The sequence below is a fragment of the Dermochelys coriacea genome, chromosome 11 (assembly GCF_009764565.3).
Source record: "Dermochelys coriacea isolate rDerCor1 chromosome 11, rDerCor1.pri.v4, whole genome shotgun sequence".
Lineage (NCBI taxonomy): Eukaryota > Metazoa > Chordata > Testudines > Dermochelyidae > Dermochelys > Dermochelys coriacea.
This window is the reverse complement of record NC_050078.2, coordinates 2,051,532-2,254,608: the sequence shown is the minus strand read 5'-3', so window position 1 is coordinate 2,254,608 and position 203,077 is coordinate 2,051,532. Positions and strand designations below refer to the sequence as shown.

General features: G+C 57.9%; 7 protein-coding genes across 31 annotated transcripts; 4 read left to right on the top strand and 3 right to left on the bottom strand.

Moving 5' to 3' along the window:
- Nucleotides 1-743: 743 nt before the first annotated feature.
- ZNF142 (zinc finger protein 142) lies at nt 744-23,427 on the bottom strand. 3 transcript variants are annotated; one of them, XM_038421346.2, is made up of 9 exons: nt 23,275-23,427; nt 19,209-19,541; nt 17,678-18,391; nt 16,108-16,380; nt 13,337-14,149; nt 12,462-12,639; nt 3,567-6,804; nt 2,266-2,371; nt 744-1,400 (listed from the first exon to the last, which is right to left on the bottom strand). In XM_038421346.2, the coding sequence occupies exons 2-9, from the start codon at nt 19,489-19,491 to the stop codon at nt 925-927; spliced, it is 6,081 nt and encodes a 2,026-aa protein (XP_038277274.1). In that variant the 5' UTR covers nt 19,492-19,541; nt 23,275-23,427; the 3' UTR covers nt 744-924. The 3 variants fall into 3 exon arrangements, with proteins under 3 accessions (XP_038277274.1, XP_043360728.1, XP_043360727.1); XM_043504793.1 differs by lacking the exons at nt 17,678-18,391; nt 19,209-19,541; nt 23,275-23,427 and adding an exon at nt 17,480-17,661; XM_043504792.1 differs by lacking the exons at nt 17,678-18,391; nt 19,209-19,541; nt 23,275-23,427 and adding an exon at nt 16,744-17,381.
- On the top strand, nt 23,400-32,076 carry LOC119863265 (mitochondrial chaperone BCS1). Of its 5 annotated transcripts, none has more exons than XM_038421351.2 (8): nt 23,400-23,530; nt 26,866-27,249; nt 27,821-27,960; nt 28,089-28,283; nt 29,152-29,215; nt 30,103-30,272; nt 30,708-30,825; nt 31,646-32,076. In XM_038421351.2, the coding sequence occupies exons 2-8, from the start codon at nt 26,930-26,932 to the stop codon at nt 31,896-31,898; spliced, it is 1,260 nt and encodes a 419-aa protein (XP_038277279.1). In that variant the 5' UTR covers nt 23,400-23,530; nt 26,866-26,929; the 3' UTR covers nt 31,899-32,076. The 5 variants fall into 5 exon arrangements, with proteins under 5 accessions (XP_038277279.1, XP_038277280.1, XP_038277281.1 ...); XM_038421352.2 differs by having other exon boundaries at nt 23,412-23,530; nt 26,863-27,249; XM_038421353.2 differs by lacking the exon at nt 23,400-23,530 and adding an exon at nt 25,148-25,316.
- Nucleotides 32,077-32,216: 140 nt separating this feature from the next.
- STK36 (serine/threonine kinase 36) lies at nt 32,217-70,624 on the top strand. 10 transcript variants are annotated; one of them, XM_043504801.1, is made up of 27 exons: nt 32,217-35,448; nt 36,584-36,700; nt 49,795-49,935; nt 50,519-50,596; nt 51,363-51,493; nt 51,604-51,853; nt 52,631-52,724; nt 52,997-53,166; nt 53,633-53,847; nt 53,978-54,110; nt 54,205-54,348; nt 54,867-55,046; nt 55,399-55,496; nt 56,040-56,145; nt 56,528-56,669; nt 58,216-58,343; nt 58,980-59,084; nt 59,498-59,596; nt 60,040-60,134; nt 60,981-61,044; nt 61,619-61,729; nt 61,958-62,032; nt 64,781-64,952; nt 66,287-66,434; nt 67,134-67,293; nt 67,560-68,306; nt 68,958-70,624. In XM_043504801.1, the coding sequence occupies exons 3-27, from the start codon at nt 49,873-49,875 to the stop codon at nt 69,102-69,104; spliced, it is 3,855 nt and encodes a 1,284-aa protein (XP_043360736.1). In that variant the 5' UTR covers nt 32,217-35,448; nt 36,584-36,700; nt 49,795-49,872; the 3' UTR covers nt 69,105-70,624. The 10 variants fall into 10 exon arrangements, with proteins under 10 accessions (XP_043360736.1, XP_043360735.1, XP_043360734.1 ...); XM_043504800.1 differs by having other exon boundaries at nt 36,537-36,700; XM_043504794.1 differs by lacking the exons at nt 32,217-35,448; nt 36,584-36,700 and adding exons at nt 46,486-46,594; nt 48,509-48,670.
- RNF25 (ring finger protein 25) lies at nt 37,571-46,431 on the bottom strand. 2 transcript variants are annotated; one of them, XM_038421675.2, is made up of 10 exons: nt 46,204-46,356; nt 44,276-44,350; nt 43,574-43,676; nt 43,398-43,465; nt 42,401-42,470; nt 42,166-42,237; nt 41,785-41,925; nt 41,069-41,158; nt 39,843-39,977; nt 37,571-39,394 (listed from the first exon to the last, which is right to left on the bottom strand). In XM_038421675.2, exons 1-10 carry the CDS (start codon nt 46,245-46,247, stop codon nt 38,633-38,635), a joined length of 1,560 nt encoding a protein of 519 aa, XP_038277603.1. In that variant the 5' UTR covers nt 46,248-46,356; the 3' UTR covers nt 37,571-38,632. The 2 variants fall into 2 exon arrangements, with proteins under 2 accessions (XP_038277603.1, XP_038277605.1); XM_038421677.2 differs by lacking the exon at nt 41,069-41,158 and having other exon boundaries at nt 46,204-46,431.
- Nucleotides 70,625-72,864: 2,240 nt separating the features above from the next.
- On the top strand, nt 72,865-131,344 carry TTLL4 (tubulin tyrosine ligase like 4). 8 transcript variants are annotated; one of them, XM_038422347.2, is made up of 19 exons: nt 72,865-72,997; nt 100,137-101,583; nt 105,887-105,999; nt 107,535-107,598; nt 108,711-108,835; nt 109,988-110,098; nt 111,175-111,251; nt 112,197-112,391; nt 112,473-112,555; nt 115,832-115,960; nt 116,372-116,494; nt 118,381-118,479; nt 119,265-119,399; nt 120,483-120,620; nt 124,132-124,234; nt 125,431-125,641; nt 128,450-128,520; nt 129,474-129,556; nt 130,102-131,344. In XM_038422347.2, the coding sequence occupies exons 2-19, from the start codon at nt 100,223-100,225 to the stop codon at nt 130,259-130,261; spliced, it is 3,381 nt and encodes a 1,126-aa protein (XP_038278275.1). In that variant the 5' UTR covers nt 72,865-72,997; nt 100,137-100,222; the 3' UTR covers nt 130,262-131,344. The 8 variants fall into 8 exon arrangements, with proteins under 8 accessions (XP_038278275.1, XP_043360719.1, XP_043360722.1 ...); XM_043504784.1 differs by having other exon boundaries at nt 129,438-129,556; XM_043504785.1 differs by lacking the exon at nt 72,865-72,997 and adding an exon at nt 98,795-98,905.
- Nucleotides 131,345-137,844: 6,500 nt separating this feature from the next.
- Nucleotides 137,845-149,394, top strand: PRKAG3 (protein kinase AMP-activated non-catalytic subunit gamma 3). Its single transcript, XM_038421891.2, has 12 exons — nt 137,845-137,917; nt 140,824-140,863; nt 141,563-141,906; nt 142,101-142,182; nt 142,804-142,862; nt 143,478-143,523; nt 145,988-146,042; nt 146,651-146,777; nt 147,410-147,575; nt 147,973-148,010; nt 148,356-148,502; nt 149,278-149,394. Exons 1-12 carry the CDS (start codon nt 137,885-137,887, stop codon nt 149,392-149,394), a joined length of 1,254 nt encoding a protein of 417 aa, XP_038277819.2. The 5' UTR covers nt 137,845-137,884.
- Nucleotides 149,395-155,167: 5,773 nt separating this feature from the next.
- On the bottom strand, nt 155,168-173,185 carry LOC119863469 (sterol 26-hydroxylase, mitochondrial). 2 transcript variants are annotated; one of them, XM_038421990.2, is made up of 9 exons: nt 172,911-173,185; nt 163,287-163,477; nt 161,864-162,063; nt 161,463-161,660; nt 159,139-159,299; nt 158,195-158,361; nt 157,620-157,701; nt 156,825-157,025; nt 155,168-156,426 (listed from the first exon to the last, which is right to left on the bottom strand). In XM_038421990.2, exons 1-9 carry the CDS (start codon nt 173,154-173,156, stop codon nt 156,301-156,303), a joined length of 1,572 nt encoding a protein of 523 aa, XP_038277918.1. In that variant the 5' UTR covers nt 173,157-173,185; the 3' UTR covers nt 155,168-156,300. The 2 variants fall into 2 exon arrangements, with proteins under 2 accessions (XP_038277918.1, XP_043360718.1); XM_043504783.1 differs by lacking the exon at nt 156,825-157,025.
- Nucleotides 173,186-203,077: the final 29,892 nt, after the last annotated feature.

The window sequence follows — 203,077 nt, the reverse complement described above, 5'->3', positions numbered from 1 at the left end:
GCCCTCAGTTTCCCCACTTAGCTGCCTCATGGGTGTGCTGTGAAGATCCATGTCTGAAATGTGATGTGCGGCAGAGTGTGAGGTGTGGTTAGGAGACCTCTCCAGGGATGGGGTTTGATTTGGGCCAGAAAGGGAAGTCGGGCTCTGCAGAGCAGAAAGATACCACGAAGCACAAAATGCAGCTGCTAAACATACACAAGTGATCAGCAGCAAATGGTGCTTCTCAAGCCTGTAGTTGGATAAAAGCCCCTTCACATTTCAGCCTCTCAAATGACAGGAACTTTAATCAAACACTCCCAGTTAATGCTGGGACAAATCAGTAACTTCAGAGCCTGCCTGGCTCTCTGCTGGGTGCGGGATCTCCCACGGGGAGAGCCACCCCACCCCTCTGAACAGCTTAGGAACTCGGCTGACCATCTTTCCTGCCGCCCTTGGCTTTGAAATTCTCCTTAGTGGGAAACGGCTCTTCTGACTCGCCAGCGTGGCACGTTCAGATCAGAGGTTCAGATCAGAGGAGCAAGATCTGCAGCACGCGGGGTCAGGAGAGGTCGCTCATGCGGCGGGTGGACACCGAGTGCTGTGGGGACACCGAGGCATCCACAACTAAGGGGTGGTGCATGCAGTAGCTGCAGAGGCTACTGTAGCTCCCATTGGATGTAGCTCAGGCCCAGCGTCCAGGGCAGCAGCTGCCTGAGCCTTCGTGACAGAAGCCGAAGGTGCAAAGAAACTGAGGCCCACCAGAATTAGAAACGAGATCAGAGAGTCCTTTTATACAACCGCATATGTTACACCCCATATACACATTTGCCTTTACACACACGTACACTTTAAATAGGGCCTGCGCTTGCAGCGAGCCAACGGGGACTTGCAGTAGCCCCGAGTGAGGCCCATGAGGATCTGGCCCTGGGCTCTCTCCAGCCCAGCCTAGCCCTGCCCCGATGGCTGGACCCCGCCCTCGGCCTCCGGCTTGGGGGACTCCAGCTGGACATCGTGGAGGTGCAGCGTGGGGGTGCTGGCGTCCTTGCCGACCCCCTGGCTGAGGTCGCCCGGGCCGCAGTCAGGGTGGTGCCGCTGGATGTGTTTGATGACCTGGAACTTCTGCTTGGCCTTGTAGCTGCAGTAGCGGCAGAAGAAGGGGTGCTCGTTGGTGTGGGTGAGGTAGTGGTGGCGCAGGCCGGCCGCCCAGCGGAAGCCGCGGTAGCAGACATTGCAGACATAAGGCTTCTCCTCACTGTGCTTCTTCAGGTGGGTCTTGAGGAGGAAGCGGGTCTTGAAGGCCTTGCCACACTGCTCGCAGATGAAGGAGCGGGCGTCCCGGTGCCGCGTCTCCTTGTGGATGCGCAGTGCATCGGCCCGGTTGGTACAGTACTCGCACTCGTCACACTGGTAGGGCTTGAGGCCTGGAAGCGGGCGGGGAGACAGAGCCGCTCAGCCTGGGGCGGCAGCTTCCCCTGACCCGGGAGGGGGCCGGAGACAGGCTGGCTCCATGCCTAAGAAAGGAGCTCGGTCTCCAAGGCTCTTTCAACCCACGCCTGTGCTGGGGGACTGCGGGGGGCCCAGCCACTAGGGACTCTGCACGTAGGCCACTCTCTCCCCATCACCAGCCTGCCCCGGGGGAGCGAGGGCGCTGGGCCCTTCTGTGCCGATGGCAGCAACAAGCCCCACACGCCTGTCCCCCCACAACCCCGGGCCTCCTGCCGACCAGGAAGTTAGGAGTCTGATGCCCCTTGCTGCCAATTGCCTGTCACTGCACGTAGTATTTAGAAAACTTTCAAGCTGCTCCTGGCTAAGTCTCCTGCTCCCACTGACCCAGCTGCCTCCTCCAGGGAACTGGCTGCACTGGGCCTGCCCACAAGCACCCCTCAGGCAGCAGGGGAAGCCAGCATGCACCCCCCGCGTGGAGACGTGCAGCCTGCCACTTTAGACAAGCTAAACCCATTGCTGAGCCCGCAGGTACCGTGCCAGGAAGGACAACAGGGCCCTGGTCAGAGCAGGCGCTTGGGCCCGCTGGGGAAGCGGCGGGAGCAGCCGCAGGGGGCCCTCCCCAAGGAGGAGCCAGCGCCTGACGGGCTGCTCACTGGTTTCACGGAGGCGCCGTGTGCTGTTCAGAGGCACTGCTGGTGCCAAGTGGGAGAAGAGCCCCACTCAGTAACAGCCCGACCTGGACCTGACCCAGGCCCCTCAGGGCTCAGCGCCTGGCGCCGGCCCGGCTGTGGGGGCTGCTGACCCACAGCGACCTCCCTTCCCCACCCTCCCAGCACTTGCCTGTGTGTTTGGTCATGTGATACTTCAGCTGATTCACCCATTTGCACTTGTAGCCACAGTCTGGACAAAGGTATTTCCGTTCTTCCTTATGGATTCGCATGTGGTACTGGAGAGAGAGAGAGAGAGTGTGGAGGTCACCAGACTCAGATGCAACTCCATTGGCCAGCCCACCCTGGCTCAGCCCTGCCTTGTGTAGGGAGGTCAAGGCAGCATGGCCTAGTGGCTAGAGCACTGGACTGGGAGGCAGGAGACTTGGGTTCTATTCCCATTTCTGCCACTGGGAAGTCATGGCTCCGTGCCTCAGTTTCCCCAGCTGTACCAAGGGGGTCATGTTCTTGACCTCTTTGCTGAGGCGCTGTTAGATCTCCAGCCGACAGGCCTGAGGTCAGAGCTAGGAATTATTAGCATTTGTGGTGTTCGATGCCCAGGGGGCTGGTTGTTTTCAGCGCCAGGCTCTCAGCTCGGAGGTCCTCTCCCCCACAGCCCGGTCTGGGCACACTGCCCAGCCTAGCTCCTACTCGTACTTTTCCCAGTGACGGCACCTGTTTGTTAGAGTAACGCTGAGCGCCTGCACACCGTCCAAACACCGGGCGCCCACTAATGCTGACCAGGCCTTCCTGTACCATGGGGATAGAGGGGGAAGGGGATTCAGGATATCCACCCCCCATTGCACAGATGGGGAGACTGAGGCCTGGAGGCAAAGCAACGTGACCGAGGCCATGGGGGAATCCATGGCTGAGCCAGAATTAGAACTCGGGACTTCCCGACTCCCAGCACTCAGCTCAGTCCTCTAGGCCATGCGGAATATCATCTCCTCCCCCTCCCCAGCCTGACCTGGGGAACTACCCGTCTCGCACAGGGCCATCCCCACTCAGTATGCTGTTACTGGCTGGCCATGGGCTGGTCCTTGCGTGGGGACACGATATTTCCTGCACTCCAGACACACTAGCCCCTGCTCGGATCTCACTGCCTGCCTGAGCACCGGGAAGCGTGTGTGTCTCGTGAGCAGCTCATGTCTGGGCCGTCTAATTCCTCCCACTGATGGGGCAAGAAAGGGCCTGACGCTGCCCCAAGGGACTGTCCCAACTAGGAGCTGGGCAGCCGCAGGCTGGGTGTTTCCCTAGGGGACACTCCCCACTACCCTGTCCTCAGGAATGGGCGGCATCAGACAAAGCGTTGCCCCAGGGGAAGGTCCCCCCACCCGGCACCTGCAGGAGCCAGGCAGCAGTGGGCTGGGCGCTGCCCCAGGGGAAGGTCCCCCACACCTGCGGGAGCTAGGCAGCAGCAGGCTGGGCTCTCACCTTTAGGCGCGATGGGTCAGCACAGGCGTACTTGCACAGGTGACACTTGTATGGCTTCTCTCCGGTGTGGATCCTGATGTGCCACGTGATCTTCTGCTTGTTCTTGGTGGTATAGTCGCAGTCGGAGCACTTGTAGACACGGGTGCCCCCGTGGCCCTTCACATGGTGATCGAAGACCAGCTGGTGGTGGCAGGCGAAGTCGCAGAAGGGGCACTTGAGCGGCTTGTCCTGCACCGTGGTGGGCTCGTGGCTCTCCACGTAGTGGCGCACCAGTTGCTGCCGCTCCTTGGCGGCGAAGCTGCAGTGGTCGCAGCGGTGGCTGAAGTGCACCGTCTTGTGCTCCTCCAGCGCCTCCCGGCTGGTGAAGGTCTCCTTGCAGGTGCCGCACTCCAGGTGCGGGTGCTGCTTCTGGGCGTGGCACTTGAGCGTGGCCTCGCTGTGGCACACAAAGCTGCAGAGCGGGCAGCAGTGGGAGACCTTCTCCTCGTGCCGGCGCAGCACGTGCTGCTTGAGGGCCGTCTCGGAGCTGAAGCGGGCCTCGCAGCGCGTGCACGAGAACTTCAGCTCCCCGCGGTGGCAGCTGTTCACGTGGCGGGTGATGTCGTTCTGCAGGTAGCCGCTGTAGTCGCATAGGAGGCAGAAGTGCGTGGGTTTCTTCTCATGGACCCGCAGCTTGTGGATGCGCAGCTTGGAGTTGGTGCCGAAGGTCTGGCTGCAGACGCTGCAGGTGATTCGGCCCACCCCGGTGTGCAGCGACTTGTGGGCCTCCAGCCGGTAGCGCCGCGTGGTGCTGAAGTCGCAGTAGAGGCACTTGTGGGGCTTCACCCCCTCGTGCTTGATGCGGACGTGCTGGCGGAGGCAGCGGGCCTGCTTGCAGGTGAACTCGCACTGCCGGCACTGCAGCTGCGGCCGCTTGCTGTAGTACTTGCGGTGCAGCGTGCGGTGCAGCCGCAGGGCACTGGCCCCCTTGGAGGTGAAGGGGCAGGTGGGGCAGCGGAACTCATCCAGCTTGACACAGCCTCGCTTCTTGTGCGTCTTCATGGCCCGCTCCTGGTGGCAGGTGAAGGGGCAGGTGGGACAGGAGAAGCGCCGCCTCTTGCTCCGGGCAGCTTTCCTGGCAGCCGTCACGCCCACGGCCTTGCTGGGCTGGCCCTTCCCTTTGCCAGCTGGGCTGGTCTCTCGGTGCCCATCCTGAGCTGCTCCTTCCTCCAGGGGCCTGGCGTGTGCACTGCCTTCCTCTCCCGGAGGCCGGGAGGACTCCAGCTTGACATGCTTTTCCAAGTGGTGGCTTTTCAGGGCCCGCCTGGACCGGAAGGCGTCTGAGCACAGGGAGCACCGGAACTGCTCCAGGCTCCGGCACCCATCCTCCACGTGGGAGTTGATGGTGGAGACCCTGGAGCAGACGAAAGAGCAGGAGTTGCAGTGGAGCTTTCCCTGCTCCTGCCGGTATTTCTCAGGCAGGGACGGACACTTGGCTTCCTCCATTTGGCCATGATCTTCTGGCACAGGTGGTTCTGCCACTGTGGTCTCACCTGCATCCTCAAGTGCCTTGCTGGGCGCTGGGCTGCCCGCCGACGGCACCTCGGGGATGGGCCTGCTCGAGGAAGATGCTTTCACGGGTACCCGATCCAGCTCCCAGGGGGGCTCAGGAAAGCTGCTCGCTTCCCCTTCCTCCAGGCCTCCCCTGCCATTCTCCATGCCTGTGCTGCCAGGCTGCTCCTGAATGGCTGGCTTTAGAGGCTTGTTCTTTCTCAGGATCACGGGGCACTTTTTGAGGAGGTGGGTGTTGAGCCCCCGCTGCTGCTTAAAGCTGGCGCCGCAATCCTGGCACACCAGTGGGGTTTTCCGGCTCTGGCAGCCGGCTTTGACATGCAGGGCCATGGACTTCTCCTTCCGCGTGATGTATGAGCACTTCTCGCACTTGAAGATCTGGCTCTCCGACTGAACCACCAGCATCTGCACCCTCCCTTCTAAGACCAGCGTTTCCGCTTGCTCCTTGTCCTGCTTCCGGAGAGCTTTCAGCACCGACTCCGACTGTGGCCCCCCCTTGGCCTCGGTGCACGAGGAGGCTGGGTCTTTGGGGGCAGAAAAACAGCTCTGCTCAGCTGGCTTTATGATGCTAAACCAGGCCTCTTGCATACTGGCCTCTCTAGTCTCCGGCACTGCGTCAGGGTCGGAGCACTGCCCATCACAGCGATCCTCGGGCCCCTGCTGAGGGTCCTTTTCATGGCTCTCTTCTGCACTCGCGGTACAGGCCATGCCACCAGCGCTGCCCTCCAGCCTCTCCTGCCCTTGGACCTCCGGCTCTTCCTCAAAGTCAGGGACGTCTTCAAGCCCGTTGTCATTCTCCTCCAGGACCAGTGCGTCCCGTGAGCTCAGAACGTCATAGGCCGGGTCCTTGCAGCTCAGGGTGTCTGCATTCTCTGGCTGGCCTGCTGGAGGCTCGCTGGCCCCAAGCCCCAGCACAGGGTCTGCTGAGACGTCCAGCGTCTCCAAGTGCAACGTGCAGCTTTCAACAGCGTCGCCGGCATCATTCAGCATCCCCGAGTCCTCTGCCATTGCAGAAGAGGCCTGCACATGGGAATCTTCCAGGGGACCCATCTCGGTGGAAGCACCCCTCTCTTCCTCTGCCAGTCCTCGTGCCATCTCAGCGTTGCCTCCCAGCTGCCCAGTGGCATGGCCAAAGAGGGGCACAACGAAAGCCTGCTGAGAAGCCTCTTGCTGGGGTTCCAAGGCAGAGGGTTTGCTTTTCTGCCAGAGCTCCTTCCCAGATAGGGAGGAGTTGGAGTCGGACCTCAGAGCCATGCTGATGTCATAGTTCAGCAGCACGTCCGCCGAGCTGATCTCCAGCTCCTTGCTGGCATAGTTCTCCAGCCAGTCCTTGTCTCCAGGCACGTAGCCATGGGCCTTGCGCTTGTGGAAGAAGAGGCTGGTGTTGCTGAAGGTGCAGTAGGAACAGAGGGCGCAGCGGAACTCCTTCTGCTTGGTGTGCTTGCAGTTCTCGTGGTTGAGGAGGGCCTGCTTGTACTTGGTCTGGTAGCTGCAATACTGGCACTGGAAGACGGGCATCTGGTAGTTCTGCGAGTGCTTCACCTGCATGTGCTTCTGCAGCTCGTATTTGCGCTTGCAGGCAAAGCCGCACACCTCGCAGATCAGGCTCTTGCCCTGGTGGCGCAGTTTGTGGCTGCTCAGCTGGTCTGCCCGGTGGCAGCGGTACGAACACTGGTTGCACTGATACCTGCCGGAGACATCAGACACCGTCAGACGGCCTGAACAGTGGGCCGCAACTGCCAGAGTGAGGCTGGGGAGGGCACCTGCTCCAGCGCACCTGGGTTTACTTCAGGGTCAACCCTCCTCCCCAGAAGGTGACAACAAGCGAAGGGGAATTTATTACACTCTGGAGCCATCTCCTTGGGAGCGTGGGCCCTTGGCACCTCTCAGGATCAGGCCCTTTGTGCTGCCCTTCACGTCAATCCAGCCTGGGGATTCCCAGTTCCTTGGCACAGCCTCGGGGATTCCCCCCACTCCTGGTGATCTCTGCTTCACCCTCACCAATCTGGAGGCTTTGTAGTGGGATCACCAAACCATCTGGGCAAGGACTGTACTCTCTGCAGGGCCTATTACCATTGTCCTTCAGCTGGCCACAGGAACAGCTGCTACGCCATGTGATGCATGCAGCCAGTGGCTGAGCCCTCTGTGACGCTGGCTCCTACCAAGGTCCCCGTGTCTCAAATGAACACTGATAAATCCAGGGCTGGGACCAGTCTGGCTCCCCTGTGCAATAGTGCTGGTAAGAGAGGCACTAGGGTTATAAGAACGGGTAGTGTTTAGACGTTATTGAATTCTTGTGGGTGGCTGCTAGCGTTAATCTCAGTTATAATAGCTGTATGCCGTGTTGCAAGGTAATATCGGAGCGGTTATATTGTGAGCCTCTGTGACTGTATATCACCAGCCAGGAGAGAGACATTAACTAGCGTGAACTGCTGGTCTCCAACAGAAGGTGTTCGTCCTTCCTAGCAGGAGAGGCCCTTCGACACCTGATGGACTATTGTGGGAAATTAAAGAGGACAAAAGACGTTTGTTGTTCCGCTCTCCTGTGTGTGAAGATGAATCATGCAAGTGGATTCCTCTCATCAGCTGAGTTTGCAGCTCAGATCACATGACAGGAGGGGGATAAAAACCCCAAACAAAAGGAACTAGGGATCTCTATGCTGCTTGGATTCAGGGGTGCAAGGTTTCTAGTTATAAGCAAGAGATTTCCAGCTGCTTAGCCTGGGTTAGTCCTAAAGGACATATAGAGCTTGCTTATTATAAAAACTTCTATTACTTTTTGAAACTTAAGATTGTTCTTCATTTATGCATGTATGTTCACCTGCTTTAACTTTGTAAACAACTCTAATCTCCTTATCCTATATAATAAATCTGTGCATAGTTTGTTACAGGATTGGCTACAAGCATTATCTTTGGTGTGAGATCTAAGATGCAATTGACCTGGGAACATCATGGAGTCCCCGGGCAATGCTCTGGAACTGCTCCCTACGAAGCCAGTCAGGACTCTGGGGAAGTCTCCTCTCTGGGATCAGACTGTCTGCAGGATACACAACTCACAGGGCTTCCACCTTCCTGGGTCTGATCTCAGAGCATTCGGCATCCTCTGCCCCTCCGTGCGCTTCCCACAGCGAGTCTGCCCAGGTGGGCTCCTGGGGAAGCCAGAGGGTCCTGTCCCCCAACTCCACAGTCAGACATGACTCTCAGCCAGCCAGTAAAACAGAAGGTTTATTAGCTGACAGGAACATGGTCTAACACAGAGCTTGTAGGTGCAGAGAACAGGACCCCTCATCTGGGTCCATTTTGGGGGGCAGGGAGCCAGACAACCCCGTCTGCACTTCACTCCATGTCCCCAGCCAGCCCCAACCTGAAACTCTCCCCAGCCCCCCTCCTCTGGGCTTTGTCCCTTTCCCGGGCCAGGAGGGCACTGGATTCCTTTGTTCTCCAACCCTTTAGCTCTCACCGTGCAGGGGGGAAGGGCCAGGTGATCAGTTGCCAGGAAACAGGGTGTTGGCCATTCTCTGTGTCCAGACCCCTGCACATACCTGCCCTCTAGGGCTCTGCAACAATCATGCAAGAACTGCGTAGGGGAAACTGAGGCACCCCTACAATAGTCAGAGGAAACATTAAGAACAGTCCCACTTCGTCACATCTCTCCCCCCTTCGAGACCGACTGAGTGGGGTCACTTTAGACGGTGACCTGGAGAAGTTCGAACCCACCAACAGGAAAGTCAGTGGCTTCATTCACAACAGAAAATTTCTGGCTGTTAGGAACTGAAACTTTCTTGATTAAATCACTTTCACGCCTTTCAGTTGCAGTAAACTGCTTGCAAAGACTCCATGAGGATTCCTTTCCCTAGGGGCTTTTCTATGCAACAATTCACCCTTCACAGAAATTCTGCCTTTACCCTCTTCACGTGGGGCTTGCTCTAGAGGAACACTTTCCTGAGCAACAACAGACTCTTTCTGGGTCTCACTTACATCCAGAATCACCTCTGGCCCATCAGGTGGATTCCTACACAATCCCCTTTCAGGCAAACTCACAGACTTCCTAGATAAAAGGTTAGAAGCCTTCTCCTTCCCTTTGCCACACACAAGTTCAGGAATCTTTTCCTTCTTGCTACAGGTTTCCACACCCTCAGTAGGTAACACAATCAAATCACCTTTCTGCTCTCCTTGTGCCCTGGCTAGGATCTCACCCTGATTAGACAGAGTTGCTACACCCTTTCCCAACAACACACTACCAACAGGCAAAATACAAGCACCAGAATTGTCTGGGCTCTGGGATTTTACATAGACACTAACTGGATGCGAGCTAGTTACAGGGCCAGTCTCCCGAGCAGACGCAAACTTAGGGCCATTCCCTTCCTGGGCTTTAGCTGAATCCAGAACCAACTCTGAGACAACTGCACTATTCTCACCATCCCAGGCTGAAAGGCCCCTTCTGTCTGCTCCACAGACAAAGAAGAGCCGGACACACTTTCTCCTTTCCCAGACACCCAGCTTGGGATCATTCCCCTGGTCCCAGCACACAGGGCTGTTCACAGACAACAGCTTGGAGATCAGGGTAGCTCCCTCCATAGGCAAGTCAATACCCCTGACAGACACAGGCACGTTCCTTCACTGTCCCAATTCTCCACCCAGGTAACAGGTAAGGTGCAGGGACACTCATCTGCCGCTCTCCTCGCCTTCCCACCCTGCTGACTAGACAAAGCCATCAGCTCACAAGGCTGCCTAGGCTCCTCCAGACTTTCCTTACCAAGCACCTTGCCACTCCCAACAGATCCCCTGCCCTGCCTGTGTCTCCCCACACTCAGCTGGGATCTCAGCTCTCACTGGGAGTCCGAGGGGCCTGAACCCAAGAGACTCCAAACAGACATGTAGGTTGGGGTCAGGAGTGGGAGCCTGTCCACCTCTCCAGCCATCTGGTTGACGGAGTCTATGGCCTTGGGACCCAGCAAGGGAGCTAGACGCCGGGGCTGTTCCGCAGGGTCCCCCTGGTTCAAATCGCCAGCCTGCTCAAAAGCAGAGAGGTGGCATCCACATGCCCCCCCCTTAACCGGGGTAGCAATTTAGTCTCGAAGTTCCCTGCGGAACTGGCACCCCGGGATCTATCCCCGCTCACCCCTGGGAGGTCCCCTCTGCCTCTCCGCTCCACCATCGCCAGTTCATGCTGCTGCTGCTTCTGCAGCTCTTTCTTGGACTCTCGCTGTCTCTCACAGTCCTCTTGCTCTCTCGGACTCAGCTCCAATCCCGTCCGTCTCCGATCCCCCGATGGGGAACCCGATCGTGAAGACCCTCGTCTGGTCGGGGACAGGAGTCTTGGGGATGCCTGGCTACCACTCCAGCTGCTCCCAGATCCTGCTATAGCCCCATTTGGGTCAGGAATCTGTTCCTTAGAGTGATCATCCTCCTCCAGCTGCACGATGAACTGTGCCTTGGTGAACTTTCCAATGCGCAACCCCCTCTTTTTGCACAGGGTTACAATGTCCTTCTTAAGGAGACGGTGACAGGCCCTCACTCCGCTGTCCCCAAGTTGTTGTGGACTCACAGGCCTGTGTGCTCTCAGCTCCCCACGGTCTCCAGGGAGAACCCCTAATGTGCCAGCCCTTCTCGAAGTCACCACCTCTTTGCTAGGGTCGAGCTGCAGACTCCACCACCCCTGGGACCACTCGCTGCAATCCGCAGGGGAACCCTGTTACTGCAAAAGTCCTTCTCTCTCCCAGGCCAAGCTGCAGGCTCCTCTGCCCCCGAGACTGCTCACCGCAGTCCCCAGAGGGACCCCATTACTGCCCAGTCCTTCTCACTGGTCACACACTCCCAGGGTTTAACCGACCCCCAAAACCGCTCCGCTCTGAGCCTTCAGCACGCCTGGACCTCGTCAATCCCCCTTCATTTTACTGCTCCCCAGTCGCTTACTGCGGGAAGCACCATCCACGGGGTGCAGTACATCCCACCGCTGCCACCAGTTGTCACGGAGTCCCCGGGTGATGCTGTGGAACTACTCCCTATGAAGCCAGTCAGGACTCTTGGGAAGTCTCCTTTCTGTGTGCAAACTTCAGGACACACAGCTCACCCGGCTTCCACCTTCCTGGGTCTGACCTCGGAGCATTCAGCATCCTCTGCCCCTCCGCGCGCTTCCCACAGCGAGTCCGCCCAGGCGGGGTCCTGGGGAAATCAGAGGGTCCTGCCCCCCAACTTCGCAGTCAGTCGTGACTCTCAGCCAGCCAGTAAAACAGAAGGTTTATTGGACGACAGCAACATGGTCTAACACAGAGCTTGTAGGTACAGAGAACAGGACCCCTCAGCTGGGTCCATTTTGGGGGGCAGTGAGCAAGACAACCATGTCTGCACTTCACTCCATGTCCCCAGCCAGCCCCAAACTGACTCCCCCTCCAGCCCCTCCTCCTCTGGGCTTTGTCCCTTTCCCGGGCCAGGAGGGCACCGGATTCCTTTGTTCTCCAACCCTTTAGCTCTCACCTTGCAGGGGGGAAGGGCCCAGGCCATTAGTTGCCAGGAAAGAAGGAAAGATTCTCTGTGTCCAGACCCCTGCACACACCTGTCCTCTAGGGCTCTGCAAGGATCATACACCCTTATCCCACCCCCTAGATACTTAAGAACTGCATAGGAGAAACTGAGGCATCCCCACAATATTCAGAGGAAACATTAAGAACAGCCCCGCTTCGTCACAGGGAGTAACCTGAATATTGCTGTGATTCGTGCTGTGAGAGACCAGCTATCACAAAGGGAGGCTGACCTGGGTGGCGAGGGACTGTCTGTGACTCCATGGTTGGGCTATTACAGCCCCTGAGGAGTTCAGACTTGATAATCGGTTGGTGAAAGCTAAGCACAGAACTCTCAGCCAATTTGCGGTGTGTGCCCTGCTTCCTACCAGTGCCCTGAGGTGGCTCCCCACGCGCTGAGTTACTGCAGATAGCGGTACGCACGATGCTGGCAGCACTTCCAGCCCTCCGCAGGCCAGGAGGAGTACTCGGGATCAGTGGGTGAGGGTGCAGAACACTGGCCACTAAGCCAACGGTAGCCAGGCAGGCTCTGCCCATCCCAGAGCTGCAGTGGCCCAACAGACATCCCTAATTTGCAAGAAATGGAACAGGCTGCAGCCACCCTGGACCTGCCACTCACAGCGCCTACAGATCTCAGCATGGGAAACAGCCAGGCCTTGTGATCAAGAGGGAGCATCAGATGCAGGGGCCTGCCGTCTCCACAGGCTGTCTTTGGGACGCCCTGAGATAGGCAACCAGCCCTGCCCTCTTTATGGGGACTTGGCTTTGACAGGAGAGAGGACAGATTGGCTGTCGCCGGACTGGGTGACCCGGAGGCACGTACCTGAGGTCTCCGGTGTGCTTTCTCATGTGCACATTCAAGTAGTGCTTCCACTTGGTGACGTACCCGCACTCGGTGCACATGTAGTTCTTGTCGTTGGAGTGGGTGAGCATGTGCTTGGACAGGTAGCTCACGTCCCGGCAGGTAAAGTCACATAACTCACACTTGTGAGGCTTTTCCCCTAGTGACAGGAGAGAGAGAGAGAGAGAGAGAGAGAATCTATTCACATGGGGTAGAAAGAGCCCATAACTTCACACGCCCCCTCCCACCCCACATCTCAGCACCGGCTGCTCTCACTGGCCAGCGACCTGCCCACCAGCCCCTCCCACAGGCCTCCTCTGAGGAAACGTGCAAGGCACCAGCTCCTCTCTGACCTGCCATCACCTTGGCTCCTGCGAGAACCCTCCCAAATCCCTTCACCTCTCCTCAAGCTCAGATCTGGCACTGTCCTCTGCTGCAGAGCTGCCAGGGCAATTACCCACCTGCCCACCACGGGACGGGGCCTGCCCTGCCATGCTGCATTGAGGACAGGTCTGACGACAGCCATAACCAGGAATAGCATGGTGGTCTTGCCTTGGTATTCTGTCCCTCTGGCAGTGCAATCTGCCAGCTTAAGGGTCTTATTCAGGGATATAGAGCTGGGAATGGAACCAGGGAGTCCTGACTCCCAGCACCCCCTGCTCTAACCACTGGATCCCATTCCCCTCCCAGAGCTGGGGATAGATCCCAGGAGTCCTGACTCTGTCCCATGCTCTAACCACTAGTTCACATTCCCACCCGGTGGAGCGGCACACCACAGCTGATCGACTCCCCAGGAAAGCAGCGCGATGGGGAAGCCAAGAGGCTGCTGGTCCCTGCCGGCTGGCGAGGTGACTCACCTGTATGCAGCAGCATGTGGCGGATGAGCACTCTCTTGTGCGCCGTGGCAAAGCTGCACTCGGCGCACTTGTGGATCTTCTCGTTGGCGTGCATCTTCCCCACGTGGTCGTGGAACTCCACGGGGTTGAAGGTGGCATAGGGGCAGAAGTCGCACTGCAACTGCTCACTGCCAGGGTGCCCTTGCTTCTTGTGCTTGCGGAAGACGTGCTTGTTAGAGCAGACGAAGTCGCACTGCTGACAGTGGAAAGCATAGTGGGTTTTGCGGTGGGCTTCCATGGCCTCGGCCGTGCCGAAGAGCAGGGAGCAGGCGTGGTACTTGCACTCCACTGCCTTGATGCCGTGGGCCTCCTTGAGGTGGCGGATGAACTCCTTGCGGTCTTCACTGTAGTAGCCGCAGTCGCCCTGAAAGCAGCTCAGCCTCTTGGGCTCGGCCTTGTGGGTCTTCAGGTGCTCCTTGAGGGCCTGGCTGAGCCGGAACGTCTCCTGGCAGACAGGGCAGGCGTAGACGTCGGAGTAGAAGTTGGAGATGTTCTCGTGCATGCTGGCCATGTGGCGGTTGAGGGCGTTCTTCTCCACCGAGCTGTAGTGGCAGAGCGGGCAGCGGTGAGCTTTCTCCCCCGTCTCTCGCATCATGTGGATTTTCAGCTTGCTCTTGCTGGTGAAGTACTTCTGGCAGTTGGGGCACTGTAGGCTGGGGTCTGGGAAGTGCAGGTGCAGGTGCTCCACCAGGTGCGTCCGCTTCTTGAAGCACCGTTTGCACTCTGGGCACATGTGGGTTTTGAAGAGGTATTCGGAGCCCTCCGCTACATCCCCTGCAAAGGAAACCATCCCCGCTCAGCCCGGGGCCAACACACAACAGGGCACGGAGAGCTGACGGGTCAGACCCAGCAGGGATGGGAGTAAGTGGGGCTAGTGAGGGGCAACTGCAGAGTGAAGGTGCAGGAAGAGACTCTCTCCCTGAGGATGGGAGACTCCAGGTAGGAAGCCCAGGAGTCATGGTTGGGTAGAAAGCCCTGGCTGGAAGTGTTGCCTCCCTTCCCTGAGCCTGTGGTCATCTGGACAATAAATGGAGCCCAGAACCAAAGGCTCATTAGGTGTGGCTGATCATTCCTGGTGAGGAAGCCAGCCTCACTCACGCACGTCAACAGCAAACCCTGCGCTTGGAGCCAGCCGCTGCCTGCAGACACCTGCATTACTGACTGCATGGATGCCAGCCCCCAAGCGATTTCCACTCCCCGCCACACACAAGCTCACTAACTCCGCCTATGCTGACCTGCGGCCCAAAGCCATGTCTGGAGCAAGAGAGGACCAGCCTACTTTCTTCAGCCAACCCGCTGCCCCTGCCACACCTGAATCGAGAAGCAGCAGCCCAGCATTAAAGCGTTTGGATGTTGGACCTTTGTTAACATCTGCCTCCAGTGTGCTGGGGCCCTGCTGAGCTGGCTCGGGCTGCATCAGGCAGCCACCTGTTATACAGCCAGGAGGAGGAGCTAGGACCAGGCTTCACTCACTCTACGCTTCTTTTCACTAGGTACGGATCAAATGAAGGTTGGTGTGAAAACCAGCACTATGAATTTCTAGGTGTGCTTAGATTCACAGAGTTAAGGACAGAAGGGGCCATTAGATCATCGAATCTGAGTCCTGTTTACCACAGGCCGTTACATTCACCCCGTTATCCCTCTGCAGAGCCCAGTAACATGTTTGGCTAAAGCATCTTCCAGAAGGGCAGCCAGGCTGCTCTAAAACTGGTGAATCCCCCACTCCCCAGGGGAGTTTGTTCTTGAGGTTAATTGCCCTCGCTGCTAACAATTTGTGCCTAATTTCTCATTGGAATTTGTCTGGCTGTCACTTGAACAGAGCTGTGGCTTCACAGACACGCCACTCACAGGCACCATCCCAGACTGGCTTTGATCTCACTTTCAGAACTGTAACAGCTCCTGGGGCTGGATTCACTGGGGAGTCAACATGCTCTGCCCCCGTGGCCCGCAAGGCTCGCTTCTCTGTGGAGAGAATCCAGGACAGCTGCTGGGATTGTAATGGTCCTGCTTGCGGAATCATCACACCTTCCAGCGGATGGGAGAGCAGGAATCCGTGGCTCCTCTGGGATTTCTGCGTTGGCCTGGCCCAGCTCACCCTCTGCATCTGGCAGCGCAACGGTACCGTCCCTTTTCTTGGGGCACAGGGCTGGTCAGCCTAGAGCAGACCACTTGGCCCATCAAACCCAGGAACTTGCCTACCGCAGAAGCTAGTGGTCAATACTTCATAGCAAAGTGAAGCCCAGCATAATGCTCTTGGGAAGGACTCCGGTGGGGAAACCCTTCCTGACCATATACATTTGGATCGATTGTCCCTATTTTAGGAAATGTAACCAAGTATTATTGCTAACTAAATTATCCAGCTCCTTTTCAAAAAGCAGGCACTCTGGCGTATCCTCTTAGGCACGCTGACTGGGTATGGCGTAAAGCGACGGTTCACTGTACACTCTGTTACCAGTGCCATTGTGACCTTTGTTCCCAATGGGGGCAGCATAAGAGGACGGACCAATCAGTTCCCATCATGCCCTTGGAAATCCCCCAAACACCAGCCAAGTCTCCTTCAGCTCTTCTGCTTTCCTAGATAAACAACCCACAATCTTACGTCCTCTGCCCAACGTGCCCACACTGCCCACTGGGACTTCGTCACCCAGCTCTGGTGTGTGCCGGCTAGTGGAAGTTCTGCCCGCCAGCTCCCGGACCAGTCGCGTTGCTCACGTGTCAATGGGATGCCCTACCTTTGACCTGCTGGGCCCGAGGTGCCTTGGCTTTCTTAGAAGCCACCTTCTCATTTCCTTTGGCTTCTGCCTCACAGGCGCTCTCCTCCTCTTCCTCCTCCAGCGATTCATCACTGGTGCTCTCAGAGTCTTCTTCCTCTGCTGGCAGTCTCTGACCCTCGTCAGATGCTTCCCTGGTGCCACCAGACAAGCCGTGGCCAGCCACCTGCTCCGCTGCTTCCCAGCTGGTCTGATCGAGGGAATTCTCTGCCTCCTCCACCGTCTCCCCGGCAGCTTCAAAAGCGAAAGGAAAGGGTTAATCTTCTTTGGAGCCAGACAAATCCATGACCCAACCCCCCCATGTGGAGATGCCCATGACCCAAACCAAGGATCTCAGCAGGAGCTAGCATGGAACAGAGCTGAGTGCAGCCGTCCACTTCTTTAATATGGGCCTACGGCTCAAACCACAGGCCCCAGCATGCAGTACAGCCTGGCTGCGCAGATCAGATGGAGCACTGCATGCTGGGACTTGTAGTCTCCAAGCACTGCTCACTTGGCTGAGAGCAACTATCCTTTCTATCCCAGTACAGAGCAGCTGGGAATTTTGGTTCTTTAGGAGTTTATTCTCCTGGACGAAGCTCAGCCCAGCAGCAGCACCTGCTTTTCAGGGATGATCCGGATTTCTTTTCTCCCAGCCTGCAGTTCCAGTCGCAGCACTTTAGCCATAAAGCTTCCCTTCAGGTCGGCTGCATGAACTCTGCAACCCCCCAGGCCAGCTGCACCCAGGAGAAAGCACCAGAGCTCAGGCGGGACCTGCTCTTTGAAAGCTCAGCGATCAAGGATCAAGCAGCCCCTGCTGAAACTTGACCCTGGCGTCTTCCCCTGCCCTATCAGCACCTTCTGGGCTGCCGGGCTTCTCTTGCGTTAATGGGGATGTGCACACGCAGCTGGTCACTGGACCAACCCAAACAGGCCAGGGAAGGACCACACAACACTCAGCCCTGCTGCCGCACCTCCCATAGAAGGGACCCCACCTGCTTTGCGGACACCGAGTCCCCGCTCAGGAGCGTGACCCCCATTTTACAGCTGAGGACACTGAAGCACAAAGGGGAAGCGACTCGTTCAGTCACAGTGAGTCAGTCTCAGAGCTGGGGGAAGAACACAGGAGTTCTCCCTCTCTCCTACCCTAGCCACTGAGCAACACTGCTGTCCTACCCATCTGCATCTGGGGAGAGGAGCTGCTTTTGAGTGACTAACAGCACAGGAGGGGCGTCAGTCACCTACCCCCGGATCACTGGGAAGTCATTATACACACCCCACGCCCTGCGTCCAGACAACTCCACCCAGCAGGCCAGTTTAGCTCAGCAGTGACCGCATGCCACTGCAATTTCACCCCTGTAGGAAGTACCCAGTGGCAGTGAGGGGTCCCCCTTGTTGGTAAGCTGAGCTCCCCTGGCAGCCCTCGGGCTGAGGCACCTGGGTAGGGGCAAGGTGGAGAGCTTGCCCTTTTGCCAGCCACTGTGTCTGTCCTGTAGCCAGAGGGCTCTCAGTCCACCCCATTCCCCCCTATTCCCCTGGGCTCAGCAGGTACCGCAGCGCAGACGCAGGTGTTTGCTGGGGACCTGCCCAGCCAGGGCAGCGAAGTCGCACTTGCAGGTCGCCTCCATCCGTCCTGGCTCTGCAGGGAGCTCCCCTGCCGCCCTGTTCTCCAGCGAATGGCTCTGTGTATGCTGTCTGAAGAGCTTGGCGTTGGAGCAGACGAAGTCACAGCCGCCACAGTGGAAGGGAAAGTGACTCCTGTGATGTAGCTTCATGTCCTGGCAGCTCCGGAACAAAAGCGGGCAGGTGCGGTAAGCGCAGGAAACTGGGGTCACCTTGTGGGCGCGCCGCAGGTGCCCACGCAGCTGCTTGCGGTCCTCCGGGGTGAAGGGGCAGCCCTTTTCAGGGCACGCCAAGGCCCCCTGGGTGCTGCGATGGGTCTTAAAATGCTCCTTGAGCTCACTGGGCAGCACAAACTCCCCTCTGCAAACGGGGCACAGCAGTCGCTCAGCAGCGGAGCCAAGGTTCCCGCTCTGCCCGCTCGCTCCTGGCGAGCTCTGTGCCGGCTCCTGGCAGACAGCTGCTTCTCCTCTGCATTCGCTGGGCAGGGCCGGCAGCTCCCCCGGAAGTTGGGGGAGACCAGGAAGCTCCAGGTGCTCGGGGGCTGCTAATGTGATGCACTGGTGCTGGGTCAGCAGGCTGGGGTCAGAGAAGCTCTGGCCACACCTCTGGCAGAAATACAGCTCAACCACTTTGACCAAGACCTCTGTGGGAGGAGAGAGAGAGCGAGAGCGTGTCAAACAGCTGCAATCGAGATCTGGAGCCTTTTGCCTGGAGGTCACCAGTTCAAATGCAGCTCAGGTCTAGGGCAGTGAGTTTTGTCCCTATCTTCTAGGTATGCTATGGGAGACATGAAGTGTGTGTGTGTGTGTGGTGGGGGGGCCACTAGTTCCTGGTGAAATGGCATGTACATCACAAAGGCCACCACTACAGTGAGGGGTGCTAGAGAGAAGAGAGGGGAGAAAGGACAGAGATCAGTACCAAGCGGACAGTTGTTGGAAGTTCAGCAGACAAGCCAAGGGTTCGATGGGCTCCAGAGACTGAACTCCCCCTTCACTCCTAGAGGGCAAGGGTGGGGCGGCAGGGCAGGAAGCTCATATTTCTTGTGCCCCAAGCTGCACCTGTTAGGGTCCAGCCTGCTGAACAGATTCACAATGAATATTAGGAGAGAAAACACCACTGACTAAGCTCCCAATGTGCCAGGGCCTCTAACAGGCGGCGCTTAGAGGACAGGCCACCCAAGGTGCTCAGCAGGGCTGGAGAGGGCCTGTCTGGTCACTGCACATTGCTCGACCTGGATGGCACTCACAGCGAGTGGTGGTGGGGGTGGTCACGGGGAGACACATCCACACAACCTGCCCCACAAGACTGACTTGAGTATCCTGTCTGCTCTTCCAGAGAGAAGGGACTAAAGGACTAGCCTTGGCCTCCTTGATACATGAGCGGGTGGCATGGCAGGGGGACACCCCCTTGGGAGGATCTTTGATCCTCGTATAGTGCTGCCCCCTCAATGTGTGCCATACCTGTGGTGTTGCCTGGACTGCTCAGAGACACATTGCCTGCCACAGCCTCTACAAATATTTCCACCTCAGCTGCTTCAGCATGAGCTCCATCCCCAGCCATGGACGCATCCGTCAGCAACAAGCTCTGTCCCACAGTCAGCGGGGACGTCCCTGCCACGCAGTCATTGGAGGTCCCCTGGCTTCCTCCGGTTCCTGCCTCTCCTGAGGTGGGCAACAGCAGCCCTGGGCACAGGGCATCCATCTCTCCTCTGGCGGGCTCTGCAGCTACCACTTCTGCGCTCATTTCCTTTCACTCACCAACCTGCACCGGGCTGCGGAGGAGTAAATCTCTTTCTGAAAAGATACAGACAAGGTGACACAGCCGGACTGCCAGCACTGAAAGGGCTCGAGGGCACAAGACTCCAGAGATGCCTCCTTTTAAGGTCTGAGCTTTTCAGGAGACACTAAGTAACGGTATGCAAAAGAGACATGATTTTGGGGACTCACCCTGAGATGCTGTAAATGGGCTTGATTTTTAGAAGCGTTCTCAGGGATGAAAACCAGGCTTCTCCTTTTAAGATGACTCAGGTTGGATACCCAATATTGAGGTGCTCGAAATACCAATCTCTTTTTAAAAGCTTGGCTAAAGTTCTTACCCATCATTAATAATGTATATTTTTTAATTGGAACAATAACCACCACTAGCCCAAAGGACTTCAAAGCATTTGCAGACCTACAGGCTGATGCCCAAGGCAAACACTCAGATCACTTCACCTAACAGAGATGTGCAGCTACCTCTGCAGTGGCACGATACAGCTATTTAACAGCTCGCAGCAACAGAATGCAGTGCTGTAAGCCAGGATGTGAGGAATTCTGGGTGCAGCTGAAATGCCGCGGGAATTGTAGAGATACACGAGCGAAACTAGACAACTCAGTCGCCTACTTGTCTGTTTCCCTTCTGCATCATGAGTGAGATGCTCTCTGATGAGAAAGGATGGGATGAACGCAAGGAAGGAGGAGTCGTAAGAACACTAGAATGACCAGACCAGGACATGGAAGAGGCAAGATGTTCGTCCTAAGAAGTGCCAAGGTGCCTTTTAATGATTGCTGGAACTCAGTTTTACATCTCAGCCCAAAAGTGGCCCCAGCCCCTTTTAGGGGGACTGGAGTTGGACAAGAGACAAGAGCCCCCCCTGCTGAATCACAACCAGCTCCCACAGCTCCTAGGCCTCCTCCACCACCCTCTGCCTCAAGCTGGCTTTGTTTGGGGGGATCAGATGGGTTCACTGCAAGACTTAAAACATCCAACTCAATTTTGAACGAGTCAATATGCTGGTGACTCATTTATACCACTCACTCACTCACTCAGGGACAAGACAGGTCAATTTCACCTGACAATTTTGTGCTCCCCCATCATTGTCTGTCTGTCTCCACCTGTTGCCTCTTGTCTTACGCTTGGATGGTCACCTCTTTGGGACAGGGATACTGTACACATTGTTCTGTGTACATACAATGCCTCACGTCATGGGGGGGCCACGTCTGGAGCTCCTAGCTCCTATCACAATAAAAACAGCCAGAGGATGAGGTATGAGCACAGAATTGTAGCAGGATTAGAGATGGAAAAGGCTTCCTCAGCTCCACTCCCCCTTGGCCAAGCTCGTCTATTCTTCAGCGGTTTGGCCAGTCCAGCTGTAATGCCCCAGGCAATGGGGAAAAGCACTGATCTGTGCTATCGAAAGCTACACCTGACCGGAGGTCTTCTCTTATCCCCGCCCTCGGTCCCTCCTACTCTCTGCCTGTGGCACATAACAGCATAGTCCTCTGTGGGCTGGAATACTTTGGTCTCATTTCAGTTGTAGGGTTTGCGTGCGGGTGCTGTTGGCCATGTGTCATATACCGGAGGTCAGGCTATAAGATCCCTTCTGGCCTTAATCTCTCCAACCTCCATCAGGTTCTCTCTCATACACAGATCTTATTACACAGAATCCAGATCCGTGACACTGTATGTGTTTTATCCTGCCACTCAGCACAGTAGTTTCTGAGCAGCTTCCACGTAAAATCAGGAGCAATAGAGAAGTCCCAAGTGACTTTCATGGGGTCTCTGGTGCATCTCCCTCTGCTTGGTGTAGATTTGGAGGTTTTAAGATTTTATTCATTTCCTCTTTTATTACTGTTGTTGGCAGGGGCATATGGGATAGAAGGGGGTGTCAGGGTTGGGGACGTCAGTCCCATGATGGGAAGGCTTTTTGGTAGCAATGCTCAGCCTTCTATCCCCCCCTTTCCAATCCCCTGCCAAACAACCTTGCTGGGAGCCAGGCAAGTCTAGACCAGTCCTCAGTACTGCCTCTTCTGCTAGTCCAAAGGATTAGCCTGACCCTGGTGCCTGCATTGCCCAGGTGGGCTTAGCAATGGCCTGACGCTCACCAAGTCACTCTCCTCAGTAACCTCGCCAGTGGCACCGGATGTGCCAAGCAGCAGGGCCTGCTGCTCCCAGTGGCATGGCTCAAGAGCTGTCTGCTGGCTGCGTTACCAGTCCCATGAATAATGAGGCTGTTTCCAGCGTATGGGTGGCATCTGAACATACAACTCTCTCTCACACCCACACCTAAGTTCAGTGGCAATAAATGTCCCGATCGTATCCCAAGGCACATCGACATGGATGGTAAAAGTCACACAATGAATGCTTATGCAATGGACAAATTTCCATTTGGCCAATTCCATTTCACCTCCTTCAGTTCCCTCCTGGATACAGGATTCTTCTTCAGTCCCTGTTCTAAACTGTTCCATGATGTTGCTGTGTGCTATTAAACCGTCATTGCATCCCATGCCAGAGGTGGCTGCATTTCCATGGTGGATGGCCAGATAGACATCAGCCTTACAAAATTCTAATCACCTGTATAAGTTCAGATATATTTTTAGTAGGTGCGTAAAATATTATTCGATTTTCCACGATCATCTTCATGGCAAAGGGCATGTGGGGGATTTTGCAAGGCTGATTATACACCGGCATGTACGTATATGGAAAGCACCTTGAGAACCCATAAGATGCCAGATACCAGTGAAAGGCAAGTATTAGTAGCAGTTTCCAGGGTGCTCTGGGAGACAGAAGTTCCCTGGTTTAAAGCACTTCATGGGTTTGAATTTCACACCAACTGCGCTCTTGCCACAGACATTTGAGGGAATTGGCCCCACAGCACCACGCACCTGGGTCTTGGGCCCCATTCCTACGCTTGGCCCTCCCCTGGCAGAGCTCCATCCCCCAGCCCATCTTGGAGCCCCATAAACCCACCTGCCTCTGCCCCTGGTTTGGGGGGGAAGGTGCTTAAACTCCTCCTGACCCTCCCTCTTGGGATCCCTCCCACTTACCTGCCACACAGTGAACATCCCCTTCCCCTTGCGACTGTGAGTGTGCAACTCCCTCTGGGATGATCCTGGAACCCTCCCATCCCCCGCCCAGAGAACCCTCCCTCCCCCCTTCCCTCACTCTGGGGAACCCCTCCCCTGGGGCCCTCCTCCCCCCAGGAACCCTCCCATCGCCCCTCCTCCCCTGGGAACCCCCATCCCCTGATCCCCTCCTCACTGGGGACCCCCCCACTCTGGGGAACCCTCCCCCTGCCCCCAGGAACCCTCCCATCCCCCCTCCTCCCCTGGGAAACCCCTCTTCCCCCTCTCCCCAGGAACCCTCCCATCCCCGGTCCCCTCCCCACTGGGGGAGCCCCTCCCCCAAAGAACCTCCCTCCTCCTCCCCCAGTCTGGGGAACCCCTCCCCTGGGACCCTCCTCCTCCCCCCCAGGAACCCCTCAATCCCCCCTCCCGTGGGATCCCCCTTCTGTGGGGAACGCCTCCTCCCCCTCCCCGTCTGTGGGGGAACCCCCCCGGGGACCTGCCATCCCCTGGTCCCCTCCTCACTGGAGAACCCCCCAGAGAACCCCCCCACTCTGGGGAACCCCTCCTCCCTGGGGGTCCCCTCCCCCCAGGAACCCCTTAATCCCCCCTCCCCTGGGATCCCTCTTCTGTGGGCCCCCCCGAGGACCTCCCATCCCTGGTCCCGGGCCCCCCCCGCTCGCGGGGCCCCTCCCCCCCTCACCTGAGGGGCTCGGCTCGCGCTGCCCCCGGAGCGGCCCATCTCTATGGTGCCTGCGGCCGGGAGCGGCCCCCTTTGTGCTGCGGCCCCATCCGGCCGTTCTCTCCCGCGGCCCCGCACTCTATGGTGCCTGCGGCCGGGGAGGGGGAGCCGGGCCGGAGCAGGAACCATAGAGAGGAGGGATAGAGAGCCGGGTCCCGCGGCGGACCGGAACCGTAGAGTGAGGGAGGCTGGAGGGACAGAGCGGCGCTGCGTGGCGGTAAGGGCGGGGGAGAGGGGACGGGAGACGGTCACGGCCCCGCCCGGGGCAGAGGGAGCTGCTGGGGGTGGGGAAGGGAAAGGAAAGGAAAGGAAAGGAAGGGGGGCCGCTAGCGGGGCTGGCCCCAGGGAAGAGGAGGGGGGCTGCTGGGGGCCGGCCCCACGGGAGGGGAGGGGGGGGCTGCTGGGGGCCGGCCCCACGGGAGGGGAGGGGGGGCTGCGGGGGGCCGGCCCCACGGGAGGGGAGGGGAGGGGGGGGCTGCTGGGGGCCGGCCCCCACGGGAGGGGAGGGGAGGGGGGGCTGCTGGGGGCCGGCCCCACGGGAGGGGAGGGGAGGGGGGGGCTGCTGGGGGCCGGCCCCACGGGAGGGGAGGGGAGGGGGGGGCTGCTGGGGGCCGGCCCCACGGGAGGGGAGGGGAGGGGGGGCTGCTGGGGGCCGGCCCCACGGGAGGGGAGGGGAGGGGGGGCTGCTGGGGGCCGGCCCCACGGGAGGGGAGGGGAGGGGGGGGCTGCTGGGGGCCGGCCCCACGGGAGGGGAGGGGGAGGGGGGGGCTGCTGGGGGCCGGCCCCCACGGGAGGGGAGGGGAGGGGGGGGCTGCTGGGGGCCGGCCCAGGGGAGGGGAGGGGAGGGGGGGCTGCTGGGGGCCGGCCCCAGGGGAGGGGAGGGGAGGGGAGGGGGGCCGGCCCCACGGGAGGGGAGGGGAGGGGAGGGGGGCCGGCCCCACGGGAGGGGAGGGGAGGGGGGGCTGCTGGGGGCCGGCCCCAGGGGAGGGGAGGGGAGGGGAGGGGGGGCTGCTGGGGGCCGGCCCCAGGGGAGGGGAGGGGAGGGGAGGGGGGGCTGCTGGGGGCCGGCCCCAGGGGAGGGGAGGGGGCTGCTGGGGGCCGGCCCCATGAGGTCACACCCATTATGGGGTGAGTGGGGGTCAGACCCTATGGGCTGGGAGAACCGGTCTGGGGGATTCAGGCTGCCTTACAGTGGGGGGGGAGGTCAGACCCCATTATAGTGGAGTCAGGGGAATTAGATCCTATTACAGTGGGGAGGGGGCAAAAGGGGGGCAGACCCCATGAAAGGGGACCTCAGATGGGGGGTTTCAGGCTCCTTTACGGGGGACCCTGTGAACGGGGGAGGTGTGGAGGAATCAGGGCCCCTCTCCAGCTGGGTCAGGCTGCCTCAGCGTAACGCAGCTGGTGCACCAAGCCAACCATCTCCCGACCAGCTGAGAGCTGCGGCAATGTGTTCGCTGGTTACAGGCTGGAGTCAGGACTCCTGGGTTCTCTCCCCAGCTGTGTAGGGAGTCAGCCTGTTGAACAGGGGGTGGGGGGTGGAGACCCACAACTCCTGGATTCTGTTCCTGACTCTGCCACAGCCTCCCGCTCCCCTCTGAGCCGCAGCTTTCCCAGCTCTGCAGAAGGGGCGATCATGCTGCCTCCCCTCACGGGGCCGCGTGAGGCTTAAGTCACTGATGCATGTAAAGAGCATCAATATGAAAAGTGCTGGATATCGTCATTGGTGGGAAGGTGCAGCCCAAGGAGAGAGCAGGTCCCCGTGATACAATCAGCTTGTTTATACAGCACCTTTTATACAACGTGTAAGGCAAACTACTCAACAGGCTCCATCAGTAACAGAGCAAGAGAACATCAAGGAGGTAGAGGTTGGGACAGGACGTTGGGGTTAAACCCAACTGCCACCCAAATTCTGCATCCTCGTCGATGCCCCTGGTAATAACGATCCCTAGCTTTTATCGAGCAGTTGCATCGGTGGATCTCACAGCGCCTTTGCAGACAAGGCCAGTATCATTACCCGTGTTTTACAGATGGGGAGATGGAAGGGAAGGGACTGGCCCAAAATCAAGCCAAGAATAGAACCCCCTCCAGTCCTCTGTCCACTAGCCCACGCTGCCTTACCAGGGAGCCATTTCCACAGCTTGAAACAGGACGGCTCTGTGGCTTTGGACCTTCCACTGCCATCACAGATGCAGGAGGCTGCTTCTGTCTCTGTCGCCTCCAGGCCCCCAGCTGCATGGAACATGCCTTCAGGATGCAACTGGAGATGCATGACTAGCTGCAGTAATAAATCCTCAGTAATTGCAACAGGCTTTTCCAACAGCTTACGGCCCGGTGGCTTATAATAATAATAAAGCCCCAGGTTTGACTTTTCACCCGAGACAGCCGAGATTGGTTTTACACTCTTGTACCCCCAGACTCCTCCTGTTGGCCTATTGTGGTGTTCCACCACTCTCCACCCTTCCCGAAGAACTCCTCGCTCCCAAGAGCCTTGTCCTGCCTGCATCCTCCCAGATGGTTGTAACACTCTAGGGGCTGCTTCTCTTTCTGCAGCACAAAGTGTGATGGGTCCCCGTTGAGGACAATGGCCAGAAGTCAAGATGCTGCATTCCCTGCTGGCCGCTGCTCCATGTTAAAGGCTGCAATCTGCCCTGGGTCTGCATATCAAGGGTGGTGGTCTTTTTTAAGGGCCCAGCAATTGTTACTAAACAGGCGTACCTGAGCAGGGAGCAGCTGATTCCCCTGTAAAGGGCAGTGGGAAGCTGGGGAGGGGAATTCTCCAGGAAAGAGGGACTGGAGAGTGCTGAGGGTGAGTAGGATCCAGCAGGAAACCCCAAGTTTTCAGAGAAAAGGCTCCGAGTGGGGAGGCCCCCACCAGGACTAGGAACGTGGACTTGAGTGGGGGTTGAGAACTCATTTTAACTCTTTTGTTACATTAAGAAATCCAGCCCTGGGAGGGGTGTTGCTGAACTTGCAGAAAGTTTGCTTTGGTAATGTAATGGAGAAAGCCCTCACAGGTGGGGAAACTGAGGCGGGGCTGCTGCAGTGTCACCTCGGGCCCGGGGGGGCACTCAAGAGGCAGCCGGTCTGATGACAGTGGTCCTTGGGTTCCCATATGGTCATCAGTGCTGCTTCAGTTTGAGAGTTATGTCCAAAGCAAGCCAGGATCCCCTCTGTCAGGGTGTGAGTCACTAGGGGAAGAGGGATGAATTCTGGGTCTGATTGTGCTTGATGGGCTGAGGTGTACATTCAGGACTGTAACATCTCCCTGATGTCGAGGATCTGTTGCTGTACCTGTGGTTCAGGTTTTGAAGGGTTTTCTCTGAATCCATAAAGGCTAGAAACTAGCTTTGCATTTTAAGGAAAGCTCAGATTGTGATGAATCTAAATGTGCCGTGTGGACGGGGCCCCGTAAAGACGTAATCTGCGCCAGATCCTGCCTGTGGGTCGTATGATTGACACCTCAGCCCTACATCTGCGTCGCCGCCTTGTGCTGAGCTCTTGCATCGGCACTCCATGGCTCAGCCTTGTCTCTTTTTGTTTTATCAGCAGGTTTGTTTCTGGCTGGCAGAGATGATGCCATTGAAAGCAGCCGCCTGACTCCCCCGGCCCCACCATGCCCTTTTCTGACTTTGTCTTAGCGCTGAAGGACAATCCCTACTTCGGGGCTGGCTTTGGCCTGGTAGGGGTGGGCACAGCTCTGGCTTTGGCCCGGAAGGGGGCCCAGTTTGGGGCGGTTGCTTTTCGCCGACACTACATGATCACCTTGGAGGTGCCCAGCAAGGACAAGAGCTACCAGTGGCTGCTGAGTTGGATCTCGCACTACGCCAAGCACACTCAGCACCTGAGCGTGGAGACCTCGTACCTGCAACACGAGAGCGGGCGCATCAGCACCAAGTTCGACTTTATCCCCAGCCCAGGGAACCATTTCATCTGGTAAGGGGGGCAAAGCGGGGGAGGAATGGGCCGGGAACTGATCAGCTGCCTCCCGGAACTGAGGGCTCCATGTGAAGAGAAATTCTTGAAGAGCCTAGGGGTTGAAAGCCTGTTGAAGTCAGTGAAAGGGTCCCGTTGATTTCAGTGGACTTTGGATCAGCGCACAGGACTGCTTAGCCTGGAAAGGAGACAAGTACGAGGAGATGTGGCTGCCGTAAAATAGTATGCTGAGCTTGTCTCTGGTACCTCTATCAGTGGCTTCAGAGACTGGTGTCGAGAATGCCCCTCAAATGCTCTTGCTCACCCGTGCGAAATAGAAAGGCTACTCGGTGAAGTTCAAACGCCGCACATCCGAAACGGAAATGGATCTGTTTCTGTACGGGGTGTAGAACCGAACTGTGGAACTCACGCTGCAGGGTGGCATTGTAAAAGTGCAAAAGAGTTAGCGCGGGGGATGCTTAAAACGCTGTGTTGGCGCAGCTGTGCCGCTGTAGTGCTTAAGCAAAGATGCTCCTAAGCTGCATCTCGCATCATCTCCTGGCTCAGCTTCTCTCTCTCCTCCTGCTCCCAGGTATCGGAGGAAGTGGATCCGCATCGAGCGGAACCGAGAGAAGCAAATGATCGACCTGCACACAGGGACCCCCTGGGAGTCAGTGACGTTCACAGCCCTGGGCACCAACCGGGAGATCTTCTTCAACATCCTCCAGGAAGGTATGGCTGTTTGGCAGGGCCCTGCCGCAACAGATTTGAAACCTGGCAGCTATAAAAGCCAGGCCATTGCCTGGTGCCTTCTGGGAGATTCCGTTTCACTTGCAGCCCCTCTCTCTGTCTCTCTCTAGCCAGGGAATTGGCTCTGAGGCAGCAGGAAGGGAAGACAGTCATGTATACGGCCATGGGTGCCGAATGGCGGCCGTTTGGGTTCCCGCGCCGCCGTCGGCCACTTGCCTCTGTGGTGTTGGAGAAGGGGATCTCAGAGAAGATTGTGCAGGACGTAAAGGAGTTCATCGATAACCCCAAGTGGTACACTGAGAGAGGCAAGGCTCCCTCCCAGGCTGATGGCTCTGCCCTTCCTCTGGGGTCAGAGGGAGGGGCAAATAATGTAACCTAGAGCCAGGATGATGCGGGCAGGTGCTGTGCAGCTACCCCTGCCTCCCCACATACCTCACCAGCCTGCCACACCTCTCCCAGTGCACCTGGATCCAAACCTGCAGCCCCTTAGCTAGTCCAGGCCAGCCTAGCCCCACAGATACGCCTTAGTCCTGACTCATCGCCCATTATTCCACCCCTAAACCTTGGGTTTCTGTGTACGAAAAAGGTGTCCTGTACAATCCTTGCAGCTGCCTGTGGGGCACCAGTGTCCTGCTGCAGCGTCCACAACCTGAAAGGGGAGAGTTTCTGCACCGGATCGGCAGCACCTCTTTCCTGCGCTCAGCGGTCCTGATTCACCATCGTGGGTGGAAACTGGAGCGTTGCCTTGGTGATACAGGCCCAGTGCGTTTGGCAGCCCTGCTGTGGGACTTCAGAGCCCTAGAGGCATCTTGCTGCATGGAAGGCTGTGTTCTGGGCCTGGTGTCTGCCTCTTCTCTCTCTCTCCCTGGCACTGTAGGAAGCAAGCAGGTTACCCCTCCGCCCTTTAGCTTCCCCACTGCCGGTCCAGCTTGATTCAGCTCCAGTGCCCGGCGGAACCAGAGCCAAGCAGCGCTGCAGTAGGAAGGCAGGCTGGCCACGAACGACATGTTAGAGTGACGCCAGCAAGAGTCCAGCTCAGGGGGCCCGGTGACACTGGGACTCGGGGGCGTGGGCTGCAGGTGTGATCGTTAGTTAGGCTTTGTCCTTTAGGGCGCTGTGGCAGGCTGGGCGTGGGGCATGCTGCCGGCTTCTGATGGGTCCCTCTCTTCCTAGGAATCCCGTACAGGAGGGGATATTTGCTTTACGGGCCCCCGGGCTGTGGGAAAAGCAGCTTCATGTGAGTATTGTGTACTGGGTAGTGCCAGCTTTCCCCATCTCCTGGAGGTCCAGGTCCCCTTCGGCCAGAGGGAGGGAGGACCGGCGTGTGCTTCTGTAGGATGAAGGAGACTGGCTCTTTGTGGAGGAGGAGGGAAGGGTTAGCAAGGCAGAAGTGTGCTGCGAGAAGAAAGCCAAAGAACCGTGTCCAAGGTGCTGCTGAGCTTGCTGGAAGCCCGAAGCAGGACTATTGTTGGGGCTCACCCGCCCCTGAAATACTAATTGCGTTATTTCCACACGCCAAAACCCTCCTGGCCCCCCACGTGCTAATACACTCCCATAAGATGAGCGGTGCTTTGGGGGTAACACTAAATTGGGCCCCCTTGACCAGCTCGTCATTCAGGATCCCCCATCGGCCTGGCACCTTGTGTCATCCCGTCCACCTGTGCAGAGCGGGCAACCCACTCCCAGAGCCGAGCGCCAGCACTTGCCCCCCACTCGTGCTTGCTGTACCTGCGGATGAGCGGCGGCATGAGGGGCCAGGCGGGGGAGAGTCAGGCTCCAGATGTTTCTGCTGGAGGTACTTAGGGGCCCCCCTCACTGAGTACCTCGCAGTCCTTACTGCATTTATCCTCCCAGCCCCCGGGAGGCAGGGCAGGGCTTGAATGCGGGAGGCAGGGGTGTAGAGAGACGGTGACTTGCCGGAGGTCACAAGGGAGAACCGTGTCCCAGCTGGGAATGGAACCTGGTCTCGAATCCCAGGCCAGCACCCAACCCTTGGCCCATTCTTGCCCTCTGGTGGGGTCTAATATAGGTGCCCTCTGCCCTACGGGACTGGGGAGGGAGCGGTTTCCCTTGGGGGTTCCCTCGCAGCTTGGTGCTTTACTTCTGCAATGTGTCCCCCCGCAGCATGGCCCTGGCCGGCGAGCTGGAGTATGGGATCTGCTTGCTGAGCCTGAGCGACCACAGCCTCTCGGACGACCGTCTCAACCACCTCCTCAGTGTGGCACCGCAACAGAGCATCATCCTCCTGGAGGACGTGGATGCGGCCTTCCTCAGCCGGGACCTCGCTGCGGAGAGTTAGTGCTGGCCCTGCCCTTGTCTTCAGCACTTGGGCGCCCTGCGGAGACGCCTCTCCTCTCCCCTCCGCTCGGCACGAATGTTCTGCTGGGCCGGGGGCGTCCCTGATCCCTAGGGAGGAGGCAGCACACCCGGCCTGGCTGCATATTCCCCTTTGCTCTTCAGCCCCCTGGGGTCGCTGGCTGCGCTGCGGGCGGGGGGGTGTCCCTGGAAACGTGCCCGTAGCGGGCTCGTGTGGGTTTAGAGTGCGGCGGTGCAGAGCGGCCAGGTTACGTGGCCCGGGACCAGCCGTCTTGGCCTGCTGTGTTGGTTGATGGCAGATGGGGCGGCTCGCTGGCGGCTGGTAAGCTGCCAATGCTGCTGTCTGTTGGGCAGAGTTTGGGTGCCCCAGACCTACCCTGGGTCTGAGACATCTGTGCTGCCTTTCCCTCCAGACCCAACTGCCTACCAGGGCATGGGACGGCTGACCTTCAGCGGCCTCCTTAACGCGCTGGACGGCGTCGCCTCCACGGAGGCCCGGATCGTCTTCATGACCACCAACCACGCTGACAGGTCAGAGCCCCCTTCTGTGGGGGAGGGGCCCCCCTTGCTTGGGTGCTGGGGATGAAATTGGACCAACCGGCTCCCACCTCAGTTCCTCACTGCTCAGGGCAGGACCATTCCCTGAAGTGTGCGTTTCAGGGGTTGGTCTTGTCTAGTTTGATCAGCCAAACAACTGGGCTCCCCTCCCCACCTACCCCTTTTCCTAACGCTGCCGTTCTACAGTCTCAGTGATCTTCCTCTTGCGTCTCTCCTCGCCCCCCGGAGACCCTTCCTTCTCCTCCTCGGTGTTTCCACTGCAGAGCTACGACAGCTGCGCTCCTCGCTGCAGCTCCTTTCACAGCAGAACGCCTGTCACAGGTGTGTGGGTGGGCGTGTCTGCGTGGACTACCTGCCCAGGAGAAGCCTGATCTTTTCAGGACGCTGAGGGTTTGCAGGTCTCTTTTGTCTGGTTCTTCCCCAGGTTTCTCTCAGTTGCTTTACAGAGACCTCACCAAGCTAGAAGCCCCCAGCAGGATCTCGCCCGTACCTTCTATGTCACAACAGTGCATGGGGCATGAGGTCTCTCTCCCAGCTTGTGGTATTTAAATGGGGTGTTCCCATTAGAGGAAACACAAAGATGTGTCCGTGGTTCACGGCACATCCCTGTTGCTCTTGTGGAAGGTATTGAGGATAAGGGGGCCCACCTGTCTCCCCCTGCCCCTCCCTCGGGATACCATCGAAGGGAAGGTGAGAGAGCAGTGATTGGTCCCTCGCATCCAGGAGAGCTGACTCCTCTGACTGCACAGGCCCTGGGAGCTGAGCACCTCTACGTGTCCCTCTGCCTTCGCAGGTTGGACCCAGCCCTGGTTCGCCCTGGCCGGGTGGATCTGAAGCAGTACGTGGGACCCTGCTCCCATTGGCAGATTTCCCACATGTTCCAGCGCTTCTACCCAGACCAGCCCGTGGCTGCCGGCGAAAAGTTTGCAGAGCAGGCCCTGCGTGTCTCCGAGCAGATCAGCGCCGCCCAGGTGCAGGGCCACTTCATGCTGTATAAAGCAGACCCAGCCGGGGCCATTGAAAACGTGCAGTCGATTTCACTGTGACCGAGGGCGGGCGCCCTCAAAGGGGAGGGGCTTGCAGCTCCATCACTGGGAGTGACTCATGGAGGACGTGATAACCGTGAGGATGCTGCTTTGTGACAGTCCCATGGAGCCGATCGCTCTTCGTTTTGCTACCTCAACAAGGCCTCGAGTTTCTATTAAAATATAAAAAGAACTAGGACACCCTGATTCCCACGGTAGCAATGCACTGTCCAGCGTGATCGCTCCTCCCCAGACGCAGCTGCTAGTGTGCAGGACCCAGCTATGCCTGAAATGCCAGGGCATTCTGACCCTGCTAATCACCTGGCCATATCCCATCTCCACACACTGCTCTCACCCCCAGGGAGGTGGCCCAGTGAGCTAAGTGAAAGACAGAGTGAGGAGATAATAGAGAGGAAGCTCAAAATGATGCCTGGCTCCGCTCTGGAGCGTATTTGCCAGCTGCTTTTGAACGTTCTCTGTAAATACAGCACAGCGTGAAGTAGGGGGACGGGGCCTTTTACAATCCTACCAAGCACTGTATGGGGCCTTCTGTCGTCCAGGTGCTTTGCAAACTTTCATTAACCTGCTCTGTATCTGCGGGTATTGTTACTGAGTGATCTGTACTGGGGGAGTTTCCAAGGGCCCACAGGCAAGGCCCAGGAGCCTGTCATGCTACAATCCCAGAACAAGAAGACAGTTCCTGTCCCAGAGCGCTCACAGGCTAGTAGTCTCTGCCCCGAGGAGCTCGCAGGCTAATCATGTCTGCTGTGCCTAGGAAATGAGTGCCCTTTGATCTTCACTGGCACAGACTTGGTCACTGCATGCGCTCACAAGAAGGGCACGGTCCAGCACCCTTTAAGTTCATGGGAATCTTTCCATCCCCATCAGCAGATCAAGCTCCAAGACAGGCTCTTTCTGACTCACTTGAGCTGTCCCTGCTGTAGTATTATCTCCATTTTATTGGGGGGGGGGGGAAACTGAGGCACAGGGAACCAAAGTAGAGGGCTGCTCTAGCCTCATTTTTAAGCCTAGCCCGAGCCCACCTGACCCTGAGTGGGTTGAGTCATTTTCAGACCCAGCCAGAACCTGAGTCTGCACCACCTTTGCTGGGGACTTCCCGCTCCCCATACTCGGGATCCGACTCTGGTGCACCCCCTGCCCATTCCTGCAGCCGCCACCTCACTGCACTGAGCGTGTGGCAAAGCGAGAGACGCTGCAACTCCTCAGCATGCAGCAAAGGGAGGTGGCAGCGGCCAGCAGGAGTGGGGCAAGCTGCAGCCGTGCCAGGCAGGAGGTGGTGATGAGAGGCGCGGGTTTTCTGACCCAGCCTATACCCAGCACCTGTAGTCGGCTCCCGTCTGGGTCGAGTTGGCTTGCGAGGGTATAAGGGGAAGTAACTTGCCCAAGGCCACGTGGTCGGTTAGCATCCGAGCTGGGATTAGAACTATGGTCTTCCTGGCTCCAGGGACCCCGGCGTTGCCCTCTCCAGAGGAGGCCTGCTGCCAGCTGGCGAGAGCCTGATGGGCAGAACATTTAGGGTCACATAAGGTCTGAGCAGAAGCCCACTGAAATGCACCTATGATCTTCAGTGGGTGGGTGCTCCTTGTACCCTCTGGGTTTGGTCTCTGTCTCCCTGTGTAGCTGAGTTGCGTGCATGGCGGGGGGGGATGTGCTGTGTGGGTCTGGCACACGCCATGGGAATGCTTCCCAATAACATACCTGCTGGACCCCTTGTCCGGTGCCCCCTCTCCGCTCGGAGTGTCAACTCCTGCTGGAAATACCAAGGTTACTTCAGTCTTCACGGGCGCGAAGCTTGTTGGGTGCCTGGAGCAGGAGCTCCCTGTGGAGACGCAGCTCTTCAGTGACACCATCTGGGCAGCTGGGACACCATCTTCAGGTGCGGTGAGGGGCAGACCAGGCCTGGGTGGGAGCCAGGAAGACCCAGGATAACATTGCTAGTGTCCTCCCCACTTCCTGGGCCCTTCCGTTGACCCTGCCCGCAGGAACCCTCACCTGGGGGTCTCAGCTAAGCCCTGCTCAGAGGGGGTTGGGTGTCTCAGCTGCGACTGGTTCAGTGCCCGGACCTCCAGTCTGAGTGCTCTGCTTTGGTGTAGCCGTTCCTCTTGGACTGCGACACTCCTCTGAGCACAGTGCACAGGGAAGATGAGGTGTGTGAGAGAGGCAGACATTTTGGGGTTCAACCCAGACCAGTGAAGAGCTATGTCACCGCCTGCCCTGCCACTCTGGTACCTTCACTGCAGAGCTGCTGTGTCTCAGCCCTGCCGCCAAGCATGCAGCTCACACCCTGGCTTCCACCGCTTGTTACTTTTTCCAGAATGACCCCGACGCCCTCCCGGTCCCGAATTTCCCCAGCCCATCTGCCTGCAGCGTCCAGCCCTCTCCCTGAACACACACAAGTTAAGTTAATTGCTCCTTTAAAGGGTCAGCTCATTGCAGTTCATTAGTTTAACTGGGGTTTAACCCACATGCTTATTTCAATCACAGCATTGACTTGATTTACAGTGTATTAAACAAAGAGACCTAGAGTTGCATGATGCCCATGAAGACAAGAGGGAGACAAGCAAAGCAAAGAAAATTCCCTTCTACGACTAAAACTTCAGCAAGTCTCAATCTTTACCCGAGCAGGTTTCTCAGTCCCCAGGGACCTCAACCCCCTTGGCCGAAGGGCCAAACGTTGTGTGATTTCAAGAGCTCTGGGCCCTGGAATCCCGCAAGCAATGGCCAACTACAAGGGTGTCTCTCCTTTTTTATAGCCCAGTAAATGTTTGAGGTGTATTCTTTGACCCCTAAGCCCAGCCCACACGTGTATCTTCTTTGGGGGTGGAGACACTACAGTGTCTTCCCAAAGTCCACTGACCCTGCTTCCATGGAGGCCCCCAAAGGGCTGTGCTGACTCACCCCACTCAACATCAGGGGGTGTCTGATGGAAACCTGCCATGTACCCTGTGCTCCCTCCTCCTCCACACGAACCCAGCAGAGAAGCAGCCATCCAGGGCTATTTGCAGCCGCTGGGTCTGTGGGCAGCGGTGCAGCCAGGTTGTGCCCAACAGCGGGGTCCTGCGTGGCTGGACCTGGATACCAGCACCCGCCCAGGGGCCTGGCTGTCTGCACGAGGGATTCTCCTACACCACCCCAGCCGGCAGGACGCAGACTTTGCTCTGGGCCCGGGAAGAGAGCGCCGGGGACGTTGTCGGGGGAAGCTGACCAGCTCCCTGCAATGGAGAGGTGCCCGACTGGCACTCGTTACCAGTCCGGCCCGCCCGACGCCCTTGTAATCTACAGGGTGCTGCACGCCCAGGCCTGTGAGCACGTGCACTGAGATCTCTCTACAATCGGCATCGTCCTGGCTAATGTGGTGGAGTCAGGCTCTGCCTGGAGCTCTCCCCCCTGCGATCCCAAGATGTAGCCACATCCCGATGGCTGCCCAGTGCCCGACCTCGTCACGTTCAGCCGCTCAGAGCCCGGCTGTCACTGTGTTAACAACAGGCCAAGCCTTGCCTTTTCGACCTGCCCTCTGCCCAGTTGTGCAGGGTCGATGGGCCAAATGCAGGTAACTGTTTACATCAACGTAGCGACCGCCGGGGGAAGCGGCCCTGTGTCTTTGGAGTCGGTCTCAGGATTTCCTTACGAACGGTGGATGGGTCAGGAGCGGCACGCTCAGAGCGCCTGTAAAGAGCGAGCCCTGGGGTGAGGAAAGCTTGGTTGCCTCCTGGCTCGGGGGGTGACAGCTCCGGGTGCAAGTGCTGCGGGGCAGGGACCCAGCTGGGGCGTCTGTGCAGTGCCCGCTCCCACGGGCAGGCTGGCTGAGCCCGTGGGGACGCTACTGCCCAGCTGTCTCCACACAGAGCCGAGTCCCTGCAGGGGCAGCTTTCCTCTCAATCTCCCCCCTCCCAGTTGAGCCCCTCCCATGCTGGAGCCCCCAGGTGTGTCTGCACAACACAAGAGCAGCTCTGACGTTCACGCCACAGGCTTTAAACGTGGCTACTCGTTTGCACGTTGGCGGCGCCTTTCAGCTGAGGGCTGGACACACGATAAGCCTCACCCAGCCCTAGGAGGCAGGTCGCTATGATTACACCCATTTCGCAGCTGGGGAAACTGAGGCACAGAGTGGCACCGTGACTTGCCCAAGATCACCACACACGCCTGGGGCAGAGTTAAGGACAGAACCGCCGCATCCCAATGCCCCGCGCCCTGCTCTTGTCACCAGACAACTCTGGGTAACATGCGTCCGCCTGTTGTGTGCAGATATCTCCGCTCCTCTGTATTCGGGGTCAGCGCAAGAGCTGCCTGGCTCCTGGGAGGGCAAGGCAGCTCGCTGTGGAGGGAGAGCTGAGCTGTCCCTCCTGACAGCACGGGAATCATGGGGGGCAACCCTCCTGCTGCAATCTGAGAATTTAGCACATACCCTGCCACACAGTTCAGCTACAGGCAGCAGCTCCAGCTGCCCCGGCTCCTGCTAAATTCACATCCGACATTTAAACGTAGATTTTTTTAAATCTAAAAGCCCCCCGCACACAATGGGGAATGTCTCTCACCCTCCCTTTGTTCCGCCCCTCCTCCCCCCGCCGCACTCCCCCAGAGGATGGCTCGTAGTTCTGGGATTCTGATCAGCACGTTAAGAAGAGTCACCTTTCCTAGGACCATTTTTGGTGTGAATGAGACGGACCAATTCCCTGCCATCCTAGATCATGGGATTCCCAGGATGGCCATAAAGAATATTCCCAAGGGGGCTGTGGAGGTTTGAACAGCAAAACTTAAAGCACCTGGTTTCCGAGAGAGAGAGAACCAGCTTCAAGCTACAGGTACTTTGGCGGGGGGAACCAAGCGGAGTAGCAGGGGGTTACATTCTGCTCTCCGCTCTGCAGCAGGAGACAAGAGGATGGCAGAGCAGGATTTGGTTTGTTTGTATTGTGGTGGAAATTCTCTTCTCTGGTGGCTCACACACCATCCAGCTTCTGGTGCTGAACGTCTGAGCTAAAACCAGGTCCGTGGTCTGTGCAAACCCAGGTGCGGGGTCTTTTAATCGCATCAAGGGCATTGAACGTCAGTGCCGAATGGGAAATAGGTCAGCGCTGCACCAGAGAATCTCTCCGTTCAAACAGGCTTTGGGACACTGTCACGTGCTATGCTCAGAGGAGTGAGGAAGAGGAAGGTTCACTGGGACAAGAATCAGAGGACAAAAAATGGGATCAAGGGTCTTAACACCTGCCCCCTCCCCATGGACTTCACTGGCAGCCCCACTGTTCCGTCAAAGGGGAGACGTCAGTTCTCTTTAACGACAGGCAGAACCAGGAGAGGGATGAGAACATGGCGCTCGGATTTGCTGACAGGGCTGGAGAGATGAGCAAATGGTTGCAAATAGACTGAAATAATCCAATTTGATCACAAACTAGAGTCCCTCAAAACACGTCCCATGCGACCTGGCTAGGGCCTAATCCCAGGGACCAGGAAGCCCAGGCTGGAGTAGTATCAACCATCAGGGGCGAGCGTGGATTAATGTTTACAGAGGGGTTGTTCATTGGGATACCATGGGGAGCTGGTCTTGGGCTGTACGGAGAGCAGGGGAGTAACACCCTCTTGGGGATGGCTCAGCTCTAGGGAGATAGGGACTGGAGCGTGCTGAGAAAAGCCGGGGGGGGGGGCAGTCCTCAGGGGGAAGACAATAGCCATTCACCACATGGAGCCTGGAGCCCCAGCTGCTCCAGGGGGCGTTCACTGTGGTCTATACAGGGATGTTTACAAGGAGGGGAGGAGAACTGGTTCTGATCAGTGAGTGAGCAGAAAAGGGGGTGATGCTGGAAAAGGGACAGGCCAAGCCCCTTTTGAATATGATCAACAGGGCCATGGAACCAATGGCAGGGCCTGGAAGAACTCAAAGCACTAGAACCCCCATGGCCTAGGCAGCTCGCTGCTACTGGAGCTGGCCCAAGTTGAGCTCTGAGTGGTCGGGGGTGGGGGCTGTCAGTAAAGCGACACTCCCAGCTCAAGAGGAACGGTAGCGCTACCCTGGGGGAGCTGACCCCAAAGCAAGCAGCTGGAGTTCACCCTCAGGAGAGCCCGGGACATGAGTGCTGGGATTCTCCCCGCGCCCTGGCTTTGCTCGCTGGCACTGAGCGGGGCCTGGCTTCCTGAGGATGTTCTGCTCCATGGGACAGCCCCACCCTCACTTCAGCTCTAGCATTGCTGCTGACAATGGCATCGTAGACCGAGGCAGGGCTAGCGGCAGGGCTGCTGTCCCTGCTCAGAGGAGCCAGTCTAGGCTGGCCTCGGGGCAGAGCCTGAAGCACGGGGAAGACCCTGCGTAGCCCTTATCTAGATAGCTGCAGTCAAGCGGCATCTGGCTACTCCTGGGTCCCCCCTTCAATGCCAAGAGACAGATTTTGCCTGCCCAGGACTAACCAGGCAATAGATTGACAATCTGCCACAAGACCCTGCAACGCAGCCCTTAGTAACTGCACCTGCCAATGGTTTACTAAGACGTGAGTCCAGCCTGGATTTCTGCTTCCCCCACCACCACCACGTGCCCAGCTCATCACACCCTCACTGTGTTCCTCTCCAGAAAGCGTTTTACCCACGAAGATGTGTCCTGTGCCAGCCACCCACACCCATGGAGAGATCTGGGCTGGCCCCTCTCCTCCTGGGATACGGAGGCAGATAGCTGATATTCCAATAGACTCTTTATTGTTCTCCCCAGGAAAGGCCCCCCCTGCACCAGTCCCTGCCCCCCCACCCCGCTAGGAGCCATCCTCCTTCACTTGGCCATGGGGGTCTCTCCTTGCACTGGGCCTGAATGCCCCTTGCCCCTCTGGCACCCTGGGATAGGAACCACACTCCCTGCCCTGGGATTTCTCCCATCTCCCATAGTCCCAGGTCCTGTGATGGCCCTGCCAGCTGGTAGGGCCCCTCGGGTCACGCTGGTTTAGTGCCCGGTTTTCCTTCTCCCTGCTCTGGGTCTCAGCTCTCTGCTCCGGCGTCCAACACCCCACAGCGGGATGCTCCTCTTTCAAGTCCAATGCCCCTTTCCTGGGCAAGATGCCGTCAGGGCCCGACTCTTTCCTACCAGCAAAGGCAGCCACTCTGCCTCTGCCATGCGGCTTAGGGAACTCCTGGCTGTATCCCACACTGGGTCTCTGGCTCCTGTCCTCCCTCCATTCGGGTCTCCAGTCGAAACCGCCAGGTGCCCCAGAGCCACGGAGAAGGCGGTAAGTTTCCGTAGCTGCTGCTTGTGGGTCGCTGTACAGCTGTCTGCCCTGGCCTCGGAATCCTGGCCTCTCCCCTCGGTGCCTCTCTCTCTTGCTCTGGTGCTCCAGGGGGACAGACACTTTTGCCAGCTGCCCAGGTTCTCTCCCCAGACCTAGAGCTTGGGGAGGGCTGGCAGGCTCCGCAGTGCGTTCTGGGGTTGGTGGTTGGCAGAGCTGCCCAGTGGCAGCCACGGCATTTTCAGGAGTCAGCAGCTCAGCGGCGGCTCCATGGCCGGGATCAGCAGCCGCTGGAGGCTGAGAGAGAAAGGAGCCAATGGTGAGGAAAGGGCCTGGCCTGCCATACCACCTGACTTCTGCTTTTCTTTAAGGAGAGGCCCCACAGCTGCTGCCCCAGGCCCACCTGCCACAAGCACACCCCACACCACTTATTGTATGGCGCTACGTTGCCAGCACCAGGCAGCCCTTGGTCGCTCCTCTGCGCTAGGACACCCGCCCCCCCAATCACAGTCTGGGACCTGAAACCCAACCGCTCTCTGGCATGTTGAACATCACACGGCAGCAGGCAAAGGATCCTGCAGTGCCGCCATAGCGAGCAGGAGCTCCAGAAGGCAGGAATGGCAGAGCCCTGCGCCCCATTCCCAACACACACGGCCAGAGCCTGCAGCCCAGAGCCACTCCTGCACCACATCAGGGCAGCACTAGAGAGCTCCCGACAATGCCCGGCCCCCGAGGAGCCACGTACCGCCTGGAGGCTGATGAAGTAGCGGTTTCTCTCTGCCTCGGGGTCAATGATCCCGCCCTTCTTTTGCTGCCTTTGATAGATTATCTGCAGTTCCTCTTGGGTCTGTAGCGCCTTTGCATCAGGCCTGTACGGCTCCTGGGGGAGAGAGAGGTCGGGTGCGTTAGTGCTGCGCTCTGTCAATATCCAGCCTGGCAGAGCGGCTGCTCCCAGACGGGTAAATCACCCAACCCACACGCCTGCAGCCTGCTAGGCTACTGACCGGGGCATTCAGCTAGACCTGGGAGCCCAGGTCTCCCTCTGTCCCGAGCCAACAGCCTAGTGACCCACGCGTGCTCCCCTGCGGCAACTAGCATTGGGCTCCTCTGTGTTAATCAGACACAGGGTAGCCACAGGCAGACAGCGACAGCAGACTGGACCAGCTGAACCACAGTCCGGTCATGCGTGTCCCTGCGAGGGGCCTGGAGAGCCAGCAGAGTCTACATGAGCCAACAAGAATTACAGACTTATTGAAGGGAAGCTGCAATTCTTTCTAAGTGCAACCTAGAAACCAGAGCAGCGAAAGCCCGAGCGGCCCATCTGTCCCATCCCCCAGAGCCAGGGCAGGATCACTTCCTCCAGTTTGTGCCCTAGGGCTTTGGCCTGTTGGATCTTAACTTATTGAAGCGACAGGACCTCTGCCCCGTCCCTTGGGAGAAGGCTCTAGTGAGTGCAGGAAGATTCCCGAGATTGAGCCATGTTTCCTTGGCTTAATCCCATCCCATTAACTCTGCAGCTTGGATGGGCCGGAGGCTCTTTGGGGCAGGGCCCCAGCCTTGTCCTCTCCCCAGGGACAGCAGCACCCTTCCCTCTCCGGGGTGTTTATACCGCTCAGACACAAGCGGACTTCTTCCCCTCCCACAGGCAAGTCATGTGGCTATATCAGAAAAGCGAACAGTAACCATGGGATATGTCCTTGAGCGCGGCTGGGCACGCCTCTCTGTCCATTCCCAGCGCAAGGAAGAGGGGGACTGCACTCGGCAAGGACTGTCCAGTTGCTATGAGGCGGATGCATTTAAGGCCAAATGTGAACAGTGAGTATCTGCCAAGTTCTAGCAAATACCCAGCAGAAGCAGCCAGAAACCCTGGGGCGTGCGAGTGCCTGGGTAGGCCCTTGAAGTGAGCCTCAGGGATGCCCCAAACACTCCCTCCCAGATCTGTGGGTGGGGTTCTAGCTAGGAACTTCTTACCATCGGGTGCTGAGGGGGGGGCGCTGCCTGCAGAGCGGAGAGGTCATAGATTAGTGTTTCCCGGCAGACGGGGCACTGCACTCCGACTCCCTGCAGGGAGAAGAGAGAGCTGGCACACAGCCCCATCGCACTAACTCCCCCCCGTCCCCTCCCATCCTGCTCCACCCCTGCTCCCTGCCCCTCCAGGAAAGGAGCCCCCAGGTTCTTTGAGTCCCAGGCTTCCCCAGGCGCTGCTCTAGCAGGGCAGAGGATGTCTGGCTGCCCAGCTGTCTATCCTTAGCTTTAGTGCTCATATGGTTTTTAGCAGCACTGCAATAGCCTTGCTGAGTGTTGTAACTCCCACGCCAGATGCACTGGGGGATTCCTGGTTTGGCTGGCTGGTAGTTTGTTCAATTTATGCCACCAGGGCATGCTGAGAGTTGTAGTCTAACAGCTGATTAATAACTTTAAAGGCACTGGTTATAACCAATAAAGCCTTAAATGGCTCAGGTTGCCCTTACCCGAGGGACTATCTCTCCTTGCAGACACTACGGGGCAATGTGTGTTGGCTGAGATGCCCCTAGCTTGACAGCGGGGGCTGTTCTCAGAACACTGGCTGTGAGGGGTCTTGGACCCGTTTTCTGGGTACTGGTGCTATTTAGTCCACACTGTGTGACTGGCCTGGGAGAGCAAGGCCTCCTCTATGTGACATGGGGGAGGGGCCCAGGCCCTCTTACCTGCTTGGAAGGAGGCGCCAGGTGCTGTTCTCTCTCTTCCTGCTGCACGTGAATTTCCTCTTCCATGTGCTGGGCATAGCGAGCCAGGCAGTGAGAGTGGAAGTAGTGGTAGCACTGAGTCTTTGTGAACGCTTCTCTCTCCTGTAGAACGAGATGAGGCTGTTTGGAAGGAGCCCTGTGTGTGACCCGCGGCGCCCTCCCCTGGTGAGGGGGCCTTCCACTAGTGCTCCACCCTCAGCTGGGTCTGATTCAGATACATCTGCTCCCAGGGCCCTCCCCTCCATCAGCCCTGGGCTACAGGCTGTGAGTCCCTCCCGCAATGCACCTCATTTCTCTCCCTAGCAGACCACAGGGCCACACACCAATTGCAGGGGTTCCTACCTGGAAGCCATAGAGACAGATCACGCACTGGCCATGAGGAATGTTGTTGTCGGTGAGAATTTCCTTCCCTTTCTATAGAAAGAGGGAGAACGAACACTTTACCCACCCAAAGCATCAGGTGGGCGTAGGCTCTGACCCAGCCAACCCACACGCAGAGACCAGGCGAGCGTGTGTCAATAGCGGCCTGTATCTAGCTCCACGCCCAATCCACCCCAGGCCTCCCCATCTCTCTCACCTCAATCAGTTCATACAGCACCGCTGTCCCGAGCCCAGCCTCCGCAACTTGTCCCAAGGTCTGGGAAATCCTGGAACGAAGAGGCAGAAACCCGTGACTAAGGAGGGGACGTGCTAACTCCTCGTGAACTGCAGTATTAAGACGGGAACAGCAGCTACTATACGGGGGGGGGAAGACGGCGGAGACAGCCACTGGACTGGTCAATAGCGGTGCCAAGCTGGGTATAGAAATCATGTGCTCCAATGTGGTTAATGTATTCAGACCCTTCCCCCCTCCCACCTACCCATCCCCCCTGGGGGAGTGGGGGGGAGCAGGCGAAGAGGAGTCCCATTAGAACAGGTCTGAGGCACCAGACTTTTGGCTCCTACCTACTGCCCTGGATTCTTTGGTGCACACACGCCCTTCGCCAAGGCTGACATCCAGGAAGATTCTCTACTCAGCACAGCCTGCCTGTGACGAGCTAACCCGGTCAGCACTTTACACCCAGCAGTCTGCTGCTGACCCAACTTCCGCTGCCGTCACTGGTGACAAGGCAGAGAGACTACAACCAGGCCAAACGCCCAGGGTTAGATTCAGTGGGATCCAAGCCTTGTTCTGGCAGCAAAAGACTATTCAGATCTCACCACACCCATGCACAACCCTCTGGGACCGGGGAGGGAAGAACACAGGAGCTGCCCGACTGGACGAGGACGGGGCCAGTTGCTTCAGAAGGTGCAAGAGATTCCCCGAGGGGACAAAGATGGAATAACCTTGTCCAGGTGGAATTTTCTTCCTGGCCCCAGGCAGCTGGCAGCTGGTTGTGCACAGAAGCACGACAGTTCAGTGGCCTTTGTTTATTTTCTAGCCAGGCCGATACAGCTCTGGATGACAGACAGAGCAATTCCATGTATCTGAGGGAAAAGGTGGTATTTGTGTTTCCCACCCCCAGCTGGAATGCGGGAAGTTTCTTTCCTCCTGTGTCTCGAGGGCAGGTGGAAACCCCTTCCCTAGCACTCACTTCTGGATCTGCTCATCCGACAGCCCCCGCGGATTCCGGATCGAGATTTTCGGCACTTCATTGGGATACTAGAAAGAAACAAATCCAGGGATGAATGGGGCCCAAAGTCCTGTCCTGCCCTGCCCCTCCCTGTGAAGCGTGGCTGCGCTCCTGGGGGTCAGGCACTGTGACCTTACCTGTGGGGGCACAGAGAGCACGAGTGTGAAGCAGACGTACTGAGAGTCCTGATCCTCTGCAGTCGCAGGGTGCAGGGTAATGCAGATTTCCCAGGGCGCTGACCTGTGGGGGCAGGGAGGCTGAGGGGAAGCGTCCAGCTGGCACGTGAGTATAATGAGGCACAGACGGTGCAGCGAGGGGGACGTGGGCTGCGTATTGCCACAGCAGCACAAACCTTCCAGGCAAGCCCCATGGGGCTGAAAAGTGGCTACAACGCATGGAGTGCGGCAGAGAGGAGACCCTCAGGCTGAGTGTGCCTGCCCTGCCCTGCCCCAGCAGGGGAACTGCTCATTGGGATGGGGCCAAAGTGCACTAACAGCTCAGGAAAAGGAGCTGCTTGGAACGAGGGCAGAGATTGGCAGTAGCTCAGGTACGAGCCAGGGAGCTCAGTGCACTAGCATAGGACTAAAGGCAGCAGAACCCCCTCTCCGTGAACATTCAATCTGGACACGACCATTGGAACCTTATTCTCAGCTCACCAGGGCTTCGAATCCCAAGTGCAGAATCCACAGTTGGACACCCGTAACATCTGTGTACACAAGCCAGTCCAAGGATTGCTCCTAGCACCACTGCTCTGAGATCAGACTTCTGAGATAAACATGCACCAAAATAGTAAAATCTCACCCCTCAGAATTAGTGATACGTGGTAATAGCACAAATACCTGCCCTTTCCTCGAGACACCTGCAGCTCATCCAGGTATATGGACTCCAAGACCTCCACTTCTGATAGCAAAGCCCTGAGAATAAAGACGGGACATCACACAGAGCCGCTCTCCCTCATTCATTCATGACTCCCTCCTCCTCTTCCTCCCTGAGCAATGCACAGATCTGCTTAGGACCTTATACAGCAGAAGCATCTCAGAAACTCCCAATCATTTACAAATAGAAATAATACTGTGGAAATTTGTTTTAAAGAGACACTGTCCAGGTAAATGTGATGTGGAAGGCAGCAGAGTCTAGTGGAAAGAACAACGGGCTAGGACTTGGAAAACCTGCGTTCTATTTCTTGTTCTGCCACTGACCAGTTGTGTGACCTTTGGCAAGTTATTTTCCTTGTCTGGGCCGGTCTTCCCTCCTTCCTTTGTCAGTGTTCCCCATTTAGTTAGTAAACTCTTCAGGGGTTGAGGTCTCTTGTTATGGAACTACAGTAATGCACATGATAGATAAATTACAAACATTTATTTATCAGATTATTAAAAGTGAAAGAATTTTGAAAACTTTTTTTATTGAATTTTCTTAACAGGACTCTCAAATTTAACATTTGTTTCAGCTATGTTTCCATGTCAGACTCTAAACTGTAACATCAGAGTTGCAAACAAAGCACAAGCATGTTTATTTGTTTAAAAATAACAGATGTATTTGAAATTTTTAAGAACTATAGAAATATCTTATTGCTTTACGTTTAAAGTTTGGGGCAAATTTCAGTTGACAGGATCTCTTTAGACATAGCTATTTCGTTCTTCTCCTGTGGCTGCATCATCTCCAGCTATGACCACCTCACATCTGGAATTAAGGAGGCGGGGGCCAGCTCAGTATTCAGATGGGAGGCCGCCAAGAAAACTCCGGTGATCCAATACCCAAGAAGAGGTCTCGGAGGGGTGCCGCTCAAGTTGCTGCATACAGGGCACTGTGCTGCCAGCACCCCCCATCTTTCAGATAAAAGAAGTCCCAGATCATTCAGAGATTATACCCCCGCCACACATCTCACAAGAGCAGGCAAATTAGGAGATCACATTTCTAACGTGCCTTTCATCTCTGGAAGCCAGAATGTGTAATCACATCCCAACAAACCGCACCCTGACCGCAAATGAGGGCAGGGATCCAGGGAAGCAACAACCCAACCAAAGTCCCAGTCTGCAAAGCTGGGAAGTGACACGGCCGGGGCAGCGGGGGGTGGGGGTGGGGGCGGGGGTTGGAAGCGGCGCGGCCCGGGCGGTGGGAATGGGGGTGGGGGCGGGGGGAAGCGGCGGGGCGGGGGGGTTGGAAGCGACGCGGCCGGGGCGGCGGGGGGCGGGGGCTGGAAGCGGCGCGGGGGGGCGTTGGAAGCGACGCGGCCGGGGCGGCGGGGGGCGGGGGCTGGAAGCGGCGCGGGGGGGGGGGGTTGGAAGCGGCATGGCCAGGGCAGTGGGGGCGGGGGCTGGAAGCGGCGCGGGGGGGGGGGTTGGAAGCGGCATGGCCAGGGCAGTGGGGGCGGGGGCTGGAAGCGGCGCGGGGGAGGCGGTGGGGGTGGGGGGAAGCGGCGCGGGGGGGGTTGGAAGCGGCGGGGCGGGGGGGGGGTTGGAAGCGGCGCGGCCAGGGCAGCGGGGGGTGGGGACTGGAAGCGGCGCGGGGGAGCAGTGGGGGTGGGGGGGAAGCGGCGCGGGGGGGGGGTTGGAAGCGGCGCGGCGGGGGCCGGCGGCCGGGAAGGGGCTGCAGGAGGAAATGGGGGGGCAGGGGATCGGGCTGGCTGGCTGCGGGCTCAGGCCCGGGGCCCGTTCGGGGAGGGACCAGGCCGGCGCGGGGGGGCTATGGGGGAGCGACCCAGTGGCGGGAGGAGGCCGGATTCCGGCCGGCTGCCCCCGTCTCGGCCCGCGCCCATCGCCATGGTTACCAGTCGGCCACCGCCTCCTCCTCTCTTTCGCGGGCCGCCGCCATCTGCCCCGCCTGCCCCGGAAGCGGAAGTGCGCGGAGACCCCGGCGATAGGGCAGCCCCGGCGGGCCGTTGCTAAGCGACGCGGCCGCGGCGGGTCCTCGGGGTCCTGGCGCGGCGCGGTGTCCTTCGGCGGCGCCTGTGTAAAGAAGCAGCCTGGAGCCCCTCCGCCGGCTCAGCCCCGGGACAGGCCGGGCGGCGGGGTTCGTGCGGCGGGGTGTCGGAGCCGGGGCCGGGCCTGGCCGCCTTTCCGCCCGCGTGCGAGGCCGGGATCCAGTCAGGCACCTGTGCGGGCACCCGGGGGCGGGGCGGATCCCAACCAACGGCCCGCGAGGCGGGTGGGCAGATCCCGGTGAGCGGCCGGGTCCCGGGTCCCGTTGATGGGGGTGGGTCCTGCTGGCGGAGCCGGGTCTTGTTACCGGGGAACGGGCTGGATCCCTGCGCCTGGCGGGGGGGCTGGATCCCTGCGCCCGGTAAGGGGGGGCTGGATCCCTGCGTCTGGTGGGGGGGGCTGGATCCCTGCGCCCGGTAAGGGGGGGCTGGATCCCTGCGTCTGGTGGGGGGGCTGGATCCCTGCGCCCGGTAAGGGGGGGCTGGATCCCTGCGCCCGGTAAGGGGGGCTGGATCCCTGCGTCTGGTGGGGGGGGCTGGATCCCTGCGCCCAGTAAGGGGGGGCTGGATCCCTGCGCCCGGTAAGGGGGGGCTGGATCCCTGCGTCTGGTGGGGGGGCTGGATCCCTGCGCCCGGTAAGGGGGGCTGGATCCCTGCGTCTGGTGGGGGGGCTGGATCCCTGCGCCCAGTAAGGGGGGGCTGGATCCCTGCGTCTGGTGGGGGGGCTGGATCCCTGCGCCCGGTAAGGGGGGGCTGGATCCCTGCGTCTGGTGGGGGGGGCTGGATCCCTGCGCCCGGTAAGGGGGGCTGGATCCCTGCGTCTGGTGGGGGGGCTGGATCCCTGCGCCCGGTAAGGGGGGGCTGGATCCCTGCGTCTGGTGGGGGGGGCTGGATCCCTGCGCCCGGGGAGGGGACTAACCAGCCTCCAGAGGTGAATACGCAGATCGCAGTGATCTGGGCAGGGCAGGGGTGATCCTGGCCATAGGATCTGGTCTGATCTACCAGATCCTGCCCCTGGACAGCCAAGCTCTGGGCAGCAGAACCGGGCACGTCCCCATGAGGAGTCAGGGCTCCGGGTCAGCTGGGGGAGACTCGGGGTATTGAGCACATACTGGGGGGCTCAACCCTGACGAGAGTCATTTAAGTTCCTGGATGCGCAGCTCTGAGCGTGGGGAGGCTCGGATGATCATGGGGGTTCCGGTAACCAGGCTTGCGTTCAGGGCATGGACCCTGACCTCATCCCCATCTGCAAAGTACTGAGTTCACCCGGGGTGCTGTACAAATAAGTAATAATAAAATAAAGAACCAGCCCAAATGTACCGGCCACCAGGAGCCGAGAAGCTGGGACAAGAGCGACTATGCAGACCTTGGCCCGGGGGAACGAGCAGAAGGCTAAGGGTGTGGGAGGGGAGGGAATAACGGGAGGTGAAATTCCGAGAGAGAAGAGGGAACCGGGAGCTGGGAGAAGGACCTGATCAGGCTGGAGGACAAAGAGGAGGCGTGTGGCTGTGGGATGCCAAATAAGATGAGGGAGGCTGGAGGCCATGGGAAGAGGGAATGGTGACCCGGATGAGTTTGGGCAGCAGGGCCGGAGAGGAAGGGGTGTAATCTGGAGCTGGCGCAGAAGGAGAACCAGGAGGCTGGATGAGAGGAGCTGGAGACGTCTCAGGAGGATGGGAGCTTGAGGAACAGGGGGAGGAAAGACTGGGAACTGGGCAGCCGGAGATGGGATGTTGGAGGTCTCCCAAGAGAAGACCAATGGGAAGCATCTAGGTAGCACCGTAGCATTTGAGCACCTCAGTCTCTAATGGGTTTATCATTCCCCCCCACCCGAGATAAGAAGGTACTTTCATCTCCATTTTCTACATGGCGGGACTGAAGCCCGAGAGGCAACAGCCCGGATGTTCCAATGTATTTAGGCACCTGACTCCCATTGAAACAACACCTTTGAGGATCTGGGCCTCAGTGACTTGTCGCGGTCACACAGGAGGTCTGGCAGAACAGGGACTTGAACCCAGGTCCCCCAACTCCACGCTAGAGCTCTAACCATTGCACCGTCCGTCTTCTCAGCTGGCATAGGCCTGAGGGGGAAGAGGAAGCCCAGGAGGTGGGAGATGAATTGAACAACCTCTAATGTGCCACTTTGCACTGTCAGGCTGGCGTGCCCACCATGGAGAAATACCACGTGCTGGAGATGATTGGAGAAGGCTCCTTCGGGAGGGTGTACAAGGGGCGCCGGAAGTATAGCGCCCAGGTGAGGAGAGATCCAGGGAGGGGCTCTCTCAGGAGCAGGGTGGTACGGGAATACAGCACCCAGGTGAGATTTGGGGAAAAGGACATATGGGGGAAACACAACACAGGGCTGAAGAGTTCTTGGTATGCAGCTCAGGGTTCTGTGATTGGGCCTCCAGGTCCAGGGTCCCTGACAATCATATGTGTGATCCTCATCAGATAGTTTTTCTGGTAGTTTCCACTGTACTTAAGGTTGCACAACAGTTTCCATTCTAATCCCCTGCTTTCACATGCTCAGCACTTTCTGGAACATTCCTCTTTGGGGCTGATACATTCCAGGCTTTGTTTGCACTTTAACTTTATTTGTTTTAAATTTCTCTGATTATTTCTGAATTTGGCAGCTTGATTCTCCCTGTACCTTTTAGACAGGGCTGCAGCAAAAGCAACCAACATCTGAAACTTGTTCTGGACAGAATCTCACTGAGGTCTGATACCTTGGCTTGGTCTAGGTTTTGATTAACTCCTGACAATTTGCAGCTTGGTTACTGAGCCCATGCAGCTGCAATTTTCATGAATTCTACAGGTTCACACACTGATTTTGGAAAGGCCTTTCACCCTGCATCCATTTCTACTGGCACAATTGTTCACCCATCATTTTGCCTTTGCAAATTTGCATTTGCAATTCATTGCGGATGCGGTTAGTGACACTTAGATGTCGGGTACCTGATTGGCAGCAGAATACTGCAGTTATACGACAAACTGCTACAATTTGCACAGTTCAGGGTGTGCAAGATTCTGCCCAGGAAACCCGAGGCTACTTTTACAAATCAGAACCCCAGAGAAAGATGCATCCTGCACGTGGGCAGACCTAGCTACGCTCACATACTCACTTTACAAAATTTCCTAGCATTGAATCGTCATACCTTTAAAATGACTAAAGTTTTTCAACTCTAGCTTGTTTTCTAGATCTCGCTGAGATCTAGCATGTTGGAAGAAGATCAATTCAAGATTTTAAAAGTTATGAACACTGAAACTCAGCAAACTCTGGGATCCCCTTAATCCATGCCCGGTGCTAAGGTTACGTGCAGTGGTAGGGGAGTGTAGACCTGGCCTTAGCCTTCCACCCTAGCAGTCACTTGTTGATCCTTGCCTGGGTGGGAGCAGTGGTGGGTGTGGGCTTGCAGCTCCCAGCTTTGTCTGCTTTGGCAGGTGGTGGCGCTGAAGTTCATCCCCAAGGTCGGGCGATCGGAGAAGGAGCTGAAGAACCTGCAGCGGGAAATTGAGATCATGAGGGGGCTGCACCATCCCAACATCGTCCAGATGCTTGACAGCTTCGAAACTGACAAGGAGGTAAGAGGGCGTGTGTGGGGCCTAGGTGTGAGGGCATTGTCAGCTGCACAGCTTCTCCTGAATAGCCGTAGCTGGTCGCAGCTGGGCCCTTCCTGCAAGTGTTAGAGGTGTCCTGTCGCTTCCAGCGACGCCATCAGAGCCGGCGTCCCTGGCTGGAAGGAGCAAGCGTTGGCCTTTCCAGTGATTCTGCTGCATGTTTCTCGCCCCACCTGCCGGCGGCTGGGTTTGTGCCTCACTGTACGGGTGAGTCCCGCGGTCAGACTGCACAGCTCTCGTTGTCTCCCACTGCTGGTTTCCCCAGTGATTCCCCTTCCCCAGGGCCCAGCGGGGTGATTCCTCCACCCCTTGGGCTAAATCCCTAGGCCTCACTCCAGAGGGCCAGTCAGAGGTTGCCTGAGGAAGGGCTAAGTCCGGGTCTCTGGATCTGGCCAGACGTGCTGGAGTCAGTGTCCTTGCCCGGTGGATTTCCCAGCATCAATGCTCCAGACATGCTCCACCCGTCCCCAGTGGCCCCCCAGGACACAGCTGGGGTTCGCACCTACTCTCTGAGGTCCCATGATCCCTTCCTGCCTCCCCACTACAGGTAGTGGTGGTGACGGACTACGCGGAGGGGGAGCTTTTCCAGATCCTGGAGGATGATGGGAATCTGCCAGAGGATCAGGTAGCTCTCTGACGCTGACTCGTCTGGGCCAGTCAGAGTCATGTCAGGCCTGGGGCAAGGCAGCGGAGAGGGGCTTATTGTCCTGCAGGAAGTGGCAATGTTGCTCCTTCAGACAAGCGGATGTCAGAGCTGGCTGGACACTGCCGAGTCTTTAGTCTGGGACTGACCCTCCAGAGGAGAAGGAATCGGAGCCCAGATGCAGGGGCAGGAAGGCTCTGATTGGCCAAGCAGGAGAGAGAACTCACCTTTCACCTCTATGCGAGCTGGGTTCAAATCTAGCTACAAGTGACATGAATTTGCTGGGTCTCAGCCTACTTCTCCCCTGTGTCCAGGACTGGAATAGGGATGGGGGTGGGTCGGGATCAAAGAGCTATGGCAGAGCTCTGTGCGTAAGCAGGAAGCCCAAGACTGGGATAACCAGGGGCTGTTGGTCAGGATTGAGGGGCCCTGGCAGAATTGGGTGTGTGGAAAGCCTTGGGTTGTGGGTTGAGACATAGGGGCATCAGCAGAGATCACTGTGTGCGCATAGCCAGAGCTGGGCTAGCGGGGGCTGCGGGTCGGGAGTGAGGGGTGCTGGCCGAGCTGTGGGGGACCCAGGGCTGGGCTAGCAGGGGCTGTGGGTTGGGAGTGAGGGGCGCTGGCAGAGCTGTGGGGGGCCCAGGGCTGGGCTAGCAGGGGCTGCGGGTCGGAAGTGAGGGGCGCCGGCAGAGTTGTAGTCAGGATGCAGGCTCGGCCGTTGAGCCCTCAGGGTTGCCGTGTCTCTCAGGTTCAAGGCATCGCCGCCCAGCTGGTCTCTGCCCTCTATTACCTCCACTCCCACCGGATTCTGCACCGTGACATGAAGCCCCAGAACATTCTGCTGAGCAAAGGGGGTGTCATCAAGCTCTGCGACTTCGGGTAGGGGCCCCAGGGACTTGCCTGCCCTTGGCAGCTGGGGCAGTGGAAGGGCTGGGCTGTGGGGTGGGGCTCTCAGAGGCAGAATTAAGGGGCTCCCTCTCGCCCGGCAGGTTCGCTCGCGCCATGAGCATCAACACCATGGTGCTGACGTCCATCAAGGGCACGCCGCTGTACATGTCCCCCGAGCTGGTTCAGGAGAAGCCCTACGACCACACGGCCGACCTGTGGTCTGTGGGCTGCATTCTGTATGAGCTGTTCGTGGGGACGCCGCCTTTCTACACCAACAGCATCTTCCAGCTGGTCAGCCTCATCATCAAGGATCCCATCAAGTGGCCCAAAACCATGAGCCCTTCGTTCAAGGTAAAGGGGATGAGGGGTGGGCAGTCCCACTGCACCCCACAGAGCCACAGCTGCCTGGTTCCAGACAGCCCCCCCCGCATGGCTCCAACAGCCCCTCCTCAGGCGAGATCACTGAACCCCCCTTTCCCAGGGGATGCACTGTCCAGGCCAAATTCCTGCTTGGGAATCATGAGCGGTTCCACTGACTCCCCTTGCAAACTGGATTCTTCACTTCCTTCCCTGGTGAGCGGTGTTGCTGTGTGCTGTTTGATGGCTGTGGGGACTCTCCCCAGAGCTGGCTGCAAGGGTAGTCAGGGGCCTGCATGTTCTGTGTGTCGATCAGTGCAGGATCTGCTTCTGAATCGTCCTGAATCGTCCCCTGGAATCTCAGCTTCCGTTTGCACAAATTGCTTCCAGCCCTTATGGTTGTGAAGAAACCCTTCCAGGGTGACAGAAGTGAATCTGATGCAACAACACCTGCCTGAGTTTGTAGACAGCCTGAAACAGCATCTCTGAGGGACACAGACTGGCCCATTAATCTCAAGGGACGTTAACTCTGAAGCATAACAATGAGACGCTGTATGCCAGCGTTTAACTATTTCAGTCATTTCAGCAGAAACATCTATTTCTACCCACTACCCCCGCTCCCTTCCCAAAGCCAGGGGTAGAACCCAGGAGTCCTGACTGCTCATTAGGCTAGTGCACATGCCCAGTTCATTGTGTCCCAGCAAGAGCCAGCAACTGTGGGGGCACAGAGATGCAGTGCGTGTGACAATGGGTCTCTGTGCCCCTGGGCAGAACTTCCTGCAAGGCCTGTTGATGAAGGACCCTCACCAGCGCCTGTCGTGGCCGGAGCTACTGCACCATCCCTTCATCGCTGGACGGGTCACCAGTGAGTACCAGCTGTCGCTGCTCCCGGGTGCAATGCCACCATCACCGCCCGCTGCCAGACCACCCCCTCTGCCCCATTTCCCCCGAATGCAATAGGAAACTGCCTCGCCTGGCCCTCTCTCCAAATGCCCCTTGAGACCTCAACCCCCCAGCCCAGGCCAGTCTCCAGAGTGCCCATGGGGTGGTTGGTCCCTCCAGTCCTTGGAGCTCCCTCCACCCCCTGTTATGGTTGCTGTGGTCCCTGACTGGGCTCACCCCCCCTGCTCCCGGCAGTGATCGATGACACAGAGCAACATGGAATCGCGAACCCCTTCACCAGCAAGCTGCCCCCGGAGCTGCAGGTGCTGAAGGAGAAGCAGGCTCACTCGCTGGCCCCCAGGAGCGGCCAGTCTAAGATCCTGAGGAAGGCGCGGCAGAAGATGGCTGAGGAGGCCCGGAAGAAGGTGTGTGTCTGGTGTCACTGCAACGGCGCTGGAAGCTCACTGGGACACACAGAGCCTAGGAGGGAACTTGACAAGGGGCTGGGCGAGAGACCGAGCAGGGCCCCTCGAGCTGGAGGTCCCAGAAGAAAGTGGGAGGGATAGTGAAGCTGGGAGGTGGTTGGGCCAGTTACAGGGGGGGCCCACAGGGGATCAGGAGTAAGATGGGAGTCTGGGGGGGTTGATCAGTTACATGGAGAGAGATCCCCTGATGACTGGGGGCACTGAGTGGGGACAGGAGCCTGAGGGATTGGTCAGTTACACAGATAGAGCCCTGCAGGTTGGGTGAGAGTCGGGGAGTTTGTTCAGTTACAGGGAGAGGGGGAGATGGGTCTGGGGCTTGTCAGTTACAGGGAGAGAGGCAGGAGTCTGGGGTCTTGGTCAGTTACACAGAGATATAACCTGGCTGAAGCTCTTCAGTCTTTTCCAGGAGCAGCTGAGGGCAGACACTCTGTCTAAAAAGGAGGCAGCCAGAAGAGGTCTGGGGCACAAACCCGAAGCAGCCCCTGGGAAGGCAGCCCTCAGGGAGGGGGAGCAGACAGCCCGCACTCCGGGCTCCCCTCCTGGAGACAAGAACCAAGCCGTCCTGGGAGAAGAGCCCAACGAGGCAGAGTGGGAGACAACCGAGCCTCCCCCTACGCCACGGTGAGGGGCAGGGATGCCTGCTCTGGCTTAGCTGGGTCTGTGGGTTTCCGGGTTCTGACTGGGCTGGGGGGCACCCGTGAGCAAGGAGATGGCACGGGGCAGGTCTCTAGCTGCTCTGCATCTTGGGCAGGGAGCACCGGATCACACAGGATTACGAGCGGGAGTTCCCGGAGGTGGAGGTGGGGGCTCCCACACCAGCTGGGTGCAGCAAGGCGGGGCCACGCGGCAGGCGCAGCATCGAGACCGTGGACCTGGAGAGCGAGGTGAGGCGTGACTGGGTGCGGGCTGGGGAGGTCTGGGGCAGGCGTGGCCCCACTCCCCCATGCGGCCATCTCCCCCTTGTGACCTTTGACCTAGGAACTGGATAGTGACGACGAATGGCAGCATCTGATCGAGGCCACTGAAGCCTCCGCCATGCAGCTGAGCACACCCCTGAGCCTTCTGGGGGACCCGGCCTCCCAGCAGCGCATCCGGGCCCGGCTCCAGCACTCCAGCCAGCAGGCGAGTGGGGACAGCCAGGGGAGCGGCCTGGGGGCAGCAAGCGGCTGCTGTGGTTCCTTATTCCCAGCTCGCTATTCAAGGAAGGGCTTGGGATTGGGTGGCAGGAGATCTGAACTCGGTTGTCGGTCGTGTTGCCTTGTGGGGCCCAGGGAGAGAGAGAGTGAGTGTGTCTCTGGGTCCCGTGCCTCAGTTTCCCCATCTGCACCTAGGACACAGAGCTCAGAGCAAGGCAGGGAAGCCTTCCCCTCCCCCTGCATTGGTGACCCTGGGGGAAACGCCTGGATCCCTCCATCCCCCCTCCCACACCGGGAAGGAAATGCCTCCTCTGTCCCCAGAAATCTGAGCTCTCCTGTTTGGTGGATCCCTGCTCTGCCCCCCCCGCCCATGGGTCAGAGCCTGTGACGAGGGGAGCCCAGAGGCTGGCAGACATGCTGCCCATGCCAGTGCCGGGGTGCCACATCCAGGCCTGCTGCTGATCTCAACATCACAGGCCCTTTCTCTGGCCTCTCCGTGCCCAGGTGCTGGAGGGGATGTTGGAGGGAGCGTCTCATCTCCGCCCAGCCCTCCGTGTCCTGGGCAACCTGCTCGCCACCAGGTGTGACTCAGAGCTTCTGGACAGCTTCTGCCAGGCCACGGATTTACCTCGCTTCCTGCTGCACCTGCTCGGGCAAATCCTGCAGAGCGCCAGCAGCAAGCAGGTGGGTGCGGGGGAGTCCTGGGTATGCATGTGGCCTCCGCCCCAGAGGCTAGTTTTGCACATGCTGTTGGGGGCCAGGCCGCTGGGGCAGGCCAGGCCTGTGGGGGAGAGGGGGTGTCGCCCCCTAGAGGCCATTGTATCATCACCGCTGCACGAGCTCTCTGGAGGCAAGTTGTGGCCCCCCTCCAGCTCTGGGTGTGCGACCTCCCAGAGCTAACCCTGAGCGACTAGCTTCCCCTTGCAAGCCCCTGTCAGAGGGGGAAGGGCCCTGATGTGCCATGGGGAAGGGCAGTTTGGCTGCCCACCAGTAGAGTGGTGCTGCCTGGCACATGGTTTCTTTCCTGCTCCCGCAGCAGCCCTGGTGCATCACGCTGCTGGCGGACCTTGTTGGCGTGACAACGGCCTATTTCACCAGTGCCTTCCACCTGGGGTGGAGCCGGAGGAAGAGAAGGTAGAGTGGCTGCCGACTGGGTCGGGGGAGTCGCTGAGAGGCATTGCATTGAGATCCCCTCCCACCCTTCTCCCCATCAGCCCTGGGGCCCTGAGGATTGGAGGCCACGCTGTGGGATTAGAGTCGTGGCATGGGGGAGAGACCTGAATGTGGCCCCCCCATAGCACGTTGTCTTCCAGAGCTCTCTGAGCACTTGTGGAGGACACTCAGGATCACATCCCCCATTGTAGAGGTGGGGAAACTGAGGCACAGAGGGGGGAAGGGATGCTCCGGGATCCCACAGGATAACAGAGCTGATGAGTTCAGACCTCCTGTCTCCCATCCTGAGGCCTCCCCACAGGCCATGCCACCTCCGTTGGGGCTGAGCTGCCTGTTAGCCAGACACCTGCCTCCCTGGGCTGCCCTCCCTTGGGGGCTCTGCAGTAAGGGCACAGCTGGCAGATCCCATGGGGAGAGCTGTTCCTGTTGCCCGGTTGAGTGTGCAGTTCATCGGGCGACCCCTGGCCCCCCGTGCCTCGCCTCACCGACACCTGCCTCTCCCAGCCTGCAGGTTTTCCACGAGGCGGCTGCCGACTTCCTCTCCCTGCTGCCCAAGCTGCTGGCCCAGCCAACGGATGTCGAGAGGAGGCTCCGCCAGCAGAGCAGCATGGTAAAGATGCCCCTCCCTCGTGCTCGGCTCCCTCTCGCTGCCCTGAGCTTGCTCGCTGGGCGTCTCCTGTGGGCTCCTGCTGTCCAGCGCGGGGCCTGCTTCCTATCCCCTCGCTCCTTCCTTGTGTCTCTCCCGTCGCCTCTGGGCTTGCTCCCTCCCCTCTGCGGCGTGGCCCCCTCTGCCAGCCCTGGCCCTGCAGGGTCAATCCTGCGGGCCCGGAGCCCCTCGCTGTCATAGCAGCCTCCATGGCTCAGGATCATCCGGGGCACCCTCCCCTCTCAGGCGTGGAGCCTCTGCCCACGGCCTCCCCTTTCCTGCTCTTCCCTGCCCCATCCCTCTCCCCAGCCATGCGGTGACTGCAGACCTCTGTGTCCCTCTGCAGAGCTTCGCCCTGCTCTGTGAGAACATGGACAGCAGCAGCCCCAGGGTGTCGGGCCCCTTCTATGCCAACCTGCTCGCCAAGCAGCGCCCCCTGCTGGACGCACTCCTCCAGGGGGCCACCCTGGAGCAGCCCACTCGGGAAGGTAATGCTCTCCCCGCACCTGGGATGAATGCGGGGATATCCCCCATGATGGGGGCAGCTCCACATCTGCCTGGTGGCTGGGCTCCCTCTGGCCCCTTGGGCTGGCAGGGTCCCCAGGGAGCTGCAGTCACTGCCCACGGTTCTCTGTCCCTCATTTTAGTGCTGGGGAAAGTACATGACCGATGGCCCTGATCAGAGCCAAGGGTAGAACAGACAGTTCCCGCGCCCAGCTCTGCTGGTGCCCCTCACTCCTGACCTGCAGCCCTCAGCTAGCCCAGCCGTGTGTTCCTCCCCCACAGCTCTACTGGTGCCCCTCACTCCTGACCTGCAGCCCCCTGCTAGCCCAGCCCTGGGCTCCTCCCCACAGCCCTGTTGGTGCCCCTCACTCCTGACCTGCAGCCCCCCGCTAGCCCAGCCCTGGGCTCCTCCCCACAGCCACTGCAGCCCCCTGCTAGCCCAGCTCTGGGCTCCTCCCCACAGCCCTGTTGGTGCCCCTCAATCCTGACCTGCAGCCTCCTGTTAGCCCAGCCCTGGGCTCCTCCCCACAGCCCTGTTGGTGCCCCTCACTCCTGACCTGCAGCCCCCCGCTAGCCCAGCCCTGGGCTCCTCCCCACACAGCTCTGCTGGTGCCCCTCACTCCTGACTTGCAGCCCCTGTGCACTAATTGTCCATCTGCCTCTCTCTCTCTCAGCACCCCGATCTTTGTTCATAATTACGTGTTGTCAAGGTTCCTTCCCCACTCTGAACTCTGGGGTACAGATGTGGGGACCCGCATGAGAGACCCCCTAAGCTTATTTTTACCAGCTTAAGTTAAAACTTCCCCAGGGCACAAAGTCTTTGCCCTTGGATTAGGTAAAATGCTGCCACCACCAAGTGTTTTAGAGAAAGAACAAGGAAAGGACCACTTGGAGTCCTATTCCCCCAAAATATTCCCCCTAGCCTTACACCCCCTTTTTGGGGAATGCTTGATAATAATATCCTCACCAATTGGTACAGGTCAACACGGACCCAATCCCTTGGGTCTTAAGAACAATGAAAAATCAATCAGGTTCTTAAAAGAAGAATTTTATTTAAAGAAAAGGTAAAAGAATCATCTCTGTAAAATCAGGATGGTTAATACCTTACAGGGTAATCAGATTCAAAACATAGAAAATCCCTCTAGGCAAAACCTTAAATTACAAAAAGACACAAAAACAGGAATATACATTCCATCCAGCACAGCAAATCTACAAGCCATTAAACAAACGCATTTTCTAACTAAATTACTTACTAACTTTACAGGGGTTGGAGAACTTGCATCCTTGATCTGTTTCTGGCAAAGGTATCCCACAGACAGACAAAAGCCCTTTGTCCCCCGCACTCCAGATTTGAAAGTATCTTGTCCCCTCATTAGTCATTTTGCGTCAGGTGCCAGCCAGGTTAACCCTTTACAGGGGAAAGGGTTTTGCCTCTGGCCAGGAGGGATTTTATAGCACTCTATACAGAAAGGTGGTTACCCTTCCCTTTATATTTATGACACGAGTCTTCGATCTTTTGTCCCTGCCCAGAGCCAGCGAGGGAGGCGAAAGCAGTGCAAGAGCAGCGTGAGCGTGGGGCAGATGTCTTCACAGCAGCACTGGCCGCAATCTGCAGCCTCCCCGTGGGGCGGAACGGGTGCCAGGATGCCAAAAAGCAGGTCAGGAGCTCGGACGGTTCCTTCCTGGCCGCGAGGCAAAAAATGTCCTGCAAGCATCCTGCGTGGCTGGAGGTGATGGGGTCGCTGCAAGCTGCAACCACCCTGGCCTGATCTAGAGCATGGGATCCCGAGCACTTTACACACGCTGCCCAGGGGACACTCGCATGCAGCCACCTCTGGGGTGGAAAGTGGCAGGTGCCACGCAGTGGCTCGGGTCAGGGAGTAAATGAGGCTCCAGTAGCCAGTGGAGCACACGGCGGAATTCGGGGCAGGGGAATGCGCTTATCCCCGCTGCGGTCTGAGCAGGATGCTGGGTTAACGCCCCAGCTTGGGCGCAGAGGCAGCGTGAGAGGGTCTTTACCAGTCCTAGGTGGTCTGGGATGCAGCGTTCCCCAGGGCCATGCTGGAGCATGGGGCCAGCATTGACTGCCAGGGGAGAGCGCCCCCTGCTGAGCTCCCACCCTGCTCCCTGCAGCACAGCGCCCCCTAGTGCCACGCTGCGGCCAGCAGTGGCTCAGAGGCGAGAGCACCCCCTGCTGAGGCAGCCCCCCATCTCCCCTGCAGCAGAGCGCCCCCTACCACTTAGGTGGCGAGCAGGTCTCTGGGATTGTGATCCTCTTGGCTGATTTCCCACAGGTCGCCCAGCTGGTGGCTGAGAAACTGATGGAGGAAAACAGCCAGCTGTTAGTGAGGCTTCTGGCGGGACTCGAGCGCCCGGCCTGCTCCCTGAACGTGCTGAAGGTAACGGGCTCCGCCGTGCCTCCATTGCTCCTTGGTGGGCTTCCGTGGGGCCGATGGGATGGGGCCTCCAGCTGTGCTCTCCCCTGCAGATCGAATCCAGCCCTGGCCCCGCTGCGGGTTAGCTAGGGCTGACTGTCGCTTTCACAGCGCAGCACCCACATGGCACCAGTTTTGCCAGATAGTAACAGGTCCGCTGCTGTCATGGTGGCAGATCTTGGCCATCCTGCCTCCTCCCCGCTGTGTCCCTTGGGGCCCACCTGCGAAGTGGGGTCACCATGAAACCGAGCCCATGACGGCCTGCAGGCTGCTCATGGGTCTCCACAGGGCACTTCCTCCCCCCTTCTCCTTTCCTAGCTGGGCCCCCGGCTCTGTGTGCCCCCCGCGCTGACCTCTGCTCTCCCTCTGTCCCCCAGGTCTTGTACTCCTGTGGCCACGCCAGTAAAAGCCTCTGCCAGCTCCTGGCCAAGGGGCAGCAAGTGCCGAGCTCCCTGGCCCAGCTGGTGAAGGGCAAGGTACATCCCTTCCGCCACACGGAGACCCCCAGGGGGCCCCCTCGTGCCCTTGGCCACCGGCTGTTGGGGGGAGGGGCAGAGGGCTCTGGGGCAACGTGAGGTCCAAGGGGTGCAGAATGAGCAGAGAGGACTCTGCCAAGAATTGTGGGGAGGGGGTGGGGGAAGGCGTAAGGTGGGGGGGTATAGGAAAGGGACCTGGGGGAGGGGAGAGGGAGGTTAGCCAGGGCCTGGCAGGGGAGGAGTTGGGACCGGTTTGGTGAGAGGTGGGGGGCAGGGCAGGGTGGGGTGGAGGTAACCGGGGAAGGAGCCATTGTCCAGATCTGCATCTCGGCCTCTGGTGTGGGCAGCCCAGTGATTCCCTGGTGCCCACCCCGGCAGCCTTTGGCCTCCTGCCCAGTGCCCAGGTCTTGCTGCTCCCAGCCCTGAGCTCTCTCCCTTTGTAGGTCCCGATGGGGGAGCGGCTGCGGGTGCAAACCTGCGAGGCGTCGCTGCACCTGCTGTCTCTTATCGCCCTCCAGCTGCAGGCTCTCCCTCCCCGGTAAGTGTGCCTGCCCCCCACCCTGCGCCCAGCCTCGGCAGGAACACTGGCCATTCAGCGCCTACAGGGAGTGAGCTGGGGGAGCTTCGGCGTAGTCTACTCCACACGCCTCCTCGCCAGTGGCCCCGACTGGCCCCTGGCTGGTGGCCGCTGCAGAGATCTGCTCCTAGGTGGGATTCCCGCCAAGGCAGGGCTGCAGTTAGTGCTGGATCTCCCCATGGGTGGAGCATTTCAGGCTCTGGCTCTGCCCCAGGGGAAGCTGCGTTGACCCTTCTCTGGCAAAGTAGCCCATCAGCATTGTGGCTGCAGGCCATGGGATATGGGACTCAGCAGGGGCACTTTCCCCTCGGAGACGGCGCTGATCCCAGTGGGGCGATAGGGGGCGCTGGGCTGCGGGGAAGAGGATGCGGGGCTCAGTAGGGGGTTCAGTGCAGTCCCTAGTGGGGGACGCTGGGCTGCTACAGTACCACTTTTCTCAGAAGACAAGAAATGAAGCCCTTAATCTCGGGGGGGCGGTTCTGTAGAGCCAGGCTCTGGACCCTCCTGCCTTGGCCAAATGCCAGCTGGGCAGCTTCATTCTGCCTCCCCAAAAGTCCCCAGCAGTTTGTTGAATTATGGGATCTTGCTTCACCTCCTGGCCTAAGCCGCGCGGCAGCATTGCTATATACTGTGACCCAGCTGCTGCATTGCTTCTCAGAGGTGGCTGCCTTTCAGTGCTGTGGGAAGTGGTTGCTGTCCGTGATCAGTTTGCCCAGCTCTGTAGGGCCTGCTGGGGTGAGTCAATGCCTGGCGGGGGCCGATTTCCCAGCTTCTCCTGATGCCTGGCTCTGGGTCGCTGTGTTTCAGGGTGGACCTGGTGGTGAGTGACGCCACTGAGCTCTTCACCCAATCGGCTGTCGTCTCCCTCGTGGTGAGTCCGTCCACCTGGCACAGCCCCACCCAACCGGCTCCCGTCCTGGGAGGGCCACACCTGTCTTGAAACAGCCAAATCCCCATCTGTGTGTGGGCAGAGCCCTGCATCTCTGCCTAACCCTTCCCATTCAGGGAGCTAGCTGCAGTCAGAATTGTTCCTACACTTGGGAGGAGGGGGTCACAGCCAAATCCCCATAGTTCCCGTAGTCTGAGGGGTGTGGGGGCAATCTGGCTGATCCTACACCCGGGGGGAGATGATCACAGTCAGACCTCCATGGGCAGGGGGTGGAGGAGCAGTCTGACTGTTCCTACACTTGGGGGAGGGGGTAAAAGTCAGATCCCCATGGACGGGGGTAGGAGGTCAGTCTGACGGTTCCTACACCTGGGGGGAGATGCTCACACTCAGATCTCCCTGGGCGGGGGGTAGGGGGTCAGGCTGACTGTTCCTACACCCGGGGGGAGATGCTCGTCGTCAGCTCCCCGTGGGTGGGGGAAGGCGTGCCAGAGGAAGGGTGTAGCCAGCTGTGCGTACCCTTGGATTGTACTGTGCTGAGCTCTCCCCTCCTCTGCAGAGCGCCGCAGGATTCCTGCTGGCTCAGCTCGGGCAGCATGGGGCGGCCATCGAGGTGGGGTGTGAGGACGCCATGTCGGCCATGACCAATGCACTCACCGCGCCTGCCGAGGTAAGGGGCGAGCAGCCGGGGGGCTGCCCCGTGGGAGGGCAGGGCCAGGAACCCCCAGTGCACCCCAGCAAGGGGATGGACAGGCTGGGATGCCCTGACGGGCCACCCACAGCTCAGCACTAATCCAGTCTGGCCCGTCTGATGCCGTGGGAGCATTTGGAACCACCCAGTTCTAGAGCCCAGTGCCTAGTGCTAACCTGGGCCCCTCCTGCCCCACTTCTCTTCCAGCTGCACCTGCCCCCACCCATGGGCGCTGGCCTCTACGATGGATTCCTGCTTCTCCTGCTGCAGCTCCTCGCCCAGGTACCTCGCTGCCCACTTGGATCCGGCACCGGGACTGCCTTGGTGGGAGGCTGCCAGGGGCTAAAGGGGGTGGTCAAGGATAAAACCAGATGTCCTGGATCCACAGGATCGGGGCTACGCCCCCAGCTGTGGAATAGTCTCTTGGAGCAGCCCCTTCCATGTGTCAGACCCCTATGGGGTCTCACTCCTCCTTCTGGGTCAGCCCCGCGGCCTCCCCAGACCGGACCCCTCGGCTCCAGCCCTCCTGCTTCACCTCGTGAGCTCTGCTCAGTGGAGACAGAGCCCCGCCCGCTCCTCAGGGATCAATGCACCTCGCTGAGCGTTTGCAGTGACTTGCCCAATGCTGTCTCGACAGGCGGGTGTGTTAGTCGCCTGGACGCAGAGAGAGGTAAAGGATAACACTTAGACCTTTCTGAGTAGCAGCCGTGTTAGTCTGTATTCGCAAAAAGAAAAGGAGTACTTGTGGCACCTTAGAGACTAACAAATTTATTAGAGCATAAGCTTTCGTGAGCTACAGCTCACTTCATCGGATGTGAAGTGAGCTGTAGCTCAGGAAAGCTTATGCTCTAATAAATTTGTTAGTCTCTAAGGTGCCACAAGTACTCCTTTTCTTTAGACCTCTCTGGTCAGCCCAGAGCCCAGCCAAGCTGCAGCGAACCTCACGGGGTCCCAGGCGAGAGCCCTGACTCCTTCCAACCACCAGCTCTGATCCCCCTTTTGCCTCATCCCTTCCAGGTCCTTTGTTCTCCAGCTAGGGTGTGGCTCCGCTTCCCTGCCAAGAGGTGGGGAAATCCGTCTCCCTCTGGGGCGTTGGTTGCTGGCTGTCAGTGGCCTGGGGATGGCTTCATGGATTTTGCATTGATGCGGGGTCGGCCAGTCCTTTGTAATGACCCGTCCCGGCTCAGCCATCTACGTATCATTCATACCTGTCTCTTAGCCTGCCCTGCCACCAAACAGTCCCCCACAGGGTAACAATGCAAATATGGGGGAAACTGAGGCACACACAGGCTTCTGGAAAATGGTACAGGAAAGTCCAGATGCCCCTGACTGAGCAAGAAGTTGAATGGCTGTGCTGGGGAGAAGTGTGGGGAGAACACGTGGGAGTGGCCAGCTGACATGAGGTTTCTCACCCTCCCGTCACAGAGTCCCCGGGCAATGCTCGGGAACTGCTCCCTACAAAGCCAGGCAGGCCTCTGGGGAAGTCTCTTCTCTGGGAGCAGCCTGTCTGCAGGGCAAGAAGCTCACACGGCTTCCAACTTCCTGGGTCTGACCTTGGAGCATCCAGCATCCTCTGCCCCTCCGTGCGCTTCCCACAGCGAGTCTGCCCAGGCGGGGTCCTGGGGAAGCCAGAGGGTCCTGCCCCCCAACTCCACAGTCAGACATGACTCTCAGCCAGCCAGTAAAACAGAAGGTTTATTAGATGACAGGAACACGGTCTAAACCAGAGATTGTAGGTACAGACAACAGGACCCCTCAGCCGTGTCCATTTTGGGGGGCAGTGAGCCAGACAACCTCGTCCCAAGCCATCCCCAATTGACTCCCTCTCCACCCCCACCTCCTCTGGGCTTTGTCCCTTTCCGGGGCCAGGAGGTCACCTGATCTCTTTGTCTTCCACCCTTTAGTTCTCACCTTGCAGGGGGGAAGGGCCCAGGCCATCAGTCGCCAGGAAACAGGGTGTCGGCCATTCTCTGTGTCCAGACTCCTGCACACACCTGCGCTCTAGGACTCTGCAACGATCATACACCCTTATCCCAACCCCTAGATACTTAAGACCTGCCTAGGGGAAACTGAAGCACCCCCACAATATTCAGAGAAAACATTAAGAACAGTCCCACTTCGTCACACCCCCAGTTGACATGACCCCAGTAGCTGGGATGGAGTGGGGGGAGCACAGAGCATTGGGGAATGGGTTCCTGAGTATCAGCTCTGTCACCAATTCAAATCCAGCCTGCTGCTGGGGGCCCCAGAGAGCTGCCTGCTCACATGGGGTGGGCTGCGGCTGCCAGGAGCAACGCTCTTGCTTGCAAAGGGGGCTGTGAAAGTGGCTGGGAATGAGAGGCCAGCCCCACTGCCTCCTCCACAGAGCTGCCTGCCGCAGAGGAGCTGGAGAGGGACCAGGCCCTGCCTGCAGCGACTGGAGTCACCCTGGGTGTGGAGCTGCTAGCCCTCAGCGGGAGAGGAACGGCCCCGGGAGTGGTGCAGTGGGGGAGGAGGAACATGGGAGAGGAGTGAAGTGAGACCAGGAGACAAAACGCCCAGCGCATTGACAGCTCCATTCCCAAAGCGAGCCGTGATCTGGGGGCGTCTCCCTGAGGGGGCCTGGGTTTCAAAGCGGGGTGCTTGGCACTTCTGACCCTCCAGCCCCTTTAAGGTGGCCCAGGCAGGACCCCCAACTCCCTAGTCGCAGGACTCGCCTGGGGAGCAACTGCTGGAGATGCCAGTGGGAGGGGAGACAGAGGCTGGCGGCTGGCACATCATAGTGGGGTGGAGGCAAGTGAATGGGATGGGGGGGCCCATGAGACCATCTCTCTATTGTGATGTGGCCTTGAAAGAGTTTGAGCCCCTGGCTGTGGTCCAGTCTGGTGAGGTTCTGACACCCTACCCTGGCTCCCACTGGGCCAGGCCCTTACTTTGTGGGAGTACCAGCTGCCTACAGGACGCTGGGTTTGGCCCCTTGGTGGTGGCGAGGGTCGAGGGCGCTCCGCCCCACGCAGCATGGTGCACTGACCGGCGTTCTCCCTCTGCCAGGGCGACGCGGTGACGGTGGGGGGGTTTGCCGGCTCAGAGCTGTGGAACGTCTCCTGGCACCGTTTCGCGATGGTGCTCCACCGGGCCACTGATGAGCCGGTGATGGAGGGCGAGAGGCCGCTGCCAGGCCAGCCCACTCTGGAGCCAGACTGGACCCTCGTCTCTCCTCAAGGTAGGGAGGGAGGAATGTCACTTTCACCGGTGGCCTAAGACTACACATCCCAGAATGCCCTCTGGCTGGTAAATATCCCCCACATCTGGGAGTTGCTATGGGGGTACTTTGTGCAGGTTCCCGTGAGAGGTGGAAGCTGCTTCTTTCACTCAGGGCAGCTCTTCACCTCGAGATGTTGGAAGCAAAGATTCCTCACCTGCTAATCCCCATGGAGACAACTGGGATGAATGGATTCCCTCAGCCTGGAGCTCTGGCCCGCCCGACCCCATTAGCATCTCCTGCAGCAGGTTCCTTTGGACACTCATACGTGCGCCCAGATGCAGCCCGGCTGGTGAATTTTTGAAGGGTGAAGAACATGAGGAAGGAGGACACAGTGGTTAGCCTGGCACTCAGGAGACCTGGGTTCCATTCCTGGCTCCACCACAGATTGAGATTGTTACTTAGTCTCTCTGGGCCTCAGTTTCCCAGCTGCCCAATGGGGATGATGGCCTTGCCTCCCAGGGGGCTGTGAGGTGCTCAAATACCCCCTGATGGGGGACCAATAGGTGCCTTAGCTAGAACTTCAGTTGACGGTTTGTGTCTCGTTGTGGAGCCTTTCACATGTCTAACACGATCTGCCCAAGCATCTTCTGCCTCTCTCCTGAGTTCAGCCCTTCCCTCGGGGGCAGCAGAAGTCTGGTTTCTTGGTTTATTAGTAGCTAGATTATACCCAGCGCCCCCTCACCTGGTCTCTAAAGCCCCCTTGGTGTCCTGGGACATTAACATGGGCCTTATGAGGCCCAGGCTGATGCTTGGTGACTACAGTGATGAGTGTCTTAGACATCCAGTTTGAGTCGAACGTGGCAGCCCGTCTTCCTGGGGGCAGTGACCTCAGCCACAGAGCCAGGGAGCTGCAGGGGCCAGTGACTGCGCCGGCCTGCGCCGCATCCTCGATTCCTGCCAAGGTGGGGCTGGCGTCCCTGCCCGTGCTGGGAGGGGCAGGAGAGGAACAGAGAAGCTGCTCTGGAGCTTCTGGAGAGGAGGGGACAGCTGAGCCCTGGTGGGTTGCTTGCTGTTCCAGGAGATAACAGTCAGGGTCACTAGCCTGCCTCAGACCCTTTCCCAGGCAGCTCTTCTGGAGTCTCCCGGCTCGACGGACGCTTCCCTGGCTCTGCCTGATCTCGGGCAGGAGTGGAGACCTGATCGCAGGAGCGCTCCCCACTCTGCCTCATGCCTGCGAGGCAAGATGGAGCAGCCTGGCTGCCCCAGAATCTGCCCAGCACTGGGACGGGGGGGGCAAGACTCATTGCTCACCCCTCATTTCACCTGTCTGCCAATTTCCCCATCCCCTGCAGGCACCGCACTCTTCCTCAGCCTGGCCCTCTTCGTCTTCACCCGAGAGCCTCACCAGTGCCTTCTTCAGCTGGCCCACCCCAACAGCGTCATCATGGCAACCTTCCCCAAGCTGCTCTCCCTCGACTTCCTGGGTCACCTGGCGCAGACGTGAGTTCCAGCCAGTCAGGAGCTTGGCTGGGAGGGATGTGGGGGTTTGGTGACTGGCGGTGCCAAGGGGAACGGGGATCTAGAGAACACGCTAACTGGGAGAGGTGCAGAGAAGAGGCTTCAAAAACCTGCCTCAAAGAGCCCAGTCTATGGAGCTTATCAAAGAGACGGTTACAGGGCGACTTGATCAGTCTCTAAGTATCTACATGGGGAACAAATATGTGAGAACAGGCTCGTCGGTCTAGCAGAGAAAGGGTTAACACAGTCCAATGAAGCTAGACTGGAAATCGGGTGTATGTTTTTAACAAGGAAGGTAATGAACTACTGGAACAATTTCCCAGGGGTTGTGGTGGATTTGCCATCAGCTGGCGGTTTTTCCCCCAAGCCTGGGTGTTTCTCTAAAAGCTCTGCTCTGGGAGTGATTGGGGGGCAGGTCTCTGGCCTGGGTTCTACGGGGGGTTAGACCAGATGATCACAGTGGTCCCTGCTGGCCTTGGAATCTAGGAATCTAAGGGCAGCCGAGACACAACTTGCCCTGTTGGCGTGTGTGTGCCTGCTGCAGATGGCCGCACTCAGGCACAGTGTGGACCGATGGCCATTGGTCCCTGAAGAACAGTACAACCACTCAGACCTCCCCGCTGGGCCTAGCATTGTGGGGCTCATCTATCTGATCCTCTATGACCCCTCAAATGACCACAGGCAGGTGGGGGAGGACGGTGACCCCGAGCTGGTCCCAGCTGTGGTGCTCCAGACCTGCCAGCTGCTCTGCTTCCCCTTCTCCTTGGACGTGGACACTGAGACCTTCAGGTGGGTCATGAAGGCCCTGAGAGACGCCGAGATCCCTGCCCATCTCCTCCAGGTACCCAGGAATGCTCCCTCCCTCCCTCCCATGGCTTGGGCTCTGGAGCCGTGATGAACAGGCCCCAGGCTCTCTGTCTGGACTCCATGCGCCCTTTCTTTCTCTCCGCGATTCCCCATTCCCCCCTGCATGCCAAGCAGAACCCTGGGGACCTCTCCTCCCATTTCTGCCTCTTGGCTGTGGTCCCTGTCTCCATTAGACCCTCCATTCACACCGCCCTGGCCCGTCCGAGTCCTCTCAGCAGCTGCCATCTCTCCAACTTCTAGGTCTGCTGCCACCATCTGCCCTTCTCGGAGACCGCGCTTCCCATGAGCCTCCTGTGCCACCTCGTCCTGTCCGACGAGCGGGTCATCGACCAGTTGGTGGGGGTGGCTGCTGCTTCAGACCCCACCACTGCCTTCCTGTCGGCCATCTTGCTTTCGGACAGCCCTCTGCTCACGATGGACCTCCTGTCTCTCCTGACCCACGTGGCCCGGGCCTGTCCCGCTCACCTGCCTTTCCTCCAGAAGATCCTGGGCGGCTCGGACTCGGCCTACCAGCTGCTGAGCCAGCTGCTATGCCACCCGGAGCACCCGATACGCGCCAAGGCCTGCAGCCTGGTGGGCAACCTGCTGCGTCACAGCCAGGACTTCCCCCGGGCGCTGCGGAGCCAGGCGGGCCTGCTGGAGCGCCTGCTGGAGTGCCTATCGGACCAGGACGAGAGTGTGCGCAGGTCGGCCAGCTTCGCGGTGGGCAACGCTGCCTACCAGGACGGCTCCCTCCCGCACGCCCTAGGGAAAGCCGTGCCCGGCGTGGTGAGGCTTTTGAGCGACCCCCAGTCCAAAACCCGGTGTAATGCCGCCTCCGCTCTGGGGAACTTGGGCAGGCAGACAGCGGAACTGGGGGACGTGCTGATCCAGAGCAGAGCCCCCCATCTCCTGCTGGACGTGGCCTGCCATGACTCCCAGCCAGCTGTGCAGGAGGCAGCACTGATCGCACTGCGGTCCATCAGCCAGCAGCCAAAGATACACCAGGTCAGGAGCGCCTTGCAGATTTCAGTGCAGGGGAGGGGCGCATTTCAGCAGGGTCCATCCCCCTCCCCGCCTGGGGAAGCTCCCCGACCAGGCCTGTCCCCTGCGGTTCCCTCCCCACCTCTGCCTCCCTCTGGGCCCGGCCACTCGCACCAGCCTGTTGTTAAGGGGTGGCAGTGGGGGGCTTCCACACCGTGCCCATGCCCCACATGCTGGTCTCTCACCAGAGTCCTGTAGCTCCAGGAGACTGCGGTGATGTGCCCCAGGCCCAGTGCCCCTCACCGCCACCATGTGGGAATTCCCGGCTCTCCCCCCATGGGGAGTCCAATCTCGTGCCCCTGGGGCAGGAAAGGTGGGTGGCAGTCTCATGCCCCGGGGCAACCTAAATGATGCTCCTGCACCAGGTGCCATCCAGCCTCCCTCTGCATCCAGAACCCTCAAGCCCATCCCTCCATCTTCTCATCCTGATTCTGTGAAGTGCTCTGAACGCCACATGTCGCCTAGAAAGCTGGACTTTAGGCTTTGAGATGTGTGCATGTCAACGGGCAAAGAGGGTAGATGGGGCAGGGCCCCCTGGCAGGGAACGTGGCTAAGGCAACACAAAGCACACCCCAGGCTAGCTGTGTGGTGAGTGTTGTCTCCTTTGGGTTCCAGGTGCTCGTGTCTCTCAAGGCCAGCGAGAAGCTGCTGGCACTTTCCATCAGCGAAGCTCAGACCAGTTCCTATGGGAGGCCCCGACCGTCTTCAGCTCATCACTGCAAGAAGCTCATCCACCTTCTGCGCCCAACACACAGTGCCTGAGAACTGCAGGTCTCTGCTCTGGGAGAGACCGTTCTACCCGCCTCTTGAGGACGACACTTAGTGCCGGAATACAGGGGACACTCCCATACTCTGTCCAGAAACAGGGGCCACCACGCACATCTCCTGAGACCAACGCAGTGCCTGAGCATGGCAGGTCCCTGTGGAGTCAGGGGAGACCACCCTGACAACAGTTGGTCAAGAAACGTATCTGATAAAGACAGAGATGGGTGCAATATGGTGTGTGAGAAAAAGAAACCGGAACTCCTCCTCCTCTTGATCCGGACCCCCGCTCTCCGATGAGACTCCTCTTTGCCAGTCCTGAGAAAGATCATGCCAGAAACTCCCTTTCCTGTCCTTTCATAGAGATCTCTCCAACCCAAATTTGGTGCCCCCCAAACTTCCCCAGGGACAGACGTTGGTTAATGCTCCATCTTGTACTATCTCCACCCCACCACACTTCATTCCAAGAGAACCTTGGAATGAATGAACCCAACCCCGTTTCCAGGCTGAATCCTATCCAACCAGGTCTAGCTTCTACTTAGACGTTCTTCTGACTCCAAGCACCTTCCGGGGAAGAAGCCTCCAAACCTAAAGAACCCAGCTTTCAAAAAGGGGTCTCATGCTTACTGAGATGTACCTTATGGTCACCTAGGTTGAGCCATGCAGGGGATCCAGCCCCAAGATCCAGTGTGCCTTTGGCCTCTCACCATGTCAGTCTCTCTCCCACCAGAGAAGTGCCCCATCTCTCCCCATCCTCCTTGAATGAGCTCCAGCAAGATCAGATTTAATTGAACCAGATCCTGGATGGACTAAACCCAACACCAAGCCTTGATGGTTCAGGGATTCTCTCCAGGACACATTCCACATACTTACCTTCACCCTACACTTCCAGAGTTTAACTGCAGGGTCCAGGTGATACAAGCCAGACTTGGCATCAGATTCCCAGGAGAGTTGGAGCTCATGGTGTGTCCAGGAGTCTATTCACAGCTGCTGAGGGCTTCTCTTCTGCGGTGAAGTTGGGGATTGTCTCCCTGGCTCAGCTTCATGAAGACGGGTTCGGTTCTCCTGTTATCCTTGGAATGTGTGGTGGGGATTCTACTCTATGGCTCTGACTGAAGTCTGAAGGTTTCTCCTAATCTACATGCTCCATCATGCTGGGACCCACCGCCTTTGTGGATGAGAACTGGACAGTCAAGTGCCATCAGCGGAACCTGCTAGCGTTCCTTAATCAGCCAGAGGAGTCGCATTTGGGCAATGCCAGGTACTTCCTCCCTGAAGTTCCATGTACCACCTCAATGTTGTGGGTCTGAACATACTCGATCCGATGCGTTCATAGTGGTATTTGGGTGTCCATAGAAGCCTTGGCTGGACTTATCCCACCTGCATTTTCTAGCCATTTGTAGTGATTCTTTTATAACAGAGACTTTGTGTGACGTTGGTTTGGAGTCACTTTTCTAGATTTATTTTTTGTACTATTGCATTTACTTTTGTAATTTATTATAATAAACAGCTCTTCCCTTCCTTGGAAAGTTTCCTGCTGCGTGTGTGGATCCCTTAAATAAATGAACAGAACTGGTATTTGGCCAGCGTGTAATGGGCTCCAGGTATCCCAAAGAGCTTTACCCTGAAAAACGTTCCAGAGCAGCGAAAGTCTAGATCACTGATACTCTAACTTGTGCCTCCTTGGGGCCCTGCAAGAGTCTACATAAGAAACATAAGAATGGCCATACTGGGTCAGATCAATGGTCCATCCAGCCCGTCTTCCAACAGTGGCTAATGCCAGGTGCTTCAGAGGAAATGAGCAAAACAGGCAATCGTAGAGTGATCCATGTCATCTCCCAGCTTCTGGCAGTCAGAGGCTAGGGACCCCCAGAGCATGGGGTTGTGTCTCTGCCCATCCTGGCTAATAGCCATTGATGGACCTGTCCGCCATGAGTTTATCTAGTTCTTTTTTGAACCCCCTTATAGTTTTGGCCTTCACAACATCCCCTGGCAACTAGTTCCATATCTTTTTTGAGATGGGGTGACCAGAACTGCATGTGGTATTCTAGGTGTGGGTGTACCATGGATTTACATAGCACCATTATGATATTTTCTGTCTTATTATCTATCGCTTCTAATGGTTCCTAACATTTTGTTTGATTTTTTGACTGCTGTTGCACATTGAGTGGATGTTTTCAGAGAACTCTCCACAGTGACTCCAATATCTCTTTCTTGAGTGGTAACAGCTAATTTAGACCCCATCATATATGTATAATTGGGATTATATTTTCCTTTGTGAATTGCTTTGCCCCTTATCAACACTGAATTTCATCTGCCATTTTGTTGCCCAGTCATCCACTTCAGTGAGATCCCTTTGTAACTCTTCACAGTCTGCTTTGGACTTAACTGTCTTGAGTAATTTTGTATCGTCTCCATATTTTGCCACCTCTCTGTTTACCCCTTTTTCCTGATCATATATAAATATGTTGAACAGGACTGGTCCCAGTACAGATCCCTGCTATTTACCCCTCTGCATTCTGTAAACTGGCCATTTATTCCTACCCTTTGTGTCCTGTCTTTTAACCAGTTACCAATCCATGAGAGGACCTTCCCTCTTATCCCGTGACAGCTTATTTTGTTGAAGAGCCTTTGGTGAGGAACCTTATCAAAGGCTTTCTGAAAGTCCAAGTACCCTATATCCTCTGGGTCACCCTTGTCCATATGTTTGTTGACCCCCCTCAAAGAATTCTAATAGATTGGTGAGGCATGATTTCCCCTTAGTCCTATCGTGAAATCTGCTTGTTTGATCAGATGAAGTACTATATTCCGATCTAGGGCAGAGCTGAGTAGTTTTTTTTCTAGCTTCTTTATCCTGGCTCACACATAGCTTTGGTCATTCAGGCCTATTCGGCTGGCTGGGAGCATGGTATTCTCCCCATCTCTTTTAGAAAACTGTGGGATCGTGATCTTTGACCTGGTTCCACCCCCGGCTGGGGTGGTAGAGAGCTCTATTTATTGTCTCATCTGAGGTGGGGCACTTCTGAAAGTGCATTGCCTCCTGAACTGCCTCGTGCTGTCAGCTGTCATCTCTGACCTGCAGTCTGCTGGCAAGATAAATCCATAAGCTTCTACCCCAGTGGTGGCTTTACCATCTGCTTCGAGTGCCCACCCACGAGCACAGCTGGAGAGGTTCCCCAGCACCTCTAGCTCCCGCCACATACAGGCAGACGGGCATTGAAGAAGGAGTGGGGATGCTCTGTGCTGCAGCTTTGTCTTAGCGGGTATTGAACCAACTGCAGGGGCAGGCTTTAACCCATCGACCTCCTCCCTGAGAAAGGGGGGGGCCCTGTGGGCATTCCTCTTTGAATCCTGAGCTGCGAGGTGGGGGGTCCGCTGGGAGGCCTGACCCTGGGCCCACTGTGTGGGTGTGGGGCTGTGTGGATGCACAACCCGGAGGAGAAGCCGGGGGGCCAGTGCTGGCGGGCAGCTGGTTGGCTGCGAACCCCGGCTGGGGGGCCTAGAGCGAACCCCGGCTCGGCAGGCTGTGGGGGAGCCATGCTGGGAACCCCCGCCATGGGCTGGTACTGCCTGCCCTGGCCTCTGTGCCACGCGGGGCATGCCGGGAGCCCTGCAATATGCTGGCGCGGGGCATGTTGGGGGCAGTAGTTCTCGGAGGCGCGGGGCGTGCTGGGAGTCGTAGTTCCATGAGTCGCGGGGTATGCTGGGAGTTGTAGTTCCATGAGGCGCAGGGCATGCCGGGAGCTGTAGTCTCGGTGACGAGAACACGTGGTGTTCCGGCCCCGCCCCGGATCTCTATGGTAACGGCGGGCGGTTCGGCGCCCGGCGCGCGGGGAGCCTGGGGCCGCAGGAAGAAGCCGGGAGGGGCCCAGGCCGCCCGCCCCGCCGAACCGGTGAGTCCGAGGGTCCAGCTCCCCCCCCCCCCCCCGAGCCCAGCACCCCCCAACCCCCCACGTGTCCAGCTCCCTCCCCCCCCGAGCCCAGCACCCCCCAACCCCCCACGTGTCCAGCTTCCCCCCCCCACGGGCCATGTCCCCCCCCAACCCCCCACGTGTCCAGCTCCCCCCCACCGCACGGGCCAAGTCCCCCCCAACCCCCCACGTGTCCAGCTTCCCCCCCCACGGGCCATGTCCCCCCCCAACCCCCCACGTGTCCAACTCCCCCCACACGGGCCAAGTCCCCCCCCAACCCCCCACGTGTCCAGCTTCCCCCCCATACGGGCCAAGTCCCCCCCCACCCCCCACGTGTCCAGCTTCCCCCCCATACGGGCCAAGTCCCCCCCCAACCCCCCACGTGTCCAGCTCCCCCCCCACGGGCCAAGTCCCCCCCAACCCCCCACGTGTCCAGCTTCTCCCCCCCCACACGGGCCAAGTCCCCCCCCCAACCCCCCACGTGTCCAGCTCCCCCCCACACGGGCCAAGTCCCCCCCAACCCCCCACGTGTCCAGCTCCCTCCCCCCCCGAGCCCAGCACCCCCCAACCCCCCACGTGTCCAGCTCCCCCCCACCGCACGGGCCATGTCCCCCCCCAACCCCCCACGTGTCCAGCTTCCCCCCCCCACGGGCCATGTCCCCCCCCAACCCCCCACGTGTCCAGCTCCCTCCCCCCCGAGCCCAGCACCCCCCCAACCCCCCACGTGTCCAGCTTCCCCCCCCCACGGGCCATGTCCCCCCCCAACCCCCCACGTGTCCAGCTCCCTCCCCCCCGAGCCCAGCACCCCCCCAACCCCCCACGTGTCCAGCTCCCCCCCCCCACGGGCCAAGTCCCCCCCCAACCCCCCACGTGTCCAGCTTCCCCCCCCCGGGCCATGTCCCCCCCCCAACCCCCCACGTGTCCAGCTCCCTCCCCCCCGAGCCCAGCACCCCCCAACCCCCCACGTGTCCAGCTCCCCCCCACCGCACGGGCCAAGTCCCCCCCAACCCCCCACGTGTCCAGCTTCCCCCCCCACGGGCCATGTCCCCCCCCAACCCCCCACGTGTCCAGCTCCCTCCCCCCCGAGCCCAGCACCCCCCCAACCCCCCACGTGTCCAGCTCCCCCCCCCACGGGCCAAGTCCCCCCCCAACCCCCCACGTGTCCAGCTTCCCCCCCCCACGGGCCATGTCCCCCCCCAACCCACCACGTGTCCAGCTTCCCCCCCACACGGGCCAAGTCCCCCCCAACCCCCCACGTGTCCAGCTTCCCCCCCCCACGGGCCAAGTCCCCCCCAACCCCCACGTGTCCAGCTTCCCCCCCCCACGCGCCATGTCCCCCCCCAACCCCCCACGTGTCCAGCTTCCCCCCCCCACACGGGCCAAGTCCCCCCCAACCCCCCACGTGTCCAGCTTCCCCCCCCACGGGCCATGTCCCCCTCCAACCCCCCACGTGTCCAGCTCCCTCCACACGGGCCAAGTCCCCCCCCAACCCCCACGTGTCCAGCTTCCCCCCCCACGGGCCAAGTCCCCTCCAACCCCCCACGTGTCCAGCTCCCCCCACACGGGCCAAGCCCCCCCCCCCCCACGTGTCCAGCTCCCCCCACACGGGCCAAGTCCCCCCCAACCCCCACGTGTCCAGCTTCCCCCCCCCACACTGGCCAAGTCCCCCCCCAACCCCCCACGTGTCCAGCTTCCCCCCCACACGGGCCAAGTCCCCCCCAACCCCCCACGTGTCCAGCTTCCCCCCCACACGGGCCAAGTCCCCCCCAACCCCCACGTGTCCAGCTCCCCCCCACACGGGCCAAGTCCCCCCCCAACCCCCACGTGTCCAGCTCCCCCCCACACGGGCCAAGTCCCCCCCCAACCTTCCACGTGTCCAGCTTCCCCCACACACTGGCCAAGTCCCCCCAACCCCCCACGTGTCCAGCTTCCCCCCCCCACACGGGCCACGTCCCCCCCCCACCCCACGTGTCCAGCTTCCCCCCCCCCCCGGGCCAAGTCCCCCCCCCCACCCCCCACGTGTCCAGCTTCCCCCCCCCCACACGGGCCAAGTCCCCCCCAACCCCCACGTGTCCAGCTTCCCCCCCCCACACACGGGCCAAGTCCCCCTCCAACCCCCCACGTGTCCAGCTTCCCCCCCCCACACGGGCCAAGTCCCCCCCAACCCCCCACGTGTCCAGCTTCCCCCCCCCACACGGGCCATGTCCCCCCCAACCCACCACGTGTCCAGCTCCCTCCCCCCCGAGCCCAGCACCCCCCCAACCCCCCACGTGTCCAGCTCCCCCCCCCACGGGCCAAGTCCCCCCCCAACCCCCCACGTGTCCAGCTTCCCCCCCCACGGGCCATGTCCCCCCCCAACCCCCCACGTGTCCAGCTCCCTCCCCCCCGAGCCCAGCACCCCCCCAACCCCCCACGTGTCCAGCTCCCCCCCCCACGGGCCAAGTCCCCCCCCAACCCCCCACGTTTCCAGCTTCCCCCCCCACGGGCCATGTCCCCCCCCAACCCACCACGTGTCCAGCTTCCCCCCCACACGGCCCAGTCCCCCCCAACCCCCCACGTGTCCAGCTTCCCCCCCCCACGGGCCAAGTCCCCCCCCAACCCCCCACGTGTCCAGCTTCCCCCCCCCCACGCGCCATGTCCCCCCCCAACCCCCCACGTGTCCAGCTTCCCCCCCCCCCACACGGGCCAAGTCCCCCCCAACCCCCCACGTGTCCAGCTTCCCCCCCCCACGGGCCATGTCCCCCTCCAACCCCCCACGTGTCCAGCTCCCCCCCCCACGGGCCAAGTCCCCTCCAACCCCCCACGTGTCCAGCTCCCTCCACACGGGCCAAGTCCCCCCCCCAACCCCCACGTGTCCAGCTTCCCCCCCCACGGGCCAAGTCCCCTCCAACCCCCCACGTGTCCAGCTCCCCCCACACGGGCCAAGCCCCCCCCAACCCCCACGTGTCCAGCTCCCCCCACACGGGCCAAGTCCCCCCCAACCCCCACGTGTCCAGCTTCCCCCCCCACACTGGCCAAGTCCCCCCCCAACCCCCCACGTGTCCAGCGTCCCCCCCACACGGGCCAAGTCCCCCCCAACCCCCCACGTGTCCAGCTTCCCCCCCACACGGGCCAAGTCCCCCCCCAACCCCCCACGTGTCCAGCTCCCCCCCACACGGGCCAAGTCCCCCCCAACCTTCCACGTGTCCAGCTTCCCCCACACACTGGCCAAGTCCCCCCAACCCCCCACGTGTCCAGCTTCCCCCCCCACACGGGCCAAGTCCCCCCCAACCCCCACGTGTCCAGCTTCCCCCCCACCCGGGCCAAGTCCCCCCCCAACCCCCACGTGTCCAGCTTCCCCCCCACACACGGGCCAAGTCCCCCTCCAACCCCCCACGTGTCCAGCTTCCCCCCCCACACGGGCCAAGTCCCCCCCCAACCCCCACGTGTCCAGCTTCCCCCCCCCGCACGGGCCAAGTCCCCCCCAACCCCCACGTGTCCAGCTTCCCCCCCACGCGGGCCAAGTCCCCCCCAACCCCCCACGTGTCCAGCTTCCCCCCCACACGGGCCAAGTCCCCCCCCCAACCCCCCACGTGTCCAGCTTCCCCCCCACACGGGCCATGTCCCCCCCAACCCCCCACGTGTCCAGCTCCCCCCCCACGGGCCATGTCCCCCCCAACCCCCCACGTGTCCAGCTCCCCCCACGGGCCATGTCCCCCCAACCCCCCACGTGTCCAGCTCCCCCCCACGGGCCATGTCCCCCCCAACCCCCCACGTGTCCAGCTCCCCCCCATGGGCCATGTCCCCCCCAACCCCCCACGTGTCCAGCTTCCCCCCACACGGGCCAAGTCCCCCCCCCAACCCCACGTGTCCAGCTTCCCCCCCCACGGGCCAAGTCCCCTCCAACCCCCCACGTGTCCAGCTCCCCCCACACGGGCCAAGCCCCCCCCAACCCCCACGTGTCCAGCTCCCCCCACACGGGCCAAGTCCCCCCCAACCCCCCACGTGTCCAGCTTCCCCCCCCCACGCGCCATGTCCCCCCCCAACCCCCCACGTGTCCAGCTTCCCCCCCCCACACGGGCCAAGTCCCCCCCAACCCCCCACGTGTCCAGCTTCCCCCCCCCACGGGCCATGTCCCCCTCCAACCCCCCACGTGTCCAGCTCCCCCCCCCACGGGCCAAGTCCCCTCCAACCCCCCACGTGTCCAGCTCCCTCCACACGGGCCAAGTCCCCCCCCAACCCCCACGTGTCCAGCTCCCTCCACACGGGCCAAGTCCCCCCCCCAACCCCCACGTGTCCAGCTTCCCCCCCCACGGGCCAAGTCCCCTCCAACCCCCCACGTGTCCAGCTCCCCCCACACGGGCCAAGCCCCCCCCCAACCCCCACGTGTCCAGCTCCCCCCACACGGGCCAAGTCCCCCCCAACCCCCACGTGTCCAGCTTCCCCCCCCACACTGGCCAAGTCCCCCCCAACCCCCACGTGTCCAGCTTCCCCCCCACACGGGCCAAGTCCCCCCCAACCCCCCACGTGTCCAGCTTCCCCCCCACACGGGCCAAGTCCCCCCCCAACCCCCACGTGTCCAGCTCCCCCCCACACGGGCCAAGTCCCCCCCAACCCCCACGTGTCCAGCTCCCCCCCACACGGGCCAAGTCCCCCCCCAACCTTCCACGTGTCCAGCTTCCCCCACACACTGGCCAAGTCCCCCCCAACCCCCCACGTGTCCAGCTTCCCCCCCCCACACGGGCCAAGTCCCCCCCCAACCCCCACGTGTCCAGCTTCCCCCCCCACCCGGGCCAAGTCCCCCCCCAACCCCCACGTGTCCAGCTTCCCCCCCCCACACACGGGCCAAGTCCCCCCCCAACCCCCACGTGTCCAGCTTCCCCCCCCCACACACGGGCCAAGTCCCCCTCCAACCCCCCACGTGTCCAGCTTCCCCCCCCCACACGGGCCAAGTCCCCCTCCAACCCCCCACGTGTCCAGCTTCCCCCCCCCACACGGGCCAAGTCCCCCCCAACCCCCACGTGTCCAGCTTCCCCCCCACGCGGGCCAAGTCCCCCCCAACCCCCCACGTGTCCAGCTTCCCCCCCACACGGGCCAAGTCCCCCCCCAACCCCCCACGTGTCCAGCTTCCCCCCCACACGGGCCATGTCCCCCCCAACCCCCCACGTGTCCAGCTCCCCCCCCACGGGCCATGTCCCCCCCAACCCCCCACGTGTCCAGCTCCCCCCCACGGGCCATGTCCCCCCCAACCCCCCACGTGTCCAGCTCCCCCCCCATGGGCCATGTCCCCCCCAACCCCCCACGTGTCCAGCTTCCCCCCACACGGGCCAAGTCCCCCCCCCAACCCCCACGTGTCCAGCTTCCCCCCCACGGGCCAGTCCCCTCCAACCCCCCACGTGTCCAGCTCCCCCCACACGGGCCAAGTACCCCCCAACCCTCCATGGGTCCAGCTCCCCCCCACACGGGCCAAGTCCCCCCCAACCCCCACGTGTCCAGCTTCCCCCCCCACACTGGCCAAGTCCCCCCCCAACCCCCCACGTGTCCAGCTTCCCCCCCACACGGGCCAAGTCCCCCCCAACCCCCCACGTGTCCAGCTTCCCCCCCCCCACGGGCCATGTCCCCCTCCAACCCCCCACGTGTCCAGCCCCCCCCCCACGGGCCAAGTCCCCTCCAACCCCCCACGTGTCCAGCTCCCTCCACACGGGCCAAGTCCCCCCCCCAACCCCCTCGTGTCAGCTCCTCCACACGGGCCAAGTCCCCCCCCCAACCCCCACGTGTCCAGCTTCCCCCCCACGGGCCAAGTCCCCTCCAACCCCCCACGTGTCCAGCTCCCCCCCACACGGGCCAAGCCCCCCCCCAACCCCCACGTGTCCAGCTCCCCCCACACGGGCCAAGTCCCCCCCAACCCCCACGTGTCCAGCTTCCCCCCCCCCACACTGGCCAAGTCCCCCCCCCAACCCCCACGTGTCCAGCTTCCCCCCCACACGGGCCAAGTCCCCCCCAACCCCCCACGTGTCCAGCTTCCCCCCCACACGGGCCAAGTCCCCCCCCAACCCCCACGTGTCCAGCTCCCCCCCACACGGGCCAAGTCCCCCCCCAACCCCCACGTGTCCAGCTCCCCCCCACACGGCCAAGTCCCCCCCCAACCTTCCACGTGTCCAGCTTCCCCCACACACTGGCCAAGTCCCCCCAACCCCCCACGTGTCCAGCTTCCCCCCCCCACACGGGCCAAGTCCCCCCCCAACCCCCACGTGTCCAGCTTCCCCCCCCACCCGGCCAAGTCCCCCCCAACCCCCACGTGTCCAGCTTCCCCCCCCCACACACGGGCCAAGTCCCCCCCCAACCCCCACGTGTCCAGCTTCCCCCCACACACACGGGCCAAGTCCCCCTCCAACCCCCCACGTGTCCAGCTTCCCCCCCCCACACGGGCCAAGTCCCCCTCCAACCCCCCACGTGTCCAGCTTCCCCCCCCACACGGGCCAAGTCCCCCCCAACCCCCACGTGTCCACTTCCCCCCCACGCGGGCCAGTCCCCCCCAACCCCCCACGTGTCCCAGCTTCCCCCCCACGCGGGCCAAGTCCCCCCCAACCCCCCACGTGTCCAGCTTCCCCCCCACACGGGCCATGTCCCCCCCAACCCCCACGTGTCCAGCTTCCCCCCACACGGCCATGTCCCCCCCAACCCCCACGTGTCCAGCTTCCCTCCACGGGCCATGTCCCCCCAACCCCCCACGTGTCCAGCTCCCCCCACGGGCCATGTCCCCCCAACCCCCCACGTGTCCAGCTCCCCCCTACGGCCATGTCCCCCCCAACCCCCCTCGTGTCCAGCTCCCCCCCACGGGCCATGTCCCCCCCAACCCCCCACGTGTCCAGCTCCCCCCCCACGGGCCATGTCCCCCCCAACCCCCCACGTGTCCAGCTCCCCCCCCACGGGCCATGTCCCCCCCAACCCCCACGTGTCCAGCTTCCCCCCACACGGGCCAAGTCCCCCTCCAACCCCCCACGTGTCCAGCTTCCCCCCCCCACACGGGCCAAGTCCCCCCCAACCCCCACGTGTCCAGCTTCCCCCCCACACGGGCCAAGTCCCCCCCAACCCCCCACGTGTCCAGCTTCCCCCCCCCACGGGCCATGTCCCCCTCCAACCCCCACGTGTCCAGCTCCCCCCCCCACGGGCCAAGTCCCCTCCAACCCCCCACGTGTCCAGCTCCCTCCACACGGGCCAAGTCCCCCCCCCAACCCCCACGTGTCCAGCTCCCTCCACACGGGCCAAGTCCCCCCCCCAACCCCCACGTGTCCAGCTTCCCCCCCCACGGGCCAAGTCCCCTCCAACCCCCCACGTTTCCAGCTCCCCCCACACGGGCCAAGCCCCCCCCCAACCCCCACGTGTCCAGCTCCCCCCACACGGGCCAAGTCCCCCCCAACCCCCACGTGTCCAGCTTCCCCCCCCACACTGGCCAAGTCCCCCCCCAACCCCCCACGTGTCCAGCTTCCCCCCCACACGGGCCAAGTCCCCCCCCAACCCCCACGTGTCCAGCTCCCCCCCACACGGGCCAAGTCCCCCCCCAACCCCCACGTGTCCAGCTCCCCCCCACACGGGCCAAGTCCCCCCCCAACCCCCACGTGTCCAGCTCCCCCCCACACGGGCCAAGTCCCCCCCCAACCTTCCACGTGTCCAGCTTCCCCCACACACTGGCCAAGTCCCCCCAACCCCCCACGTGTCCAGCTTCCCCCCCCCCCACGGGCCAAGTCCCCCCCCAACCCCCACGTGTCCAGCTTCCCCCCCCCACCCGGGCCAAGTCCCCCCCCAACCCCCACGTGTCCAGCTTCCCCCCCCCACACACGGGCCAAGTCCCCCCCAACCCCCACGTGTCCAGCTTCCCCCCACACACACGGGCCAAGTCCCCTCCAACCCCCCACGTGTCCAGCTTCCCCCCCCCACACGGGCCAAGTCCCCCTCCACCCCCCACGTGTCCAGCTTCCCCCCCCCACACGGGCCAAGTCCCCCCCCAACCCCCACGTGTCCAGCTTCCCCCCCACGCGGGCCAAGTCCCCCCCAACCCCCCACGTGTCCAGCTTCCCCCCCACACGGGCCAAGTCCCCCCCCCAACCCCCCACGTGTCCAGCTTCCCCCCCACACGGGCCATGTCCCCCCCAACCCCCCACGTGTCCAGCTTCCCCCCCACACGGGCCATGTCCCCCCCAACCCCCCACGTGTCCAGCTTCCCCTCCACGGGCCATGTCCCCCCCAACCCCCCACGTGTCCAGCTCCCCCCCACGGGCCATGTCCCCCCCAACCCCCCACGTGTCCAGCTCCCCCCTACGGGCCATGTCCCCCCCAACCCCCCACGTGTCCAGCTCCCCCCACGGGCCATGTCCCCCCCAACCCCCCACGTGTCCAGCTCCCCCCCACGGGCCATGTCCCCCCCAACCCCCCACGTGTCCAGCTCCCCCCCCATGGGCCATGCCCCCCCAACCCCCCACGTGTCCAGCTTCCCCCCCCACGGGCCAAGTCCCCTCCAACCCCCCACGTGTCCAGCTTCCCCCCCCCACACGGGCCAAGTCCCCCCCCAACCCCCACGTGTCCAGCTTCCCCCCACACGGGCCAAGTCCCCCCCCAACCCCCCACGTGTCCAGCTTCCCCCCCCCACGGGCCATGTCCCCCTCCAACCCCCCACGTGTCCAGCTCCCCCCCCCACGGGCCAAGTCCCCTCCAACCCCCCACGTGTCCAGCTCCCTCCACACGGGCCAAGTCCCCCCCCCCAACCCCCACGTGTCCAGCTCCCTCCACACGGGCCAAGTCCCCCCCCCAACCCCCACGTGTCCAGCTCCCCCCCACACGGGCCAAGTCCCCCCCCAACCTTCCACGTGTCCAGCTTCCCCCACACACTGGCCAAGTCCCCCCAACCCCCCACGTGTCCAGCTTCCCCCCCCCACACGGGCCAAGTCCCCCCCCAACCCCCACGTGTCCAGCTCCCCCCCACGGGCCATGTCCCCCCCAACCCCCCACGTGTCCAGCTCCCCCCCACGGGCCATGTCCCCCCCAACCCCCCACGTGTCCAGCTCCCCCCCATGGGCCATGTCCCCCCCAACCCCCACGTGTCCAGCTTCCCCCCACACGGGCCAAGTCCCCCTCCAACCCCCCACGTGTCCAGCTTCCCCCCCCCCCACACGGGCCAAGTCCCCCCAACCCCCCACGTGTCCAGCTTCCCCCCCACACGGGCCAAGTCCCCCCAACCCCCACGTGTCCAGCTTCCCCCCCCCCACGGGCCATGTCCCCCTCCAACCCCCCACGTGTCCAGCTCCCCCCCCCCACGGGCCAAGTCCCCTCCAACCCCCCACGTGTCCAGCTCCCTCCACACGGGCCAAGTCCCCCCCCAACCCCCACGTGTCCAGCTCCCTCCACACGGGCCAAGTCCCCCCCCCAACCCCACGTGTCCAGCTTCCCCCCCCCACGGGCCAAGTCCCCTCCAACCCCCCACGTGTCCAGCTCCCCCCCACACGGGCCAAGCCCCCCCCCAACCCCCACGTGTCCAGCTTCCCCCCCCACACTGGCCAAGTCCCCCCCCAACCCCCCACGTGTCCAGCTTCCCCCCCACACGGGCCAAGTCCCCCCCAACCCCCACGTGTCCAGCTTCCCCCCCACACGGGCCAAGTCCCCCCCCAACCCCCACGTGTCCAGCTCCCCCCCACACGGGCCAAGTCCCCCCCCAAACCCCCACGTGTCCAGCTCCCCCCCACACGGGCCAAGTCCCCCCCCAACCCCCACGTGTCCAGCTCCCCCCCACACGGGCCAAGTCCCCCCCAACCTTCCACGTGTCCAGCTTCCCCCACACACTGGCCAAGTCCCCCCAACCCCCCACGTGTCCAGCTTCCCCCCCCCACACGGGCCAAGTCCCCCCCCAACCCCCACGTGTCCAGCTTCCCCCCACGGGCCATGTCCCCCCCAACCCCCCACGTGTCCAGCTCCCCCCTACGGGCCATGTCCCCCCCAACCCCCCACGTGTCCAGCTCCCCCCCACGGGCCATGTCCCCCCCAACCCCCCACGTGTCCAGCTCCCCCCCACGGGCCATGTCCCCCCCAACCCCCCACGTGTCCAGCTTCCCCCCCCCACACGGGCCAAGTCCCCCTCCAACCCCCCACGTGTCCAGCTTCCCCCCCCCACACGGGCCAAGTCCCCCCCAACCCCCACGTGTCCAGCTTCCCCCCCACGCGGGCCAAGTCCCCCCCAACCCCCCACGTGTCCAGCTTCCCCCCCACACGGGCCAAGTCCCCCCCCAACCCCCACGTGTCCAGCTTCCCCCCCACACGGGCCATGTCCCCCCAACCCCCCACGTGTCCAGCTCCCCCCCCACGGGCCATGTCCCCCCCAACCCCCCACGTGTCCAGCTCCCCCCCACGGGCCATGTCCCCCCCAACCCCCCACGGGTCCAGCTCCCCCCCACGGGCCATGTCCCCCCCAACCCCCCACGTGTCCAGCTCCCCCCCCATGGGCCATGTCCCCCCCAACCCCCCACGTGTCCAGCTTCCCCCCACACGGGCCAAGTCCCCCTCCAACCCCCCATGTGTCCAGCTTCCCCCCCCCACACGGGCCAAGTCCCCCCCAACCCCCCACGTGTCCAGCTTCCCCCCCACACGGGCCAAGTCCCCCCCCATCCCCCCACGTGTCCAGCTTCCCCCCCACACGGGCCAAGTCCCCCCCAACCCCCCACGTGTCCAGCTCCCCCCCCATGGGCCATATCCCCTCCAACCCCCCACGTGTCCAGCTCCCCCCCACGTGTCCAGCTTCCCCCCCACCGCACGGGCCAAGTCCCCCCCAACCCCCCACGTGTCCAGCTTCCCCCCCCACCGCACGGGCCAAGTCCCCCCCAACCCCCCACGTGTCCAGCTTCCCCCCCACCGCACGGGCCAAGTCCCCCCCAAACCCCCACGTGTCCAGCTCCCCCCCACCTCACGGGCCAAGTACCCCCCAACCCTCCATGGGTCCAGCTTCCAATCCCCCCCCACCTGGCCGGGTCCCAGCCCCCCACATGTCCAGTTCCTGCCCCCTGGCCAAGTCCCCCCCCCCCCACGTGTCCAGCTCCCCCTTCCCTCAGGGGCCAAGAGACCCGGTCCCCCAGGGCAGGGAGCTCCCACCTTTCTCCTCCCCCTTTCCTTTCCCACTGCTGAGGGGACTCCCGTAGGGTCCCACCTCCTCCCCGAGCGGGCTCCCCACCGCCTCTCCTGCGCTGAGGGGACCCGTCTCTTCCCCCACCCGAGAGACCCAGCTTCCCCTTGGTCCTGTCCCCACAGGCGCCTGGATGCCCGAATGTGGGGAGAGCATTATCCCCTCGGCTCATGGTGTCCCCAGGGCACAGCTCAGCGCCCGGGGCTGGCAGCCAGGTCCCGGAACGGTGCCCTCGGTGTCGCTGCCCTGCAGCTTGGCCCCAGGCGTGAGACGCGCACTGGGCACTTGCTGATATTACCGTTTCAAGCCGTTCTTTAACGGTTACCGCAGGGTAACTGCTGAGGAAATGCCCCCCGTCCCCTCTACCAAAGCCTGGGGTGTCAAGAGCTCCGAGTCTGCTTTCCTCCCAGTAGAGACTGGGGTTCGGGTCATGGGCCTCACCTGGTTCTGTGTGAAGAGCCGCGAGTTCACCTCCCAGCCTTAGGCTGTGTCTACACGACAAAATCAGCTTTTGTGGACAAACCAGCGGAGGTGTACACACGGCGTTCCTCCGGCCGATGGAACTCCCCTGCCGTGCCGACATCGGAAAACCACCTCCACCAGAGGCTTAGGGCCAGGGCTGTCTCCTCAATTTCACGGTACTGCTGGAGGACCCATGAAATTGAGAAGAAAACTGATTCCTGGCTCCAGAGCCTGGCTGCTGCTCGGTCTCCGCTCCAGGCTGGGCTGCCACCCATGCTCCTGGCTTCGGCTGCTTCCAGGGGTCCCGGCTCCCTGCTGGGAGCACAGCAGCCGACTAGACTATGGGTGTGGATTTCCCTGCCGGAGGTGAGAAGCCCTGGGTGGCTGCCCGCCCCCTTCTCCCCCCACCAGCTGGGAGCAGGGAGGCGAGAAGCCCCTGGGTCAGCTGGCTCCTGGTGGGGAGCTGTGAGGAGCTGAGAGCCCTGGCTCTCAGCCTCCCACACTGCCCCTTTTCAGTCAGTGGAAGCGCTCCTAGTGAGGATGGCACACCGAGGGCAGTGTGGACATCAGCTACAGCAGGAATTAATGGGGTGGCTGTAAGTTGGCTGACTTTTCTTTGTAGTGTAGGCATAGCCTTAATATGCACTTCAGAGTTGTCAACATAGCTACGTTGGTCAGGGGTGTGAGAAAACCCACAGTGTGGATGCTGTGATGTTGATAGAAGAGGGCTTCTGTCCCCACAGCTGTCATTCAGGGAGGTGGAAAAACCCCTGGTGGTGGGGCAGGCCGTGTGTGCGCTGGGGGCTATGGTAGCATCAGCTCTATGATACAGCCATCCCCCAGCACCTACATTTCCAGCCCACTGAGTCATATGGGGGGGATGAAATGAACAGGAAACCTTCAAGCTGAATAGCTGGGAAGAAATCGGACATGAAGCTGAATCAGGCTTTGGCAGAGCTGCCCCGAGGGAAGTCGTGGGAGTTCTCCTGCTTGGGGGGTCTAAGCTGGAGTGGACAGAATGAGTTACGGGCCTGATGCAGGAAGTGCTGGGCGTGGGTCTGTGGCCAGTGTTTTGCAGGGCAGACTGGCTGACCACAGGGTTCCCTTCTGGCCTCCAAATCTATAATCTAGAAATGTACAGCAGGGTGTGTGCTAGCTTAGCCACCTGGGGGATTGACTGGGCCTTCTGATAGCCTGTCACCCACGCCAAGATCTTACGCAGCACCAGTCACTGTTCGCTGACACCGAGGGTTTAGTGAGAGCTGCACAGCTGTATGTGAAGGCAGCATCTGGGGCTGCGTATTTTGTCAGTCTGCTGAGGTCGCGGAGCCCTGCTGAGCAGCCTTCATGTGAGCCCTTGGTCACTGCTCTGCTGTCAGATGAGGGAACTGGTGACTCAGCCAGGGGAGCTGTACCCAAACACTCAGAATAGGCTAGAAATCTGTGATGAACTCTGCCTCAAGCCTGGCTGTGAGTCCGAGTAGCCAGAGGTGGGGAAGCCCTGTTAGATCATCCAGCATGGGAGAGTTTGTTCCTTATTGTTCCTTATGCCCTCACTAGAGTTGTAGCCAATCGAGTTTCAAATGTTACGTGAGCTGATTGGGAGATTGGTCCCCACATGCTACAGCACCATCTCGGCATCTTCCTTTTCCCTTTAATCTGACCTGGCCCAGTTACACCCCTGTGTACTGGATTGAATTATTTGTATTGCGTGGCCCCTATGGATTCTGATCAGGGCCCTAGTCTGCTAGGGGCAGTAGAAACATGTACAGACGCTCCCTGCCCCAGGGAGCTTACCTTCCCTATCTGTTGAATCTTGTCCAACTCAGACTGTAACTGTCAAATGATCCTGGTTATGCCTGAGAAGCAGCCCTCTGTTTGTCCCCTTCCTCGCCATTGTCAGGTGACAGTTCCATTAAATAATTCCTCCCCTCCTTAGTGTTTATACCCTGCAGGTTTCAGAGTAGCAGCTGTGTTAGTCTGTGTTCACAAAAAGAAAAGGAGGACTTGTGGCACCTTAGAGACTAACAAATTTATCCCATGAAGTGAGCTGAAGCTCACGGAAGCTTATGCTCAACTAAATGTGTTAGTCTCTAAGATGCCACAAGTCCTCCTGTTCTTTATACCCTGCAGGTATCAGCAAGACTCTTCTGTCTCCCGGTTGTTGCTTAGCTGAGATAAGCAGATTTTGTTCCTCACAAGTCGGTCCCCGCAACCCCCTAACTATTCTTGTGGTTGTTCCCTGGACTCCTTCCGGTTTGGCAATATCTTTGGTGAAATGTGGTGCCTGGAACTAGGTGCCACGTTTGTAGGATGGGTGCTCCAAGGCCTTGTGGGAGCGGGCGGGGCTGATTGCCTCCCTCTGTCATGTGGTCACTCTGTGTGATGCCCCAGTGCGCTTTCTGCCCGTGTGTCTAATTGCGAGGCTATCCCAGCCAAGGTTAGGGTAAAGCAGACCGAGAGGGAGCAGCGGGAGATAAGTGCTACCATGTTGGGCTTTTCCCCACCTTGGGCTGTATGGACAGGCTCACAGTCATTGCTGCTTCGCTCCTGATTCCCAGCATACACCATGGGGAGTGCCCGTTTGAGAGTGTTTTCCAGATAGCGGCTTCTCAGTGCAGGACATTATCGAGCTGGTCATAATGGGCAAGTCCTGGGAGCACCTACAGACTTCAGGTTGTGCTCCTTTGTCTGCTGCCAAGCCTTTCCTTTGCCGGGCGTTGGCCTTCGTCTTTGCTGTACCCCCAGGTCTTCATCGGGAGGAGGGGAACTGGCACAGGAACAAGGCTCTGGGAGGGGACTTGGGTTCGGGGTGCAGGCTTTGTGAGAGGGCTCAGGCCTGGGGCAGGGGCTTGTCGTGCGGGGGGGGGTTTGGGGTGCTGGCTCTGGGAGGAAGGGCAGGGCAGGGGTTTGGGGTGCTGGCTCTGGGAGGGGGGTCAGGGCTGGGGCAGGGGTTCAGGGTGCAGGCGGGTGTTTGTGAGAGGGCTCAGGCCTGGGGCAGGGGCTTGTCGTGCGGGGGGGATTTGGGGTGCTGGCTCTGGGAGGGAGGGCAGGGCAGGGATTGGGGTGCTGGCTCTGGGAGGGGTGTCAGGGCTGGGGCAGGGTTCTGGGTGCAGGAGGAGTTTCGGGTTGCAGGCTCAGTGAGAGGGATCAGTCCTGGGGCCGGGGCTTGTCCTGCAGGAGGAGGTTCAGGGTGCGGGATGGGGTTTGGGGTGCTGGCTCTGGGAGGGGGCTCAGGTTGGGGTATGGCCGCCTGCCGGGAGACACTTACTGCGGGCAGGCCCCAGTTGGCAGCGCAGCGAGGCTAAGGCAGGCTCCCTGCCTGCCCTGGCCCCACGCCGCTCCCGGAAGGGGTCAACATGCCTCTGCGGCCCCTGGGAGTGGGGGCTGGGAGCATGTGGCTCTGGACACTGCCCCTCTCTGCAAGCAAGCACCCCCCCCCCCAGCTCCCACTGGCCACAGTTCCCCATTCCCGACCAATGGGAGCTGCAGGGGCGGTGCTTGCAAGCCTGAGCAGCGTGCGGAGAACTCTGTCCCCCACCCCAGAGCCACAGGGCCACGCTGGCCACTTCTGGGAATGGTGTGGGGCTGTGGCAGGCGGGGAGTCAGTCATAGCAGCTGCACCGCTGGGGATCGCAAGACGGGTGGGTGACCACTGTTCTAAGTCCTTGTTTATGGACCGTCAGCCGCCTCTCCTGCACATACACGCTGAGCAGGTGTAGCCCCATCACTGAAATTGGCCCCTACCCCAATTGGAATTACATTTCTGTATAAGGTTTTGTTGCACTCTATCAGATGTACTGAAATCCCAACAAATGACATTGACCACTTTATGCACTAATTGTGCAAACCTACCCAAGAGTAAACAATGTATGTTTATCAAGAGCTCTTCTGAATCCACCTCCCCAGCTCCCACCCCACACGCACACAGCTCTGCCTATCCCTCAAGGTGCCATCACCTGTCAAATGTTCAGTGGATTTTTTTGTCAAAACTATGTGGGGCCATTCAACCAGAAAGAGGTAAAAAAGAAAAGGAGGATTTGTGGCACCTTAGAGACTAACAAATTTATTTGAGCATAAGCTTTCGTGAGCTACAGCTCACTTCATTGGATGCATGAAGCTGTAGCTCACGAAAGCTTATGCTCAAATAAATTTGTTAGTCTTTAAGGTGCCACAAGTCCTCCTTTTCTTTTTTGCAAATACAGACTAACACGGCTGCTACTCTGAAACCAGAAAGAGGTGTTAACTTCCCCCTTTTCTTATTTAACTTAAATGTATGTTTGTGTTTGAACGTGCTCCCTGGTCTGCTTAGCTGGACAGTAAAGGTGATCTGCAAGCAGGGGGAAACTGAGTCTTGTCCCCGTCTTTCAGACCTTCTTTACACGTCCTGTCGCAGCAAAAGATTGTTAAAAAGTTAGCTTTTTATCTTAGACATATCAGGAAAGCCAAGTCTCGTCGTCTTTTGTTTTTAGTGGAGGGGCTGCTGGGTGAGTCCAAACCACAAATGTGTCTGAGACGCTTTCTCAGCCCTTGACTGAAGGGTTTGAGCTGCTGAATCTTAGAGCAAAAGAGCTTTTCTCCCCCAGAGGCTGAAATAGGTGTGAACAAAGCCAGAAGAGTTCACAGCCGTGGAAATGACAACCCCTCCCCTCAGTTAATCAGGGTTTGCTGAAGTCAAGACCTATGTTCAATAAGCAGAGTGGGTGCAGGTCTAGGTGGCGGTGGTGTGCGGGGACGGTCATGCTGTCTTTATACACCTTAAAGAAGCACAAAGGCAAATTCCAAGTCTTTTTTCCCCTGAGCTGAGCACCTCTGAGGTCCTGCCCTGGGCGTCAGATCAAGCCTGATGCTATAATAGTTTATGGAGCAGGCAAATAGCTTCCCCAGCTTCTCTCTGACAAGCGGAGTGGAGATGTGCCTTGGGTCTGGTGAGTCTCGTGGCTTGTGTTGCTGCTCAGCCAAGTGCTGGGACCTGTACTCCCGATGGGCCCCGCCAGGTTTCTGTGGGGGGTGTATGCTTGAGTCAGCGCAGAGCTGTTTGAAATGTGACCTCTGGTTAAGCAAAACTTGAGCACCCTCCGTTGCTGCTGGCATTGGGCCTGCCCTGATGTTTGCAGAAGGTGTCTCTGCTGCTCAGCGCAGGGGGTGGGCTAGAAACTGCACAGAGACCCAACCCTAATGTTGCGGCTGCTGGAGTGGATGGAGGGCGTGGACTGCCCTGTGCTGCTGGTCCTGTAGTCAGGACAGCAGCTGGACCGTGTGCCCTCTGGCCTTGCTCTCTCGCTGCCCAGCCCGAGTCTGTCCCGTGCTGGCGGTGATAGAGGGTGACTTGCTGAGTCACGATTCAGCTCCGCATTTCCTTGATGCGTGTCCTTTGGGGAAACCTGCTGCGGTGGGATTTCCGGCTGATCATGACAGCCTTCGTAACCCATGCCTGAGGCCATGCTGGGGGGCTCCCAATAGCAGCACTCTGCACATCTGCAGCCATTTCCAGCCCAAGACCTCGGCGTCCTTGGGCACCCAGTATGCCCGGACTAATGCATCGTGCGGATGGGGGAGGTGAACTGACCTGCCTGAGGCTGCAGGGCCAGTCTGTGACAGAATTGTGGCTAGACTCCAGATCTGAGTCTGTGTGGTGCCCTCCCACTCATACCCGCCCCCCCATATCCCATTGTGAATGGGAAAACAAGGCTGAGCATGATTGGGCTTGTCAGGCCGGGTATCTCATTTAGGGTCCAGCTGTCTAATTAACAGATGGCTTTGTGAGCTGATGCACATTCCCCAGAGTCTTTATTCAGCACTAAGCAGACAGCGAAGCCAGATTGGTGAACTGCAGTGACTGGTTCTAGCAATGCATCCGATGAAGTGAGCTGTAGCTCACGAAAGCTTATGCTCTAATAAATTTGTTAGTCTCTAAGGTGCCACAAGTACTCCTTTTCTTTTTGGTTCTAGCATTGACAGTGTCTGCTGCTGCCTTCCTGTTGATGGCTGGCCTGTTACCTTTGTAGTAAGGTTGTTAACAGCCTGTCACTCCCTGTCCCGTGGGGTGCTCTCTCAACTCCCTCCGATTAGTCTGAGGGTACGACTTGCTTAAAATGACACCATCAAGTCAATTTGGCCCCAGGTCGATTTTGTTAAAATCCAGCTCTGCAAAGTGCTTGGAGATCTCCGGAAGGGAAGCGCTGCATGAGTGCTAAGTACTACTAAAGCTTGGATGTTACCAGTTATTCTGTGATCCTTTTAAAATCCTGCAGGAAGTCTTATGCAAATGCCCTTTGGGGGATTTGCATTCCAGGTGTTGCAGCATTGCAGCCGCCCAGGAGAGCCGGAAAGGGAAATGGACTAACACAGGGGTTCCCAAACTTTGTTCCCTGAGGCGCACTGGTGCAGCCGCAACAGGCGCTGTGCCCCACTCTTGACATGCTTCCGACTCTCCAGTGGCCTCAGGAGCCATCATCTCTTGGGCCGGCCCCTTCTCGCCCCTGCCTGTTGGCTCCCCTTTGCCCTCTGCCGCCCACTGGAAGCGCTGGGCTCCTCTGGCCCTGGGCAGGGGCCATCACAGGCCATCACTCCAATGTATACAGTTTGGGGGAGCAGCACCCCACACACTTCATCCCTGGAGGACCACCTGGGACTGTGTCGCTGCCCATGGTTTGGGAACCCCTGGACTAGAGTGTAGCTTGTTTATTTCAATTTCCCAAGCAAAAATAAATCAGCATAAATAGTGAAACATAAGTTAAACTTTAACAAACCTGTCCTGGTTTGCCATCTGCAATGGGGTAACAAGTAGGCAAGGAAACTGGGCTTTTAGAAGTATATTATTTTAACTCGACGGTGTGCTTTGAAAAGTACCTTACGTTGGTCGCTTCCTTGCATTGCTTGGTGTTTCTACAAGGCACCGCGATAGCCTCACGAATGGCTCAGGGTTCCTGGAGACTCTGCAGTTGGCTCTAGGGCTGGTCCCTCGAGGCCAGGTGTGGGGGACGGGGTAGGTGGGGAAGCTTGCACTGTTGCTGTCTGTACTGTGGGTATATAGAGTGCCAGCCTCTGTCTAAACAGTCACTGCATCAATTTAACTTCAGTGAGTTTGAAATTAGTTTAGTTAAATGGGTGCCCGCTTCCCCCCTTCCCCCCCAGACAACTAGAGGCAAGTGATAAGGGGAGAATCTTGGCTTTTTCTTTAAAAAGAAAGAAAGAACCAAGTTCCTAGCACTGTTGGCTGCAGAGAAAGGCCTGAAATTGTGCACCCAAAAGGCTCAGAAACCAGAGGCCCATAACAGCCCCCACCACACACACACCATCCCCTCGCACCTTTGGTTAAACTGGTGCTACTGTGTGCAGACAGAACCCTGTCCTGGGTACCGGCATTACGTTAACTTGGAGGAATATCTGTGAGCGTTGGCGGAAAGGAAGTGCTGTTGCTATACAGGCACTGTGCCCTGCTGTGGGTGGGAAAGGGGAGAGAAGTTCCTAAAACACTACCTGGCAGCACAAAGAGAGAAAACCTCCCTCCTCTGTGTTTCCATGTCTTATGGCTGTAGAGGCAGAGGTGGGGAGAATCGCTGGAGACGGCTCACTGTCCCTGGCCATGCACTGCATGGTGCTTATAAAGCAATGGCATTCACTGCTGAATTCACTAGGTCTTGGATCAACAATACTTTGCCTCAGTCTTTAATAAGTCTAAAGAGGATCTTAGGGATAATGGTAGCATGACAAATGGGAATGAGGATATGGAGGTAGATATTACCATATCTGAGGTAGAAGCGAAACTGAAACAGCTTAATGGGACTAAATCGGGGGGCCCAGATAATCTTCATCCAAGAATATTAAAGGAATTGGCACCTGAAATTGCAAGCCCATTAGCAAGAATTTTTAATGAATCTGTAAACTCAGGAGTAGTACCGAATGATTGGAGAATTGCTAATATAGTTCCTATTTTTAAGAAAGGAAAAAAAAGTGATCCGGGTAACTACAGGCCAGTTAGTTTGACATCTGTAGTATGCAAGGTCCTGGAAAAAATTTTGAAGGAGAAAGTAGTTAAGGACATTGAGGTCAATGGTAATTGGGACAAAATACAACATGGTTTTACAAAAGGTAGATCATGCCAAACCAACCTAATCTCCTTTTTTGAAAAAGTAACAGATTTTTTAGATAAAGGAAATGCAGTGGATCTAATTTACCTAGATTTCAGTAAGGCATTTGATACCGTGCCACATGGGGAATTATTAGTTAAATTGGAGAAGATGGGGATCAATATGAACATCAAAAGGTGGATAAGGAATTGGTTAAAGGGGAGACTGCAACAGGTCCTACTGAAAGGCGAACTGTCAGGTTGGAGGGAGGTTACCAGTGGAGTTCCTCAGGGATCGGTTTTGGGACCAATCTTATTTAATCTTTTTATTACTGACCTTGGCACAAAAAGTGGGAATGTGCTAATAAAGTTTGCAGATGATACAAAGCTGGGAGGTATTGCCAATTCAGAGAAGGATCGGGATATTATACAGGAGGATCTGGATGACCTTTTAAACTGGAGTAATAGTAATAGGATGAAATGTAATAGTGAGAAGTGTAAGGTTATGCATTTAGGGATTAATAACAAGAATTTTAGTTATAAGTTGGGGACGCATCAATTAGAAGTAACGGGGGAGGAGAAGGACCTTGGAGTATTGGTTGATCATAGGATGACTATGAGCTGCCAATGTGATATGGCTGTGAAAAAAGCTAATGCGGTTTTGGGATGCATCAGGAGAGGCATTTCCAGTAGGGATAAGGAGGTGTTAGTACCATTATACAAGGCACTGGTGAGACCTCACCTAGAATACTGTGTGCAGTTCTGGTCTCCCATGTTTAAAAAGGATGAATTCAAACTGGAGCAGGTACAGAGAAGGGCTACTAGGATGATCCGAGGAATGGAAAACTTGTCATATGAAAGGAGACTTAAGGAGCTTGGCTTGTTTAGCCTAACTAAAAGAAGGTTGAGGGGAGATATGGTTGCTCTCTATAAATATATCAGAGGGATAAATATAGGAGAGGGAGAGGAATTATTTAAGCTCAGCACCAATGTGGACACAAGAACAAATGGGTATAAACTGGCCACCAGGAAGTTTAGACTTGAAATTAGACGAAGGTTTCTAACCATCAGAGGAGTGAAGTTTTGGAATAGCCTTCCAAGGGAAGCAGTGGGGGCAAAAGATTTATCCGGTTTTAAGATTCTACTCGATAAGTTTATGGAGGAGATGGTATGATGGGATAATGGGATTTTGGTAAGTAATTGATCTTTAAATATTTAGGGTAAATAGGACTAATCCCCTGAGATGGGATATTAGATGGGTGGGATCTGAGTTACCCAGGAAAGAATTTTCTGTAGTATCTGGCTGGTGAATCTTGCCCATATGCTCAGGGTTTAGCTGATCGCCATATTTGGGGTCGGGAAGGAATTTTCCTCCAGGGCAGATTGAAAGAGGCCCTGGAGGTTTTTCGCCTTCCTCTGTAGCATGGGGCATGGGTGACTTGAGGGAGGCTTCTCTGCTCCTTGAAGTCTTTAAACCAATTGTCCTGATTTGAGGACTTCAATAGCTCAGACCTAGGAGAGGTTTTTCGTAGGAGTGGGTGGGTGAGATTCTGTGGCCTGCGCTGTGCAGGAGGTCGGACTAGATGGTCAGAATGGTCCCTTCTGACCTTAGTATCTATGAATCTATGAAAACATTGAAGGTGTTATGTAAATCCAGTAACTATACCAAAGAGCAGTTCTACTCGGTAGCTCTCTAAAAATGGTCTTCAGGGGCCCTGTATGTGTCTCACCTTGAATCCAGATCCAACTTGCTCAGTTCACGAGTGTTTCTTTCTGACTCACAGCCCTGCCCGCTTACCTGGGAGCTGAGAGGCAAGCTGGCCTGTTCAGCAATAATGATTCCACTCCCAGTTAATCGTTCTGCAGCTGATTTGTGAGCCAGAGAGGAACCCAGCTCCCACACCTGACTTTGGTGGCTTGGCAGGGCTGATGGCCGTGACAGCCCACGGAACAGAGCAATGGAAGATGAGGCTGCCCTTGAGATTTTAGGGGACCTGGTGGTAGCAATACCCGGCTCTGTTTCAGATGCGGCGTGAATGCTAACCACCAGCTCTGCTAACGGGGGAGCAGCAATAGAAGGGGTGGGGGGGAAGAATCTCCAGAGCAGGGCTGGCCTGTTCCTGGCAGCTGCTACTTCTGCAGGAAGAGCCTAGGACATGGATTGTTGATAGTCTGGTTTTCAGTTTGCTTTCAAACCCATTGCTTGACTTTGTTGGCAGACGCTGCTCTTGTGATGCTGCTCCCCAGTTCTTACCTCCCCTGGTGTCAGTTAGCACGACCTGTGTTATGCCGTCAGGTGAGACCTGTTCAGATGCAAACTTTGCTCGCTCTCTCCTCTTGGAGGTGATGGCATTTCCCGTCGCACTTCTGTTTGTTCCGTGGCAATGACTGAGGATAGCCGTACAATCCTAGCTGTTAAGAGATGGGAAGTTCTCAGATCAGCCAGCCGGTTCCCTGGGGCCCAGCGGTGGTGCAAAGCTTTGTCCAGTCTAGCTTGCTTTGTAACAGCTTTAGTGAGTGCTTTGAGGTTAGCTGGCTCGAGAACGGTGTAGCTTTGAATGGGGAAGCAAGTACCTAAAATCTCCAGCTACTGAAGAATTCTCCTCTGAGAGTTGGTCCCTGTCTGTCCTGTGCCTTGCCAGTGGCCCCGTGAATTCTTTATTTCCTGTTCTCGGAGTTAACTTACTCTGTTATCTCTGCATGGTTTGCTTTTCCTTCCTTCCCATCTCTGACCATGCGTGTTCTCTGTGAGTTTGTCCAGACGGGGAAGCTGACCGCTAGAACTCTAATGGTATAATTTATACTGCTAACGCTATGCTGTATAACTGCTTGTGGGGAGTATTAGAGAGACAAGGCGGGGGAGGTAATATCTTTTATTGAACCAACTTCTGGTGGAGAGAGAGACACGGAAGAATGCTTTCATCAACTGAGCGACCGCCTCTTGGGTAGGTGGATTACCTACATCTGCGGGGGAAGGCCTCTCATCAGGATAGCGTCTACACTGAAGTGCTGCAGCCATGCCACTGGAGAGGTTTAAGTGTAGACGTACCCTGAGCCAGGCATATCCTGGGTGGCGGGTTTCTTTCCTTGCTCCTTTTTACACCGTTTCTTCTCAGATTAATCTGATTTGTCCCCTGGAATAGTTCGGAATTTGAGTGTCTTTGCAGTCTGCGTGTGCCTGGGGAAGGAGAGCTGGAAGCAAATATTAAGTAATCTGTTTACCAGGAGTAACTCAATCCCAGCAGCTCATGGTGTCTTGGCTTCTCTCTTGGTCTTGCGCTAATCGATGTGAATGTCACAACAGGGAGGAATGTGTTTTGGGTGCAGACTAGGTGACACAATACTGCGCAACTTCATTCTGTGCAACAGGCTTGATTCTCTCTGCCAGGAGCAAATCTCCTCTATTCTACTTGTTTGCATTATTGACGGATCAGTATAGAACCATAAGGGCTCCAGGCCACAGTTTGTAAGAGGGCAGTGCTATCCACTGTGCCGTTTCCTAGTGCTGGTGCTGCAATGAACCCTGTGGGTGTCAAGGTTTGTGTGGGAGTGTTTGTTGTGATGCTGCGAACGCTAGTGAGCAGGATGGGAGGACAGGCAATACATAGGCCCATGTACCTTGTTCGTCTGTGGGGACCTGCAGATATTTCACAAGCTCTCGCTTATAGCTCTTCACAGCCGTGCACATGGTGCGCATAAAGAACAATGCACTGAAGTCCTGCCCTGAGCAGCGCTCGCACCCAGCACTTCAGGATGTGAGTGCAGCAAGCTTCCTTTTCTCTCCAGCGCACAGAGCTGGGGAGAGTCCAGACATGTCATGCTTCTAAATCCTTGGGTTAGTGGGAACTAAGTATAGTCCAGATAATGAGCCATAGGTGGATTCTCTGGATGCTTTCCTTGGGTATGGCTACATTGCAGCCAGGAGCTTGCATCATAGCACAGGCAGACGGACGCATTAGCTTTGTTCCAGGCACTGTGCTGGACGTGGCAACGGAGCCGGGGTAGTGTGGGGGGCAGCTCAAGCTATGACTCAAGTATGTGCCCGGGGGGCCAGGTGGGTTTGTACTCGGGTGACTAGCCCGGGCTGCTGCCCTGGCTACGCTGCTACTTTCAGTACCTCCATGTATCACTGATGAGAACCATGCTCCCAGCTGCTATGTAGACACCCCCTTAGTGAGTAGTGCTGGGGAAGGGTGCCACCTTGACATCCACAGCTAAAGACAGCAGGGCACAGCCTCTGTCTTGGGCCTGACCCAGAGAGATCGCTTCTATTCAGTCCCTGTGGCCTGTACTGGTCCGTACCTCTCTGCAGAGCCTGCCGCTGACGTGAACAAAGACTCTAGGGAGACCACATCTCACCTAGTTCGGTCGCTGCTGTCCTGAGCGGGATTCAGACTAGGGCTATGAAATCCATTAACTCCTGTGAAAGTTCAGGTCTGCAGATGATCCCTGCTAGGTGCTCTGCTTGTCCGACTGAGTCCACTCATCTCTGGAGAGCTGTCTCCTCAACTGGACCTGATGGCCTTGAGTTTGCACGTGGCTCCTTTCTAAGGCAGAGAGCAGCCGTGCCCGTCACATCACCTGTTTATTTTGACATTGCCCCAGAATCTGACTCCACCAAGTTGCGTTGTATCTGGGTCCCAGCTCATTGCCAATATTCTGAGCTTTGAGGGCTCTTTACAGGGCAAATTCTGTTCCTGCTGCTCCAAAGGGAACTTGTGCTAAACTTAATACGCTTTCTGCCCGCCACCTTCCCAAGGATTCTAGTGTCCTTGTACATGAGTTCCTGCTAACAGTGTAGTACAGTTAAAAAGTGCAAGGCTTCTGAGTGATGAAAGGTAAACGAACGTTTGGGAATTAATTCAACCTGCTAATTCTGTTCTGTCTGGGTTTTTATTTCATCCACATCACTACAGTATCGGGGTGCTTTCCAGTCATGCGTTAAGCCATGTGACGAACATCTGTCCCATGTGTTCCCCCTCTCCCCAGATGTGCACAGGGGAGTGTGTTTGTTTGTTAGGGTTTCGTTTTACATCTGTGTTTAATGTAGACACTCCTGTGTTTATCTTAATGGAATCTCCTTTTGGTATGGCTGCCAATAAATGCGCCTTCCCAAAGGAATGGCCAGGTACAGTAGAAATGGTTACAAGTGGAGACAGGCCCCCCCCCCCAATGGTGAGATTGCTTAAAAATCATGAAATGTTGCAAGACTATGTATTGGGATCTTATTTAGTCTTCTGGTTTCCGGGGGCTTGTCTACACTGAAAATGCTGTGGCGGCACTGCTCTGCTGCTGTAGGGCGTCAGCATAGACACTTTCCAGAGTAGCAGCCGTGTTAGTCAGTATTCGCAAAAAGAAAAGGAGTACTTGTGGCACCTTAGAAACTAACAAATTTATTTGAGCAAAAGCTTTCATGAGCTACAGTTCACTTCATGGGATGAAGCATAGACATCGCCTACGCTGGCGGGAGGGGTTCTCCCATCGGCATGGGTAACCCACCGCCCCGAGAGGAGACAAATCCACCCCCCTGAGCAGCATGGTTAAGCTGATCCAAGTCCCCATGTAGACAGCACTAGGTCAACGGTCTGTCGACCGTTGGTAAACAGACCTTATTTTCTAATGTAGACCAGGCCTGAGCCTTCGGAGCACATTCAGGTGACACGTTCAGACTTTTCTCTGCAACCAGGAGGGTGAGAAACTTGAGAGTTCAGATTGTCACATAATCATGACTCCAGGAGCTGGGTCTTTAGGAGAAGCACCATGATCTCAAGACCTGCGCGCGTGAGTCAGGAACGCTGCAACTGTTGAATGCTGTAAACCTGACATTGTTCGAAGGGGTTTGGCTGTATTGTCTTGTCAGGCTTGGTGTGATGTCTCATCTGCTGACTCATTGAACTGTGGCTGTATTTTTTGGCAACTGGATGTGTTCTTTTGTAGCTGCTTGGGAAACTGCAAAGCAGCAGTGAAAAGGGACTCCCCTGTACTTGGCTAAGAAAGTAAAGGCTTTTGTGTGGACAGAGCTCTTTCAATGGCCTCACTGAGCTGTTCTTTGCTGCATCCACTTTTGTGTGAGAGACCAGCTGTTCTTTGACTTTGTGTCCAGTCTAGAGAGAGCTTCCATCTCTGAGAGTTCAGAACTAAGAACAGAGAATCTCTTGCCTGCTTCCTACCGCCCTGTATCTTCACCTCTGTCCTGGGAAACACTGTACTCTGGGTGAGTTTGTGTGGCTCTCATCTGAGCAAGCTGCAACAGCCAGTCCTTGAGTACTTGCTGCTTACAGAGGTAACGCACTGAATCGGCCTGTCTGCATGCATATGGCTGTGTGGAGACCCCGTGGTGCTGACTCGCGAGGGGAGCAGTCAAGCCACAGTCTGTGATCTATGTTTAGTTTTGACTTCAGCAATAGCATTTGATCTAAATTGCCGTTCTCATCAAAAGGATGGGTGGCAAACTCACTTTTCTATTTTGGGGGTAGCACCGCAAGTTGTACACACGCTTCTGTGGGTGGGGACGGTATAATCAGTCTGACATCCACGGTCTCTCGCTCCGTGATCTCTTTCTTAACAGTGGGGTAGGGTGTGTGTTGCTCATACCATGCTGAGGGTGACCCCTGAATTTCCCAACGAGTTTCCTGAGGTTCTCTCCCGCCCCCATCACCTGAAATTGAAGAGTGTATTAATATTTTGTAACCAGCCTTGCATGTGTAAGCCCTCAAAATAGACAGAGTTCCTCTCTTTCTGGTTGGATTTCTTTGGATCTGTCTCTGCCAAACTGGGGCTTCTGTAGCCTGTGTCCCAGGGGAGTACCGGGGTGGGGGGAGGGGATGAAGGTGGCATCAGCTGAGGTTTTAGCTAGCCTGTTTTGGGCATTGGGGTGAAGCTCAGGTCCCCACAGGTGGGTTTTAGCTAGTCTCCTCGTCAGTCCTACACCTGGCAGGGGGCTGAAATGTTTCTGTGGGTGTTCACTCCCTCTTGGGCATTTGCTTTGTAAACTGACATCAGGAACGTCCCCATCCTCCCGCTGAACTTCAGACGCTGCCTCTCACCCGAGTGCCCCCTGTGCCCCAGGAAGTGCTGTTCACTTCTCGCTGGGATGCCTAGGCACAGCCTCAGGAGGCACCATGGGCTCGCTCGGCAGCGCAGCCACTGATGGGCAGGGATGGCTGGAGTAAGCACAGCCCACCTACCCATCCCCTCTAACACTGTAGTACCATCCATTGAATCATAGAATCAGAGAATATCAGGGTTGGAAGGGACCTCAGGAGGTATCCACTGCAACCCCCTGCTCAAAGCAGGACCAATCCCCAACTAAATCATCCCAGCCATGGCTCTGTCAAGCATGCATGGAGCTCACCCTGCCTTGGTGCTGGGCGCTGGGCAGGGTGAGCATTGCCAGTGGTGCAGGCTGCAGCTGAAGGCTTTTGCTTACTGTGTCCTTGCTGCAGGCTGACAGGACCCTGGAGAAGATGCTGGTGATCCCGCCTGAGTCCCTGTTCTGAGTCAGCCCTTGCCTGGTGTGCTATGGCTCTACATGGCCTCTGCAGGACCGGAACACTATAGCATAGGCCTCAAAAGGGGAAGCAACTTCCAACTCCCCGTTCCAGCTGCAGAGAGATCCCCCGAGAGCCAGGCCTGGTTCCTTGCTCAGCAGCAGGTGAAGCCCATCTGGAAGTTAGGAAGAAAGCATGTAAATACTTTCCAGGATCACAGGCCAATCCACTCAGGGATCCCTCCCCAGCACGCCTGCTTCTTGTACCCAGCCTCGTTATGCAGCAGTCACCTGAGTGACCAGAGCCTGCCCCTCTCCCGGTCCCCGCCCCATCCCTTCCCGGACCTCACTGGGAGCACGTTGCTGTATCGGCGCTCTTACCTCAGACACAAGCCCTACCAACGGCTCGAGTCCATCTGCTTGCGGTCCAGTGCTTTGGAGAGCCAACAGCTTTCTTTCCCATCCAGAGGTCTTCAGGCTGACCTCGGCATGGCATCCTCGGCGGTGGAACCGTTCCCCCGGCCGAGTGCAGCTGGGGAGCAGCCTGGCTCAGGGGGGAAGAGCGCTCCTCTCAGCTCAGGTAAACGAGCGTCCAGCCAGTACAAGCCAGTGCTAAACAATAACTCCTTCCTACGGCCAAACAGTGCTTCCTACAGCCAAACAGTGCCTTTGCTGCAGTCACCGGAGAACAAGAAACTGAAGACCCCCCCTAGGTCTCCTGCAATATCTTGGTCCCATTGTGGGGGGAATGGGGACAGCTCCTCCATGAGCCTGGCGACCAGATCTGGGAAAGGCAACGCCACCCCTATGTCCCGCCTGTCTCCAGTTCAGCCCGGTGCGGCCCTCCGAGCCGAGCGAACCTCTTGGCACTTGGAGGACAGCGAGAGCCGGGTGCAGACTTTAAAAGCCAAGGAGCGAGAGATCCGGCTCACAGAGGCCGTGAGAAAACTGAGTGGGAAGGTTAACAGCTACAACAAATTCGGCCGCAGGATTGAGACCTCCTGCCTCATGAACACGGGCTTCCAGTACAACCTATTCAACAGGAACAGCTACTGGAAACAGCATCTCCTTACCCAGCTGAGCCCAAAAGAAACAGCCGCCCCCTTGAACTTGGAGTTGGGTAACCGGTGCCTAAGCAGTAACCTGAGCCTGGCTGGCCCCGACAGTGCCGCTGTCTGCACGAAGCGAATCAGTGTTCGCCTCTTAGCCTCCAATTCTGACTCTTCGGACCCCAGTGCGCCCTGTCGGACTGTGAACTTCCTGGCCCTGAGCAGTGGAGACCAGGTGGGGAAAAGTGATCCAGCCCGCCATGCCGACATCTCCGTGGTAGCAGCTCAGATGTCCACCATCCAGCTGAGCAAGGATGTGAAGTGGGAGCAGGCCACTCCCCTGAGAGACCCAGGGTGAGTACCATGGGAGAAGTCCCCCGTGATTTCTCCTTATCTGGGGCTGGGGGGTCAACTGGGCTGCCGTGGCCTTGGTGCCCCTCTGCAATTCTCGGCAGGCACAGCTCATGTTGGGCTCCTGCATTCTCTGTGTTCTGAGAGCCGTTCCAGATTCCTACTTGGGCGTGTGGATGCTTATGGGAAGATGATTGCTTGAGAATGCAGGCAGGTTACCTAGGAGCACTGCTTCCATGTGCCACGATCCATTACAGCTGTCGAACTGAGAGAAGCCATGTGCCCCAGACGGGGAATCGGCCAGCATCCCCGGCTTCTGTCCCTGGTTCTGCCCCTAACTCCCTGTGTGACCTTGAATGAGTCTTTTCACCGCCCATCTGTGCCTCGGTTTCCCCATCTGTCAATTATATGGCCTCCTCTTTGGGAAGAGTTGTATGAGTACTAAGTAGGTATTACTGCTGCAGCATGGCATGAGGCAGCTGCCGGCTGGCTTAGCGTTTTTTTTTTTCAAGCGCTAATCCCCGTGTGCGGGAGCAGTTCCCTGACCTGTACTAATAACCCAATAGCCCTGTGGTGCAGACAGTTTGCTCAGGTTGGTCTCCTGTGCTAATAACAAACATTTAAACAGAGGTGACTGTTTAATTGGACCTGCTAAAAATGAAAGGGAAGTGCTCTGAGCTTTGGAGAACCTGTCTGTCTGCAGGGACGAATGGCATGTGAGCTGTCAGATATTGGATAAAGCTTTGTGACTAAATCCCGGATCAAAGGGACCTCGCTCCCTTTGCAGCTTCCCCTGTGATCTGTCTGTAATTATCTCGCTTCCCCAGTGATCTGCCAGGCTCACTGCACTTCCCGTGTGCGGCGGAAGTTCAGCCTCTGCAGTCAGGGCCTTTTGCCTGTCTTTGCTCCAATAAAGGGGTTCCTGTAGCGGTTTGCTCAGTTCTCAGGACAGTGGTGCTGCGACAGCTTGCTGAAGCATGTCTGAAAACCGAGCACATGTCTCTCAGCGCCAGCCTGGTTCTGAAGGGGCAGCGCTCACCCGTCCCTGGAAAAGCCCAGCCAGTTTCAGACGCAGCTCTGCCACTCAGGGGCTGCTCCTGCAGTTGCAAAGGATCCAGGTTTGTGTTTTCAGTGCAGCAGACCAAACCTTCCCTAGGGACTGAGCTGGCCTTATGTGAGCCTGGAGGTGACATGGGGGGCCCGGAAGGGAGGGGATTGAACCACAAGTGAGGAATGTGGGATAAGAGGGAAGATCCTTTCATGGATTGAGAACTGCTTAAAAGACAGGGAACAAAAGGTAGGAATAAAAGGTAAATTTTCAGAGTGGAGGGGGTAACTAGTGGTGTTCCCCAAGGGTCAGCCCTAGGACCTATCCTAGTCAATTTATTCATAACCTGGAGAAAGGGGTAAACAGTGAGGTGGCAAAGTTTGCAGATGATACTAAACTGCTCAAGATAGTTAAGACCAAAGCAGACTGTGAAGAACTTCAAAAAGGTCTCACAAAACTAAGTGATTGGGCAACAAAATGGCAAATGAAATTTAATGTGGATAAATGTAAAGTAATGCACATTGGAAAAAATAACCCCAACTATACATACAATATGATGGGGGCTAATTTAGCTACAACTAATCAGGAAAGAGATCTTGGAGTCATCGTGGATAGTTCTCTGAAGACGTCCACGCAGCATGCAGCGGCAGTCAAAAAAGCAAACGGGATATTAGGAATCATTAAAAAAGGGATAGAGAATAAGATGGAGAATATCTTATTGCCCTTATATAAATCCATGGTACAGCCATATCTTGAATAGTGCATACAGGTGTGGTCTCCTCATCTCAAAAAAGATATACTGGCATTAGAAAAGGTTCAGAGAAGGGCAACTAAAATGATGAGGGGTTTGGAATGGGTCCCATATGAGGAGAGATTAAAGAGGTTAGGACTTTTCAGTTTGGAAAAGAGGAGACTAAGGGAGGATATGATAGAAGACTATAAAATCATGAGTGGTGTGGAGAAAGTGAATAAGGAAAAGTTATTTATTTGTTCCCATAATATAAGAACTAGGGGCCACCAAATGAAATAAATGGGTAGCAGGTTTAAAACAAATAAAAGGAAGTTCTTCACTCAGCGCACAGTCAACCTGTGGAACTCCTTGCCTGAGGAGGTTGTGAAGGCTAGGATTATAACAGGGTATAAAAGAGAACTGGATAAATTCATGGAGGTTAAGTCCATGTTAGTTATGGACATGGCTATTAACCAGGATGGGTAAGGAATGGTGTCCCTAGCCTCTGTTTGTCAGAGGGTGGAGATGGATGGCAGGAGAGAGATCACTTGATCATTACCTATTAGATTCACTCCCTCTGGGGCACCCGGCACTGGCCACTGTGTGCAGACAGGACACTGCGCTGGATGGACCTTTGGTCTGACCCAGTATGGCCATTCTTATGCTCTTATGGAGAGGAACATGCAGCGAAGATCTCCCAGAGCAAGGTCATGGTACCCAGCAGCCCTTGAGATTCAGGGGAAGGGGCTCTGTTTCCAAGTGAGAGGATGCCAGGAGACCATGCAGAGCAGGAAGGGATTTGAATGGTTGTGGGGGAAGAGGTGGAATTGAGTTGCATCTCCAGAGTGCTGGGGCTAGAAAGAAGGGCAATAAATAATCCCAGGTGTCTTCCCCCATGGCGTGCTTGGGTGTCATGGCCCACAGTTAGCAAAAGGAGTTCCCAGTGTGTCATGCAAAACAGGTTTTAAAAGCCTGTTGCCCTCCAGCATAACCAGGGTACAAGTGTGACGAGTTGCCCCCCTTTAAGGTGTTACCTGATGTACTAAGATACCACTGAGCCCACCTGTTCTGCCAGCATGGGCCCCCTTTAACCTGTCTTGCTGAGCCAGGCTCTTAAGCCTCCTCTAGCACACACACAGGCTGGGCCACACACCCTGCTGCGGAAAGACAGACACTGAGATCAGCTCTGGGAAGACTCAGCTTAAGGGACTTGCCCCAGCGCTCAGGTGCACACCTCCCTTGGAGTGCAGACCCAAAGGTATAATGTCTTGCCTATATAGAAAAATCTGCACAGCGCAAACTCTTAAAAATTCGCGCTCTCCCTCAATGTGAAGAGAGATGTGCACAAATTCTTCCCCCCCCCCCGCCTCTCCCCAGTTAGAAATTGCACAACTGGGTTTAACAATAAACAAAACAAATGTATTAACTATAAAAGGCAGACTTTAAGTGATTATAAGAGATAGCAAATGGAAGAAAGCAGATTACTAAGCAAATAAAACAACATGCAAACTAAACTTTATTCACAAAGAAACAGATTACAAAATGTTATTTCTCACCCTAAATGTTGAATTAGGCAAATGGCAGAGTCTTGAAAGCCAGCAGCACTGGCCTGCAGCTTGGAACTTCAGGTGCCTTCACTCACAAGCTGGATGTCCTCCCTGTCTGGGCTCAGCTCTTCTCCTCCCAGTTCAGTTCTTGTTTCCAGGTGTTTCCCAGTGTCTCTTTGGGCGGGGAGACAGAGGAGAACCATGATGATGTCACTCCCCTGCCTTATATAGCTCTTGTGTATGGAGGGAACTGTTTGTCTCCCAGTGGCAAAACACCAGCATACCAAGGGGTGGGTCCAGTACCAGGTGACTCAGTCCCATGTCTCTGCAGGGTCGTAGCAGCCATTACTCGCAGGCTGCATGGAGCATTCACAGGAAGACTGAACTCTTTCACAGTCCATTGTCTCTGCTAATGAGCCATCAGCCCTCTCTGGATTTTCCATTGTTGTACCTGAAGGGCTAGTTGTGGGTGTCACCCAGAATAGCACATTTGGAATATAGATACATGGTCAATATTCCTAACTTCAGATACAGAAATGATACAGGCACACAGATTGGATAACCACATTCAGTGAATCAGAACCTTGCCAATGAGATCTTACATGAGCCATCCGGCATAAAGTATATCTTTGTTATGCCATATTCATATCAGAACCATATTTCTAGGACGAATATGGGATGTAGCTTCACAAAAAGTACCTTGGCTCCCGAAATGTCTTGAAGTGCTGCCCTGTGTCTCCTCTCATCTGAGCCATGTAGGTGCCCTGGGGATCTCTGTAGCAAAGACAGACGGGCAGCCGTACAGCCCCAGGTGTCATGCTGTCGCCGCCCTGCCTTGGTGTAACGTATGTCAGTCCAGGAACGTGGGGGAGATACTTCTCGAGGGCCACTGAGATTCCGCCGTGGTGCGATGATGGAGACAAGCCACGCGTGCCGCTGAATGGATGGACTTTACTCTCTGTTGAATTCCTTGTGTTCTAGGGGGGCCGTCGACCTGCCCCTGCTCGACCCTGGGGAGCCTGAAGCTGATGCAGAAGAAGAGCTTCCTGATGGCTTGGAAGATGGCTGCAGTCAGGATGAGGAGGAAGAGGAGGGTTAGTGCAGCTGTCCCAAGGAGAGTTGGGGGCTGTGTGTGTGCGTGTGACTGGGGATCAATGAGCAGCTCTCCTCGCTTTCCAAACAAGCCAGCTGAGGATGCTTGGCTGGGATGTGGAGAGCTGGGTGTGAGTGAGGCCGTTGGCCATGGCTCCTCAGGAATGTTTGACCCAGGTGTGATGGATTCTCCCCCCACCATCACCACCACTGGAACTGGGGTACCCCCTCTGTTTCACCAGCTGGGGCTCTCTCTCACCCCGTGATGCTGTGACAGGCTGCGGTCCCCTCCAGGAGTTGTGCTCACACAAGCAGGGACGTACCCAGCTGGAGGTACATGAAGGCTTCTCCTCAGCCACTCAAGAACTGCCAATAGAGTGAAGCTGCAGCCAGAAAACCCACAGCTCCCTAGCCTAGGACCCCGGAACTGTACTGTTCTGCCCTGGTCAAAAGCCTGACCAGTGTCTGAGTTATTACCCATCCCGCCACTTCTCCAAAGAAAGTGGACGTGCCCCAACTCTGGTTCCTGGCTTGAGATTTTTCCCCAAGCACTTCACTTGAACCGCATGGCTTTTGGTAAAATATAAAACCTGTTTATTAACTAAAGAAAGAGAGCTAATAAGGGATTGTAAGGGGTAGCAAACAGATCAAAGCAGATTACCTAGCAAATACACAAAACCACAATCTAAGCCTAATATACTAAATAGGGTTTGAATTAAGCAGCTTCTCACCCAGTCAGATAGATAAAAATCCACCAGTGTTTCATATGTAGGCAGGCTTCCTTCTTTCCAGTCTGGGACCAGCACTTCCCCCAGTTCCATCTTTGTTCCTCAGGTGTTTCCAGGTGGGTGTGGGGAGGGGATTGAGGCCCCATGGTGATGTCACTTCTCCCTTTTATAGCTTATTCCATATGGCGGGAACCCCTTTATTTAAAGCCAAGCTGCCAGCCCATTTTGTGGAAAAATACAGGTACCAAAATGGAGTTATCAAGTGAGGCTAAGGCTTTCCATGGCCCATTGTCTTTGCTGATGAACCGTTAACTTTGGATAGTCCATTCACAATGTGCTGGCTAGGCTGAATGTAACCCCCCTTGTGGGTGTTACCCAGGAGCAAACACCTAAATACATGCACATACTCAGTATTCATAACTTCAGATACAAAAATGATGCATGCATTCAAATAGGATAATCATATTCAGCAAACCATAACTTTTCCATTGACACTTTACATGACATAGGTTGTACAAGATCTATCCGAATCCTATCACTATGGTGAATATGGGTGCAGGATGTCACACCAGTATCTGGGATTCTCTGGCCCAGAATTAGAACTGGTTTTTGCCTGGTTGTAGTTGCAGGGCCCTGTGGGGCATTGAACAGGGATCATTTGAAACCCCTGTGCGTATCCCACCTGGCCAGTTTCCTTTGATCGCTTGGGCGCTGTGAAGAGCATTGGTGGCCCTTGGGTTTCAGACTCTTTCCCTCATCTCCAACAATATCCCCAGTCCTTTCTAATTTAGTCTCTCCTCCTCCTGCAGGCGAGTCAGACAGCTCCTCCGTCACAGGCTTATCGCCCAACGGCTCTGTGGCTCTAATTTCCAGGTTAGTTGCTCTAAACGGGGTCCTACAGCAGAGTGGTTGGTGTCTCAGGCAGGCGCTTGGCCCCATGGCAGAGGGAAGCCATTTTGGTTTATGATACAGAGTACGTGTAGTGACCGGCTTTCAAACTGAAGTCAGCTGATTGGAGACGTTCTATCCCCAATACGGACCAGTCCGCAAATACTTTTAATGAGAAACAACCTTTCGCTAGCTGCAGGGTAAAGCACCTGTCTTCAGTTCACTCCCATCCCTTCGTTACTCTTGGGCACAGGTTGGGATTTGCCCTAGCTGGACTTAGTTGCAGCTCTCTGACAGCTGCCTGGCCTCTGGCAAAGGAGCTGGGCTTGCCAGGCACCTCGCTCCAGTGTCTAGGGGACCAGTCTGAATGTCACAAATGGCTGACGTGCCTGGCCCTGCTTGGCCCCTGGGCTCTGCAGCAGGGAGCGACTAGGCCATAGAGACAGCGTGTTCCTCTAAGCCCTCGGAAATGGCCCCCTGGCAGGAAGAGGGGCGCTTGCTCTGACACCGCCCGTGCGGCTAACCTGGGCCTCGCGCTCCAGGGCTGTCAGTGGGATGCCTTCCACCATCACTAAACTCACTCAGGAAATGGAGCACAGGAAAGCTGCTGGAGTCGGTTGCAGCAGGTGTCCCCGAGTGAGGGGTGAAAACTCCTGATAGGAGGGACAGCCATGCCCTGCGAGAGCGTAACGTCCCTGCGGTTGGCGGATTGGGAGGGCTGGCTTTGTCCCGGCCTGGCAGCTATACAGGGGCAGATCTAGGGAGTGCAGATCACTTTGGGGCAGCTTCCCCCTCCAGTCAGGACAATGGAGTTCCACCTGACCCTTCCCTTTCTATCAGCCAGGCTTCCTTGCTGCCCTGGAGCAGAAACTGCTCAGCCTCTCCCCGACCGGCCTCAGGGCCTTAGATCCCTTCCTGGTGCTGGTTGCGTCACGGAATCTCTGAGCCCATGGGGGTGAATTGCAGGGAGCTGGTATTGAGAGAGGCTGCCGGGGAGCTGTACCGGGGGATGCCCGTTTCTCTGGACCTGTTGTCAGTGCCTCGTCCCTTGTCTCAAAACAGCCCAGCCTCCTGACCCTCCCTCCCTTATTTTCCAGGAATTGTATTGAGTGTTTGACCCAGCCGCTTGAGGCCCAAGAGCGAATCCTCAAACCAGCTCTCATATGCAGTTTATTCCCCACCGTGCCTCCAACCATCTACTTCAGTACTCGGGACGAGAAAGGTGAACTGGGTTTGAGCACCTCTGTGTGCCGAGAGCAGAAAAGGACAGGGAGGAGCCATGAGCACGGGCCGGGGGTGGAAGGAACCGGAAGTAGTGGAGGGCTGGAGTGAACGGTGGCACAGTAAAGCCAGTTGGGTGCTCCCTTCTCATCCTGGGATAAAAGAACAAGTAACCCCATCTGTGAAATTAAAGGAACAAACTAAAATGACCACCTCCACAGATTCATTCTTAAAGCTGGTTGAACTCCCTGCCCCCATGTTGTTGAGGCAAACAGTTATGCAGGGTTAAAATACCCAAAGGGGTTAGAAATGGTTGTGGCTAAGGTTGGAGAGGGGGAGTCTTCCGTGCCTCGGGACAGCAGCTGATCACGAGATGGTGCCAAGAATACAGCTCTCCCCCTTTGCAGAGTTAATTTCATTCCAGGCGTTCTTGCTCCTTTCTCTGAAGATCTGACTGTTCCAGCTTCCAGAAGCTGCTGATCCAGACAACTGGCTGGTCAGTGCTGGGATCTCAGTCCCTAGAGTTTCAGAGTAGCAGCCGTGTTAGTCTGTATTCGCAAAAAGAAAAGGAGTACTTGTGGCACCTTAGAGACTAACAAATTTATTAGAGCATAAGCTTTCGTGAGCTACAGCTCACTTCACCTAGAGTGTTAGCCAATGGGAAGAGAGCAGATGTTAGACGTACTCGTGGGCAGAGCTCCGGGGTAACTGGCAGCCCATCCCCTGCTTGGAAGGGTCCACGTGCTGGAGCGGGCTTAAGAACATGGAGAAGCTGTCTGCAGCCTTCCCAGCGTGGGAAAACAAGGGGCATTTTGCTCCGAGGGTCTCCGGCACAAGAGGGATTGGTCCGTTTGACGGAAGGGATCGAGCCCTGCTGGGTGATGCTCTCCCTGCTCCATTCCCTTCAGTTATCACCCTCCAGTCCTTGCCCTCCTCTAATAACTTTACCTGCTTGAGCTTTCTGTGGTCTGAGCTGCGTATAGAGCTCTCCTTCACCTTTCCTCCCAGGCTGTCAATCAGCTAGCCCCGATTCACCCCTCAGGGTAAGCTTGTAAAGGCATCTGGGTTCCTTCAGGATAGAAGGGGCTACAGAAAGGTGAGCTCTTGTTTTCCCCTCATCCCTGACGTTTGCAATCACTTCCTTCCCTGCCAGTGGAGAAGCTCCCCTGGGAGCAGAGGAAGCTGCTGCGATGGAAGATGAGCACCGTCACCCCCAACATCGTGAAGCAAACCATCGGCAGGTCCCACTTCAAAGTCAGCAAGAGTAAGTCGGCTGAGTTGGCAGGCACTGAGGCTGTGGGGCCGTGGTGAGCTCCTTCTCCCAGCCTGGAGGGGAAGGCGTCTCATCCCTCCCGCGTCTCATCCTGCTGCCCACAAAGGGGGAAACCAAGGGCAGTTCTGCTCTGGGCCTGTGTTCCTTTTCGCTGCTGGAGACTAGAATTTGGTTAGGTGGCAGGAGAATACACGTAATGGTCTCGGCCTAGCCCCTCAGCCACGTCACCCACGCCGCGAAGGTCTTTGCAGAGGATGGCTTCGCTAGCTGTTTCTGCTTGACATGCCCAGGGCTGGGATAGGTGGTTGCGAGTCCTCCCGCGTCTCCTAGCTCAGCGGTTCATTTCCTCTGCGTGCTGGGGAAGGGGAAGCAGTCGCGTCTGGTTAGATGGGTGTAACTCATGAACACGGAGCTCCCGCTGACGTGCAAGTCTGAAATGAGGGGGCAGGGAGAAGCCATCTTAGATCATTCAGCCCATCTTTTCCCCTACAGTGTGTCCTGCCAGGCTTTGACCAATCTGGCCGCGGGGCTCCTACTTATGTCAGGACACCTGTCCTCAGCCCAGTGCATAGGGAGTATAACAAGATGCCAGCAAAGAGGCTCTGTAGTGTAGTAGAGAGGAAACCAAGAAGTCCTGTATTCTCCCACTGCCTCCCATTCGCTTTGGGCAAGGCACTAACCTCCCTGCCTCAGTTTCTCCATCGGTAAAAAGGGATCTGGTTAGTTGTCTGCCTCCCCAAGTTGCTGTGGGAATTAATTCACTAATGTATGTATGGTGCTTTGAAGATGAGGTGCAGTCTGTCCGCTCAGAGCAGGATGTTCTGCACCAGTGATAGCTTCACAGGGAAACCAGCCACCTAGAAAAGCTGGAGCCTAGCCAACATGGTTGGCTTGGCAGAGCCGGCGGGGTGTCAGTAGCATGCATGCCTGCTTCCTGCTGGCACTGTCTAGGCCCCTCATGCCTGCCCCTCGGGGGTGAGTTGGGGAGAATGATCGCGCATTCTTGTTTAAGATGAAATCTGGGCAGGTGGTGAATTTGGTCCCCAATTTTGTCTCATCTCCTCCAGAAAACAGTGACTGGTTGGGCTGCTGGGGCCATCACATGAAGTCACCTGGCTTCCGAGCCATCAAGGAGCATCAGAAGGTTTGAAAGCGTCGGGGCTCAGTGCATGCGATGCCTCTGGCCGAGCTGCACGCGCTTCCTTGGATACTCATTGCTACGGGCCGAGGAACTCGGCCAGGGTGGTACCCTTATGGTGTGCAGTATCAAGACCACTTCTCCAAAACTCCTGCAGTAATATGTGCTTCTCTTCCTGGTAGAGGAGAAGTGAACCCTGACAGACCTAACGCAGCCAGGAGCTCCCTCTGTAACAGCTATGCTCTAAGATCCTTGCAACTGATGCTAGTCAAAGGGTAGTGGAGGAAGATGCGGGTGGGGTGTGTGTTTGAGGGGAGGGTAGAGCAAGGGGGACCCGTTTTACTATGTGCCATGCTCATCTAGTCTGATCTTTGTTGGGTGAAATCTCCAAACTCATCGGTCTTGTGGCTGAATCCAGGATTTGAACCCAGGGCTGCAGAGTTGCCTGTCTCCTGCGCTGACCCTCCGCCCCCTTTGACACCAAGCCCCTCTATTCACATTGGCTCTGGGCTGTGTTTGCAATGAGGCTTGTGGGGTTCTAGCTTCTGTGTGGTGAGCCTGAGTTGGATCCAGATACCACCCTGGTGCAGACTGGACAAATACAGAAAGATAAGGGGAGCTAAGAACGTGGATAAATGTCTGCCAAGGATGCTGTTCTGGGTTTCTGCTGGCTTGTTTGCCATATATGCACGTAATGCTTTGCCCCATAGACATGCACATCACCAGGAGAGGCCTAGTTCAAGTAGATACAGTATTTTTAGGCTTTGAAGTGTTAGCCATAAAGTGGCATGAGAGGCTAGTTCATGCTGTCCTTGCTTGGGGGGCGGGGGGGCTTGAAGGAGAGGGAGGGAGGGTGGGTATCCCATGCCTAGGGGAGGTGTGGAGAGGGAAGGCAGGGATGTGGCCGCAGAAGGGCACCTCTTTACTGCTGTTTGTTTGGCTCTCTCCCAGTTAAACCACTTCCCTGGCTCATTTCAAATCGGGAGGAAGGATCGTCTGTGGCGCAACCTGTCAAAGATGCAGGCTCGTTTTGGCAAGAAGGAGTTTAACTTCTTCCCCCAGTCCTTCATCCTGCCCCAGGACATCAGGCTGCTGAGGAAGGCCTGGGAGGAGAGTGGTAGCCGCCAGAAGTGGATCGTAAAACCAGTAAGAACCAAGCGGGGCCAAGTGACTTACCCTGCTGCCGCTACAGCCAGATAAACTGATGGCCTCTGGTGTGTTTTCCAGCCGGCGTCGGCCAGGGGCATTGGGATCCAGGTCATCCACAAATGGAGCCAGCTGCCCAAGAGGAGACCGCTGCTGGTGCAGAGGTGAGTTGAACCTTTCCAAGTGTCCTTTGCTAAGAGCAGGTTGCAAACAAACACTCCCATGGAATTCTGCGCCAAAACATTAACAGTTCTGCGCACAAATTTTTCAAATTCTGCATATTTTATTTGTCAAAATAACACCCTATAATCAAGCCAGTTTTAGTTATTTTGGTAATTTCAAACTTGTCGGCACAATACAGATGACAAAGATTCAGGAAATTTTTTTGACAACTAGATTCCTTACTAGGCTTATTAATACAGAACTCTGAGTAATAATTCATTAAAACTACATACAGAACTGTATTTCATGCCCCCCCCCCCTCAGGGAAGGAGCCTGGGAGTGAACCTGAAGGGCTGTTGGGGGGTGGGTGGGAGGAGTATGGAACAGGTTTTTTTAGGGAAGGGGACCCTGGCTGACCCCTAGCCTCTCCTTCAGTGAGGCACATCTGCCCCAGCTCAATGCTGGCACCCCACTAGCTCCTGAGCCTGTGGCCCAGTCTGCCCCCGCACTAGCCCTTCTGAACCCCAGTCTGTGTCCCTCTAGCAGCCCCATGTGCATCACTCTATATGTTCTCTCCCCATCCTGGCTCCGCAGGCAGGACTCTGTGAGGAACTCGGCCAGCTGCTGGCTGTTACTGCCGGTCAGCCAGCTGCTATCTTCTCATGTCTTGCTTACAACACTCCTGCTGATACAAGCGAACACCATTCTGGGATGTTTTGCAACAGTGTTACACTGTTGACTCATATTTAGCTTGTGGTCAACTATGACCCCCAGACCCTTTTCCTCAGTGTCCTTCCTAGGCAGTCATTGCCCATTTTGTATATGTGCATCTGATTGCTCCTTCCTAAGTGGAGTACTTTGCATTTGTCTTTATTGAATTTCATCCTATTTACTTCAGACCATTTCTCCAGTTTGTCCAGATCATTTTGAATTTTAATCCTATCCTCCAAAGCACTTGCAACCCCTCCCTGCTTGGTATCATCCGCAAACTTTATAAGTGTACTCTCTATGCCATTATCTAAATCATTGATGAAGATATTGAACAGAACCGGACCCAGAACTGATCCCTGCGGGACCCCACTCATTATGCCCTTCCAGCCTGACTGTGAACCACTGATAACTACTCTCTGGGAATGGTTTTCGAACCAGTTATACACCCACTTTATAGTAGCTCCGTCAAGGTTGCATTTCCCTAGTTTGTTTATGAGAAGGTCATGCAAGACAGTATCAAAAGCTTTACTAAAGTCAAGATAAACCATATCTACCGCTTCATCAACAAGCTTTGTTACCCTGTCAAAAAAAGCTATCAGGTTGGTCTGACATGGTTTGTTCTTGACAAATCCATGCTGATTCTTACTTATCTCCTTATTATCTTCTAGATGTTTGCAAATTGATTGTTTTATTATTTGCTCCATTATCTTTCTGGGTACAGAAGTCTGTAATTCCCTGGGCTGTCCTTATTTCCCTTTTTGTAGATGGGCACTAGATTTTCCCTTTTCCAATCTTGTGGAGTCTCTCCTGTCTTCCATGACTTTTCAAAGATAATCACTAATGGCTCCGACATCTCCTCAGTCATTGTCTTGAGTATTCCAGGATGCATTTCATCAGGGCTTGGTGACTTGAAGACATATAACTTATCTAAGTAATTTTTAACTTGTTCTTTCCCTATGTTAGCCTCTAATCCTACATCATTTTCATCGGCATTCACTACTTTAGACGTCCAATCGCCACCAACCTTCTTGATGAAAACCGAAACACAGAAGTCATTAAGCACCTCTGCCATTTCCACAATTTCTGTTATTTTCTTCCCCCCCTCATTGAGTAACGGGCCTACCCTGCCCTTGGTTGTGTTCTGGCTTCTAATGTATTTGTAGAATGTTTTCTTGTTACTCTTTGTCTCTAGCTAGTTTGATCTCGTTTTGTGCCTTGGCCTTTCTAATTTTGTCCCTGCATACTTGTGTTGTTTGTTTATATTCATCCTTTATAATTTCATGTAGTTTACACTTTTTGTAGGACTCTCTTTTTGATTTTTAGATCATTGAAGATCTCCTGGTTAAGCCAGGGTGGTCTCTTGCTATACTTCCTATCTTTTCTATATAGCTCAGGAAACCTTTATTCCTACTGAAGAATTAACATAACTGTTGGACGCTTTGTGCTCCTGTTGATCATTCAGTGGCTCTGTCATGTAGTTAGAGAACAGGGCCGCAGGGACATTATTCTCTTTGCAGATCTTCTTCCCGAAACATACTTGGAGGAAACCTTCCTCTGTGTGAAACAGTTTGTGGCAAACACTGAAATAATTTCTTCCAGCACCAACCTCAGATAATCTGCCAGGCAGAATCTCCCACTTCAGCTCTCCCCCTGTGAAATACAGATCTGTTGTAGTGTAGTCCTGGTGGCTTTCTGCTCCAGCCAGCAAAGCTGTGAATTCTGTAGGCAAATCACTCAGAAACTTCCCCGCGAGGCTGAAATGGAACTGACCGGGAAAACAGAAATTTGTTCCAATGAAAACTTCCATGGTTTTGAAAAATTTTCCATCCCAATTTGGGATGAAAATTCAAAAATGTGAAATTTTTGAAGGAAGGGATTGCCAGAAAAATCCAGGAGAACCAAAAACAGAATCCTTCAGCTGGCTGGCTGCCTGCCCGCCCGGAAGGACCTGGTCAATTTCACTGTCACCCCTTGGCAGAAATTGAAATTAACAAGAACCTTCCAGATGGAGAGCCATGGTTTCAGTTTTTTCTAATGGAAGATCAAAATGTTACAGCAAAATTGAAATTTTCCCCCTGGAAAATTTTGATTTTTGCAAAAAGGGCATTTCTGATGGGAAATTCCCCACCAGCTTTCCTCCCCAAACTGAGCCGGGAGTTTGCAGCCCGCTCTGTGTCGGAGGCAGCCCTTTGCTACGTTCACCAACTTACAAGTGTGAAAAACGTCTCCTTCCCTAAGCTCTTATCTCCTAAATGCCTTGTGCAACCTCCCTGCTGCCCTCCTCCATTAGTAAGAAAGCTCATGCAGAGTGGATTTGTTTTAAGGCAGATTGGTTCAAAACAGGGCTCAGAATGGAAACCATAGGACTGCTGTAGGGTCTCCATTGTGGAAAGCTCAGTTGAATTGCATTATTTGGGCAGTGATTCTCGGTGCTGTGCCCACCAGCTGCTGGTGCCAGGCCTTCTCCCAGCACCAAGATGCTGCATCTCCTGCAGCAATGATCAGGGAAGGCTCCCTCCTGTATCATAGAGTTTATCCCACTCACCTGGCTCTCTTGTTCTTTGCAGATACTTGCACAAGCCCTACCTCATTGGTGGGAGCAAGTTTGACCTGAGGATTTATGTTTACGTCACTTGCTACGATCCCCTCAGGATCTACTTGTTCAAAGATGGATTAGTGCGCTTTGCCAGCTGCAAGTAGGTCCCCAGGGGGAGCACTGACTGCAGGGGGGTGGCTGTGGTGGGCTCCGCAGGCGGGAGCCTCTCGACACACCATGCTTACAGTGTGTTAGCCGCTCCCCTAGCGGGACGCAGCTTGTGTTGATAGGTTCGATTCTGGGAGAGGGATGCTGGCTGCCCCACGTGCAGCAAAGAGATCACAACTGCGGGTGCTTGGGGCCATCGGAGACGATGTTCTCCTGTGCCCCTGGTGCTGAGCCCCCGTGGGCAGTGGGCAGAAGGGCCGTTAGTGTGCCCTCCTGGGAGGGAGGCAGAAAGGTTGTGTTGGAGCTGGCATTGGAATGGAGTTCGTGCCGCCAGCCCCGCGCCTATCGGCAGTACCTGGCTCAGTATCCGATTGGCTGTCGGTTGTCCTTCTCCCCGGCCCAGATATTCATCCTCCATGAAGAGCCTCAGCAACAAGTTCATGCACCTGACCAACTACAGCGTGAACAAGAAGAACGCGGAGTACAAATCCAACTCGGACGAGACTGCTTGTCAAGGGCACAAATGGTAGGAGCTGGGAGGCAGCACCTGGCATTGACAGAGACCAGGGCAAGGGCAGCTCCCTTTTGCTGCACTCTGGTTCATATTGTCGGCGGTATTGTGCTGCTAGTAGCACTTATATCCTGCTTCTGTGCACGGAGCTCAGAGCGCTTTACCAGGGTGCAGCAGCAGCATCCCTGTTTTAGGTGGGGAAACTGAGGCAGGGAGTGGGCAAGCTGGCTGCCCAAGGTTGGTGGGGAGGGTCACTGGTGGAGCTGGGAATAGAACCCGGGTCTCCTGAGTCCGGCTCGGGGCTTGGTTCCCTAGATTACGTGTCACACGACTTGCTAAAAGACACCTGCCCCGCTGAGTGACGCAATACTGTGCTGCTGGTCCAGGGCTTTTATCTTTCAGTTCCGCTCTGCAGAGTCTCTCAGAATGGCCCCATTGACACCATGTTTGGGTTGCAGTTTATGTATAAAAACATCTTTCTCACTGCCACCCCGACTAACTCTCCCTGGAATCTGAGGCTCATGCTGGGTTCTGTATGGCTCGTGAATCATCCCCATAGAAGAGATTCTGCCAGTCGTTTTCTGCCTAATTGACATCGGTGCAACCCTGCTGTCTTCAGACTCTGTCTCCATTCACCTCTCCACTCCCAGCTTCCACAATTTGGGGTACAGATGTAGAACAGAGCATTTGGGGGAGTGGGTGTATTTCTGGGGGCAGAATTTGGCTGTGCCATTGGAACTTGCTTAACAATTCTGATGCACGAGGCTCCAGCCCCTCCCTTCCCCAGTCGCTGTGCCAGCTCTGCCGGGCTAATGGGGATCCAGGCCCCCTCCCGTCACTGCTGGGTCTGCCGGGCCCAGAGGAGCAGTGATGACACGTTTGTCTGTTACGTTGCCACCGCTGCCTGACTGCACAGGGAGCAGCACTGGGGAGATCTTTCTAATCCCTTCCGAGCGAGGCTGCATCCCAAAATGGGGGGAGGGGTTGTTCTGCCTGTGTGTGTTCTCCGATGTGTCCATTGGCTGCTCTCCCCCACCATACAGCAGTGCCCCCCCAGTGACGAGTTCCCAGGATGCCAGGCTGTTCCTGTCTGGGTACAGGCACTGGGGTCCGAGGCCCTTGGGAGTATTACAGATAAATGGTGCATGATGCCACTTGCTGCCCAGCCCAAGAGATGCAGCGTTGCGCCCTGAGACCTGCCGTTCCTATGTTAAAGATGAAGATGACGGGAACCTTCCCCCTCTCCACCGCGTGACGTAACCTTTGGGTTCCTGACCCCCTGCCAACGGGGCCATCACTGAACAGAGTTTGAGGGCCCCTGGCTGAGCATCTGGATGGGCTGGTCTGTTTCCTGCTTTGCTGGGTGTGATGTGGGAATCTCCAAACCCCCGCGGGCTCTTGTTTCCCTCACCCATACAGCCTTGCAGAAGCTGCTTTGGCTCAAAAATGTCTGTTCTTGGAATCTAGCTGGAGCCTGGTAGCTGCCTCGGGAAGGAATACTGGAGGGAGAGTTTTGTGCGGGGCCTGGTCCAGCAAGGGACACCCCTGTCAAGTGGCTGCTTTGGGGCGTCCCGCTAAGAGCATGGTACATGTTTAGCTCTCATCAGTTCTTTGGTCACACCCAGCGAGAGCAGCAGCCAGAATCGGAGGTCAGCTGCCTGTAGGAAGGGGAGGGTGTGGGGCTCTCATTCTGGGAAGGGGGCACTGGTCCTTCCCCCTGGTTGCCCAGCATTGATCTTTTCCTGGTAAGGTGCCCCACCATGGCTCCTCTTTCCTAGGGGGTGGGACCTAGCTAAGAGCAGGGAAGCAGCTCCCTTTAACCTCTGATGCGCTGGGGCTGAAGGGAATGCTGGGAGGCAGGGCCGGATCCGGTGACCTCCCTTTGCTCTCTGTCTCCACAGGGCACTGAAAGCGCTTTGGAGCTACCTGAGCCAAAAGGGGGTCAACAGCGAGGCCATCTGGGAGAAGATCAAGGACATCGTTATCAAAACAATCATTGCGTGAGTCCGGGGGCCCCTCCCAGCCTCTCTGCAGGAGAGTCCACAGCAGCTGGGGCTGTTTGCAGACCCCTTCTTCCTTGACCCCACTGTGCTTGAAAGCCCCCATCTCTTGGCTTTCTCGCCAGAGCCCTCCCTTCATCCAGCTCTGTCCTCAAAGCCACAATAGTAGCCAGAGATCAGTGGCCATCTAGCAATGGGGCTGGACCCACCGACTAGATCCAAGCCATCCTTTGAGAAGTTTGGATCCCACCTCTCTGCTTCCTGCGGCAAATCTGTCAGGACTGGTTCTTGGTACAACCGAGGGGTGGGTGTATTTTCTCTTCTCCATGCCACCCGCTGGAAGGCACGTGGCCCTTCCCACCATGCACTGAGTGGAGAGAAACCTCTGTGAGTATGTGACCTTGTGTGCACAGCAGGGGACAAGGCCTTCAGGTGCTTCGTTTCTCTGCTTAGCTGCCCTGACCCCTCTCTGGGTGGGGAAGGAGGCAGGAAGAAAAGTTCTCTCGTGCTGGGGGAATCTTATTCTTAAAGCAGATCTTCCCAGCCTGGGCCTGGACGTGGCTTCTTACAGATCTGCTCTGGGGGGATCGCTCGGGACCTGACTTCAGCCCCAGGCGTGGTGGCGTGCTGCACTGCTGCTCCACGTGGGGCTGGCCTGGCATTAATTCCGCTCCCAGAGGGTGCGTTGAAACATCTGGGGAGTAATGCCCAGCAGCAGTGAGATAGCTGGGAACATGCGAGCGGCCTACCCTTCCAAAACCAAGCATCTGCTCCCCTGCTGTCAGGTCCGAGCCCTACGTGAACAGCCTGGTGAAAATGTACGTGCGGCATCCGTACTGCTGCCACGAGCTCTTTGGCTTCGATGTCATGCTGGACGAGAACCTCAAGCCTTGGATCTTGGAAGTGAACATCTCCCCCAGGTAGGCCGCTGGCGTTCCCCTGCGTCGCTGGGCGGGGGGTGACCCTTGTGTATCAGCTCCCTAGCTAGCCCCGTGTCCCATCTGCGATCAAAGACGCACTCTGACATTCGTCGAACCCTGCTTCGTGTTGTAGGAGCACGACTCGCTCCTGCTGAGGGGAGATCGTACCGAGCATGGACTCTTCCTGTGTGTTCTCGGTCCTAGCAGCTTTCTCTGCCCCACACCTGGGGTTGGGCGAGCCAGTTGCCTCGTAAGAACTGGGGTGCTCTCCTGACTCTGGGGTCCTAGACCTCTGCAATTGGAGACATGCCCTGGTAGTGATGCCAACCCATCCGTTCTTTAAGTGGGAGCATCCTGACCTCCCCTGACCTAATCCGTCCGCTCAAAGGAAGGCGCTGCGTTGTTTGAGGTGCTGCGAGGGACAGGAGCAGAGTTGCGTCTCATACCCCCAGGGGACTGGGCAACAAGGCTGTGGCCTAGTTAGACCTGACGAGCGTAGAAGTCTGTAGGTCATGGGGAGCAGAATGCCTCCACTGCGTGCAGCTGGGGAAGAGATAAGCCCTCCTCCTCTGTGAGCTAAGCATCTGGCCATTGGGTCCCGAAGGAATTCCTGCATACAGCAACACGCGTGGCTTTTGCTGATGCATCCTGAAGTAGGAGACCGGGCTAGATGAAGCGGTGGGTCACAGGTGGCTTGGCAGTTCCTACGTTCCAGAAGCAAAAGTTGCAACAGTCTTGCAGCTGCCTGCTGACACCAGGGTGGAATGGGTGGTTCCAGTTTTTAATGGATACCTGGGCACCAGTCCTCCCCCTAATTCAGCGTCCTCAGCAGAGAAACCCACAGGCTGACCAGGCAGGGCTTTGTCTAGGGCAGGTTGAGGCACATTAGTTCAAGGCAGTAAGGTTGCCTGAGCTGTCCCTTGCTCCGTGGAGAGGGGGCGCTAGTCCCCAGGTTTGTTGATTTCGTAGCTGCCACCAGCATTAAATCAAACTGAACCCAGACAAGCCCCATGAGTGGCTCTCCAGCTGGGGGAGGCGGGCAGCGCTCCTGGAGCTCAAAAGGTCTGATTGATTTCCTCACAGCCTCCATTCCAATTCACCGCTGGACGTGAGCATCAAGGGCCAGATGATCCGGGATCTCCTCAACCTGGCTGGCTTTGTTCTTCCCAACCTGGACGGCGTGGCATCAGGCTCAGGGAGTGCCAGCAGCTCCGCCATCAGGTCAGGGCGAGGCTTGAGAAGGGCCTGACTATATGGCCTCTTCCTTCCAGACCCTCTAGCAGGGATGGACGTGCCCAGCTGCAGATGCTCCATGGCATTCCCTCCCCCTCCCCTCCCGAGGCTCTAAGCCATGCTGACAGTCTAAATCGAGGCTGACCTTGGGTTGCCAGGTGCGCAGTTTTTGACCATAAAGTCTGATTGAACAGGGGATCTGACAGTGTCCGGTCAGAAGTACTGGCCGGATACCCAAGTCTGGTTACTGTGGTTGGGGGAGGCGCTGGCTCCTCACCTGCACCAGCCCATACTCAGCTGGGGCTGCCTCCTACCTGTGTCGGGCAGCTGCAGCTCCCAGTCCAGCTGTGCAGGCCAGTCCCTCCTTACCTGGGCAGAGGGGAGGTGGAAGCAGTGAGTGACGGGGTAGGGGGAAGAGGAGTGAATGGGGGGCGGGGCTTTGGGGGCGGGGGAGGTTCTGCCCCTCTTGCTAGAGTGTCCGGTTTTTAAATATTAAAGTTGTTAACCCTAGGCTGAGCCATGGGAACGTGGCCTGCAGCTGCCCTGATCTTAACCCGGAGGGGTATCCTGCAGCGTGCCGATCCCAGCGCGCTCCATTAGCTGTGAGCATCCTCCTATTGGTGGAGTCACCCTGTGCGTAACTAGCCACTAGATTTCCTGGCAGGAGTTTCCATTGTAAACCCTCAAAGGCCTTAGTTCCCACTAGCTGCAGTGTGATCATGTTCAGTGCATCCGGCGCCTGATCTGTATATCTGTCCATCGGAGAGGATGGGCTGCTCTTGGTGCTGTCACCACATTCAATGTTTCCTCTTTCTGGTGTGGGAGGGGAGGTTCCTTGCTGCGTCTGATCGCTCTTGCGACCACAGAAGGCCATCAAGGAGGGGAGATGATCCGGGCACTGGCCGTACCTCTGGCCAGTCTGGACCCTGTTGTCCCTGGAAGTGACTACCAATGGGCACAGGTCCAAGTGTTAAATGTCTGTGCAAAACAGGCAGTTGTGGCTGTAACTGCAAGTTCACATGGGCAGTTGTGCCTTGTTCAGTTTGCAGGAGTCTCTGCTATTCATCACTTGACCTGCACCTCTGAATATGCCATCACCAGTCTGTGTTCAGGGACTGTCACCTGGTCACCGGCTGCTTGTGTGTCTGAAATGGTCTAGGTGCTTTATTACAGCTCCTGCACAGATCTGCAGCCGCTTCCCTTTGGCTTTTATTAAAGTGGAAGGAGATGTGAGGACTATCCCTGCCTCCAAACGTAACCGGGGTGAACAGCCAAGGAGGGGTGATCAAATGGATTTAGTTCCAGCTTTTCTTTCTGCCAGCTTCTTTGTGAGGCACGCTCATGTACCCGCTGTGCCCCCCACACTCCCACGGCCACCGGTTGGCTAGAGCAAAAACAGGGCCAATTTCTTTCATACTAATGGCTGTTCAATATACATTCTGTACCTCACTAAATGCAGCATTTTACTATTGCGGGAGCAGCAGCGCATCTCCCAACATTGGTATCAAAAAGAACCTCGAAATGTTTCACGTCATTGCTGTTAACAGCTAATCATAAGAGTTACGCAGCAGGTTCCTGGCATTTCCGTTTAGGCTGAATCTCTGCTCAGTTCATATTCAGCGTTTCTCCTCCTCTGCTGTTCAAATCCCATCTGGCCACGTGCTCTTGTTAGAACTGCTGAGCCGGGGGGTGCTTGGAATCCCTTGGTAGTGACCTTAGTCGTTCAGTCGCAGGCCTCTGGGACTGAACCAATGTCCCAAGCTCAGAGCTAGGGGAGCCACCACCTCTCAGAGGAGGCCCAAAACTGATCGCTACAGCTCCAGTGTTAACCTAGGTGTGAGGGTGCTGCCCGTGGGAGCCCGCTGAGGTCACTCAATCAGGGTGAACTGCAAACAAACGCTGGTGGATATTCCAATACTTAAATTTACCCAGCCAGCACAAAACACCTTCTATATGGTTACTCAGAAGTCCAAACAACGCAGTTCCCTTAAAATGCCCAGCCTCAGGGCTCCATCCAGACACCCCTGTCAAACATATGATGATAAGCTCTGAAAATCTTATCTCATCATATAAAAGAAAAGGTTCTCCTGACCCCAAAGGACCAAGCCCCTGACCCAGGTCAAATAATAACTTAGATCTTACCCCAAATACATGCTTACAGTCAACTCTCAACTAAAATTTATTAAAAAAGAAAAGAGTGTGTTGGTTAAAAGATCAATATACAGACAGACTTGAGTTCAATTCTTGGGGTTCAGATACACAGCAGAGATGAGTTTGTAGTGGCCAAAAGTTTTTAGAAATAGTCCAGAGGTTATAGTCCAATGTCTGTGTTCACGGTGATTCCAGTCAGTGACCAGGGATCTCAATCCTTATGGCTTAAGGTTTCCCCCTCTTGAAACCCAAAGCAGATCTGAGATGAAGAAGAATCGTGTCCCAAGGTTTTTATACGTTTCCAGCAGCCTTTTGGCCTGAGAAAACAATAGGCTTAACTTTCCTTCTTCCAAACATCATGGCAATTAGCACAGGATAATTTATCCATTAAACACTTCAGATGCAGGTTATCACAACCTTCAAAGAGATATAGACAATAATACTACTTCACTCAAGTGTCTTCCTAAATGTTAATATTCCTCTTTTGATCTTTGAATCAAAGCTATAGCAATAGACAAGACTTGTTTGCGTACATCACCGAGACCTAAAAAACATCTCCCCTTCTATCTCTAACAATGCAGGCTGCATTTCACAGCTCTGTTCATTTCCATCTCTTCCTAATCAGTCTTTGAAGTTCAGCCATGGGTCAGGTCAGTCTGTGAGTTAATTAACTCTTTCTGGCCCTGTCACTTTTGAGTGAGATATTATTAATTTTATTAAGATGTTAAAATTAAAAAAAAAAATGGTACAGAGTTTAAACGTAGACGATTCTGGTTATCAGGGAATAAGGTACAGATTATCAAGGAGTGCAAAATTCAGTTTAGGATCAGATGGCGTAAGGAATACATAATCTGCAATATCCCCGATTGGGGGTAAAAGGTTAATGGGTCAAAGTACAGACATTGAGACATGAGGGTATGTTGTTCATATAATGGCTATGTTCAGGTGTGGAGTATAATGAGTGGATACGATGATGAGGATGGATTTACCCCTCATTTGAAGGGATTTAATGTTCAGGGAGTTTATGGTTCCAGTTCATATGGTCCATACACTCATAACGTCACACAGGTCTGGCCGCTTTCCATATCCAGCAGTTCCCTTTTCTCCCCAACTTCTCCCTGCTGTTTGAGGTAGCTGGGAGGTGGTTCTTTACTTCCTGGGATAGGCTGCTGGGTGCCCTTAGGCTACTGCTATAGTTCAGTAATCTTGGAGATGCTGTGAAAGGGCAGCATGTTACCCAGGGGGACTCCTTGCTGATCTGAGTGTTTGTGGTGGAAGCAGGAAGTGCTGACTTGGCCGAGCTCGCCCTTCGGTGGGGAAATACTGATTGCACATATCCTTTGTTTAGTCTAAGCAGCACCACAAAAGAGAAGCCGAAGTCGGCCCCGGAGCAGTTCACGGCAGAGAAGATGAAGCGAGCTTATTACTTGACACAGAAGCTACCTGATCAGGTGTGAGACGCCGCTCTTCCCCAGCACTCGCCACAGCTGCTTCGGTCTTGCCCCGCCGATGAGTTGACACTGTGGCACGTTCCCGAATTTCAGTCCCCTGCTGTTTATCCCCGTTTCACACTGCATCCCCTCTGACTGGGGCAATCGGGTTTCAGTTGAGTTTGTCAAATGAGGCCTCCTCTCAAGAACTTCTGGTTTTCACCCTTTATTTGCCTAAAAATTGAAAAGCCCAGTTCCCTCCGCAGTTGTTTTCATGCCACTTGCTTTACGTTTGCAGTGGTTACATCCTGATGTCCCACCTCTCCATGTAGCGCGGTAGTTCTCCCTGGGGGAGAGCTGTCTGACAGGCGCCCGGACCACCAATGAATGCGTTCTAGGAAAGAGCAGGACAGACCTATGAGGGCGACTGTATAAAGGGGTGACTTGTGATGGTGGGGGCAGGGCTCAGCCGCCCTGGGGGTTGTTTCTGGTTTGTATCTGATGTTCCTAAAGCTCATGCTTCAGGGTTTGTCAGCCACCAGCCCAGGTCAGGAAGGGATGTATACTGGGGGCTTTTTAAATCTCCTGCCTCTGAAGCATTAGGGTAGCCACGTCTGGAGACGGGCCATTGGGTGGGGAGGGGCAGGATTCTGAGGTGGCATGGAGCATTCTCTCTCTCAGGTGTGTGGCTGGCTCTGGCTCACTCACCCAGGGTCTAGCTGATCTCCGTATATGGGGTGGGGAGGGAATTTTCCCACAGCTCAGACTGGCAGAGATCTTGGGGGTTTGTCTCCTTCCTCTGCAGCATGTGGGTCACTTGCCAGGTTCATCTGGGTGTATCTCATGTCAGCATTGCTCTCCATGACAGGGTCCTCAGGCACTGGTGCCCCTCGCTCCCTCCTCTCCTCTGCCTGTGGCACGTCATGGGCTGGTCTCCTGTGGGCTGTGCTACTCAGGGTCTCATATCCGTTGGGAAGGTTTAACCAGTGGACTTGGGGACTGGGACTCTGTCCCCAGCTCTGCCGCACCTCCTTTGGGATCCTGCAATTACCCTCTGTGCCTCAGTTTCCCCTTCCTTAATACCTGCCTGCTGCTCAAGGGACATCCACTGTCCAGTGCACTGCGGTCCTGGGGTGAAAAGCACTGTGGGGCTGGGCAGTAGGAAGGGGCATGGGAATCTCTAGCTCTTTGTGACCCTGGGGCACTCTCCGCTGCAGGATTTCTACTCCTCCATCCTGGACATCCTGACCCCAGACGACGTGCGGGTGCTGGTGGAGACTGAGGATGAGTTTTCTCGGCGCGGGCAGTTTGAGCGGGCGTTCCCGACCCGGATTGCCATGCGGTACCTGCGCTTCTTTGAGCAGCCGCGCTACTTCAACATCCTCACGGCCCAGTGGGAGCTGAAATATTACTTGAACAAACCCAGAGGTAACCCGCTGCCCCCGGAGATCTCAGCCCAGGCGCTGGTGCTGGCCAGGGCAGGCCCCTGCTGGTGGCTCTACCTGGCTGGCACGCTGGGCTGAGTGGAGCAGGCTGTCTTCACAGCAGCGCCAGGGAGCTTGTTCCAGTGCCAAGCTGTGTGGCACCTGAGGGAAGCCCAGGTCACAGCTACTGAGCAGCCATCGAATGCTTGGACAGCCCAAGCCTAGGCAACCCTGAGAGGTGTGTCCACCTGTTGGGGCTGGGCAGGGCCGGGTCTTGTCACGTTGGTCATCCAGTGCCATCATCAAAAACGAACGCCTCGGGCCAGTCGGGACCATCTGCCCTTCTGCGTCAGCTTTCGGGGCCAGCTGGCTGCCCCGCGGCCACCGCTTCCCTAAGAGCTCTGTGCTTGCTACATGCAGCAGAGTACCTCCACCCGCACACCCTGGTGTGCGTCTCCACTGGCTGCAGCAGCTCCTCTGCTGGGTGACTGGTTTGCAGTCACTGGTTCTGAGCGCCACAGCGGCCCCAGGGTCAATGTGTTCCGTTCGCTCTGTTGTGAGCAGAGCCTGGCTGACTTAGGGGCCGTTCCCCTTTGGGGATGTTGTCGCTTGTCCTTCCGCCGTGCGTTAGGCCAGGCTGCCTGTATCTCCTGCGAAGTCAGCACGCCCCTTTTGGCAAAGGGACTGGTTGGTGCTCAAAGCACCTGTAGAGTTCACCATTGTTCCCTATACAGAGGGGCTCTCGTCCTCCCTGCCCCCCATGCACCCGAAAGGGCTGAGTGCTGCCTCCAGATTCGTAACACGCACCTTATTGCGAACCTCCGGCCCCTCCAGTAACGTCCCGGCACCGGAGAATGTGAACGCATCTCTCCATTCCTGCCATCCCGGAGGAGTAACCAGGGGGAGTGGCGTTAGACTGCTCAGTTTCACTTAGGTCTTGTCAGTTTCACTTGCTGTATCCCACGCCTGGCCCTCTCCTAGGGTCTGAGATCCCAGCACTCCTGGGAAATGCTCAAATTGTTCAGCAACCCCTCGGGAAATGTCTGCAGTCTGTATGGGTTTGTTCCCACCTGGGAAGTGGGGGGAATCAGGTCTGTGCCCCCTTCTTTTGCTGCCGTGCGATGTATGAAGGAGGCCTCTGAAGTGAGGGGACAATTCTACCTGTTGAACACTTGAAATTCAGGTCTTGTCTCCCCGGGAGACTCTAAGCCGATCAGGAGCTAACAGGACAGGCAGGGGGTATCCAGGACAGGGGTTGGGTACCTGGGGGGAAAGGCTGGACTAGCTTTGGATGCGGATTAATCTAAACTGCACAAGGGCACTCAGTGTGGAATAAGAGTCCCCACGTTAATTGCTGTGCTTTAAATCCACTCTCAAGCTCCTTCACACTAACTTCCCCACATAGACAAGCCCTTACTTGAGAGGGGAAGTGATTTCTCTTGCGACTGCTCCAGAGTCTGTCAAACACTGAGAGGCAGATTTTTGAGCCAGCATCTCCCGCCCCTCCACTGAAGAGCTGTGTCCATGGCAGACCTCGAGTTCTCCAGCAACACCAGAGATCCTGCCACATGAGCAGGGAAGCCAGCCCAGCCCCTCCCGGCATTTCCTCTGCAGCCGAAAAGGGCCCAGCCCCAGCCTTTGTTCCCCCTTCATTCCTGGACATTCCGTACGGTCCCCCTTGGAAACCAGCCGCCTTCTGCAAGGGGAGGCAGCTGAATGCAAAGCAGCCCCCTTTGTCTCTTGCAGACGGATTTGGCCCTGCGCAAGTGTCAGGCTGAATTGCCTCTCGCCTCCCTCAAGTGGCAAAATGCATTTTCCCCTTCAGGCCGCTGGGCCGTGTTGCAAGGTCTCTGAAGGACAGCAGGGCCCCCTCTGTTAGATGTGCCCAGGCCAGGTAGCAGAGCCATGGTGACTCCAGCATGGAGGCCTCACTCTGTCTGGCCTGCACCCCCCAGCGTCTGACTTGGCAGTTGAACGTACTGTGGTTCCCAGCTGCCAAGAAGGGGACAATGCTGGCTCTGTGTTCTGCTTTTTCGAAGGCCCCTTTCCCTGCTGGGCTCCGTGTATAATGCAACTGGCAGGAAGCCTGGCGAGAGCTTTGGGGCATGTAGGATCGCCGAGCTGGGCTGTCGTTCGGGTGTTACCAGGCAGGTGTAATGGGCCCTGGGATGAGATCAGGCTGCCCTGGGGCATTCAATGTAACATCCCTTCTCCTCTGAGAGGACCCAGGGGGTTTCCGCTCTTGGGATGTGCCCTGGGCCGAGTTCAACTCAAAGAACACCAGGCACACTCGTAACCTGCCCTGTCCAGTGACGCAGACTCTGTTTGCCAGCCTGAGTGCTCTCTACCAGTGCTGGTTTGTTGGACAGATCCCAGTTTATCATAGAATATCAGGATTGGAAGGGACCTCAGGAGGTACCTAGTCCAACCTCCTGCTCAAAGCAGGACCAATCCCCAACTTGTCTTCATGTGGGAGGGACTCAGAGTCCCATGGAAACAGATCAGCTGGGTTTGGAAAGAGACTGAGTAGTTTTGTGGCCACTCTTTGGAGCTGCCATGCTAGGAGAAGGGGAACCAAATCTTCAGGGCAAGAAGCCGATCAGTGAGCTGGTGTGTTCTAGGGCCATCCCCTTCCCCTGAAGCATCCCATATGGGCCCCTATCACATGCAGGAGACCAGACTTAAGAGCCCAGTCTGGCAAAAGCTGTTGTTTCTGGGCGAGTCCGGGGACGCCCGGAGAGGTGTGACATGCCAGGAGCCCAGCCTCCTCTCTGGGTTGCCTGCATCTTACTGCCTGCTCGTCCTTTCCTAGGTTTGGATCTGTTAAGAAACTGGTGTCACAAGGGGTACCTCAGCGGGGCAGTGACGGACTTGGCCCAGATGGTGAGTGTATTCCTCGATCCGGCTGTCCGCAAGGCTGTCCCTCACTGTCTCTCTCAGCTCCTTCCCTCTTTTCGGGCCCATGAGTTCATCCTGGCCAAGTGTCCTGAGTCCAGGGGCTTTCCCTGCCTTTGAGCATGGCTGGGAGGAAGCCCCATGACTCTGGGTTTTCATCACTCACTGCTTCCTCTAGCTTCCTCTCCTTCCCTTACCACTGACTTTTCCCTGCTTTCCCCACCCATATCTCTGCCTGTCTGGAGCTCCCTTCTCTTCCAGGCTTTCAAGGGTTCTGGGGGCACCTGGCCCGTCAGTGCCATCCAGGGCCACTCAGTAGATCAAAGGCTAGTACTGAGACGAGCGTTAGGTGTTCAGGGCACTGTCCAGACACTCCATTGCCATGCCCTCTGTCAGGGAGCCTCTTTAAACCTGCCCCTGATCCGCCTCGGGAAGAGCGGTTTCGTTCAGCTCCCCCTGGGCTGGGAGCAAGATTTGGTCAGCCAAACGTAAAGGCCGAGTTCTCTCCTTTTAATGGGCCCTGGGAGTGCGCTCAGGAAACAGCCGTAACCCCAGGGTTGCTGCAGCTCGGCTGGCTCCCTGGGGCTTGGGCCTAGTGTCTCCCTCCCGCGGGTACCAGCCAGCAGCAGCTTTCACGGGTCAAGCTGCAAGCAGAACGCATCCGCCTGCCTGTCGCGCAGAGCCGTGGCCCTCAGCCTCCAGGCTCCGTTAGATCTTCCACCGAACTCCCTTCTCCCCGCCCACCTCCGGGGGACACCGTGGGACCTGTCGGGTCGGTTCTAGCGCTGAGGCTGAGGGAGCGACGGGCAATGGCAGCGTGTGAAAGGTGCCTTGTAACCCACTTTCCCTGCCCGGGGATGGGGAAGCCGCAGAGCGTAGCCTAACTCTGTCTCTGCCCTGAGCAGGGGAATTCTGCCATTACCATTCTTCTCCCCTCCCAGTGGTCACTGCCAAAGCCCCACCTCTTCCCCAAGAGTGACAGCCACCTGAACGGCTTCTGCCAACTGGAATCGGGCCGATTCGGGTGAGTCCCAGGGCGTGTCCACAGTGGCTGCAGCTAGGGCCTGTGGGGAGGAGCGGGCATACCTGGCCTTGGGACTGCCATACTGAGAAGGAGCTTGGACTGATGGCAGAGCTGCGCTGGGGCGGGACGAGGCCCACCGTGCCTTGGCTTTCGAAGGAGCAGTCGGGCGAGGCTGATGCGCCCATGTGCGTGACCTCTCCTGGGTTCTGGGCACCCTGCCCATGGCACTGGAATGGGCGTGGTGGGAGCTTGCCCAGCCCTGGGGAGCAGGTCAGGGGTTAGGGTGCACTAGCAATACCCACAGCTGCTTCGTAACTAGCAGAACTGTCCCGTCATCCAGGGTGCTCCTGTGTCTGCCTCTTACCCGCCGCAGTGTGTCGGGGACTGATGCCAAACCCTACCAGGCGGTGCCTGCTGCAGCTGCCCTGAGGGGGCGTGGCTGGGACGTTTGGGGGCGCGGGAAGATCAGAGCGTTCAAAGCATCCCTTTCTCCGTACCTCCGTGTCCCCAGGCACTAAGCAGCCTGATGTTCCTTTTTCTTGCAGCAAACCTCTTCCGAGAGATGCCGAGGAAGTTCCCAAGTCCCTGGAGCCCAGCGCTTGCCCACAGAGTTTACCTCTGATCAGATATGCCGGTGGAGCCATCAAGAAACCCATCCTCCCGCAGACACGGAGCCACCTGTCTGACTCCGCCTTGGTCATGTGACCGAGAGCCAAGGTCCCCTTGCCCTGGCGGGGGGCCACACGAACCTACCTCAAAGGAAGACGCTGGTGCTGGAGGCCGGCGAATCGGGGGCGATTCGTGGGCCGCGCACTGGCCAGAGAGTATTTTTGGAGAGGGATTATTACTCGGCCAAAGGGTTATATGCTCAACATATAGTTTTTAAAAAGAAAAGAAACGTGCAGGCACCGAAGCCTTGAGAAGGCAGCTTTGTTCCTTAACGCAGGGGAACTGCAGATCTGCAAGTGCCTCTCCACTGCCAAGTGCCCTCGCGGGGAGGGGCCGGAGGCTCAGCAGGGGCTACCGAGCAAAGGGGTGGGGGTACGTGTGCTTTAACCAGGCTGAGCTCTCTTGTATGGTTCATCACAGGCTAGTGTCTCCCGAGCCCTGGTAGCCCGGCAGGGCTGAATTCCTGCTGGCCAGCAATCGTGGCATGTGACCCCCAACTCAGCCTTGCCAGGAGTTGCACCTGGGCCTTCAGGATCCATTCCTACGTTTCTCCTCCGGAAGAAGACGACTTTGGGGTCTTTTTAATCCATGTGTGTCGGCCCTACGAGAGCGGCCCCTCAACTCTTAGCAAACCTCCCCCCTCCACTCCCCAACCTGACCCTGGTCCCTGAGGGAAACCACGGGGGGGTAGAAATCAGGGAGTTGTCACTGCACTAGCCACTAGCAGCAGCTGCTGCTCCGCAGAGACCCTGCTCGGGCCCCATTACACTATAAATGCAAGGCAGGCAGGGGATCCTGGCCGAACAGGCTTGTCTCCTGCCCCTTACAAACACTGTTGCACTCAGTAGTATAGACGGCCTCTTGGCTCTGTTCCCTACCCAGGCCAATACTTTGGTGTTTGTCTGGCGAGAGAACCCGAGGGCTGTCCCATCGCGGTGAGCCGTTAGCACTGGGCTGCGTTGGGATGGAGATGGGGCCACATACGGTACATGCACAAGGAAGGATTGCAGCTGCCCGCTGCTCTCTGAGGCCAGTGCCCTGCCGGGAGGCTTCATCTCCTCGGTCGGGGCCTTTTTATCTGCCTTTTGCCAAGGCTCTCTATTAAAGTTTAACACCCGAGCTGCACTGATTGATTTGTTTGGCTGAGGGTGCGCTCCAGCCAGCGACTGATCTTCCATCAGACAGTGGGACGGTTCCTCCTGCTCCTTTCTCCTGTCTCAGCCCAAACTCCTCCTAGCCCAAGGGAGCCCAGTGCTGCTCAGAGCCAACCCACCCCCCCTTTTCTCACCCTGCTCGGTGATCCCCTCTTTCTGTGGGGAGCCTCCCCTCTGAGCTGCGCCACTGTGCAGCCCTAGTAGCTGGGGTGACGCAGGCGAGGGCAGCTGCAGCCATTTGCAGGGCGGGCGCCGGGGCGGGGCTTGGGCCGTGTAGGTGCAGTCGCACCTGGCACCACGAGGGAAGGACACTTGCTACTTTCGTGCTGGGTGCTGACTGACAGCTCGGCTGACTCCCATGTCCCCAGCCCTGGGCGCCAGGAGCCTGTTTAATGTTCTTGGTCGTGGGTGGCTGCTGATCTGTCAGGTTGGGAGGGGACGGGGCGATGGTGACCCTGCAGCCTTCTCCTTAATGGCAGGAAGGACTTAACCCCTTTCCTCCCTGGTCCCCCCACCCAGAGACTCAGCCCCTGTTCAGTTCCCCACAGCGGCAGGAGCCAAGTCCCAGTGGGCGATGATGCATCTTGACCTGAGCAGCGGGGCTGTGCCATGCTGAAGGCTAGTATTAAAGATGAGGGCTGGCTGCTCTATTGCCCAGAGCAGGGTTTGCCCCCAGCAGAGCTGTGTGCCCCTAGCACCTCCCACGGCTCTCGCCCGCTGGGTAAAGATTGGGATCTTTCCAGATCTGACTGAGCTGCTCTGGCCGCAGGGGGGAGCAGCTTGGGGGAAACCGGCAAGGGACAGGGGCGTCTCGTCTGCAGAGATGGTGAGCAGGCTGCAGTGTAAGTGCTGTAATTCGAAGGCATCTTGCTGCCAGGCCCCTGGGCTTGCTCACTCGGGCTTTGCTGGGTGGCAGGGGAGTTTGTTAGTCTCTAAGGTGCCACAAGTCCTCCTTTTCTTTTTGCGGATACAGACTAACATGGCTGCTACTCTGAAACCTGCTTGAAGTAAATGTCTGAAGGGGGCATGTACAGGAGGTGCACGTTCACCAGACGGGTGAGGGTCTTCTCTCCTCCTGGCACCATGAGTGCCCGAGGGCTGCTAGCAACACTGAGCCTCTGTCCAGGTCTCACTAGAAACCGCTGCCTCATTCCTCATCTGTCTACCAGGAGAGGCCCCATCTGCCTGGCAGGGCAGCCCCCCTTCAGCCTCTCCCTCCCCCCACTAACTGACTGGAACGGACCAGTCTGGTTCTAGGCCCCACCCTGTTAGTTCCTCATCAGCCTGCCCCTCCTTGGGTGTGCACGCCAGATCACAGGGCTGTCCCCTTCCCCGTGCCCCGGCAACCTGCTTCATGCTTGCTAAGCCATGCATTGGATTCACCTGCCTGGCTAAGAGGGCCCCCCGCTCTCTTACGGGACTTTGTAAGTGGAAAGCCCAGGCCTGTGGTGTTCAGCCCGTGGGACTCACTGCCAGGGGATGGGTGAAGGCCAGACATGTAACTGGCATCTAAAAAGGGTTTGGTAAGTTCATGGAGGACAGATCCAGCAGTGGCTGTTAGCCCAGCGGGTCAGGGGTGTAACCCCTGCTCTGGGTGTCCCTAAACCTCTGAGTGCCAGGTTCTGGGACTGGCCAACGGGCTGGGGGACTCAGTAATTGTCCTGTTCTGTTCATTGCCTCTGAAGCGTCGGGCCCCGGCCCCTGTGGGAAGACAGGATGCTGGGGTAGCTGGCCCCTTCTGCCCCAATCTGGCCGCTCCTATGATCCATAGAAATTAGGGGCCTGATCCCAAAATCTTCGGCAAAACTTCCCTTAATTTCAGTAGGAGCAGGCTCAGGCCCTTGCTCCCTATGTGGCCAGCACTGGGCAAGGGCAGTCAGGTTGTCCCCTGCAGCAGTCGAAGTGAATTTCCCTTGGAGTGAGCCGGTGCTGCTGCTGGGCTCTGGAAACCTTCCCCAGCCCAGCAGCTGGGGCCCCCACCTGGGGACCAGACCTGCTTTGTCACTGGCACAGCCTGGTCAAGGGGGGGTCCCCTGTCACCCCTACACTGTGCCAGTCACTCTCCCAGCTGTGTTGTTGGACCTGGACGTGTCACGGGTGCCTCGCACGGGTCTCCTTAGCAATAGCCCTGCTTTGAGTAGCCTTTACCCAGTGACCTAAAAGAGTTGTCAGGGTGAAAGCGGAGAGGCCTGGTGGGGTGTCCTCCTGGATGGATTCCCCAGCTGCTGGTGCCTTAATCCCCCATTGTGGCAGGGGCGGAGGGACACAGCCCTGCCAGCTGAGCAAGACCCAGGGCCACGTCCTTGGGCAGGTACTGAAGCCTCTGGAAATCCTGGCATGGGTTAGACTTGGGTCAGCCAAAGCGCAGCTGTCAGCTCATGCCCCCAGCGAGCACTTCTCCAGCACGGGCCAGGCCCCTGTTGGGCGGAGGTGGGGGGATCCATAGGAAAGGTACTGGGGGTGCAGCCTGCTCTGTTAGCGCAAATCCGAGGCAGCCCAAAGCTCCGCTGACCCCCGCCGAGCTGCAGGCTTGCAGCAGGGGTGCGTCTGCAATGTGAGCCTGCCTGTGCCACCCCCTAAGTGCCCTCCGCCACCATCCGGCCTCTGCTTTCCTGGAGGAGCCCTGCCACTCTGCCCTTCCTTCGCCACCGGGAAACCCTTCTCTGCTAGCACAGCGGGCTCCCTCCCAGCCGGTGCCTGGGGGCCGCTGGGTTCTGGGCAGACCCCCAGCTTGTGACACTCGGGCACGCAGAAGGACGGTTATAGGACCCTTCCCAGGAGGCAAGGGGGGGGCCGGGCTCACTCTGGATGGGTGGGTGCGGGTGGACAGTGCCTCCATGCCCTGGCCCTAATCCCGTCCATGCTGCCCCGCCAGAGCTGGATCTGCTGCGAAGAATCTGGTCTGCGAAGCGCGGCTGGACGCTGAGTGTCCGTGGGCGGCTGCCCCAGCATCCTGCCGGCATGTGACATGTTTGAATTCCCGGCTGCATGGCAGCTCCCCAGAGGGGCCGGGCGTCTGACTCTATCTGGTGGTTGCTGGTTTGCTGGCGGGAGCTCTCACGGCGTTTGTACGTGCTGAGGGGATCGCAGCGTTGGCCTGGGCTCCAGCCCTGCCAGCGGGCAAACCGCTGCTGGGTCTGGATGTTGAGGATCCAACCCCACAGCCCTCGGCGTTCTGCCCGCAAAGCCCGCCTGCTCCATCGGCCCCATGCGCTTCCTTCTCTCTCGGGCTGACCCTGTTCTGTATCCCCGCTCCCGCCACTTCTCCCCCTAAAACTAGAACTTCCCCTTTACCTCGCACGCTGCACCCACCACTCTGCATGCGCTGTGTGAAGGTGGGTACCAGTATGCCATCTCCTGGGGAAACCGAGGCACAGAGCTGCCTCCTTGAGTTACCTGATGCTGGCTTCCTACCCACTAGTCCTCATGACCTCCCTGTTTCAGAGATCTTAAGGCTAGAAGGGAGTGTTAGAAATCATCTCCTGCAACCTCTGGGACGCAGGTCACCACGATGGACTCCCTGGCGCGAGGGTCCGATCAGGATTTAAAGATCGCACCCACGTCCTTCGAGCTGCTGAGCCCACCTGCCCCATTACACATGTGTCTTACTTCCAGCCCCTAGAGCTCGTTACGCCTTCTACGGGCTCCATTAATGAGGCCTCGCCCATGTCCATACAGGACCAAGGCAGAAATACGGTTGCATTCTTCCTCTGCGCCTCCTTCTCCTCTTGGCTCCAGCTCTCACGGCTGCCTTGCTGGGAGTTCAGGGGCTTCTGGAACCAGAGAGGATCCTTCCATAAATAGACCTGCAGCCCTCGCCAAGCTGGCAGCAAGCCGCAGACTAGGGCAGGGGAAATTGAGCACCTAGCCCAAGCCCCTAGGGAAGGAGCTTTCCCCTCGGGTAGACCCGGGCAGCCTGGCCCAGCACAGGCTGGCGGGAGGGAGGAAGAAGTCATCTCTTTCTGGCAGACAGGAGCTGTGGTGGTAAGAGGCTCGCTGCAGCGTCTGCCAGTCCCCGCTACCTCCGGAGCACCCGAAGATCCTGCTCCCAATGCACCCCCCAACCCTTCTCCCCTAAGCCGGGGGTTCTGCCAGCCCAACCGGGCCCCCTGTGCTGTGCTAAGTGACAGGGAGACGGGGCAAGACCCCAGTCAGCACAAAGGAACTTTCCCCACGAGGCTCGTGGCCTGGGGCTGACTGGTGAGAGTCCCGGCCAGGCTAGGGGTGTGGGGGACTCGGCCCTGCCTGGCCAGGCCATGGCGGGAGCAGGACTGTGGTGACCCAGGCGGGGAAGGACCAAGCCCCAGCCCAGTTGGTCTGGAAGCTGGGCTGAAGTCATGGGGCAAATCCCCCTTTGGGGTAGAACTCCACTGACCCCTGGGCGGTAGGGCAGGGTGGGATTGGGCCGGGAGCGCTGTGCCCCGGCTGGTTCGGGACACTGATGGATCCGTGCCGGGAGCAGGCGTCCGGCCTGCAGCGCTGGGCCCGGCTGGGCTCTCCGGCCTGGGATGTGCCGGAGCCGGGAGGGGATAATCCCACTGGCCCTGGGGGGCCAGGAATCCCTGCGGCTCCCAAGCTGCTCTGTGTGGGGAAGCGCTAGCAGGTGCCAGGCACAAGGCGTCTGGGGCTGGGGGGGTGGGGGGGGCTGGATTCCCTGTTTGGAGCGTGAGTCACCCCAGTGGAATTCCCTACGGGCGCGGGCGGGGGGGGGGAGGGGGGCTGGCAGCCTGGCTCAGTCCGGGCAGCCGCAGGGAGCCGGGGGCACAGCGTGGCGGGGGGCATAGCCCTGGCTGAGGTGGGGCTGGGCGCCGAGGCGGAAAGTTCTGCGGGTCAGCACCAGAGCGGAGCATGGGGAGACCCCCACCCTTCCACCTGCAGTGAGCTGATCTCCCCCGAGCGACCCTACAGCGACAAACCGGCCCCCCGTGACCCTACGGCGACAAACCGGCGCCCCGGCCCCCGCGGCCCTACGGCAACAAACCGGCCCCCCGTGACCCTACGGCAACAAACCGGCCCCCCGCAACCCTACGGCGACAAACCGGCGCCCCGGCCCCCAGCGGCCCTACGGCAACAAACCGGCCCCCCGCGATCCTACGGCGACAAAGCGGCGCCCCGGCCCCCCGCGGCCCTACGGCAACAAACCGGCCCCCCGCGACCCTACGGCGACAAACCAGCACCCCCTGTGACCCTACGACAACAAGCCCGTGCCCCCGGTGACCCTGCAATAATGAAACAGCGCCGGAGGCCTGGAGAAGCAAATCTGGGACAAACAAAGGGTCTAAGTGAGGGGCTTCCACCACAGCCTGCTGGGACTGGCTCTGCCCCACTGAGTGCTCATTGGGGTCACTGCAGGCTGGGGGCTCTGCTGGGCCTCTCGGGGGCTGGCATCGCAGTGTCCAGTTCCAAATCGCCTGCCTGTTTCTGAGCCCCCCAGCTGAGCTCACTGCCCCATGCTGGGCAGCACAAGAGCCTTCTCCAATGCAGCCCCTGGCACTGCCGTGCCCACCCCGCTCTGCCCCAATGCCACCCCACTGCATTTCATCTCCTCTGCAGCCCCCCGCCCCCACCAGGGCTTGGCCCTGCAACTTCCCCCTCACTGGGTTAATGGCCCGGCTGAGTCACTGATTCGCCACCCTAAGCACAGCCCTGGGGGGTGTCAGGTGCAAATCCTGCCTCCTTCCCCACCCTGGGCTCCCTTCTCCATCCCCAAACACCCCGTCCCTCCCTCCATCCGTCCCTCCCCAATCTGTGTGTGTCTGTACATCCCCAAACACCCCCCACGCTCCCCATGCCCATTCTCTCTGGCTGACCCATTTAGCTGCAGAGAGAAGCTGGGGGGGAGGGCGAGGGGGGGCAGAAATATCTGTCATTGGACCCACGTCCCTTGGGGCAAGAGACCCGCTTTATTTTGCGCTCGCTGAGCCCTTCGCCAGGGCCAGGAAAGGCCCTCGAGAGGAGGGCCCAGCGTGCGACGCGCGAGGAGTTAACACGCCTTGCCAGCGCCCGTCCCAGAGGAAGCGGGTAGTCGATGCGCTGCGGTCCCTGTGCAGGACCAGCTGTGCCGCCGGGCGTGTGCCGGGACGCCGGGAGAGCCCTTCTGGGCCCCGGAGCCGGGCATCGGGCGAGCTCAAATTCGGCCCTGTGCTCCCGTCTCTGTCCCCCGTCCCAGCTCTCTGGCATCTGCCTGTCCCCTTCGCCCCAGTCTGTCTGCCTGCAGTTCCTGGGCTACCCCCCATCCCTGGGGGGGTGCAGGTCTCTATTTCAGGGCTCCGCTTCGTGTCCGTGGGTCCGTGTGTTGAGTAGTGCTTGAGTGGGGCTGCCCCGACAAGTGGCTGGCTGCCGGCCGTCGCCCCGTGGGCCTTCCAGCCGGCTCCAGCGCGTCTCCGCGAAGTGCCTGGCAGGCTGCTCCCATCCCAGCTGTGCGGGTGCCAGCCTGACACTCAATCTGCTGGGGCTGGGGAGCGAGCGGCAGGCCCAGAATAGCAGTGCTGGCGCGGGGACTGGCATGGAGCAGCTCACGGCCCCGGCTGCGCGGCAGGTAGGGGAGGAAACCAGGGGGCGGCCGGGGTGCCCTGTTTGGAGTGGCCAGGGAGGGGCCTTAGAGAGGGGATTGCCTTGGGCCCCTCCTGCAGCCATGCCAGCCCCCGGAGCAAGCCTGGGGGACTTCCTGTCCCAGACTGCACCCACTAACTTCCTGCTTCCTTTCAGCCTTGCAAGACTAGCTTTCACCTCCACCCCCGAGACCCCTTCCTGCCCCTGCAGCCACCCCCTGGCTTATCCCCACCCCGCCCCCTCCTCCTTCCCACCTCCCTTCCCTACCTGTCACCCCCAGCTGCTGCCCACTGCCCCCTGCCGGCCCTGCCCTGCGGCGGTGCCCAGCCCGGCTCCCTGGGGCGGGTGCTCCAGGCTGCCAGCTGCGATTCCCGTCTCGGCTGAGTTTACTCCGCCCTTGGCACTGGTTTGGAACAAAAGCGCAGCCAGCGGGAACGTGACACCCACATGTGTTTCCCCTGGCGATGCTTTGCCCTCCTGGGGCGTGCCAGGCTGCTCTGTTATTATAGGGTTGCCTCGCAGCGACAGGCTGGGCCCGCTGGGTTTTGGTTGTAGGGCTGATTGTGAGCACTGGGTTTGGGTTTCCTAGGGCAGCCCGGCAGGGCTTTCCTGTCATCGGGTCGGTGCTGAGAGTGAGGTGTGCTTGCTGGTTTGTTATTGTAGGGTTGCTTGCTGGTAGGAGCAGGGTTGGATACAGTTAAAAGAAAAGGAGTACTTGTGGCACCTGCCCCACCGTGCGCTTCCCCAGCGAGTCCGCCCAGGTGGGGTCCTGGGGAAGCCAGAGGGTCCTGCCCCCAACTCCGCAGTCAGATGTGACTCTCAGCCAGCCAGTAAAACAGAAGGTTTATTAGCTGACAGGAACATGGTCTAACACAGAGCTTGTAGGTGCAGAGAACAGGACCCCTCAGCTGGGTCCATTTTGGGGGGCAGTGAGCCAGACAACCCCGTCTGCACTTCACTCCTCATCCCCAGCCAGCCCCAAACTGAAACTCTCTCCAGCCCCCCCTCCTCTGGGCTTTGTCCCTTTCCCGGGCCAGGAGGGCACCTGATTCCTTTGTTCTCCAACCCTTTAGCTCTCACCTTGCAGGGGGGAAGGGCCCAGGCCATCAGGTGCCAGGAAACAGGGTGTCGCCATTTATGTACCTGGCCCTTTGCTCTGCAACAATTACACCCTTATCCCACCCCCTAGAGACTTAAGAAATGCCTAGGGGAAACTGAGGCACTCCTACAGTATTCAGAGGAAGCATTAAGAACAGTCCCACTTCGTCACAGGGTATCTCTAGGGGGTTGTCCATGGGGGGGTTCTCTGTGGCATGTGTCTGGGGGGATATCTCTAGCGGGGGTGTCTGTGATTGCCCCCCCATCACTCAGTTTCTAGAGTCTGGGGAGTGTGACGCTGAACCTGCCCCAGGGCTGTTCACACCTGCCCTGGGGCACCCACCCCCCTGTTGCCTCCAGTGTCTCTGCAGCGGCTCTCCGGGGCCAGGCCCCCTGGGCTCAGCATAAGGCGACTGGGTCTTTGGGGCTGGACGTGGCCCCTCAGGCAGTGCCAGGGGCCAGGCACCCATCGCTCCCAATGGGGGACCTCTTGTGGGTGGCTCGGCCCCGCTGGGAACCTCTGGTTCAGCCACTGCGCTGCTCAGACCCCAAGAGCCCACCGGTTCCCATTCCCCACTGCCCCCCCCATCAACAAACTCCACTGCCCTGCCCCCGGTCACCCCCATCCCAGCCCCATGGCTCCCTCTCTGCCCCAGACCTTAATCACTGGAACCTCGCCCCCTCCCAGCTTCCTACCCCTCCCTCCTGTCAATCCCACATACCCCCATGGCCCGCCCCGTTGCGACCCCTCACCCCCTCCCGGCTTCTCACCCCTCCCTCCGGCCCACCCCACATACCCCCGTGGCCCGCCCCGCTGCGACCCCTCGCCCTCTCCCGGCTTCTCACCCCTCCCTCCGGCCCACCCCACATACCCACGTGGCCCACCCTGTTGCGACCCCTCACCCTCTCCCAGCTTCTTACCCCTTCCTCCGGCCCATCCCATATACCCCCATGGCCCACCCCGCTGCGAACCCTCGCCCGCTCCCGGCTTCTCACCCCTTCCTCCGGCCCACCCCACATACCCCCATGGCCCGCCCCGCTGCGACCCCTCGCCCCCTCCCGGCTTCTCACCCCTTCCTCCGGCCCACCCCATATACCCCCAAGGCCCGCCCCGCTGCGACCCCTCGCCCCCTTCCTGGCTGTCCCCTGCTGCCTCTCAGCTCCTCTTCCCAAGCCCCCTCCGGCCCCCCCATCTCCCCCGCTGCCCCTGCCCCCAGCCCCCTCCGTCCACAGAGCCAGTGCAAGGGCAGCATGTCCTCCGCTTGCCCGCTGACATAGGACCCCAGGGCCCAGCGCCCGGCGAGCGTGTGACCAAACTGCCCGGCCTACGTCCTGTCAGCCCCAAGGGGCAGGGAGTGGGTCCTCTCCCGCTCAGCCCATGGGCAGCCTGGTCCAGGCTGGAGACCCCAGCCTGGCACCCCCACCCTTCCAGACAGGCAGCTCCCGGTGGGTGGCGGATCGTGTGGGTAGTTCGGCCTCAGATGCCTCGAGCAGGGGGCTCAGACACTTGCCCAGGGGGTGGGGGGTCATGCCCACGTCTCGGGCACGCAGGCTTGGAGCCACGGCACGGGGCCTGCTTTGGGGAGGGACCGGGGGATGGGGCCCTGCTGCCCCGTGGTGCTGCTGCTCCTCTGGGGTTGGCACATGCCATGCTCCGATGCCCCGGTGATGGGCAGGGGAGGCTGACAGAGCAGGTCTGCGCTGGCAGGGCCCGTGGGCGCTTGGCTCCTGGAGACACATGGGCTGGCTCTTGTTCCTGCCCCTGTCCCCACCAATTTCTCTCTCACCCCCCAGGTACGGCCGCCGGCCACACATCTCCACTCAGAGGAAGCAGGTGGGTAGGGGGGCCGGTGGCGGGGTGGGGCGGGGGGCACTGCCCGGCTGAGCAGCTTCGCTCATCTGTGCAGCAAATGCATCGCTCCTCAGCTCCTTAAGCTCTGCTGATGCTCCTCACTCCCGACCTGCAGCCCCCTTGCTATCCCAGCCCTGGGGTCTCCCCACACCCCAGTACTGCTCTGCTGATGCCCCTCACTCCCGACCCGCAGCCCCTCCCCTCAGTACTGGTTCGCCCTTCTGCTTAGACGGCTCCTTAAAGGCACCAGAGCGGCTGCACCCGCTCAGCCTGACAATGCCCCCAGCCCAGGTGTGTCTCCCGCCAGTTCCCGATGCCCACGAGGACGGCGTGACCCTCTCCTCACCCCGTCCCTTGCTGACTCAGCTGGAGGGTCAGTGTCCACCCTGATCCCAAATACCTCCCTGGGTTGTCGCAGTCGCAAACAAGGCTGAGACCCACCGGAAACTGCTCCGGCCGCGCCCAGAACTCGGGGCTGGGGGCCCTGGCACGCGCAGCCGGCCGTCTGTGGGCGTTTGGGACAGGGATGGCCGGGGCAAAGCGGGTCGCCAGCTGCTCGAAGGGGGAGGCGCTCATCCCGCAGCAGAAAGTGCCGCGGGGGCCCCCTGGTGCCAGGCCTGCCCATCATCCTGCCCCAGGCTTGTGGGGATGGAGTCCCAGCGTGTGACTTTGCCCCGCTAGCTTCCTGCCTAGATCCAGATACCAGGGCAGCAGGTGCTGACGCCGGGGTGATGGGCTCCAGCGATGGCTCCGGTACCAAGGACGCAGGCTCCGATGCCGGGGTGATGGGCTCCAGCATGAGCGCCGAGGCCGGGCAGGCCGGCTGCAACCCTGGCACCGGTGCCAAGGCCGAAGGCTCGGACACCAGGAGCCTCCCTTTGCACGCCGAACTCCCGGCGCTCTGCCCAGAAGCCCTGTTCCAGGGCCCCGAGGCCGAGCCCTACATGCGGTTCCTGAGGAGTCACCACTGCTATGCCGCAGTCCCCACCAGCTCCAAGCTGCTGGTGTTCGACACCACGCTGCAGGTGAGAGCCGAGGGGCTGGGCCATGGGCTGCCCTGGGCGCTGGAGGCTGGGGGGGGCGGCACAGCTGGGCCGGTCCCTCCCTCCATCTCGAGCAGTCCTATAGCCCCGTGAGGCAGGGTGGTGGGCGAATGGGGGCTGCCCTGTCGTCGTCCCCCCTCCCCGGTGGTCTCACGGCCCCTCTGCTCGGCTTGCAGATGAAGAAGGCCTTTCTGGCGCTGGTGGCCAATGGGGTGCGGGCCGCCCCCCTCTGGGACAGCAAACAGCAGTGCTTTGTGGGTGAGTGCCGCGGGGGGCAGGGGGAGGGGGGTAGCGAGTCCGTGCCAGGCAGCCTCGGCTAGTCGCGATGGCACAGAATGGGGGGGCTGTGCCCTGTGCTGGGATGCCCAAGCCCTGCTGGTTCAACAGGGATCTCAGCGACACCCACGCCCACGATGGCCAGCGTGGCACCGATGCCCCCCGACACCCAGCATGGCACAGAACCCATCATACTCCAGGGCACTGTTGGCACCAGCCCGGGTTTACTCCTGGCCCAGGTCCCACACCCCTCTCTGCTTGGCCTTGTGCCCATGCAGCCAGCTGCTCTGCGGCTGCTGGCACGTGACCCGCAGGGCTTGTTCACCCCTTGTAGGCTGGCACGCAGGTGGCCCCCATTTCTGGCTCAGCGGAGGGGCCAAGCTGTGAATGGGCCCTGGGGTCCGGCTGCCTCTTACCTTGGGAGTGGGTGGGGGCGCCGCACCATGGGGCCCTGCGTGGGGAGCTGAGGGTGCCGCTGCCCAGCCGGTGTGTGCCCTGTGGGCAGATGGCTTTGCCCGACAGGGCTGTAAAGCCAGCTGCTGGGGAATGGCCGTGGTGCCCCCAGCCAGCTGCCCCCACTGACCTGCCCATCTCCCCCTGCAGGGATGCTGACCATCACGGATTTCATCAACATCCTGCACCGCTACTACCGGTCCCCGCTGGTGAGCTGGCCAGGCCTCTGCCCCATGGCTGGGGAGCCTCTGCCCCTCTGCGGGCGGCTCCCCCTCAAGATCAGACTCGCCCAGCAGGCAGGAAGGGGGCTCAGGAACCGCTTGTGGGGCAGGAAGATGGGCAGGCAGGATGTTACACTGCTGGGCACGTGCTGGGGTCCCCAGTGCCAGGGGGCTGTTGAGTTCCTGGTGGGGGGACCGGGGGGGAGCTGGGAGGGGACCCTGTTAGCTTTGGCTCAGTGTTAGTGCCAGAGGCAAAACGTGTTCCCTGGGCAGAGCTGGCCGGCTGGGGACACGTCCCTTCTGGTGCCAGCCACGGGAGGAGACAGGACGCCAGGCTAGATGGGCCCATGGACAGACCTGCTCTGGCAGACCCTGGGTACATCCGAGTGGGTGCCCTGCCTCTGGGATTTGCATCGCCAGCATGGCGTGTGACCCCGTTGAAATCCCCCTTGGGAGTCACGCAGTCAAACGCAGCCCCTGACCAGAGGCAGCTCCCAAGTAGCCCCCCATGGGTCCTGTGACTCCCCCAGGGCCCTCCCCACGGGTCCCCCTTTGCCACCTGGCCCGGGCATCCTGCCTCACCCCCCTTTCCCTGCCCTGCAGGTGCAGATCTATGAGCTGGAAGAGCATAAAATTGAGACCTGGAGAGGTAGGGAGAAGATGGTGGGGGGTAGGGAAGGTGTGTGGAGATGCAGGGCTCTGCGGGGTGTCTATAGCGTGGCAGGGTGGAGGGCGAAGTGGGGGGTACGTTGGGGCTGTGGGAGTTACAGATCCTTCCCATGCCTGATTCCTCTCTGGGCCCTGCTCCCCCCCGGGGACGGGGCTGCCCCGGGCACCGGGAGCTGCAGGTCAGACTCCCCGGCAGGTTGCCCCGGCTGCCCCTGCTCAGAGGACCTGCCCGCCCCAGCCTGCCCCACAGGCCTGAGCCATCTGGCTCCCGCATCCCACTGCCCTGGCACCCCAGCCATGCCCTGGCAGAGACTGTGCCCCCACAGGGACAGACTCCAGTCCCACTGCTCGCCCCCCCTGCCACCTCCACAGCCTTGGCTCCCCACTCACCTCCTCGGATCCCTGTTCGCCCCCCCAAGCCTCAACCCCCAGATCACCCCATCTATCTCTCTGCACCCTCGGCTCCCTGCTCACCCTCATCCACTCCCGGTTCACCCCCTCTGCCCCCACCCTCGGCCCCTCACTCACCCCCTTTGCCCCCTCAGCTCCCCTCTTCTCCCCACCACACCCTTGGCCCCCAGCTCACTCCCTCTGAGATGTCGGGGGGCTTTCCCTCCACCTTCCCGCTTCCCGGGGTCCTGTCACGCGGACAGCAAGTGGCAAAAGACCGGGTGTCTGAAGTGCAGACGATGTGATATTTGCTGGGGTTAGTGTCCAAGCCAGCATGTTCCAAAGCCCTTCACACCACTCGACAGAGTCTGTTCCCCAGTGTTCCCTGCCCGGCTCCGACGCCGGGGAGCCTTCACCCCGCGCCCCTCTGCCCGGCTCTGATGCCACGGAGCCTTTACCCCGCGCCCCCCTGCCTGGCTCCGACACCGCGGAGCCTTCACCCCGTGCCCCCCTGCCTGGCTCCGACACTGGGGAGCCTTCACCCCGCGCCCCCCTGCCTGGCTCCGATGCCATGGAGCCTTCACCCCGCGCCCCTCTGCCCAGCTCTGACGCCACGGAGCCTTCACCCCGCACCCCCCTGCCTGGCTCCGACACCGGGGAGCCTTCACCCCGCGCCCCCCTGCCTGGCTTCGACACCGGGGAGCCTTCACCCCATGCCCCTCTGCTCGGCTCCGACGCCGTGGAGCCTTCACCCCGCGCCCCCTGCCTGGCTCCGACGCCACAGAGCCTTCACCCCGTGCCCCCCTGCCCGGCTCTGACACCGGGGAACCTTCACCCCGCGCCCCCCTGCTTGGCTCCAATGCCGTGGAGCCTTCACCCCATGCCCCCCTGCCTGGCTCTGATGCCACAGAGCCTTACCTGTGTCCCTGTTCCCTATTCCCTATTCCCGTCCCCCCCCCTTAGCAAACATGATTCCAATTTTCCCTTCCACTTCCTGTTTGACCCCAGTTTATACGATAATATTCTCAGCTATACCGTAACCCAGTGGTTCTCAAACTTTTGTCCTGGTGACCCCTTTCACTGAGCAAGCCTCTGAGTGCGACCCCCTTATAAATTAAAAGCACTTTTTAATATATTTAACACTATTATAAATGCTGGAGGGAAGCGGGGTTTGGGGTGGAGGCTGACAGTTCGTGACCTCCCCATTTAATAACCTCACTACCCCCTCAAGGGTCCAGACCGCCAGTTTGAGAATCCCTGCCGTAACCAATCATTTTACTGAAATTTAACTAACCAACCCTAACACATTGTAGCATAATTCTCTAACGACTGGTGTCCCACCCCCCTCATTAACTTACCCCTAGCAACATTAATTATACAGCGGACAGAAACAATTAGAGACCCAGACAGATTGACAGCAGAAAAGTGGGGGCCGGGCCATAAAGATAAAACGTACAAGAATGAGGGGTTCACAGCCACAACTGGGGGAGGGATGGCTCAGTGGTTTGAGTATTGGCCTGCTAACCGCAGGCTGTGAGTTCAATCCTTGCGGGGGCCCTTTAGGGCTTGGTCCTGCTTTGAGCCAGGGGTTGCACTAGATACCTGCTGAGGTCCCTTCCAACCCTGATTGTCTATGATCCCATGGAGAAGGGATTTCGTGCCAGACAGGCTGCTATAGAACGACATTTTCTTTAAGCACCTTGATCTGGTGGTGATGGGCACTATCCGGACAGGATCGTCTCCCTGCCAGCCCGACGGCACCGTACTCCCATGGGGCTGGTCTGGGAGGTGAGGATGAGCCTAAGAACCAGGCCTCCAACTCTCCCAGCGAGAGAAGCCCAGACATGGGCGGACTGTGATTTTGATTCTTTCTTTTGTACTGCTGTAGGTAGCTAAGTGATAAAAATACATCTAAGTTGTTAAAAAATAGGCCTTTACAGGCAGGCCTGAGTGTCTATATCCTAACACTCCTCTGCACCCTCGGCCCCCTGCTCACTCCCTCTGCTCCCCCGCATCCCCGACCCCCCAGCTCACCCCCTCTGCTTCCTTTCCAGAGGTTTATCTGCAAGGCTCCCTGAAGCCCCTGGTCTCCATCTCCCCCAATGACAGGTAAATCCACCCCCAGCCACGGGGGAAGCATCGAGGGGGAAGGGCGCCTGTCTCTGGGCCGGCTGCCCCCACTGCAGCTCCACTGGCCACCTCAGATGGAGCCTGCCAGGGCCTGGGTGCCCATGGCAGCCCTTAGAGCCAGGCTGGTCGGGGTGGGAGCCCGGGTGGGGGGCTGGGGCAGGTCCTACACGGAGTCTGCCCCACAGGGGAAGGGGGAACCAAGGGTTGGGGATGTGGGGGGGCAGGGAGGAGAGCGGGGGGGGGCCATTGGCATATGAGGGGGTGAGGCCAAGAAACAACCCAGGCGTCCAGGTGTCCAGGCCACTGCACTAACCTTGGTCTGCCAGGGCTGAGCTGGGCAGCCGAGCTCGGGCGTGATGGGGGACAGGGTGGGGGGCTGGCAGGGGCAGGACCAGAACCCCCCAGTTGGCAGAACAGAGCACCGGGCTAGATCTGGGGTGGGACAAGAGGCTGGGGCGAGGGAGGCAAAGTGGGGGGGAGCAGCGGACCCCTGGAGCCCCCAGTCCCTGGTATTACTCCAGAGTGCCCTGAAGTTCCTGCCCAAGGCTCTCCAGCCCCCCCGCAATCACTGCCCCGGTCTCCCCCAGCCTCTTTAACGCCGTCTACCACCTGATCAAGAACAGGATCCACCGGCTGCCGGTGATTGAACCCGTGTCCGGCAACGTGCTGCACATCCTGACACACAAGCGCATCCTCAAATTCCTCCACATCTTTGTGAGTGGGGGGGAGGGGGGCATTGCTGAGCCAGCCCTACCCTCGGGGGGGAGTACGGGAGGGTGGCACCCCTGTGTGGGCAGCGACCTTGCTGTGCCCAGGGGCTGGGTGCAGGGGGTGGGGGTGAGGCCGGTCCGTGCAGGGTGCGGGGTGCGTACAGCAGGGTGTGTGGGGTGGGCGGTGGAGGGGATGGCTTGTGTTTGTGGGCTGGCCCAGGCCGGGACGGGAGGGGGGCGGGGGGGTTGCTGTGTGCAGGCAGACAGGGCCGTGTGTCGGTGTGTGCGCAGTGCGGGCGTCGAGAGGTGTTTGGGCAGGGGGTGTATGGAGGCGTACAGGCGGGGGGGAGGGGTGTATTCGTGCAGCGCGTGCAAACGGGCACTTGCTTGGGGCAATGTACCATGCCCGGGGGGATCTGCCTGGCCGTTGCCCTTGGCCTGACGCGAGGGAGCCCGGGACCAGCCGTGGGGGTTGGGGGGTGTCACCTCGTGCTGCCCCCCCAGGGCACTGCCCAGTGTGAGCTCAGACTGCAAACCCGAGCCCCGTCCCTGCCGGCCTAGCCGCCTCCGGCAGCAGAGGGCCCTCGGTGTGTGCCCGGGAGCTGCCCCCTGATCGCTGCCCTTCTCCCGCCGCAGGGGGCCATGCTGCCCAAGCCACGGTTCCTGCAGAGAACCATCCAGGAGCTGGGCGTGGGCACCTTCCGGGACGTGGCCATGGTGCTGGAGACAGCGCCTGTCTACATGGCCCTGGAGATCTTCGTCGACCGCCGGGTGTCGGCGCTGCCCGTCATAAACGAAGCCGGTACGGGCAGAGACACCAGGGCACGCCAGGCAGCCCGTCTCCCTGACCTCTCTGGTCCCAGTCCACCTCCAGGGTCCCCCCTCTGGACTCCCTCAGCTGCCCTCCTTGGGTCCCCCAACCCACAGCCATCCTGAGCATCCGCTGTCCTGTCTCCCCGTCCCACTGGGCCGGGCTCACCCCGCACCCCACTCTGTGCAGCCAGCACCGTCCTTGTCTTACCCCTGATCCACGGCTCGCTCCCGGAATCGCTGTTGAAACTAGGGCTCCTGGGATCCCCCTTTGCCACCCAGTGTCCCCACCATGCCTCGGCTGCCCATCTGAACCCACTGCCCCCCACCGCCCTGCTCTGCCCTGCCAGTAAACCCGGTGCTCTCTCTCTCTGTCTCTCTCGTTCCAGGGGAGGTCGTGGGCTTGTACTCCAGGTTTGATGTGATCGTGAGTATCCCCCCTGGGTCAGGATCGCTGGGCTCTGGGCAGCGGAGCACGTCCCCCCAGCAGGCCATTACCTCCACTCCCCTTCGCTCCTTCCACCCCTGAGTGCCGGGCAGGGATCCTTTCCCCGCCACCACAGTGCAGCCCCCTCTGGGGTGGAGCATGGCGGCTGTTTCACAGTGCAAGAGCTGAGGGGGGGAGTGAAGGTGAATTCCCCTAGCTCGGGCTGTGGGGTGGATTGTGGGGTGGCAGGGACAGTGGGGCTAACCCCCCATCTCAAACAAGGGGGCAGGCGTCTCTGGTGCCAGGCCTGGGCCCTGACCGTGGCCGTCTGTTCCCTGCCCCCAGCACCTGGCTGCCCAGAAGACCTACAACAACCTGGACATGAGCGTGGGGGAGGCGCTGAGGCAGCGAACGATCTGCTTGGAGGGGGTGCTCACCTGCCACCCCCACGAGACCATGGGTGACGTCATTGACCGCATCGCAAAGGAGCAGGTAGGGCTGGGGGGGCCCTGCCCCCCGCCTCAGATCCTGCTCCTGGCCTCCAGGGCTAGTGCTGGGCTGGGCTCCTGGACCCGGGTCCGCCTGTTCCCCCCGCTCAGCTTCATCTGTCCCTAGACTCGCTTCCCTCCCCCCAGACTCCAGCACTGCCCCCAGTCCCCTGGCAACTCTTTTGTGAGGCTCACCCCCTTTGTGCCCCCTGTCAGGGTTCCCTCCCCACTCTGAACTCTGGGGTACAGATGTGGGGACCCACATGAAAGACGCCCTAAGCTTATTTCTACCTACTTAGGTTAAAAACTTCCCCAAGGCACAAATCCTTTGTCCACCACTAAGTGATTTACACAAGACTCAGGGAAAGGACCACTTGGAATTCCTATTCCCCCCAAATATCCCCCCAAGCCCTACACCCCCTTCCTGGGAAGGCTTGAGAATAACATACCAACCAAATAGGTAAACCAGATTCTCACAAAACAGAACTTTATTATAAAGAAAAAAAGTAAAAGAAGCACCTCTGTAAAATCAGGATGGAAGGTAACTTTACAGGGTAATTAGATTCAAACCAGAGGATTCCCCTCTAGGCAAAACTTTAAAGTTACAAAAACAGGGATGACCCCCTCTGACCCAGCCCCCACTGACTGACCCTGATCCCCCCCTGTACCCACTCTGACCCAGCCCCCACTGACTGACCCCGATCCCCCCACGCTGCCCGTTCCCTGCCCAGCCCTGGCCCCGTGGGTGAGACTGACAGTGGGTCTGGCTCGTTCGGCAGGTCCATCGCCTGGTTCTGGTGGACGAGAAGAACTCGCCGCAGGGGATCGTCTCCCTCTCCGACATCCTGCAGGCCCTGGTGCTGACGCCCGCAGGTATCGATGCTCTTAACTCTTAAGCCCGCGACGCTCCGTCCTTTCTCCATTCGTACCCTCCATTTCCTCCGCTTCTCTCCGGCTCAGGTAGGCTCAGCCCTCGGCCTCCCCCTCTCTGCCGCTTGCCACCCCCACGGGCCACGCTCCTGGGGCCCCCGCCTGGCTGGCTCTGCAGGTCTGTATTGCTCTCTGGCAGCAGGGCCTGGCCTCGCACGGTGCCGCGTCCGGTCACCGTCGAGGGCTCCGTCCCGCCTCCCCTGGACTCAGAAGCCCTGTGCCAAGTGGGGGATCGGCCCCCGCTCCGGCCATATGAGCTAAGTGCACATCGCAGCTGCCATTGCTGGGGCGGGGATGCCAAAATCAGCCCCCCCCCGCATCCCTTTCATCCGTGACTTTCTCGCCTGCGTCCCTGCAAAGCACCCACGGGGGTGAGGTGGTTCCTGTGAGGGGGGGGTCAGGGGGCGCAGGTGGCAGCTAACGGACGGCTGGATCCAGAGCCAGCCACCTGGCTCCCGTTCGCGCAGGGATCCCCTTGGCACAGCAGATCACTGATTCCTGGAGCCCTCCCCCCGTGATCCGGCCCAGCTTGATCGCTGGCAAAGCCCGGCTTCTTGGATCCCCCCGTCTGTGGGGTATTTGCCATACCATGCCCCGCGGGCGTTCGGCAGTCAGAGGTCACCGAGCCCAGGCCCCCAAGGGGAACCCACTGATGGCCTGGAGCTTCCCCTCTGCAGGACTCGATCCCTGGTCACTGGGGCCCTCTCTGGTAGGGATGGGGCCCCGATGACTGAGATCCCTTGGCCAGGGAGCATGCGGGTTGCCCCCTGGGACAGTGGCTGTGTGGGGTGCTGTGACCCCATCGTGCCCCAATGGACTGGGGGTGAAGGGGTCCCAGGGGAGGGGGGCTGGGCAGCACTGGGTTCCTGTAACACTCTGGGGGAGGGGACAGATGGCACAGAGGTGGGGATCTCCCCTCCCTGCCCCCGGCCCCCTGGCTGTGCCCCCTCTGAACAGCCACAGCTGCCAGTGCCAGCAGCAGAAGGAGACCCCTCCACAACCACTGTATCTCTCCCTCTCGGCATGGCTGGCCCCATAGCCTGGGGGCCCCCAGGGCAGAGTGGGTGCCAAGAGAGCTGGGGAAAGGGAGCAGGCAGGACACCCGGCTGCTGGGGGCATCTACGGGGCTTCCCGCTGACATCCTGGGGACCCCCCAAACGACGGGTGGGTTCGAAGTCAGCATGGCCAGGGTGGGACATTTGGCCGGGGCTGGTGCAGAGCTTGGCTGGCGTGCGATGCCATCTGTGTCCCGAGAGGTGCTGTGTGCCATGCCATGGGGCTGGCATGGCTGGGTCCCTTGCAGCCCCCTCCCCCGCTGGGTATCTGTCTTGTTTTCACGCCTGGCTGGGCACAGGTAGGGGTAGCGTCCGCGGGCTGAATGCACTTGACAGTGGCTCTGCAGAAGGCTGCTTGGCAGAGCTTCCGAGAGGCCTGGGGCCCAAGGCCACCCCCTTTCCCCCGGGCACTGCGGGGCCTTTCCTCCAGCACGCACCTGTCATGGCGTGCCCAGGCGATGCCCTGGAACTGCTCCCCATGAAGCCAGGCAGGACTCTGGGGGAGTCTCCTCTCTGGGAGCAGCCTGTCTGCAGGACACACAGCTCACCCGGCTCCCCCCTTCCTGGGTCTGACCTCGGAGCATCCAGCATCCTCTGCCCCTCCGTGCACTTCCCACAGCCAGTCCGCCCAGGTGAGGTCCTGGGGAAGCCAGAGGGTCCTGCCCCCCAACTCCGCAGTCAGACGGGACTCTCAGCCAGCCGGTAAAACGGAAGGTTTATTAGACGACAGGACATGATCTAAAACAGAACTTGCAGAGAACAGGACCCCTCAGCTGGGTCCATTTTGGGGGGCAGTGAGCCAGACAACCACGTCTGCACTTCACTCCATGTCCCCAGCCACCCCAAACTGAAACCCCCTCCAGCCCCTCCTCCTCTGGGCTTTGTCCCTTTCCCAGGCCAGGAGGGCACCGGATTCCTTTGTTCTCCAACCCTTTAGCTCTCACCTTGCAGGGGAAGGGCCAGGCCATCAGGTGCCAGGAAACAGGGTGTCGGCCATTCTCTGTTTCCAGACCCCTGCACCTAGAGATTTAAGATCTGCCTAGGGGAAACTGAGGCACCCCCACACTATTCAGAGGAAACATTAAGAACAGTCCTGGTTATCTCAGTGCCCACCTTGCTGTCTGCCTGGCGGCAGCGCTCTAGGGCCTCATGGCCGTGGTGGCATTTGTTCATTCTGGCCCGTTGAGTCCCCATCTTACTGCCCCCCCCACCTTCAGCCAGTCTCCTCAGCTCTGGGGCCAGGACGGGAGCCAGGGGCTGTGGCTGGAGGGACATGGCCAGTACTGGCCCAGGCGGGTGGGGGAGGGATGGCTTGGGGGCACTGGACATGGGGCCTGTCCCCCCCCGAGGGTCCCGGTTTTAACCTGGTTGCAGGTGGCCGGTATCTGGGTGGGAGCCGTTCCCAGCTGATGGCTCGTTGCTGGGCTGGGCTTGGACAAATGGCCGGATTCCGCTGCCCGGTTTGGAGCCGTAGCCAAGGGGACGGCTGGTTTCTGGCCTCCCCGACGTCTTTAGTCCAGTGACTCCTGCTCTCTGCAGCAGAGCGGGGCTGAGCTCTGCCGTCTGCCCGCCGGGGCATTTGCCCAGCCTAGCACACTGGGGTGGATGGGGCTGTGCCTGCGGGTGCGATGCACTGTGTCCGCGCGTCTCCCTTTGCACTGTTGGCTATGGGCCAGCAGTGGCTTGGAGACACCCTGACGGAGCTGGGGCGGGGGAGGCAGCCCATGGAGTTACAAGTCCCAGAGTGCAAAATCCTAGCCGGTGTGTTGCATGTTGGAACCTGAAGTCTGAACAGGCCTGGTGTGGGTGCATGGAGATGCGGGTGGCAGGGCTGTGCTGGCACAGGGCCGGGTCCCCTGCCAGCTGGGGGGGCAGGCAGCTGTTGCATCCTGGTAACCCCCATCCCTGGTTTTCTGCAGGCATCAACCGGCATTCGCTCTGAAGGTGCCAGGGAGGGCTGCTGCCATGTCTGTCTGGGTGGCCCCTTGGCTCTGCCCGAGGGAGGACAGCCATGCGGCAGGCCATGGCAGAGCTTGGCTGGTGACTCCGCTTCTGGGACTGTCTTTGCCTCGGGGGCGCCCTCTCCGGAGCTGAGCGACAGGACATGGGGAACCCCAACCACCCAGCCCAGCAGACATAGACACAGAGCTGCCCCCTGGCATGTGCCGGGGCGGCCGCTTGGCTTGGCACCTGGCCGGGCCTGGCCCAGGGAAGAGCAGCCAGGCCCCACCGGGCCAGGGTAGGAGTCACGTATAGAGCAAAGCTCAAGTGACACAGGAGATGCCCGCAAAGTCCCCCACCCCCCAGACCTCCCGGCCCCCCAGCCGCTTCGCAAGGCAAAGCGCTTCCGTCAACTCAGCTCCGGTTCCGCCTGGCAGCTCCCTCCGGCGCTGGTGCTGGTGTAAATAATCCCCCCGAGGACCGAGACAAAACTCTGCCCCTTTACCCAATGGCTTCAACCCCTCTGCTGTGGGGCAGACAGCACAGGGCGGGGGATTGTTATTGTAGGGTCACTCAGTTGTGCCCCACCCAACTTGTTATTGTGGGGTTGCTTGGGGGGCCCTGTTGTGCTCACCCTGCTTTGTTGGTGTTTCTGGACGCTGCCCTCCCCACACTGGCTCGTTATTGTCGGGCACCCCACGCTGGCTGGGTACTTCGGCGCTGGGCGGCGCTTGTTAGCACAGGGTTGCTGGTGGGTTATGTGTATTTATTCATGGCTGGCAGTGCTCCTCCTGCTGAACATCGTCCCGCACCGGGCATCAGGCTGACTTTCCTCATTGCTGCCCCTCTGCCCTCGGCGCCCGCCCGCACATTGACCCACGGGTATCGTGCCCCACGGCTGGCAAATACCCCTCCCCACACCCTGACCCAGGGCCAACCCTGAGCAAACGCCAGACGTTATGGGCTCCTCTGGGGGTGCTGCTATGCCCAAGATTGGCCCTTGGTAGCGGGCTGTGAGTGCCCCCACTGAGCCCTCTGGCAGTGCCAAGGCACCACGTGGAGATGGCATAACATGGGTCAAGGGGAATGGGCACCCGGGGCTTGACTTGCCCTGGATAGCGCAGTGGCCAGAGGGTCATGCCCGCAGCTCTCCACGCTGGAAACAGGCTGGCATCTGGCGTTGGGTGATTATTTAGGGCAGCTGTGCTGGAGGGCACCAGCCACCCCAGAACCCACACTAGTCCAGGAGAGCCCAGACCTGTGGGTCACTAGCCAAAGGGGGGGACAACCATGGGCCACCACTGACAGGGCTGCCCCTCCCCACAGCATTGCCTGCTAATCTGAACTGACCCGAAACCAGCCTGCCGGGATCCCAGCCCAGCACCTGGGACGCAGAATCCCCCGGGGCGAAGAGGTGGCGCTGGGGACCATCAATGTGGGGCGTTCCCAGCAGCCAGCCGTGGTGCAGGGCCAGAGCCCTGGGGAATCCCAGGCCAGTGGGGCAGCCACAGGGTGACGGCCTGGCCAGGGGGAGATGAGAGGGTGCTGCGGGCAGTGCCAGCCTCGCCTTCAGCGCCGTATCTTGGCCAGGGGAACCTTTTCCACGGACGTTGGGGGCAGCTCGCTGTGTTGGTGGCTGGCGCCTTCCAGCTGTGGGGGGAGGGGGGCTCTGTGTCACCCTCCCTGGCGAGCTGAGGGTAGCACCAGGGAGGAAACGGGCAAGGCAGGCAAGGGCCAGGGATGGTTTCTGGAGAGGGAGATGTCTCACCCTGCGGGGGTGGGGGCCTTTAGGCCTTTACCCCCCTCCCTGCTGCCCCCCCAGGCTGGCCAAGGGGCGGTTGGGCTAGTGGTACAGTTGAACTCACAGCTCCTCATCCTCCCCCCAGCTGGAGCACCCATGAGTGAAAAGCCCTGTCCTGCTGGTGGGGCGGGTTGGTCAGTGTAGCGTGGGGCAGATGCCCGGGGGAAGGGGGGAAGAAGGGCAGTAGGGCAGGCCAGCCCCTGGGACCAGGGCTAAGCTGGAGCCAGGCTTCCCTTGGGGTGACTCCGTCCAGGAGCATCAGGGGCCTGGCTGGCACCAGGGCTGGCACACATGGGGCCGAGCTGGCACAGAGTGGGCCTGGCTCCTGGGAAAAGGAATCCAGGGTCTCAACCCATGGCAGAGCTGAGGAAAACCCCCAGCTGCAGCTGGCCTGGGTCAGGGCCCCCCCACGCCGGGCCAGGCCACGCTCCCCCATGCTGCGTGCACCTCTGACTTTCCTTCTCCCCTGGTCTGCTTTCGTTCTCCAGCCAGAGAAATGCTGCTCGGGAGCGAGCCATGGCCTGGCGAACGCAGGGCCCCACTGCCCACGGGCCCCTAGCCGGCTCAGGGCTACCCCCGCCCGGTGAGGTGCCAGCAATGCCCAGGCTGGCAGAAGGCCGAGCCAAGGGGCTGGTTGCTTTGCAGTGGGGGAGCCTGGGGCGAAGACAAAAGCTCTTCCCTGGGGCTGGGGGCCCAGGCTAGCCCAGGAACTGCATGCCACATGCCAAGCTGCCCCCATCACGCCAACCTCTCGCCCCCCCCCACCCCCCGCATGACCTCACGCTCCAAATCAGGCCCCTGCCCCTTCCCCTGGCCTGGTGCTGCAGCTGCACCGAGGCTGGTGCTCACTGGCCCCCGGGAACAGGGGTCGCCCCCCTCGCCATCCAGGGAACAGGAGTTGCCCCCCCCTCGCTCCACATCACACTCAAACACAGCCCCACAGGAGCTTAAGCGCATGTTGCTTTATTGCTGCTCAGCTGGGCTACAGGACCCCCCCGCACGCCTGGGGCAGCGCTGACTCCCCCCAACCCGCAGTCCCCAGTCCCCCGGGGAAGCTGGGAGTTTGCAGGCACGTGGCAGGTCGCTCACCATCGCTGTCCCTGCTTTGCCCGAGGGCCTCCGGGCCACGGAGGGGATGAGAGTCAGTGTCAGCGTTGGGGTTTGGACCCAGGAGTCCTGGGGCCCAGCCCTGTGCATTAGCCGCAGGCCGGTGGCAGGGAGGTTAATGGAGCCCGCTGCAGCCGTTCCACCGGCTGGCACAGCTGGATGGGTCCCCCCTGGCGGCACCCGCAACAGATTGTCGCTCTGCAGGGGTGTGGGGGGGAGGGGCTAGGTGGCGCTAGAGCTGCAGGGGCACATTGGGGCAACCCCCCCCCACCGCCCAGCCTGGAACGGGCAGCCCCTGGGGTGGGGCGAGGGGGGCGAGCTGACCTTCGGGTCCCTGCTGCTGCAGGGAGGTCCAATGACACCGAGGGGGGGGATGCCGAGTTTGCTCTTTAGATCGGAGCAGCGGCACCTCCGGCTCAGTGCTTTCATGATTAAAGGGGACCACAGCCCCCCCCCAAGCAGCGGGAGGCCCTGACCCATTCCCGGGAGCTGGGGTGATAGCCAGACCCACCAACGTACCCCCACTGTGTTCACCAGGCCGGGGCAGCTCAGGCCTGGTGAACACAGCCTGAGTGTGGGGGTCCGGAAATGAACGAACCACAATGGGTGAGGGGGCAGTTAGGCTTAATGGACAGACAAAGCAATGGGGGTGGGGTGGGCTAGGGCATTTGGCAGGGTGCCCGGGCGGCCCAGGCTGTGCCCACGGACCCTGTTCCACACCCTGGACGGCTGGAGAGCGCCGGGCGCAGGAACACCTTTGGCCCATTGATTCCAGCTACATTGAGATCACACGGCTGCTCTGCCCGCCAGCCGAGATCCCATCTACACCCTGACCCGTGGGCAGCTGCCACCCCCAGGGCCTAACGGGGAGAGAGCCGGGCCCAGGCCAGACCCGTTTAGCCCAGAAGGCCCAGGCGAGGGGCGGACTCGGATGGCGCCCTGGGATAAGCAAAGCGGGGTGGGTGAACTCAGGGGGCCGGCTGGCGGGCAATGAACTGCAGCTGGATGGGCTGTTTGGGCACAAGGACAATGCGGGAGACCGACTTCACCTCCGTGCCACGGGGGTCCGGCCGCAGCTCGAATGTCCGGATGATCTGCAAGAAGAAGGAGACATCTCGTCTCTTCAGTGCCCCAGAGCCCCCTCCCCGCAGCACAGCGCCTAAGCCCCCGTCTGCCCACCGGGGTGGCTCGGGAGTTTTCTCCCCAGTGGTTGTGCACACAGGCCCCGCCTGGGGGCTCATGCCGTGGCTGAGGCAGTCGGCTCCTACATGGTGGCTCAGATACCAGCGGGGCAAGGGGATACTGAGCTCCCCCTCTTGGGGCATGGAGTCACGTAGCATCCCTGAGACCGGGGGCGGGGGGGAAGCGCGTCTCTCTGATCCGGGGGGGGTGAGGGGGGCTGTCTGCAGCTCCAGCCCTTGGAGCGCCCTGTCCCGCGGGCCGGAGCCAATCCCCCCATCCAACCGCTGGCACCGCGGGGGTCCCCACTCACCCTGGCCAGAGCCAGGTGCATCTCCAGCTCCGCGATGCGCCGGCCCAAACAGCTGCGGACCCCATAGCCGAAGGGGATGGAGCTGAAGGGGTGGTGGGTGGAGCCGTGGCCCCGGAGCCAGCGCTGGGGCAGGAAGCGCTCGGGCTCCGGGAAGCTGGTCGGGTCGTGCGCCATCGCGTAGTGAGCCAGGACGAAGAGCGTCTGATGGAGCCGGACACAACGGAGGTGAGACCCAACCCCACGGCAACCCGTGGCCCTGGCAACATGCCGCTCCTCTTGGCGGCCCCGGGCAAGTGAGGGCCCCAAGCCCTGGGTGGAAGGGCTGGGGGCACTGGCTAGATCTGGGCCTGGAGCGTGCTTAATTACCAGCACCCCTTGTTCGGGACATTTAGGCCCTGGGCTCCCCCACACAGCTCTGCCGGTGCCCCTCACTCCCGACCCACAGCCCCTGCTAGCCCACCCCTGGGCTTCCCCCCCACAGCTCTGCCGGTGCCCCCTCACTCCCAACCCACAGCCCCTGCTAGCCCAGCCCTGGGCTCTCGGTGACCAGCTCTGCCGGTGCCCCTCACTCCCGACCCGCAGCCCCTGCTAGCCCACCCCTGGGCTTCCCCCCCCCCACTTTAGGCTGGTCCCCTTCCAAGCAGGGCTGGTTTGCTGTGCCCAAGCGGGAGCTGGCTTTGTGTTGCCTTCACATGGCACATTTAGTTCCTCCAGCTCCTTCTCTGGGCCCCCAGGGCTGGGGAGCGACAGCCTCAGGCCCAGGGGCCGGGAAGCAGACCAGAGACCCCCACTCACGTTCTTCGGGAAGTGATAGCCTCCAATGACGATATCTTTCTCCACTACGACCCTGGCGTTGGTGGGGACCACGGGGTACAGCCTGCCAGGCAGGGAGAAGAGACGGGTCTATGGTGTGGGATGGGGCAAGTGGCACGCCCCTCCTCCTCCTCCCCCCGTGCAGAGCCATTATCCCCATTGCACAGATGGAAACTGAGGCACAGAGTCCAAGGGACACAGGGCGGCTGTGAGAGCAGGACACTGGATGCTGAATTGGAGCCGGTGCCCTGGTCGCTGGCCCATCCTTCTGTGCTGGCAAATGCCCTGATGGACCGTTTGGTCCAGTGCCAGGCTCCGAGTCACACCAGCGCTGGGTGCAGCGCCATCTCCCTGGGACCGTGTGTGTGTGTGTGTGTGTGTGTGTGTGTGTGTGTGTGTGGTTTGCCAAGTGCCAGTTAGTGAGATGCATGGTGCCATCAGCCACCACCTCACCCTCCCTTCATGAGTCTGCTCCACCCAGGGATGCCAACAAGGCTGTGGGTTCTGCCAAGGGGGAATCCTCTAGGGCCTGGCCCCGGGGAGAGCCGGGGACGTACCTGAGCGTTTCCTTGATAGTGGCCCGAAGCAGCGGCATCTTGGGAAGATCCTCAGCACTGGGGATCTGATCTCCGGGCACGACACTGTTCACCTCCTGGTACAAGGAGGTCTGGGTCTCTGGGGTCCTGGCCAGATGGTAGAGGGCCCAGGTCAAGGTGTTGGACGTCTAGGGGGGACGACAGCAGAGACGGGGTGAGGGAGCAGCTCCGCACAGACAAGGGAGGCCGCAGGGAGGAAAAGCAGGAGCAGGCTGTGATGGACAGGGCAGCCCCTTGTGGCTTCCCAGGAGTCCCCCATCCTGCCCCACGTGGACGGCTCCACTCAGAGCCAGTGGCAGCAGGACTCCCCACAAGCAAAGCCTTCGGCAGCTCCGAGCTCAGCATAAACCCAGCTCTGCATGGCAGGGCCTGCCAGCCCAGAAACCCCACAGCTGGTTGTGTTATGCTAATGCCAACTGAGATGGGGGCCCCCCATCGTGCCAGGCGCTGCCCAGACCCCTACATAGATGGGTGCCCCGCTGCACCGGCTGCTGCCAGACCCCTACGGACACAGGGTCCCTATTGTGCCAGGCGTGGCTCAGACAGTCAGGGACAGCTCCTACCCTAAAGAGCTCACCATCTAAATAGACCAGAAAAAGGCTGAGAGGGGAAACTGAGGCCCAGAGGGGACGTGACTCACCCAGCAAGGCCGTGGCAAGCTAGGAATGGAACCCAGGCCGTGCCGCTGCCCTACCCACTAGGCCCCACAGCTCCCCAGTGCACTCCCTTTTGGACCCACCACATCTGTCTTTGGGGTGCCCACCCCTTCCCTCCCCACACAGAGCAGCTCCTCAGCAACCCCCTACACAACGGGGTTTGTGCAACAGCCCCCCCCATTCAAACAGCCCCCGGGCCTGACCCCCTTAGGCCGGGTGTCAGGGCTGCAGGACGGCGTGCTGCCCTACCGTGTCCACGCCGGCCAGGAGCAGCTCCGCCACGCTGCCGTTCACCTCCTCCAGCGTCAGCCTGCTGCTGGCCAGCAGGTAGCTCAGGTAGCCCGACACCTGCTTGCCTCGCTCCAGCTGCCCCTCCAGCTCCTCCATCTTCCTGTCAATCAGCTTCTTGCCTGCAGAGCCAGAGAGACGAGAGCGGTTGTGGCCCTCGGCAGGGGGTGGGGGGCAGCTGGACTGTCGCACAGGGGAGGGGGAATCACAGCGGGTCCAGTTGAGCTAGATCCCGTGCAGAGATGGAGGTGGGGGAAGGGGCCTGGGGACTGTCAAGGGCTGCCCACAAAGCGATGGGGGTCACAAGCCCAGGTGTTGACCAGCTGCGAGCTCACTGACAGGGCTCGCCCCAGACCCTGCCCAGCCGCCTCCGTGGTCTCTGGCTGGATCCCACAGGGACCCGTAACATGGGAGCACCCCTGATGGGCATACCTCTCCCCCAAGGGAACAGGGCTCCCCAGACTGCCCCCTCCCACGCGTGCCAAGAGATGTGGACTCATGCGCAGAGCATCTCCCTGCCAGGCAGGGCCAGGCGATCCACCATCAAGGGTGGGTCTGGATGACTCCCAGTCCAGCCCAGGGCTATAGCACCAGAGACTGGGGGATAGGGGGATCATGGAGTCCCTCCCTCAAAGGGATGGGCCAGGTATTCATTGCAGGGGCTGGCTGGGAGATTTCACTCTCCATGCGGCCACACCTCTGCCAGTGGGTACCTGAGGGGCTCCCTGACTGCGGATGGAGCCAGGCAGGGAGGGCACCAAGCCCAGAGCAGGATTGACGCAAGCCCTGCCTTAGCTCGATGGGATTGAGTGGATCCTTGTTGCCCCCCAGGACTGACTGTGATGGGGGGGCGGGGACAGGGGACCTGGGCCGTGCACCACGGAACAGATCAGTCTCCCTGTGCGAATTGTTGTGCCACACATCTGAGCTGCAGCCGGTATCCTGGCAGCCCTCGGCCCCAGGAAGAGGGGTGAGCAGAGACCCCGAAGCAGCAGAATTCGCTCTGGCTTCCTGGGACCCCTCAAGGCCAAAGGCTCCATGTCAGCAACTCCTACCAGGCCTGACAAACCCGCTCCAGCCAACCCACCGCTCTCCCAGCGCTCACCCCGCAAGCGCCCGGTGAGGTAGCGGAAGAAAGCCGAGGACACGCAGGTCGCTAACATCGCTGCAAAATGGGCACACTCCTGCTATCTACGGAGCCGTGTGCTCAGACGGAAATTTTCTTCCCCAGTCTGGCACACGGCAGCGTGGACACACCAATGCCCGTCCGCTCCTCTGCCCCAGCTCGGAGGGCAATTCATCATTGCAAAGTGAAGCCCCATTTACATGGGAAGTCAACAGGGAAAAGCAGTGGTGGTGGGGGAGAGGTGAACCCAATGTTGGAGTGCTGCGGAACAAGAAACCAGGGGGGAGTCGTTGTAGCTGTGGGTGCATTGCAGAGGCTGACGGGCCTATCTAAGAAATGCAGAAGGACCCTGGTTTATCCAATCAAAGAGGAAACCCCTGGAAGTACGTCTAAACGGCAATTCAAAACCCATGGCTGGCCTGTGCCAGCCAACTTGGGCTGCGGGGCTGTTTCATTGCAGTGTGGATCCCCGGGCTTGGCCTGCAACCCGACCTCTGGGACCCTCCCACTTTGCAGGGTCCAGGAGCCCAGAAGTCTAAACAGCCCCTTAGCCTGAGCCCTGTGAGCCCGAGTGAGCTGGCCTGGGCCAGCCACAGGTGCCCCCCTGCAGCGTAGACGTCCCTTGTAGGCGAGGGCTGGGAACTCGGATCCTGGCTACGACTGAAATCTAGCAGCTCTGTCAAAACCTGCTTTGCTATATAGGAACAGGACCCAGTGTAGATCCAGACCCCTGTGATTTACCCCCAGAACCTGTTCCGTTTCCATTTCTTAGCTGCACTCACGTCGCCTTTGCTAATCAACGTCCAGTTGTTCCACTATAAATATGCTTCAGTGTCCGGGCTGGTAAAAGGACGCAATCCTGGGTGGGGCCCATCCAGCAGCGTGGACCCTGTCTGTCTGCAGACAGCTTGCCCCAGTGCCAGGGGCTGGCTATTACCGAGGGGCCCCGGGGGTGGGGGGGTGTCCGTCACTAGCCTGCCACAGAGGGCAAGGGCTGGGAGATCTGGAAGCCAAGGCTTAGTTTCAGGGAGCTGAGCTGCAGCAGGTAAAACTGCTCCCCGCGAAGGGCAGGGGGTAGCGTCCTGGCTCCCAGCCCTGGGTACCATCCCAGCGATGCCAGGGTTGAGTCTGACCCCGGCTGCCAACCCAGGGTACAGACCGAAGGCGAAGATGATGTCCCAGTTCTCCAGGTAGCGGTTCCAGAAGGGCAGCAGCTCCCGGCTCCACTCGGGCAGGATGTTGGTGAAGACGGAGTTCTTCAGCATGAGGCCGATGGCGTCAATGAAGCGCTGCGTCTCCACAGGGATCTCCTGCTCCAGGCACCAGATGCGGGTCTCGAAGAGGATGTAGGAGATGCCTGGCGGGAAGGAGAGGAGAGGGGCTGGTAGGGGCCCTGAACACTGACAGGGCCTGGGGGTGATCTGAGGGCCCCCCTGGGGGAAGGGGACTCCAGGGAAGCAGCGCAGGGCTGCAGTAGGTCCGTCTGGACGCACTAGGGGGAAAGCGTGCAATGGCCCACAGGGCCCCCTGACCCCCCCGAGCCGCCCCCCTGCCACCTACCTTCCAGGGCGAATCTGTAGAGCAGGTTGTTCACGTCCCCCACCAGGACCCCCGAGGGGCTCCCCGCCCTCTCCACCTGCAGCCGGACTATCAGGTCCGACACCACCTCGTTGATGGCCCCCGTGTACAGCATGGCCTCCGACGGCTTGAGCATCCGCTGGTTGAGGACCTGACGCAGGCGGTACCAGCGTTCCCCTTCCCTGCGGGGGAGGCAGAAGACGGCTCAGCGCTCGCCCACGCCGAGGGGCAGCTGGGAGCGGGACACCGAGCCACCCCCCCGTGCACGTGGGGGCTGGCAGGGACGAGCCAAGAGATGAAGGGAAGGCCGGGAACTCTCCCGTAACACCGGGGTTCACTTTTCCTCCCCCCTGTCCAATTCCAGCTGTGCCCATGCGGGCCCCCCGCTCCTCATCCAGCTGCCCCAAGCAACAGCCAAATGGTGGCACCGGGCCCACCTAGCCCCAAGAGCTGGCCCTGCATCCGGAGAGACTCTGCCAGGTGCCCCCCCCAGCGCCAGGAGAGAGGTACAATTGTACTAGGGTGCTAAACCCCCTGCTCCAGAGCATCAGCCAACCATGGACTCTTGGGCATGGAGGAAAACATCCCACGGGCTGGTAATTCCAGAAGTGCCCACTGGAGGGATGGGGTCCTGGGCAAACCCCAGTGCCTCTGTCCCTCCACCTCCCTGCTGCCTGCAACACCGGTCTGACCCCGTCGGGGGTCCTCGGCTAGGGGCCTCGGTCGCTAGTGGGACCCAGCCTGCATCACCGGAAATGATCTGTGATGAGAATTTCAGCAGAAGCTCCCACCTTTCCCTGGCACCAAAACCTTTCTGCCCAATCCTCGACTTCACCCCAGTGCTGTCTGATCAACCATTTAGAAGCAACACGTGTTAGAAATGACACACGTGGGGAAAACCAGGTCAGCCTTGACCCATTAAGCCTGCCCGTCTCTTGCACACCTTGCCTTGATTCTCTGTATGGCTTTGGCAGGCTGTGGCAAGCCTTCGGGACGGAGCGAAGGCAGGAGTCCAAATGCAAAGCTGCCCGGATACCAGAACCGCCAGTCAGCCGCCCGCTCAAGGACATTACTCTCGCTAGCACACAAGGGAATAGCTCAGTTTCCTAGAGCGGTGTTTCTCAGCCTTTTTCATACCAGGCTTGCTGCCTTCCTCAACTGTGCCAGGGAGATCTCAGGGACTAGCACTGGTCCACGGACGGTCGTGGAGAAACACAGGCCTAGAGGGTCCGAAGAGACCGTTAGATCAAGTAGTCTCCCCTCCTGCATATTGCAGGCCATTGTATTGTACCCAGCTGCTCGGGACTCCAGCCTCGTATTGATCTGGGAGCCCATATGATGTTTGCATTGCAGCAGCGCTCAGGGACGCCGTCATGACGGCTAAAGCTTTGATCATTGGACTCACTCGGTGAACAGGCCGTACGAAAGCTGCCTGGTATCCCGATGCTCCTTCCACAGGGTCATGTCGCTTCTCACAGGGTATTTCTCCTCCTGCCTCAGCAGCTGCTCCAGGATCTCCGGGCTCCCAATGTTCACGTTCTTGTACTTCCCAAAGGTGGATTTCCACATGGGGCCATAAAGCTTCCGGAACTTCACCTGCAATTCACCACAGCAGGTTGGCCCCGACTGGCACGCCAGCCCCCCATGGAGGATTGGGAGTGGGGTATGTAGCCTTGCATTGCTGGGCTGCCACTTCCAACCCGCCACAGGACGATAGTGACCAGACACCACTGTGATGGTCGGGGAGCAGAGGGCTTTATCTCCCCATGCTCCAGCGGGCCAGCCAGAAACCTCCCTGCAGCCCATGGTAAAATTCAGTGTCCCTGGGCACTGGGCTACTTCCCTTCCTGAGCGGTTGCATTTCGTATTGGGAGTGGGGCAGCATATCTGAATGTTACCAGCGAGAACATCAGAGTCCACCCCGGTGGATGCTGGGAGAGTCCTACGCTGAATCTGCCCTTTTCTGGTAACAATGCCCAGGCGCTCTCAGAGACTGAGGTGACAGGAGAAGGGGGGCTGGCACAAGTCACCTGGCACCACGCCTAGATGGTCCATCCAAGGGATTTAAAGGAGCTCTAAGAGAATGGGCTAAACTGCTAGCAAAACCACACAATCTCTCACCAAAAAGGGCCATGGTCCTGGAGAATTGGAAAGCAGCAAACGCTGTATCTATATTTTAAAAAGACACTGGGGGCGATTCAGGGAATTCCAATTTATATCTGGCACATTGGCTGAAAGGAGAATTAAACACAAAACAACAAAACACCGGCAGATCCTGCGTGGAGAGACTCTGCCCGGCCTGGCTCTGCAAAGCCAAGCTGCACCTCACCAATCTCTTGGAATTTTGGCCGTGACTAAAAAGGAGCAGGTAAAAGAGACCAGGTGACACACTATATCTAGATTTCAAAAGACCTTTGACAAGGTCCCATACGAGTAGCTACAAAAGAAGGGAAATTGTCCTGGGGTGAGAGGCGAAGTATTGTTGTAGCACAAAAACAGGCCAAGAGTCAGAGAGCAAAGTACAGCATGAAATGGTCCATTTCCACCACGGCCCCAGGGTACCGGTGGTACCCATCAGGCTCTGCCCTAAATCCCAGGTTAATATATTTCTTAACAATCTGCACAGCAGGGTGGGGGAGTGGGCGGAATAATGAGGTAGCACAATTGGAAGATGACACAGTTATTCAGGTGAGTCAGGAGCAGAGAGAGCTGACTAAGTTGGGTGAATGGAAAAGATGACAGCAGATGAAATTAATGCAAAGTCCTGCACCCGCAGGGGGAAAAGTAAATGACTCACACACCGCATGGGGTCTAAATGAACTGTATCGACTCATGAAAAGGACCTGGGCATCACTGTAGACCATGCGATGGAGTCCTCTGCTCAATGCACAGCTGCGCTCAAAGAAGCAACCAAGCTGTTCAGCTGCATAAGGAATGGGAGGGGAATAATTATGGTGAATTCTCTTGTTCCATTATCTAAACCAGCAGGGCAGCCTCACCTGGACACTGTGTGCATTGCATCGCAGAGAAAACCACAGCAGAGAACAGAGAGAAAGAGCCAAAGTGATTAGTGGGACGAAGAGATTTCTGCGGGGGGGTGGGGAGAGAGAGAGAGAGAGAGAGACTGGAACAGTTGGGAGAGTTCACCTGGAGGGGGGAGTAAGAGGAGACTGGACAGAGGCGTATGAAGTAATGAAGGGGAGTGAGGAGGCAGATCAGGTGCTGCTGTGGACACTCCCTCGGAACAGAAGAACAAGGAACATTCACCATCTCAGATCAGTTAGGAAAACTCTTGCCATGCCAGGTGGAACAGGGCTGTGTGCTCACTGCCACTAGCCACCACAGAGGCAGAGAGCTTGGCAGGACTTCTGAATGGATGGGAGACTCTTCTCCAGGCAATGAGCACGTCCCCAGTGATGCCTGGCAGGATCCGACAGAGATCCTCCTGAATCAAGCCCCGAGTCAACCTCTGACTGAGCTGGGTCCAGGCAGGTTATTCCAGATGTAACACTAGGGGGTTCTGGAACCTTGCTCTGAACACTGTCGGAGATGGGGCCCGTAACTAGATGGATGTGGGGTCTGAGCCAGTGTGGCAGTGCCTGTGTCACACTACAGTTCATTATGGTTGAGACTGAAGCAGGGAAACATGGGTTTCAGTGGGAGTCAGGTTCCTAAATACCTTTGAGGATCTGGCCCACAATCCCTGACAATATCACATAGGTTCTAAGGCCCCGATCCTATGCATGTGGCCCCCTGAGCCTACTACAGGATCGAGGCCTACGCGAGTAAAAGGATAAAAATACACAACAGTGTGCAAAGCATAGATAAAGGGCATTTCCCCTCTTGGCTGATTCCTTTGCAGGAGAACGAAGCCTTATTTGGAAACCTGACTGGCAGGCTGCGACCAGGACGCCGCTGGCACAGCAGGGCATGTCCATTCCCTTGGCAGGTATGGCACAACCGTCTGTTATCGCTGCTTCATCAGAATAAAGCAAAGTTGCAACATATTCCAAAAACCGGCCTCTCATGTCAGGGCTCCAATGCAGAATGGTTCCCCTGGCTCTGGCTATACTAGCCCTGGTTCCTTTTTCTAGGGAGAAGCCAGGATGGGCATCTTGCAAATGCACAGAACAATAATCCTACAGCCAAGTCACAGGAGTGAAAGGAAGACGGTCATTGGCCTAGACGCGTGCATACGAGTTTGCCATTCACCATCAGTTACGTTTCCCCACCTTGATAACATTCAGATGGGTTTTCACTTGCTGGTTTTAGTAACCTAGTCGCTGATCACACGTTCCTCTCCCCAAGGACTGGACAGCAAACACACTAAGGCCCATGGGGTGTACATCTGCATTTCCAGTGGGGAGCAGTCCTTACTCACCAGCGTGGCTATTGGATTTCTTGCATGAGGGAGGACTCCCTGACTGAGCAAAGATTTGCAGGACTGGATGCTTAATGAGTAGGGTCTATTTAACCTATAGAATCACCCTCTGTGCTAAGCCCTGTTCAAAGGAATTTCACCATTAAGTTCAAACTTGAAAAGCAACCTAGCAACATCAGTGAATTCAGCCGAAAGGGGAATTGCTGGGAAGAGTAATATTTCACTTTGACAAACAACATGTAGAATATCTGCTTGGCTGAAAGCCACACAGGAGGCCAACAGTGTAAAGCCGGTGCCTGCTCATTACAGTTTGCATGGTCTCATTGTGTTGCTTATTCTCAACAAAGCAATTGGGATGGCCAGAAATGTCAAGGTCTCGTGCCAGAGTTTTATAACTTAGTAACTAATTGCTCTCTATTTATACCTCCAGCTGTATATCCTGTAGAAATGCACCCAACCTCTTAAGGGCTCCTGGCTTTGCCAGGGGATGTTGTGAAGGCCAAAATTATAATTGGGTTAGAAAAATCCACAAGAGTTAGATAAGGAGGATAGGTCCACCAATGGCTATGGTGGCCAGGGAGGCAACCCCACCCTCTGGGCATCCTTAAACTTCTGACTGGCAGAAGCTGGGACGGGACGACAGGGGGATGGATCACCCGATAATCACCCTGTTCTGATCAAGGAAGCACCTGGTATTGACCACTCTCGGAAGAAAGGATACTGGGCTAGGTGGACCATTAGTTTGACCCAGTCTGGCCAGTCTTACGATCTTATTAAAAAATACAACTAAGGAAATTCCCAAGCAAAAAACTTTGTTACACTGCAGTTAAGGTTTTGACCACATCAACCACTAATGAGTTTTGAAAGTGTTTGAAAAGAACATTCCCTTTTTAAGCTCTTTCTCTCACACACTCAGACCCCCTCCCTTTTGGAAAGCCTGGAAAGATACCACCAAATCCTGCATCTTGGCAGGGGGCTAGGCTAGAGCAGGGTTCTCAACCAGGGGTACGAGTCCCCCTGGGGTATGCAGAGGTCTTCCAGGAAGTACATCAACTCATCTAGAGATTTGTCTAGTTTTACAACAGGCTACATAAAAAGCACTGGTGAAGTCAGGACAAACTAAAATTTCATACAGACAATGACTTGTTATTAATGCTCTAGATATTACATACTGAAATGTAAGTACAATGTTTATATTCCAATTGATTTATAATTATATGGTAAAAATGAGCAAGTCAGCAATTTTTCAGGAACAGTGTGCTGTGATACAAAATCAGACACAAAAATACAGAAGTAAGCAGGTAGTTTTTACATGAGGTGAAACCTGGGGGTACACAAGACAAATCAGCCTCCGGAAAGGGGTACAGTATCTGGAAAGCCACTGGACTAGCTGACCCTTGCGGTCCCCTCTAACCCTATGGGTCTATGACTCTATGAAATGCAAAGTGAGCGTTTCACTTTAAAATAGCAGCACACATGGGGACATCTGGAAATGCAAAATGAAGGTTGTCCCAGCCGCCTTGTCTCTGTCCACTGAATAGCTAGCTGCAACCCAGGAGACAATCAGCTCCTCAGATAACGAACAACTTCATCACACCAGTCCGGTTTTCAAGGACATTGCCGGCTGCTAGCTGTCAGTGTTGCCTGTGCCTGCCAAATGAGTCCGACTGCTTCTTTTGTTGATTTATGAGGTCTTTTTGTTTCAAGAGGAAAACAAACACCTGGATTCCCCAGCACCTCCCACTGTCCCCGGCATCACATGCTCCCTGGGGAAACCGAGGATTGGCACAGACTGTGTTTGTGAACGAGAGGCCCTGGAGCTGCTCTTGTCCACATGCTCCTAGGCTACAATTACCCAGGCAGAGACAGGGACAGCCTGTCAGGGCTTTGGCATTCAGCAGAGCACAGAGTTCATAACAGCATGGGCTCGGCCATTTCATTTTGAAGGGGAGTCAGTCAATAGCCATTTATACCATCCCACACTACAGATAGGGAAACTGAGGCACAGAGCACAGACTGACTGGCTAAAGAGACACAAGACACTCCTCCTTCATCCCCTTCCCCCCAGTTCCTCTCTGTGAGAAATAGCCCCCTGCTCAGGTGCGCATTTAAGTGAGGAGGACTTTAGCAGCTTCTAAATATTCCAAGGTGCCCCGAGAAGGAGAGGTGACTTTCTCTCCTGCTGGGTATTTGGGTTGCCCAGGGTGACTGGACACAGAGCAGAACCTGAACCCGATTTCTCTTTGAACTGAGAGCAGGAAATCCTGGACACACTTCATAGATCCCAAGGCCAGAAGGGATCGTTGTGATCAGCTAATCTGACCTCCAGTCTAACCCGAGCCCAGAAATTCCCTGAATTAATTCCTGTTTGAATTACAGCAGATGCTTTAGAAACATCCAGTCCTGATTTTAAAATTGCCTGTAATGGAGAATCCACCACACCCCTTGGTACCTTGTTCCAAATGTTAATTACCTTCACTCTCAAAAAGTTGCTTATTATTTTCAGTCTGAATTTGTCAAGCTTCATCCTCCAGTCATTGGGTCTTGTTAGACCTTTTTCTGCTAGATTGAGGACAGGGGCACCATTTCAGATTGGGGGGGGAGGGGGCAACTTTAATTGTGATTCCAGGGGCTACTTGGGCATCTGAAAACTCTAAAGGTTTTTTTTGCAGATAACTTAGAAATGAGCTGACAGGGGCACTGTATCTAATTCCTATACAAAGAAAGAAAATTAAATATTAGACCCTCTCAGCTCTAATACTAACATGTTCTGACATCTTGCGTCAAATCACTTAAGGAACATTGGTTAGATTTAAAATTGTAATGTATATTCTTACTCTTGAATACAAGAATTGAAATACTTGTAGAAAAATCTCGATGACTTTCTATCTCTTCTTTTCAGTTCACCAAGCTTTGAATAGATCATTTAACTTTTGGAAACATCCTATGAGGGTAAGGCCCCGTGAGTTTATACTGCACCTGCCTGAGGGGTGTTACCGCACTACAAATTATTGGCTAGATAGAAACTGAATTTAAATGGGAGTGAAACTGACGCTTTCAAGTCACTTTCATAGTTCTGCCAACCCCAAATGTTTAAAAATCATGAATCAGGCAAACAGAAAACCATGAGATTGGCTTTAAAATCATGAGATTACATAAAATAATAGATTTGGTGTTCTTTTTATTTGCCTTCTGCTTTTTGAGCCTTAAGGGTGCACTAGGGGGTCACATTTTGAAGCTTTCTCCACAGCCACAAGGGCTAGACACTTCATTTTTCTTTAAGAATGATGGCTGAAATCATCACATATCCACCTGACTCCATCAGCTGGGACTTTAAGGAAAACAATCATCATGAGACTCATGAGAAAGTCATGAGAGTTGGCAACACTGCTTTTACTTCTGTTTAAAGGCTAGTGACTTTCCAGAAGGCTCTCAAATCCCCTCACACTGTCTTCTTGACACCCGGTTAGATAGTCCGGCTAGATTGCTCCATGGGTCTGAACTGGGGCTGCTGGGAAAAGGGATGGGGGAATATTGGGCTAGCTTACCCCCAGTGGGGTGATCTTAGGTGGCAACAAAGAGGGATATCAGGCTAGGTGGGCCCACTGGTTTGATTCAGTGTGGTGGGGAAGGGAGTAATCCTGGACTGATCTGTTCTGATGTTTCTAGGAAAGAAGGAAGAGACAATGGGCGGAGAGAAAGATTTGAGGAGATTGAGGGAGGATCATGCTCATGTTTCTATTCTAGCGTTTGAGGAGTTTCCTGTCTGGGAGTGAATCATGCCCTCCCCCCAGTCACTGCCATTTCTCCTCCTGGAGAATCTCAGTGCTGAACAAACACATTTTCCCCTTTATCTCTGCCTCTGTCTATAGCTCCCCAAATATATATATATATATATATATATATATATATATATATATATATATATATATATATATATATATATATACACACACACACACACACACAAAGAGATGGCCCGACCCTCACCCAAACTGCCCTCATCCATTTTCGCCCCTTTGGCCGCTCCTTCTACCTCCCTCTGCGTCATTTAACAGCCCATCTGGAACCCTTCTTTGTCAATGGAGTCTTGCATCACAGATGAAGTCAGCAAAGTTCTGGAATGAGTCACTGTAAGGTAAAGGCTTGCTGCTATGCCCCATAACCCAGCTTCTTTCAGATCCTCCTCCCAGACAATTCTACTCATGCTGACAGGTATCGTGGCAGCCTGGTTAAAGCCACTGGCCGTGCGAACCACCCTTCTTTTGGGAAAAATGCAAGGAGCAATTAAGTTCCTTCATAGAGCAGGAGAGCTGGAGACAACAGAAACCACCCAAGGCAATCAGCTGCATGGCAAAGCCTGAGCATGGCTAAGCCATGTTGGCTGCAGAGTTTCCCTGGGGTCGGGAAGGAATTTTCCTCCAGGGCAGATTGGAAGAGGCCCTTGAGGTTTTTCTCCTTCCTCTGTAGCATGGGGCACGGGTCACTTGAGGGAGGATTCTCTGCTCCTTGAAGTCTTTAAACCACAATTTAAAGGACTTCAATAGCTCAGACATAGGTGAGGTTTTTCGTAGGAGTGGGTGGGTGAGATTCTGTGGCCTGCGTTGTGCAGGAGGTCGGACTAGATGATCAGAATGGTCCCTTCTGACCTTAGTATCTATGAATCTATGAAAACACAGCACTCCAGTGACTGAGTTGCAGTTCTCACAGGAGAATATTTAAAACCAAACACCAAGAAAATTCCACATTTTAAAATTGAGGAAAAAATGGAGACTTCTGAGGTATGTCAGGGCCACTGCAGGCAGGAAAGGAAAACAAACAGGCCCAGGTGCTCTAGGCAGCTCTTCCTCTTGAAAGAAAGTGGGAGTGTTAAATCTAATCCTTAATCAAGTAAAACTTCTATTGTCAAACTTCTGTCCATTCACAACTATAACGTCACAGTGAGCATGTCCTAACGTGTGGTAAATAACTCTACACTTCATCGTAAATATTTGAGCAATCTTATCCAGGGCTCCACATCCGCTCAGGAACTACATTGTCTGGCCTATTCTGAACAGTGCTGAGCACACAGATGGTGCCCAGTGAATAACACAAATCATGACAATAATCATCGACTTTATGGACTCTGGATGCAATTTCTGTTCTTTGTTCTGGAATTGGTCTGAATACAGCTGAAACCCTAAGAATTTGAGGCATAAAAACATCTGATACTCAGACACTTTCTCATTCCTTCCTTTTCTCAAGCTCAGAACAAAAAAATGACAAAATAGTTTTCAGGTAAAATCTAAAATCGCCCAGCAGGCATTGCTGTACAACCAGCCTGGGGCAGAACCTGCCCCCCTTGGCGGTTAAGTGCTCCCCTCTCATCTGACTCTCATTCTCTTTCTTTCTTCATCCTTCCTGACCACTGTGCTGCTTTTCATGCTGTCAACCAGGGCATCCTTCTCAATTGCCTGGGACCAATTGCTGGAGTCTCAGAGAACTGGCCACCTTGGTTTTGTTCCCATCTATCAGAGTCCTCCTTTGTGCAGCATGCAGCAGAGAGGGTGGCTAGTGCAATGGGTAGGGAGCTAGCCCTGAGAGACCTGGGTTCTACTCCCCCATGGACTTCCTGTCTGACCTCAGACCAGTGCCTTAGGGACAGAGCTTCAAAGGTTTTTAGGCACCCAAAGATGCAGCTGGACATCCAGTGAGGGTTACAAAGCACCGAGCCTTCTAGGCCCATTTGAAAATCCCACGAGGTGCCTAAATACCTTTGAAAATCTGGCCTTCAGTCTGTGTGTGCCTCAGTGCCTCTCTGTGCAATGGGGAGACCAGGCAGCTCTTCTTGACCTCACCGAGGGGCTGGGAGGAGAAATAGGTTAGACCTTGTGAGGTGCTCAAATACTGCCGTGATGGGGCCACATAAGTACCACAGGGAGAGTGGGAACCTCTGCTCGCCCTTCCCTGGGGTTTGGCCCCTTCTTTTCACCTACACCCCCAAACATCCCCCTTTCCTGCATAGGAGGACTTGTGGCACCTTAGAGACTAACAAATTTATTTGAGCATAAGCTTTCGTGAGCTACAGCTCACGTCATCGGATGCATGAAAGCTTATGCTCAAATAAATTTGTTAGTCTCTAAGGTGCCACAAGTTCTCCTTTTCTTTTTGTCCGAGACAGGTTCTTACCCACCCCCATCACTGCAATACCTGGGTCTCTTCTAACCCCGCATCCAGGGACATGACTGGCACCTGTGGCTCTTCCTCTCTCTCATCCTGTCCCACGGGGAGCGCCATGCCCCCAGGGATTGGTTTGCTTTGGTTTCGAAAGGCTCGCTGCTCGGTGTTTCGGGCAGAGGCGGCTGGGTGGAGAAGGCATCGGGCACGGGGACGGAGAGGTTTGGGACGGCCCTGGAGAAGTTAATCTGACAGACTGGATCCAGCCCCCGAGGACCCCGTGTCTGGTGCCCAGACAAGCCTCACCCTGAAGGCAGAATGCCCCATGGGCCCAAAGGCCTGGCGCTGTCGCCCACGGTCCCCGTCCATTGCTAGAACCCCAACGCCAAGTGCCCAGCCCCACAGGGCACAATGCTCAGCCCCCTAATAGTCTGCACCCTGCCGCCCCACTCCTAGGTGCCCACCCCCTGTACCCAGCCCCCCGGCCCGCACCTGCAGCTGGTGCGTGTGCAGCAGGTAGCCGCGCACTAAGATCCAGTAGAGGGAGCGGAGCGGCCCCGGCCCCGGCAGCTCCTCGGGGCCCTTCAGCCGCCGCTCGCCCGGCTGCGCAGCGGCTGCTCCGGCCGCGCTGGCTCGGCCCCTCCGGGCCGGCTCCGAGCGCGGCGCCCCGGCCAGCGGCTGCAGCCAGTGTCGCAGGGAGAGCCCCGCAGCGCGGCGCCCGCCGCCCGGCCCCGCCATGGCCCCACTGCCCCAGCCGCGGCGGCACGGGGCGGAACCGGCACCCGGGGCGGGGCCGAGGCGCGAGTCCCACCCCGGGGGCTGGAGGAGGAGGGGATCTGGAGAGGGGATCTGGAGGGGGCAGGAGGAGGCAGCGGGGAGGGGGGCAAGTGGGGATCAGGAGGTGGCAGCCGGGGGGGGTGCAGAAGGGGATCTGGAGGGGGGCAGGAAGGGGTTGGTGGGACTAGGGGGCAAGTGGAGGGAGTAGGTGGGGGAGGAAAGAGGGGCAGGAGGAGATCCGGAGGGGGCAGCAGGGAGGAATTTGGTGGGGGAAGAAGGGGTGAGGCAGGAGGGGATCTGGAGGGGGCAGCGGGGGGGCAGGAGGGGATCTGGAGGGGGGCAGGAGGGGGCAGCGAGGAGGGGGGCAAGTGGGGATCAGGAGGTGGTAGCCGGGGGGGGCAGAAGGGGATCTGGAGGGGGGCAGGAGGGGGTTGGTGGGACTAGGGGGCAAGTGGAGGGAGCAGGTGGGGGAGGAAAGGGGGGCAGGAGGAGATCCGGAGGGGGCAGCAGGGAGGAATTTGGTGGGGGAAGAAGGGGTGAGACAGGAGGGGATCTGGAGGGGACAGCAGGGAGGAGGTTGGTGGGGGAAGAAGGGGTGAGGCAGGAGGGGATCTGGAGGGGACAGCAGGGAGGAGGTTGGTGGGGGAAGAAGGGGTGAGGCAGGAGGGGATCTGGAGGGGACAGCAGGGAGGAGGTTGGTGGGGGAAGAAGGGGTGAGACAGGAGGGGATCTGGAGGGGACAGCAGGGAGGAGGTTGGTGGGGGAAGAAGGGGTGAGGCAGGAGGGGATCTGGAGGGGACAGCAGGGAGGAGGTTGGTGGGGGAAGAAGGGGTGAGGCAGGAGGGGATCTGGAGGGGACAGCAGGGAGGAGGTTGGTGGGGGAAGAAGGGGTGAGGCAGGAGGGGATCTGGAGGGGACAGCAGGGAGGAGGTTGGTGGGGGAAGAAGGGGTGAGACAGGAGGGGATCTGGAGGGGACAGCAGGGAGGAGGTTGGTGGGGGAAGAAGGGGTGAGGCAGGAGGGGATCTGGAGGGGACAGCAGGGAGGAGGTTGGTGGGGGAAGAAGGGGTGAGGCAGGAGGGGATCTGGAGGGGGCAGGAGGAGGGGGTTGGTGGGAGTAGGGAGATGGTGGAGGGGTCAGGAAGGTGCTGGTGAGGTTTGGAGGGGGGCATCCAACCTTCCTGGGCAGAGGAAGCTGGCTATGGGGGTCTCAGATTGCTAAGACCAGACCCCCCCTGCTGGGAATGTGCACCTGGTTTCTGGTACCTGAGTACCCCCTCTCTCCCTGAGCCTGCCCTACTGCCCAGGGTACCCATCACCCACTGAACAACCCACGAGGCCAGCTGTTGTTATGCTTATAAGAAGTACACGGGATCTTTTTCAGGGGAAAAGTCAACACACCACGTTTATTGAAGAAACAATTAGCGCGTGCGCACGCACACACACTCTCTCTCTCTCTCTCCCACCAGTCGATGTTATAGTTACCAGTCCAGAGTCTGGAACAATCTAGTGGCCAGCTAGGTAGGTAGGAGCTGGGTTCTGTCGGTCACAACACAATGCTCTGGGGAAATCTTGGCAGGATGAACCCAAAGTTTCATGGTAAGGCTCCCTGTTTATATAGTGATTTTCCTTCATTGGGACCAATTAAGACAGTGCCCCCCACCCCCATTAGAACCCCTGCCCTGTAGTGTGGGGGCGGCTCCCGCCAGCACTTGGCTGGGACAAACATGGATCTGCAGATCTTGGGGCTCGCTCGGGGTGGGGGGTTGACACTCACTTTTCCAGGTGCCTGGCAGGGGTGCTGGGCTCAGGGCCTTCCCCGCCTGACAAAGGGCAGCCAGGGCCATGGCATATTCTAGCTCAGTGGAGGCCTCGGGGTCCCCCCAGCAGAGCCTCTGGCCCAAAGGGTCTGACGCTGTACTGCTGTGTGACCCCGGGATCAAAATCCAAGGCGGAGGGTGGCAGAGCGCAGTGGTGCGTCCAGGCCACCCGCACTGCAGGGATGCCTGCTACATCATAACGTTCCCTGGGGAATATCTCTGCTCCCTTGATGGCCTGGATGATCTCGCAAGGCTACTGGGACGGTTAAAACATAGAACTTGCAGACCTGGGCCCAGTCCCTGCTCTGCCACTGAGTCGCAGCATGACCATGGGCTAGTCACCTAACCGCTCCATTCCCAGTCTTCTGCTAGCATGTTGTACCCTGTCTCCTACCCTTTGGTTAGCCAGTGGGACTGTCCCTCACAGTGCCTGGCACTGGAGAGGTCACAGCTGGGGCTGGCGTGCACTACAGTGAAATACATCATGCCGAACCGTATTTTCAATGCATTTGCAGATTGCACCGATTTCTTCTGGTGTCTTGTTATTCCTGCTTCCGGGAGGCCTGTTATTGGCAAGGTGTCAGGCAAAGGGAACCTGTTCTCCGTGGCTGCTGTCTTCCCAGGCTTGTGTAAGGCAACTGGAGCTGCTGAATGCACTTCTGATGACAGGGTGGTTGAAGAGGCAACTTGCTGACAAAGCTTCTCTCTCAGGCGGGGAAGACACTTCCCTCAACTCTTGTTAAGCCCTGAGCAGTGCTCGCTTCCCGGGAGAGTCCAACGGGGGTGACTGGGAAAGGACGCAGGATCCTTGAGGAACCTTCTCCATGGAGCAGAAGAGGTGAGGAGCTGGTACCAGGAAAGGACAGAGCTGGCGAGCACCGCCCTGGAGATAATTGTCTTGGCAATAACTTAGGGTGGGAGCACCCCCTGTTTGTTCCCTGGATGGTGCAGGCCCTGAGCCGTGGCTGTACAGGAGGGAGGAGCAGGGAGCCCTGTTGGAGTGTTTCTAGCACATGGGACTTTCCAGGCCCCTCCACTCAGCCTGGGTCCCCTCCGGTACAGCTGCTGCCCAAGGACCCTGCCAGAATCTTGCTGCAAGACTATGCAGCATCCATAGCAAGACTTTTCTGCTTCTACTCAACAGTCCAGCCTCCCTCCCCTCCAGGGCACAGGGCAGTGCCCAGTCACCATGGCTTGCATCTCCTCCCGGGCAGTGTTCCCAGTGTGCCCGGCCCCCCTCCCTGCACTAATCAGACAGCTGTACACAGAGGTGTGGGCCATCCAGCTCCCTGCAAGTGCTGATCATTAACTCCTCTTATCGAGCAGCTCAGTTCAAGGGCTTGTGGGCAGACCTTTGTCCCCGTCTCTGGTGCAGCGCTTCTGGAACCTGAGTGACCCTTGGGGACCCAACGAGGCCCTTCCGAGCTGTGCATGCAGGAGCCTGATGTGCAGTAGATGCCAGGCGTTACTTGGGTTTTTGCTTGCAGCCGGGGGCCACCTGACTAAACAGACGGGCTGCCCTGATTTTTTCCTGAGCTCGCTGATTTCACACAGCCTGCCTGCCTCGTGGGAGAGGGGATCCGCTTTCCTGACCCTGACTGCAGACCGAGAAATCAGCCTCCAAAATCAGCTCCAAGGAGGGGGAGAGGCAGGAATGCACAGGGCCAGAATCTGTAGCAAACCCACAACTGGCCCTTGTTGTATTGCTCACCCTTTGCCACCTGAGAGGCGCTTGGATACCCTAGCGATGGGTGAGTCTATAAAACCCGACTTAGACAGAGCTGATGGGCCCCCTGCTGGCACTGTGCATAACCCGGTCTGCAGGTTTATCTCCTCTTGGACCGACTCCTGGTGGGGACAGAGACGAGCTTTCCAGCCACAGGGAGCCCTTCCTCAGGGCTGGGAGAGGCTCTCCCGGTGTCACAGCTAAATGCAGGTGGAACAGAGTGTTTAGCGCACATAGTTAGCACATGTTGTAAGGGCCCATTCCGGGTGAAGGGGCCCGTTAACACCCCGGCAGTCCTGGGACAAAACGGGGGGTTAGTGGGTTCCAGATTGTTGTAATAAGCCATAAATCCAGTGTTTTTGTTGAGACTGATCACGCAGGGGCAATTCACCCCAGCAGCCTGGACTCACCCCTGGGGGAATTTAGCCAGGGCACAAGGTGAGGCAAAGTGGGCTGCATGTGTGACCGTGTCCTGACTTCATGTGCTTTGGAATAACCCCCCGCCCCTGACAGGCTCCCAAATGTAGGTCTTGTGGTGCAGTCCCCAGACCATGAGTACTAACTCCAGGCCAGGGCAGAGGGTGCTTTCCTCAGCAGCATGGGCTGGGAGCTAGAGATTCAGAGAGGCCACATGGTTGTGTCCAGCAGCCTCAATAAAGAGTCACCTTTCTATCTGTAACTCTTCGGCCAGGTGCCAGCAGCCAGGCTCAGTCTGTCTAGGCCAGGAGGTCAAACTCTGGCTTTGAACTCCCTTTCTCCTATGCTGGACTCCCACGTCTGGCTCTGGGCAGGAGCGGTGGAAGCGCACTAAAAGTGGGGGGGCCCAGGCACCCGAAGCATGACCCTGCCCCTGCAACGCCTCATTTCCCTGAGGCCCTGTCCTCATGCTGCCCCTTCTTTACTCCTCACCCCTGCGCCTCCTCTTTTCCCCTGAGGCCCTGCCGCCACGCTGCCCCTTCCCTCTGAGGCCCCATCCCTGTGCTGCCCCTTCTCTCTGAACCCCTGCCTTGCCCCTTCCCCTGAGACCCCGCTGTGATGTTCCCCTCCGGTGTTATCCAGACCAGTGATCTGCTAGGTCACCCCAATCCTCGACTCTGGGAGCCTTACCCTGCTCAGCTGTGAGAATCCCCACTCCTGGGCTGTTCACGCACAGCCTCTGATGTGGAAGCTGCTCCTTGGATTGTACAACCGAATGACACTAGCCAATGTCTCTGGTCCCAGACACAACCCTAGGAACCTCCGTCTTGCAGTTATGCCCACTGGCAACTTATGCCTGCTGGACGCTGCAAACTTATATGAGTTTGTCAATTTAACAAAGAAATTGATATGTACCAGGCTTGTTATCCCAAGAGGAGTCTCTGACATGCTTCAAACCAAATGCACTGCTTCAGGTAGAACAAACAAACAGATTTATTAACTATAAAGATGGATTATAAGTGATTATAAGTCAAAGCATAACAAGTCAGATTTGGTCAAATGAAATAAAAGCAAAACGCATTCTAAGCTGATCTTAACACTTTCAATGTCCTTACAAACTTAGATACTTCTCACCACAGGCTGGCTGGTTGCTCTTCAGCCAGGCTCTCCTCTTTGATCAGCACTTGAGTTGCTTGGTGGTGGTGTCTGTAGGTGTAGGTGGAAGAGAGAGGAAGAGCATGGCAAATGTCTCTCCCTTTTATCATGTCCTTTCTTCCCAAAGTAAGACAATCCCCTCTGCCTCGTCCCCCTCAACCCCCACTGCCCTGCTTGCTCCTCTCCACCCCCTCCCACTGTCACTCACCTTTATGGCAGGTAAAAAATGGGGGGGCCATGGTCCCATGGTCTACCTTGTTCCAGTACCCTCACCTCTGGGGTATTAAAATAACCCCTCCCTGAACCCCTCTCACCAGCAGCCTTGGACACACAGAACCACAAGGATCTTTTTTACTGGGAGAAAGGGGAAAAGAATCACAAGAAACATGAAAACCCAACATATATTTACATGCCAGAAGCTGGGAATGGGTGACAGGGGATGGATCACTTGATGATTCCCTGTTCTGTTCATTCCGTCTGGGGCACCTGGCCCTGGCCACTGTCAGAAGACAGGATACTGGGCTAGATGGACCTTTGCTCTGACCCAGTCTGGCCACTCTTATGTTATGTACCAGAAATGCAGCTGCCCAAATCAGTGCATCCAGAGTCTGGAGAAACCTGCAGTCCCTCAAAGAATTATCCAATTTATGGATAGTCTCACTACAGCACCCACCCTCCCACCCACCTGAAACCCTACTCACCAGTCTGCTAGACTCAGGAGTGGGCAAGGGGCATTGAGGGCAGGGGAGGGGAGGGGATTCTGCCCTGCCAGTCTGCTCCAGTCCAGACAGCACCACTCTCTCAGCTCCCATTCCAGTGAGCAGCAACCCTGTACAGTTCTGTAACAGCAGCTTCATTTCTGCAGGTCTGTAGGTAAGAAGTCAGCTTTGGGCTGCTGGTCCAGCTAGAACCCAATTCCCAGTCAGCCCATGAGTGCCATCAGGTCTGGGGCTGTAGATTGACACCACAGAGCACAGGCTCTCCATGTCAGGAATACAGAGCAATGCCCTCAGACACAGCCCTACTCCTTAGGTTAACACTCCCCCACACCTTCATATCTCTACTCTCAAGAGCTTGGATTTTGATAGTAAACCAGTGCCCCTTGCTTGTTAGCTGAGGGAGACCTACTCACTGCAGGGCAAACCCTGTTGAATTCCCTTGCCCGTTCATGAGCACAATGATGATAATCTGCTATTGTATATCCATCTGTATTACACATGATAATCAGTATTATTGTAAACAGAAACACATTCCAAACAAAGCAACACAATTCAGCCGCTGGAATTATGGGTAGTTTATGTAAATGACCCAGGCCAAAGCTGGCTTTCCCCTTTCTCCCCTGTAAAAGGAGCAAAGAGTTCCACCCCCTCATGTCCACTGGCCCTCGGACTACGTATTCATTGCCTTCTCTCAGCTGAAGTAGGGCTGCAGGTAGTCTTTTGAAATGTGTGCTCACACTGCCTGGCTTTGTGCCCTCCGTAGCCACACAACCTGTCAAGGCAGCTACACCATTGCATGCAACATGAATGCCACCGTGGGATGTGCAGGCAGTGAGCTCAGACAGCAGGGACTTGCCTGAGTCACCACCTCCAGGCACCTGATGCCCCCCGGCATATGCCAGCCTACAGAGCTCTGGTGTGGTTATCTAGCTGGACCTCCTGCCTAACACAGGCCATAGGACATCCTTGAATTAATTCCTGCTTCAAGGCCAACAGCTGGGCTCAAATGAGAGCAGATTTTCTAGAAAAACATCTGCTTGTGACATAAAAGGTCCAGTGAGAAAGAACCCACCATGACCCTCGGTATGTTGTTGCAATGGTTGATTACTCTCCACTTTAAAAAGGGAGCCTTATTACTAGTCTAGATTCAACTTCTAGCCATTGGATCCTGTTAGACTTTTGCCTGCTAGATTGAACACCCCCATTATCAATCTCTGTCCCCATGTAGGTATTTATAGACCCATTAAATCTCCACTTAACCTTCTCTTTGATAAACCAAGTTGGGCTAAGAACATCCTCGTGGGACCCCCCTCGTTGCACACCCACTCAATGATGATTTCCTGCTCACAGTTACATTTGGAGAGCTCGCGGATCGTTTTTAATCTATGTAATGTATGCCACGTTCATTTTGTATAATTCTGATTGCTTAATCAAAATGCTGTGTGGTACCAAGTCAACGCCAAGCCTAAGAATGTGACATCAACGCAAATACCATTGTCAATCAAACCTGTAATCTCATCAGAAAATGATACCAAGTTAGTTTGAGAAGATCTATTTTCCAGAAACCCATGTTGACTGGCATTAAATTATATCACCTTCCTTTAATTCTTTATGAATCACCTGGGATTGATGCCAAGATGAGAGGCCTATGTCACGGAGTCCCTGGGCGAAGCTCTGGAACTGCTCCCTACGAAGCCAGGCAGGACTCTGGGGGAGTCTCCTCTCTGGGAGCAGCCTGTCTGCATCCCACAAAGTGAGCTGTAGCTCACAAAAGCTTATGCTCTAATAAATTTGTTAGTCTCTAAGGTGCCACAAGTCCTCCTGTTCTTTTTATGGATACAGACTAACACAGCTGCTACTCTGAATCTACAGGGCACACAGCTCACCCGGCTTCCCCCTTCCTGGGTCTGACCTCGGAGCATTCAACATCCTCTGCCCCTCCGTGTGCTTCCCACAGCGAGTCCGCCCAGGCGGGGTCCTGGGGAAGCCAGAGGGTCCTGCCCCCCGAACTCCCACAGTCAGACGTGACTCTCAGCCAGCCAGTAAAACAGAAGGTTTATTAGATGACAGGAACATGGTCTAAACCAGAGCTTGTAGGTGCAGAGAACAGGACCTCTCAGCTGGGTCCATTTTGGGGGGCAGTGAGCCAGAAAACCCCATCTGCACTTCACTCCATGTCCCCAGGCACCCCAAACTGAAAACTCTCCCCAGCCCCTCCTCCTCTGGGCTTTTTCCCGTTCCCGGGACAGGAGGGCACCTGATTCCTTTGTTCTCCAACCCTTTAGCTCTCACCTTGCAGGGGGGAAGGGCCCAGGCCATCAGTGGCCAGGAAACAGGGTGTCGGCCATTCTCTGTGTCCAGACCCCTTCACACACCTGCCCTCTAGGGCTCTGCAATGATCATACACCCTTATCCCACCACCTAGATACAGTCCTGCTTCGTCACATCTCTCCCCCCTTCGAGACCGAACTGAGCGGGGTCACTTTAGCCAGTGACCTGGGGAAGTTCAAACCCACCAACGTTCCCATGGATGCCCCAGCATCTCTCCCGTTCCTTGGTGGGAGTTACACCAGGCCCTTCCAGTTTCACGCCCTCCCTTAGGTCGGGGCTGGTCGATAGCACTCACATGCCGCATGTGGGAAGGTTTATGCGGCCTGTGCCCTTTTGCCACCCCAAAACCCCCGGGGGGTCAAACTGGGATCGGGTCTTCTCCTAGCGCTCCAGTCTGGAGGGCTGCAATTCGGGCTCTCTTGGTTAAGAGCCCCCATCTTGACCTAGACCACACACTGTTCACTTACAGAACTAGCATGGAGACATCCCTTTCTCAACAACCTTGTCTCCCCAACAAGCTGGCCAAACACAGCCACTTGGTTACAGGACTGTTCAACTTTCTTAACAGCTTTCACTTCATCTGAGACCTTCTCAGCGCTATCCACACTGGATCTTTCAACAGGAAAGTCAGTGGCTTCATTCACAACTGAAAATTTCTGGCTGTTAGGAACAGAAACTTTCTTGATTAAATCACTTTCACACCCTTCAGTTGCAGTAAACTGCTTGCAAAGACTCCAGGAGGATTCCTTTCCCTAGGGGCTTTTCTATGCAACAATTCACCCTTCACAGAAATTCTGCCCTTACCCTCTTCACCGAGGGCTTGCTCTAGAGGAACACTTTCCTGAGCAACAACAGACTCTTTCTAGGTCTCACTTACATCCAGAATTACCTTTGGCCAGTCAGGCGGATTCCTACACAATCCCCTTTCAGGCAAACTGACAGACTTTACAAAAAGAAAAGGAGTACCGGTGGCACCTTAGAGACTAACAAATTTATTAGAGCATAAGCTTTCGTGAGCTCACTTCATCGGAGCTGTAGCTCACGAAAGCTTATGCTCTAATAAATTTGTTAGTCTCTAAGGTGCCACCGGTACTCCTTTTCTTTTTGCGAATACAGACTAACACGGCTGCTACTCTGAAACCTGTGACAGACTTTAGTCTCTAAGGTGCCACAAGTACTCCTTTTCTTTTTTTTTTAGATAAAAGGTTGGAAGCCTTCTCCTTCCCTTTGCCACACACAAGTTCAGGAATCTTTTCCTTCTTGTTACAGGTTTCCACACCCTCAGTAGGTAACACAATCAAATCACCTTTCTGCTCTCCTTGTGCCCTGGCTAGGATCTCACCCTGATTAGACAGAGTTGCTACACCCTTTCCCAACAACACACTAGCAACAGGCAAAATACAAGCACCAGAATTGTCTGGGCTCTGGGATTTTACATAGACACTAACTAGATGCGACCTAGTTACAGGGCCATTCTCCCGAGCAGACACAAATTTAGGGTCATTCCCTTCCTGGGCTTTAGCTGAATCCAGAACCAACTCTGAGACAACTGCACTATTCTCCACCATCCCAGGCTGAAAGGCCCCTTCTGTCTGCTCCACAGACAAAGAAGAGCTGGACACACTTTCTCCTTTCCCAGACACCCAGCTTGGGATCTCATTCCCCTGGTCCCAGCACACAGGGCTGTTCACAGTGATATTCTATGATTTCTATGAACTGCTGGGAGATCAGGGTAGCTCCCTCCACAGGCAAGTCAATACCCCTGACAGACACAGGCACGTTTCCTTCCCTGTCCCAATTCTCCACCCAGCTAACAGGTAAGGTGCAGGGACACTCATCTGCCGCTCTCCTCGCCTTCCCACCCTGCTGACTAGACAAAGCCATCAGCTCACAAGGCTGCCTAGGCTCATCCAGACTTTCCTTACCAAGCACCTTGCCGCTCCCAACAGATCCCCTGCCCTGCCTGTGTCTCCCCCCACTCAGCTGGGGTTTCAGCTCCCATTGTGCTCAGCGCTGCCCTTTCTGTCCCAATGAGGGTAGGCAGCGAGCTCGCTGCTTTCCTCACTGCATCAGAGCCAGCGTGAGCCCCCTTTCCGGTATGCAAGGGGGTGGGGGGAGCATCTCTCTGTCCCACCCAGCCCCAGGGGTCTGGTTACAGGCAGGCAGGTATCCTGAGCCTAGCAGCTCCTCCCCGCTGTCAACCAGGTCAGCTGCATTTTCACTGACCATTTCCCGCTCCACCGATTGGTTCCCTGGATTCAAATTCAAACCCTCGGCCGTTACAGGAGCAGGGCCTGGATCCTCTCCCAAAGAGACACAGTCACCCCACAACAGGGTCTCGCAGCTGGTATCCTGGAGCATGCCAATGACCAGCTAGCCCGGCCCCTCCTGGGTCTGCAAAGGGATCTGGGCCATAGGCAGGGCGAGGGGCTTCATCCCTGGGACCTTCACCCAGCTCACACAGCCCCTCAGCATCTGAGGCTGCACCACCCAGGGCCTGACAACAGTTCTCTCTGTCCCAGGATCTCGCCACCCCATGAATGTCTCCCCATTGACTATCACCTTCCGCTCCCACTGGGGGTCCGAGGGGCCTGAGCCCAGGAGACTCCACACAGACATATAGTTTGGGGTCAGAAGTGGGAGCCTGTCCACCTCCCCACCCCTCTGGCTGATGGAGTCTATGGCCTTGGGACTCAGCAAGGGAGCTAGCCACCGGGGCTTTTCCGCAGGGTCCCCCTGGTTCAAATCGCCTGCTCAAAGGCAGTGAGGTGGCATCCACATCCCCCCCTTAACCAGGGGCAGCAATTTAGTCTCGAGGTTCCCTGTGGAACTGGCACCCCGGGGTCTTTCCCCACTCACCCCTGGGAGGTCCCCTCTGCCTCTCCGCTCCACCATCGCCAGTTCATGCTGCTGCTGTTTCTGCAGCTCTTTCTCGGGCTCTCGCTGTCTCCCTCAGTCCTCTTGCTCTCTGGGACTCAGCTCCAATCCCGTCCATCTCCGATCCCCCGATGGGGAACCCGATCGTGAAAACCCCGTCTGGTCGGGGACAGGAGTCTTGGGGATGCCTGGCTACCACTCCAGCTGCTCCCAGATCCTGCTATAGCCCCATCTGGGGTCAGGAATCTGCTCCTTAGAGTGATCATCCTCCTCCAGCTGCACGATGAACTGTGCCTTGGTGAACTTTCCAGTGTGCAACCCCCTCTTTTTGCACAGGGTTATAATGTCCTTCTTAAGGAGATGGTGACAGGCCATCACTCCGCTGTTCCCAAGTTGCTGTGGACTCACAGGCCTGTGGGCTCTCAGCTCCCCACGGTCTCCAGGGAGAACCCCTAGTGTGCCAGCCCTTCTCGAGGTCACCACCTCTTTGCCAGGGTCGAGCTGCCCACTCCTCCGCCCCTGGGACCGCTCGCTGCAATCCCCAGGGGAACCCTGTTACTGCAAAAGTCCTTCTCTCTCCCAGGCCAAGCCACAGGCTCCTCCACCCCGAGACTGCTCACCGCAGTCCCCAGGGGGACCCCATTACTGCCCAGTCCTTCTCGCTGATCACACACTCCCAGGGGTTAACCGCTCTCCGAAACCGCTCCTCTCTGAGCCTTCAGCACGCCTGGTCCTCGTCAATCCCCCTTTGTTTTACTGCTCCCCAGTCACTTACTGCGGGAAGTGCCATCCATGGGGTGCAGTACATCCCACCGCTGCCACCAGTTGTCACAGAGTCCCCGGGCGATGCTCTGGAACTGCTCCCTACGAAGCCAGGCAGGACTCTGGGGAAGTCTCCTCTCTGGCAGCAGCCTGTCTGCAGGACACACAGCTCACCCGGCTCCCCCCTTCCTGGGTCTGACCTCGGAGCATCCAGCATCCTCTGCCCCTCCATGCGATTCCCACGGCCAGTCCGCCCAGGCGGGGTCCTGGGGGGGCCAGAGGGTCCTGCCCCCCAACTCCGCAGTCAGATGTGACTCTCAGCCAGCCAGTAAAACAGAAGGTTTATTAGATGACAGGAACATGGTCTAAACCAGAGTTTGTAGGTGCAGAGAACAGGACCCCTCAGCTGGGTCCATTTTGGGGGGCAGTGAGCCAGACAACCCCATCTGCACTTCACTCCATGTCCCCAGCCAGCCCCAAACTGAAACTGTCTCCAGCCCCCCCTCCTCTGGGCTTTTTCCATTTCCCGGGCCAGGAGGGCACCTGATTCCTTTGTTCTCCAACCCTTTAGCTCTCACCTTGCAGGGGGGAAGGGCCCAGGCCATCAGGTGCCAGGAAACAGGGTGTTGGCCATTCTCTGTGTCCAGACCCCTGCACACACCTGCCCTCTAGGGCTCTGCAACGATCATACACCCTTATCCCACCCCATAGATACTTAAGAACTACATAGGGGAAACTGAGGCACCCCCACAATATTCAGAGGAAACATTAAAAACAGTCCCGCTTCATCACAACGGACCAGGTCATTCTCTAGTGTGATGTGGGGGTCTGTAGCAGATGCCAGCGGGGGCCCCATCTTCTTCTGTGTCTGGTAGGCCACTGATCCCTGAGCATGCAAGAGCATTTGCTTCCGAGTTGTCAGTGACTCGGACACAGGTCATGCCATTTGTGACACCGAGCGCCCCTCCCCACCTCTTTTGCCCACTCGATCCTTCCTAAACAGGTCCTAACCAGGGATTTTACCATGTCAACAACACAAGTCTTCCCACCAGGGTTCCGTAATGCCCATCAGATCAAACTGAGAGGCGTTTGGGCCTTCTATTGAGATGGGGCCAGCCGGCCTGGACAGGCCCCTCTCCCCACAGAAGACGGACCAGTGTTCCTCCAAGCACAGAGCCCTCTGCTCTACCCCACTTACCAATTCACTCCCATGTGAGACAGGAAGGATCTCAGAGATCCCTTGGTCGTTCCTCTCTTTCAGCGCCCTGCCAGGTTCCCTGGAGTCAAGTATAATCTCTGCGCTGGCCCATGCAGCCTGCAGGCAACCAGCATTTTGCTCATCAGGTTCCCCCTTTCGAATGCTGGTGTCAGAAAGTAAAAGGGAGCCAGGTGTCCCCGTAACACTGATATCATCCAGGGACTGCGATAATATGACCCTGATGTCACCCACTGCCCTAGAACCTGCTAGCCCACTGCTTCAGACTTCCTTTGGGGGCCAGCTAGTGGACAGCTCTCCGTACAGCCTGAAGACGCTCTTCTGACCCCACTGCCTGGCCTGCTGACCAGCTCTGTCTCTGTTTCCTTGTGCGCCCCTGTGAAGTGGGAATTCCCTGTAACGTTTTTCTGAATCTGGTTTGTGCCTCAGTTTCCCTCTCTACTTTGCATGGCTACCCAAGATTACATTTGCTTTCAGGGCAGACTAAGCAACACGGGGAGGGGGGGAGGGTGTCACCTCCCTGCCTTGGTGGAATGAATAAAGTCAATAAGAGACTGGTTGAAACCAACCCAGATCAACAACAGATCTGGAGAGACCACGAAAGTGCCAGGGACTCCTGAAGCCACACTAGGCTGAGCACAGACACCAGCTCGAGCCCAAAGAACTGAGTCAGAGAATGACATGGGGGTTTCTGGAAGAGCCTGGGACTGACTGAGGAAGTCCGAGAGAGACAGAGCCCGGAAGTGGAGTCACTGCAGCTTGGCTGGCGAATGACACTGGGCTGAGTAGAACGGATCATGCTTTAACCTTCATCTCTCGGGTGCTGACCTCAGCACGTCCTAAGCTGCGTTCCACTGACTCAAAAATCCTGTTTTCAGGCTGCTGCTCTGACGTCACTGCAAAGCCTGGCTGGGCTGCATTAGTCCCTGAGGAGTGGACTGGTCTCTGAGCCTGGAGGAAGAGTGGGAAGGTTCAACAAGGACAAGACAATTTAGGATGGAAGAATCCCATGCACCGCTGCAGACTAGGGACCGAATGGCTAGGCAGCAGTTCTGCAGAAAAGGACCTAGGGGTTACAGTGGATGAGAAGCTGGATATGAGTCAACAGTGTGCCCTTGTTGCTAACAAGGCTAATGGGATTTTGGGCTGTATAAGTAGGGGCATTGCCAGCAGATCTAGGGATGTGATCATTCCCCTCTATTCGACATTGGTGAGGCCTTATCTGGAGTACTGTGTCCAGTTTTGGGCCCCACGCTATAAGAAGGATATGGACAAATTAGAGAGAGTCCAGCGGAGGGCAACAAAAATGATTAGGGGGCTGGAGCACATGGCTTACGAGGAGCGGCTGAGGGAACTGGGATTGTTTAGTCTGCGGAAGAGAAGAGTGATGGGGGATTTGATAGCTGCTTTCAACCACCTGAAGTGGGGTTCCAAAGAGGATGGATCTAGACTGTTCTCAGTGGTGGCAGGTGACAGAACAAGGAGCAATGGTCTCAAGTTGCAGTGGGGGAGGCTTAGGTTGGATATTAGGAAACACTATTTCACTAAGAGGGTGGTGAAGCACTGGAATGGGCTCTCTAGGGAGGTGGTGGAATCTCCATCCTTCGAGGTTTTTAAGGTCAGGCTTGACAAAGCCCTGGCTGGGATGATTTAGTTTGGGTTGGTCCTGCTTTGAGCAGGGGCTTGGACTAGATACCTCCTGAGATCCCTTCCAACCCTGATCTTCTATGATTCTATGACCCCTTTGGGGTCTGGCTGACTGAAGGGGTTCCTCCCAGAGACAATTTAAGAGCTGGGTCATAGCGGTCCCCTCCGTTTTTATCCATCGTCTCTTGTCTTACACTTAGATTGGAAGCTCTTTGTGCTGTGTTTGTTCAGCACCAACCATGAGCGGGCCCTGAGCCATGACTAGGGTTTCTAGATGTTTTGATAAGACAACAAATAATTATTCCCTCCCTCCCCACCCCGGGTCAGGAGGAAACTGAGGCACAGAGTGGGGCACTGACTCACCGACAGACTGTGGCAGAGTCTGGCTGAGTACCCAAGTGTCCTAGCGCCCAGCCTTGTGTGAGAACCGTGAGCCTTTCGAATCTGCACCAGATCCCACCAGAACAACGCGGGAACAAAAGCAAAGCTCCCCTGCATGTTAATTACGTCTCCCCAACCCCACAGGGAGGCAGCTGCAAGGTTCAGCATCTCTTGATATCAGAGACCCTGTCCAGCCCCGTGTGCCCTCCCTGAACGCCCGCTTGGCACAAGTGGGGAGGAGGTGCCAGGCAGGTGGGAGAACGGGCAGGGAGCAAGGAAGTGGCCTCTCGCCTGGCAGCTCTGAGCCCACCAGGTGGCACTGTGACACAGCTGCTGGCGTCTGGCTGGAACTGAGGGTGCTCAGATGGGTGAGTGCAAGGGACTCCAGAGAGTCCACCAGAGCAGCCTCCACCCTGGGGGGCATTGAGGGACCAAGCCAGTAGGGCCAGCTAAGGCGGGGCAAAGTCTGGGGTCCCTCCTCGCACAAGACATCCCTCATGCAAAGGTGTGAAAATGGTGCCTGCTCACCCCTGGCTCCACGACTGTTCTCTCTCTGGCAGGACAGAGGCAGCATGCGGCCCTCAGGCTAGGGCCCAGGGCCCAGTGCAGAATCTGAGCCAGGCAGATGGGATCAGGTTGGAGAGGGACCCAGGTGGGGTCACTAGGGGCTGCCCAGGTGCCCAGCTCACAGCCCTGCTGCTGCTCACACAGCCCTTATGCAGGCTCTGAGCGAGGGTGGGTCGGAGGCTGGGTGCCTCTTGTGATGGCAGGAGGGAGTTACAGAATGAGCCCCAGCACTACAGATCATCACATCAGGCCAGAGTCAGAGTCCAAAAGTCATGCTCTGCACAGAGCTCAAAGCTTGGCTAAGGGCAGCCTTCTGTTCAACAGATGGGGAAACTGAGGCACGGCGCCTCACCCAGGGTCACACAGCCGAGCTACGAGTAGACCCACAAGTCCTGACTCACTGCCCTCCCAAATCCAAGACAAGAACCCAGGGGTCCTGACCCCCCAGCCCAAGCCACTAAACCCCACTGCCCTCCAAGCACCAGGAAAGGAACCCAGGAGTCCTGACGAACCCAGGCAGTCTCACTCCCAGTCCCCATAGCCGACTCTCCTGTCAGAGCTCAGACGAGAATGCAGGAATCCTTTCTCCCACTCCTCTCTGCTCTAACCACTAGATTGAGCTGCCTCTCTTGAGACAATAATGTCAAGACTGGATAAAGGAGGAGAGGGAAGGGGACATATAGGAGCCAGAGCCTGCTCCCTTCGGAATTGAGCTCAAAACCCCCATGGAGTCCAGTGAGCTCAGGATCAGGCCCTAAGGCAAGGGGGAGGGGGAGTGCAGCACTAGGAGGAAGGGCCCATTGGCCATAGCTTCCCCTTCTGTAGCCACTATGGCTGCACATTGCAGAGGCAGGGCCCGATCCTGAAAGGTGGCCCCCTGCCTCCCTAAATGCCTTTGCCATACTGAACTCAGCCAGTCTGGGAAATGTCCCAGGAGCAACAGATTCAGAGCAGCCCCTTGGCTTAGAATCAGTGAGACGTGCATTATTGGACCAATATACCCCCCCCAGCTCCCAGCTCCCTCTAGGGGCTGCTCCAGCAACTGACGAGCCTACTGTGTATCGCTGCTGGAGCTGGGTGGGTGGGGAGTAGGGCTTAGAGCCGGGGGGCCACAGCGGGGTATTCTTGTGGGTACAAGCTGCTGGCCTGGGGATTCATGATTCTTTGGAGTCACACGGCCCTGGACATTCGCAGGGGAGAGTTTTCATGTCTGTGGGCATCACGTGTGCTTTGGGTGCGGGAGGCCACACTTTCTAGCTCTGCTGATGAGCTCGGGGGGGGGGGTGCATTTCTGCCCCGCAAGACCTGTCGGTGCTGGTGGGCAGGGGCATGCTGCACCATTCGGCACGGGCAGCGAGAGAAGAGAGGGGCAGCTGCAGAATGAGTCACCAGGGCTGGAGCTGGGGCGGTGACGGGGAACAAGGAAAGCAGCTCGGCTGCGTGGGGGGTCTGTGCAGGGCTGGCTGATAACAGCAGACGGGGAGGGGGGACGGACGGGAGCGGGGCTGGTGACTAAGCTGGCACTGCAGACGGCAGGCAGGGGAGGGGCTGGGAAGTTCCAAGAGGAAATGGCTGACGGGCCTGGGCAATGACACATCTCCAGTGAGCGCAGACACCCGGCCAGACGCCGAGTGACCTAGCTCCGGATGGCCCCCTCTCTCTGCCGGGCTGGAGGCAGCAGTAGCAGACTCACCTACATGCTCCAGCCACTAGAGCGGGACACAGAGCCACACATCCATCCCTGGGGTCCATCACCCCAAGCGTTTGCCACTTCTTTTGCCCATCTCACTCACAGGCCCATCCCCATGGCCTTGGGCTCCAGAGGAGTTTCCTGGGAACCTGCTCCGGCTCCTGTACGGGGGCCAGGACAGCCGCGTTTGTACCAAGCTGCAGCTGGTTTCCTGTCAGAGGTGAAGGTACCAGCGACCGGAGCAGCTGAGCTGGACCGAGTGGGCAGCTCCAGCCCTCATCAAGAAGAAAGGAGGCGACGGAGCATCCTCTGCGAGGAGCCTGGGCTGAGGTACCAGCCGGCCAGGGAGCCTCGCAGCCTCCCGAGTACCAGAGCTCGCAGTGTCACGACAACCAAGGGCCCAGGAATGGTCCTGCATTCAGCAGCCTCCAGCACAGCGAGCTGGGAGTCCTGCAGCAACTCAGCTAGGTGTAACACCACGCCCCTGCGCTGGGCATCGCCAGTGGGGATCGCACCAGCGAGTCCAAGCTCCCAAGCCTAAGGCCTGAGTTAGCGCAATGGCTGCAACAGACTCACAAGCCAAGAGTGGTCAGGCCACGAGAGGGGGACAGAGAGTCGCCCTGAGAGCACAGGTAGCCTGGGAAGGAAGGGGTTAACGAAGGGAGGTGCCCCAACGGGACCGTCGGTGCAGCACCCCCGGGTTATGGATCAAATGGAGTTCATTTCATGCTGTCCCCCAAGTTTCCGTTTCACAGTGTCCCAGATTTTTTTACTGGCAACGCCCAGCGGCCTCGTCAGGGCGGGTGCGGGAGAAGCCAGGGGGCTGGCAGCTGGGTAAAGGAGGGTTGGGGCTCTGGAGCCTGGGCGGGGGGGCAGTTGGATCTATCTGCTCTCAGGATTGGCAATAGGACAGTTACCAATGGGGACACTGACAGGGTCACCTTTAGGCTTTGGAGCTATTGCCCCTTGTAGATGAACGGGGCAGCTGACACCAGTCTCAGCTATAGTGCCAGCCATGTGCAGACTCAAGCAGTGATCCCTGTGCCAGTTACACTCAGGTCACGGTGATCGTCACAACAACGAGGGCGTATGGCTTCAGCCTCATGCCCAGGATTGTGTAGCAAACTGAATGGCCAGCAACCCCATGTAACTGGCCAACACAGTGCACCCTTATGCCATGGGGGCTGGGATTTCTTCCTGACCCCAGCTGGGGGATCACTTCATGCCCTGAAGCATGAAGGTTGGTAAACCTGATTTTCCTCTCGCCTATAGCGGGTCTACCCCAGTAGAATTCCCTTGGCTTCAGGTGTCACTCCTGATTTATAGTGGTGTGACGGGGAGACAAACTCACGTTTTCACTAGTGAATGTGACTGCAGCTGCTCCTTCTATTCCAGGCAGTGTCCAGTCCTGTTCGATTTAATATCGATAGACCGCTTGCCTCAACCATCTTCTAACAGTATTTATAAAAACCATGTTAAAAGATGATAATTAAGGTTGCAAAGTCAAGCACTCGTGAGCTAGGGAATGCCAGAATTAAAGTTGCCTGGGCCGTGTCAATCTGGCCCCCTCGGGCATAGGCATTAGGAGACAGTCTGTCATTACAGGTTCACATAGTGTTTTCTCCACAGGACCCCGGCCTCATTCAGTGCAGGGAGGGACGTGCTCGCTAAATGAGCAGCACTTAGTCTCTTGTTTTATCCTCACTGGTCAGCGCATGGCCCTATGACTTATTAACAGTACGCTAGTCAAACCCTGCTCTGAGGACAGAATGATTTTTCCTCTGTCGCTTTATCTCTGTCGTCTCGGAGAGCTTCACACATGTGCACCCCTGTGAAAGGAGGGGTGGCATCATCTCCGGCTTACACGTCGCAAGCCAAAATGCAGAGAGATGAAGGGAAAAAGCTCCCACTAATTTTGTGTGCCCAGTTCCAGACCCCTCAGCCCCGATTTTTCAGAGCCCTTGGCCTTACCCAGCTCACGCTGGCTTCAGCTGTCACCGGGAATGCTCAGCGTGTCCGCTGCGTTGCCAGCTGGGCAGCCAGCAAACTAGGTGCCTGCAATGAAAAGCTGCTGTAAGAGACTTGCCCAGGAGCTGTGGCAGAGGCAGGACTGGAATCCAGTTCCCCAGGGCAGCATCCAACAGCCGTAACCAGGAGACTATCTGGTCTCCTCCGGCAGAGCCCTGCCTCGTTCACCACACACCTGCCAGCTTCTGTGGCAAATGAGGCAGGGCCCCTACTGGGAGCTGCAATCTTCACTGCACAGCCCTGATTCATTCCAGAGCAGGTCCGTGAGGCAGGGTCCTGTGGAAAGAACAGAATGTGAGCTGGTAATTAACGACCGTGTCATTATGTAAAACTGGAAATCTAGTAGATGGCATCGTACTGGCACCCAGAGGGGTCATCAGCAGGGTAGGAAGCCTTCGATTCACCGCACAGACCTCTGCCACTTGAGCTAATGGAGTAACTGACAGCAGTAGTAGGTTGTTATTCTCTGTATGGACCAGCCCTAGTTGGGGAGGAGACGCACATTTTGGCAGTGGGTTTCTCAGGTGTCTGCTGACAGCCGAGGAATAGTGAGACTCAGGAATCCTGGGGTCCAGTCCAGGCTCTGGAAGGGAATGTGCTACAGAGAACAGACCCTTCTGCCCATCTCTCCGAGCTTCTCCCTTTCTGCCCCATCCCCTCCAGCCAGCCCTGGCCCAGTCCTGTCTCTTCCCCACACCTGGCTCCTTGTCCCAGTCTCCTTGCCTAGCCAGCCCTAGTCCTTCCTTCTTGGCTCACTACCCCGACCCAGTTTCCCCCATCTCCTGGTCTCTCCCCCCACTCCCTATGCCCAGTCCCTGTTCTCCCCCACAGCCCAGCTTCTCCGATGGGTCTGTCCTCTCCCCTGCACCTACCCCCACCCTGCACTGGTTCCTAGGTGGAACAAGATCCACTCTAGTTCAAACAGGAATGAAGTCAGGGCAGCCCTGTGACCTGTGCCAGGCAGGGCATGAGACCAGATCTTCACAGTGGTCCCTTCCAGTCCTGGAATCTATAAATCGACTGGTTCAGGCTCCCCCTGTTCCTCCCCTGGTTCCTGATCTGATCTCCGTGGTCCCCCATCCCTAGCTAACTGGCTCCTAGTCCCCCCATTTCCCTCTCTGTCTCCCCGTCTCCTTCCCCTCCCAGTCACAGTCTTGCTGTCCAGCCAGTCCCAGCCTCCCCCCGGTTCACAGTCCCAGAGTCCCTGCCCAGCTAGCCTCAGTTTCCCTCCCCTCTCCAGCCCCTTCCCACCAGACTCCTTGTCCCAGTTTACCCCTTTCTCTCCTCCGGCCTGGCTCTTGGGAGCCTCCACATTAGAATCGGGCACCCTCTTCCTCCCTGCTGCATGGGCCCTGGCGGGTGGTGGATACTGGGAGAGACAGGCTCCCTGCTCTCCAACCTGGGATGGCAAACATTGCCGTTCTGCTCTGGTTCACTCTCACTTTGCATGAGTGCAACCAGGCCTGGGGGGAAGCCAGGCCCCAGGGAGTTCAGCCTGCCCGTCATCACAGAGTGGCGTGGGCAGAATCCCAGCCCAGAGCCATCTTCCTCTCGAGCGGGCCGGAGCTGATCAGTGCTTCAAGGGGCTGCGGAGTTCTTCTAAGTTAAGTGGGAGAGATTGCCAGCTCCTAATCTTGGCGGCTCTGCTCCCAGCCAGGCCTTCCTCCCTGACCCCCTGCCCCAGAGATGAGCCCTTAGCCAGGAAGATGCAAGTCTGCTCCCAAGAAGGCCATCCCGGAGCTGGGGCTGGTGTGGGCCAGCGGCAGGGAAAGCTCCTGGGGCTGGCCCCTGGGTTTCCTCTCTCAGTTCCGAACATCCAAGGGGGAAAGAAGAGAGGGAGGGAGTCCTTAGCCTTAGCCAGCCCCATGGCGTCCCTGCCCCTGCTGCACATGGCTGTTTACCGTCAGCCCAAAGCAAACCAGATTTTATCTCCCCACTCCAGGCGGAGTTGGCTGCCGTCCCTTGCAGATGCCTCCTACACAGACGGGGCGCGTGATGCACAGCCGCGGCCCCGGGGAGACAGAGCGAGTCGTTTGTACGCCCGCCTGCATGAGCTCATGTTCACAGCCCTTCCGGGGGCCACGGCCGCTCCCCGCCACGGCAAACGGCTCCTGGCTTTTCTATGCGATAACAGCCCTGTCCTCGACGTCCCGCCCTTCCTGCTGGAGACCAAGAATGCCCAGCGCCTCTCTCCCAGTGCCCTCAAAGCACTTCCCATGGGGTGCTCAGTGTTGTTAGCCCCGTGATACAGCTGGGGAAACTGAGGTATGAGACAGGATGGGGTTGCCCAAGAGCACACAGGGAGCCAGGCACAGATCTCAGATCACCTGCTTCCCGGTGCTGCATGCTGGGCCATGTGGCTTCCCTTTGCCCCTGCTGGCTTCTCCCTAGGAAGCTACTGAGATCCAGCATTTTGCGAGCAGCGCCAACAAGAGCCAAAGGGGAAAAAACTCATCTGAGCAGGCTTGGGACTTGGGAGACCTGGTTCAAGTCCAACCCAGACTCCCTGTGTGACCGTGGATGAGTCACTTAGCCACTCTGTGCCTCAGTTTCCCCTCTGTACAATGGGGGTGACAGCCCTGTCCTGCCTCCCAGGGATACTGTGGGGATAGAGACATTGTGAGGTGCCCAGATACTGGGGTGAGTGGGACCAGAGCCGCACTGTAGGTAGAACCCCCTGAGATTGCACAAAGGGGCGTGTTTTCAGGGGTCACTGAGATGTTTTGCATTTTGGGACAAAAGGACAAATTTCCAGCCCAGGACAAAGTCCTGCGAATTCCCCTGGAGGGCAGAATCTGGTCTGTTCTCCCCATGTCAAACCGGGTCTGCTGGGTGGAGAAAGTGACTGGAAAGCAGCATGAGCTCTGTGGTTTGCACAGAGGCCACCTGGCCACCCAGCCACCCCGCCTGGGAGAATCTGTCGCTGCAGGGCTAGCACATCCACCATAGGGAAGCTGAGGCACAGAATCTGTTCATAGATTTTACATGGCAGGCGCCCAGATACCACAGTGACAGGCGGCTGATAGATGGCAGGTTTCATGCACCGAGTCCCCACCGAGCAGTACAAACCAGGGATGTTGCTTTGGCAGTAGCCATATGATGCCTCCAGAGGCAGCTGCAAGCGCCTAGCTGGCAGGAGACAGATCGGGGCATTGCTGGGGTTCTCTAGCTATGTTTACACTGCATGTTTTAGCTTTGTAACCCTGCATGGTGAGCTCCAGCCAGCTGCCCTGGGCTCAGAGACTCAGTGTGTGTGGGGTTTATCACAGTGTGGATGTACCCTCAGGCTCTTGGTAATCCTCAACTGGGATTGTGCCTCGTGAGCCGCCATGGGGCACAGGGATTAGCTGACACTGCCCAGCGTGGGGGCAGGGAGTGGGGGGGTTTTGCCTAAGGAAAACTCCAGCAACGAGCCTTAACCCCAAGGGCCCAATCCTGTGCACCCAGAGCTGCCCTTGATGCAAATGGGCCCGATCCTGGCCCCAGCATGCAGCATTAGGCCCTTTAAGAATGACACGAATTAGGGAGAGTGGAAATCTGCCTGCAGTTTGTGAAGCTGAACCCAAACTAGGATCCCAATCCAACCCGACCCCCATCTCTGTAATGGCCCGAACCAAAACCCCAGATCTGGATCCACACTCATGCTTCCCCACCTGCCTGCAACAGATAAAACCAAAACCCTGTATCAGGATCCACAACCCTATCTCTATAATGGGCCAAACCAAAACCATGGCTCCAGATCCACTCCCCCATCTCTGTTATGGGTCAAACCAAAACCATGGCTCTGGATTTCGCCATCTCTATAATGGGCTGAACCAAAACTAGGGCTCTGGATCCACATCCCCATCACTACGATGGGTCAAACCAAAACCCTGGACCCGGATCCACACCCCCATCTCTATAGTGGGCCAAACCAAAACCCTGACTGTGGATCCACCCTCCCATCTCTGTAACAGACTGAACCAAAACCCTGGATATGGATCATAGAATCATGGAAGATCAGGGTTGGAGGGGACCTCAGAAGGTATCTAGTCCAACCCCCTGCTCAAAGCAGGACCAATCCCCAACTAAATCATCCCAGCCAGGGCTTAGTCAAGCCTGACCTTAAAAACCTCTAAGGAAGGAGATTCCACCACCTCCCTAGATAACCCATTCCAGTGCTTCACCACCCTCCTAGTGAAAAAGTTTTTCCTAATATTCAACCTAGACCTCCCCCCCTGCAACTTGAGACCATGACTCCTTGTTCTGTCACCTGCTACCACTGAGAACAGTCTAGATCCATCCTCTTTGGAACCCCCTTTCAGGTAGTTGAAGGCTGCTATCAAATCCCCCCTCATTCCTCTCTTCTGAAGACTAAATAACCCCAATTCCCTCAGCCTCTCCTTGTAAGTCATGTGCCCCATCCCCCTAATCATTTTTGTAGCCCTCCGCTGGACTCTCTCCAATTTGTCCACATCCTTTCTGTAGTGGGGGGGGGGGCAAAACTGGGTGCAATACTCCAGATGTGGCCTTACCAGTGCCGAATACAGGGGAATAATCACTTCCCTCGATCTGCTGGCAATGCTCTTACTAATGCAGCTCATATGCCATTGGCCTTCTTGGCAACAAGTGACACTGCTGAATCATATCCAGCTTCTCGTCCACTGTAATCCCCAGGTCCTGTTCTGCAGAACTGCTGCCGAGCCAGTCGGTCCCCAGCCTGTAATGGTGCATGGGATTCTTCCATCCTAAGTGCAGGACTCTGCACTTGTCCTTGTTGAACCTCATCAGATTTCTTTTGGCCCAATCCTCTAATTTGTCTAGGTCCCTCTGTATCCTATCCCTACCCTCCAGCGTATCTACCTCTTCCCCCAGTTTAGTGTCATCCAACAACTTGCTGAGGGTGCAATCCACACCATCCTCCAGATCATTAATGAAGATGTTGAACAAAACCGGCCCAGGGCTGAACCCAGGGGCATTCTGCTTGATACTGGCTGCCAACTAGACATCAAGCCGTTGATCACTTCCTGTTGAGCCCGACAATCTAGCCAGCTTTCTATCCATCTTATAGTCCATTCATCCAGACCATACTTCTTTAACTTGCTGGCAAGAATACTGTGGGAGACCGTATCAAAAGCTTTGCTAAAGTCAAGGTATTATCATGTCCACTGCTTTCCCCATATCCACTGAGTCAGTTATCTCATCATAGAAGGCAATCAGGTTGGTCAGGCGTGACTTACCCTTGGTGGATCCATGTTGACAGTTCCTGAACACCTTCCTCTCCTCAAAGTGCTTCAAAATTGATTCCTTGAGGATCTGCTCCATGATTTTTCCAGGGACTGAGGTGAGGCTGACCAATCTGTAGTTCCCTGGATTCTCCTTCTTCCCTTTTTAAAATATGGGCACTACATTAGCCTTTTTCCAGTCGTCCAGGACCTCCCCCGATCGCCATGAGTTTTCAAAGATAATGGCCAATGACTCTGCAATCACATCCGCCAACTCCCTCAGCACCCTCAGATGCATTGCATCTGGCCCCATGGACTTGTGCATGTCCAGCTTTTCTAAATAGCCCTTAACCTGTTCTTTCACCACTGAGGGCTGCTCACCTCCTCCCCATGCTGTGCTGCCCAGTGCAGCAGTCTGGGAGCTGATCTTGTCTGTGAAGACCGAGGCAAAAAAAGCATTGAGTACTTCAGCTTTTTCCACATCATCCGTCACTAGGTTGCCTCCCCCATTCAGTAAGGGTCCCACACTTTCCCTGACCTTCTTCTTGTTGCTAACATACCTGTAGAAACCCTTCTTGTTACCCTTTACATCCCTTGCTAGCTGCAACTCCAATTGTGCTTTGGCCTTCCTGATTACACCCCTGCATGCTCCTCCCTAGTCATCTGTCCAAGTTTCCACTTCTTGTAAGCTTCCTTTTTGTGATTAAGCTCACCAAAGATTTCACTGATAAGCCGAGCTGGTCGCCTGCCATATTTGCTATTCTTTCTGCACTTTGGGATGGTTTGTTCCTGGGCCCTCAATAAGGCGTCTTTAAAATACAGCCAGCTCTCCTGGGCTCCTTTCCCCCTCATATTAGCCTCCCAGGGGATCCTGCCATCAGTTCCCTGCGGGAGTCAAAGTCTGCTTTTCTGAAGTCCAGGGTCTGTATTCTGCTGCTCTCCTTCCTTCCTTGTGTCAGGATCCTAAACTCGACCATCTCATGGTCACCACTGCCCTGGTTGCCACCCACTTCTACTTTCCCAACCAATTCTTCCCTGTCTGCCCGGGGCAGTCCCAGAGCCTCCCTTAGGGCCCAATCCTGCTGTTTGCGGCAAGCCTGGGAGGGAAGGGGCAGAAGCAGAGAGGCAGCGGTGCACTCAGGGGAGGAGGCGGAGCGGAGGCAAGCTGGGGTGGGGGGGTGCACGGGGAGCTGCCAGTGGGTGCTAAGCACCCACCAATTTTTCCCCGGGGTGCTCCAGCCCTGGAACACCCATGGAGTCGGTGCCTATGGGCACATTTGCAGGGGCGGCACATTTGCAGGGGCAGCATTCTGGCCAAAAAGGGGAGCTGGCCAAAAATTTTTTTGCTTGGGGCAGCAAAAAACCTAGAGCCGGCCCTGGGCTGGGTGACAGGCAGGATTTGGAGTGGGATGGGGTGGAGCAGGGCTCGAGTCCTGTTGGGGAAAGGCAGGGGGCACACAGGTATTTAATGGGGGGTTAAACCACCCCTGCGCTGGCAGTCTCTCAGCACAGCACCCAGCCGCTCACTCCAGTCGCCCTTCTGGGGCATGGCTTGTGGGTGGAGATGACACAAAATCCTTCACAAGCAGAGCTCATCAGGAGCACCTGGCGCTGGGGATCCTATCCGGGTCTCATCTCAAGCCCTGGCAGCCGGTCACATGGCAGCTTCGTTCAGGTGCCAGCTGGAGAATGGCCGCGTGGCTCTGTTCGGGGGAGTGTGTGAGGGCTGAATGGGGGGGTGGGCTGGGGGTTGTGCAGGGCTGTGACCAGTGGGGAGAGTTTGATGAGAAATATATGGGGCTGGGTGATGGACAGTGTGTGTGTGAGTGTAGTGAGGGGTGTGCATGTCCAGAGAGCCAAGCCAGGTATGGAGAGGTGAATGGGTGGGTGTATAGAGGTGTGTGTGGTGGTGGTTGTGGGGTGTCTGGACAGCAATGGGGCTGCGTGCGGCGGTTGTGGGGTGCTAGTAGTGTGTGTGTCCCGGGGCAGAGGACGTGGGGTGAGGGGCAAGGGAGGGGGCTGGGGCCACAGGCTGTGGCCACAGCCTTGTCTAAGTCAGGAAGCGTCCCCGTCAGCGCTGGGCAGCCACTGTGATCTGGAGACAGGCCCTCGTCTGCTGATTGAGTCACCTCCCGCCAACAGTGCCACCCACCTGGCCCCACATGGACGGGCTCATGCCCCTGATAAGCCCCAGCTGCAGACGCCCGCAGTGGCTGGCCCGATGCTGCCCTGGGGAGAGAGGAGACGCCGTCTGGCCCTCGCCCCTCTGTGCCGATCTCTGGGCTGCGGGGAGACCAGCTGGCCCCCTCCCTCACCCACATGGAGCAAATGACCCAGCCAATGGCCCCCTGGCAACGGTGCCAGCCCTGCCTTTGGTTCCTGAGCTCCGCCAGCATCACCCTGAAATCGTGACCCTTGCCATCAGGGCCTGCCACCCGCATGCTGTGCCCCTGGCTTCTCCTGGATCCTGCTCCACTGGTGGATCCTGTGGTCGGAGTTAGTAAGGAAAAGCCTGGTGCTGAGCCTCACCCTGCCCCAGACAATCTGGCAGCCAGACCCTGGCCCCTGGTTGGACTTACCATTGTCAACTCTCAGCCCCTCAGGGTCAGCATCCCCATGGCAATGAGGGGGAAACTGAGGCACGGAGAGGGGGATGGAACTTGCTCAAGGCAGCTCTGGGAGAGCTGGGAATGGTACCCAGGAGTCCTGATTCTCCAGCTTGTACTTTTGCCACCCTTCTTTCCTGTCTATCACAATTCCCCTTCCCACGAGGGTCACTAACCATCCCCTCCCGTAGGACCCAATCCTGCAGGCACCTGTCGGGCCCAGTTCCACTCTGACACTGAATTTATTTATCCCATATTCATGCCAGGCCTTGCTGAGTCTTGAGTCACAACGGCACCAAAGCTGGCCCAAGATCAATCTTCTTTGTAGACTGCCTGGAGGGGACCCTTCCCATCCCCCATGCTTTCATTAATGCAGCCCTGTATGCCCCGGCCATACTTGTTGCTACACCTCCATGGGAAGGTGGAGATTTCCCCAGAAGCAGAGTCTAGGGCAAAAGCCAGAGGCTAGATGGGGGAGGTAGGCTGGACCTGTGTTATTTAAAGCCACGTTACAGCAAGATCCACCAGTGCCTCTTAGGTGCAAATTCACCAGACTTCACGGTGTGAAACGGCTGGAGCAGCAGGAGGCTGGGGAATGGGGTCTCACCGTGGGAGGACGGGGGACGAATCACTGGTGTGTGCAGAGCAAAATCCACCCAAGAGGCCAAAAATCACTGCGCCCCCTCCCCATGAAATTGGCTTTAAAACATCACATGATTTTTTAAAATAAACACGGGGGCTTCTTTGCCCTCTGGTTTTTGAGCTCGTAGGGAGCTTATTTTCCAGCTTTGCTCTGCAGCCAGCGAGGCTGCAAACATTGAGTTTCCTTGTAAAACGAGAGCGGAGTGTCTCCCTGCTGGGAAGTGGGGCTTTCAGAAACACCCCAGAGCCGGTGATGGCCGGGCAGCAGCCCCAGCCCTAGCATGCTGGTAGGTGACCTCCCCACAGGAAGGCTCTTCCCCAGAACAGTCCGGGTCCGTAAACTAGCTCTGGAAGTGGCAGGAAGCAGAATCTGGACCCAGAACCACCGGCCTGACTGGCAGCCAGCGGGAGGGAGGAGAGATTCGTCCTACTCCAGTGTCCAAGGCATGAATAGGAGGACTTGTGGCACCTTAGAGACTAATAAATTTATTTGAGCATAAGCTTTTGTGAGCTACAGCTCACTTCATCGGATACTGTAGCTCACGGAAGCTTATCCTCAAATAAATTTGTTAGTCTCTAAGGTGCCACAAGTCCTCCTTTTCTTTTTGCGAATACAGACTAACACGGCTGCTACTCTGAAACAAGGCATGAATGCGAGAGAGAAAAAGGTACAGCCACAAATGGCCGGAAGTGGCCCAGACTTTCCAGTGACAGGGGATGAGAAAAAAACGGGAGCAAGACAGCAGGGCTGGCATCCCGTGGGCAGCCACTGGGTGAACTGGGGACTCAACCCCCGACCCGGGTCTGCCCCCAGACTCTCCCCCTTGGGCGGAGGCAGTGTTTTGCCTTGGAATGCCCTGGCGGCTGCTGCTCTGTGCTGCCTGCATCGGGATCCTGTTGTTTTAATAAGATCATTCTCCTCCTGCCGGGAGGGCCGCAACCCCATGCTGATGACATCACAGCACGCTGCCATGGAGACGGCGGGGATGTCACAAACACGGGTCTATGACCTCACTGCAGGGGCAGGCAGCGGGGCGGTGATGGGGCCACCCTGGATTTAATCACCAGCGGCCATGGTAATAGAGGAGAGAGAAATGATGGGAAAGTATGTGCCTGCAGAACGGCCGGCTGTTTGGGTTGGATCTGGCCGCGCTTTCCCCCCGCGGGGATGGCCTGTTTCCCTTCCTCCCTCCGGCTGCGGAGCAGTTGCAAGGCGGGCGAGTCCCTGCAAACAGCCAGACCACCTTGGCCTACCGCCCTGGCAGCTCTCGCAAGCGAAGCTGGGGTGATGGTGGGAAAAGGTGCCCGGGACACCCCTGGCCAACAGGGGGCAGTGCACTGGGGATCCTATAGGAGGCGCTGTCCTCTCTGGGTCTGTGCAGACTCCAGAGTGGTGCTCGGGGGGGCTCTGTGCTGCAGGGAGCCGTGGGGGTGACCCCGGGCTAACTCCATGGGGGTGCTGGTGACTCTGCAGAGGGTGCCATCTGGAGGTGCTGGAGCTCAGGGTGCTGGGGGTGCTGCCACACCCCCTGGCTTGCAATGGTTTCTATCATATACAGCAGTGGTTTTCAAACATTTTTTTCTGGCCACCCAGCTGAAGAAAATTCTTGATGCCCGTGACACAATGGAGCAGGGGATGAGGGGTTTGGGGTGTGGGAGGGGCTCAGGGCTGGGGCAGAGGGTTGGAGTGCGGGGTGAGGGCTGTTGGCTGGGCCTGGGTATGAGGGCTTTGTGATGAAGGAGAGGGCTCTGGGTTTGGGGGGAGCTCAGGGCTGGGGTGCAGGAGGGGGTCAGGGCTCTGAGCTGGGGGTGCAGGCTCTGGGATGGGGCCAGGGATGATGGATTTGGGGTGCAGAAAGGGGCTCCGGGTTTGAGGGGGGCTCAGGGCTGGGGCACGGGATTGGGGGGTGGGGTTGGGACGTGGGCTTACCTTGGGCAGCTCCTGGTCAACAGCACAGCTGGGGTGCAGAGGCAGGCTTCCTACCTGTCCTGGCGCCACGGACTGCACTGTGCCCTGGAAACAGGCAGCAGCAGGTCCAGCTCCTAGGTGGAGGTACGCAAGTGGCTCCAGGTGGCTTTTACCCGCAGGCATCGC

Excerpts from the sequence above, each read along its gene's own strand:
- ZNF142 (XM_038421346.2), bottom strand. The coding sequence starts at position 19,491 with ATGAGCGCAGAAGTGGTAGCTGCAGAGCCCGCCAGAGGAGAGATGGAT. Across the intron at positions 14,150-16,107 it reads TCGGGCCCAGCAGGTCAAAG|GGGATGTAGCGGAGGGCTCC; the intron begins GTAGGGCATCCC and ends TTTCCTTTGCAG. Across the intron at positions 2,372-3,566 it reads CTGACCCATCGCGCCTAAAG|TACCACATGCGAATCCATAA; the intron begins GTGAGAGCCCAG and ends CTCTCTCTCCAG.
- LOC119863265 (XM_038421351.2), top strand. The coding sequence starts at position 26,930 with ATGCCCTTTTCTGACTTTGTCTTAGCGCTGAAGGACAATCCCTACTTC. Across the intron at positions 28,284-29,151 it reads CAAGTGGTACACTGAGAGAG|GAATCCCGTACAGGAGGGGA; the intron begins GCAAGGCTCCCT and ends CTCTCTTCCTAG. Across the intron at positions 30,273-30,707 it reads CCGGGACCTCGCTGCGGAGA|ACCCAACTGCCTACCAGGGC; the intron begins GTTAGTGCTGGC and ends CTTTCCCTCCAG.
- RNF25 (XM_038421675.2), bottom strand. The coding sequence starts at position 46,247 with ATGGCGGCGGCCCGCGAAAGAGAGGAGGAGGCGGTGGCCGACTG. Across the intron at positions 44,351-46,203 it reads GAGGAGGCGGTGGCCGACTG|GGCTTTGCTATCAGAAGTGG; the intron begins GTAACCATGGCG and ends CTTTATTCTCAG. Across the intron at positions 43,466-43,573 it reads TGCTCTCTGTGCCCCCACAG|TATCCCAATGAAGTGCCGAA; the intron begins GTAAGGTCACAG and ends GTTTCTTTCTAG.
- STK36 (XM_038421671.2), top strand. The coding sequence starts at position 46,623 with ATGGGGGTGGGTCCTGCTGGCGGAGCCGGGTCTTGTTACCGGGGAACG. Across the intron at positions 46,716-48,508 it reads GGGCTGGATCCCTGCGCCCG|GCTGGCGTGCCCACCATGGA; the intron begins GTAAGGGGGGGC and ends TTGCACTGTCAG. Across the intron at positions 58,344-58,979 it reads GCCAGGATGCCAAAAAGCAG|GTCGCCCAGCTGGTGGCTGA; the intron begins GTCAGGAGCTCG and ends GATTTCCCACAG.
- TTLL4 (XM_043504784.1), top strand. The coding sequence starts at position 100,223 with ATGGCCTCTGCAGGACCGGAACACTATAGCATAGGCCTCAAAAGGGGA. Across the intron at positions 112,556-115,831 it reads AGACCGCTGCTGGTGCAGAG|ATACTTGCACAAGCCCTACC; the intron begins GTGAGTTGAACC and ends TGTTCTTTGCAG. Across the intron at positions 128,521-129,437 it reads TGACGGACTTGGCCCAGATG|GGGAATTCTGCCATTACCAT; the intron begins GTGAGTGTATTC and ends TGCCCTGAGCAG.
- PRKAG3 (XM_038421891.2), top strand. The coding sequence starts at position 137,885 with ATGGAGCAGCTCACGGCCCCGGCTGCGCGGCAG. Across the intron at positions 146,043-146,650 it reads TCCATCTCCCCCAATGACAG|CCTCTTTAACGCCGTCTACC; the intron begins GTAAATCCACCC and ends GGTCTCCCCCAG. Across the intron at positions 147,576-147,972 it reads GCCCGTCATAAACGAAGCCG|GGGAGGTCGTGGGCTTGTAC; the intron begins GTACGGGCAGAG and ends CTCTCGTTCCAG.
- LOC119863469 (XM_038421990.2), bottom strand. The coding sequence starts at position 173,156 with ATGGCGGGGCCGGGCGGCGGGCGCCGCGCTGCGGGGCTCTCCCTGCGA. Across the intron at positions 163,478-172,910 it reads TGCACACGCACCAGCTGCAG|GTGAAGTTCCGGAAGCTTTA; the intron begins GTGCGGGCCGGG and ends GGTGAATTGCAG. Across the intron at positions 156,427-156,824 it reads TGCACCTGGCTCTGGCCAGG|ATCATCCGGACATTCGAGCT; the intron begins GTGAGTGGGGAC and ends TTCTTCTTGCAG.